Source organism: Mytilus edulis, chromosome 2 (assembly GCF_963676685.1).
Source record: "Mytilus edulis chromosome 2, xbMytEdul2.2, whole genome shotgun sequence".
Classification (NCBI taxonomy): domain Eukaryota; kingdom Metazoa; phylum Mollusca; class Bivalvia; order Mytilida; family Mytilidae; genus Mytilus; species Mytilus edulis.
This window is the reverse complement of record NC_092345.1, coordinates 49406804-49695161: the sequence shown is the minus strand read 5'-3', so window position 1 is coordinate 49695161 and position 288358 is coordinate 49406804. Positions and strand designations below refer to the sequence as shown.

The window sequence follows — 288358 nt, the reverse complement described above, 5'->3', positions numbered from 1 at the left end:
TCCTTGATAAACAATCAACACAGTAACATGGATATTAAGCACGGCGAGTATGTTTATAATAAGTTGGACGATACGTTTCCATAGAATTTTATTTATTTATGTTATTTTCTTATTTGCTTTTAAGGGAAACTTGAATTATTTTACACTGATCATTATTTTGTGGCCTTTATAACTTGCTATGGGGTGTGAGGAAATGCTCCACGTTGAAGGACGTACAGTAACTTATAATTGCTTACTTCAACTACATTTGGTCTTGGATGGAAAATTCTCTAATAAGCACAGAAAAGAATGAAAGTATTATCTTTAGGACCGAAAAAAGTGTCTGATTACTAGTTAATGTCGCATTAGACAGGTTCCACTGTAAATGCATTCCATACTGACAAACCTTTTGGTGGTGGTAGAAATTTAACGTATTGATTCTAAAATTATAAGGCGCTTTCCATTGCTTTACATTTTCCATCTGTGTAAATTTCATTCGAATCAGGTAGGAGACACTCAAACACTTTCTCAACATTTTTCATTTTTATTAACAGTGACTTCAACACATACATCAATATGCATCTTTACCTTTTCTGTGCTCTCGTCTGATAAAGTTTGATACTAATTGTACAAGTGAAACTCGCCGTAACCTATTTGTTTCGGACACTCATACGCGTGGAGTGAAGGGCAGACGGACAGACAAAACGATAACTAATTACTCAAGACATTTTTCAGGGAGCACAAAACAAGAAAAATCTTATCTTTTGAGGATTTGCAACAAAAATGCTTAGCATAGGTAGAAATTAAAAATTCTAGAATAGATTTTGCCTTTTTAATAGGATTTTCTCCATGCATTCTAGCTTCTTGCCGTGATTTAAGTCTGTTCGAAGAAGGAAACTATCAAATGATTCAAATAACTGTGAACAGATTAAATGTTTTGTGAAATACTACAATCATTTTAACAGCTGCACATAATTTATATGTATATTTTTTCTTCAAACAAATACGTGCAAATTACGATAAGTTAATTTCAACATGTTACAGAGACATAAAGTGGTTTAATATTAGAAATTATTATTTAGATAATATATCAATATAGATTAATAGACTTACTTTCTGTGCTTGTGATTTGTCTTGTAGTATTTGAGTTGGTAGTCAAAACATTTGTATTCGTGTTGGAATAGATATCATGTGTAATGTCATTAAATTCTATCGAAGACAAATTAATTGTCCTTGTTTGTGGAAATTTCGATGTGTCAGATTGTTCACTTGAAGACGAAATATTCTCACGACAGGTTCTTCTTACATGTGAATTGGTTTTCTTTTTCATTTTGAGGGCGCTGTTTTCTTTCCTTTTCAGCTTAGAGAGCCTTATTAGTGTTTTTCTGTACAAAACAACGATAGTTGACAAAAAACAAAAGACCGGAATTGACGTCATTCCTGCATACACAGGATAAAGATGGCGAAACAGATGTATCCCATCACATATAACAATATTGTTGTCCCCAGTACATGCAAAGAGAATTGTCAAATAGATAGCGATACCTAAAGCAGTAGCGGAAACGATCTGTATCTTGTTTTTCTGCATCCATTGAACGTTTTTCATTGGGACATGATGTACGATGATATATCTTTCCAGACTGATCCAGAAGGTTACGCAGATGTTGAAAATAATTCCCCATGTCAATGTCCATGTGCTGATGGAACAGACATAAGGTGTTCCACTGATTAAGTATTGCATAGTAGAAAGGGAGGCCGAACATCCGATAAGACAGTTTCCAAGACATAGTGACATTACGAAGAATCCATGAGCACTTTTATGTCCAGATGTGAGGTAAAACACAAGGAAAATTGCGTTGCTGAGTATTATAAGTACGGAAAATGTAAAAAAAGCTAATTGCAATGTATGGAGTTTGATTTTCCTCAGCAGGGGCTTCAGTATAATATGTTGTAAACGGTTCCTGTGTTATGTCAGTCAAGTTCATCTGCAAATTTATCAATGAAACGAATTCAACATCTACTTTTACAATATACAGTTACCTTAACTTATCTTAGAAAATTGTGTAGCAAAGACAGTAATTAGTAAAATGATTGTGCATAGGAAATTTTAATGGAATAAACAAACCAGTTATGTTCCAAAAACGTTTGCAGAGTCAAATTAATAAAAAGAACATAACCACCAAAGAGAATTAAAAAAAACCCCTACCAAACCCGTCTAAGGTGCCTGTGAATGTGAAACCAGAAAACATTAATTTGAGCACAATTGAAAAATTATTTGAACTGTAAATTTAATATATGATGCATCATTCAAATAAATCCAATTAAAACTTGATACTGGGCAAATGGTATCAATGTGGACTGATTTGTAAAACTTGCTACTGCGCAAATGGTACCAATGGGGACTGATATTCAAGTAGTGATACTAACCTGAACATAGTGGGAAGTGTTTCACGCTTCAAAATTCCAAATCATATGGTGCCGAGCGAGCGTGTCAGATGAAAGGTATACTAGAAACAAGAATACAGTTCAAAGAAAGACCTTATTTTTTTAAACTTAGAAAATATACCTACTGATTTGGAATCTTTAATGTACAGTAATATCATGTATAATATGGACATAAACTCGTTAATTTTGACCAAAGGGCAGAATTCTATTAAAGAGACCAATCGCTTTTCATAGTGTATAGACATTACGGCTAATTATATAATCATTTTAAGTGTAATTACTTTTTGTTGACTTAAAATGAAATTGTTCAAGTTATCCAAAGACATGGATCATCCATTTTTTTTATATATAACATCCTATTAGTTGACAACAACAATTTAATTGTTTTGAAAATAAAAACTTACCTTTAGAGTGAATACTTATTCCAAGATTAAAACAGCCTACTTGATCTTTCATAATAAATTTACGGTCAATTCAACTTTTAGAAAACGATGAGCCATGCCGCTCAAATTCTTGTTCATTTCATGTCTCCATATTAATATTGTATGTGATGTTATTTACATGTATTTTATCTGATTCAGATATTTTTTAAGTGCATGTAAAGGAGGACACTTCTAAGTAGCAATCCTATTGTCAATGTTTTTGGACAATAAAATGTGTTTAAATTAGAAACAAGAGCGCTATTTGTGTATGTTATGTCATTTAACCCTGTGAAAATTATCCATATCTTAAGATTTGACATATTTCTATTTGACCCAATATAGATATAAATACATTATATTGAACACAATACAGAAATGCTAAAATAGAAAAGAAATTTATGTAAAATTAAAATTTGAAAAGGGAAACAAGAGACTGCATGCTTCCTTTTTTTTTTTTTTAAGTATACTTGAAATCTTAACTATTCCTTCTATATTGCTTGATATTTTTTCAATTGCATGCCTCGCTCACTAGAGTAAGGACCAATACGACTTCCATTCTGTGAGTCTGTATTTGCGTGCGGTGTCAGATTAAAATTGATTTAAGGTAAGTTAAAGCTATATATATTGAAACTTAGTAACACGTGTTCATTATCAATTGAACTTTGTAGACAAATGAAAAATTTGGTTGTGATCCAGATTTCGAAGTTTACTGAAAATCGAAATGTTCCATTTGAGCGGAGCATGGTGAATCGTGTTTCAGGTGCGTCATAATGGTGTCATCAAACTTGCCGATAGCTGTGGTTATTTTTTTCTTGAATTTAACTCCATCATCATTTATTGCAACATCGACCATACTTTTAATCTTTGGACAACACTTTTAAAGAAGACCCATACGCAATAACCAAACATACAATTTGGGTCATCTAACTGTAAATTTACGTGTGACATTTAAATGTATGTCAGACGTGTATGTCATTGCTGATGAATAACAGATTGGCAGATAAGCTTATGCTTTATTATATACTATATAGTTTTATTATTTTATTATATAAGTATTTGAATATGGAAAAAAAACTTACCTTGATATTTGTATATCATTTACTTTGATGTGGTATTCTTGTGTATGAATGTTCAAGCCATCTGCTAGTCGCTTGCTTGATAAAGTAATAAAACATGAGACTCTGATATTTCATTGGTTATTGAATGTTTCAATTAGTGAGATTCGACGAGAGATGTAAAGGATAAATTAGAGACAGTGTAGAATACCGATATTCAAATTCTCATGAATCTAATAAAATCATCGACGGAATTTATTGCGTTACTTTTGTTGTCATTCTTGAAATAAATGGTATAATTGTTTATTTCGCATATTTGTTGAACGCCATTTCAGCTAAGTTTCATGAAGATAATCAAAAACAGAAACAGATTTTTTGGACCATTTGAGTAATTGAACTATGCACGTATGAGTATATTTCCGTATGGTTATTGACGGGACGGACCATATGAGTATATTTACCATATATGTATTTTTCGAATTATTTCCAACTTTCTTAGTAGGAACACATAGTTAATACTCCGAACCCAAAACGGCAAAATTTACTTACTGAATTCCTTTGATCGTTGACATATTGTCTGAATCTTGGTGTTTCAAGAACAAGAGCAAGAACACTTTTTTTCAACTAAAACAATTCGAAATATTTATGATATTTTAACTCATTAAAGACATACGCCAACATAAATTTAAAAAATAAGAACAAAGTTTTGAATTACTTTAGTCCTACGTTAAACCATTGACAGTTCATTCAGATATTTGTATATGCGTATGATCAAAATACTGACATGGTCCGGATCATTTATAACAGTACACATCTAAATTTAGAAAAAAGGAATACTTATGATTAAAAAATCTTAAAAAGTCATTATAACTAACTTTGGAAAAAAGCTGCAGATAAATTTTAGCGCAGATGTTTTGGATGTTCGGTTTTATCTGTGATTTTCATGTGTGGATCTATGGTCCCCTGTGAAAGGGTGGGATTGGGGTGTAATTGTCCAAAATTGTAAATATATCGCCGAGCGTTATATGTTTTCGACAGTTTTATGTAACAACAAAATTGAGGGATCCACCGGTAACTAATGTCTCGGTACGTTAAGTAAATTCAGATGGGACCTGATTATTTAAGGAAAAATGTCTGATACACAATAATATAAATTGAAGATCACTTTCATATTGTTGATTTTCATGAACCTTGAACAAGAAATAAACAAATGAAAATGAAAAACATATTTATTCATAAATAAATTGCAACCTGATAACGATGGACTTTCTTAAATTTCAGCACTACTTTATTTAAGAAAACAAAACGCGGAACAGTCAAGCATAGTTGTGTATAAGTAAGAATCCAATTTTCGCCATATTTTAACGATGAAAAAATATGCTTATCTATAACTCAATAAGACCATACTACATTTTACAGCAATAAGCACCCTTCAACCTCCAATGGATCTAACTGAAAGGCGTTAAAACATAAAATTACTTTATATATTGGTTACTAAATCTCAACAATACATCGTCAAAAGGAAACAGCAATTTTATAATTAATTAACTCAAGCTATAAAATAAGAATCATATAAGTTCCATTATGCTATGGAAATCAACATTGTATATTTATGTAAACGATAATACTTGTAACTAAATAAACAAAACGTTCGGGTAGTAGTAGTTACAATGAAAAGGATTAGATAAATCAGATTAAATGTTATCTGATTTTTATGCGTCACGGATTGTATTTGTCAGATGTAACCACGGATATGTTTTATGCATGGCGGTAAAAATTCCGAGTGATTCTTTTTTCGTGCATTACTCACAACCAAGAATTGAATACCACGGTGTCTCGCCCATTACTCACCACCAAATATTGAATACCACGGTTTCCCGGTCTGAACTCACCATCACACATTGAAAACCACAATTTATCATTCATTACGCGCCACAAAGCATTGAGTACCACGGATTATCGTGTAATACTTACACCCAAACATTGGATACCACGATTTCTTGTTTATTACTCATCACGTGCACCAAACATTGAATACCACGGTTTCTCGTTCATTACTCATCACCAAACATTGAATACCTTGGTGTTTTGTTCATTACTCACCACCAAACATTAAATACCACGGTGTCTCGCCCATTACTCACCACCAAAAATTGAATACCACGGTTCCCAGGTCTGAACTCACCACCAAACATTGAATACCACGTTTCTCGTTCATTACTCACCACCAAATCATGTAATAGCACGTTTGGTCAGTCACAACTCAACACTAAACATTGGATACCACGATTTCTCGTGCATTACTCATCACCAAACATTGAATACCACGGTTTCTCGTTCATTACTCATCACCAAACATTGAATACCTTGGATGTATGGTCCCCTGTGAAAGGTTGGGATTGAGGTGTAATTGTCCAAAATTGTAAATATATCGCCGAGCGTTACATGTTTTCGACAGTTTTATGTAACAACAAAATTGAGGGCTCCACTGGTAACTAATGTCTCGTTACGTTAAGTAAATTCAGATGGGACCTGATTATTTAAGGAAAAATGTCTGATACACAATAATATAAATTGAAGATCACTTTCATATTGTTGATTTTCATGAACCTTGAACAAGAAATAAACAAATGAAAATGAAAAAAATATTTATTCATAAATAAATTTTAACCTGATAACGATGGACTTTCTTAAATTTCAGCACTACTTTATTTAAGAAAACAAAACGCGGAACAGTCAAGCATAGTTATGTATAAGTATGAATCCAATTTTCGCCATATTTTAACGATGAAAAAATATGCTTATCTATAACTCAATAAGACCATACTACATTTTACAGCAATAAGCACCCTTCAACCTCCAATGGATCTAACAGAAAGGCGATAAAACATAAAATTACTTTATTTATATATGTGTTACTAAATCTCAACAATACATCGTCAAAAGGAAACAGCAATTTTATAATTAATTAACTCAAGCTATAAAATAAGAATTATATAAGTTCCATTATGCTATGGAAATCAACATTGTATATTTATGTAAACGATAATACTTGTAACTAAATAAACCAAACGTTCGGGTAGTAGTAGTTACAATGAAAAGGATTAGATAAATCAGATTAAATGTTATCTGATTTTTATGCGTCACGGATTGTATTTGTCAGATGTAACCACGGATATGTTTTATGCATGGCGGTAAAAATTCCGAGTGATTCTTTTTTCGTGCATTACTCACAACCAAGAATTGAATACCACGGTGTCTCGCCCATTACTCACCACCAAATATTGAATACCACGGTTTCCCGGTCTGAACTCACCATCACACATTGAAAACCACAATTTATCATTCATTACGCGCCACAAAGCATTGAGTACCACGGATTCTCGTGTAATACTTACCACCAAACATTGGATACCACGATTTCTTGTTTATTACTCATCACGTGCACCAAACATTGAATACCACGGTTTCTCGTTCATTGCTCATCCCCAAACATTGAATACCTTGGTGTTTTGTGCATTACTCACCACCAAACATTAAATACCACGGTGTCTCGCCCATTACTCACCACCAAAAATTGAATACCACGGTTCCCAGGTCTGAACTCACCACCAAACATTGAATACCACGTTTCTCGTTCATTACTCACCACCAAACATGTAATAGCACGTTTGGTCAGTCTTAACTCAACACCAAACATTGGATACCACGATTTCTCGTGCATTACTCATCACCAAACATTGAATACTACGGTTTCTCGTTCATTACTCATCACCAAACATTTAATACCTTGGATGTATGGTCCCCTGTGAAAGGGTGGGATTGAGGTGTAATTGTCCAAAATTGTAAATATATCGCCGAGCGTTATATGTTTTCGACAGTTTTATGTAACAACAAAATTGAGGGATCCACCGGTAACTAATGTCTCGTTACGTTAAGTAAATTCAGATGGGACCTGATTATTTAAGGAAAAATGTCTGATACACAATAATATAAATTGAAGATCACTCTCATATTGTTGATTTTCATGAACCTTGAACAAGAAATAAACAAATGAAAATGAAAAACATATTTATTCATAAATAAATTGCAACCTGAAAACGATGGACTTTCTTAAATTTCAGCACTACTTTATTTAAGAAAACAAAACGCGGAACAGTCAAGCATAGTTGTGTATAAGTAAGAATCCAATTTTCGCCATATTTTAACGATGAAAAAATATGCTTATCTATAACTCAATAAGACCATACTACATTTTACAGCAATAAGCACCCTTCAACCTCCAATGGATCTAACAGAAAGGCGATAAAACATAAAATTACTTTATTTATATATGTGTTACTAAATCTCAACAATACATCGTCAAAAGGAAACAGCAATTTTATAATTAATTACCTCAAGCTATAAAATAAGAATTATATAAGTTCCATTATGCTATGGAAATCAACATTGTATATTTATGTAAACGATAATACTTGTAACTAAATAAACCAAACGTTCGGGTAGTAGTTACATTGAAAAGGATTAGATAACTCAGATTAAATGTTATCTGATTTTTATGCGTCACGGATTGTATTTGTCAGATGTAACCACGGATATGTTTTATGCATGGCGGTAAAAATTTCGCGTGATTCTTTTTTCGTGCATTACTCACAACCAAGAATTGAATACCACGGTGTTTCGCCCATCACTCACCACCAAATATTGAATACCACGGTTTCCCGGTCTGAACTCACCATCACACATTAAAAACCACAATTTATCATTCATTACGCGCCACAAAGCATTGAGTACCACGGATTCTCGTGTAATACTTAACTCCAAACATTGGATACCACGATTTCTTGTTTATTACTCATCACGTGCACCAAACATTGAATACCACGGTTTCTCGTTCATTACTCATCACCAAACATTGAATACCTTGGTGTTTTGTTCATTACTCACCACCAAACATTAAATACCATGGTGTCTCGCCCATTACTCACCACCAAAAATTGAATACCACGGTTCCCAGGTCTGAACTCACCACCAAACATTGAATACCACCTTCCAGAAATGTAGACCATAGAGTTTTCGTGTAACTCAGTGCTCATTTTTTTGTTTTTTGTTTTATTATGTTTTGATGGATATTCATGTCTTTCTTGCATTCCGTTTTGCAAAATCTTTCTTATCTTTTGTCGACCTATGTTTCTATAGCTCCTTGATAAATGGAATTTTATTACTGTCGTGCTTGATTGTTGTTCATATTACACGTGACACACATCTTGTATTTGTTCATTTGATTCGGAATTTTCCAGCTATTTGTTAATGTTATGTCATTTAACCATTTGAAAATTATTAATATCTGAAGATTGGACATAATTTTATTTACTCAATATAGATATAAATATATTATATTGAACACAACACAGAAATACTAAAATAGAATTGAAATTTATGTAAAATTAGAATCTAAAAAGGGAAACAAGGGAGACGGTACGCTTTTTTCAGTATACTGGAAGTCTTAATCATTTATCCTATATTGCTTGATCTTTTTCGTCTGCATGCCTCGCTCACGAGTGTAAGGGTTTATATGATTTCTGCTTTGTGAGTTCGTCTTTGCCTCCGGTATCGGGTTAAAAGTTTAGTTTAAGATATGTTAAAGCTATTGAAACTAAGTAACACGTGTTCATTATAAAGTGAACTTTTGGATTTTACTGAAAATCGAAATGTTACATTTTGAGGGGAGCATTGTGACTGCCATAATGGTGTCATCAAAATTATAGCAACTGGTCCTTACAGAATCTTTTAAGTTTTGGTTTTTTTTTTCCTTTGATTTAACTCCATGAAAATGTCTTGCAACATCGACCATACCTTTAATCCTCGGACAAACCTTTGAAAGAAGACACATGAGAGAGATACGAGAGATGTTAAGGATAAATTAGAGACAGTAAAGATTACTCTTCCGGAGCACCTGAGATCACCCCAAGTTTTTGGTAGGGTTCGTGTTGCTTAAACTTTGGTTTTCTATGTTATGTTTTGTTTTCTATTGTTTGTTTGTCTTTTCTTTATTAAGTCATGGCGTTGTGAGTTTATTTTCGATTTATGAGTTTGAATGTTCCTCTGGTATCTTTCACCCGTCTTTTACCGATATTCAAATTCTCATAAATCTAATAAAATCATCGACAGAATTTATTGCATTATTTTTGTTGTTATTCTTCCATAAATGATATAATTGTTTATTTGGTATATTTGTTTAACGCCATTTCAGCTACGTTTTAGATTAGTCAAAAACAGTCACAAACCAGTAAAAGTCTGAAATGGCCTATATCTGTACTTGACTGTACTGATGTTTACTCGACCAGTCTGAATTGGTCTGAAATTTACTTGTTATTACTTGACTTTAGTCTGGCCTATACTTAACAGTCTGAACTTGTACTGGACCTTTACTCGACCAGTACTTAACCATTTTATAAGAGTCTGAACCATACTCTATATAGTCTTAATCATTCTCGACCAAGTCTGAACCATGCTCGACCTAGTCTGAATCATTTATAGGTTAGACAATACTTGGTCATGTTTTATGAAGATTTAAGCCCAAGGCGAAGCCGAGGGCTTAAATCTTCATAAAACATGACCAAGTATTGTCTGACCAATTTAGAACATATTCACACTTTCGAGTGACCTTACTATCCTTTCCCATTGTTATATTCAAACCTAAATAAGAGTTCACTTTTCATAATGAACTAAAATATAAAACATAGGTAATGATCATTTCAGTGGATGAAAAGAAACAGCACTGACATAGTTTGTGAAGGATAAATTGTTTTTCTTCTGCTTCAGGTAAAATTTAATACTTAAATATCTTTAGACTTTTTGTTTTGTTTTAAACAGCAACACGATGTTATATAAATTCCCTTTTTAAAATTTGATTTTTTTTTATAAATATAAAATTTTCTGTATGAATATTTGAATTCAGACCATTCAACATTAAATGCTTACTTTTTATTGATAAATTTAAATGTATTGTGTTTTTTCGAAAACAATCCTTTGCTTTATATATCAGCAGTCTGGCATTGTGGTTTTTTGAAAGAAAAAGTAAATAATTCCCTCAAATGTAAGGTATATAAATTAAATAAATATCATTTTATTTATCCTGACCATTTTTTTTTGTGTATTCTATATATGTGTACCATTTGCAAATGCATGAAATTTTCCAAAATTAAAAATGTTTTTAATATTTGCTCTTTCATCTTTAATCAGTAGGCTATTTTCCCAAAGAAAATGCCTTGGGGGATTGTACACTTCGTTAGTGCAGCTATTAAGAGTTCACTTTCATAATTAACTGACAATGAAAAGTCATTCATGTAATGCATTTCATAGTGCATGGAAAACCATGAACTATGAAAATTAGAGGGCAAAAAACTGACTTTTCATTGGACGAGAATGGCTTAGTATGTTCTAAACTATAATAATAATAATAAATTCTTTATTTAAAGAGGGTAAACTCAGTTAGTTACAATAAACTAATCTTCCTTGAGGCCCTCACATACAAATTACAATACAATCAAAACATATATTTAAACATAGTTAATTTACACTCATGTAGTTCAATGTATTGTTATTAACATAAGATATAATGTTGTTTAAGATGTATAAATGTAGTCAAAAAATCAAATGAAAATAATTAAAAAATAAAAAATAAACAAATACATTGTAAACAAGGTATTAAATAAAACTGGAAATCAACATCAAGTTTAGAAAACCTCCATTTCTTCTTACCTCTTAATTTCATGGTGTTAGTTCAATTATTTTTTAATTTGATGTAATTACCTTTTTTTCTGTTTAGTTGATTTTTTCATATTCAACCTATTAATTATGATTTAAAGACATATTGTGCATTATAACTTACCTTACGAAATAAATTGCAAACAATTGACAGTATGACTAAATCTTTTCATGACATGTAAACATGAAAACTAAGGAACTAAGCTTAGTCCATGCATGCATGGACGAAGGTAACTAACGTTACTTAGTCCATGCTTGCATGGACTAACACAACAGACTTAGTCCATGCATGCATGGACGAAGGCAACTAACGTTAACTTAGTCCATGCTTGCATGGACTAACACAACAGACTTAGTCCATGCATGCATGGACTAACACAACAGACTTAGTACATGCATGCATGGACGAAGGCAATTAACGCTAACTTAGTCCATGCTTGCATGGACTAACACAACAGACTTAGTCCATGCATGGATGGACGAAGGCAATTAACGCTAACTTAGTCCATGCTTGCATGGACTAACACAACAGACTTAGTCCATGCATGCATGGACGAAGGCAACTAAAAAGTTAAAAAGTTTATAAATGCAAATATTACAAAAAAATCGAATTTTTCAAAAAAAAAAAAAAAATTAAATATTTAAAAAAAAATCTTTGAAATTTAATAATAAATGGAAAAAAATGAAAAAATTAACAAAATTAACAAAAAAAGTTTAAATTCCATTTTTTTTTTCAAAATCTAAAAAAAAATAAGAAAAAAAATGGTTAATTATCACTGTGTATCATCACCACCAGATATAGGTACCCTTGGATATAGGTATAAATGCCACATGAGAATATTCACGTCTGCCAAAAGATTGGAATGTGTTCACATTTCATTTCAATGGTAAAAACTCTTCACTGAACAGATCAGTTGGAGGTGAAAATTTGTTTAACATAACCTGGACAGTAGCTGCAATTAGTTCCTTAAAGTTCCTAATCCTTTAGTAGTGGTAAGTGTTATTTCAGTTTATTAGTATTATGTCTGTAATCAACATGTTTTGTTGCACTATGATTTTTGCCTTTGTCTCAATAGCAGCTAACTTTTTGTATATATTGTACATGTACATGCAACTCGTCTAAACATCAACATCAACAATGTTAGATCTGTAAATTTGCTTTCGCAAATTTTTTGTTCTTCCCTCGCCAGGATTCGAACCCATACTACTTAGATATCGTGACAAAAAATCTGTAAAATTTTTAAACACCAGAGAAGAGCAGATGATTTAAAAGAAAAACACTTTTGTGTAATCCAGCATTATATAAGATGTTTTTTGTGTCTAATGTTATGGTGCAGTTTGAGCACTCAAAAATATGTTATTATGTCCACTGGTCATGTTTGGTTGCTGCCTGCCATATTAAATGGATTTCCTTTTTTTTACTATTTGCTTAAATTGTCTATTAGCTTTCTCTTTTGAAATTAAAATTAAACAGCTGCGCCATGAGCGCATGATATGCAAGACGTCTCGTGGGGAAGTTTTATGCAATAATCAAAAATAGTTTCTGAGAAAGTTTTAAGCAATTACCATTTATTGCTTTTGAGACACTGCGGGACATGTGAAACCCCCCACCCTGTTTTTTTTTTTTACAAATATCAATAAAATAAAATTTTGGATCAAACCAAAAAATATACAGATCTTTAGATTAATATAACAAAGAAGTGTGTACAGTTTCAAGCAATAATCATAAATGGTTTTTGAGATACGGCACGACATGTAAAAAAAAACCTCCTCTTTTTTACAAAATACTCAATAACTCAGAAAATAAAATTTTGAGTCATCACCAAAAAGTGTACAGATCTTTAGATTAATATAACAAAGAAGTGTGTAAAGTTTTAAGCAATAATCATAAATCGTTTTTGAGATACGGCACGACATGTAAAAACCCCCTCCCCTTTTTTTACAAAATACTCAATAACTCAAAAATGAAATTTTGAATCATTACCAAAAAGTATACAGATCTTTAGATTAATATAACAAAGAAGTGTGTAAAGTTTTAAGCAATAATCATAAATCGTTTTTGAGATACAGCGAGACATGTAAAAAACCCTCCCCCTTTTTTATAAAATACTAATTAACTCAAAAATGAAATTTTGAATCGTCACCAAAAAGTATACAGATATTAAGATTAATATAACTAAGAAGTGTGTAAAGTTTTAAGCAATTATCAAGAATCGTTTTTGAGATACGGTGCAACATGTGAAAAAAAAACGCACCCCTGTTTTAGTTACAAAGTGCACAGGCGCTTGGGTATATGATACAATTTTTTTTTTTTTTTTTTGTTGTTGATTAAAATATTCAATTTTCTATATTTATAATGCATATCTATCACTTCTGTGCATGTCTCACCTAGTTTCGAGTGATTTAAACGACTTAGTGAAAATACCAAATTTTACTATCCATACTAAAAAACTTAGTATGGATAGTAAAATTTGGGTTTTTCACTAAGTCGTTTAAATCACTCGAAACTAGGTGAGACATGCACAGAAGTGATAGATATGCATTATAAATATAGAAAATTGAATATTTTAATCAAAAAAAAAAAAAAAAAAAAAAAATTGTATCATATACCCAAGCGCCTGTGATAAAATATATTCAAAATAGAAGAAATTCTGAAAAAAATGTTAGATAAGATTGGAAAATTTCCTTTTTTTTTTCCAATAAAAATGAAGGACATTTCCTTTATAACCTAATTAAAACATGAATATTGAGTTTCCTTTGCTTATAACATTTTCCTTTTATTATAAATAAAAGACATGGACATTTTTACCTAAGAATTCACTACTAATGACTTAGACATAATTTCCTAGGAAAATTAGTTTAAGGACATAAATTTTATTTAAAAAATTGACACACAACTCTTTAACAATATTAAAACATACATGTATTACATTATTAAATTAATCCTGTACGAACTGTGACGCCTGTATATGACATGGAAACCACTGTTGACAGGCATAAAAATCATACTTTATCCTGGCTGCATTGCAGTGTTTACAAAATGCATGTCCAGGCGTCAACCGGGCGTAAATTAGGCGCAACTAAGGCGTCAAATTAGGCGTAATATTTAAATGAGTATGCCTGGTTCACAAAAAAATAGGCATAATATGCAAATGAGTACACCTGGTCAATAAATAAACCAGGCGTAATATCCATACATAATACGTAACACTTATTTTAGTTCAGTGTATTAACCTAGCTGTGTCCTTTTGTGTATTTGATACAAACTTCTGTACAGTAACAGTGCTGCTTTTATTTCTTATTGTTTTAACAAAAAACTTATATTAACCCTTGAAGAAGCTAATATAAAAATAAATACATTTTATTGTATTGCAATATAATATTTTCCACAGAAAGTAACCAAAAGTTAGCGTGCAATAAATTCCATTATTGCAATAGTGCAATAAATCTTCAAAATTCATGACGTCATCAACGACAAATCCTCAGTTTATACCAATTTTTACTTTCAAATATTATATTGCTATACAATAAAAGGGTTATTGCATGAATATTGGGGAATATTGTCCCACGTAGAACGCAAGCTCGTGCAATATAAAATATTCTACTCGGGACAATATTCCCCAATATTTATGCAATAACCCTATATTATGCAGACAATGGCTCAAATAAGTTTAAGTTTAAGTATTTATTAAGAATTATGACAATTATTTTTTCTTGAAATAAAAGTAGCGTTGTCAGTTTGTTTTAGATTTACGAGTTTGACTGTCCCTTTGGTGTCTTTCGTCCCTCTTTTAACTAACATGACTAAGTTGTTTTTGAATATTTGTCTTTGGAACTAAAATATAAATGATAATACTGCAATTTAACTTAAAGTAAAAGATTTTAATGTAATTATCCAAGGATAAAGGTTTTGGGATTTCAAAAATTCTGATATTTATAACATAATATTTAATAACTTAGTTACAGGGGCGGACACAGCCATTTAAAAAAAGGGGGGGGTTCTAACCGAGGACAAAAGGGGGGGGGGGTTCCAATTACATTATCCCCATTCAAATGCATTGATTGTCCAAAAAAAAGGGGGGGTTCCAACTCCCTGAACACCCCCCCCCCCCCTCTTCTGGATCCGCGCCTGAGTTATACTCACATTATTATTATCTACCATGTATTACTACTTTCCTTTTATTTCACAAGTTTCATTAATTTATTTGATTCGGGTCAGTATTTCCAATTTCAGATTCTTCCAAAAAGCACGAAACAAGCAAATTGTCCCTGAATATATATGCCATGTGTCCAACTCTTGCAAACTAAAACCAAAGAGCCAAATTTAAAAAAAATATCCCATGATCCTTTAAAGAAAGCATTATGGGTATTTCTATTTACACCATACCAACAGTTTTACGCCCGTAAGAAAATTTACGCCTTGCTTATTTTAATTTACGCCCGTAAGAAAACTTACGCCTTGCTTATTTCAATTTACGCCAGGTTTACTGCTTTTTTCTACGCCCGTAAGGACCACAAATTTAAGTTTCCTGCTCCCTTACGCTTGGATCTAGACATGTAACTACCACTTTCGCCTTATTTCTTAAGTTTAATTGGAAATTTGCCAATAGTTTTAGCATAAGTATATATAAATTTTTGAAGTTTGAAACCACAAAAAGGAAGGTTTGGATTGATTTGGGGTTGATTTTTGGTCCCTTTGGTGTAGGAAAAAGGGGTATAAAAGGGGCCCAAATAATCATTTTTCAGACTATAATTTGTAGAACAGTGTATAGAATTGCCTGATTAGTTTCCACACCACAAAAAGGATGGTTAGGGTTGTAATATTGGAGTTATGACTCAATCTGTTTATGAATTAGGGAAAAACAAGGGTTTCCTGGTTAATGGACAATTACTTTAGCTTTGTTTCTTTAGTTTATGTTGGTACTCTGTCCTTTTTTTTTGCTAGTTCTAGTATGAATTTTTATGCCCCGGCATAGTAGAAGGGCATTATGTTTTCTGGGCTGTGCGTCCTTCCGTCTGTTCATTCGTCTGTTCGTTCGTCTGTCCGTCCATTCTTGCCACTTCAAACTTAGTATACATGTTCCTTATGATATGATCTTTCTTATTTTAAAACCAAATTAGACTTTTGACCCCATTTTCACGGTCCACTGAACATAGAAATTGAAAGTTCGAGTTTCAGGTTAAAGTTTTTTGGTCAAGGTAGTTTTGATGAAGTTAAAGTCCAATCAACTTGAAACTTAATTAGTACACATGTTTCCTATTGGTTCAATCTAAATTAAAAACCGATCTCTCATCGCTCCCGTTTTCTGATATGTGGGAGATCTAAAGAAACCCGCTTTGAGATCACATGTGAGTGACCTTGTAGGCGTGTTTTTTTCGACCAATGAAATTGAGTCTTCCACGATCTTGAAAGTTTATCGTAAGGTAAAGGGATGTAACTCATTTTATATACGAAAATAAGCTGATTGTGTTGTTTCATATTAATTAAAATTTATTTACCTAATTTATAATTTCAGCATTTCCAGAATATAGAACATGTAGTGTCTGATAAAAAAAAAACCATCAAAAGATTGCTACGATAAAACTGTTGAGTAACTATTTCTAATACAGAATGCATCAAGATGGTGGTATGCTACATATATAATATTGATACTATGACAGATGAGAAAAGAAACTGAAGACATAACATAACCAAGTGCTGAACAGCAAAGGTATGATTATAACTGTTACTGATGTTTGAAGAAGTGTGTCATTATAGCATCTACATATATTTCAATCATACATGGTCCAGTACTTCAGACTTGTTTTAATTTAAAAGAGTTAAATGGCTACTTAACTTAATATTTTTACAAAATGAATACTAAACTACAAATCAATAGTTTCCCTCTTAAACATACAGCATGGAGCTGCATTTTTGCATTCTAAACAGTGTCATGTATTTCTACATCCGGTGTTACAGCTTATTAACTTCCTGTAAAAAAAAATGAGGGGCGAAAGCTACCAGAGCCTGTGCCAGTGAGTCGGAACAGTCAAACTCATAAATTGAAAATAAACTGACAACGGCATGGCTAAAAATGAAAAAGACAAACAGACAATTAATAGTACACATTAGAAACAACATTAAAAACTAAAAATTGAGCAACACAAACCCCACCAAAAACTGGGGGTGATCTCAGGTTCTCCAGAAGGGCACGCAGATCCTGCGCCACATGTGGCACCCTTCGTGTTGCACATGTTATTACAAACCTGGTAAATAGGGTAAATAAATAGTCTATTTTGGTAGGCCACATTCATGAAAAGGGAAGAGGATTGTTACTTAGGTACGAAGTAAGAAACAATCCGATATCATCTGTGAAATGGTTTATCCATAACGGTCAACCAACTTGTGATGATTGGGTAAACTATCATATTCAGGGGTGAATCCAGACATTTCTAAAGGGGGGTTCCAACTATATGTCTCCATTCAAGTGCATTGATCATCCCAAAAAAAGGGGGGTTCCAACCACCGGAACCCTCCCCTTGGATCCACCACTGATATTTGAGAAATAGCCACAGTACATTTTGTTGATATCAAATTAAAGTTGAGAAGCTACGGTAATCTATATATGTTTATCTACTTTTCATTGTCTACGTATATATACTGTCACCTTGATTTGTAAATAAATAAAAATCATGTTGGAAGAAAAAATCATGTACATGTATATATTTTTTAGGAACTAATTGTGGTATAATTCATAGGCAGATCCAGGGGGGGCCCTGAGGGGCCCGTGCCCCCCCTTTCGTTGGAAAAATTTGGTTGCTTATATAGGGAATCACTGAAGCATAACTTGATTGGGCCCCCCCTTAGGTCAGTCAGAGGGCCCCCCTTATGAAAAGTTTTGGATCCGCCACTGTATATTCTTCAGATGGAAACATGCAACAGAAAGTTCAATCATGACCATAAAGCAGGCAAGACATTTCAGTATGTACAATTTTGTAAAAATATGTAAAACTATGTCAAAGCATATTTTTTGTTTTGTTTTTTCAGATTAAGATATAAGGAGTAGATATTTTCCTGAAGATCTAATTAATGTCTCGAAGATAATGTGAAGGGAACAGAAGCTGCTATCATGATGATTCTTTAAAGAAAAGATACAGAAACACAAGCTCCTGTAGACACTTATGAAAAAGAAGATGTTTTTGCAATGAATATGTGTGAATGTGATAAATTATGACAAATCAACATGGTCAATTAACAACAATATGTTCTACAAATTTCCTAGATTTATAAGTTTCATAACATTTAGTTGAGGCAAACTAAAGTTAGATAAGGGAAAGAAAAAAATCACATTTTTTTCTATTTGTAAAGGGGCATAACTCTAGAATGGTAAAAGTGACGCCACCAAAATTTGATCTTGATTGGTGTTTTGTGGTAATTCGCATTGAGCATCAATTTCATAACATTTGGTTGAGGCAAATTTAAGGTAGAGAACGGAAACCATTCTGGGATGTACAGATGTATGTTACGTACAGATGGACAAGGGTAAAACTTGATGCCCACTCTGCCAGGGCAGGGGCTTAAAAGCTATAATAAGAAGGATTGACAAATCAAAAAACTAGGTTGTGCTGAGGTAGCACATGAAATCTGTTTAAATTATTGAGACATGATTTTGTACTTTTTATCACTTCTTTTTTAGCTCACCTGACCTGAATGGTCAAGTGAGCTTTTCTCATCACTTGGCGTCCGGCGTCTGCCGTCCGTAAACTTTTACAAAAATCTTCTCTGAAACTACTTAACCAAACTTGACCACAATCATCCTTGGGGTATTTAGTTTAAAAAATGTGTCCGATGACCTGGCCATCCAACCAAGATGGCCCCCATGGCTAAAAATAGAACACAGGGTAAAATGTATATTTCGGCTTATATCTTTTAAATAAAAGCATTTAGAGCAAATCTGATTGGGGTAAAACTATTGATCAGGTCAAAATCTATCTGCCCTGAAATTTTCAGACAAATCGGACAACCTGTTGTTGGGTTGATGCTCCTAAATTGGTAATTTTAAATAAATTTTGCTGCTTTTGGTTATTATTTTGAATACTATTATAGATATGATTAACTGTAAACAGCAATAATGTTCAGCAAAGTCAGACCTATAAATAAGTCAACATTACCAAAATTGTCAGTCAACCCCTTAAGGAGTTATTGCCCTTTATAGTCAATTTTTAACAACTTTTCGTCATTTTTTGTTACTTGTACAAAAATCTTCTCTGAAACTACTGAGCCAAATTTAACTAAACTTGGCTACAATCATCATTGTGGTATATAGTTTGAAAAATGTGTCCGATGACCCTGCCTACCAAACAAAATGGCCGACATGGCCAAAAATTAGAACATAGTGGTAAAATGCAGTTTTTGCTTTATATTTTTAAAACTAAGACATTGAGGGCAAATATTTTAAGATTTAAATGTCCATCAGAATAAGATCTATCCCCTCACACAGTCTTTACGATGAACTATAAATCTACAGGCCCAGAGCTCAATTTTCAATTTTTTTTAGTTAGATTATGTTGGCCTGTAGATATGATTTTTACAGGCCCGAGAGCAATTTTACTATCCTGGGCTGCCACTCAGCGTGAAGACTGCTCACAAATTTTCAGATGAATCGGACAACCTGTTGTTGGGTTGCTGCGCTAAAATTGGTAATTTTAAGGAAATTTTGCAGTTTTTGGTTATTATAGATAGAGATAAACTGTAAACAGGAATAATGTTCAGCAAAGTAAGATCTACAAATAAGTCAACATGACCAAAATTGTCAGAGGACCCCTTAAGGAGTTATTGCCTTTTATAGTCAATATTGAACATCTTTTCGTCATTTTTGTAACTTTTACAAAAATCTTCTTTTCTAAAACTATGGGCCAAATTTAACCAAACTTGGCCACAATCATTACTAGGGTATCTATTTAAAAAAGTGACTAATGAACCCGCCTACCAACCAATATGGCCGACATGAGTAAAAACAGTAATAGGTGAGCGACACAGGCTCTTGAGAGCCTCTAGTTTTGTTTGTTAAAAAGATGTCAAAATAGAAGTGAAGTAATGTGAATTATTTCTTTTTTTGAACTGACTACATCATGCTGGTCTGATGATGAGCTTGTAGGTTGAAGCCTTTATTGTTTTTTTGCTGCAGTTTGTAATAACTGTTGATCAAATTTTTAAGGCAACTTACATTGTATTTCTAGCTAATCCATAAATATGTATAAAGGACTTTATCAATTAAATTTTATGAAATTTTCCTTTGATTTTGCTGATTGATTATTTTCTTTCTCTGCAGAGTCGAGTGATATGAAAAGTTGTTAAGAAAATATGTGTTGCATGCCTATTGCTTTGAAAGGTGTTTTTGATTTGTGATATACATTGTAGTTGTTTTTCCTTTTAGACAGCAGCCATCCTTTGTTTAAAATGTATCATGTTTATAGAAAAAGGTTCAAAGGAAATGATATCTGAAATAAATGTTGTTATTAAATACTCAGTTTTAGTTATTTTTATTTTGATATTCAAATATTTAGTGTAAGATAAAAACTAGTTATACATCTAAAAAATTGGTAACCCTCCTTGCATTAGAAGTTGCATAATTTAGCATTTATAGATGAAATATAATATCATATGACAGAACATCAAAAGAAATGACGAAAAATTACACAGTCTGACAAGGAAAGAATTTAAAGAACATGATTCATCTACATTCATCTATCTTATGATGTCTCTTGATAAATATTAAAACATATTGACTATAAAATAATTACCAGCTCACCAATTATATCTGTTGTTCACAAAATTTGTTATTTGGAAATATCTGTTGAATGTTTTGAAATTAAAATGTGTTAACTAAAATTATTGAACAAGTACAGGTCACCTGAAGTCTTCAACAATGAGCAAAATCCTTAACTTAAAGATCGTTATACATGGGCTTATTAAGTCCCAAGATAATGGCATCTACATCCTTTGCTTTCAAATTTTTGTTTGTATGTTTCTGATGAAGGTTAATTAAAATAAGCCCAGCACACTTAATTTGTGAACTGTTTTTTTTTTAATTTCAAAAGAGAAAGCTAATAGACAAATTTAAGCAAATAACAAAAAAAAAAAGGAAATCCATTTAATATGGCAGACAGCAACCAAGCACAACCAGTGGACATAATGAACATGTTTATGAGTGCTCAAACTGCACCTTAACATTAGACACAAAAAACATCTTATATAATGCTGGATTACACAAAAGTGTTTTTCTTTTAAATCATCTGCTCTTCTCTGGTGTTTAAAATGTACATGTACATGTACAATATATACAAAAAAAGCTGCTATTGACAAAGGCAAAAATCATAGTGCAACAAAACATGTTGATTATAGACATAATAACAATAAACCTAAAAAACACTTACCATTACTAAATGATTAGGAACTTCCAGGAACTAATTGCAGCTACTGTCCAGGTTATGTTAAACAAATTTTCACCTCCAACTAATCTGTTCAGTGAAGAGTTTTTACCATTGAAATGAAATGTGAACACATTCCAATCTTTTGGCAGACGTGAATATTCTCATGTGGCATTTATGCATATATCTGGTGGTGATGATACACAGTGATAATTAACCCTTTTCTTCTTTTTATTAAATTTTGAAGAAAAAAATGGAATTTAAACTTTGTTTGTTAATTTTGTAAATTTTTCTTTTTTTTCCATCTATTTTTTTAAGTATAAATTTCAAAGAATTTTTTTTTTAAATATTTAATTTTTTTTTTTTATTTTTGAAAAATTCGAATTTTTTGTAATATTTTGCATTTATAAATTTTTTAACTTTAAAAAAGTGAACTTTAGTTGCCTTCGTCCATGCATGCATGGACTAAGTCTGTTGTGTTAGTCCATGCTTGCATGGACTAAGTTAGCGTTAATTGCCTTCGTCCATGCATGCATGGACTAAGTCTGTTGTGTTAGTCCATGCAAGCATGGACTAAGTAACGTTAGTTACCTTCGTCCATGCATGCATGGACTAAGCTTAGTTCCTTAGTTTTCATGTTTACATATCATGAAAAGATTTAGTCATAGTGTCAATTGTTTGCAATTTATTTCTTAAGGTAAGTTATAATGCACATTATGTCTTTAAATCATAATTAATAGGTTGAATATGAAAAAATCAACTAAACAGGAAAAAAAGGTAATTACATCAAATTAAAAAATAATTGAACTAACACCATGAAATTAAGAGGTAAGAAGAAATGGAGGTTTTCTAAACTTGATGTTGATTTCCAGTTTTATTTAATACCTTGTTTGTAGCAAACATTTCTTATCAGGGTTGTGTAAGGTACTTCTTGATACTTTGCTTAAAAGTAAAAGTGTTTTGAGCTTTACGCATTGTGTGTGATAGTCCATTTCACAATACTGATCCAGAATAAGCAAAGGATTTCTTAAATAGTTCAGCTTTTGGCTTAGGAACTATCTGATTACCTTGAGTAACACCTCTTAAGGAGTAAGGATTATTATCTGATTTCAGTTTAAACTGTTGAACTAGGTACATACTCGACCTAGTCTGAACCCTACTGGACCAATTCTTAACCAACCTAAACCTGTTTTTGTATATATCTATTGTATTTCTTCAATTTAGGAACTGTTATGCATACATATATATATATACAATGTATATCTCATTTAAAATTAAAAAAAAACAAGATGATCAAAGGAAGTAATTTCAGGTTGGATTAAAAAAATATCATGTTATAAATTAAGTTTTCGTTAAATGAATTTTCATATACATGATATCATGTTCACATTGCTTTATATACATCAATTTTACAAATACTAGAACTTTCAACCATTATTCAAATATCTTAATGTTATTCAAAGTTTTTTAATCAAAATATATATAAAATAGTATATAAAGCAACTTAATAAATGTAAACATTGACACCTTTCTTTAGTAAAACCAAGAATTTAATATAATGATAATGATAAAACATTCATAGCAATCTGTAATTACCTTTCAAAAAAGGAAATGCAGTCCAAAGTTCCAGTAGAAATTTACTTTAATTAAATTTAAATACATTTTGTCAAAATTAAAGACTTGGCATACAAAAAGCACTTAAATAAGGGTTAACTACCTTAGGACAGGTGTTTTATATAGGTAAAAAGAAAACCCTATTTTTCTTAAACTCGTGTATTACTTATCTAGGGAATTCAAAAGGCCTTGCGATTTAAGTTTTACAGGATGTTATAATTTTCGATGGATGTTATTTCATATTTACTCTCTGACCAGGTGTGATCTTTTTAAACAGTGTGCCCCAAGCAGGATATAAAGTACCTTATCAGAAGATTTTTTTTTTTTTATCCCTTTTTAAAATATACACATGTTGTATATCCCAAATTTAAATAAGAACAGATTTATTTCTGATATAAGGTTAAACATTGTCAGTGATATTGTTGGCTGTTGTTACCTCATTAAAAAGATAGTTATAGAACTATAGTATGTATCCATGAAACCTATGTAGTTTTTATTTAGGAATTTAGGAAAATCAAGTTTTATTTTAAAAACCACACGCCAAACAAAAGGAACCTTAATAAGGTTTTATTACCCTCGGTATAGGTGTGGATTTCTGGTAAAAAAAGAAGTTTTTTTCTTTATTTAACAAGACTCAGACTTTAAAATTATCTCGATTTGATAAATCTGAGAATCATGTAAGGATGTAAAAATCTGTTTTTATATATCTTATTTTTTTTGGCTGTTGTCATATCAGATTAACAAAAAGTTATTTTAACAATCAAAACTATAAAAAAAAATAGAGGTCATTTGGTCGAGTATGGTTCAAACTGGTCGAGTATTGTTCAGAACTTTGGTCAAGTATGGGTCAAACTGAAAAAATAGGTCAAGAGTTGGTCAAGTATTTGTCGAGTACAGGTAGAGAACGGGTAAAGACTTTTTCAGACTGGTCGAGTAATAGTTCAGACTATTTTCAATAGCAAAGATAAGAGTCAAGTACAAATCAGTACAGTCGAGTATGGTTAAGACTGGGTCGAGTAATATTAAGTAAAATTCAGACCAATTCAGACTGGTCGAGTAAAAATCAGTACAGTCGAGTACAGATATAGGCCATTTCAGACTTTTACTGGTTTGTAGTGTTTTACGCAGCCATATTATTCGGACCATATGAGCATTTAAATCATACGTGTATGAGTATATTTTTGTTTCCTTATTAACGGACCGGACCAAATGAGTATATTGACCATATAGGTATTTTTCGAATAATTACCAACTTTTAGCAGGAACACACAGTTTATTATCCGATTATAAAACGGCACAATTTACTAACTGAATTTCTTTTATTGTTGACATATTGTGCCATATCGAAGTCCATTAATTAAATTAAAAAACAAATTTTTTATCTGGATAATGTGTAAGTTCAACTTCAAGTTGATCGATATCAATAGGCTTAGACACTATCCAATTTTTAGCCTGCGCTTGTTCTTGTGACGGCCTACTGTTAGGTGTGGCACCACTAGATGATCTAGTATTGACATGGGCGAATAAACATTTTGTCCCTTTGAAACATTTTCCTGATAAGAAATTGTTACACACTTTCCGACCACGAAAGAAAAAAACAGGGCGTCCTCGTATATCTGTATTGGAATCATCACGACCGTTACTCCCAACTTGTAATTTCTGAAAATGAGTTTGATTATAAGTTGGTTTGGATTGATTATTCGATTGACCAAAGCTTGGTAACGTTTGACAAACAGCTTTGAGATGCCCAAGACTACCGCATGTTTCACATTCCTTAATAATTTGTCCACTGGTGATGGATGAATAGAGTTTTTCGTCTCCGTGGACCAATCTACAACTTTACCGTGGGTCAGTTTGATAGCAGCTTCCTTATTTGCGAAAGCCTTGTGATACTCATAGAAAACGGGACCTTTATATCTTGCAGAGATATCAATGACATCTTGAATATACATATCGAATTCGATGCATCGGTCTTGCTTTTCACAAATAATATTTTTTGTAAATATTGAAAGCTTCTAGAAATTTTTGAATAGACAAGTTTCTTTGAAGGCGAGGATCGCGATGTTTGATTAACAGAAGGGACCCGTCAGATTTTTCAACAGTTTTATAATCTTGTACGTTTTTTTGATTGTTAAGTAGAGTAGCCAGATTAATGTACTTGCCTTCTAAAATCTGCTTCCGAACGTTCGATGCAACTGCTTGAACATGCGGAAACATGTCTGAGGAAACCTTGGCAGTGTGATAAGATGCTGTATCATGATATACTCCATTATTTATATCACTAACGACTGCAGGTTGACTAATGATATTTGATTCTCGAACTAAAAGCGACTGAATTAAAGATCCTTGATTTTGAACAGTTTGCTCCATGTTGTTTACACTGGTGGTAAGTTGAGTGAATGCTTGAATTTCGGGCATAACTGCATTATCCTGTCATGAATTCTCATTTAATAGTTCCAATAACTGCTCTTTGGTGAAAGTTGATGGAGCCCTGATGCCTTGCTTCGTTAGTTTTTCTTTACCTTCGTCAAATTTCAATTCAATATTACTGGAGTTCTGTACAACTGGTGTGTCACATTTCTTACTTTTCTTACTGGAAACACTCTTTTTACAAACTGGCGGCATTTTTAGGAAGTTGTGAAAAGTTGTGAAATAACCAAACAATATTGATTTGCACTGCTATACTGCTACTAACTAATTAATGCAACTGACTGAATAAACCTGACAAAGATTAAAAAATTAACAGTGCACCAAGTTCATGAGAGGGTTAAGAAAACATTGCCGTCTCTACCACAGACATCATAAATCTAGTAATAAAATGTGTATCGTCCAACTACATAAATAATGATTTTGACAGAAGCTGAGTCGGACATAACATGAAACATTAATATAAACATAAATTAAAAATTTCTTCTTGTTGACATATTGTCTCAATCTTGGTGTATCAACAACAAGAGCAAGAACTATTCCTAAAACAATTCGAAATATTAAGGATATATAAGTTCATTAAAGACATACGCAAACGCAAACATACATTAAAAAAAAGAGTTTTGAATTACCTTAGTCCTAATAAAAACAATTGACAGTTTTTGTTTTTAGATATTTTTATACGCGTATGATCCAAATACTCATATGGTCCGGAACATTTATAACAGTACACATACAGATTTAGAAAAAAAAAAATAAGTAGGTTTTAAAAAATCTTAAAGTTAAAGTAAAACTGAAATGCATGTACCAAGTCAGGAATATAACAGTGATTTTCCATTCGTTCCGTTGTTTGATATAGTCTAACGTTTGATTTGTCAGGTTTTATGAACTTTTCTCTCTTTCAATTTATCTTGAATTTCGTTTTTGTTAATAATGCTTTTTTTTAACGCCGAAACATGTCCACTTATAACACAAACATTTGTTAAAACTTTTAGAAATTTATTTAGGTATTCATTCATCAAAACCTGGGATGAGTGATTATCACAAAAGTTTTTTTAATAAAACAGTCAAATTTTCACTTTCTTATTTCTATAATTATTGCGAAAACTAGTTTACTAACATCGAGACTTGTTACACGTCAGATAAATATAGCTCGTAATCGTCTGCTTGCTTAGAAACATGTACCCCAATTAATCAATTAAACGATTACGGGTTATATATATCTGACCTGTGAACAAGTCCCATTATATGACAGTTGTTTTCATTCCCACCGTTGGTTGATATAGTCGAGCTTCTGACAGGTCGCATTGATATTCCTCCTTTTTGAAGTTACTTTAGAGTATATTTTTGCTTGTTAATGGATTTTTAACCATGGAAAAATTATTACATTCATTTACTTTCCAATTGTTGCAAATAGATTTATTCACATCTGTTTTCTCGAAATAAGTATACTATCATATCGATTGGGAACTATCTCATTGTCTCTTTTTACTCATGCATATTTATAAAGAGTTTTTTTTAAAGGCTAATGCTTTGTAAAATATTTTTGTAGTTGCCTTTTGTTTATCTACACAGGAGCTCAAAATAAATATCGGTTAGTATAAAAAGCTGAAGTATGTTTCAACTCAGTCATATATTTATCTCAGCTCTGAAATCAGGACAAATATTTATTCTTTTGTAGAAAAATCTACAAATTTGCTCATCTTTCACATACAAGCTCAAATTTAACCAGTTTAATTTAAAAATAACTATTTACTTTGTCCAAAAACAAAATTCACGAGAATTTGAAGATTGAGAATTTGCAATTTCAACTTTCCAATTTCTCAGCAGTAACATACCCCTCCGCTCCGTCGATTACATATTTCAGTTAATACATTACGATCGTGCATGTTCACCCTATGCGGACTTCGTTAACAAGGGTGTGATCCTTACACAAAACTGCTCCATCAAAGTTATGAGAAAGAACAACTGAAATCAACACTACATACGGTCCCCATGATGAATTGGTTGACCGATACGACGCGTCGGTGTTTCACCTCGCAAGCGACATGTTTTCGCTGTCTTAGATCTTTAGTTACCAGTATAGTCGTCTGTTTTGTAATTTAGCCGATTCTGACATTTCGACCGAGTGTGGATTCGTATGTCGGATGATGCATCCTGTGTTGCTAGAATAATGTTATTATGCTCATTTTGGATGACTGTGTGGAAATCAATTGACAAAATCAACGTGTAATCTCTAGTTAAAACGTAAAATAATGGATATCTGAAGTATTTTATTACCAATTATTAGCAAATGACCTGCAATTCATTATAAATTGTCCGATTAAGACAATTCCATGTGTTTGAAAATTGGTCATTGAACATAATATAGGATTAAAATGAACACACCCATTTACTAACTACCTTATTCATGAATATAATAATAACTAAAATAAAAATATAATCATTGTATTTCACACACTATTGCCGAACACCAGTCCTGTCGATTGAACACGTTTTTTCATGATGGACTAACATATAATCGTCTTCATTATCAACGAAAACAAGATTTCCACATCAGCACATTTTCTTTATCCGTATTTGTATTTAAAAATCTTAATGTAAATTTGCATCTGTAACACGATGATGACTGCTGTACCCATATGTCAGACACAGCAATGAATGTGTTTTTAATTTGATAGATGCTTTTGTGTTCTGTTAAATTGTTCCTTTTAAAATTGTAACACGATGATGACTGGTGTACCCATATTTTGACTATTTTATTTATTATTTCTGTTTAGTTCACGCATCATTGTAAATATAACGGAATTTGATGACACTGTCGTACAAAGTGAGAGGTATAGCGCTATAAAACCAGGTTTAATCCACCATTTTCTACATTTGAAAATGCCTGTACCAAGTCACGAATATGACAGTTGTTGTCCTTTCGTTTTTAATGTGTTTTGTCATTTGATTTTGCCATGATTAGGGACTTTTCGATTTGATTTTCCTCTGAGTTCAGTATTTTTGTGATTTTACTTTCACTATATACAATAAAACGTTTACTAGCTTGTTTAGTTTAAACACTTGTATTAAAGATATTTAAAATTCTGATCTATTTGTGTTAATATTCCCGAAGACAGGAAAAGGGAAAGAGCAAATTTTCTGTTTTTGTCAAATGAGCACTATCTCATGGCGCTAACGTCAAGGAATGCTCAAACTAATAAAAGTCGTAAACAGCTCTTTCGGGAAGCATTCGGAATATTCTAGTCCAGTGTGGTACCCATATTTAAAAAATCATACAGAGTCCAAAAAGAAATGTCAAAAGAAGAGCTAGTAAAGCAAATACCGAGATATCACAATTACATATATGTAGAAAGATAACGTAAACCCGAATTACTAACATTGTTATACTAAAGAACACCAACAAATACGAATGAGCTTATTATTTCAGCATTCAGTTTTCAAGAATAGGAAAACATCTTCATTTGAATGATTGTCATTTATTTTTAACCCTTTTAGTTTCAGACCTTTTAATTTCTACCTAAAAGGGAATTGTTTTTCCTGTTTGCATTAATTTTAGTTGTTTTGCCTTCTACAAATGTCAATCAGTTAGAACGCTTCTTTGGCCACGGAAATAATTCAGAATATCAAATAATAATGCATTTACACCATAAATCCGATAGAGGTAGTACTTACTGGTTGAATATAGATTAGAAAATAGTGTTTTAACCAAACTTAATGAAGAGTTGAGAGAACCTCCATGAAGAATGGCTCAAAGCGATTAAAACTTGACGCGGTACATAGAACAGAATAATCTAAAAAAGGACAAACTAATAATGAAATGAACAACCAGAAGTGTGTTGATGGTTGGAAAAGGTGACAGATGCTTGTAAAGGGTGATGGGTATTAGGTTGAAGGTGCGGTAAGTGGCTTCAGATATATAAAAAACATTACTTCAGTTAGTAATACACTGTCATAGCCGTTAAATTGTTCAAAAACTAGAACAGTAACATTATATTTTCCAATATTTAATTAGGTGTAATTTGTGATGGTTTGATCACTTAGCAATTATTCCTCTTTAATAAAAAAAACTTTAAAATAACGTAAAGTTTAATGAGCAAACAATACACACTCTGTTCAGAAGCAAAGAAATTGGGTTAAATTAATTTGGTTTTAACGAGAATGCATTTCTTTGATTTACCAGACTAATTTCCTCGATCATAAAATATTTCCTCGGGATATAAAATATATCAAAACGTGTAATGACGTATATTTTATAAGATCCATACCAATCCATATGATGAATCTTAGTGTCTAAAATTTCAATAGAACTAAAGACGCCATGAATACAAAATGTACTAGATACATTCAAGGCTTGATGTCAGAAAATATTCATTTACACATAAAACTGTTGAAATCCGGAACAACCTACAATGCTTAGTTGTAACCATACCAACTATCAGAATCTTTGAAAGGAGATTGGACACACTCTGAGAAAACCAACCACGAAAATATGACCATAGCTGGGACAATTATGATGAACACGACTGTACAAGGCATAATTATAGTTGAAGAACCTTAGTGAGCAATATCAAAATAACCCACCCCATACACTTATTTGTAGAAATCATCACTGTAGTGGAATTTAATAGCTAACTATGCACCATGGACTTTTCTACTTCTTTATGGACATACAATGACATATGTTTGCTTACATCTATGTCATCTGGTCTGGTTTCTGCAAAACTTTCAGTCTATTATCATGTGCGACCTTGATTTTCTTCAACAATTTGACAGACCTACGGACGGACTGACTGAGTGGCGTACAAATTCTTAAACCCTCCTCCCAACCCCTTTTATCTTTATTTTTTTTTTATTTGAGGCAGTTTTTGGGGAAAAGTTTCTCTTTTGGTACATGGGACCTGGTGTCATAGAAAGAACAAATATAAAAAAAATGTCCTATGCCCACTAATATGTAGTTATGCGTTTCCCTCAGTTTTAGTTTGTTACCCCGATTTTGTTTTTTGTCCATGGATTTATGAGTTTGAACAGTGGTATACTACTGTTGCCTTTATATATGTAGGTGATTCTTTCAACAACAAAACAGAGCAGTGAAGCTATTTCACACTATGTTAAAATTCATAATATTACAGCACTGCATAATTGCTTATTTCAAAACAGATCAACAAATTATAAACGTTCGAAAAAAACCAAAATTAACCTTAACTTTGACAGTTTTTGACAAAATTGATGTTGAGTATTTATCCTAAAAAAATGAATGAAAAAAAAAATATGTTGGAGTTAAGATGTGTATGTTCCTTCGGATAGAATTTGATTTGTGTTGAGAAGTGATGTTCTTCAATGCAAATTTTAACAAAATCACTATAAACAATTGAAATTTTTTATCAAAATACCATCAATGGCAACATGCAAGAATTATATTATGGTTTTGGCTATACTCAAATATTTAAGAATATTCTTAACTTTGAGTAAGAAAATACCTGAGAATTTTTTTATGGCGATGTATTTTGCTGGGAATAGAATAATTGAGAAAATTCTCAGGCTGAGTAAAAAAAAAATTACTCAAATAGTTTTTTGACGCCGGGGCCATACTTGGCCACAATCATAAGATTATGTCTCTTTCACACCCTACCCTTTTATTACACTAGCAAAAAAAGTACTATTTTTGCTATTGGAGAAGGTGGAAGTAACTGTCATCAGTTAATAATATTCATTTTTAGCTCAATTGGCCTGTTTCTGACCAATATCTTAAAAACTAAGACAGATAGCAACTTTAAATAGCAGAAAATGATCAGCAAGACAAGATTTACAGGAAAATCAAGTGCTGGAAATTGTTAATTTACTCCTTATAGGGGTTGTTAAAAACAATTTTACCATTTAAAAAAACAATCTCCTTGTTGATCTTGATGAAACCTGGTGGCAATAAAAAATTATGGCTGTGACTATATTGTTAAAGGTTTTATGATACACATTTTTGCCGAGTGAGAGCCTCTAGTTGGAGATTTCCATAATATTTTTTTGCCTTAACATTTATTTGAGTTATTTGTAAGTTTTTATTGCTTGTCTAAACATCTGAATTACATTCAAAACCTTAAACATGTTAGCTAATTTTCTAGCAACAAGTCAGTTCAGTTGGAATTTTTTTCATAAGTTTTAACAGATATTTGATTTTTGTATTGGTCAGGAGAAAACACTTGCTTCAAGTCAAGTGGAGTTTCTTTAGAAAACATCTTTTGACGTTACTTATTAATAATTGTTGTACCGAATTCATAATTATGAATTATTGAACGCATTCAGAGTTAGTCCCCCTTACAAAAATCCATGCCACTTTGGCCCTCGGTGCCATTTATGATAGAGTTACCGGGCAAAATATATTGACTTTTATGACGATAAAAACATCGCCAGACGGGCGTTTTGTTCTTATCAGTGACGCTTGAGGAAGTAAGGAAGTTATTAAACCAATAATTCCAAGTGGTGAAGTTGAAATCATTCCTTCGTAAGTTTCATGGACGCCATCACGAGTTGGTTGACTGTTAAGAAATATCCATTTCATAGATGATAACGGATATGTTCCTAATGTAACTACGTATCGTAACTACAATCCCGTCCCCTTTTCCCGAATGTGACCTACAGAATTAGACTTATTACCGGGTTTGTTCTAACATGATCAATACGAAGGGTGCCACATGTGGAGCAGGATCTGCGTACCCTTCCGGAGCACCTGAGATCACCCTAGTTTTTGGTGGGGTTCGTGTTTCTCAGTCTTTAGTTTTCTTTGTTGTGTTTTGTGTAGTATTGTTTGTCTTTTGGTCTTTTTCTTGTTTAGCAATGGAGTTGTCAGTTTATTTTCGACTTATGAATTTGAATGTCCCTCTGGTATCTTTCTCCTCTCTTGAATCTAGAAAGATCAAATGCCAGATAATGTATGAAGTCGGAGAGCATTAAAGACCCAAAATTCCGAAAGTTTTTACAAATAACTGCTAAGGTAAAATATTCCGGTGGCATCATAGTCATTTTTTTTTAAACAAAATCTCAAATTCCAATCTTATCAAAATGTAGTAAAAATTGTGTGAAGCAACTTCAACAAAAGGATAGTGATCAAATTCTAGAACAGAACTATCATAAGATATAAATAGTAATGTTTATTCTTTGTTAAATAGTGTATGTGCTTAATTAAAGCAGATATTCTTAGCTTTAGCACTAAATTATTATTTACCAGAGACAGCTTTCATAATTGAAAATTTAAAGCTCAATTTGTACAGCAAAAGTAACCATATTTTTATAAAAGTTGTAAATAATGGCTCTCTGTATTTTCGAAGTATAACGCTGATTCAGATAATTATTTGGTTTCAGATCCTTAGTTTAAACAGAGAACTATGGTTCAAAGAAAAATTCAAGCATTGTTGTAGAAAACCAAGATTTGCTGCCTTATTACCTATCACATATCAAAAACCAGATTATGAATTCACAGCATCAATGAAGAGAAATATAAGATCCTCATTATTTAGTCTGTGGGAGTATGTGCTGAAGTTCATTTGGTAATAGGAGAAACTTAGCAACAACTTTTCAAAACTTTAAAATTCATCCAAAATTCAGAGTTTTTAAACCAATTAATGCCAAAATCATTTTAGGATTAGATTTTCTCCAAGAGTATCAATAACGTAAAATAACGATCACAATTCAAGATTGCAAAACTTACAACGCCTTATAGAATATCTCGTTAATATTCATTCATTGTCAGTTGCAACTAGTACAGAGATCATCGCATAAATAGGAATTGCAGAAACTGTGTCAGAAACAACTAGTCCACCTTATAGTAAAATAATACACGCAAATGCGTATGGAAAGATTTAAACAGGTAATAACACTCTTATTGGAATCAAAAGCAGATTTATCACACTTCTTTAATTCGCTGGTGCAAAGGAAATATAAATGTCAACAAGGACTTGTAATAATACAGACTGTTGCCGCAAATGCCGAAAACTAAGATTATCAAAACTGTTTCTATTCACTCAACCAATATTCAGATTAAAAAGAAATGACATTGTTAGTTTGTTTTCGAGTTTGAATATCCCTTTGATATCTTTTTACTCACTTTTACACATGTTATATGTGTTTTCTACTCTAGCTTGCTCGAAAGCTGGGCATACTTCAACACTCGATTTAACGTCAAGTTTTGGCAAGTCCCACTTGACTCAGCACCCAAACACGAGAGTACATTCATAATACCACATAAGCGTATGAATCCAATCGCCTAACCTTCGGAATGATGAATTTTCCAATGGCATTTCAATGCCTCATGGCAAAAGTGCTTAACGTAACGGTATCGAAATTGCACTGAGTGCCCATTACGTCGTTTACGAGATGTTGGAACTCTTCTGTCGTAAGACTAGAAACGGTATGTCGATCACGTGACAACGTCAAAATTTAGGGCACTTTTAGTTCAACAGCGGTAAATTTTCAAAACAATGGGTAGAGCCAAGAAAGCCGACGGAAAACGAAATTTATGTTGTGTTGTTCCCGGTTGCAAATCAGATACTAGAAAGAACACCGACAAACACGAGTTTATGAAAAATGTAGAGTTTTATCCATTCCCAACAAAGATAAAAAATGCTCACTTTGAGGAGAAAGTGGTTTAAAATGATTGATAGACCAGCTGATTATGACCCCTTGCTTGGCACCGTGTTTGTAGTAGACATTTTGTGGGTGGTATAATGACTGCACAAAACAATATTCCAGAATTATTCCATAAAAATAACTTCAAACAACCATTAACAGAAAGACCAGATAGCTCTATTAAAAAGAGACAAATCCTTGCAGCTATTAAACCAAGCCAAAGAAAAAGAGAATTTAAATTCCAAAACAAAGGTATGATGTGTTGCAAGTTTAATCAATATCTTTATATGTACACAAATTCAACAAAAGAAGAAAAGGAGTGACTTAAAAAACATATTTTAAAGACAAAAAAGCATGCAAAAAGTTAGGCATATTAATATTATACATTTTGTACTTTTAAAAATTGTAGTGAAGCCTAATACTGTGTAAAAGTCTCTGATTTAACTTGCTTATTTTGTTATTTAGCAAAAATAGTAGCGGAAATCTAACAAGATTTTCCAGAGACTAAACAATTTGTAGTTTTATGATTTGATACTATGCACATCTTTCAACATAGGTAAAACTATTTCGATATGCATAAAACGTTCACAGTATTCATCAACAGATGAAGTGTTTTCTGAAAAAGCAAAATGTACTGAAACGTCGCTATGCGACGTCATCAAAACGTCATCTTTTTTAAAATGAGCAAATACAATATGTTACAAGTATCAATTTAAAAAAAATGAAGAGTAAGCATGGATCCAATTGTTCAAAATTTTTGAAGAAATTAAACAGAAGCTCTTTTATTAGACACTTGACAATGTGAATTTAAGCATGGATGCAATTTGGGTACTCCTCATTTCAGAATCATTGATGGTTTGGAGTCAGTTCAGACCAATTTTTCTATGATTCCATATGGATTAAAAATTAAATTGGTGTACCTATATAATAAAGAAGCATAAGGCTACAAAATAAACACAGAATAGACATTTTTGTCTTTATCATAAAAAAAGGTATGTGAAAAACAGTCAGAATAGGTGCAATTTGGGTACCGTCATGTTAATGAAAACCTTCTATCATTTATGGGTAGACTTTACATAGATAAATTCAGCCGTATTTGACGTGAAACTGTACTTATGTGTCCCGTCATACTTTGAACCACACCATTATTTTATTTATTATTTTTGCTGTAAGTCTGTTTTTTGTTATATCTACTTTACGTGAGTCTGCATTTATGTATGCCGTCATACGACAAAATTATTTTTATGTCTACCTGTGCGAATTTCAAACGCGCAATTTCACACCAGTAATGAAAACCTTCTTTCATTTATGGGTAGACTTTACATAGATAAATTCAGCCGTATAAGAAAAGCAAAATGAGAATGTTAAATTTGATGTATGCCTTTTTGTGCTACTTTGTTACATTTGTTGTTTAGGCAGTGATATTAAGATGATAACACAATATTGACTGTTGTACCCCTATTTTTGACATTTTTACTCTTTGAGTATGTTTGTTTTGTTCATGCATCGTTGACAATGTAATGGAATTTGATGCGACTGTCATACAAGTGAGAGGTTTAGCTAGCTATAAAACCAGGTTCAATCCACCATTTTCTACATTAGAAAATGCCTGTACCAAGTCGGGAATATGACAGTTGTTATCCATTCGTTTGATGTGTTTGGACTTTTAATTTTGCCTTTTGCCTTTTGATTTTTGATTTTCCTTTTTGAATTTTCCTCGGAGTTCAGTATTTTTGTGTTTTTACTTTTTAAAGACCTAAACTTTGAGATTGCGTTAATGTATATTGATGAGATTTTGATTCTTTTCTTAAAAAATTTAAGAACATTTAATAACTTTAAAATTTTCGAAATACTAAGGAATTTTTTACCCAAGGAATAGATTACCTTAGCTGTATTTGACAAAACTTTTTCGAATTTTGGGTCCTCAGTGCTCTTCACCTTTGTACTCGAACGTCACTGATGAGTCTTTTAAAGACGAAACGCGCGTCTGGCTTACAAAATTTCAATCCTGGTATATATGATGAGTTTATTTACATCGTCTAAATAAGTGTTTTAAAATCTTCTTTCTTCAAAACTGAAACTGAATACTGAAAATGTAAATTTGGAACAAAAAAACTGCGAAATATTCGGGACATATCTTTTCAAAAGATGGAATTTGTGTTAACACAGAAAATGTTGACATGGTGAAAAAATTTTCAAAACCAGTTAGTGTTTAAACAAGTGAAAAGTATCCTAGAAATAGCTATTTTCTATAGAAAATTTATTTAGGATTATTCGAAAATTGTATCACCACTAACATCATTGTTATTTAAAGAAAAACCATGGACTTCAATGAACTCAAGATTGTCAAAAACAATTGAAATTCCAAAAACTAAATTAGTTACAGCTCCAATCCTATCATTTCCGAAAATAGACAAACCTTTATTCTACAAAAGACGCGTCAGAATATTCAATGGGTTACATATTAAGTCAAATTCAAGACGAAAGAGAACATGCAATCACTTATGGTGCAAGAACATTAAAAGACTCAGAGCTACAGTTGTACATTGCGGACAAAGAGCCATTAGCTCTAATTGAGGGAATTCGGAATTTCATTTATTATCTAGAAAATCAGAAATTACTGTTATTACAGAAAATGTTTCAGTGAAATATCATTAAAATATTAAAGATTTCGATGGACGTTAAGGCAGATGAGTCTTCTTCTTCAAGCACACAACTTCAATATTCAGCATAGTTTAGGAGATAAAAATCCAGCAGATTCTCGTCGGCGGGAGACACATCCAGAATCGGAACCTTCAAGTGAGTTATTAGAACGTTTATATTTTTAAATAGGTTAAGATCAAAAGGAATATGAACAAGCAACATTATTTAATAAGAGCGAAAATCTGGACTATCTCATATCAAGTTACCACAGCATTCAAGGAATAACCAAGCTAGTGCTGCAAGATCTAGCAAAAGAACAGAGGTGTCATGACTTCATGGACGCAATCAAATACAAACAGTTTGAAAAAAAGTAACAGAAGACACAGCAAAAGCTTGAACAATCGTCATAGAATCCTATAACTATGAAGTTAAATGTAGCATTTTGACGCAATTCTATTCAAAACGTCGCAAAATGGTTTCCAATGAGGAAAGGTTAGTAAAACAAATTGATGAACCAAGTCTTGCGAGATGACCTACTAAAGTCCTGACTGTATTGCTTATGGCGGACATCAAGGATTCGAAAGGACATATGCAGATCTATGTATAATGATGTCAAATCTTTTGTCAAAACAAGTGAAACTTGCCAACAATCAAACCGTGCGTGCTTTGTAATTCAGGACCTTCTTTGTAGCAACCGTAGCAAACTCACGATGATTGCTGAAATGGCACATTGACATACGTAATGGTTATCAAACAACAAAGTATGAATTTAATCAAGTTTTGATAGTGATGGACAGTAAATTTATGATGTCTCTGGTCTGGTCAATGAGTCAGAGTTGTCATACTTAAATAAACGATAAATTTTTGAAATTATATAACATGTTTTCACGTGCAGAGAAAATTCACTTATGACCAAAACATGATTGGATCACATCTTTCTTATTGGTCAATGATCTTGCGGGGTCAACACGAGTTCACGTGTAAGTGCGTTGTGGTCACTTCCTTTTATCATCAGCATTTAGATGGTTAACTTGTTATTCTTGCAAGTAATAGCTTTTTCTAAAAAAGCTGGCCATCTCTTAGCTGATGAAAGGGGAAAATGTTCTCGCTTTGTAGATTAATTCATTCATAATAGCCTTGCATATAATAAATCAACAAATTTTACCAAACACGTTATTAAGCAGTATATATACCGTTTAATGTTGGGTGTAAGGTCCTTTTCGTATGAGTCCTTCAAAGCTTAACTTACTGGATTGACATAATCTCTTGTGAAAGACCGTTCTTTTAAAATGCCAACAGTATTTTCGTATTTGAAATTTATAATTTTCTTTTATTTCTCTTTCTCTCATATAGCATCTAATTTAGTATAAATGGTCAATAAACCTTAAAACAACTACTAGAAGTTTGTTCTTGATCCTGCTCATTATTATAAGTAATATTCGTTTTTTAGCTATTAAAAAGATATATTTTTTACATGTATTTACAACTTTTCTATATATCATACTGGACTTGGGAGGATTAAAAATTTAAAATATCGTAATGACATGTCCATTGTTGAAGACCGAAAACCGTAGGTTGAATTTTAGAAGTAAATTGTTTTGTTTGTTGTTTAATTGGGTTGCTGTCTAAATTAATTACGTATACTTCGTACCTCTTTTAAAATCATTCATAGAAATTAAGCACTGCTGAAATATGATAGTATACATGTATAATTGCTTTCATCGCCTGAGAGTAGTTTCTTTTATTCTTCTTATATTCCCCTTTGGAGTTTTTGGGTCTTCTGTTCTTCATCGTCTGCTATTTTATAGGGAGAGCTAGACAACGTTCAACCCATCCCAAAAAGATCGGGGAGTGCATTTATAATACTTATCATTTGTATTGAGAGGTGTAATAGGTTTTTATTTAAGCTTCATGATATTTGATGAAGTTGGGAAATTTAGGTGATATAAGACAAGATTGAAGATTGAATCTGAAACTGATCAGACGTTGATATTTTTTTACAGATGCAATTAAAAGTATGGTTGCCTTATATGCAATGATATTTCTTCTACACTCACAAAGTTACTCGTAAAGTTTGATAATATCATTATATACATTTCTTTTTCAAAGCTATTTAATCTGATGCATTTGTAAATATGCTTATACATATAAAATATCACAGATTTCTAAACAATACAAATTTAAATACAATTATAAAAATGAAATGCACAATTCAAGTCAATAAAAAATAAATATACAAGTTATTATTAGTATTTTAGTAAAATGTTCCATAAAAGTATCATTATCACATAAACACGGAACAATATTGCCAATTTTTTTAATTGTACTATATTATGACAGTAGACAAATACAACTTTTAAGAAACTATTTGATCTAGGATTTGTTTTAGAAAAAAAACATGCATTGAATTCATGTGTTATTATAAAATGAAAGTAAATGTCTGGTAATCTATAAAATTGTTACATGCTTTAAAAACTTTTTGAGGTAAAACATTCTTTATACTCTATATATAATTGCTGTCAGAGAGTTTAATGAAAAAAATCTTCCAATTGCATGTTAATCAGCTCTGTGCCATCGATGCACAAATCTGATATAAACTACTTGTAATTCAAACTCCACCTTATCAGAAACGTTGTTGTATCACGACTTTGTATTATTGAACTCAAACTAACCTTTTAAATATTTTGCTTATGTTTGTTGGTTTAAAAATAATTTAAATAAATCAATGTCATTAATAGCATGTAATTCAGGTGTAAATATAGACCAGTAAAGATCACTTTCTCTTTATTTTATCCTAATCAATGTTAACTTAACTCATGGATAAACTATGGTGACAACATTATTATTCCTGGGTGATTATTCTCTTCAACAAGAGTGAACTATTCTGAATGCTATGTAATGAGCACCATGAGGGATAGAGGGAACACATAATAGACAGAATACAAATATATACCTACAAACATGTTCAATGAATTATATGTATTGCAGAAACCTTTCAATGAATATTTTGAATTCATATCATGATAATGGAGAATTTTTCACATTCATATTTCAAAACTTTTATACACTAGTCAAACATACTCTCCATTTACATTGCTATCATTGTTGAATTAGAAACCCTCAAACTCTTTTTTAATGATATCTTTACCTTTTTAAAAGCTAAGAATGTCTTATATCAACAGTCCTTTTTGTTTACACTCTTAATCAGATGAAGCTGTGTTTTTAATGTCGACACATTAAGATTTTTTTAATTAAAGGAAAGATTTATTGTTACTGTTATCTGAGAATGTTTTTAATGTCCACAACAAAAGTGTCCTTTTTTTCAGATCTTGAAAGATGCCTTCCAAACTTAAAATTGTTTTTGATTTTCCTCTAAAGTGTATCAGTAAATATATTATTTTTGAATAAAACTTCATGATAATATCAATAAGGTGAAATTGATTAAAATGATTAAAAAATTTGAAAGAAATTAGGGTGCTCTTTACTGTCAAAAATTATCTGTTTAAGAAAAGAAAAGTGTGTCTTAAATTATAGCCCCTATAAAATTGAATATCTCCTGAAAATATATGACATTAATGCTGGAATAACAAAAATAAGACCTTTGCATGTAAAATTCTAAATTATCCAACCCTTATTTTTCAAAATCCATAAAATTTGTCTCTTCTTGCATTCAGTAATATTTCTGGAATCTAGACTGATCACCTTGCACTGGCAAGAGATGTATTAACTGCCCAAGATTGTTGTAGCAGTATTGAATCTGGTTCCTCACGCTGAACATTATTATTTACTGGTTAGTTTTGAGTTCTTTTGGATTTATGTCCTGCAGCACTTCTACTAAAAAAAATCATAGATTACAATTCAAATTTGCTTGAGAATGTTTGACTAGTGTATAAAAGTTTTGCAATATGAATGTGAAAAATTCTCCACTAGGTATATATTTGTATTCTGTCTATTATGTGTTCCCTCTATCTCTCATTGTTCATGGTGCTCATTACATAGCATTCAGAATAGTTCACTCTTGTTGAAGAGAATAATCACACAGGAATAATAATGTTGTCACCATAGTTTATCCATGAGTTAAGTTAACATTGATTAGGATAAAATAAAGAAAAAGTGATCTTTATTGGTCTATATTTACACCTGAACTACATGCTATTAATGACATTGATTTATTTAAATTATTTTTAAACCAACAAACATAAGCAAAATATTTGAAAGGTTAGTTTGAGTTCAATAATACAAAGTCGTGATACAACAACGTTTCTGATAAGGTGGAGTTTGAATTACAAGTAGTTTATATCAGATTTGTGAATCGATGGCACAGAGCTGATTAACATGCAATTGGAAGATTTTTTTCATTAAGCTCTCTGACAGCAATTATATATAGAGTATAAAGAATGTTTTACCTCAAAAAGTTTTTAAAGCATGTAACAATTTTATAGATTACCAGACATTTCTTTCATTTTGTAATAACACATGAATTCAATGTATGTTTTTTTTCTAAAACAAATCCTAGATCAAATAGTTTCTTAAAAGTTGTATTTGTCTACTGTCATAATATAGTACAATTAAAAAAATTGGCAATATTGTTCCGTGTTTATGTGATAATGATACTTTTATGGAACATTTTACTAAAATACTAATAATAACTTGTATTTTTCTTTGTTATTGACTTGAATAGTGCATTTCATTTTTATAATTGTATTTAAATTTGTATTGTTTAGAAATCTGTGATATTTTATATGTATAAGCATATTTACAAATGCATCAGATTAAATAGCTTTGAGGAAGAAATGTATATAATAATATTATCAAACTTTACGAGTAACTTTGTGAGTGTAGAAGAAATATCATTGCATATAAGGCAACCATACTTTTAATTGCATCTGTAAAAAATTATCAACGTCTGATCAGTTTCAGATTCAATCTTCAATCTTGTCTTATATCATCTAAATTTCCCAACTTCATCAAATATCATGAAGCTTAAATAAAGACCTATTATACCTCTCAATACAAATGATAAGTATTATAAATGCACTCTCCGATCTTTTTGGGCTGGGTTGAACGTTGTCTAGCTCTCCCTATAAAATAGCAGTCGATGAAGAACAGAAGACCCAAAAAATCCCAAGGGGAATTAAAGAAGAATAAAAGAAACTATTCTCAGGCGATGAAAGCAATTATACATGTATACTATCATATTTCAGCAGTGCTTAATTTCTATGAATGATTTTAAAAGAGATACGAAGTATACGTAATTAATTTAGACAACAACCCAATTAAACAACAAACAAAACAATGTACTTCTAAAATTCAACCTACGGTCTTCAACATTGGACATGTCATTACAAAATTTTAATTTTTAATCCTCCCAATTCCAGTATGATATGTAGAATAGCTGTGAAAACATGTAAAAAATATATCTTAATAGCAAAAAAATAATATTACTTATAATAATTAGCAGGATCAAGAACAAACATCTAGTAGTTGTTTTAATGTTTATTGACCATTTATACTAAATTAGATGCTATATGAGAGAAAGAGAAATAAAAGAAAATTATAAATTTCAAATACGAAAATACTGTTGCCATTTTAAAAGAACGGCCTCTCACAAGAGATTATGTTAATCCAGTATGTTAAGCTTTGAAGGACTCGTATGATAAGGACCTTATTTGACACCCAACATTAAACGGTATACTGCTTAATTACGTGTTTGGTAAAATTTGTTGATTTATATGCAATGCTATTCTGAATGAATTAATCTACAAAGCGAGAACACTTTCCACTTTCATCAGCTTAGAGACGGCTAACTTTTTTAGAAAAAGCTATTACTTGTTAGAATAACAAGTTAACTATCCAAGGCTGATTATAAAAGGAAGTGACCGCAACTCACTTACACATGAACTCGTGTTGACCCCACAAGATCATTGACCAATAAGACATATGTGATCAAATCATGCTCTGGTCATAAGTGAATTTTCTCTGCACGTGAAAACATGTTATATAATTTCAAAAATTTATCGTTTATTTAAGTATGACAAGTCTGACTCATTGACCAGAACAGAGACATCATACATTTACTGTCTATTACTATCAAAACTTGACTGAATTTAAACTTTGTTGTTGGATAACCACTAAGTATGTCAATGTGCCATTTCAGCAATCATCGTGAGTTTGCTGCGGTTGCTACAAAGAATGTCTTGAATTAAAAAGCACGGTTTGATTGTTGGCAAGTTTCACTTGTTTTGACATAAGTGTTGACATCATTATACATAGATCTGCATATGTCTTTTCGAATTCTTGATGTTCGCCATAAGTAATACAGTCATGATAGGACTTTAGTAGGTCATCTCGCAAGACTTGGTTCAGCAATTTGTTTTCCTAACCGTTCATCATTGGAAACCATTTTGTGACGTTTTGAATAGAATTTCGTCAAAATGCTACATTTAACTTTATAGTTATAGGATTCTATGACAATTGTTCAAGTTTTTGCTGTGTCTTCTGTTACTTTTTTTCAAACTGTTTGTATTTGATTGCGTCCATGAAGTCATGACACCTCTGTTCTTTTGCTAGATCTTGCAGCACTAGCTTGGTTATTCTTTGAATGCTGTGGTAACTTGATATGAAATTGTCCAGATTTTCGCTCTTATTAAATAATGTTGCTTGTTCATATTCCTTTTGATCTTTACCTTTTTAATATAAACGTTCTAATAAATCAATTGAAGGTTCCGATGGTTTTGAAGAAGAAGACTCATCTGCCTTAACGTCCATCGAAATCTTTGATATTTTAAGGATATTTCACTGAAACATTTTCTGTAATATCAGTAATTTCTGTTTTCCAGATACTAAATGAAATTATGAATTCTATCAATTAGAGCTCTGAGTCTCTTAATTGCACCATACGTGATTACATGTTCTCTTTCGTCTTGAATTTGACTTAATATGTAACCCATTGAATATTCTGACGTTTCTTTGGTAGAATAAAAGGTTAGTCTTATTTCGGAAATAAAAGGATTGGAGCTGTAACTAATTTACTGTTTTGAATTTCAATTGTTTTTGACAATCTTGAGTCCATTGAAGTCCATGGTTTATCTTTAACAATGATGTTAGTGGTGATACAATTTTCGAATAATCCTAAACAAATTTTCTATAGGAAATAGCTATTTCTAGACTACTTTTCACTTGTTTAGCTTTAACTGGTTTTGCAAAGTTTTTCACCATGTCAACATTTTCTGTATTAACACGAATTCTGTCCTTTGAAATGATATGTCCCGAATATTTCGCATTTTTTGTTCCAAATTTACATTTTCAGTATTCAGTTTCAGCAGAAAGAAGATTTTTAAACACTTATTTAGATGATGTAAATAAACTGTCAGCCAGACGCGCGTTTCGTTTTTAAAAGATTCATCAGTGACGTTCGAGTACAAAGTTGAAGAGCACTGAGGACCCAAAATTCGTAAAAAGTTTGTCAAATACAGCTAAGGTAATCTATTCCTGGGGAAAAAAGTCCTTAGTATTTCGAAAATGTTAAAGTTATTTAATGTTCTTCAGAAAAGAATCAAAAAGTCATAAACATACATTAACGCAATCTTAAAATTTAAGTCTTTAAGCAATTTTGCCATGAGGCATTGAAATGCCATTGGAAAATTCATCATTCCGAAGGGTAGGCGATTGAATTCACACGCTAATGTGGTATTATGAATGTACTCTCGTGTTTGGTTGCTGGGTTAAGTAGTACCTGTCAAAACTCGACGTTAAATCGAATGAAGAAGTATGTCAGGTTTCGAGCGAGCTAGAGTTGAAACACATCTAACAGGTGTAAAAGTGAGTAAAAAAAAGATTTCAAATTGATATTCAAAATCGAAAACAAACTAACAATGTCATTTATTATTATTTTGTTAATCTGAATATTGGTTGAGTGAATAGAAACAGTTTTGACAATCTTAGTTTTCTGTGGAAGCACTATTTCTGCATTTGCGGCAACAGTCTTTATTATTACAAGTCCTTGTTGACATTGACATTTCCTTTGAACCAGCGAAGTAAATAAGTGTGATAAATCTGCTTTTGATTCCAATAAGAGTGTTGTTACCTGTTTAAATTTTTCCATACGCAATTGCGTGTACTATTTCACTATAAAGTGGACTAGTTGTTTCTGACACAGTTTCTGCAATTCCTATTTATGAGATGATCTCTGTACTAGTTGACCTAAAAATGATTTTGACATTAATTGGTTCAAAAACTCTGAATTTCGGATGAATTTTAAAGTTTTGAAAAGTTGCTCATATTACCAAATGAACTTCAGCACATACTCCGACAGACTAAATAATGAGGATCTTATAAAATTTCTCTTCATTGATGCTGTGAATTCATAATCTGGTTTTTGATATGTGATAGGTAATAAGGCAGCAAATCTTGGATTTCTACAACAATGCTTGAATTTTTCTTTGAGCCATAGTTCTCTGCTTAAACTAAGGATCTGAAACCAAATAATTATCTGAATCAGCGTTATACTTCGAAAATACAGAGAGCCATTAATTACAACTTTTATAAAAATATGGTTACTTTTGCTGTACAAATTGAGCTTTATATTTTTAATTATGAAAGCTATCTCTGGTAAATAATAATTTAGTGCTAAAGCTAAGAATATCTGCTTTAATTAAGCACATACACTTTTTAACAAAGAATAAACATTACTATTTATATCTTATGATAATTCTGTTCTAGAATGTGATCACTATCCTTTTGTTGAAGTTGCTTCACACCATTTTTACTACATTTTGATAAGATTGAAATTTAAGATTTTGTTTTAAAAAAATGACTATGATGCCACAGGAATAGATTACATTAGCAGTTATTTATAAAAACTTTCGGAATTTTGGGTCTTTAATGCTCTCCGACTTCATACATTATCTGGCATTTGATCTTTCTAGATTCAAGAGAGGAGAAAGATGCCAGAGGGACATTCAAATTCATAAGTCGAAAATAAACTGACAACGCCATTGCTAAACAAGAAAAAAAAAGACCAAAACACAAACAATAATACACAAAACACAACAAAGAAAACTAAAGACTGAGAAACACGAACCCCACCAAAAACTAGGTTGATCTAAGGTGCTCCGGAAGGGTAAGCAAATCCTGCTCCACGTGGCACCCGTCGTATTGCTCATGTTAGAACAAACCCGATAATAAGTCTAATTCTGTAGGTCACATTCGGGAAAAGGGGACGGGATTGTAGTCACGTTACGTAGTGACATTAGGAACATATCCGTTATCATCTGTGAAATGGATATTTCTTAACAGTCAACCAACTCGTGATGGCGTCCATGAAACTTACGAAGGAATGATTTCAACTTCACTATTTGGAATTCTTGATTTAATAGCTTCCTTCCTTCCTTCCACAAGCGTCACTAATAAGAACGAAACGCGGGACTGGCGATGTTTTTATCGTCATAAAAGTCAATATATTTTGCCCGGTAACTCTATCATAAATGGCACCGAGGGGCAAAGTGGCATGGATTTTTGTAAGGGGGACTAACTCTGAATGCGTTCAATAATTCATAATTATGAATTCGGTACAACAATTATTAATAAGTAACGTCATAAGATGTTTTTTTTAAAGAAACTCAACTTGACTTGAAGCAATTGTTTTCTCCTGACCAATACCAAAATCAAATATCTGTTAAAAAAATTGAAATAAAATTCCAACTGAACTGACTTGTTGCTAGAAAATTGGCTAACATGTTTAAGGTTTTGGATGTAATTGAGATGTATAGACAAGCAATACAAACTTACAAATTACTCAAATAAATGTTAAGGCAAAACATTTTTATGGAAATCTCCAACTATAGGCTCTAACTCGGCAAAAATATGTATCATAAAACCTTTAACATTATAGTCACAGCCATCATTTTTGATTGCCACCAGGTTTCATCAAGATCAACAAGGAGATTGTTGTTTAAAATGGTAAAATTGTTTTTAACAACCCCTATAAGGACTAAATTAACAAATTTCCATCACTTGATTTTCCTGTAAATCTTATCTTGCTAATCATTTTCTGCTATTTAAAGTTGCGATCTATCTGTTATAGTTTTTAAGATATTGGGCAAAAACAGGCCAATTGAGCTAAAAATGAATATTATTAACTGATGACAGTTATTTTTCCACCTTCTCCAATAGCAAAAATAGGACTTTTTTGTTAGTGTAATAAAAAGGGTGGGGTGTGAAAGAGACATAATCTTATGATTGTGGCCAAGTATGGCCCTGGCGCCATAAAACTATTTGAGTAACTTTTTTTACTCAGCCTGAGAATTTTCTCAATTATTCTATTCTCAGCAAAATACATCGCCATAAAAAAATTCTCATGTATTTTCTTACTCAAAGTTAAAAATATTCTTTAATATTTGAGTATAGCCAAAACCATACTTAAGTATATAAAAATAATTCTTGCATGTTGCTATTGATGATATTTTGATAGAAAATTACGATTGTTTAAAGTGATTTTGTTAAAATTTGCATTGAAGAACTTCACTTGTCAACACAAATCAAATTCTATCCGAAGGAACATACACATCTTAACTCCAACATATTTTTTTTCATTTATTTTTTTAGGATAAATACTCAACATCAATTTTGTCAAAGACTTTCGAAATTAAGGTTAATTTTGGCTTTTTTTGAAATAAGCAATTATGCAGTGCTGGTATTATTATGAATTTTAACATAGTGTGAAATAGATTCAATGCTCCTTTTTGTTGTTGAAAGGATCACCTACATATTAGTCGGCCTAGGACATTTTTTATATTTGTTCTTTCTATGTCACCAGGTCCCATGTACCAAAAGAGAAACTTTCCCCCAAAAACTTCCTCAAATAAAAAAAAAAAAAAAGATAAAAGGGGAGAGGAGGAGGGTTTCAGAATCTGAACGCCACTCAGTCAGTCCGTCTGTAGGTCTGTCATATTGTTGAAGAAAATCAAGGTCGCACATGATAATAGACTGATCGTTTTGCAGAAACCAGACCAGATGACATAGATGTAAGCAAACATATGTCATTGTATGTCCATAAACAAGTAGAAAAGTCCATGCTGCATAGTAGGCTATTAAAGTCCACTACAGTGATGCTTTCTACAAATAAGTGTATGGGGAGTGTTATTTCGATATTGCTCACTAAGGTTCTTTAATTATAATTATGCCTTGTCCAGTCGTGTTCATCGGAATTGTCCAAGCTATGGTCATATTTTCGTGGTTGGTTTTCTCCGAGTTTGTCCAATCTCCTTTCAAAGATTCTGATAGTTGGTATGGTTACAACTAAGCATTGTAGGATGTTCCGGATTTCAACAGTTTTATGTGTAAATGAATATTTTCTGACATCAAGCCTTACATGTATCTAGTACATTTTGTTTGCTCATTAAACTTTAAGTTATTCTAAAGTGTTCTTGATTAAAGAGGGATAATTGCTAAGGAATCTACCCATCACAAATTCCACCGAATTAAATATTGGAAAATATAATGTATAAAATTGAGAATGGAAATGGGGAATGTGCCAAAGAGACAACAACCCGACCATAGAAAAAAACAACAGCAGAAGGTCACCAACAGGTCTTCAATGTAGCGAGAAATTCCAGCACCCGGAGTCGTCCTTCAACTGGCCCCTAAACAAATATATACTAGTTCAGTGATAATGAACGCCATACTAATTTCCAAATTGTACACAAGAAACTAAAATTAAAATAATACAAGACTAACAAAGGCCAGAGGCTCCTGACTTGGGACAGGCGCAAAAATGCGGCGGGGTTAAACATGTTTGTGAGATCTCAACCCTCCCCCTATACCTCTAGCCAATGTAGAAAAGTAAACGCATAACAATACGCACATTAAAATTCAGTTCAAGAGAAGTCCGAGTCTGATGTCAGAAGATGTAACCAAAGAAAATAAACAAAATGACAATAATACATAAATAACAACAGACTACTAGCAGTTAACTGACATGCCAGCTCCAAACTTCAATTAAACTGACTGAAAGATTATGATTTCATCATATGAACATCAGGCACAATCCTTCCCGTTAGGGGTTTAGTATCATACCATCATAACATATATGAGAAGAACATAACCCGTGTCATGCCAACAACTGTTTTTAGAATAAATTTGTTTAGTTCCGATGCAAAGACCTTATCAGTGACTCAATATTAACGCCAAAATATGCAATCTTTAATGACTTGACAACAGTATCGTAATTATATCACTTCTTAATAAGTCTATTCAAAGGTTTTGTAAGTTTCTGAGGTGAATCTTTAATGACCTCAATCTCCGGCGCAGAGATCACATATCCGTTCCGTTCAATACTACGTAACACTACACTCATATTAAGTGTAGTATTGCGGAGCACGTAAGGAACGGATATGATCTCTGCGCCGGAGATTGTAATGACCTGACAACAGTATCGTAACTATGTAACTGTTCTTATTTTTGAACAATGTAACGGCTATGACAGTGTATTACTAACTGAAGTAATTTGTTTTATATCTGAAGCCACTTACCGCCACCTTTTCTTACCTTCCACCACTTAATACCCATCACCCTTTACCAGCACCTGTCACCTTTTCCAACCAACAACACACTTCTGATTGTTCATTTCATTATTAGTTAGTCCTTTTTTTTTTTTTTAGATTATTCTGTTCTATGTACCGCGTCAGGTTTTAATCGATTTGAGCCATTCTTCATGGAGGTTCTCTGAACTCCCTATTAGGTTTGTTTAAAACACTATTTTCTAATCTATATTCAACCAGTTAGAACTTCCTCTATCGGATTTATGGTGTAAATGCATTATTATTCGATATTCTGAATTATTTCCGTGGCCAAAGAAGCGTTCTAACTGACTGAAAGGAGTAGGTCCAGTAAGACCCCTTTTTGGCCCCAAAATATAACAGTTTTAAAATGTAAACTTTTAGTTATTTATTGGTCAGAACAATGCTTCTGCTGCATAAATATGGGCGCTTTTTTTTACCAAACAATGCACATATTTGGGAACTAGCACCATTAAGTCATGCCAAATTACTGAAGTCTTCCCAATTCTAGCATTTTAGTTAAATTTTAGACGGTTTTCGTGTAAAACGAAAGTGGCCGCATTCGTGTTCATCCTTAATATTTAAATGCAAGTTGTATTTTATGATGATACATAACATATATAAAGGTTGAGGATGAACAAGGATGCGGCCACCTTCATCTTTGACAAAAACCATTTGAAAAGAGACATTTTTTTTTGCATATTTGGTAGATTTTTCATATTTGAACTTGAATCGGATCGTTTTTAATGACGAAATCAGTTAAAAATTTTCACATAAACTAATTGATTCAAATGAAATAGACTCTAAAGTGTTTGAAGAATGATCAAAATCTTTTGTCAGTGAACCTGAAATTTGAGGCCAAAATCGGTCCTTACCGGACCTTCTCCTTTGTACAAGGCAAAATAACTAAAATTAATGCAAACAGGAAAAAGTAACAGTTCCCTTTTAGATAGAAATTAAACGGTCTGAAACTAAAAGGGTTAAAAATAAATGACAATCATTCAAATGGAGATGTTTTCCTATTCTCGAAAACTGAATGCTGAAATAAAAAGCTCATTCGTATCTGCTGGTGGTTCTTTCGTAAAACAATGTTAGTAATTTTGGTTTACGTTATCGTTCTTCATATATGTAATTGTGATAGCTCGGTATTTGCTTTACTAGCTCTTGACATTTTCTTTTGGACTCTGTATGATTTTTTAAATATAGGTACCACACTGGACTAGAATATTCCGAATGCTTCCCGAAAGAGTTGTGTACGAGTTTCATTAGTTTGAGCATTCGTTGATGTTAGCGCCATGAGATAGTGCTCATTTGACAAAAACAGAAAATTTGCTCTTTTCCTTTTGCTGTCTTAAGAAATATTAACACAAATAGATTAGAATTTTAAATATCTTTTATACAAGTGTTTAAATTAAGCAAGCTAATAAACGTTTAATGGTATATATGGAAAGTAAAATCACAAAAATACTGAACTCAGAGGAAAATAAAATCGGAAAGTCCCTAATCATGGCAAAATCAAATGACAAAACACATCAAAAACGAATGGACAACAACTGTCATATTCCTGACTTGGTACAGGCATTTTCAAATGTAGAAAATGGTGGATTAAACCTGGTTTAATAGCGCTAAACCTCTCACTTTGTATGACAGTGTCATCAAATTCCGTTATATTTACAATGATGCGTGAACAGACATAATAAATAAAATAGTCATCATCGTGTTACAATTTCAAAAGGAACAATTTAACAGAACGTAAAAGCATCTATCAAATTTAATACACATTCATTGCTGTGTCTGACATATGGGTACAGCAGTCATCATCGTGTTACAGATGCAAATTATCATAACTTAAGGTTTTTAATATACAAATACAGATAAAGAAAATGTGCTGATGTGGAAATCTTGTTTTCGTTTATAATAAAGACGATTATATTTTAGTCCATCATGAAAAAACGTGTTCAATCGACAGGACTGGTGTTCGGCAATAGTGTGTGAAATATAATGATTATATTTCTAGTTTAGTTATTATTATATTCATGAATAAGGTAGTTAGTAAATGGGTGTGTTCATTTTATTCCTATATTATGTTCAATGACCCATTTTTTAAACAAATGGAATTGTCTTAATCGAACAATTTGTAATGAATTGCAGGTCATTTGCTAATAATTGGTAATAAAACACTTCAGATATCCATTATTTTACGTTTTAACTAGAGATTACTTGTTGATTTTGTCAATTGGTTTCCACACAGTTATCCCAAATGAGCATTATAACATTGTTCTAGCAACACAGGACGATTGGATCATAGAGACGTTTCACACTACTAATGATTGGTCTGAAATATGTATAAATAATTAATAAACAACAAATATTAACAAAAAAATATTGTAAAACAGAAAATTTTAAAGGGTTATCAAACAAATTGACCGGCACAGTATCGACATTGACAAATAAGAACAGACAAACCAGTGTATTTATCATCACACTGAAAACAAAGGATCAAACAACACCAAGCCCATTAAAAACTTGGGTCAGTAAAAGGGTGTGAAACTTGTCGTTGATCTAAAGCAAGTATACATCCGAGTAACGCTTTTTCTAATCTCTTATTAGGAGATGGTTTTGTAGCTAAAACGGAAATACAAGCTACATATGTGGACTCTGCTGGAAGGTTCCAACAGACAATTGAAAAATTTAAACGTAATCTAAGTTCAAAATGCAAGTGACTTTTCGTGAAAATTAAGGCGACAGTAGTAACCAATGTATCAATCTCGTAAATCAAGAGACAAATTAAGGTAAAACAAAATTAGGGATCTGCATGCATCATCCGACATACGAATCCACACTCGATAGAAATGTCGGAATCGGCTAAATTAAAAAACAGACGACTATACTGGTAACTAAAGATCTAACAGCGAAAACATGTCGCTTGTGAGATGAAACACCGACGCATCGTATCGGTCAACCAATTCATTATGGGGACTGTATGTAGTGTCGATTTCAGTTGTTCTTCCTCATAACTTTGATGGAGCAGTTTTTGTGTAAGGATCACACCCTTGTTAACGAAGTCTGCATAGGGTGAGTATACACAAGCGCAATGTATTAACTGAGATATGTAATCGACGGAGCGGAGGGGTATATAAAGGCAACAGTAGTATACCGCTGTTCAAAACTCATAAATCCATGGACAAAAAACAAACTAAAACCGAGGGAAACGCATTAAATATAAGAGGAGAACAACGACATAACATCGAAACGTAACACACACAGAAACGGACCAAGCATCAGACAAAACACCACGAGAATAACAAATATAACATGAAAACCAAATACATGAATTTGGGATAGACAAGTACCGTGCCACGTCTTATCTCAATTTCTCAAAAATAAGAGAAAACACAAACGACTCAACGTCAAAATGCAACACACACAGAAACGAACAATAATATAACAATGGCCATCTTCCTGACTTGGTACAGGACACTTTTAAAGGGGAATAAAACTGGTGGATTGAACCTGGTTTTGTGGCATGCCAAACCTCGCACTTTAATGGCAAAGTTAAATATAACATTGAAATGACAACATAATATTACAGGACTACAATACAAATTAATAGAACATATTAGACAAAGAAAAACATGATTAATAGATAACAAAAAGCATCAGGTTTAAAATTCAATACGCCAAAAACGCGCCTTGTCCACACAAGACTTACAATATAAAAGATCGAAAGTGAAAAAAGTACAAAGTTGTACAAAACTGAAGATCAAAAGTTGAAAAGGTTTCGCCAAATACGGCATTGTTTTTATGCCCGGGATAAGAACATTCTTATTATATAGAACAATTCATGCTATTGCAAACAGTAAATTTTATCAAATGAATATGAAAGAGATATACACAAAGAAACTGAAGTATTAACTTATTACAGAAAACTAAACCCGAATACATAACGCCCAGATATAAAAGATCGAAAGTGAAAAAGGTACAAAGTTGTACAGCATTGAAGATAAAAAGTTGAAAAGGTTTTGCCAAATACGGCATTGTTTTTATGCCCGGGATAAGAACATCCTTATTATATAGAACAATGCATGCTATTGCAAACAGGTATGTTACTGCTGAGAAATTGGAAAGTTGAAATTGCAAATTCTCAATCTTCAAATCCTCGTGAATTTTTTTCGGGACAAAGTTAATAGTTATTTTTAAATTAAACTGGTTAAATTTGAGCTTGTATGTGAAAGCTGAGCAAATTTGTTGATTTTTCTACAAAAGAATAAAGATTTTTTTCTGATTTCAGAGCTTAGATAAATATAATACTGAGTTGAAACATACAGCTTTTATACTAACCGATATTTAGAATGAAATTCAAAACAGTGTGGTTGTGGCTATTGATTGACACATTAAATTCATCCATTGGATGGGACAATTTAGGTGAACATTTGTATGTAACGATCACTGCTCACTATGTACTTTTAAAGACACTTAAACTATTGTTCACCAAAGGTTCTCAACACCTTAATAAAGTAATTCGAAAAATTAATCAGAAATAACACGATGTTTTGATTTATACCAATTATATAAATCATAACATAAAGGTTATTCCTGATTAATTTTTGGAATTATTTTATAATTAAAGGCGTTAAGAAACCTTTAGTGACCCCACAGTTTAAATGTCTATCGTAGGTCGTCGTGAACAGTGGTCGTTACAGACAAACGTTCGCGTAAATTGTCCCAGTCAATGGATGAATTTAATGTGTCAATCAATGGCCACAGCCACACTGTTTCGAATTTCATTCTATTTGAGCTCCTGTGTAGATAAACAAAAGGCAACTACAAAAATATTTTGTAAAGCATTAGCCTTTAAAAAACTCTTTCTAAATATGCATGAGTAAAAAGAGACAATGAGATAGTTCCCAATTGTATACTTAGTTCGAAAAAACAGATGTAAATAAATCTTTTTGCAACAATTGGAAAGTAAATGAATGAATTTTAATAGAATCTGGGTCAAGGACTTATTTCAGTCCTCTGTAATATTTTTTCCATGGTTAAAAATCCATTAACAGGTAAAAACTATTAACAAAACTACTATACTCTAAAGTAACTTCAAAAGGGGGGAATATCAATGCAACCTGTCAAAAGCTCGACTATATGAAACAACGACTGGAATGAAAACAACTGTCATATCTTGGGACGATTACGAGCTAGATGTATCTGACGTGTAACAAGTATCGATGTTAGTAAACTAGTTTTCGCAATAATTATAACAATAAGAAAGTAAAAATTTGACTGTTTAACATACACTATAACAATATATCATTTTACCAGACCACGGTTTGTTTATTAAAAAAAAGAAAATTTTGTTATGGCGTTGTCATTTTTTCGTCGACCATGACTTTTGAATCCCCCTTGGTGTCTTCTGCTTCTTTTTCACAAGTTCCAGACTCTCTAAAAACCATTCCAGATTTCAGACTTTTGTGATAATCACTCATCCATGGTTTTGATGAATGAAAACCTTAATAAATTTCTAAAAGTTTTAACAAATGTTTGTGTTATATAAGTTGACATGTTTCGGTGTACAAAAAGCATTATTAACAAAAACGAAATTCCAGGTAAATTAAAAGAGAGAAAAAGTCATAAAACCTGAAAAATTAAACGTTAGACTATATCAAACAACGGAACGAATGGAAAATCACTGTTATATTCCTGACTTGGTACATGCATTTTAGTTTTACTTTTTAAGATTTTTTAAAACCTAATTAATTTTTTTTCTAAATCTAGATGTGTACTGTTATAAATGTTCCGGACCATATGAGTATTTGGATCATACGCGTATAAATATATCTAAAAAAAACCTGTCAATTGTTTTAAATAGGACTAAGGTAAATCAAGACTCTTTTTTTAATGTATGTTTGCGTATGTCTTTAATGAACTTAAATATCCTTAATATTTCGAATTGTTTTAGGAATAGTTCTTGCTCTTGTGGTTGATACATCAAGATTCAGACAATATGTCAACAATTAGAAATTTTTAATTGATGTTTATATTAATGTTTCATGTTCTGTCCGTCTCGGCTTCTGTCAAAATTATTATTTATTTAGTTGAACGATACACATTTTATTACTAGATTTATGATGTCTGTGGTAGAGACGGCAATGTTTTCTTAACCGTCTCATGAACTTGGTGCACTGTTAATTTTTTAATCTTTGTCAGGTTTATTTAGTCAGTTGCATTAATTAGTTAGTAGCAGTATAGCAGTGCAAATCAATATTATTTGGTTATTTCACAACTTTTCACAACTTCCTAAAAATGCCGCCAGTTTGTAAAACGAGTGTTTCCAGTCAGAAAAGTAAAAAATGTGACACACCAGTTGTACAGAACTCCAGTAATATGGGATTGAAATTTGATGAAGTTAAAGAAAAACTAAGGAATCAAGGCATCAGGGCTCCATCAATTTTCACCAAAGAGCATTTATTGGAACTATTAAATGAGAATTCATGACAGAATAATACAGTTATGCCCGAAATTCCAGCATTTACTCAACTTACCACCAATGTAAACAACATGGAGCAAACTGTTCAAAATCAGGAAACTTCAGTCGGTTTTAGTTCGAGAATCAAATATCATTAGTCAACCTGCAATTGTTAGTGATATAAATAATGGAGTACATCATCATACAGGATCTTATCACACTGCCATGGTTTCCTCAGACATGTTTCCGCATGTTCAAGCAGTGGCACCGAACGTTCGGAAGCAGATTTTAAAAGGCAAGTACATTAATATGGCTACTCTACTTAACAATCAAGAAAACGTACAAGATTATAAATCCGTTGATGAATCTGACGGGTCCGTTCTATTAATCAAACATCGCGATCCTCGCCTTCAAAGAAACTTGTCTATTCTAGAATTTATAGAAGATTTCAATATTTTCAAAAATATCATTTGTGAAAAGCAAGACCGAAACATCGAATTCGATATGTATATTCAAGATGTCATTGATATCTCTGCAAGATATAAAGGTCCTGTTTTCTATGAGTATCACAAGGCTTTCGCAAATAAGGTAGCTGCTATCAATCTGGCCCACGGTTAAGTTGTAGATTGGTCCTTCAGAAACGAAAAACTCTATTCATCCATCACACGTGGACAAATTATTAAGGAATGTGAAACTTGCGGTAGTCTTGGGCATCCCACAGCTATTTGACAAACGTTTCCAAGCGTTGGTCAATCGAATAATCGATCCAAACATAATCAAACTCATTTTCAGAAATTAAAAATTGGGAGAAACGGTTGTGATGGTTCCAATACAGATATACGAACGAGGACGCCCTGTTCTTTTCTTTCGTGGTCGGGGAGAGTGTAACAATTTCTTATCAGGAAAATGTTCCAAAGGGACAAAATGTTTATTCAATACTATATCATATAGTGGTGCTTCTCCGAACAGTAGGCCGTCACAAGAACAAGCGCAGGCTAAGAATTGACTAGTGTCTAAGCCTATTGATATTGATCAACTTGAAGTTGAACTTACACATTATCGAGATAAAAAATTTGTTTTTAATTTGATAAATGGACTTCGATATGGCACAATATGTCATCAATAAAGGAATTCAGTTAGTAAATTTTGCCGTTTTATGTTCGGATAATGATCTGTGTGTTCCTGCTAAAAGTTAGTAATTATTCGAAAAATATCTATATGATCAAGATACTCATACGATCCTTTCCGTTAATAAGGAAACGAAAATATACTCATACATGAATGGTTCAAATGCTCATATGGTCCGAAAAAATAAATATTGCTGCGTAAAACACTACAAACCAGTAAAAGTCTAAAATGGCCTATATCTGTACTCGACTGTACTGATTTTTACTCGACCAGTCTGAATTGGTCTGAATTTTACTTAATATTACTCGACCTAGTCTTAACCATACTCGACTGTACTGATTTGTACTTGACCCTTTAATTTGCTATTGAAAACAGTCTGAACTATTACTCGAACAGTCTGAAACAATCTTTACCCGTTCTCGACCTGTATTCGACAAATACTTGACCAATAAAATTTAGAAAGGAAATAGGGAATATGTCAAAGCGACAACAACCCGACCATAGAGCAGACAACAGCCGAAGGCCACCAATATAAAAAAGAAGATGTGGTATGATTGCCAATGAGACAACTATCCACAAGAGATCAAAATTACACAGCTCTCGACCTATTTTTTTTTCAGTCTGAACCATACTCGACCAAATAACCTCTACTTTTTAGAATTTTGATTGTTAAAATAACTTTTTGTTAATCTGATATGACAACAGCAAAAAAAATTAAGATATATAAAAACAGATTTTTACATCCTTCCATGATTCTTAGATTTATCAAATCGAGATAATTTTAAAGTCGGAGTCTTGTTAAATAAAAAAAACTTTTTTACCAGAAAACCACACCTCTACTGAGGGTAATAAAACCTTATTAAAGTTCCTTTTGTTTGGCGTGTGGTTTTTAAAAAAAAAACTATATTTCCCTAAATTCCGAAATAAAAACTACATGGTTACATACTATAGTTATATAACTATCTTTTTAATGAGGTAACAGCAGCCAAACAAATCACTGACAATGTTTAACCTTATATCAGAAATAAATCTATTCGTATTTAAATTTGGGATACATATATTTTAAAAAGGGATAAAAAATATATATATATATTTTTAAATCTTCTGATAAGGGGTACAATATAAAGAAATACATTCTGCTTGGGGTACACTGTTTAAAAATATAACACCTGGTCAGAGAGTAATAAATATTAAATAACATCCATCGAAAACTACAACATCCAAAACAACACTTAAAACACTTAAGACATTAGTAACCGGAGGAGCCCTCTAATTTTAGAAGAACATATTAATTTTGTTGTTACATAAAACTGTCAAAAACATATAACGCTCGGCGATATATTTACAATTTTGGACAATTACATCCCAATCCAACCCTTTCACAGTGGACCATAGATCCACACATAAAAATCACAGATAAAACCGAACATCCAAAACATCTGCGCTAAAATTTAGCTGCAGCTTTTTTCTAAAGTGAGATATAAGGACTCTTTAAGATTTTTAAAACATAATTATTCCTTTTTTCTAAATCTAGTTGTGTACTGTTATAAATGTTCCGGACCATGTGAGTATTTTGATCATACACGTATACAAATATCTAAATGAACTGTCAATTGTTTAACGTAGGACTAAAGTAATTCAAAACTTTTTTCTTTTTTCTTTAATTTATGATGGCGTATGTTTTTAGTGAGTTAAAATATCCTTAAATGTTTCGAATTGTTGAAATTAAAAAAATGTGTTCTTACTCTTGTTCTTGATACACCAAGATTCAGACAATATGTCAACGATTAAAGGAATTCAGTAAGTAAATTTTGCCGTTTTGGGTTCGGAGTATTAACTATGTTTTCCTACTAAGAAAGTTGGAAATAATTCGAAAAATACATATATGGTCAATATACTCATATGGTCCGTCTCGTCAATAACCAAACGAAAATATACTCATACGTGCATAGTTCAATTACTCAAATGGTCCAAAAAAAAAATAACTGCGAAAAATCTGTTTCTGTTTTTAATTATCTTCATGAAACTTAGCTGAATTGGCGTTCAACAAATATGTGAAATAAACAATTATACCATTTATTTCAAGAATGACAACAGAAATAACGCAATAAATTCCGTCGATGACTTTTATTAGATTTCTGTTAATTTGAATATCGGTAGACAACACTGTGTCTGATTTATCCTTTACATCTCTTGTAGAATCTCACTAACTGACACATTCAATAACCAATAAAATATCAGAGTCTCATTTGTTATTACTTTATTAAGCAAGCGACTCGCAGATGGCTTGATCATTCATACACAAGAATGCCTCATCAAAGTTAATGACATACAAATATCAAGGTAAGTTTTTTTTCCATATCCAAATACTTATAAAATAAAATAAAAAAATATTTAGTATATAATATGGAAATACGCTTATTTGTCAATCTGTTATTCATCAGCAATAACGTACACGTCTGACATACATTTAAATGTCACACGTAGATTTACAGTTAGCTGACCCAAATTGTATGTTTGGCTATTGCGTATGGGTCTTCTTTGAGAGTGTTGTCTGAAGATTAAAGGTATGATCGGTGTTGCAATAATTGATTATGGAGTTAAAGTCAAGAAAAAAATCACATCTATCGACAAGTTTGATGACACCATTATGACGCACCTGAAACACGTGTCACCATGCTCCGCTTAAATGTAACATTTCGAATTTCAGTAAACTCCGAAATCTGGATCACAACGAAATTTTTCATTTGTCTACAAAGTTTACTTTATAATGAACACGTGTTATTAAGTTTCAATAGCTATAACCTACCTTAAATTAAAATTTTAATCCGATACTGGACGCAAATACAGACTCACAGATTGGAAATCGTATTGGTCCTTACTCTTGTGAGCGAGGCATGCAGATGAAAAAATATCAAGCAATATAGAATAAATGATTAAGATTTCCAGTATACCTTTTTGTAAAAAAAGAAGCATACAGTCTCTTGTTTTCCTTTTCAAATTCTAATTTTACATTAATTTCTTTTCTATTTTAGCATTTTTTGTATTGTGTTCAATAAATATATTTATATCTATAATGGGTAAAATAAAAAATATATCAAAACTTAAGATATGGATAATTTTCACAGTGTTAAATGACATAACATACACAAAAAAGCGCTCTTGTTTCTAATTTAAACACATTTTATTGTCCAAAAACATTGACAATAGGATTGCTACTTAGAAGTGTCCTCCTTTACATACACTTAAAAAATTACTGATTCAGATAAAATACATGTTAATAACATCACATACAATATTAGTATGGAGACATGAAATGAACAAGAATTTAAGCGGTATGGCTCATCGTTTTCTAAAAGTCGAGTTGACCGTAAATTTATTATGAAAGATCAAGTAGGCTGTTTTAATCTGGGAATAAGTTTTCACTCTAAAGGTAAGTTTTTATTTTCAAAGCAATTGAATTGTTGTTGTCAACTAATAGGATATTATATATAAAAACAAATGGATAACCCATGTCTTTGGATAAGTTGTACAATTTCATTTTAAGTCAACAAAAAGTAATTAGGTCTTTCCACTTTTCCGTGGATTTCTTCTGATTATTAGGTCTTTCCACTTTTCCTTGGAAAGACATATTGGATTTCTTCTGATTATTATTTTTTTTCTTCCGCCTAATTGTTTTCCTTCGCTGTTTTTTTTTCTTCGCAAGATGTCGTTTAGATTTTTTGAATATGATATCAAACAGTTTATACGCTTTTAAAACCAACTCTGCTTAACCGAATACTTTTCCAAATAAGAGTTTCCTCCCCAAACACTGTTTTTCTTGTTATCCCTAAGGCTTCGCAACCGTGTAAGAAACCGACAAATTTATTTTTCCAAATTGCTCGTTATATCCTCAGGATGTTCTGTTTTATTTTGACCGAAGTCGTATGTAGATTCCATATGAGAGTTATCCCCCTTTTATGTTTGATATAAGAATATGCATTTCTAACTGGTAAACCATAAGTGATAGAAACCTAGGGTATTTTGATATGAGAACCTTGGTCCAAAAAATGAAAATAAGGTCAAGGTCAAAAGTCAAGGTAATATTATAAATTTTGATTTTGGCTTATTTTCACTTATTTTCAAAAGCTGTATAACTTATCGACAAATTATTTTTACTAAATTGTTAGTTGCGACATGTCGTAATACGTAAATTTTAGTCGAAAGAGTATGTAGACATTTGAAGCCAGTTTTTCCCCCTTAAGGTAATACAACTCATTAACCATTTATAGTAGAGGCCTAGAGTCTTTGATTTGAGGTCCTTGGTTAATGACCTCGAAATTGAGCTCAAGGTCATAGGTAAATGTAACGTTCTAGACTTTGACCTTTGCTTTGACCTCATATGTATACATGATCAAAACATGGGACTTTTTAAATTAGGTTGTAAGCAATGTGATCTAGAAAAAGACAAATTCCATATTATACATGTTATTACCGTACATTAAAGATTCCAAATCAGTAGGTATAGTTTCTAAGTTAAAAAAAAATAAGGTATTTCTTTGAGCTGTATTCTTGTACTAGAATACCTTTCATCTGATACGCTCGCTCGGCACCATATGATTCGGAATTTTGAAGTGTAAAACACTTCCCATTATGTTCAGGTTAGTACAGCCCGTAACAGGGAAAACATCGAATTGATGTTTCTTTACCGTCAAAATTAGCTACGTTATCGACAAACTTAATTGGGTAGTGACCGAACTATTGATACTTTCACGTTAAAAAGATTGACAATGCTGACAAACTTTCATGTGTCGATAATCAAGTATAATACCGATAATATTGAAAATAATTCTAATAATATGAAACAAAATATATCCATGCACCATTTCGATTGGGCGAAAAATATTCATTTCTTCAAAGTCAGAACAGAAAAAAAAAAGATTTATGGATTTACCCAAAGCTAAAAAAAATACACTGCTAAACAATTAAAAAGGTATTTGATAGGAATGAAGTCCTTTATTTTTTCGGACTACAATGTGTACCGTATGTGTGATGGATTTAAATTCAATCAATAACTTTGAAATGTTTTCTCATATATGCATGCATAGTAACTTACAGTAAACAGACTAGTGTAACATTGACGCACTCGTCGAACTGTTAAAAAGATTTGTGTTTATGACCAAAAATTTATATACAACTTCATTTATAAATTAATCTGAATTTCATGGCGCGTCGTCACAATAATGAAAGTTATAAAAAGAAAATCTACAACCAGCAGATCTATACTTCTATAAAGAAAGTATTCTTGTACAAAAGGGTATTTATTATAAAATGGTCCTAACTATAGAATAGATAGTTTACCACAGAAAATTTTAAAGGAAGTTTTTACAATTTTAAACAGAAGAGATTTGAAAATAAAATTAACTTTAAATAAACACTGAAATAATTTTAATACCTCGAAGGTGTAAAGAATAAACCAACAATCTCAATCTTTAAAAGTGTCTTCATTGCACTAACCGACGAATTCATGTTTACAGTTGAAACAGTGGATGTGACTCCAATAAATTCATTATCATTGTAGCCATGAATATTTATCGCTTATATTAAATTGATAAAGATTTTATCGGGGTCGCACCAACTGTTTCTACCGGTAAGATCAGTTACATGTAACATGATCTCGTCGATTCGCACGACGAAGCCATTGTTTATGACAGAACACACATTTTAGATTATGTATTTTTGTGTCCGTCAGTTCGAAAGTATTTGATCATTTTAACTCCTTTGTATTTCATAATATGTGCCATAAACAAAGACATATGTTCGATTGGATAATGATTTCCTCGTAACAAATGATAGAAATTTCGGAGATCCCGTATTTGATCCTTTACCGTTAAAATGAAAATGCTAATGACAGAGGTTGATTATAAAAAAATGTTTTACTGTGTTAAAAAAACTTCGACTTAAACAATGAAAACTTACACGTTGGACATGAAATATTTTGTCGATGAAGAAAATTAAATTATGTCACTTCTGAAATAAGTTTGTCGATAACGTAACTTATTCTGACGGTAAAGAAACGCGATTTCGATCACTACTCTGTTACGGGCTGTATCACTACTTGAGTATCAGTCCCTTTTGGTACCATTTGCGCAGTAGCAAGTTTTAAAAATCAGTCCACATTGATACCATTTGTCCAGTACCAAGTTTAAATTTGATTTATTTGAATGATGCATAATATATTAAATTTACAGTTCAACTAATTTTTTAATTGTGCTCAAATTAATGTTTTCTGGTTTCACATTCACGGGCACCTTAGACGGGTTTGGTAGGTTTTTTTTTAATTCTCTATTTATGCTCTATTTATTAATTTGACTCTGCAAACGTTTTTGGAACATACCTGGTTTGTTTATACCATGCACATTTCCTATGCACAATCATTTTACTAATTATTTTCTTGCTAAACAATTCTTAACGATAAGTTAAGGTAAGCTGTATATTGTAAACATAGATGTTGAGTTCGTTTCATTGATACATTTGCAGATGAACTTGACTGACATAACACAGGAACCGTTTACAACATATTATACTGAAGCCCCTGCTGATGAAAATCAAACTCCATACATTGCAATTATCTTTGCTACATTTTCCGTACTTATAATACTCAGCAACGCAATTTTCCTTGTGTTTTACCTCACATCTGGACATAAAAGTGCTCATGGATTCTTCGTAATGTCACTATGTCTTGGAAACTGTCTTATCGGATGTTCAGCCTCCCTCTCTACTATGCAATACTTAATCAGTGGAACACCTTATGTCTGTTCCATCAGCACATGGACATTGACATGGGGAATTATTTTCAACATCTGCGTAACCTTCTTGATCTGTCTGGAAAGATATATCATCGTACATCATGTCCCAATGAAAAACGTTCAATGGATGCAGAAAAACAAGATACAGATCGTTTCCGCTACTTCTTTAGGTATCGCTATCTATTTGACGATTCTCTTTGCATGTACTGGGGACAACAACATTGTTATATGTGATGGGATACACCTGTTTCGCCATCTTTATCCTGTATATGCAGGAATGACGTCAATTCCGGTCTTTTGTTTTTTGTTAACTATCGTTGTTTTGTACAGAAAAACACTAGTAAGGCTCTCTAAGCTGAAAAGGAAAGAAAACAGCGCCCTTAAAATGAAAATGAAAACCAATTCACATGTAAGAAGAACCTCTCGTGAGAATATTTCGCATTCAAGTGAACAATCGGACACATCGAAATTTCCACAAACAAGGACAATTAATTTGTCTTCGATAGAATTTAATGACATTACACATGATATCTATTTCAACACGAATACAAATGTTTTGACTACCAACTCAAAAACTACAAGACAAATCACAGAAAGTAAGTCTATTAATCTATATTGATATATTATCTACATAATTTCTAATATTAAACCACTTTTTGTATCTGTAACATGTTGAAATTAACTTATCGTAATTTGCACGTATTTGTTTGAAGAAAAATCATACATATAAATTATGTGCAGCTGTTAAAATTATTGTAGTATTTCACAAAACATTTAATCTGTTCACAGTTATTTGAATCATTTGATAGTTTCCTTCTTCGAACAGACTTATTTCACGGCAAGAAGCTAGAATGCATGGAGAAAATCCAATTAAAAAAAGCACAATCTATTCTAAGATTTTAAATTTCTATCAATGCTAAGTATTTTTGATGCAAATCCTCATAAGATAAGATTGTTCTTGTTTTGTGCTCCCTAGAAAATGTCTTGAGCAATTAGTTATCGCTTTGTAGGTCTGTCTGCCCTTCACTCCACGCGTATGAGTGTCTGAAACAAATAGGTTATGGTGAGTTTCACTTGTACAATTAGTAACAAACTTTATCAGACGAGAGCACAGAAAAGGTAAAGATGCATATTGATGTATGTGTTGATAGGTCAAAGTCACTGTCACTGGGATTTTGTCTGATGCTTTGTCCGTTTCTGTGTGTGTTACATTTTAGTGTTGTGTCGTTGTTCTCCTCTTATATTTAATGCGTTTCCCTCGGTTTTAGTTTGTTACCCCGATTTTGTTTTTGTCCATGGATTTATGAGTATTGAACAGCGGTATACTACTGTTGCCTTTATCTAATAAAAATGAAAAATGTTGAGAAAGTGTTTCCGTGTCTCCTACCTGATTCAAATGAAATTTACACAAATGTAAAATGTAAAGCAATGAAAAGCGCCTCGTAATTTTAGAATCAATACGTTAAAGTCCTACCATCACCAAAAGGTTTATCAGTATGGAATGCATTTACAGTGGAACCTGTCTAATGCGACATTAACTAGTAATCTGACACTTTTTTCGGTCCTAAAGATAATACTTTTATTCCTTTCTCTTATTAGAAAATTGTCAATCCAAGACCAATTGTAGTTGAAGTAAGCAATTATAAGTTACTGTACGTCCTTCAACGTGGAGCATTTCCTCACACTCCATAGCAAGTTATAAAAGGCCACAAAATAATGACCAGTGTGAAACAATTCAAGTTTCCCTTAAAAGCAAATAAGAAAATAACATAAATAAATAAAATTCTATGGAAACATATCGTCCAACTTATTATAAACATACTCGCCATGCTTAATATCCATGTTACTGTGTTGATTGTTTATCAAGGATACGATTGATTACCTCCGGCAACAAAACCCGAAATTTAAATCACAGCGACATTTTGAATACAATAACCAAATGAAATTTTGTGCGTTAAATGTTATAAGTTATATGCTATGGGCTCATAATTAATATGATAAACGTAATCGCACAAATAATTTAGTTGCATGCACTGGTTCTTTAATGCCCTGTACCAAGTCATGAATATGACAGTTGTTTTTCATTCGGATCCGTTGGTTGATATAACGTTTGAATTTTTCTGATTTTTATGGACCTTTCCCTTTATGAATTTAACGCTCATAATTAATAAAATAAACGTAATATGCACAGAGCATTTAGTTGCATGCATACTGATGATGTTATGATGATCTTGAATTTCCTTCGAAAAAAGTCACAAAATGTTTTGTTTTGGAAAGAATATTTTATACATTGTAGTTGTTTGAGTGTTATTTTCAGAAATATCGCATCACACTCATTGCATAATCTTCATTGAGCATTTATTAAGCGTTCGCTTTGATTTTTTTAAATGATTGGATAGTCATTCTTCAACAACAGATTATTTCTAGCCTGAGCATTTTTTGTTTTTTAAAAAATACACATTATAATTTACTCTAACAATGTTACACTTTTATTGCAGAAACAAAAGCAGAAAAATCACATGAAAGTATCAACTGGCAAACAAAGGCACACAAAAATGTTCGAGTTATTATTTGTCAAGTGTCACTATACAGCTTATCTTTGATTGCCGGTCAAATTGCAGCTAACTTTGGTGGGTTCCAAATAAGGTCATTTTTCATGGCTATCATACTGCTCTGTGTTTTTATTAGTCCATTTGTGTACGTGACACAAGTACAAGAAGTAAAAGTGGCGATACAGAAAGCATTCCGCTGTAACGATAATACTGTGGACTTCAGTACAGAATTCCAAGACTAGAAATAAACGGTCAGAACGTAATAATAGAAAAACTAAGGATATGGGTATCCATCCATGACACAAAATCATGCCTTTTTTGTAACATAATTTGAGTTAAGCATTATGAAGTGATTAGAACACAAGACATTCAACTTTGCTTCTGACATCTACTACTTGCATAATAACCTTATTTTCTCTCACTTATATGGCTTAACATGATGCCGAATGGGGTTTTAAAACGTTTGTCCAAGAGGACAAAGCGGTCTTTAAATGAGATGATAGATGAAAATATTATATTGAACTGTTATTAGATTTAATCACAACATAATAATGTTATCTTTAAACATAAGTAAATATGTACAAATTAGTAAAATAAATTTTACAGTCATTTGCAGTTTATATTTATCATAATCAAACTCATAATTCGATGACAAACTTTCAAGACACATTACTTTAAGTCAATAGTGACCATGCGCAAGCTGCATCAAAGTCGTATTCAAAATACACTACTTTACCTTTTTTCTAATTGCGAACTAAACTTTACGACAAAAAGGTAATGTTAATTTTTCTAGTGTGAATGTTCCAATCATGTGCAGCAACATTTCATCAGTCCCGTATTAAGTATAATCCTCCAGTGATACGAAATTCCAGGACTTGCTTTTCTTGTTTTGAATTTCATGAAAGAAAAATCAAAGTTACAAGTCTTATAATTTTGGTACTCCAGACGCGCATTTCGTCTATATCAGACTAATCTGTGGCGCTCGAATGAAATTGTTGCAAAGCCAAAGCAAATACTATGAAGTTAAAGAACATTAATACAAGTAACCAATTATTCCGAAAGGTTATGCCATAACGGCTAAGGTAATCGAAACTTGGGGTTAGAAACGACTTAGCGTTTCAAATATTTAAACCTGTCGCAAACAGTAAATTTGCAAAAAAATATAAACATATTCATGACATCTCATGACATAAAATTAATGACTACTGGGCTGATGATACCATAGCGATCGAAACGTACTCAGGCAATAGCATCGAACAAGTGGTTGTAAAACATCATCTAAGAATCCAGGCTAATAATTTTGTTTTCGTCTACAAAAGAATCACCAGTGGCGCCCGAACCCGAACAGTTGCAAATGCAAACGAAATATTATGAAGTTGCAGACCATTGATAACCGAATTTTACTGCATACAAGGAAGCCCCTGCATTCTTGTTCCAATAGGTCAAGTTGAAGTTGTCCCTTCTTTAGTTTAATTTACGCTTCCATGATTTGGTTGAATATCACAGAAGACCAAGGATGGGTTCCACGATCCTGTCCAATTTCCCTCTATTGTGACCTTTCCAAATTCGACTTGTCACAGTACATTTTCACTTGCAACGTGTAACAAGACGGGCGTCACTTATCTAGATAGCATTTCTTAAGCTTCATCTATATTTACTATAGTGTCTAACCTCCCGCACATACAGAATTCGTTAAAATACATGTTCCTAGTAAATGGGAGATAATCGCCTGAATTTCAATCACGTCAAATAAATTACACGTTACAGTCATGTAATGACTGCTCCATAGACTTGCATGCAAAACAGCTGGCCTTTAAAGTTGTTTATGATAGAATGTTAATTCATGCACATAACATGTATTAGTAATATGAAATTGAGATTTAATGCCAAAAAAGTGCCTCATACTTCGAATCAGAAAAAGTAATGAAACCCAGAAGTCATAACTGACTTTTTCTTCGTTCTGTTTTTTTTTTTACTACTACGCACTACTTCCAGTAACCATTATATCCTTCCAAAAGATGAAACGCAGTACCAGAATCCATAACAAACGAAATGATTTAATTTTGAAATTATCAATTTCCTCACCCGAGTAGCAATATACCAACTTCACCTGCATATGGGCTATACATTTCCCAACTCATTCGGTATTCAAGAGCTTGCAGATGCTACTCAGCCTTTGTAAAACGTCACCAGTGTCTGAGCAGAATGTTGATAAACAAGGGTTATGTCAAAGAACGTCTCGTTCTTTTTCTAAAAGATTTCATCGGAAGATACCAAGAACTTGTTGATAAATATTCCGTTTCCACTTCACAAATAATACACAATGGTCTTGAAGTAAAGGTTCTAGGTTCTGACGTTGTTTATCATCTTAATTACGTGTTTTTTTCTGTTATTTGTCTTTGTAAATTATTACTTTTACTGTTAAGTCTATTTTTTTGAAATATCCATTTGACGTTGCTCAGTACTTGTACATCCCGTCATTGGGTTATCGTGGTATGTTTTTTCTGTATTCTTGTCTTTCGTTTTTATTAATGTGCTTTGTCTATATGCTTTTTTGTTTTTCTTTATTGACATATTTGTTTGTTTTTATAGTGATTAAGATTAAAACACAGTGTTGACTACTGTACCCATATTTTTGACATTTTTACCTTTTATGTCTGTTTGTTTCGCTGACACATTGTTGTTAATATAAAGGAATTTTATGCGACTGTCATACAAGTGAGTGGTTTAGCAAGCTATAAAACCAGGTTCAAGCCACCATTTCATACACAGGGAAATGTCTGTACCAAGTCAGAAATATAACAGTTGTTATCTATTCGTTTAATGTGTTAGAGCTTTTGATTTTGCCATTTGATTAGGGACTTTCCGTTTTGAATTTTCCTCGAAGTTTGGTATTTTTTTTTATTTTATTTTTTGGTACAGGCTTTTTCTTATGTAGAAAACGTTCGATTAAAAATGGTTTTTTGGTTTTTAGCTAGCTTAACCTCTCACGTTGGATTGAAACTCTTTGTTAGAGAAGGTAAAGAAGGTCAAATATGACTATTTGAATTCTTTACATCTATTTCTATGGGTTTTAACAGTTTAATGAAGGTGCATAATTTAGGTAAGTTAGGTTTACCGATTTGCAATTAAAGACTGTATTTGGAACATACTTTTTTTAGATTTCAAGGAAATTGTTCTGTAGGGAAAAGCGTTTTTATATTATATGTGGTCTAGTGCGCCGGTTACAGTGCAGGCGATTTGGTGTCACGATATCTCAATAGCATGGGTTCGAATCCCGGTGAGGGAAAAACAAAAAATTTGCGAAAGCAAATTTACAGATCTAACATTGTTGGGTTGATGTTTAGACAAGTTGTATATACAGAATGTACACAGCCATGTATGACCATCACTGCTGGTGATCCGATGGATAAATCAGTTGTAGAGTTGTCACTGGTTCAGACGTACTAATAAATATAACTATTTCTGTGACTGTATCTTACATTAATTTGTAGAATCCTTTACTATAGACAATTTAGCTGATCTGTAAAAATAACATCTTCATGTCTTATATATCATGTAGTATAGTACGACGCTAGATTAAAACTGACGTGGAAAGGTAACACCCGACCACCAAAAGCTTTATTTTATGAAGCCCATGTGGTCGTGTGGTCTAGCGCGCCGGTTACAGTGCAGGCGATTTGGTGTCACGATATCTCAGTAGCATGGGTTCGAATCCCGGCGAGGGCAGAACAAACAATTTGCAAAAGCAAATTTACAGATCTAACATTGTTGGGTTGATGTTTAGACGAGTTGTATATATATATATATATAGAGGGAAGAACCAAAAATTTGCGAAAGCATATTTACAGATCTAACATTGTTGGGTTGATATTTAGACGAGTTGTATATATATATATAGAGGGAAGAACCAAGTACGTCTGAGTCAGTGACAACTCTACAACAGATGTATCCATCGGATCGCCATCAATGATGGTGATACATGGCTGTGTACATAATGTATATACAACTCGTCTAAACATCAACCCAACAATGTTAGATCTGTAAATTTGCTTTCGCAAATTTTTGGTTCTTTCCCTGCCGGGATTCGAATCCATACTACTGTGATATCGTGGCACCAAATCGCCTGCACTGCAGCCGTCCAGCTAGACCACACGACCACCTGGGCTCTTAAAAAATAGAGCTTTCGCTGGCCGTGTGTTACCTTTCTACGTCAGTTTTAATCTAGCGGCGTACTGCAGTACATGATATATAAGGCATGAAGATGTTATTCATGTTACAGATCAGCTAAATTATCTATAGTAAAGGATTCTACAAATTAATGTAAGATACAGTCACAGAAAATAATTATATTTATAAGTACGTCTGAGTCAGTGACAACCCTACAACAGATGTATCCATCGGATCGCCATCAATGATGGTGATACATGGCTGTGTACATAATGTATATACAACTCGTCTAAACATCAACCCAAAAATGTTAGATCTGTAAATTTGCTTTCGCAAATTTTTGGTTCTTCCCTCGCCGGGATTCGAACCCATGCTACTGTGATATCGTGGCACCAAATCGCCTGCACTGCAGCCGTCACGCTAGACCACAAGACCACCTGTGCTCTTAAAAAATAGAGCTTTCGCTGGCCGTGTGTTACCTTTCTACGTCAGTTTTAATCTAGCGGCGTACTGCAGTACATGATATATAAGGCATGAAGATGTTTTATTTATTATTATTTTAGTTATTATGTATAATCCCTAACATTTGTATGCCCCACCTACGATAGTAGAGAGGCATTATGTTTTCTGGTCTGTGCCTCCGTCCGTCCGCTTCAGGTTAAAGTTTTTGGTCAAGGTAGTTTTTGAAGAAGTTGAAGTCCAATCAACTTGAAACTTAGTACACTTGTTCCCCATGATATGATCTTTCTAATTTAAATGCCAAATTATAGTTTTGACCCCAATTTCATGGTCCACTGAACATAGAAAATGATAGTGCGAAGTTCAGGTTAAAGTTTTTGGTAAAGGTAGTTTTTGATGAAGTTAAAGTTACATCAACTTGAAACTTAGTATACACGTTCCCTATGATATGATCTTTCTAATTTTAATTCCAAATTAAAATTTTGACCCCAACTTCACGGTCCACTGAACATAGAAAATGATAGTACGAGTGGGGCATTCGTGTACTATGGACACATTCTTGTTTCTAGTGATTCTACATAATCCCTGAAAATTTTAGTGATTATATATAATCCCTAAACTAGCCAGTGATTCTACATAATTCAGGGATTCTACATAATCACTGATTATAGAAAATTCACTGTAACATATATATATATAAACGAGTCTAAATTGAAATAAAATACATAAAATTTGAAAAAAATGACTATATTCTAAATGATTATTTTTTTTTATTCTTGAGGCATACATTTACAATTAGATTTATGTTCAGTGAAAAAGTCATCCATTTTTTCATGAGAAACATCTTTCTTGATCTATAACAACCATCTTCAAAGGTGCAATATACAAACTTATTGATGGTCAGATAAAGAATTAACTGTATAGTAGAAAACTATTGATTATAAAGGTTAAGAGAATACTTCATTCTAGGTTTAACAGTATCCGTCTTGCTGATTTGACAGACATTTTATTTAGGGCATGTCCTTTGTTGAAGGAAAAAGCCATCATATAAGAAATTAAAATAACGTCGTATATCTTTTGTAAGCACAGATAAATGTTCTATTAAGTATGATCAATATAGTATAATGGCATTTTTGTTTTTGGTACTGACTTTATCGCTAGCCAGTAGGGCGATCTGAAATTCGAGCTGATGAAGTCGGTATAAAAAATAAAATGCCGTTATTCTTTTTATCGGCAATTCTTATCTTAACTGTAGGTTATTTTGGTTGAAAACATGCAGTAAAATGAAATAATAGTAAAAACTACTTTACGCGTACAAAATGTTTGGATAGTTGTTCGGTTGAATTCATGAAGTCACGTGCATTTCATTGAGAAAATGATGCGGATGACTTGACCACGTGACGTTGCTGCACTGATGCATGACGTCATAACATTACATTTTCGAGTATCAAGTCATGTCTTTGATATTAAAAATATAAGGCATTAAGATCAAAGGGGGATTGTTGAAATTGCCAATGATGATTTTCCATTGTAGTTTTCTCAAAATTCTCTGCTGACGTCCACTATATTACTTCCACAATGGAATGCTTTCCTCATTGCAACTTTGACCTCGTGTACACGTAAAACGTATAGGAATGGACTTACTAAAACACATATCAGTAATAGTCCCAGAAGACAATATCTTATCCAATCTATGTTTAGAATAGCTAATATCTGACCAATAATCAAAGACAGGCTGTAGATAGAGACTAAAACAATCAGTGTTCGAACATTCTTTTGTGCCTTTCTATGCCAATTATTGTCATCATATTTTTCAGATTCTGTAAAAGAAAACAAAAATTTTAGTATAGTAATTTGCAGATCACATTTTTACCTGCTACAATCTGAAAGAGCTCCTCTTTTCTTTTTCTTTTTAAGCTCCCATAAGGATGTACTTAGGTCAGGTTTTGGAATTTGTGTCAAATGTTCGGACTCCTTGGTGTTTTTCCATACAATACAATGTAAAATATTTTACCCCATAACACCCATTTATTTTTTAATATAAGACTTAATAGCTCATGAAAGGTCATTTACCAAAATTTTAGAAGATTCTTAATTTTCTTTCGTTTGTTTTGAGACCTAATAATACCAATGCAAATATAAGGTAAAAGTCCGAGTCAGCCTTTTCCCGCCATATTTTAAATCTCAAATATCTCGAAAAGGAGGTCCATGACCTATCAATATTTTTAGCTTATTTTTATCCTTAATTGATGCTCTACCAGCTTATAGTATCAATTTTAACTTCTTAATTTATTAATTTTCACCTAACCTCACCTAAGTACATCCATAAAAAAGATATACTCTTTTCAACTACTTACATTTCTGCTTCTTATGTAATAAACAAAACTTTTATGTGTGTGTTACTTGGATTATAAACACATTTATAATGAATTCTACGATCTCATTAGTTTAGATCAATAGTGCATAACAAGATTTTGCAAGGTACAAATCCGTCCTTTAAATGATCAGATTGACTTTTAAGTTGAAATAAGACAGATTGGTTATATTTTGATAGAATTAACGAACTGATTGCGTAAAGGTCACACTGGGAATATAATTATACTAAAAACTTATATTTTATGTCAAGACATAGAAGCTTTTTACATTGCGTAGGTGTGTGTACAATAAATTTCAGATGATTTCGCTATTTTGATTTTGTAACAATGAGCAGTCCATATTAAAATCATTAAGAAGATCAATAGAAGTGGGCGAAAATAAAAGATTCTTTATTATTTTCTGGTAATTACAACCAAATTATATTCAATCATTTTTTTGTGGCAGAATTAGGGCAATCGTCATGTTTTTATTTGCACAGTGAAGAAATGGTCAACAATTTCTAATTTTTTTTATTCCTCATTAAACATGTTAACTGAAAAACATTCGATATAGTAAGCAAACCTTGGTTTGAATCGACAGCCCCTTGAGCATTTCGAACTTCCTTTTCAACATCTTTCTTCTTTTTCTGAATGATTGATATATCTGTGAGATGCAAATGTAACTTCTGTACATCTAAAAAAAAATATGCTGAATTCAAGATTTACATTCAAAAAACATAAATAAAAACAACCAATAAAAGAGATTTGCTTTTAAAGAAATATGCAATACGTTTTAATGAAAAATCAACGGAAATAAACGACACTAAAAAAGGGAATTAAAAATTATTAAAAAATGAAGCTGTATAAACTTTTGATCTTATATTCAATTACTTGCTTGCTAGTAACGTTGTTTGCTTGCTTGTTTTAGTTTGGTTAGTTGGTTGTTATTTCGGGTGGGTGTCTTTAATTTTTTGTTAGTTCAAACACCATTTTCTTTTCTTTTTTTGTAAATATCAGATATTTTCAGTGAGTGAAAAAGAAGTGTTCAGAAGATGTCACCAACATTCAGGGAGTGAATAACAAAACTGTCAGGTAATACTATGTAATTATCGCAAATAGATGGAACAAGGACCGACAATATACAAAAATGGCGATACATTTACCTTCTGTGCTTAGGTTTCTTTGTATTTGGCAATTGTAGATGATCTCATTGTTTTTGTCACATGTCAAGATCTCACTGTCTTCCAGATCACGAATGTCCATCGAACCAAATTGACTGCTTGTACTTGGTACACAAGATTTGGGACGGTGGTTATGCACAGTTCTTTTCTCAAACAGTACATTACTATTTACATTTTTTACGTTTATGATGTTATCTTTAGGTGCCAGTATTGCTATTCTTCGTAGTGTCTTTGAGTACAATCCAACAGTTATTATTAAAAAACAAAGAACAGGAATTGAAGTCATTCCTGCAAACACAGGGTACAGCTGACGAAATAAGTGAACACCATCACATATGACTGCATTATTGTCCTGAGTTAGGAAAAAGATTATCGCCAAATAGATAGCAATTCCTAAAGCGGTACCACTAACTATGTTATGTCTGTATGTTTGCATCCAATTGACAGTTTTCATTGGTATCTGTTTAACAATGATATATTTTTCAAGACAAATCAAGAAGGTCATGAAGTTATTATAGATGATGCCCCATGTCATTGTCCAGGTACTGATAGCACATACGTAGGGTGCACCTTCGATAAAGAAATTAAGTACAGACAGAAAGGTTGAACAGCCCATCAGACTATTTCCGAGACATAACGACATAATGAAGAATCCATGGACATTTTTGGGTCCAGATCCATAGTAAAACACCATGGAAACTAGGTTGCTGAGTATTGCAAGAACTGAACATGTGAGAAAGAAAATTGCGCCATAAGGAGCCCCGTTCTCAGTTGCTGTAAAACTCGTGTTAAGATCTGTTCTATTTGAATAAATAGCTGAGGTTGATTCATTCATCTAAAACAGATTGAATCATTGATGAGATATAAGTAGGTATATGATTGAGGCGACTATATTTTGCAAAAAAGGGAAAGTAAAACAACATACATGTATTCCAAAAGGACTGTTTGCTTGCTTATCTTTTAAAAGTGCATGTACTATGTTCCGATATAGGCGCATGATTAAGTGATATATAATATAATTAATTTGAAATTTTCAATGATCAGTGAGATATATATGATAATTTAGATGAATGACGAAATTGTTTCAACTTAAAATGCTAAGATATACCATAAATGGAAGATTAGTTTTTACATGTCTGTTTGATCCGATACCACAGAAAGCCTTTGGAAAACCTTTCAGATATTGAAGGTGCAGCGTGATCTTCAAATTCGGACTTTAATTTGCCTATTGAACTTTTTGGATTCGAGCGTCACCAAAAAGTCTTTTCTATGCAAAATACACTTACAAAATTTTAATACTGGTATCTATGATGAGTTAATTCTTAAATGTTGTTCGTTACTGCCTTTTATAGTATGTTTCATGAGAATAATGTAAGGCCTAAATGAGAAAAGAGATAAATGACGAAAATGTATCGATGTTTACTACCGACAGATATTATGTATCCAAGTCATGATGGGGTTTTACATTTTGTGAAACCCAGTTTTGTTTGTTGTACCCTCTGTTTTAAATTCAAGCGGATAGTTGAAGAAAAATATTCACAATGAAAACTTAATAAAACGTTAAATAACAAAAACACCAAATTGAAAACGGAAAGTTCGTTATCAAATGGTAAAATCAAAACCTAAAACACATCAACAGAAGGGAAAACAACTGTCATTGTAAGTGTTTTGTATACTTTTGTTTCTTCATGTTGCCATGGCGATGTCTTCGACTTATGAGTTTGAATTTCCCTTTGGTATCTTTTGCCTCTCTTTTACAGGTATTAAATGATTTTTTTAAATGCCGATAGTGTTGGTTTTTTTTGTCAATTTGTAAAATCTTACTCAAAATCTCAATTCTTGTGATATGATTAATCTTTTTATATTAATGATGAATCATTTTGGTCTGGAGTTCTTAGTTTCGTCAAGTATCGCTCCTTTTAGAGTTTACCTAACTTTACGGTAAAAACCTTTTTTTCTATATCGATTGATGAGATTTTTAAATCGGGTAAATTACTGTATGTAGCTTGAAGTTGTGCTCTGGTTTAAAAAAAATTCTTGTATCATGGAAGGGGTAACCATAATTACATATTACATGGTCTTTTACCAGGTTTAAGAACGAACACAATCTGTCGGAATTTCTAATAGAGAACAAGAGACATATCCATCATTTTAATAATTTAGTATATTGCTGTAATTCTTCAACTACATCCCGATCTCAGTATGATAAAAAGCTGTTTGCTGAAATTCTTATCTATTTGTTGTGTACAGAGATGAAATTGAATGAAGATGACAATTTATAAACATGGTGTGTCCTGCACATTTCTGGACTTACTTCAATTCGAAATACTAAAATTCAAGGTACTCTAACCAAAAATAACATTTTGCTAGATGTCATTTAAAGTCACATTTTTTTTAATCATGAAAAGAAGGGATTCCGGAAAATGTAAATATTCACAAAACCTTGATGGCTCAATTTGCTAACGTCTTTATAAATACATCAGACTCGAAATTTGTCACGTTTTGGTCTAAAATTGACTTACTTTAAGAGTTTCTATACCAGACCTATGCAGGAACTTCTTAGGAAGAAAGATAAGAAGTTTAACTCTACTTTTTGCTATAAAAATGATGTTCTTTCACTAAATAATTCAAAATTTGGTGACTATGTGGTACGCATCTATCCAATCGAGCTAGAGATAAAGGATACTACAGATACAGTTAAGTCGGCCTCATATCTTGACTTACATCTAGAAATTAACAATGAGGGTCGGTTGAAAACAAAACTTTAAGACAAAAGAGATGATTTCAGCTTTCCAACTGTGAACTTTCCATTTCTAAGTAGCAACATTTCAGCAGCACCTGCATACGGGGTATATATCTCCCAATTGATACTATATTCCCGTGCTTGCATTTCCTATCATGATTTTTTTGATAGAGGGTTGCTGCTCACAAGGAAGCTATTAAATCAAGTGTTCCAAATGGTGAAGTTGAAATCATCCCTTCGTAAATTTTACGGACGCCATCACGAGTTGGTTGACCGTTATGGAATAACCGTTTCACAAATGATATCGGATATGTTCTTTACGTCGTAACTACAATCCCCTTCCCTTTCATGAATGTGACCTACCGAATTAGACTATTTACCGGATTTGTTATCACATAAGCAACACGACGGGTGCCGCATGTGGAGCAGGATCTGCTTACCCTTCCGGAGCACCTGAGATCACCCCTAGTTTTTTGGTGGGGTTCGTGTTGTTTATTCTTTAGTTTTCTATGTTGTGTCGTGTGTGCTGTTGTTTGTTTGTCTTTTTCATTTTTAGCCATGGCGTTGTCAGTTTGTTTTAGATTTATGAGTTTGACTGTCCCTTTGGTATCTTTCGTCCCTCTCTTAAATAATCAACATATGCCGCTTCAATCTTTTTTTTACTTTGATTAGATAAACACAAAATACAGTTAATGTCTCAATGTCCTTTCACTGACTGTTGTGGTCTATATTATCTCTAATAATAATATTAAAAAGTTCCAATATTTTCACACCAGATATGCATTTCGACAATACATGTCTCTTCAATGATACTCGAGGCCAAAATATTTGCAAATACAAAGGTGGTTTAAATAAACGAAGAGTTTTTTTAGGATCCACTGATCTGAATACAAATAGGAGAGTTGAGAACTAGACTGCATAATTTTAGTTTCCGAAATTTAATTAATCAGAGGCATTCAAAGCGCTGTTCCTTTGTTTTTTGTTTGTTTTTTGGTTGTTTCTTTTCCTGCGCATGTCCTTTCTTGGTCATGGTCGGATACTCTTACAAGATTTTTTTTTCTTTTTATGTCTATACTGGTTATAAAAGTCATCATGTTTTTATGTATTGATACATTATTGTTTTCAAATGTTTTGGTTTGAGCGTTCTTGATGAATATTCTGAAAGGTGATATAGACGCTCGAAATTTATCAACCTTTAAAAAAAAATATGTTCGATTTGCTTCCCATTTTATCAACTATCGCAAATCGCAAATGGATAAATTATTCATTAAATATTGAAACCAACTGTGTATTTTGGTATTTATCCATGGCATGTTCCGTAAAAAACATAACTTAACAGATCAATATTTAGGTGAAAACCAACAGCAATGAAAGATTGAGATTAAGATTTGAAATGACTGACTTATTGATTGCTAGCTCAAATGAAAAAGGGTCAGGTTTTAATTTAAATTATTTCGTTTATTATGGTATGATTAAAACATTTTTTCTTTTGATATTGTATACTTATTTTACGAAATATTAGATTAGGCATTAATATTGCATGTAGATTTTTTTCCGTGTGGATATAAAAAATAACTTTACAGTGCAGTATTTGCCGATACTTTGACAATTCATATTAAGCAAACAAAACATTTTGTAAATATTGTAAAATGTCTGTAAAAATGTATATGAGAAATCAATGCCGATTTTGAATCTGGTAAGATAATAATCGTCTATTTCAACTTTGAAGTAACCCAGTTTTTATAAATCTTTGTATACCAACAGAAAACGATTGTGTAGAACATTCAATGGTTAGTTGTAAATGAAGTATGAATAGGGCTTTTAATTACATATTATTTTTTTTGAAAATTTGACGTTCAAAATATAAATACCCGTAAAAAATTAATTTAGATAAAAACATCCCTCGATATATTTATTTCATGCTGAAAACTGTGTAATAACTTAATAATTAAATTATATTGGTCCGTTTAAGATGCCTTAAATAAATATTCGTACATGAGTACTGTTAATCTGTGAATGATTTAGACTCTTTAATTCTAAAGGAATGAGCCATGAGCTACCATTTGTAAGTTAATAAACACTCAGGGATAATTTAACATGCTACACATGCTACACAGAGGAACAAATGATCAGTATGATGGAGTTTCTTATTGACAACATATTTGTTGAATTTGGAGGTAGACTTTTTCAACAAACTGTCGGCATTCCTGTGAAAACTAACTGTGTTATTCTCTTTGGCGACCTCTTCCATTTTTTTTAATGAGTCGGATTTCCTTCAGACACTTCTTAAAAACAAGATTACCAAAGCACCCAGATAATTCAGATATTTGGATGATGTTCTTTCCATTAACAATACAACCTTTTCTGATTGGGTTCCATTAATATATCCCCCAGAACTAGAAATTAAAGAATGTACAGACAAGGCTTCCTTTTCCTCTTTTTTCGACTAATACCCCAAATTTAACATAAGCGGACATCAGAGTACCAGAACCTATGACAAACGAGAAGATTCTTATTTTGAAATTATCAATTTCCCCAATCTTAATAGCAATGTACCAACTGCAGCTGCATATGGGATATAAATATCCCAGCTCATTCAATATTCAAGAGCTTGGCGATGCTACCCAGACTTTATAAAACGTCAACAGTGTCTAAGCAGAAAGTTCTTGAACCAGGGATATGTATAAAGACGTCCTTGTTCTAAAAATAAAAATCACCGAGAGATATCAAGACCTTGTTGATAAATATTCCGTATCAACTTCTCAAATGTTGCATGATGGTCTTGATGTAGAGATCCTAGGTACTGACGTTGTTTATCATCTCAATTAGATGTCGTAGTGTTCTTTTATTTGTCTTTGTAAATGATTAACCTTAACTGTTTAGTCAATAGTTGGTAATATCCTTTTTAATTGATTGATTGTTGGTTGCTTAACGTCCACTGAAATATCCTTTTTGGCATGGCTTGGTAAATAGTCATTCCACCAATGTAGTGTTGTGCTGTAGTCACTTTTTGTATTCTTGTCTTTCATCTTTGCTTATGCCAATTTAAAAAAAAATTGTTGAAATTTTTTGTTGGTTTTATAGCGATTAAGGTTATCACACCATGCTGACTACTTTACCCGCTTTTATGACACTTTAACCTATATGTCTGCTTGTTTTGTTCACACATTGTTTTCAAAATAAAACAAGCGAGATAAATAAGCATAAGCAAGGAAATTAAAGGAAATGAAATAAGTAATAACACCGAATGCAATATATGAAATAATTACGACTTTTACATTAAAAAAATGATAATTACAGTTACAGTTCAAGTACATTTATACATTGATAATTTAATTTTGGATGTTACACGTCTTCTGATTGGCTGACGTTATTTTGTTATGAGCCCATAGACATAATTAAGTCTTGTGACCGTGACGTCATCAACGTTTTTTCATGGTTTTCTACGGTTTAATATGGAATTTAGAATTAAATTATAAGAAATGACTGTAATATTTTTTCTGTCTATTCGAAATAACATAAAAAATGTGGTGCACACTGTTAAATAACCCGCCAAGCGCGTTATTCAGTGTGCACCAAATGTTTTATGTTATTTCTTCATAGACAGAAAAAATATTACAGTCATTCCTTAAATAATTCATCATTAATATATAATTAGTGACTTTAACCAAGAAGTTCCAACACAGTTTATACTATTTCGCACTTTTTTGAGGAAATATGCTTTCTAAAATTTTAATGTTCTTTGTTACAATTTTAATGACAGTTGTTTTCCATTCGTTTGATATGATCGTTTTTTATTTTGCCAATTGATAAGGGGCTATTGGATTAAATTTCCCTCGTGTGTTTTTGTTTTTTTTAAGTTTTGATAATGGCATTGGAAATCTCCTTAAATAAAAGGGTGTCCTCATCTCTTTTTATTTTCAGAGGTCATGTAATGTTTATACAACTTCCATTAAACTGTTAATACACATCTCAGATTTTGTTTTTTTTTGTGTTAACTTAATTTTTCAGTTTTTTTTTTAATATTTTTATATTCCTTTCCAGGGTTTCTTCTGTATCAATTTTCAGATACGGCATATACTTAAACACGATTTCCAAACAATATCTTACCATGTGTCTAGGCATCAGACAATGTTTAGTCCATTGTAGGCGTCTATATATATTCATGCATAAAGACTAATATTTTGAAATTCACGTCAAATTTTTACCGGAAGTGTCAACTTTGTATTCAAACATTTACAACATGATAGAATTAGTGGTTGTGGGGATAACTTAAAGCCAAAAGTTTAATGACCAGCACAAAAATGAATCATTTCCTTTTCATTTTAAAAAAAGTTGAATATTTGAATAATAAATTGATATTTCTATGTCCGCCATTTTGAATATTACCGGAAGTAAGGGTTTTTAAGACATATGTCTTATACATTGTATCCATCAGAAGCACCAAAGAAAGTTTCCTGCACAATGTAATGATAGTAGCAATACATTAAAACAATTTACTGTAATTTCATGTGCTTAAATACATTTCCAAAAAACTAGTTCTTACCTTGTGTTTCAGTAACTATTTTCCTTCTTGATATAAGACCATTTCAATTTAAAGTGCAAGATCTCGAATCAACAAAATATACACTATCAAGCATAATAATTGTAATGTAATTAGTGTCTGATATACAGCACAAACTGACAACTTTTTGTTTAGTACAACATCACCTACATGTTGTCCATAATTATTTTTTATGACATCTACCAGAACCAATTAAAATTATTAACTACAGTACGATGTTGACTTAATGCTATATCTTTGTTATAGTTATAACTCGTGAATTACATGTTATGAGTCAGTCTAATCCAGTTTGTAAAATGATATGTTTTATGTTCTATTCTCATCGGATTTTGTCTAATGCTTAGTTCGTTTCTGTGTGTGTTACATTTTAATATTGTGTCGTTGTTCTCTTATATCTAATGTGTTTCCCTCAGTTTTAGCTTGTTACCCGCATTTGTTTTTTTTTCTATCGATTCATGAATTTCGAACAGCAGTATACTACCGTTGCCTTTATCTAACAAGGCAATATTGAAAGTTACAAGAAACTTTCTTTTTGGACTTCATTGAAACAATATAAAAAGTTATTATCTTCAAAGTCGTGCAAAAAAAAAGTAATTCCTTTCCGTAAACGGTCGTAAAATGTTACAGATAATCAACTTTGTCTCTTATTATACTCCTTTTTACATAGTGAAACAACGCCCTGATAGGGCACAAGGAAGTAATATGAGTCATGCACATGTGCGGGAACTAACACTAGGTGCAATGACGTTTGTATGGACAAAAATTGAATTTCAAAATATCAACAGTATAAAATTAATTAAAATTTGCAGAAACAACCATTATATCGTATTTATAAAGAGCCATATATCTTTGCAAAATGTTCTTTAATGGAACGACTTCGGTATTTTTAAATGAAACATATATTTGACAAAAGAAAATTAGACGCTGGCAACGCTCTTTGATATCATTATAACTTGATGTTAAATGTGATGAATATATATTTTGTTTTAAAAACAGACGAAATAATGTGTTCTTTCTGTGTGTTTAACGTCATATGAAACGATTTCCCTCTAATTCTAATTGAAATCATTGAACCAATGCATGCATATATACTAAACTAATCCTGCATGCTCGTTTTTTTTTAAAATATATATATAATATATATAACTCGTCTAAACATCAACCCAACAATGTTAGATCTGTAAATTTGCTTTCGCAAATTTTTGGTTCTTCCCTCGCCGGGATTCGAACCCATGCTACTATGATATCGTGACACCAAATCGCCTGCACTGCAGCCGTCCCGCTAGACCACACGACCACCTGGGCGCTCAAAAAAAGAGCTTTCGCTGGCCGTGTGTTACCTTTCCTCGTCAGTTTTAATCTAGCGGTGTACAACAGTACATGATATATAAGGCATGAAGATGTTATTGTTACAGATTAGCTAAATTATCTATAGTAAAGGATCCTACAAATTAATGTAATATACAGTCACAGAAAATAATTATATTTATAAGTACGTCTGAGTCAGTGACAACTCTACAACAGATGTATCCATCGGATCGCCATCAATGATGGTGATACATGGCTGTGTACATAATGTATATACAACTCGTCTAAACATCAACCCAACAATGTTAGATCTGTAAATTTGCTTTCGCAAATTTTTGGTTCTTCCCTCGCCGGGATTCGAACCCATGCTACTGTGATATCGTGACACCAAATCGCCTGCACGGCAGCCTTCCCGCTAGACCACACGACCACCTGGGCTCTCAAAAAAAGAGCTTTCACTGGCCGTGTGTTACCTTTCCTCGTCAGTTTTAATCTAGCGGCGTACTACAGTACATGATATATAAGGCAAGAAGATGTTATTGTTACAGATCAGCTAAATTATCTATAGTAAAGGATCCTACAAATTAATATAATATACAGTCACAGAAAATAATTATATTTATAAGTTCGTCTGAGTCAGTGACAACTCTACAACAGATGCATCCATCGGATAATATATATATATATATTCATAATGAAACTATAAGTATTACCAACAAATAATAATTCATTCATTGATTGTTCATGCTAATTAAGTTTAGAGTCTGTTGCTGGAGTTTACCGGAACCTGACATTGATAAAGCAATCAACAAACATTACGTGAAGCACGTTATGAATAAGGGAATTGATAGGGCCTAGAAATTTTGATATTTGTTAATAAAACCTTTGATCAACACCTATTAATTGCTTTTTTATCACTTAACATCCAGTTTAATGTTTGTTTTCATTTATTCATCACATGTTTCATAGTCACACTTAGCCATTCAATAATGTTAAAGATTTCCTTCTTTTTTTTTTAGTTAAAAGATTCATATGACTGTACCTAATGTGCTGAAAAGAAATCGTCTATTTTAATTCTGTTGTTTTAACTATTAATACCACTGTTCCCTGTTTGGAAAAACCATTGTTGATTTAATCACGCCATTTGAATGGTTAAATTGACAAAACCGTAAATGTTTGCAGATAATAACTCTTATTTATAACTGAAGTCTAGAAACGTCAATTTAAAAAAAAAAACAATTTTTCCCCAGAGTAATTTAAGATCGTCTTGATGACATGAAATTCAGTAAACTGTAAGATGTTAACTACCTGTCCGACCTGTTACATGTAACATCAATTAATTATCCTAGTTATTTGATAACTGCATACTTTTCATTTGTGGGCAAATGTGTGTTGTGTTATCTATTTAGTCCTGGTATGTATGATGAGTTTATTTTAACTTATCTTTGGATTTTTTATATTTATAATATGTCAAATAATAAAAGACGCACTTATTATTGTAACTTACACTAATGAGACTTTATAAGATCTAAATTAACATTATACTAAGCAAGAAAGGATACGCCCAATAGATTTACACGATATTATGTCTCGTTAATCTTTCGTCATCAATTAGTTCAACTGCAAATTCAGTATTAACGAGCTTGACTTGTTAAATCGATACTACGCACATAACACATTTTTAGAAAAAAAACGATCTAAAATAGATATATAGGAAGATGTGGTGTAAGTGCAAATGAGACAACTCTCCATCCAAATAACAATTTAAAAAGTATACCATTATAGGTCAATGTACGGCCTTCAACACGGATCCTTGGCTCACACCGAACAACAAGCTATAAAGGGTCCCAAAATTACTAGTGTAAAACCATTCAAACGAGAAAACCAACCGTCTAATCTATATAAAAAACGGGAAACGAGAAACACGTATAAATTACATAAACAAACGACAACTACTGTGCGTCAGATTCCGGACAGGTGCAAACATTTGCAGCGGTATTAAAAGTTTTAATGGTACCAAACCTTCTCCCTTTTTCTGAAACAATAGCATAACATCACAACGTAGAAAAACAGAATATAAAATATCAATTGACAGGCTAAACTCAATCAAAAAACGTAATTTAAGAGCCTGTTTCTGTGTTAAATCATTGCATATTCCGAAATTTAGCATCTAATTATAATTAAAAACCACTATTTACCCTAAATTTAATGCATGGAGAAAACAAAATATTATCCAACATTAACACACGATGCAACATACCTTTTCATCTTGCTTTGTATAGACAGAAATATATTTTGTATTTATCGAGTATTGGTTACCTTTGCAAAAGATTGAAATGGGTTATTGAATTACCATTATTACAATAACACCGAACTCGAATTCTACTCAAATCAGTAGATTTGAAAAACGTTTATCTTTTTAAAACAATTGTGATATTAATATTGGCCAAAAAATTCAACATCTTGCTACTATAAAATTACAACGTAAGAATGCTAGTACAAAATGTTTGCTTCATTGCAAGCAATGCTATATTTTGGAGATTTATTCCTTGAAATGCGTTTTTAATTTACCTTTTACGGAGAGCTGTTTTTTAATTAGAGTGCAATATCTAAATATGATTTTACCACACATATATATATATATATATATATACATGGCTTTTCTTGGTGATTGGTTTTTTTTTCACTTCGCAAAATATTTTCCACAATTTTGCAATAAGTAAAGTAAACAAAAAATATGTAACAACAAATCCCAGATAACGAGTTTTGTTTTTATTTCTATGTTCACTTCACGACTGTAATATTAGTTTTGTAACCTGTAGCAACCATTGCTAATATATATTTATTACTTTTATTATAACAAAATGTGTGACTGATATTTTGGTTTATAAAAAAAAGATATTTTATGTGCGAAATATTTCCTGCTATTTTTCTAATATGTGTCAATATGTTATTGATTCTCACTCATTTTGCGAGAAGAAAAAGAATTTAAAATCTTCAGATTAAGTATTAGGTGTAGGGAGCAGTATGCAGTAATACGTGAGAAGATTATACCGTTCAAAAACGATAATGAAAATTAAGCACTATCCAGCAACTAATTTGAAAAGCAAACTGAAGAGGAAATGTGTGTTAAATAAGTTAATAATAATGATATTCCCACAAATTACTTAATAGCCTATCTACTTTATTTCAAAATTATTAATATTTCCTCCACATCTTTCTGATGTGAGTATATTTTAGCTAGCACGTGCCAAATGATCAAGTGAGCTTATCTCATCACTTGGCGTTCATCGTCCGTCATCTGTCATCGTCGTCCATTAACGTTTATATAAATCTTCTACTCTGAAACTACTGGGTTAATTGAACCCAAACTTGGCCTCAATCAATGGTTATCTAGTTTTACAATGCCAACTGTTGTAACCGACATGGCTAACAATATGACATTGGGGGTAAAATGCAAGTTTTGTCTAAAATCGATATAAAAAGCTATAGAGAAAATGACTCAATTTTTTTTGTAGAATGATGAGAACTACCAACTGTACATCAAGACTAGCAAACATTGTTTTTAGAAGTTATTGTCCTTAAATGAGTAGGGTTCCCAGTTATTTTATACTTTTGTGATAACTTTTAATACATACAGAGCATCATTAAAAATATCAAAAATATTCAGCAGGACAAGATCTTAAACTGGGGGTCAAGGCTGATATCGGAGTTATTGCCCTTAAATACCTTACCCATTTATGTGTTTTACCTATTATCTTGAAGAAAGGCATTTTTAGCCCATCTCTTCTATTTATGAACACTTTGGTGGACAAAGAAAACCTGTTAATCGCAAAATTAGATCTACAAATTCGTAAGTATAGCTGAAATATGAGGTCGACTACTAATACAGTTTATGGCTTTGCATAACGATTCTAAAATATTTTGTTTTTGAATGGACTGAATTCGCAAGAGATGATCATTAAAAAGAAAATGTTGTCATGAATTGTATTTAAAACTTCTTCATGGCCTATTATAAAAAAATCTTGTTTTACGTGGAAAAATTCAACGATATACTACACACAAACTAAACAGGAGCACCAGGGACATAGGAACTCCGGTGCTCTGGCACTGTTATCAGTTCCTACTAATATCTCCTCAAAAAAGATATTGAATACTCAAGACGAGCTTTTTTTTCTCCATAAGACATGTTAGTTTCGCTCAAATCAACATATTTATAAGTGCTAGTTTCACTCTGGATGAATACAAAATTATGTACATGCAACACTGAATTTGAAATGAGAGATATGCATGTACATGTACAGTTTAGATGGGGTCAGCAATTTGAATTCAATTGTATATATAGATGGTTGGTCGTGTATCAGGATGTGGTGGTGTATGTGTATATTTGTATGTGTTTTGTTTTTCAATTATATGAATGCATGTACCTGTGTTGGTAAAAATGCTCTGTTGTTATTATGTTTTTTGTTTCTTTTTTTCGCTACTTTATTTTCTTTTATTTAGCATGGGGATTATTAAATTAGCATGTTGACAATTATTATTATATGCTATTCTTTCGTATGCCTTAATTCTCTCTTAAAAACAAACAATACACAAATTTAAAATTAAAACGTGCAAAACTTTTTTGATATATCTTTTAGTTTTCTTTTTAGTTTTACTTTAGCACAAAAATTATTTGCTCATTTTATTTATACTATTATGCTCTCGGCTTATAGATATTTATATTTATTATTATTTAAGCTATTCTTGTTTAACCACTTGTTATTATGTCGACTATAACTATTGGTGGTGTAAACTGCAGGGGTTTATCAGAAACAGTTAAAAGAATTGATATATTTACAAAATATAAGGCGTTATATGATATAATTATATTAGTAGACACCCATAGCACATCTGAAAAAGAAAAAAATGGCTGCATGAATGGGGATATGTGGGGAAATTTAGTTCTTTTTCTAGTAAAAGTAAAGGGGAAGCTGTTTGAATACTATTGAATTTAAAATCCATGGGGAAACTATAGACGTGTCTGGTAATTCTATTATATTAGATATCAACATTCAGAACTACCGTATAACTTTGGCAGCAATATATGGACCGACTAATGATGAACCAGCCTTTTTTGACAACATAAAAAACAAAATATCCCACTTTGGCAACTCGTCAATTGTAGTGGTGGGTGATTGGAATGTTGTTCAAGATTATAAGATGAACACATTATATTATAGAAATGAAAATAACCCCAAGTTAAAAGCTAAGATACATGAGGTCATGCATGACCTTCATTTATTAGATATATGGCGCCTGCAACACCCTTTTGAAAAGAGGAACTCATGGCGGGGTTCAAATCGCAAACAAAGTCGTTTGGACTACTTCATGATTACCTCTGATATAGAAGCATTTGTAATTTCATCAGATATAAGAATTAGTTATAATAGATCGGATCATTCTCCGGTTCTTATTAATTTAAAATTTTCAAGGGGGATTAGAGGGAGGGGTACATGGAAATCCAATAACAGTCTTTTGAAGGAAAATGAGTTTATTGAAAAAGTTAAAGGGGATATCAAAACTGTCATTGAAGAAAATGTGTCTGATCCATTAATATAAGCTATCAGCTTTTATGGGATATGATTAAGATGAAAGTTCGTAAATCTGCAATCTCATTTTCGTCATTTCAGAAGAAGAAACAAAATAATAAAGAAAAAGAATTATTATACAAGATATCATTATTAGATAAGAAAAAAAACCTCATAGAGAATAACTTGCCATCAGTACACCAAGAAAGGGAAGGGTTGGAACTAGAATTAAAAGTAATAAGAGAAAAAAATGTTAAAGGGATAATTACAAGACCAAAGGCAAGATGGCAAGTAGAGGGGGGAAAGGGAAGTAATTATTTTTGTAATTTGGAAAAAAAAACATAACACATAAAAAATTATTCCCAAACTTATTCTGGAGAACGAATCTGAGATAACAGATCCATGTATTATTAGAAATGAACAAAACAATTTTTTTAAATTTGTTATACTAGTTCTAACCCATTGTTACTTGAAATTCACAGGAGCACATTTCTTCAGCATGACAATCCTTTAATTACAAAACCTATCTTGGAAGAGGTGGGTTCCTTTGAAGGACCTTTATCAGTACAGGAATGTCTGTCTTCTCTTAAACATATGAAGAACTCCAAATCACCTGGTATAGATGGATTCACTGTTGAGTTTTATAAAAAAAAAAAAATGGAAAGATATTATATTACCAGTAGTAAGATGTTTAAATGAGGTTTTAGAATATGGAAAGTTCTCTATCACTCAAAGACATGGACTCATTACCTGTATACCAAAGGAGGGTAAGTCAAAATTTTATGCATATTTGTTGATGGCCATTTCAGCTAAATTTCATGAAGATAATCAAAAACAGAAACAGATTTTTCGCAGCTATATTTATTTTTTGGACCATTTGAGTAATTGAACTATGCACGTATGAGTATATTATCGTTTGGTTATTGACGGGACGGACCATATGAGTATATTTACCATATATGTATTTTTCGAATTATTTCCAACTTTCTAAGTAGGAACACATAGTTAATATTCCGAACCCAAAACAGCAAAATTTACTAACTGAATTCCTTTATCGTTGACATATTGTTTGAATCTTGGTGTATCAAGAACAGGAGCAAAAACACTTTTTTAAAACTAAAACAATTCGAAATATTTAGGATATTTCAACTCACTAAAGACATACGCCAACATAAATTAAAAAAAAAGAAAAAAGTTTTGAATTACTTTAGTCCTACGTTAAACAATTGACAGTTCATTTAGATATTTGTATACGCGTATGATCAAAATACTCACATGGTCCGGAACATTTATAACAGTACACACAGGGGCGTAGCTACCTAAGGCTCGACTAGGCACGTGCCTATACATAAATTTGCCAATTATACCCCCTTTGGAAAAAAAAAATAAAAAAATTAAATTGTCTTTGTGTGTTAGGTTCTTAGATAAGAAAAACGATATCATCAGTATACGAGAAGAATTTATCGGTTTTAAATATGCCAAAAGTGTAAAAGGTGTTGCCATTTCTAATACGATCGTTGAGTTTCTTGAACATGTAAACCTTGATATAAGGAATCTCCGTGCCCAGTGTTATGAAGGCGCCGCGAAAATGTCCGGCAAGTATAATGGTGTGCAGGCAAAAATACTAGAGCAATCATCAGAAGCTTCCTACATCCACTGCAAGGCACACCAACTAAATTTTGCACTCGTTCATAGTAGTAAGGAACTTTGTGTTAGAAACATGATGTAGACTGTACAGGAAATTGCATTCAAATTTGATAATTCGGCTAAAAGCTTGACTGCTTTCACTGAAGAACTGTCAGAAAATTAAAACGTTCAAGAACATGCAACTAGAACGTCGAACAAAGTTGAGAACACTGTGTGAAACTCGTTGGTCAAGCCGGGCAGATCATCGCTGTATACATTTCGAACATCATTTGAAGTTGTTGGCTCTGCCCTCAATTCACTTAAAGACGACAACGATGACAAAACAGCACAGAGTATGAATGCGATACTTCGATTTGAATTTATCATAAGTCTTGTATTAAGCTCAACAGTCGCCTTGACAAATGACTTACAGAAAACCGATATTGATTTGATTGAATCTTTGACAGAGGCTAAAATTGTAATTCATCGGCAACTAGTGAAAGATCCTTCAGCGCGATGAGACGCGTCAAATCCTACCTAAGATCGACAATGGGAGACGAGCGACTTTCAAATCTATCTCTTCTTCATATACACCGACACCTCAATGTTGATGTTGATGCGAGTATAACTGATTTTATCGGCAGAAAAAACCGTCGATTTGACTTTGAGTAAATGTATCATTGCCTTTGTGTATGAAACTGGATCTGAAAGTTATCAGTCATAAAAGTTCAGAAATATTAGATTTGTTTAACCAATTTTTGCCCAAATTTGAGTTAAAAGATTCGTTCAAAAAAGTTGAAAATCTTTTCCTTTGACCCTCTGTGGGCCTTAATCTACAACTAGTCTGATCTACACTGGGCATATTGTAATATTTTTTTTCCTTCAGATTTTTGATTGTACACTACTACGTTAATTCAGGTGTTAATGTAAAATTATTCATAATTCTTCGAACTTTTCTTCATGAATATTATCATGATAAAAACCAATTAATATTATATTTTTGTACACAAAATTATGCAACTAAAATGCTGAAAACCGTTTTCCCTGCCCTGGACCTGCTAGGGGCCTTAAGCTGCCCCCAGACCCCCTGCCGATTTGTGCCTACAGTTGAGTTGATACTTAGCTACGCCCCTGACACATCTAGATTTAGAAAAAGGGAATAATTATGTTTAAAAAATCTTAAAAAGTCATTATATCTAACTTTAGGAAAAAGCTGCAGCAAAATTTTAGCGCAGATGTTGTGGATGTTCGGTTTTATCTGTGATTTTTATGTGTGGATATATGGTCCACTGTGAAAGGGTGGGATTGGGGTGTAATTGTCCAAAATTGTAAATATATCACCGAGCGTTATATGTTTTTGACAGTTTTATGTAACAACAAAATTGATATTTTCTTCTAAAGGAAATTAGAGGGCTCCACCGGTAACTAATGTCTCGTTACGTTAAGTAAATTCAGATGGGACCTGATTATTTAAGGAAAACTGTCTGATACACAATAATATAAATTGAAGATCACTTTCATATTGTTGATTTTCATGAACCTTGACAAGACATGCAAGAAATAAACAAATGAAAATGAAAAAATATTTATCTACAAATAAATTTTAACCTGATAACGATGGACTTTCTCAAATTTCAGCACTACTTTATTTAAGAAAACAAAATGCGGAACAGTCAAGCATAGTTGTGTATAAGTAAGAACCCAATGTTTGCCATATTTTTACCGATGAAAAAATATGCTTATCTATAACTCAATAAGACCATACTAGATTTTCCAGCAATAAGCACCCTTCAACCTCCAATGGATCTAACTGAAATGCGATTAAACATAAAACTCCTTTATTTTTATGTAAGTTACTAAATCTCAACAATACATCGTCAAAAGAAAACAGCAATTTTATTCTTAATTAACTCAAGCTATAAAATAAGAATTATACAAGTTCCATTATGCTATGGAAATCAACATTGTATATTTATGTAAACGATAATACTTGTAACTAAATAAACAAAACCTTCGGGTAGTAGTAGTTACAATGAAAAGGATTAGATAAATCAGATCAAATTATTTAATTTAGTATAAATGGTATATAAACCTTAAATCAACTACTAGAAGTTTGTTTTTGATCCTGCTCATTATTATAAGTAATATTCATTTTTTTGCTATTAAGATATATTTTTTTACATGTATTCACATCTATTCTATATATTATACTGGACTTGGGAGGATTAAAAATTTAAAATATTGTAAAGACATGTCCATTGTTGAAGACCATAGGTTGAATTTAAGAAGTAAATTGTTTTGTTTGTTGTTTAATTGGGTTGCTGTCTAAATTAATTACGTATACTTTGTATCGCTTTTAAAATCATTCATAGAAATTAAGCCCTGCTGAAATATGATAGTATACATGTATAATTGCTTTCATTGCCTGAGAGTAGTTTCTTTTATTCTTCTTATATTCCCCTTTGGATTATTTTGGGTCTTCTGTTCTTCGTCGTCTGCTATTTTATAGGGAGAGCTAGACAACGTTCAACCCAGCCCAAATCCTGTCCTAAAGATCGGGGAGTGCATTTATCATCATTTGTATTGAGAGGTAGAATAGGTCTTTATTTAAGCTTCATGATATTTAATGAAGTTGGGTGATATAAGTCAAGGTTGAAGATTGAATCTGAAACTGGTCAGATGTTGATAATTTTTTACAGATGCAATTAAAATCATGGTTGTTAATGATTTACATATTTGTCATACAACTTATTCTCCTATCACGAAATAACATAACCATGAAAGCTATGTGTAGGCATACTTATTGTAAAAAAAAATATTTGATCTCTAGGATACTATATTCTTTTACTAGATACATATATATTTCTTTCGTTTGGATTTCAGCCTTTACCATGAAAAGGTCGCACTCCCCCTTTTCCGAGATAAAGATCCCAGTTTAAATTAATATTTAATCGAAAATAACTGATTTGGATCTCCCTTAAGTTTTTTTTTCATTTTTGTTGTCTCTGGATTATCTTACTAAGTACGTATCAGTGAGCGACCACAGGGACTCGGTTTATTCGTTAGCAGATTAACAATGTGTTTTTCAAATCTTTTTCGTATTTCCTTTATATTTTTATAGGATTTTTCAGTATACGGATATGGATATAGATCCAGAAACATATATAGAAATATACTGTTCCCATGCAGGTCATTGATCATAGTAAACTGCACATTGCTAGAAAACACAGAAATATTTATGCCAACGTTAATAACGTTAATAATGTAATACAAATAGACAGGAAATACGGAAAAAGATTTGAAAAACATTGATAAACAAAAGTTTAATATGCTAACAGAGTCCCTGTGTGAGCGACTGGATAGAATGTTAAATAATCACATATGCGTTTACAAGATACCAGGCCTGAGTTTCGGTTATTTATTGGTAGGTGTTACCTGTGTGCTGTGTACCGATATGCATGACTGGTAACCAGGTAAAATCTAAATGCTAAAATAGAGAGTTCAAGTCCGACACTCTACGGGATTGAAGGACATTTACTAGGTTTGAATTGTCCCAAACAATGAACGAACTTTAATTATTAACATCTCAGTAATATCTTCCAATCAGGTAGTTAGAAGCATTCAGCCCGCTGACTATCCATCGTTCAACTCTTAATAACGTCTCCGAAAAGACGTTATTATTAGCGTCTCCTCGGAGACGTTATTCAAACAATTAGTGAATAATTCCCCAAGGGCATACCTTAATTTTATCTTAATAAGCAGATATGTATTTATGTTTATTTGTGGGGCAGATTTGTCTCCCCACCTTTGCTATTCTTTGTCATATATTCATTACAATTGATATGATTTTAGTTGATGTAATTTAGTATTAATTATGTGTTATAGTTTCATATTAATTATGAACTTTTATGTCAAATGTTTTATTTGCAAAATGTTTTTTTTTGCATTTTATGATTTTGAATAAATGACCTTTTTTTCGTCAATTTAGTTTTTATGATTATATATCAAGCAAAACAGGTTAAGACTCTGGCCTGTGTATACATTATAAAAAAGATGTGATATGATTGCCTATGAGACAACTCTTCACAAGAGACCGAATGACACAGATATTAACAACTATAGGTCACCCAACGGCCTTCAACAATGAGCAAAGCTCATACCGCATAGTCAGCTATAAAAGGCCCCGAAATCACAAATGTAAAACAATTCAAACGAGAAAACTAACAACCCAATTAATGTTCAAAAGAATGAACGAAAACAAATTTTGTAACCCAGCAACAAACGACAACCACTGAATTACAGGCTCCCAACCTCCCCTAACCTGGGACAGTGGTGTAACAGTACAACATAAGAACGAACTATAAAAATCAGTTGAAAAAGGCTAACAAATAGAAATACATCTACCGAAACACGGAGTGGACATGGTTGGATACTTGTACATCCCAACAACAAAAAGACACTTTGAGATCTGAGAGTACTCGCAGTTATTAGTATGTTTATGGTATCTAGCTGTTTGTCATAGAGATGATTTAGCTGGCATAATTATGTTGACATAACGAGCAACACTTGCCACTTAATCAAGTCCAATCAATTGACTGTTCTCACTTTTCTTATTGTATGGTATAGAGATGACATTTTACTGATATATACTGCATTAGTCCCAAGGGATCATATATCACACGATAATAAGATATGTTTGGTCAGAATTTTTAATATTTGAAAACAACTAGAACTATAGCTACAAAGCAAGCTCGGCATAACAACAAACAAAATTATGACAAAAGGACTTAAGATCCAAAATTACGATCAGCACAACGTGTTTGGCTATACTGCACTAAAGTTCCTGTGTAAAGGCACCTAAATTATACCGCCAGACATGGTCAACATCACACGTATATACTAAAGAACTGTGCAACAAATAAATAAGTGAAATATTTGGAAAATGCACAAACTAAAACAGTATCATGACCCTGAAGACCGATAAAGAGTTATACCAAACTTTAAAATGACATATATAAACATGATCCTGCTGATTTAGACAACCAGACAGACCATCCCGTTCCTCAGCAAAACAAATTGAAAATTGAAAAAAATCGTATAGATAGGAACAGTCAACAGGTAGATCAACCAGAGTATCATGATAATACAATGTCTCAGATACTCAACCAACATTAGATAAGGTAAATATTCAACCAGTAAAAGACACAAAGCCATCGTGTAAGGATTATGAAAAAGGACCTACGACAGATGACATATTTTATACTTGTTGGCTTTTTTATGTAAAAATTATTATTACTCGGATTAATTTGAAATTTACGTGTCACATTGAATTCAGTATTAGTTATAAAGAATTCGCAAAATAAAAGACAAAGAGTACAATTAAAAGTCAAGCTGTCAGTCAGTTCAGACTCGCAATATTTATCAACAAAGTGAAAGTTGGAGAACTTATAGAATACCGTCTATATCTAGTCTTTGCTATTCAATCAACTACCAGTTATCACAAATTGGCTACCAATCAACTGAATTCATTGAACGGATCAACCAGTCAACAAAGGACAGACTAACAGCTCATCGAATCAAAACCTTTAAGCTAAGATCCGGTTTTAACTCAAGTGACTCGTACATTTGGACAATTTTTTATATTTTAAACGTAACCTTACTACGCATTTCGATAAGAGATTCAGATATTCTTTACATTGAAATTTGATAATTCTACACATTTATATCTTTTGGGGACAATTCCATCTGGTGATTCTACGAAGTATTTGGACAATTCTTTATGACATACATTAACTTTGAAGAGTCCTTTGTTTTATTTCTTTGGACATATCTTTGGACTAATTTGTTATTTATTAAATTGTTAAACGTTTTAGAAAAGAGTCAATAGATTTCAAAGGACATGTAAACTCATTAGCCGAAAATAAAAACTGATAATGCCATGGGAAAAATGAAAACCGATTAAAAGACGGACAACAGTAAACAAAACAGAAAACCAAACACTGAGCAACATGAACCCCACGAAAAAAAATCCGAGGGTGATCTCAGGTGCTCATTCGTGAGTATTTACTTTGCCACGTGTCGATCTTAAGTCTATAAAAAGACAGACCCCTGTCCCATAAGTCAAGCATGCAGATTATCTTCCCCTAACAAAAACGCTAGACACACTGGCCCTTCGTGACACTTTTATTAAATCATTTCAATGATTTGCTCTGGTTCAATGTTAAATAAAAACAATATCTGTGTTAAGCAACTCGATAGTTCACTTTCAAGAGCTGTTTTATCATTTGATTGGTATTTTATCAATATTGCACAGTGACTTAATTTAGGACTAATACATGTACATGTCTATTGGTCCCAACTTCAACTACAACTACCTTTGTTCTAAGTAATCTTTCTATATGATAAGATCATTACAATAAACGTAATAACCATCAAACTGTTTAGATTGAATTTTATTTTATTGTGCAGCTACAATCAGTGAGGTGTCTACAACAAAGTTTATGTGTGCATCAGATTAAACGGAACCATGAACAAGAAAATATGACTATTTTGTTAACAATTCATGTTTTTTTCCAGAAATAATCATACGTTTTTTTTCTCATTTTTAAATGAATGACTGAATTACAGACTTATTGTTGCCTCAATTAATCCATGCACAGTTTACATGTATCTAAAACAAGACATACTGTGTTTTACAAAACTAAACGGGGCAACACCATGATCAATAACCAACCAATAACATAACAATGCACAGAAAAAGTAATGTGAACCCAACCAAAAACCTGAGCTGAAGACAGGTGCCTCTGAAGGGTAACAGTCAATGTACTGTAAATTCAGAAATGATTGCAAGGTTTTAATTAATGTGAATAATGCGACTGAGAGTATCGCAATAATAAGAACTCGCATTCTTATATCTGATACATATAACTGGATGCATATCTTCCTGACATTGCAATAATTAATCTGGCACTTTTGTCCATTTTTCAAAGATTGCAATAATAAATGCACGCAATAATTTCTGAATTTACAGTACTCATTGCAAGTAACAATGGTGAACGATTACATTGGGTAATCTCAAAATTAAAGAGAATAGGACAGGATTTTAGTGGAACATATTCTTGAATATCTGGGACACATATATGTTGTAACAGTCAACCAAATCATAAGGGTGTCTTAAAATTTTGAAAAGTGATGTTTTGAACTTGACTATTTGGAATTTTTCATGCAAGAGTTCCTTGTAATTCTATCAAGATAGGGAACACAAACCATTGAATTCAAAACAAACACGAACAGTCTCACACACATGCTGTTGGTTTAGTCATGAGCTTAACACACATGACCATACTATTATACCTGTTTCAAGTCATCAGCCTGAAACTATTGCTTAAAGTTTTCTTATATTTTGTAGTTCACTCAATTCTATTGACATTAATTATTCTATTAGTGACAGATTTATTTATTTCACAGTTTGAAATGTTATTGTTTGTTGTCATCTCTCATGTATATGTTTATTTGCAGAGGTTTTACTCATAGATTGATGACTGTCTCATAGGCAATGCTATTTCTTCAATCTACACACACAAAGTTTTTTGTAAAGTTTGATAATATTATTGTATGCATTTCTTTCACAAAGCTATTTAATCTGATGCATTTGTAAATATGTTTATACATATAAAATAGCACAAATTTCTAAAAAATGAAATAACTATAAAATTGATGATAAAATCTAATACAAATTTAAATATAATTATGAAAATAAAATGCACTATTTAAGTCAATAACAAAGAAATATACAAGATATAATTAACATTTAAGTAAAATGTTCTGTAAATGTATCATTATCATATCAACACTGAACAAAACATTTCATCACAAAATATGAAAAAAACATGTGTAATTACAATTAATAAAAAAAAAAAAAACTATTCATAAATATTGCCAAATTTTTCAATTGTACTATATTATGACAGTAGACAAAATACAACTTTTAAGAAACTATTGGATAAAGGATTTTTTTAAGAAGGAAAAAAAACGTACATTGCATTTTCGATTTATCCATAATATGTATAAAAAACCTTGACTGCTTGAAAATCATGGACAATCAATGACAGAATTAGCATTTAATTCAGATGTTAAAATAGACCAGTAAAGATCTCTTTCTTTTTATTTCTCCTTACCTTTGTTAATATAAAAAAGAAGATGTGGTATGATTGCCAATGAGACAACTCTCCACAAGAGATCAAAATGACACAGAAATTAACAACTATAGGTCACGGTACGGCCTTCAACAATGAGCAAAGCCCACACCATATAGTCAGCTATAACATGCCCCAAAATGAAGTTAACTCATAGATAAACTATGACAACATTGTAATTCCTTGATGATTATTCTCTTAAATTATTACTATGTAATGAGCACCATGAGGGATAGAAGAAGGAACACATAAAGGACAAAAAGACAAGTAAATACCTACAATCACTTTCAATAAATTCTATTTATTGCAGAAACATTTTTATGAATATTTTGAATTCATATATATTAAAAGAGAATTTTTCACACTAATATTGCAAACTTTTTAACATACTTAAGTCAAACATACTCTCTATTTTCATTGCTATAATTGTTGAATTGTTGAATTAGAAACCCCTCAACTCCTTTTTATATATTATTAATGTCAACAAATTAGGATTTTTTTCTAATTTAAGGAAATATTTTTAGATTTTTCAACTTAGTTCCGTCTTCTCCATTTGTTAATTGCAAAAACATAGAAACACATCATTATAAAACTATAAATAGAATATCTGTTTGTAGAAAATCTGGAATCATAATAATTAACTGGTATCATTAACTGTTGGACAGACTCAATGAGATTTCTCTAATGAAAATAGAAATGTGTACAGAAGTAAGACATTTGAATCAGTAAATTGTGCATCTCTGATTAGAACTTCATAATAATATCAATAAGTTGAATTTCTAAAACGATTCAAGAATTTGTAAGACATTAGGGTGCTCTTTATTGTAAAAAATAGTGGAATTGACCAATTTTTTATTTTTCATTAATAGCTTGTATTAGTGCATAATCAGCATCCTAGCCTGGCAATTGAATAATGAATTCGGTACAACAATTATTCATATGTAATGTTATAAGATATTTTCTATATTTCCTGAATATCAATAATCTTGTAAAGGTTTTTAAGAATACTAAAGAAAAACGACAAAAGTGTGCTAAGGCACTAGAGTCCAGCACCATTTCTGTATATGCATAACTAACAATAAGGTCCGAGAACACAATTAATTCGTAGTGCATTTCTTTTAAAACATAAATGAAAATAAAAAAAATCCCACCTGCGCTTTCTCAAAGAAACTTTTACAGTGTGTTGTACTACTTTTGGGACAAATTATATCAAATTTATAGAAAACTTCATCGCCTCTAACTCAAAATATGGACAATTTTATGTTTAGGGCGTCTTGAAATCTTTTGACAGCTTCCGAAGTGCTCATTTTCAACCTTTTTCAGCTGGACCAAATCACTACTTTCCTTTAAAATTCTGGACCCAAATTTTTTTACAGTGTAATTTCATCCCCCTCCTTGCAATTTGAGGCATTGAACATGGAGAAATAAATTTGGAAGGGGTATAAAAATTAATGGCAAGTAACCAACCCTCAACACTAGGGACTATATTTGTGGACAACGAAAATCAAGGGACGACAATGGTGATCTCGGACCTAATAGGGTAGAAAGAGTTGACAAATCTTAAAAAAACTTGGTATGAACAAAGTTTAATGTATTATAACACTGCTTACAAAGTTTCATGTCAATAGGATGTATATTGTAGACATTAAATTAAGTTCTATACTCATCTTTGCGTGTAAAATTTTGACGTTAAAATTGAAAAATTTCAACTATCAACATTTGGGGCTTTGAAAATTAAAATATTGCAAAAAAATACTTTTTAAATGCCTTAATATATAACTTATCATGTACTAAAAGCAATAGAGTACTCATTTGATTTATCAGACTTGGCATAATTATTCAAAAGTCAAATTTATATGAGCCTGCCCCTAAAAATTTAGGTTTTTCAATGAAGGGGAGCCTTACATGAAGATGTAATATTTTCCAGCAATTTTAAATTTGTGAAGCTTTTTGGTTATAAATAATCCTTACATATGTATTTAAAGTACTTTAAATGGAAAGAAAAGTTACAAATAACATATCATATTAGTTTAAAAGGGTCTTAGGCCAAGTAAGACTGGAAAAAATTTAGGGTCAATTTAGGCCTTGCCACATATTTACATTAAAAAGTGCATGTTGAGGCTATAAGAAATAAAAATTTGTGTCTTTTTTATCATTTCTATACTCATGTGACATGATACAACAAATCTGAACACAAAAAGACTCTTGCAATTAACTTTTCTTACAAGCAGTATGGGCTGAAACAAAGATTTTTGCCTTTTTAGGGAAAAACTTGCATGCAATTTATTCTCAACAGGCTTATATTTAAACCACTTGCTATCCTACAGAAGAAAAGAAATATATTATGTGAAATGGAACAGGTACAATAGACATTGTAAAGTGCATTTGATACAAATTTAGTGAGGTCTCTAATATGGACATCAAATTTTATATACCAAGTTCCCCACTATTGACTGCATCCGAACAAGGCGTTAGACAAGGGTCATTTATACAACACATTTTGCACATTTTATCTGAGATAAATTTCTTTTCTGTAGATTCAGAGTTCATAAATAAGTAAAAGAAGCAGATAAAGGCATAGAAACACAAATATTGACACATTAAAACCTGTCAGATAGAAAGTCAGGATGCCATTTATGCATCAATATTGAAAAAGTTATAAAATGCCTATTTTGACAATAAAATGCCAAAATTGGTCGTTTTTGCAGAAATTCTATAAAATAAAAGTTTAAATCCTTTAGTTTCATGCTATTTGACAAGTTGACACCATCAAATCATTAAGGGAAGTTGCCAGAGTACAAATTCTATATTTACAGATTTCACCTCTTAGGTCCGAGAACACAATTAATTCGTAGTGCATTTCTTTTAGAACATAAATGAAAATAAAAAAAATCCCACCTGCGCTTTCTCAAAGAAACTTTTACAGTGTGTTGTACTACTTTTGGGACAAATTATATCAAATTTATAGAAAACTTCATCGCCTCTAACTCAAAATATGGACAATTTTATGTTTAGGGCGTCTTGAAATCTTTTGACAGCTTCCGAAGTGCTCATTTTCAACCTTTTTCAGCTGGACCAAATCACTACTTTCCTTTAAAATTCTGGACCCAAATTTTTTTACAGTGTAATTTCATCCCCCTCCTTGCAATTTGAGGCATTGAACATGGAGAAATAAATTTGGAAGGGGTATAAAAATTAATGGCAAGTAACCAACCCTCAACACTAGGGACTATATTTGTGGACAACGAAAATCAAGGGACGACAATGGTGATCTCGGACCATAATAGTTATTAGGTATATGAAGAATATTTTTCGAAAGTAAAATTTTCCCTATTTGATAAAAAGCCACAAAAGAATACAAATTATTTTTGTTTTTGATTTGTAATAGATCTGTTCCAAACTAGAATAATATAATAAACTAGACTTAACTAAATATAGGAAAATTTCTGTTAAAGAAAAGAAAAGTGTGCCTTAAATCATAGCCCTTATAAAATAAAATATCTCCCTAAATCATGTGACATTAATGCTGGTATAACAAAAGTAAGACCTTTCCATGTAAAATAATAAATTATTTCACCATTATTTTTCAAAATCCACAAAATTTGTCTTTTCTTGCATTCATTAATATTTCTGGAATGAAGACTGTTCACCTTGCACTGGCAAGAGATGTATTAACTGCCCAAGATTGTTGTAACAGTAGCGAATCTGGTTCCCCACGCTGGACAGTAGAATTTACAAGTTTGTTTTGAGTTCTTTTGGATTTATGGCCTGCAGCACTTCTACTAAAAATAAATTAAAAAAAATTATAGATTACAATTTAAATTTAATTCATTCTAGTATCTACCTCTTTCTCAATCTGTTGTTTACTTAAATGTAATAAGTGTTTAGAATGTCATTTCCCTTTAACTTCTAAATATTGATTGTCTTTTTTTGGTATCTTCTATCACTTCTTTTTATGTAAAATTACAAAACTTTAGTCAAGACCACATGTGGAGCAGGATCTGCTTATTCTTCCAGAGCACCTGAGATCAGCCCCAGTTTTTCATGTTGCTCAGTCTTTAGTTTTCTGTGTTGTGTTTGTGTACTATTGTTTGCGTTTTAGTTTTATTAATCTTTTTCTTAATTAACCATGGCATTGTAAGTTTGTTTTCAACTTCTGAGTTTAAATGTCCCCTTGGTATCTTTCATCTCTCTTTCTTTTTTGTTGGGTTTCTGTCACCCTAATGTTTACTGCAGATCTTCTTTTATTCAACTTTATATTGAAACAAAATGTTTTAGGATATTTTTTTTATTATTCCTTTCCTCTGCTTAAGGTGGTACCCAACACCTTGACTTAAATTAATTTGGCTCGTTTAATTTTCCTAAAATTTTGACAAAATGTTTACTTTGACCCTTTGAAACAAATACAAAAATTCCAAAAAACTTGAACCAATCACTTTTTTTCCGGGAAAAGAATTGGTTTGATATATAGCAGTTGGACAAACACTCATTTTGATCATGGAGAAGCTTAATATTTCCTTAACAATACAACGTGATTCAAACATTTAACTGATTTTAAACAGTTATCTCCCTGTAGTGTTAGGTACCACCTTAAGTTGACTTATAGTTTAAATACCTTGTTTCTTTTGCAGATTTTATAGGAAATTGATCCAATTGATCAGCCAAGGTAGGAGTACCTGGAGGTTTCATATCCAAAGTTGTATGACTTCTGGCCAGGGCTTCTACACGCTTGAACTGTACACCTTAAAAGAAAATATAAATAATTTATGAAAAATAAGATTTCCACACACTGCTGTTGAATAAATAAAATAAAGCACTTTTTTTCTGAATTTATTCTTTTAATTTTTACAAAGAAAAACCGTATTTGTTTTAGGTTAACAACCAGTTTGGTTTCTTGTTTCAATTGTTTTACATCTAGTCATGCAGGTACCTTTAATAGCTTACTATACATTACAGGTTTTTCTCTTTATTAAAGGTTGTATCTTGAACTATATTTGCTTAGGGAGCTACCATTTGATTTTTATGGGGGGGCTAGGATGAAAAATTTTGTCCTGCATTTTTTTTTAAGCTGTAATCTCTGTCCTGCCTTTTTATTTTTCACTCTGTTCTGTCCTGCATTTTTTTTTTTTTTAGTTTATCCTGACTTTTTTTTACCCAAATTGTCGTCCTGGCTTTTTTTTTTTGTAAGTGTCTCATCCTGCCTTTTTTTTACTCAAAACTCCTGCCCTGCTTTTTTTTTCAAATTTCATCCTAGCCCTCCCATAAAAATCAAATGGTAGCTCCCTTACATCCATGTACTTGGGTCACTAGTGGATAGTTAATTCATTGGCAATAATACCACATCTACTTAATTCTAAATTAGCAGTGTCAGAAGATCATTTTTGTAAATATGGTAGACTTTATGAAAAACACTGAGTAATGGAAATGATTCACATGGCCAAAATAAGCAAAAAAAGTTAGTAGCAACAAATATCATACATGTGCTTGCCAATTTTCTTGATTGCGGCTATTATTTTTTTTAAAAATTTACAAGCAGGTGTTGTAGAAGTTACAAATTGATGACACCAAATTTTATCAGGCGAAACTTCACTTGACTTAAAGCAAGTTGTCTCCCTTGACCTGATGATACCAAAATCAAACATCTGTTAACACTTTTGAAATGAAATTCCAACTGAACTGAACTGAACTGCTAGAAAATTGGCTAACATGTTTAAGGTTTAGGATGTAATTGATTATTATTAACAAGCAATTAAAACTCACTGCAAAGGAATAAAATAGGGCAAACAAATATTATGGAAATCTCCAAATAGAGGCTCCCACTGGGCAAACATATTCAATGTAAAACCTTTAGCAATACAGTCACAGCCGTCATTGATGAGTGACACCAGGTTTCATACAAGATTACAAGGATTTTTTTTTGAAATGGTAAAGTTGTATTTATGACAACAACACCTATAAGGAGTAAATTAACAATTTCGGTCATTTGATTTTCCTGTAAATCTTGTCTTGCTGATAATTTTTGCTTTTTGATGGTGCTTTCTAGCTGTTATAGTTTAAAATATGAAACCAAAACAGGCCAATTGTGCAAAAAATGATTATCATCAATTGGTTACAGTTATTTCTTAACTTTCTCTAAAAGAAAAAAAAAGAAGAAAAACCAACACTTTTTTGCTTGTGTCAAAAAGGGGGTAGTGTGTGTAGGAGACAGAACTTAAAATTGTGGTCAAGTTTGGTCCAGAATGACCTGATGGTTTTAGTTGTGAAAATTAAAAAAAATATATTACTGGTTGTGACTCAAAGTAGAAAATGAATCTCATTTTCAGACGCAACTTATGTGTGTGTGGTGACTTGTTTATTGTCGTGAATATAGTCCAAGAGACTTTAGAACGTTATGTTATGTAATTGTTTCCCATACTTTCGTGCACACTATTGTTAATGTAACGTAAGGTTATTGTTACGTATCTATTCATCTTACGATCGTAAAGCATCTCAACTATAGCAAGACGTTATTTTCTTCCACAAGTATTACAAAGTTTATAACCCTCAAGATATTTATGCTTGTTTTGATTTCATGTGTTTTCATAAAGAAATTTAAGTTCATTGGAGAACAGAAAATTGTATTTAAAATAATTGGAAAGCTTTTTACACTTTAAAAGTGGTTGAATATTCATGTCCTAAAAAAAGTTTATGTTAATAATACATCTAATTTACAATTTAAAAATTATTGATGCACAGAACTTTCCTTGTATGAAAAAAAACCCAGACACTTCTCAGTAAATTCAAACAGCATACCAAAAGTAGAAACTTTCATGTTGTTGCCCTTGTTTTAACCTTTAAAGGCTTGACTGTAACACTGTTATTACTAGTAATTATATTTTTCATCTTGTTATTTGATATGTGATACTTAATAATCATGCATAGACAAAATTAATCTTTGATTATAACTAATCTATCAAAAGGTTAGCAATTATAAGTCCATAAACGTATGTTCTGATGTGAAGTTCAAGGAAACTGTCAGTAATTAGAAAAAGGAAGCAAGTTGAAGCTGTGAATGATATCATAAACAAAAGGGGTAATCAAAATAGGTAAGTCAAAGTTCTAAAACAAACAAATGACTTAAGGTAGCAATACACAGTTAGAAGTTTAGTTTCGCATTATGGCCCCTGTGAATTTTTTTAAATATGAAAGTTTTTGTACAATAAAATTGATTTTTAGATACTTGAAGAATAATATAGCCTTCTTAGTGGGTTTATATGAACATTTAGATTGTTTTTAACATGTTTTATAGGCCATTTATATGATTGACAGTCCGTATTTTCCTATCCGTACCGTCCATAGGTTCATAAATTATTGTAGTGTTTATCAACAAAGATTTTGCGATCGATCTTTTCAATTCAATTTTATGGAAAAACGAGCAGAAATGCATATGATTTTTTTTTGACCACTTGAAAGATATAAACCTATGGATTCAGGAAAGGTATCACTGTAATTGATTGAAATTTTCCTTTAGACCAAATTTTGGAGACTTTTGTGACATGTTCACTCCCCCTTTTTTGCTATATTTTGTATCTAAGAAATACAGATTGTTGCCATGGTTACACCCAAAAGGGATTATATTTCACCCTTATGACCATTAGAAATCAAATCTATGGAAGATTCTCTTTCTATAAGTATATACATGCATAACACACATATAAAGCCTTCTTTGTTAGACAGGAGGGGAAAGAGGGTGTTTAAAAATTATGAGTGTCAATTTTAAGTTTTTTTCCTAACTGTGTATTGCTACCTAAATCTAGGTCTCATCTGGACCAAGTCAGGAATATGACAATTGTTATCCATTCATTTGATGTGTTAGCTAGAGCTTTTGATTTTGTCATATGATTACAGACTTTCTATTTTGAATTTTCCTCGGTGTTTGTTATTTTTGTTATTTTAATTTTTATACAGGTTTTGAAAATAATGGTTTGTTAAAACCAGTTATAATGTGTCTGGATGCTTACAAAAAAGTCTTTAAGCGAAAAGGCTCGAGTGAAAAATTGATTTAATATTTACATCCTTCTTAAACCCACTTATGTCGTAAAACCTCTTTTAAAGCCCAATATACATTAAAACTAGAGGATCTAAAGAGCCTGTGTCGCTCACCTGTATTAACTGATGCTTTGGAAATCATGTAATATAAGGTTAAAATCATAATTTATAGTATAAGATATCATTAAATACTATAATGGTATCTAAGATAATAGCAAAAAACTGCAAAATTTCCATAAAATTACTAACTCAGGGGCAGCAACACAACAACTGGTTGTCGGATTTGTCTGAAATTTCAGGGCAGATACATCTAAATCCGATAAACATTTTTGACACCAGCCAGATTTGCTCTAAATGCTTCAGTTTCAGAGATATAAACCAAAAACTGCATTTTACCCTATGTACTTTTTTTAGCCATGTCTGCCTTCTTGGTTTGCGGACAGGGTCATCAGACACATTTTTTAAACTAGATACTCTTTCAATGTATGATGATTGTGAACAAGTTTGGTTACATTTGGTCTTAGTAGTTTCAGAGGAGAAGATTTTACAAAAAAGATTACAAAAATTTAAGAAAAATTGGTAAAATTGATTAAAAGATTTGCTCTAAATGCTTTGGTTTCAGAGTTATAAGCCAAAATCTATATTTTACCCCTATGTTCTTTTTTAGTCATGGAGGCCATCTTGGTTGGCTGGCTGGGTCAGCAGACTTATTTTTTAAACTACATACCCTAATGATGATTGTGGACAAGTTTGGTTAAATTTGCCTTAGTAGTTTCAGAGGAGAACATTTTTGTACAAAAATTGTTAAAAATTGACTGTAAAGGGCAATAACTCCATAAGGGGTCAATTGATCATTTTGATCATGTTGACTTATTTGTAGATCATACTTTGCTGAACATTTTTGCAGTTCACAGTTTACCTATATATCTATAATAATATTTAAGATAATTACCAAAAATGGCAAAATTTGATAAACATATTTACCCCATGTCAGATTTGCTCTGAAATGCTATGGTTTCAGAGATATAAGCCAAAATCTACATTTTACCCCTATGTTCTATTTTTAGCCATGGTGGCCATCTTGGTTGGTTGGCCAGGTCAACTGACATATTTCTTAAACTAGATACACCAATGATTTTGGTATAATTTGGCCCAGTAGTTTCAGAGGAGAAGATTTTTGTAAAAGTAAACGACGACGACAACGACGCTGGACAACGGGCACAAAGTGATGAGAAAAGCTCACTTGGCTTGGGCCAGATGAGCTAAAAATGGACACGGGGTTCACTTGATCCACCCTTCCCAGCTAAGAAGTCATGATTTACTATACAAATTTTTCTTTAACTATCCTTTTACTAATTTAGAAATGATTAAGAAACTTAAAGGTTTCAAAATCCTAGTGGCAAAATTGACCGTAGATTATATATAGCTCTTCAACAATTTATAGTGTTGTTTTATTGTTATTATCAACTTGAGTAAATATCGGATGATACAGTTTTTAAATTAACCAATTGTATATATGCTATTTACATGTCTTTTGAATAAAAATGCAGGAAAATCTGAAAAAAAAATCATTTAAACATAACAAAAAATTGGGACACAGACTCCTCTAGAACCCAACCTCACCCAGCCACTAGTAATTCAGCCACATCAGCATTAATAAATTTTATGGCTCGTTGAGATTGTTCCTATATATCAAACTAACTTAAGCAGAAAGCTTAACAATTGTTGATGTAGTTGTCGTTGCCACCAGTTTACTGAAGCTGGAAAGCAACTTTCAGTCTTTCTTTCTGCGACTTTCAACATTTGAAAAATCATTGATACATCTCACTTCTGAACAAAAGTCTCTGCTATTTTCTTATGATAAATATGTATAACTAGCCTAAAATCTAATTAATGAAAAAGAAAGGAATGGGCAATGCTCATATGAATACACTCCGTACTACGCTTTTAGCTTACTCATAATACAAAGCAAAATAAAATAAGATAAAAACACAAACATTAAAACAAAGACAGACTGCTACTGTCATAATAATTAATTCTTTCCTTTTATTTTCTTATACTTTGGTATAGAAATGAGTGTAGGCTGTGAAATAAACATTTTGCTTTCAAATGACAAGGTATGATATACAAATAATCAGACGCGTAGATGATTATTGTAGAAAAATCTTGGAATATCTTATCATGTCTTCATTCAAAGTATTAATAAATAAACAAAGAATGTGTCCATAGTTCACAGATGCTAAATATAGAAAAGTACAAAACATCTATAAAATATAAACCCTAAATTACATACCAACATGTACAGTTGTATGTGTATTTTTTGTATGTTTTAGTTTACCAGCAGTATACAAGAAAAAAACCATCAAATTGGTGCTAGGTGAAGTCTTAAACCTTGCAGTCAGACATGAGCATAGCATTTGTTCTGTGTTTTAGGCCTCATCATAATTTTGAGATGAAGAATAGAATAAAAGAGCTGTTTGCTTTTGGTTTTGTCATGTGTGTGTTAATTTGAGTACTTTATCCTTTCTTCCCAATTAGATGGGAGATGGTCAACCTTTTTTGCCATCCATATAATAGCTGCATAAGTTCAAGTTCAAATTTGGATAGTATAGATTTCTAATTATAAACCTGGTGGACACACAACCATGCCTCATGCAATTATAAGTAAATAAGCAAGCAAAACTGCAGCAGTCAATATATAGTCCAGTAGAAATAAGATCTGTGTGACCAAAATGCATCCATTTTTAAATACCATTAAAAATGGGTTAAGGCTGTGTTGAAGATATATATAGAAGCATTGGGTGGATTGGGTAATATACTCACGATTCTTCTGGTCAATTGGGTATCCTGAATTTCATTTCAAATTGAGTAGAGTTATATAACTGGTTCAGTAAAATTGGATTTAAACTTAACGCGTATAAGTGTTTTTACTTTTGCATTAGATGTAGCATTACATTTTTTAACAAAACACACATTTGGGTATGGGACTGCATGCTTGAGTTGGAAGTTCAACAATTTAACTTGTTTATGGAAAAAGAAGCCACTCTGAGTACAAAAAAATGTGAAAATAAAATCTGGCAAAAATGACACACTATAAATTTACAGTACAATACACACAACTTTATAAAAGTGGTATCAATGAATCTGTGATTGTCACAAATAGATTGTGAACTTATTTCTGTTTTTGTCTATTATAGGATGCAAAATGTTGATATTACACTTTATGTAAGTAAGATGTACAATATTAGCATTATTGAGATTTGGTAATAATTTTCTGTGCAGATAAATGAGGTGTAAGGTTTTGACTTTTATTTAATGACATTCCTTCTTTTCCATTGCAAGCATATAAAAAGCTAAAGTAAATACTTTCTAAAGGGAAGGGAAACTTTGCTGTGGTCAAATTACAAATTCACACAGTTGTCTGATTTCTGAAAGATTTGATTTAAAACAGTATTTGAACATGTCCACAAGGGAGAGATCCGTTTGCGGCAAAAATGTGTCCCTTTGCGCCACAACTTTTTTTCTCCAATGCTACATTTGCACCACCTGTTTTAAAATTACATGGTATCATTTGCGCCAATAATAAAACATATGATTGCGCCAATTAGAAGAAAAATGACTTCTCTCCTCCTTGGAACACACACTTTTTACACAGCAAATGTTTCCTTTTCTTCAACATACTTTCTTGTTACTGCTGCTGCATGGGTACTTCCCTATTTAATGTATGTAGTAGCTTGTTACTTCACTTTATTGTCCAAAAACACAAACATTGGAGGATGAAATGCATAAAATAGTTCATAATAATTCCTATGTAATGCTTTTGCTCCATTACTGGTACGTCTTGTGGTAGATAGTTTCAGCCCATATGCATGGTGAGAACAAAGCACTGTGTTATCAACATATGTGGCTAAAACATAATTAGCAAAAGCTTATATTTTCACCTCTTTTGGCATATCTTGTATTTAATATTCTGCAACGCAATACTTTTATTCTCTCTCTGTACATTGATTGTCTAATGCATTTTAAGTCATTTCTCTCCAGATGCTCATCTTCTTGGTGAAATATCTCTGAGCATATGATACTTTTTAAGGCAAAAATAAGAATAAATATGATAGATATGTGTACAGGTAAATTGGCACTAATGAGTTCCGAAAATATTGGCCCAATTAATACATTTGGAAAAAACAAATTGGCGCAAATGATACCCCTGAAATACAGTAATTGGCGCAAAAGGACTGCTGTCCTTCACAAGATGATGACCCTAACGAATACAGGTCAGTTGGAAGTTTAGCTTTACATTGGTCATATTTAATAATTCAATTTTGGAGGTTACACGTCTATCATCTCATAGACATAATTTTGTCATGTGACCCTGATGTCCTCAACGTTTTTTCATGATTTGCTCTGGCTTAAAAAGGAATTTAGAATTAAATTAGAAGGCATGACTGTAATATTTTTTCTTTGCATTCGAAATAACATAAAAAATGTTGTGCACACTTTCAAATAACCTCAGGTGCTGTTGGTTATTCAGTGTGCATAGCATTTTTGATGTTATTTCTTCATAGACAGAAAAATATTACAGTCATTCCTTAAATAAACATGAAACATTGAACTACCTCCTCTATGATCAGCTATTATTGTATTCATCCTCTGTAACTGGTTCATTCCGAGGTTTGCTGGTTGAGTTCGTAACTGCATGGGTATAAATTTACTGTTCCATTCAGCCTGTGGGGTCTTGTTATCTGGTAGGTCTAAACCAAAGGTAGCATTAGGGACTAATGGAATGGAGGAACTTGTTGTACTCTTTGATCCTAACCTTTCCATGGATTTCTTATTAAGAGGTCTGGAAAGATGGAAAAACAGCATGATATAACATCTCATTAAGAAACAAACAAAATAGCTGGTAGTCTTTTTATGTTATACAATACACTGTTGTTTTACTCGATTTTATTTTGCTCTTGGGTTACTATTTCTACCATTTTATTGAGATATACTGAGCCTCCTTTACTTATGTAGATATAATTTCTATATTTTTTTTAGAATAGGGTCATAATTGTCACGTATCAATATATTAAAATATCATATTATTCTAAGCATCTTAAGTTTTTGACTTGAATATGATAAAAGGTGATTTGTCTTATATATCAGCATTGAAACAGAAGATAATTAAAATATACTAGGAACAAATAAAAACAAATTATGTAAAAACAGAAAATTCAAGGTCAGCCTGTTCAATCAAAATAATATGGATATAATTGAGGCCCCTCATGGGGGGGGGGGGGGGGGGTCCTAGTAATCACATAATCACCATTTTTTTGCCAATATAATCACATAATCATTAAATATTTGCTTATCTTTAGTAATCAAATAATCATAAACTAAAAATACAGTCCTAGGTAATCAAATAATCATGAAATATTTGGCTTAATAATCAAATAATCATTAAAAAACGGCCAAGTAATCACATAATCAAAAACCCCATGAGGGCCCTCTTAAATGAAATGATGCTAAAGCTATAAATATGAATACAGTATAAGTATAAAGATACAAACAAGTCCAGTTGACTAGATGTTAAATTGTTAGTGTAAAAAAAGGCAAATCTAACCAATCATTACTATTAAATGTAAAATCTTAGTTCTTCAAACCATAATATTGTCCCTAGATTTAAGTTTCATATGATTTAATGAATAACAAATACTGTAGATTCGTGGGTATCAATTTCCATTAATGGAGGAAAACTTCCATTTTCTTGGATTTGATTATTTTTCATATAAAGTCTATAGAAAATTTGCAATTCGTTGAACATTTGATTTTGTGTGTCACCTGTACCAACGAAACCCATGAAAATTTGTGTCCATAAAATAATAATGAATCAAAAGTAACCTATATCCCTTTCCAGAAAGTCTTTCCTGAAACTAAAATTCAACTTAAATTCACTATTTAAATTTCGTTTAGTTGGCAGTAGAACTGTTTAAAACAGATTTGCTACAATTGAAGAGCATTATGATATGTAGCTATACTCAACTGTTACTTTTTATGCCTTGTAAAATTTGGCTTTAACTTAATTGTTGTCTACTTAAGGTCTTTTTACTTCCTTTAATCTTGATTATGAAACTGAAAATGTTTGTATAACATATAAATATTATTGATTTACAACAGCTTCTTTCCATTGATGCTAGAAGTATTTTTAATGCTTAGAAATTTCTTATATATGATTATGAATTTTAGGAGTCAAATTCAAGCTCTTATTTTTTTTCAAATATAGGTTAATGTTGATCATGAGGTATTAAGAAATTCCAAAATAGTACTGCAAAAGGTTCGAACAGCCAATTTGTCACTGCATGAGGCACTCAATCAAGTTATCGTTGAATAGATCTTATCTTGACTGTTACTACCAATAATGTATGGGTACATGTACCAAAATTTAAGAGAAGGTAAAATATAATGCAAGAGGGACATTTCTGGCACTTACTTTGCAATTTCACATTAAAAAAGTAGAATAAAATTACATTTTACTAATAAATTCAGAAGCTGAACAAAAACTCCTGCATAATTGACTCATAAAGGACATGAATTGAGTTTGACTCTATATAATGACCATGTGTATATACAAATGCTTATTTCATCAACTTTTTAATGATGTGCTATTTAATTCAATTGTACTACCATGTGAAAATGGCAATTTCAGTAAAATTATGACAATATCATTAATGATGAATATGGAGTCAATAACATTGATAAATCAAGTTTACAGAACAAGATTGTTTTGGGGTATTTGCTTTTCTGTCCCTGTCCAAAACTCTTGCAATTCCAAACTAGAGGCTCTAAAGAGCCTGTGTCGCTCACCTTGCTCTTTGTGACTATTAAACAAAGGAAGCAGATGGATTCATGACAAAATTGTATTTTGGTGATGGTGATGTGTTTGTACATCTTACTTTACTGAACATCCTTGCTGCTTACAATTATCTCTATCTATAATGAACTTGGCCCAGTAGTTTCAGTGGAAAATGTTGGTAAAAATTTACAAATTTTATAAAAATTGTTGAAAATTGACTATAAAGGACAATAACTCCTTAGGGGGTCAATTGACCATTTCTGTCATGTTGACTTATTTGTAAATCTTACTTTGCTGAACATTATTGCTGTTTACAGTATATCTCTATCTATAATAATATTCAAGATAATAACCAAAATCTGCAAAATTTCCTTAAAATTACTAATTTGGGGGCAGCAACCCAACTACAGGTTGTCTGATTTGTCTGAAAATTTCAGGGCAGATAGATCTTGACCTGATAAACACTTTTACCGCATGTCAGATTTGCACTAAATGCTTTGGTTTTTGAGTTATAAGCCAAAAACTGCATTTTACCCCTATGTTCTATTTTTAGCCATGACGGCCATCTTGGTTGGTATCCAAGTTTGGATTAATTTGGCCTAGTAGTTTCAGAGGAGAAGATTTTTGCAAAAGATTACTAAGATTTACGAAAAAATGGTTAAAAAATAACTATAAAGGTCAATAACTCCTAAAGGGGTCAACTGACCATTTTGGTCATGTTGACTTATTTGTAAATCTTACTTTGCTGAACATTATTGCTGTTTACAGTTTATCTCTATCTATAATAATATTCAAGATAATAGCCAAAAACAGCAAAAATTCCCTAAAATTACAAGTTCAGGGGCAGCAACCCAATAACGGGTTGTCGGATTCATCTGAAAATTTGAGGGCAGATAGATCTTGACCTGATAAACAATTTTACCCCATGTCAGATTTGCTCTAAATGCTTTGGTTTTTGAGTTACAAGCCAAAAACTGCATTTTACCCCTATGTTCTATTTTTAGCCATGGCGGCCATCTTGGTTGGTTGGGCGGGTCACCGGACACAATTTTTTAACTAGATACCCTAATAATGATTATGGCAATGTTTGGTTAAATTTGGCCCAGCAGTTTCAGAGGAGAAGATTTTTGTAAAAGTTAACGACGCTGGACGACGACGGACGCCGGACCCAAAAACCCCAAAAAAAACACAACAGCAGAAGGTCACCAACAGGTCTTCAATGTAGCGAGAAATTCCCGCACCCGGAGGCGTCCTTCAGCTGGCCCCTAAACAAATATATACTAGTTCAGTGATAATGAACGCCATACTAATTTCCAAATTGTACACAAGAAACTAAATTTAAAATAATACAAGACTAACAAAGGCCAGAGGCTCCCGACTTGGGACAGGCACAAAAATGCGGCGGGGTTAAACATGTTTGTGAGATCTCAACCCTCCCCGTATACCTCTAGCCAATGTAGAAAAGTAAACGCATAACAATACGCACATTAAAATGACTTGTAGTATCAAAGTCTCATTTGTTAAATAAATACATTGTTATTTTTTCATGCCAAATTACATATTGTTATAAATGAAGTCAGTATATACATTTTAACATGCAATTATGAAAAGACTAAAAAAACTCACCAAATTTAAAGTTTAAAAAAATAAAATCTCCACACTAAACAAAACAGAAAGGAATCAATGTTAATATTGTCAGAAAGTGCTAAATTCCAACAACTCTGTGTCAAAGACTGGTCACATTAAATGTCTTTAGTTTCTCCCTGGAACAGTGCCTTGCAGTGTTCTGCTTTTTTATATTTTATTTCTGGAACAAAGTTAGAATTGCAAAAATATAAGAATGAAAAATATATTCTTGTTCCAATATTGTTTTTAAGTTCACATTTTTTCCATAAAACAATAAATTGTTGAGTTTTCTTAGCTTTTAGATAAAGCTTTCATTATCATGACTATTAAAAAACAAAGTTGTTGAAAAATTATAAATTCAATACTAAATTATTGATTCATGATTATCAAAACCAACAAAGTTTCTAAATAAATTTTTTTTTTGCCAAACCTATGCAATATTTTGGTAGTACTGTTAAAATAATGTGAGAATAATCTGAAAATAAGTTTAAGATTGGCTTTTGGTTCATTTTTTTTCAAAATCATACAATAAATATAGAAAATTTGGATAATTAGTTTCAAAAGTTCCGCAATTTTTATATAAATTATACCCTTGTTTTAATGGGTGTACCAGAATAATGGAATGCCAAGATTACCAAATATGATTGTTAGCTAATATGTCCTGATCTAACATGTGTCTAAAGTTTTAAGATGGTATAAAACTCATCCAAAATAAAATAAAATTGAAAGATAATTGTAAAAATTCATTATTCATGTATTCATATATAATCATTCTGAAGACTTGTTTTCCTTGTTAGCATCAGAAGGAAAAACAAACAACATATGAAGTATATTCATTTAAGGCTCTTAGACATTCACAATTACACTGAATTCTATTTTTTCATGAAAATTTAGATTACAAATCCAGAGAGAAACTAAAGACTTCTGACTGGCCTTTTCAAATTGTAAAATTAAACCTCTTATTTCTCTGGGTTATGCTTGGAAGTCTTGTAACGGAGGATTCTCTAGAGCTTCTGTCATAGTCACTAGACTTATTGGATTTGGCTGGGCTTACTCTGTATATATTAACAACAATCAAATTAATGACACAAGCAAACTCATTTTTCACGTATTTTTCAGTGTGTATATATATAAGTATACTGTAAGAGTCAAATCTATGTTTGGTCTCAAATCTGTGTCCTTACCTCAGATATGTGTCCATTGTCATCATGACATTCAAATAAATGGCCCTTTGTTTATTCAAATCCTTGTCTAACATAGACTTTTGGTAATGTTATGTGACTTGGGGTAGGCACATAAACAATGCAGTGGGGTTAAAATGCTCAACCCTAAACTTACCTGGGACTGTTGTGTAACAAAACAACATAAGAAAACACTTCTATTACATGTTGAAAAAAAATGTCCGATTGCGAGGGGCTCTTGAGCTCCTGTGTACATATAGTTTGACAGACATTTTCAAATTCATATTTTTTATCTTTCAGTTAGCCTGGTTAGTAGGTAGCCTTATAATCAAGAAGTATTATTTTCATTTAAGTTTTTAAATCTAAGATATTGTTGAATATTGAAAATTGTAAGAGTATTAACATTTTATTTTATCAATTTTAAAACATTAGTCATATATATATATATATACCTATCATGTTCAAATTTAGGTTGACAGTCTATAATATGGAGGTTTTACTATGTGTTTTTGATAGAAGAAACCAATCTTTAGTTTTCTTATAAATCAAATGGAAGTGTTTTACATATCATTTGGTGCCTTTTATAATTGTCTTTGCAGCATGGGTTTGACTACAACTTCATGGTGTTTAACGATCAAGACTAACCTAAGTGCATTAATTTGGCATTTTAGACTTTTGCAGCATGGGTTTTACTACAACTTCATGGTGTTTAACGATCAAGACTAACCTAATAGACCACTTTCGAGTTCATCCGTCACCGGAAAAAATCTGTCAATAATACGTGCCTTTATGACGTCATTTACCAGATAGAGGGGGTCGCCTGTATCCCTGCACTATTTACGTTCATCAAGTATCTTAGTGATCGTCATTGTGCAGGATAAACTAGAAATAATGGTTGTTCTGGAGGTACTTAAAGGGATAATTCACGATTTTTCACTTTTCATCTTATTATGTTCATAATACCATAAAAAACATATTCACCAAGTTTTATTTTGATATGAAATTTAATAAAGAATAAAATTGGGAATTATTAATTTTATTTTTTGAAACTTTCCGACTTATGTGACGTAGTTTAAGTCTTTGATGCATGCCGGGAGTGAAAATATCTCATTTAAGTCTTGTTCGTTAACCATCTAATAACGCGATTTAAAGCGCATCGACGACTTTTGGTGTAGCTATTAACCAACGAAAAATAAGTGATAGCCATGCAACTTTTAAAATAAGATCGTGTGGATTTTTTAAAACGAATTTTAATAAAAAAAAAAAGCAAATCATACAATAGAACATTTTTATGATTTTTTTTCTAAAAATACTTTAAACAAACATACGAAACTGACATGATCGATAGTGTATTAAAAATACATGTTTGTATTCTGACCTTTTTGCTTCATTCCAGCAATCATTTTCACTTGCTTGTACGGTGGAAACAATAAAATGTGTATTGTTTTGTGACACCTAAAGAATGTGGAATGCGTAGTTTAACTCAAGGTAATTAAAAGATTAGCATTATGTAATTCTAATCTTTTGATCCTCATTCAGTGAATTCTAGGCGTCACGGTTCACTGGCATTTCAGGTGTGAACAACATTTCGTATCAATTGTAAACGGGAGTCAGACAAAGTTTCAGACACATGAATGTAAAAAAAATTAATTAAAATTAATTAACGGGAATAATAAGATCGCACAATAACTGGATAGCTGTATATTTTTATATTTTGCATAAGATCACTTTTAATGAATTATGACTTTTGATTACTTTAGTAATGATAAAATACTGAATTATTTTAATTGAAGAATTTATAAATAAAAATAGCCTTCTAAACACGAGTTTATGAACTAAAAATTGTACTATTTCAAATTAGGAACGGCAGCCTTAAATATTTCAAACAGATCATTAACAATTGCAATTATATAATTTAGTCCATCCAAAGTGATCTTTAATTACCTATTTAGGAATTAAACTGCTCATCAAAATATTTTAAATCTCACAACACATGAATACTTCAGATATTTGAAAAAAAGATGTTTTAAAAGATTGACAGGAAATTAAAGGATCTAATTGGAATGGAATCAACAAATTACGAACAGATATGCTTTTCAAGTGTGAAAAACATCAACAAAATTTATACATAATCGGGAATGTCCTTCTTAAAATACTCTTTGTCTCACACCGTAACTATATAATACTTTAGCTATTTGACCAACGATGTATTAAAAAAAATGAACGAATTAAATGTCATCTTTCCCTATTTTTTAATGTAATTATAAGTCTGTTTCAACTGGCAAGAATACCACTAAAACGGACAAGCAGTTTATTCTTTAAATTGCTGTCATTGAATATCAAGAGAGAAAAAAAATCCCGAAATTGATTTGAAACTTTGATACTCTATAGTTTTCCTGGAAAATATTCACATCCCTCGGTATTAGTGTTTCCAGTTGCGTATATATTACATGCATGTCGGAACAATTGTGATGATGGCGAATTTCTTCCTTTTTTCGAGAACAATCTAATTGATATATAAATGTCCATAACTTCGATGAGCCAAATAAAGTTATATATCGACCTGTATTTAAATCTCTTCTTCTTCTTTTGGTATACTATAGTCTAGATCGTCATTTGATGATTACATACTGTTGGCATACGTGGACTTGTCATTTTACAAAACTTTTACCCCAATTTACGCAAAATGTATGTTTCTTTCTTATGTTCTATGTATACATGTATATGTTTTAATTTGCTCTAAAGGTCCGTAACTTATAATCCAGGCGTATATAAGAATGGTCGACAAGTGCGTACATTTTTTTAAATCAATATTTCTGGCCTTCACCATTGACAACGGGTATATATTACATTTTACCAAATTTACCCTTGGAAAAAATACGTATATAGATTTTTATTTCATCAAATCTGTTTGTTTTTTTTTTGGTATTATTTATATTTTTATAAATAATTTTCTTTTTACCAGAAATGTTATTCATAAACAAGCGTATGAGTTTAGTAATATTACTTTCGGACACGCAAGATAGAGATGTATATTATACACCTAATAGTTCAAAATGGAAAGTTATAAGTTATCGGCCGTGTACACTTATCAATACACTAAGAAGTGAAACGATGCATGAATTTGCAAACTCGACAGGAAATCGCTTGAATACCTGGACGTGTCACCTCACACCCCTACAATATCTTTGGGAGTAATACCTTTAGCCATGCGGGTGATCAGTGGAGCGAAGATCCTAATTTATTTGAATAAAGTTTATTACATAAAAGAATTATGAACTAATTAGATTTCCGAAAACAATTCAAGTTTCACGGAAGACTTATTTATGATTTGAAATTTTGACTTTTTCACTATTAAATTCCTATATTATCAGTCTAAAGATAACAGATCATGATTATTTAAAAAGAAAAGAAGAAAATTTTCCGTATCAAGTAAGTTAACTAGTTAACTAGTCGGATAAAACAACCGTACAATTGACGAGATATCGACACTCAATTACGACTACATCGGGTTACTGTAGTTTTGGTCCTTAGACATATCGTGACTGCAAATCGGAGAAGGTGACAAAATGGCTGACAGCAGAGAATTGATACTCTAAATTTAAAATCGATGGTGATCTCTTATCTAGCAGAATAAAACTTTAATATCTATGAATTTGAGCATTTTTATACAGAATAAACATAATATCAATTTTTGATTTTTTTGCGAAGTTTCCCTTTAATGGCAATTCCCTAATGACAGCAATGCTGATTGTCAATTTTGAGAATTCAATTTGCCGAATAATTCGTACAATATAGAATTATAGTTTTCCAACCACTCGCTCAACATTGGAATGGAAGTGACGACGCCCCTAAACGCACAAATGATGTTCACTAAAACCAGAGTTTTTGACAGAAATGCATCGAACTCGAAAGTTGTCTATTGCATTAATTTGGCATTTTAGACTACCCATAAAAAAAAATGACAAGGTATAATCAAATTAAAGTGTGAATTATTGCATGTAGACTATTTCAGGTTATTTTGGCTCTATAGTCTCTATAATTAAAGAAGATATAGTAATGCAGTCAACATTTCCCTTATATGCAATAAAACTAGTATTGCAGATGTAATAAATTAATTGGTATTGTAAATAAATACAACATAACACACATTGTGTCATTATTTTTTATTGGTAAAATTGTTATTGGAACTAAAATCCACATGGATATCCTTGACTAGTTTATTTCACTGAGCTTCAACTTTTAAATTAATCAATGAATGATTGGTTTCTCAAGGAGAAATTTAAAGTTTCCATTGAGAGCAATAGCTATTTATTCAATAGGATAACATAATTTGCAAAAATTTAAATGGCTAAGTAACTTCAACAGATTCTGGGGAAAAGAGTAATTTCCCTAATCTGAATGTCATATGGAACGTAAAACAACAACAATGCTACTGAATCAGGGTATAATTGCCAATGCAGAATCTCTGTAAATATTGCAGATTTCATTGGTAATATACCAAAAAATACCCCATTTCACAGTGAATCTTGCAGCATCATTGCTAAATCACCTGGTGCGAGCTAGATTGAATATATTGTTAAACAAAATTTATATATTTTATCACTAAACAAAAAGTCATATATTTTACCACTACACAAAAAGGAATATATCTAACCACTATACAAAGTGTTGAAACACTAGTGAGTGCACTGTATGGACATAAATTCTTAGGATATCAAAAAATAGAGTACAAACTTGAAATACAATAAAACTGAGATAAATATTTTGGAGATGTTGTACAGCAGAAAAAGTACATCCGGAGATGTTGTACAGCAGAAAAAGTACATCTGGAGATGTTGTACAGCAGAAAAAGTACATCCGGAGATGTTGTACAGCAGAAAAAGTACATCCGGAGATGTTGTACAGCAGAAAAAGTACATCCGGAGATGTTGTACAGCAGAAAAAGTATGGTACACCCAACAACTAACAGTACACACCACCCAAGCTATCTATAATGTGCTACCATATTTAAAAAAAAATGGAGACATAAAAAACCAAAGTGTATGATCAATGTATGGTGACCCACGTCATTTCCATCCTTGCCCTATGGTAAAGGTGGATTATATCTGACATGTTTTTCCTTTAGGCCCATCAAGAACTTGCTAGTTTTCTATTGACTTTAAAAGAGCTTTGTACTTTTTGTTAAATTCATATATTTTCTAGCATTGTAATTGATGTTGACAGTACTGTAAAAAATAGCTACATCAATTTTTTTTAATAAGGATAATTAGATGGATTAAAAGAACAAAGTAAGCTAAGGCATAACTATAATGATCAAAACCAATGATGAAAACGGAGTGATTCAAAGTGATGGGAAAAGCTCACTTGGCCCTTCCGGCCAGGTGAGCTAAAAATGAAAGAAAAATTCCATTATTGTTTAGAATTTGTTTTTAAAAAGGTTAAGTCCTCTAAAAAAAAAAATCAATAAATTTTTTTTTTACTTTTTCACTGATTAATCATTTGTTAATATGAATATTTAATCCATTTGATGAAAAAGAATTATAAGCTATATTTAATTACAAGCATTGTTTTGTTAATAAAAGTTAAAAAAAAATAATCTACACTATAAGAGTCCTATGTCTCCAATAAATACATATATAGAATATATACTATTCTACTGAAGCTAGCAAAAAACGTGTTGCACTTTTTTACCTGTGGGAATTTACATAAGTATTTTGCCGCTGGATAAATGCTTCCTGCATATCCAGGAAGTAAGAACTGTCACTAGGGTGTCCTGATGGGGACAAAAAATTCTTTGGGATCCGAGTAGGAATATCTAAGAAGCTGAAAACCCAAAAGTAATAAAATCATACACAAACTAACCACATACATAAATTAGCTCTTGGTTAAATGCTAATGAAAGCAGACTGGCAGAATATAATTTCCAAATATAAATAATTAAAAAGGTTAACAGAAAGTGTATTATTGCATTAAATGATGCTAAATGATCATGTTACAACCAAAACCATTCATGTAGAAACAAATTTTCTGCTAAGAAACACATTCTGATCTTTAGTTCATTAGAGCTATTTTTTCAGAATTATCAATATGTTGTGTTGAATAAAAAAAGCTAATATGTAACTCATGAATTCGCCGTTTCAGAATCTAATGCATTCTGGGTAATAATTTCAAAAGTGTACACCAAAACGTTCTGATTGGTTCAAAACGTCCAAAACAATGGAAGTTCAACCAATGACGTGACGTTATTTTCATTTTGGGGTACGAACAAAAAAATTACCCATAGTCCTTTAGATTATGAAATGGCCAATTTTTAAGTTGTTCCATGATCTAGAAAAATTGTTTAAATAGGTCTTCTAGAACAAAAATCAAACTTGACTGATCAGTTGCATGAAAATTGGTTAACATAACATGTCTATGGTTTTGGTGGTAAACCAAAAAAATGAAAACAATTCAAAGAATGATTTGAAAAAAATAACTGGTTGACACAATTTTTCAGGTATAAAATGTAGGCTTTAAAAACATGTATAAGGTGTGAAAAGTATATGTGTGAACAAAATACACTGTAATAAATAGCTTTAAAATATCAAAATAATAATATACTGGTAAGTTAAGGGTTTACAACTATGTTTTTACAGGCTTATTTTAAAAAGAACTGTAATTTGAAACTGGCTTTCATCTGTCTAGCAGGTTACAGATTAGGACACTGATCCATAATGATAAAATAGATGAGTGAGATTAGGGTAAATCTTGCACTTTTTATACTTACTTCTTTTATTTTAGTGATTATACTGAATTTAGTGTAAAATTTAAATACCATTTAATTTTTAAAGATTTTATCTATTTTGAAAATTAATTTTCAATGGATTTCTTAAAACTTTATTTTTTTTCACTTATAGTCTTCAAAGAAAAACCTAGAATTGTAGGTTCAACTTCGTAAAAACAAAAATAATTATACAAATTTGTCAACAGAACAAAAGTATTTCCACATGGAGGTAACTAAATTTTCAAACCACCGAATTTCCATAGTATCTTCACACCAAGATATATGCCAGGATGTCATTGAATTTCTTTTACTTTATTAATACAACAATTCAAAATAATGACAAATAAAATTACATGAGGATGCTTGTTATGATATTTCTTGCTGAGCCTCTAGCAAAAACAGTGACATCACAAATGCATAACACAGACATAAAAACATGGAAGCTTGAATGCAATGCCTGTATGAGTTAGAATATCTTTAATATAGTTTAACTGTAGATTTGTTTCTTCAAATCTTATTTAATAAAAACAAATCTAATATTTACCGTCTTGTCAGCCATTCTGGATCATGGTGGTCAAATTCTCTAGCATATTCTTTTGAGGTTCTTGGACTAGGAAGAGATCGTGAACCAAGAGGATTGTTTGAAACTGATTCTTTAAGATATTGTTGACTAGGAGGTTTAGGTTTAGGTAATGGTTTCATTTCTTGTGAGTTTCTCATTTTATCTTGTGTCCTTGTAGACGAACTATGCACTCTGTCTGTTGAGGTCCTTACATTATCTAAAGTACTATGATGTCTTTCCATTGAATTTCGTAATCTTTCATTTGAACTTTGAACTTTTTCTGGATGCTTATCACATGTTCTAACATCACCGTTATTGTGGTGTTTATGCTTTGTAGGAGGCAGATCATTAAGAATTGGTTTATAAGAATCTTTTGTACTTCCTACATTAGCATTAGGTGGAATTTGATGAACACTAAATTTTTCAACAGATACTGCCGTAGGTATCAAATCTGGGTTAATTTTTGTACTATTACCTAGCATAGCTTCAATTTTCTGACCTCTAGTCCTATATCTACCACTATTTACAAACGTCCTTGACCTTTCAACTTTAATTGAATTACTATTACTTTGTTCAACAAATGATAAACCACGTTTGATACTTTCATGAACAACTTCTGAAGTTTTATCTGGGTCATCCTGCATTGAGACACGACTTAATGGTACTGTAAATTTCATCATTGAACTCTTGTCCGTTTTCGGACCATTTTGTTTCTGTTGATAATGCTTTTGATCCCTAAATGCCGGTGAATACATTCCGTTAAGCTTTCGAGAATTTGGTCTTGAGTCACTTTTCTTAGGAGTAATAACTCTTATTTGGTCCCTCAGTGGCTGTAAATTAAAAGCAAAAGGTTGAAACAACAAAGAGACATTTGGCTTACTAATACAATATAACTGCAACAGTTATGAGTACGTGTATATCAATTGTGTACATACAGCTAATTTTACATCATTTTACCAGCTAATTTTTTTGTTGCTTTCCCCTCAAACAATGAGTCTTTTGATCCACTGTACAAAGCAGGATTCATTTCAATTTTGCACACATTTATCAAGATATCATCCTGAAAATGATGGAAAGTTTTAAGACTGATAAATAGCATAAAGTGGTTGCTAAAATTAATGATTATAAAAAGACCTTTTCTGTCAGGAGTCAAGAACTGGAATATTTAATAAAATATTAAACAAATTTGACAACAAACTCATTCTATATGGGGAAGTAACAGTTCATTCATACACCCACTTGGACTGCCTCCAGTCCCCTAAAAGCCAAATTGAAATATGCTTATGCATATTTTAGGGGCCAGCTGAAGGACACCTACGGGTGCGGGAATTCTCACTACATTGAAGACCCATTGGTTTCCTTCGGCTGTTGTTTGCTCTATGGTCGGGTGGTTGTCGCTTTGACATATTCACCATTTCCTTTCTCAATTTTATCTAATTGATTTATCTGATCTTAAAGACCTTTGGAAGGTATAAAGTGATCTGAGCGCATATACCTAATGAATATCAAGAGACAATACTCTTTTCTTATTCTAAAGTGTAATTGTGTTTCAAAAACTTGACTTTTACTTTTTGATTAATGTAATAGTTGAGGAAGAAAACTATATTTATATGCTATGATTAAACTTGAATAATAGTGGGTAGACAAACTGTATAAATTGGAGAAAATTAACTGTTACGTAAACACAATCATAATATATCTGTAAGAAAGGGAAGTAGCTGCACATAGATAGAGGAAAATATCTTATTACACACAATTAAATTCCATATATAAAAAAGAGAACTATCTAAACACCATTTACGTTTTATCTTCTTCATTACTTCAACACTTATAACTGCTTTCAGATTTTATGGAAAATCAGCCTTTTTGTTCAAGCTTAATAATAACAGCAATAACCAAAAATGTTTCCCGTGATCAATTTGTAAATACAATTAACAAAATGATTGAATTTTGAAAATATGTCCCTTCTAATTTTATAAATGGCTGTTTCAGAAAAAAATAAATAAGTGGTGCATTTGATGTGACTTGTATATAAATTACTTTGGATCATTTGATCGTAGGCATATTTCAGCACCAAAAAATATTGTATATGGGTTTCAAGTACCTTAAAATCAACCAAAAACTTTTTACCAGATCAGCCCATAGTTAATAATATGTCTGTAGGCAAACCACACATAGGTAACAGCTATGGGTAAATTATATTTAAGCAGAATTTAAAATATTTCATTGTTTTATAATGGTAATTTGATAAGTTCAAATTGATACAAACAACAGTTGCTATTAATTGATGACATAAGGCTCTCTTGTTGAAAGAGTCAGTTTTATAAGCTAGAGACATATATTTTCCAAGCAGAAATGCAACAAGCTCTGATTATGACCAGACCCTCTACATATAAAACATAATTAGTTTCATAGCGACAGGAAGCCATTATCACAAACTTAAGAACTTCTCCTTTACATACTAACAGAAAGCACCAGCATCATATCTAATGGACAACAGGTCAAAACTTCCTTTTAAAATCCCTACAACTTAATGTCATTGAAAAGACAGAACTTGCTTCAGGATGCTCCAGGCTTATTCAGGATCTTTTAAAAATCCCTGCAACTTAATGTCATTGAAAAAACCAGAACTTGCAATCATACCACATCTTCTTTTTTTATATTAAGCTAATATTTTCATCACAACTGTTTATAACTCCTATTTATTGACTTTGAGCGTAAATTTTTTTCCTAAAACACACCTAAATTTGAATAGATAAAATTTTATAAAACACAGTTCTCTTTTAAGTTTTAACATTTTTTTATTACAATTTTCTAAACTTTAAGAGGGTAACAGGTATTACATAGGTGATCTCACCAAATACTATAAGTTTTAACATGGTTATAAACTTATTTGTTCCTTTTGAAAGTTATTAAATTTGTCACTCTAATACTTCTTTCTACTTGGTACACACTTTAAAATGGGTAAGAGTGTAAAATCAGGCACTCTGGAAGGGTAAAGAATTCCTCTTCTACAAACAGAAACATTCAAATTATAGTAAGAATTTGAAGTAAAACTGTCAGCAGAGTTTGACCTGTTGTCCATTGCATGTGAAACTACCATATTATTGATACAACCTACCAATACTTCATGGTCATCTGCAAATGTTACCCTAAGAGGTCGCTGGTACTAAATATATAATAATTAGCAAATTACCACTTATAAAAACTTTAAATTAATAAACACTATGTTTTCAGCTTTATAGAATCAAATCTTTCATTCTTTAAACAAAAGAAAACAGTTTTCCCCCAATAAAGTCAAAATGATTTACATGTAATTGGATAAGCTTAGATTTATTACAAATTCATGATACCCATTCATCAAGCTAGTCCAAACTTATTACCTTTAATGTTAAATGAATAACTCTAAGCAAAAATCTCATAACATTTAACCTACCGTAGTATTTGAATTACAGTAACACCGTTTTATCCCTTCGATTTAAATCAGAAACAAGAATGTGTCCATAGTACACAGATGCCCCACTTGCACTATCATTTTCTATGTTCAGTGGACCTTGAAATTGGGGTCCAAATTCTTTTTGGCATTCAAATTAGAAAGACCATAACATAGGGAACATGTGTATTAAGTTTCAAGTTGATCGGACTTCAACTTCATCAAAAACTACCTTAACAAAAAACTCGAACCTGAAGTGGGACAGACGGAAGGACACACAGAACAATAAACATTATGCTCCAAAGTGGGGCATAAAAATCTCATAACTTTTAACCTTATATTTAATAATAGTAACACCTTATTATCACTTAGATTTAGAAATATAATGAAATTGTATAGACAAATGTTTCTTGCTAAAAACTGATCAATATTGAAAAATTGTAATTGATCTTACGTTTTCATGTTGCTCACTTGACTGTTTTTCTTGCAATGCTGAGGATGTTTCACTTTTGGCTGAAAATAAATAAATATAACTTGTAAAGAGAGGAAAAAGGAGTGAAATTTATCAATTAAATCATTATCATGCAAGGGGTCTTACTACCATTTAGTGCAATGCCATTACCTTTCCTGCAAAGCAAATTTTGTACATTTTGCTACATACTTTCATATCTTTTGAAAATCATAACCATTTTGAAGCACACGCTATGATCATCATGTTATATATAAAAAGCAGGTGAATCTTTCATAACTTAATAGTACAACATATTATAATTATCTTTATCTTATAATTAAATACAATAATTATAAGATAAAGATTATTATAATACATGTATGTTGTACTATTAAGTTATGAAAGATTCACCTGCTTTTTATATATCACATGTCATGATCATAGCGTGTGCTTCAAAATGGTTATATATGATTTTCAAATGATATGAAAGTATGTTGCAACTGTAACACATGGTAAAGGATATGGTCAATAGTATAAAATGAAAACCTATTGTATGTATGCCAATTAAAGCTGTTTCTTTATCATACTACACATTATAATCATGAATCAACAATATCTTTCATAACAAAATCTCTTGGAAAATAAAAAAAATAAAAAATGTTATGTCAATAAAATTACAAGGTCGTTGATGAAATAAAAAGTTTCTAAAGTAAATCATAGTGAAGGTGGATACTTAACAATATTTGCATACTAATAGACTTAAAAGCTAACAACCTCACTATTTTTTGTAAGTGACTTGGGTGAGTTTAATGAATTACCCTACTACAGTACATTGTTCATATCGGTCATTGTCTATGACCACTAATAACAGCCATCTCGGAAGTAGCAATACGCTTAGTGAGTGAAAAGATGAATTGATCATGACTAGCAGATTTTAATGAACTACCTAGAGACCACCTGATCTATTCACACTCCTTACTAATGATGTTTATTCATACTGGAGAATTGACTTCAAGTCTTGTAGTGCTAACTTTGAAGTCAGATCATTTTCTTTTCTTAATTGTAATAGGTATTTTTTAACCAAAACAATCAATATCTTTAACATATGATTCAATTCATATAGGAATAGTTGAATATACACAAAATGTATTCAAAATATTGGTAATGAAAGAAGTGCAAGTACAAAAAAGGAATTTGTATCAAAGCTGCCAAATATGTTGTAATTAGCAGGAAACAAGTAAACTAGTGTAGTCCTAATTTTGCTATTACACAGTACCTAAAGATTCATTAAAAAAGAACTCCTGCAAAGCTGTTTAAATTATAAGAGTTTAAATTGTACAGAAATGAATTTTGAAAAATATGCTCTAAAAAATTAACTAAGAAAATTGGATGCAGTGTTGAAATACCTGTACCTGGTAATATGTTTATATAAGTACAGGTTGTATAGCACTAATAAAATAACAATGAGGGTTTCAAAATCATGATAAATAATACCACTCACAAAATCACTATAAACCCCATGTTTCCAATTCAAGGATTTCATTTTACCAAGGATTTGTATACTATACAAATCCTTGATTTTACTAAAAAAAAAAAAGAAGATGTAACTGCCTAGAAGCTTAAATATTCTGTTCAGATTTTATTCTTCTTTATTTAAAGTTGTTGCTGAAGAATATTTTTTGAGTCATGAATAAGTTGACCATAAAATGGAAATAAATTCTTTAACATGGCATTTATGTTACCAATTGTAAAACACAATTTCTCTATTTCTTTATTTTATGCGACTTAACCATGCAGCAACATGTCAGCCACCCCAAGTATAAAAATATACACTTACTACTTGACTGAAGGCTATCTTGGTAGTTTTATTATTCCAGTGTAATTTTACATATTAGAGTACTTATTTTGTCTCTTTGGTCTTATACTATCATCAGAATTATTGAATTCTTATATTTCTGCTAAACAGCTATCACAGTAACTTTTCTAGTCATTAAGGGAAAGTTTATTTTTTATCTTCAATTACATTATCATTTATGTGTTCAGTTATTAGTTCTATTGGTACTGGTAAAAAAATATTTATGTTCTCCTCTATGTTTTACTGTTTTTAATGGTTGGGCTGCTGTCTCGTTGACATAACCCTCACATCTTCTTTCTTGAATCATATAGTAAAACGCATTTAAAATACATTTATTCACAACTAAAATGTGTTTATAACACAACCATAATATGCAATGAATTGAATGAGAAAAAAAACAATGCAAACTTTCAAAAACAATCAAGCTTATATCAAAATCAAACTGTTAAACAAAACAGTGATCAATGTTCTTCTAAATAAACAAAATACATTTTCTCTCTGGTGATATTGTACATTATCTATAAACTAAAGGACAGTTAATGTACTGATTCTGGTCCACTACAATAGAAAATTTTCACTATTCTGTGCCATGGTTCACTCCAAATACTTAGCTGATATTTTTATTTTCTATACACCAATGTTGGTAACACTGATCGCTCTAAAATGCAAATTAGCATAAAAAGTAATAACTTTTTTCTGATATTTCTCAATTTCTGTGCATTTGATCAATGGCAGTTGGAAAAAAGTTATAAATTTAGCTTTACAGTTAAAAAATATAGCATGACAATAAAAAAATATAGCTTGAAAGAATAAAAAAAACACCTTTATTTTTTAAGGTGATGAAATTATAATTGAACAAAACATGTGAAGAAATAGTAAATAGAAATCAAGATTTGGTACTAGGGTACACAATGTACTTTCTTATACAGAAATTATAAAACATCAGTGTTATTGTTAACTCTCCTGTGTCTGGTATATTGATTAAAAGCCATTACAAAAGGGGAGCTAGTTCCCTTAGAAATGAAAAACAACAATTATTTATGAAAGAAAAAAGAATAAATGAATTTGACTACTGCTGATTCACTATAATTAGTTGAATACCAATTTTCGTGGATTTTTAGAGTATAGGTGAACCACGAAATGATTTGTTCAATGAATGACAACTTTCCTTTAGGCAGAATAGGCTCGTATGCAAACTTCAGCAAAACCACAAAAATAAATATCCACAAACATATAAGTTTGCCTTAATCCACGAAAATTGGTACCCATGAAAATAAGTGAATCCACAGTATTCCAATCTATAGAAGGAAAACAGCCTATAACACACTGACTGACAAATGTGACAACCAGAATTCTGATGAAAAAAGAATAGAGCTCACTTCAAGAGGAATAGACATCAAGCTACAGTTTTTACTATCTAACATAGTTAATAATTCTAACCTGATGTTGGACGGTTACCGATGGATGCATCGCCAGGTGTTCTACTTCTTTCTTTGTATGACGGATGCTGTAAATGAAAATTGGCTAATAATAGTTATTACAGATGACGAAAAAGAACAAGATAAATAAATTTATTAATAGAAATTCGATGGCCCAATAAAATTCATAATGACTGGAGAAGCCAACTTTTACTGAGGCTACTTTTGTAGCCAACTTTTACTGGGACTACTTTTCCAACCAACTTTTACTGGGACTACTTTTACAGCCAACTTATAATGGGACTATTTTTCCAACCAACTTTTACTGGAACTACTTTTACAGTCAACTTTTAATGGGACTACTTTTACAGTCAACTTTTACTGGGACTACTTTTCCAACCAACTTTTAATGGGACTACTTTTCCAACCAACTTTCGGTGGGACTACTTTTACAGCCAACTTTTAATGGGACTACTTTTGCTTCATTTCTATGTTCTTCAGTACAAATACATGTTTGTTTACAACATAAATATTTTCTTTCTGACAACATTTACATTGGGAAATAAAAGATGGAATATCTTAGAACCAAATTATTTGAGTGGTAAAGTTTGAATTAAATCAGGATTTTAATGGTATTGTAAGGAATATAGTTTTACCCTATGAAAAACATAGTTATCACTGTAGCCAATTGAATGTGAATATTCATCTATAGCGTGAAGATGGCATAGAGCTAAAATTCAAATTGCTCAGGTGAAACAGTTTGATTAAGGTGATTTTCACTCAGATTTACTTGAATGTTATCTCAACAAATTTTAGTTTCAACACCTTACACCTTTTTAAAGATGTCTTGTGAAATAGACCACTTTTGAGTTCATCCGTCACTGGAAAAAACTCTTCAATTATGCGCGCCTTTATGACGTCATTTACCAGATAGAGGGGATCGCCTGTATCCCTGCACTATTTACGTTCATCAAGCGTCTTAGTGATTGTCATTGTGTAGGATAAACTAGAAATAATGGTTGTTCTGTAGGTACTTAATGACAATTCCCCAATAACAGCATTGCTGATTGTCAATTTTGAGAATTCAATTTGCCGTATAATTTGTACAATATAGAATTATAGTTTTCAAACCACTCGCTCAACATTGAAAGGAAGTGACGACGCCTCTAAACGCACAAATGACGTTCAATAAAACCAGAGTTTTTGACGGAAATGCATCGAACTCGAAAGTTGTCTATTGGGAAAACAGATTTTATGATATATTATAATTTTATTTATTTCATGCTTTAAACAACACTAAAGGAATGACATGTATAAATGAGTACAAACTTTAGCACTTGAAACTCTTTTCTTATCAAGAAGACTCGTTTTTTTCTTTCCCAATATTGGTTGTGGTTTGTCAGCACTTAAACTGTCCTTTCTTTCAGATGGAGGCTGATATAGTGGTGGTCTATCAGAATCATCTGGAAGAAAAACAATGAGCAGTTTCTGTAAAAATATAATATAAAACAGGTGATACAAATTACCAAGAATATTTGACATCAAATATTAGACTTATAATACACAACCAACTCCAGCAAAGAAGAAGCCACACAAAGAAGTTACAATCATGAAACTTGTCTCGTTTTAATTTCTTATAGCTGGAAACGACGGTTAAACCCAACATTGGACAACATAATTTACAAGGCGATCATAAGAATTTGTCTACATGAGCTCAGAAAATCTGTGTGCAGAAATCAGAGAGTTACAAAAACTTCTTTCTGCCATTGAGAGTTTGGGCAAGACTTAGTTTTCACAGCAGCCATCAAGACAAGCAGAGCCTGAATTCAGAAAGAAAAAAGAGATTAACCACAGAATGTCATTGGCAGATCTGGTGCTCAAAGAAATATTGAAAGTACTTACATGTGAACCTCCAGTCAGGAGATTTAAATCTAAATATTTTAAGAGGCAGTCCTGCAAAATGTCAATCTTCACTTAGATGGTTAGGGGAAAATCTAATTTATTTCTATAGACAAGTATGAAATCTCCTTTAAAGAAATTGCAACTGTGGGTGATAATAAACATTTTTTTCAGTATATGTTTTCAACATTTTTCATATGATTGCAAATCAAATTTATTCCATGGTCCATCATTTAATTTTCTAATGTCTTGGAAAATATCACCCTAGGTACTTGGATTCAAGACACATTAATATGACCATCCTCATGGGTTAGTTCTTAATTCAGATTTACCTCTTTGCAAGTTACAGAAGCAAAACATCATAACTTAAGTAAATTAACCTCAAAGAAAAGCAACTCTAGGTATTATGGAGAAGACATAAAAAAAGTGTTGTTTTTCTTCATAAACAGGAAAGAATAACTTAGTTGACTAACCATGTGTTGAAACAACATCTCCTCATATGATTATTGCTATAGTTGGTGTGTCTACTATTCTGAAGTATAAAAATTGTTAAATATTGCCCTTTACAATCAAAATTCAATTTGCCTAGTTTTTTGCCTTTACAATTCTGCAAATTTATAAAGTGTTACATCTTTGAACTTACATTCATCCTTAGCTGTCCTTTTCTTTGTTGGTTTACTTTCAAATTTCCCTTCATTTGTTAGACAAGTTACCTGATTATAAAATAATAGAATATTTTGAACTAGACAATAGCACATACTTTATAATGTGAGTTATAATTTCTTTTATTGTATAGCAATATAATATTTCCCACAGAACGTAACCAAAAGTTAGCGTGCAATAAATTCTAATATTGCACTAGTGCAATAAATCTTCAAAATCCATGACGTCATCAACGTTTAAATCTTAGATTAAACCAATTTTTACTTTCAAATATTATATTGCTATACAATAAAAGGGTTATTGCATGAATATTGAGGAATATTGTCCCTCGTAGAACATATATTGCACTCGCAAGCTCGGGACAATATTCCCCAATATTCGTGCAATAACCCTATAGTATTAGCAAAAACAAGGGTCATATTATGTTAATTAGTTCCCTTACAGCAGTAGATAGTAGTACATGAAGGATCCCTTTAAAATGTTTTTTATAGCATCGATAAGAAAATCTATGCATGGTGAACAACATATGTACAGTATTATGCAACATTATGTTTCATTATAGCAGCCATCTTTAACTTTAAATTGGTGCATGAAAGAACAACTACCGCAACTTAATTTAAACAATAAACGTTTTCCATGAGGATGTTTTTTTATAAGGATTGTTTACTGTTCCTTGTTAAACAATCGCACTGTTATCCGTAACTTTTGATTTATAATTACCTCAAAATATGCACAGTGTTATTCAAGTTAAATCAAAAGACAAAAACAATTGTCCAAGCAGCCTTTTTCATGAATAATAATACTGTCCTTGAATAGTTGCCACAGTCAATTGGTGATTTAACGGTCGCAAAAGCAGTTTTACTGTCTCTGCTTCATAACTTTTAGCCAATGAAAAAAACTGTTACATAAAAATTGCATTAGTATTTGATATTTACCACAACATTATATTCTGTATCAGGTGTAAGTCTTCTGGCAGTGAAGGCATGGTCTGTCCCAGAATACAACACTTTATTATTCATGGATAAGTCGTACCGATTAATTTTCCCCAATGGTTGTTCAGGTGGTTCCCAGGTTATGTGAAGTTCATTTCTTCCTATCACCTGAACATGAGGTTTTGAAGGAGCATGAGCACCTGTAATCAATTAAATATAGATTCCTACACTGCAACAAGTGTATTACGATATTTCTCCACTCGAGACAGTTAAATTTTATTATTTAAAGCGCGAGGCTTGCCGAGCTCTTTAAATAACTAAAATTTAACTGTCGAGAGTGGAGAAATATCGTAATACACGAGTTATAGTGTAGGAATCTGTTTCTCTAATGATTTTTATCCTTCTTTTTCAAAGATTTTCAGAAATTTGTGTTCTTTATATGCGACGTCATCAGGCATGGTCGCCTTTTTTCATGACGTCACAATAGAAAAATTCAGAGAAAAACAAAACATTTAGACGTTATAATCAAATTTCGAACAATTATTTGCCGAGAACAGATTTTTCACTAGTGAGGAGAAATATTTTTCTCACATCGGTCAGGAAATGTGAAAATAGCACAAAAATTAGAGAAAATAAAATCTCACATATCCCTGCTATCAAAACTTTTTTTATGTCCCACTTATATTTCTAATTTTAATGCAAGGTCCACTGAACATAGAAAATGATAGTGCAAGTGGGGCATCGGTGTACTATGGACACATTCTTGTTTTAAATATTATTAGACAGATTAATATAAGCACTTGCTTCTTGTATCTGAATCATAATTGTGGATGTGTTTATAATTATACTTGTATTATTCATAATAAAATATTGTTTACACCAAATGTTATCTACATTCATTGCAAATAACTCCTAACATTTGCAGGTAAAAAAAAAACCCAAAACAGCAAACAATCATTTAATCTAATTATCATGTTTCACACCATAGGAACCTCTTTTGACAGTTGGTTGTTGTTTTTATCTAAATTACAATGGTTGTGGCAGATCTCTTATATTATCTGTTGAATTAATTTTATGAGATATCTTGACTTACAGCAATTTTTATTTTGACATTAAGTATGGGCACTTGCCTGTCATTATTAACATTAGATGACTTTTTATGTTCATATCGTTGTTAAATATTCGCCACATTTGAATATAAATAAAAGAATACCGAAGGTATATGTAAATGAGACAGTGTATAAACAGGGGTTAAAAAATCCACTAGCCCGACGCCCGGGGCTGCAGCGTTTCGGCTTCGGGCAACCAACACTTGTAACCCAATATGCCCGACGGACTAGTAACAAACAAATCTTGACGTTTTGAAAATAGAAAGGGGAAAATCCCTTCATCACTTTTCTATTTTAGCCAATCGTATTCGACAACGTCATCCGGGATTCCCTGAATTTGAACTGATTTTGTACAAGTTTTAAAATAGAACAAATCACTCTGGGTGGATCCGGTACTTTCAATATCGATGTGTCAGTACAGTGGGTACTGTACATTGCTTATGCAACCTGTTTCAACCTCCTTCTGTATAATTTATTGCAATATAAATGTGAATCCCTTTTCACAGCAGAAACCTGTGCACATGTTATGGACGCTATTTTGATTTTGTTTACATACTGCGAAGAAGCCTCCAGAACCATGACATAAACATTAACAGTCTTCAGAAAACTTAAACTTGACGAGATAAAATTTCATCAATCATGATAATCTTCATTGATATTTCAATGAATTCGGTTTTTAACGAAATAAAAATTTATAAAAAATACGATTTCAGTTTAGAGACTGTGCTCAGGTTGTGATCTATTTATAGCCCACAATTAGTCTACCTGTGATAAATGTTTTAATATGGATATTACTGTACTACATTTATAAAACAATTATAAAAGACCAAAACTATGGATGGTGATATTTATTCACATAAATATTTGAGGTCATTTAATTTATTTTAATAAAAAGAATTTTATAACTGAAAACTAATGATATGAGCATTACATAATTTACCAGCTGATAATTCTTTTACACAAACGTGATGATGTATCTGATAAAAAAAAACTCCAATCCTTTTATATACCCTTACATAGCAGTGGTCAAGACTTGTATTATCTTGTGATGTGGTCAACTCATTACATTTGTGTATTACAGAATATTCAGTGAATATTCAATTATCAATTAATTGAATATATCTGTTAACGGGATATGTTTTGCTAACATAAGTTTTGTGTATCCAATTTGCACTGAAAAATCTACTGTACAATGGATAAAAATTGTTCAGGTTATAGAATTCATTGTTATTGCAGTAAACTCTGAATTTGTAAGGCATACTAGGGCTAGCAGGTCAGTTTTGTTGGGCTAGTAGTTCTTCCAACAGGGCTAGTAAAATCCTACTACCAATAAGCCCTGGGCTAGTGAGCTATAACAAAATTCATTAACCCCTGATAAACAACAAAAGACATCTGGCAGGCAGTGTTCTTGTTTTTTTAAGGTTGTAAAGTCTGTGAGGAGATGTTTTGCTTAAGAATAATATTAAAGACTCTGTTCCTTTGCTTTTGCATTTTTCATGTGTGCATATTGATTTTTGTGTTCTTATACTATAGAATCTAGAATCATCAATAAAAAAAATTGTAAGAAATAATAAAGCAATGGTTAAAAAATAAATATAAACTAAAGAAATAAATCTGCATTAATTATAAATCTTACAAATGATAATGTCTTGAATCATAACAAGATTGTCTGAACATCAATAAAAAAAAATATTTCTATTTTCTTGCAGGGATTTTTATATTTATATTCCAATGTTAAGGAAGTCATCACATGACTGACTGTTATTGAATGAATAATCATGAACCTAATCATGATGTAGTCGAACCTAATCATGATGTAGTCAAACCTATACAACATATTTCTCCCTAGACTTACCTAAATCTGATGTAGACCCAGTAATGTGGGCTTTCTCTCCCTTTCCCTTGGAAGTTGAAGCACTTATCTAAAACAGAATGTATAATGTCATTTACAAGTAATAATGTTGATACATTAAGAATTTCATCTTTCATTTATTATCTATTTCATATTGGCTCAAACAAGCACATTTAACAGTATAATATAGTAAGCAGAGATGGGTCCGATTACATTCAATGTAATTGATTAAATTACAATTACTTTGTCATTTGTACGATTAAATTAAATTAATGATTACATCATTTCTGAAAGTATCTGATTAAATTAATGATTACATTGACAAAGTAATCATGATTACATCTGATTACAATAAATTTAAAAACAAAACATTTTGAATGATGTAAATGAATAAACGTTCAATATAACTATAGCATTTTTGAGAAAGTATTTCATTTGGTTCAATTATAAAATGAAAACTTTAAATTAAACTTCATTTTATATTTAAATAAACACCAAATTTCACTACATATATATACATTACACTTTATCACCAATGATCTCTGAATTATTTTGAATTAAATTTAATAACGATATTTCATAATCAAGAGTTTTTTGTTTTTCTTCTGACCTCTTTCATAATTTATATGTATTCCAAGTTGCAGTTTATGGAAGTTTAAATGTGGATGAAATAAAGTTACCAGTTAAAACTATGTTAAATTCTAATAGAAATGTTTAATCAAATTGTAAACAATATGTAAGTACTAAAAATCATTGCATTTTACATGTCCAGTCCAAATACAAAAAAAAATTAAACAACATATTTGTCCAACTTTTAATTAATGTGCTAAATTTTCATGTCTGATTTATCTTTTATCATATATATTTCCCTACAGCTATACTCAATTGGTAATTGCAATAAAAACAAACATTAATTAGTCTCCTACCTGTCAATTCAAAGTTGACAAAAATCACAAAAATTTACAAAAGATTATAATTCAGGGTTAAAGAAAAGTATTACTTGAATATATAACAGTTATTATCAAAAATTAATATGAAGATCATTATAAAACAATGAATATACATGCATGTACAATATCTTTTACCAAAAAGATATATAATTGTATTATATTTTTCTGCTTAGGCTAATGATGACTTTTCAATACTGTAACTTTATTTTTTACTGAAGTAGACATGCTTGAAGTAACCAAACCATTTTAGTATGTTTAAAATTTATTATATATGAATAACAAAGAGGTTTATTTAATGACCAAAAACACAATTTTAGATTTTTTTCATTGTAATCAGAATGTAATCAAAAAGTAATCATGATTACAGGGTATTTTGAAAAGTAATTGATTAAATTAAATTACATGTAATCAGATTTTTGACTGATTAATGATTACACTGATTACTTGAAAAATAGTAATCAATTACAGCTGATTAACAATTACAATTACAATTACCCCAAGTCTGATTTTTTTTGTAAGAAGTAAACATTAGACAACTTTTAGCCTGCAATAGGGAGTAAATGTCTGATCAATTTTAGTTTTGCAGGCAAAGCAGGCAAAGCAGAAAAAGTTTTCTATTCTGGCCAATTAATCGTTTTTCAGAATATTGTTTAGCATTTTCTATAAACTTGGATTAACCGTATATACATTTTGAGTAGTAATTTTAGCTTGTGATTTATTAGTTAAAATTTGTTTTAGCTACTACTTTGATTGCTAATTTGAATGTTTTAGCTAGATTTTTTTATAAGCTCACCGATATTTCATATGATGTACTAGGTTGTAAACCAGAAATAATACATTGCAGTTCTGTTGTATGTTCATGCACCTTTTCTCCTGAAAAAAACCCATAATATAATTCTGTTAATGACATATATTTAAAAGTAACAGAGCATTATCTAAACAAATAAATAATCAGACAATTTTTGGGGGTATAATTTTTCACAAATTGAACCCTAGGTAGAACAGCTTTTTTAAAAGTTATATTTACCCATTCTTACATTCCAACTTTTACCTGTAGGTGTTTTTAAAATAATTTTCTTGCAACTATATGGAATTACCTAGAGCAAATCAAGCCATTGATATATATTAAAATTAATACCCTAAATGAAGGAGTTATGTAACTTTACTTTAGTCATACTGGAGTTCAATCTGAGCAATTTTGATTTCAAGACTTAATATTTGTAAAATAATTGTAAAATTCCTAAAGAAGTTACCAATTGCCAGATATTTTAAGATAAAGCCATGTTGATTAAGGTATAATTAATGTTTAAAATCTGAATTATCTATTGATATTAAAATTTTTAACTTAAATTTAGTCAGTAATACATTTTGATGATGGATAGTCACTGGAAATTAAGCAACTATTAATTAATCAATAAAGCATGGTCGAAAGCTTTTTCAGTGAAAAAAACAACAGAGAAAGACTGCAACTGCAAAATGTTTGACCAATGAGATCTTACCTAACATGACTAAAATATACTTACCTAAATATACATGGTAACCTTTAATTGTACCATTTATCTGATCTGGAGGATCCCATCCAACTTTTAACTGTGATATTGTGTATCCTACAATCCTTATATTCTGTGGTGCTGTAGGTACTGTAAATAAAAGTTGCAAATTAAATTAATTTTTTGTGCTAATTTTACATTTCCTGAGCGATTTCTCACCACTATTAATATATCTGTTCTCAGCAAATAATTGGTTGAAATTTAATAATTTCTTGATTTCTTCTGAATTTCCTATTATGACGTCATGAAAAAAAACCCAACCATGCCTCAAATGACGTCACATATGAAGAACACAAATTTCTGTATATGTTTGAAAAGGAAGGATAAAAATCAAAAGAGAAACAGACTCTACCGCTATAACTCATGTATTACAATATTCTCCACTCTCAACAGTTACATTTTAATTATTCTAAAAGCTCGGCAAGCCTTGCCCTTTAAATTTAAGGTGGCTAGGGAGTATTAACTAAAATTGAACTTATCAAAACGAAGTTTTTATCGTGCTTTTTTTAAAAATGTATTAAAAAGTTTGGGTCACCGTACTTTTTTTCATGCTATAGGTTGCGCAAAATTGTCAGATTTTGTATAGATTATGCATGGAAAATCAAATTTTGTGGGATAAAAAGAAAACGTTCTATCAGAATTTTAAGATAAAATGTGAGAAGACTGCTCTTATAACATGCTTTCAGATAAGAAAAAGAAAAATGGGGTCACCGAACTTGTTTCTCGCTACATATCAATTTATTTAAATTCATAACACTTTCTATAATAACAAGAGTGCACACACTGAAATGTCTCGCCTTCTTTACTAATCATTGATATTATGTTGATACTCCTAAATATAAAGCTTTATTACGACTGTCACATAAACTTAACATGAATTATGAAAATGAGGTCAAGGTCAGTTGAACCATATGCCAGGCAGACATATACAGCTAACAATGCTTCCATACAACAAAGATGACAAATATAGTTGAGCCTATTGCTTATAGTTTAAGAAAACAGACCAAAACACAAAAACTTAACACTGAGCAATGAACCGTGAAAACCAGGTCAAGGTCAAATAAAACCTGCACGACTGACATATATAGATCATAAAATATTTCCATACACCAAATATAGTTGACCTATGACATATAGTATTAGATAAAAAGACCAAAACTCAAAAACTTAACTTTGACCACTGAACCATGAAAATGAGGTCAAGGTCAGATGACATCTGCCCGCTAGACATATACACCTTACAATCATTCCATACAACAAATATAGTAAACCTATTGCATAAAGTATGAGAAAAACAGACCAAAACACAAAAATTTAACTATAACCACTGAACCATGAAAATGAGGTCAAGGTCAGATGACACCTGCCAGTTGGACATGTACACCTAACAGTCCTTCCATACACCGAATATACTAGACCTATTGCTTATAGTATCTGAGATATGGACTTGACCACCAAAACTTAACCTTGTTCACTGATCCATGAAATGAGGTCGAGGTCAAGTGAAAACTGTCTGACGGGCATGAGGACCTTGCAAGGTACGCACATACAAAATATAGTTATCCTATTACTTACAGTAAGAGAGAATTTAACATTACAAAAAATCTGAACTTTTTTTTCAAGTGGTCACTGAACCATGAAAATGAGGTCAAGGACAATGGACAAGTGACTGACGGAAACTTCGTAACATGAGGCATTTATATACAAAATATGAAGCATCCAGGTCTTCCACCTTCTAAAATATATAGCTTTTAAGAAGTGAGCTAACACCGCCGCCGCCGCCGTAGCTGCCGCCGCCGGATCACTATCCCTATGTCGAGCTTTCTGCAACAAAAGTTGCAGGCTCGGCAAAAATTACTTTATCTGAGTTATCTCCCCTTATTAAGCAAAGTTAAAAAAAATCTAATCAATGAGGGTGGTTTTTAACAACCTTGACTACCCTTGAAGGTCTTGTATGGTTGGCAAACAAAATAATTTTCATAATATAAATATATTTTAATCCAAACATTTAAAAAAACCTTAATACATCTAACTTTTGGGAGTTTAGTATGACGTCCATTTTCATATTTTTATTTTGTGGTCAGTTGAAGCAGTCCGCTGGGAGCGTGATTTTCTTGCTGCATTGAAGACCCATTGATAGCCTTCGGCTGTTTTCTGCTCTTTGGTTATGTTGTTGTCTCATTGAAATATTCCCCATTTCTAATCTTATTTTTACATTCCATGTATACCTAAAACTTACCAGCTTCTTCAGTTACTATAGGAACAGGGTCACTGAATGGACTCTCGTCTCCTTCTGTGTATGCCCGTAATTTATATGAGTATTGTGCGCATGGATGTAAACCTGTTACATCACAATGTGTTTCTTTACCCGTATAGACACATTTTGTACCTAAAATAAATATGTAAGAATTTTAATGTGTTTTTTAAAATATTATAATATTGTAAATTAGAAAATGTTATTTTTTTTTTAAAACTGCAAAAGAAATTTCACACATTACCGATTTATCTTGATTTACAACCCAAAAATTACAGAATAATTTAAAAAAAAGAATAATAAATAAGCTTAAAAGTGTGAATTTTCAATATCGTAAAACTTCAATTCAAACTTGTATCATTTACACGTACCATCAAATATCTGGTACCTTACAGGAAATCCACTCTTTGTAGAGATTGGATCCCATGAACACTTCACCACATTTGAACCAACCACTGAAAATAAAGAAAAAAAAGTATAAGTTAAATTCAACATGCATTTGAAATAAGCACATCAAGGAAAGATAAACATGTTTCAATATGTAAATCAAAAAGAAAGAAAAAATATTGCACTGCAAAAAAATACACATGCACAATGATATTTTTAAATTGTGAGTTTGTACAGTTCAAACAATCTTTAATCAATGCATATATAGAGGTATTTTGATTTTTTCATACACTTTTATATCTATGAAATGAAGTCTTACATTCCTGTTATGTGAGCTAAATTGTGTAGTATCACTGACTAATTAATGTATTTTACAATGTAAGAAAACAACATATCTTTAAAGAAATTAGATTTGACATTCTTCATTCTTCAAAATTATAAAATTGTTTGGCCCTAAGCAAATCTTTTTCCTCTTTTCTACTTTACTAATAAAAATTCCTCAAATTTAAAAAAAGAATAAATATTTTTTTTCTTCAAATTGACCTCCTGTAACAACTGAGGATTCTAAAGCTTCTGAAAAACATATATTTAGGGTCAAGTTACAGTAATTGGGCTATGTCACAGATTTCAGTAAAATTTTGCATGCAACTTGCATTGCTTGATGAACTATACAACTGAAAATCGAAATATAATGCTTTTATATCATTATCATTTAAAACATAACTGACTGAAATCTTTCAAAATGGGTGAACATTTGTGTAGAAAGCACATAAAATCGGCGAAAAAAAATTCTAAATTTTTTCTTAAAATCATCAAATCTATAATTTTTACTCCATTTACTGTTCTTTGACCTTAATATGGAGACAATAAATTATGTTGTTGTATATATACCTTCCACATTAGGAGGTGAAGGTTTTTCTAATTTCTTTAATATTTCTAATGTAATACAAGCCTCTTCTTTAAGATCTGCATTAATATCTTCTTTTAATGACACAACCTAAAACAAATAAAGCATAAACTATGTTGAGTAAAGATACAAGCGATGCACAAATATACTTAATATTAAAATTCAACAAACTGAGGAATATATATATCAGTTTCAATTAACCTCTACAGAGAATGTTGTATTTTAGCTACAGCAATATGTAACAGCATAACGCTTTTCAGGATAATTAAATATGGTAAAAACAAATGAGTTTGATGATACTTTTAATAGGAGTGTACATACCTATTCAAGGGAGATAGTAATTCACTATCATACAGAAGTTTGAGAAAGTCTGATTTTATTATACACACACCAGTGAAAACAGAACAAAAATGCTCACACATTACAACTCATCATTGTCAAGCTCCTGACCAAATATAAAGTAATTTATTCTGTTCAGTAGTACTTGAGAAATGTGTGAAGAAATATATGTTGAACAAATGGACAAGGTAAAAGCTCCACTATTAAGAAGGGAGTATAATATAACTTGATAACGCTTTTTCAACCTCCACTGCATGTTAAAAATATAAAAATGTCAAAACACTTGAACCACACACTTTATCGGAATAATTTCATTGGACATATAGCAGTTTGAAAAACACTCATTTTGATCATTGAGAAGCTGAATCTTTCTTTAACAATAGAACATGATAAAAACGTTCAGTTGATTTTTACAGAGTTATCTCCCTGTAGTGTTATGTACCACCTTAAAACAGCCATTATCATGAAATTTTTGTATTTAAAAATAGAAGTTGGTGAATGTCTGAGATCGTTAAGGAAGGAACATTTATAAGTTGATTTATGTCCGTTACCTTTAATGAAGGAATAACTTTAGAATGTTCTCTAAGCCTCAGACAGCCTCGAGGTTGACTAGCAAGTGTTCTTAGTGTCCTGTAAAATAAGTACATTTAATTTTAAGTCTACTACTATTACAAAATTGAAATTCATGGTAACAAACTTAAGAGCTAAAATACGTTGTCTCATTGGCAATCATACCACATCTTCTTTTTTATATTAGATTGCAGGAACAAAACTTATCATATACTTGTAAAATCAGTAAAAAAAGTTTTGTAAGAAAAAGCCGAATGCACATAAAGCATGTGAAATGATACTTATAAGTGTTTTGAAATTAATAAACATTTTACCACCAAATGATATTACCAATAGTATTTTGAAGACATATCCTTTTTATGTTAAAAATTTCATAAACATTTTACCACCAAATGTTATTACTTACATGGCTGCAAACCAGCCTGTTTCACTGTCGTCTGCATTTAACAGATTGGTTAGAGTATTTATAACATCATCAGAATGGAGATTGTTAAGGATTCTTGTATGGCCCTCAGGATTTGTGGCAAGACAGCTCAATGCAAAACATGCATTTTTACTAGCACCAGTGTCTTCACAACATAACATCTTTGCTAAGGCAGATATCTGTGAAAGGAAATAGAAACGTTCAAACAAAAACACATTGAAATTGATGATCTATAGTAGATAGCTGTCTTGTTGACTATCATACCACATCTTCTTATTTCTATATAAACATATCAAAATTTTGTATTTATCTCATTAAAAAAAAGTGGCATAACTCCATATTGGTAAATAACTCACTGCCAAAATTAAAATACTGTCTGTGTGTTGTGGTTCTTTGCATTGTATATGATTTCTGGAAATTTGGATGAGGAAAACTTAAGTTAAGAGTCAGAAATTAAAATAGGTTGGACGGAAAGATGGATGGAAGACTTATTATTAAGAAACAATTTTTTTTTTTAAGATATTTTATACCTGATATAAAACAAACTTGAGTTGCGAAATCTTACTAAGACTGACCTCTATTTTGATCCTACTGACCTAATGACATTTGCAAAACAATCACTTTAGGTTTGTTAAATCAAATTTTGGATCTATTTTGTAGCTAAAATCTAAGGGCAGGTGGGCACAGTTTTAAAATGATAGGCCTGATAGTGTGCTTTCTTGTTTGAAATCTGTTAAATTGTTCTTGTTTTTGAACAAAAGATTAAAAGCTTTTAATAAATTTATATATTTAAACTTTGTAAAACAAAATTAATTATTGATTTGCATTGAAAAGTATTTATTTTCTTTCAGAAAACAAAAATGCATATAGGGCAGGTTTATAAAGAAAGACCAGTGAACACAGAGAATGGAAGACAGTACGGAAAGGGCAAGAGTAGCAATATCCCTCAATTATTGGCAAGGATTAGGGTGAGGCTTTCCTTATCACATATTAGTTATTGGTAATTATAACAAACCATTCTCTCTGACTCCACCAGTTGCAGTAGTCTTTTTCTTCCTTCCTCCATATCACAAAGCCTTCCAATAGCAAATGCTGCATTCATACCTCTCCCTGTATATTATCAAGCATATAGTTTAACATATCTATAGTGTTTTATATACAATGAAAATATTGTTATAGCATTTGAACTGAAAATTTTCTAGAGCTACGCTTCACTTTAATAAAATGCTACAATATCATAAGTTCAGGCCTAAATATTTGTTTTGATACCCTAAATTTTGTTTTATGTTTTTGACATCATAATAGTACTGGTCTTCTAAACATATGCATACCCGGTGACTGTTATCTTAGAAATCACTAATGCACATTAAAATGTTCGGAGATACTGGTTGAGGATTATTCCATAAAAACAGATGTAGGAGGGAAGGAAGTGACTCAACTCTCAAACTGTAAATATATGAGGATCTTTTCTTGCTGAAACTTGAAAGCATAGTAATCTAACACAAGGTAACAAGTTTTTGGTCATTCTGAAAGGAGGATGTGATACATGCCAAACAGACATGGATGCTAGTTGCAAGTGGTTTGTCTGACTTATAAGTGATAGTTCTGTAGACTTTGAAATTAATCATTATTACATATTCTTCATTTAACAGAGACAGAAAATATTTTACCTGCTTCATCAACACCAAGTGACTGTACTATCTTTGACAAAATTTGTTGTGAATTTTCATGTTTAAGAACACTTAGGCAACCATTTTCAGATATACTTAATCTGGAAAGTAAAAGGGAATAAAATTACAAAATTATTGAGTATCGCAAAAATATATATTAAATATTTAGATGCACATGTACATGTCACATGACAAGAGTGTATGTACCTTCATTGGGTAAACTAAAGACCAAAAGTTTGAAAAGCCAAAAAAAGTCATGTTACTTAGCATTGCACCCACATGCACAGCAATACATGTCACTATCCTATCAAGAAATCAACTTATTTTTTTCTGTAGTTATTGCTTATTTCTTGACATTGCGAAGTTATATTGTAACTCTTAAAACCACGGATAAACTTAATAAAATGTTTGCATTATTAGATTTATAAATGATATAATATCATAAATTCATTAGAACTTCAAATACTTCAAACTGATAATTGAAACCTTATACAATTGTAAATTCAATTTTATTGCACTTTCCTCAAATAAAATACAAACAAACCGAAACTTTGCTAAGTATTATGTAAATATACTTGAGAAAGTCTTAGCAACCCTAACCATTCAAGTCACTGTTTGCAAAGTGCACTTCATATAATGTTGTAAACAGACTTTCTGAATTACTGTGACCCTAATCAATACCCTGCAAACCATTTAATGGTTTACCCTACAGATCATAAGAGGAGAAAAAAATAATTTCAATAGTGATCAAAGTCAGACATATATTTCTTGACTATCATAATGTCAATATATTGCTTTTTTACCTAGATAAGTAAAGAGCATGCAATACATTTGGTACAGTTGAGAGCAAATTTTTGCAAGGGGTTTATTCTTTTATTCAGTTAAAATCACGAAAAAAATAACCCTACATATAAATTTGTTCTTAAAGATTTTCCAGCACCATAATCATGCAGTCTTCACGATGAACAAGAAAAACTACAGGCCCTGAGCTCAATTTTTGAAAATTTTTAGTTAGATTCTGTTGGCCTGAAGATATGATTTTTACAGGCCTGAAAGCAATTTTACTAGCCTGGGATGTCTGGGCTGCCACTTAGCGTGAAGACTGAAGTCCATAAACAAGATAAACTAAAAAAATACCATGCTAGAAATCACAAAAATTTAAATCCTGCGATTATAAAATAATTTCACAGCATAAGTATCAGAATATTTTGCAGAAACAACAGTTTTTATGGCTGTATACATTGGACCTACGTGACGGTATCAACATGAAAGAATCTAATTATATTTTCTATTTAGCCTAAGATAGGGTAAATCATTTTGTTTGCCTTTCTTACCTAGCTAAAACCAGAGCAGCATTGCTGGCTGTCCACATGTTGTCAGCATGTAAGAGAAACGTGACCTTATTTAGCAAATCATTTAGGCACGGCTCACTTAATATCCATTCTCGCCCTTCATGACTCTCAGCCTAAAATAAACAAGGTTTTAAAAACATGAATACCAATTCTTTTTTAAAGATTAATGCAAATGAAGACTAAATTAATCGAAACCTAATACATGTGAATACAAAAATGAAGCATTTTTTTCTCATTTATACTTTAAGACTCTTGTACCTACTTAATGAATCGATCAACTATCAAGTTATTCCTTTTTGATGTTATAAATTGCATTCAAAATTTAACAAATCACAATATCATGAATATATAAAGCTATTAAATTTATTGACAACTATTCTAGATTCAAAGCAATTTTCATCTTGACATATTGTGTGGTTGCTTGCCTATTGTTGATGACCAAAGTTGACCTCTATGACCTCTAGATGTCGTTGGCTCTTGTATGTACTTAGTAGTAGGGTGAGGTATAATTAATGTATATCCCATACCTCTTTTAATCAAGATACCCCTTTAGAAATTATATGTACCAGTAGATGTAGTAATGTGGATTCATTTATTTTCTCTGGTATCAATTTTCGTGGATTGAGGAAAACTTCCATTTTCATGGATATTTGATTTCATGGATTCAGTGGCGTATCCAGCCATTTTAAAAAGGGGGGTTCAAACCCCTGACCCCCCCCTGGATCCGCCACTGTGGATTTGTCAATCTCAACATACGAATAAAATTGAGAAAGGAAATGGGGAATGTGTCAAAGCGACAACAACCCGACCATAGAGCAGACAACAGCTGAAGGCCACCAATGGGTCTTCAATGTAGCAAGAATGTCAGCACCCATAGGTGTCCTTCAGCTGGCCCCTAAACATACAAAACCTATAGAAAATTTGTAATTCGGTGAAATTTGAATTCATGGTTAACCTGTTCCCACAAAACCCACTTAAATTGGTATCCAACGAATAATAATGAATCCACATTATATAAATGATTTTACCACCATTATAATGGCATCTGTTAATACTATTCACTTGATCACTCTATTTCTTACTCTATAGCTGAGATTATAATAACCAAGAAATTAATATAGAATTGCACCATGTTTTGTATTTCCATAGTAGTAGAAATTTTCAAATGAAAAAGTAGTGTCATGACAAAGTGTCCGAATTTACTAATATTACTTACCAAAGTGCCCATAGTTCCAGCAGCATTCATCACACTCTCAGAATCATCAAAGCCCAACATATTTGTCAGGTCAGGTAATATTCTTTTACTCTCGGCATGAGAACTTTTAGATAGACCCAGAATTCTGTAGCATCCCAGCTCAGATTCAGCCAAAGTTCCAATAATGTAGGCTGCATTTCCTGCAACTCTGTTGATAAAAAAAAGTTAATTGTAATGTGCAATATGAGTAACTGTGAAGTTTCATCAATCAAATCCGGTAATTCTGGACTGGGTAAAGAATCAGATTGTCAAAAATGAAAGGGAGATAATTATAACTAAACTTTACCTTTTTTCAAAATTTTTTAAACTTCAACATTGTATGAACATTGATGACAGAAGTTGAATTTACGGAAATTAGTTTAGTGACATTTTAAATATTGACTGAAGATTAATTTAAAAGTGAAATCCTAATGCAATAGTGACATTAGTAATATTAGGCAGCTTAGGCTACTTATGATTTAATAATGTCTGCTGGCAATTCCACATTTGACAAATAGAGACATCAGCAAGAGATAGCAGTTATTTGTTGGAAGCATGCATGCATTTACAGCATCAATTCAGAATGAACTCTCAAACATCCGAAGTACTAGTATAAAATTATTAAAAAAAAGTAAATAAGAGACATTTAGTATGTACCCCTAAGTATATGAACTCTCTGCATTTGTTAGGTAGGATTTTTGAACAAACTCAATTTATTAGATTAAAGCGAGATGCTCTTTTCGAGCCAGAATTGCTAACCTGGTAAAAATATGCTGTTTAAATATATATTTTTACCTTTAGTGCAAAGTTTTCTTATTTGAAGTTTTTATTTAGTGGCCCTCATGTAGATCTTTGATGTTTTCGTTGCTGATGACTTCTGACAGGAAATTAAGAAGAAGCACAAACATCATGCTAAATTACTTAAGGACCAATCAGCCTATTAGGTTGTTTGAAATTGGTCCATAAATTTTTAAAAGTTAAAGAGGACATGTCAGGAAGAAGATGGATGCCAACACTTGGCTTTTTAAGTTAAAATCAATGTACAGTGAAACCTGATTAAACTGAACCCTGAATAAACCAGAAACCTGTTTAATCCAAACTTGTTCTGAAGACCAATCATATCACATTTTATGCATTGTGAACCTGATAAAACCGAATACCTGCCAAAACCGAGCAAAATCTCAAGTCCCAAGAGGATTCGGTTTAGTCAGGTTTTACTGTATCAAAAATCTTGTTTCTGAAATCATCTACTTTTTGTACAGATTAAAATGCCTTAAACTTTAATTATCTCCCCTGTCTCTAAGGAAAACACCAATTTAAGACATTGATTTCAAAAGGATATCGAAAAACAATCTTCACCTCATGCTACACGTTCCTGTTATTAAAGCAACATTAAAATACAATTCTGAAAAACAGGTTAATTGCCTTTTAAATGTTTTATAATGTTAAGTCACGAATGAATATATACATAAAAAAGTGGAAAAAAATGCAAGGTCTTTTCAGTATTAGACATTTTATTTTCCTGAACAAGTTATCTGACAGAAAAACATTTTGAACTTTGCCTTTATTATAAATGAATTTAAAACTCACTCTACAGTTAAATGGTTCCCTGTATAAAATTTTACTTATTTCTTAAGGACTTTTCATCAAACTTGTTTTCTATGCTACCTATGCCATGTAGACTTTGAAAGTTAAAAAATATCAGACTTTTAAAAAAAATCAGGACCCATTGTATAAATAATACCTACACTTTTAATTTAGAGAAAAATTAAATGTAAATTATGCTAATTTTGTGGGAGGCTGTGTATATATATACTTTCTGAAGATCATGGATAACCAAATTTGACAACTTTTAAATTAAATTATGTAGGGACTTGAACTCACAATCTCTGATATTGCAATTATCTTTACCATTTACAACTGCAAATAGGAAAGCACAAATTCATGAAGTGAGACTATTAATAAAACAAAATCCTCTCTATTTCAGATCATTTCATACAGAAAGCAATTTAAGTGGATTATTGATAAAAAGCTTTATGAGAACATTATACTTACCGAGACCTTATTGTAAGAAAAAAAATAATTGTAATGGTTATTGTCAAACTTTGAATTGAGAGGTTTTTAAATCTTTATGCACAGAACTTTTCATTATTCTAATATATGAAACTTGAGTATATTTGAAAGTTAAAAATAATGTTCAATTATTTGCATCAAAGGTTATGACAAATTTCATTAAGATTTCTCAAATTTCTGTTCACATGAGATTAAAGTCTACAAAAGGTTTATGTACTGTTGGTAAAAACACCTGCTTATAAGAACTGAAATGAACAATGTTTATGAAACTGAGAAGATCAAATAATCTGAGTGTGGCTTAGGATTCTTCTAGTGTGGGCACTTTAAAATACTGTATACGTCCTCTTTTAAAGCTACATGTATTAATCAAGCAATTGCTAACTGCATGTAATATAACTGGAGAAAAATTATAAGTTGAACCTGATTTGTGGATACGATAAACCAAGAAATAAGATGCTAAGTACCTGCAATGAACAATTTACCTATTTTTTAATGTATTTGAAGTAAAACACAAAAATCTATAGGTAAAAAAAGTTTGAACATTACAAAACACATTTCTATCTTAAATCTCAAATGTGTGTTACCATGGTTAAAGTACAAATAACAGTAGATCTATTACATGTAAGTAAAATTAACAAATTATGCCTTTTTTGAATGCTAACAACTGGCATCTTCAAAATAGAGCATTTGCAGTTAGAAATATCTGTGATATTATTCCTAGGTTTCCGTTTTCACTTTTCATAATGTTTTGGTTGCATAATGGTAAATTGGGCAAGCTACATTGTAGTGGGTTACTACTTATATATGGATACGGCTGTTCTGGCAATTATCATCAACCTTTAGAGATGATTATTTTCGTATGACTTTGATTAAAATTATATTACATGTATGTTTTCAATAAGATATAAATCAATCCCCCACACATTAAAAGGCTACCTTCATTATTTAACAGCGGTCATATTAGGCTTAGTTGAATCAGTATATATATATATAGAGGGTTAAAACTAGAACTTTTCATATGTAAAGTATAAATAAAAATAGCCTGAAAACAATCCTTGTGTTATTGAATACTTATTATTTACATATCTGTTCTTGACCAGGGTTGGTGACACTTCCGTTTTAACTTTTATTAAAGTTCATAAAATCTCTTTACTGAATATTAAACTATCCATAATACATAATTTAATCCTCATAAGTATTTTTCTTAATCATTACAAACATTAATATATACTGATAATCCTTTCCTTTGTTTGTAAAATTACCAGACGAGAATAAACATACAAACAATTAAACAATCCAGACATCTCCTTACTTTTTGTATAAATAGCCAATAACTGTTAAGTGTCTTTAAATATCAGCTGTATTTGTACGAGGCTAAGAAACACTGGTGTAATGCAAGCCTCAGCAAGATATAACTCCTATTTCGAGCCAAGTACAAATACAGCTGATTTCTAAAGACACTAAACATGCTAAACAGTTATTGTCTTTATCCTGCAATTGTATTTCTACATATTTTTCCCATCCCAATTATTGAATTTGTTTTTGAAAGTGATCGATGTGACTTAAACACAGACTGCAATGCAAATGAGGACCCAAAATTGAACTGTGATGTAAACAGTACTGTTCGCTCACAACATATAGCATATATTGTGTATAGGCCAATGAGACCGCGAGACAATGACACAATAATTACTGAGAGACATTCAGAGGTCAAATTTAATGGTATTTGACTATAGACAAACTTCTGATTTAGATTGGTTTTGTATTTAAGGGGAGAAGATCTTTAAAAATGTTTGTGGCGAATGACTGACAACAAAAGATGAAAAGTGATGAAAATGCTCACATGGTCTAGAAGGATCAGGTATAATTCTTAAAAGACATGTTGTGGACTTAAGGGGGCTCACGGATCTAAATCAACTTTTTTTTCTAATATAGGATTTTGCTATTTTTTTCTATGATTCAACTTTATCTTATAACTAATATAAATATAAAATAAAAATATGGGGTCACCGTTCATTTAAGCTCACAATCTGCCTCCGAAAGAAGCATACACTTTTGTTAATGTCCTTTTTTGTTGTTGAACTAATAGGAGAAATATTGGTAATATCAATATAAAAAAAGAACTAAATTACAGAAATCGCTTAAATTTTACATTTATTTAATTTATGTATAGCTTGTTCGAAAAACAATAATAAAAAATATAGGTCACCGATGAGTCAAAAAAGATATTTCAATTCAAACGTCAAAAAATTGACATTTTTGCACCAAAGGGAGATAATTTGGAGCTTTTTATAAACATTTTTAAAGTAATCTGTGGCCAACCCAAATCGATTTGTCTGTGTGATTTTTGTACCATTTTATAAAGTAATAACTAATAGTGTAATAAATAAAATTTGTAATGAAAAAACAAATGTTTAAAGTTTTGCTGAATTTTTTGTACCCGCGAGCCTCCTTAACTAGTTATGGTTTTAACTGACAGTGTGTAGTGATGTTTACTGGTAACACATCTTCTATCAAATACTGTAAAAGTCATGATAAAAGTACAATAAAAAATAAAACCTGGGAGCGAGTTGTAATTCAATTCAACCACTTCCTAAGCTTCCAGAGCAACTCTGAATTTGACCCCACATTTGACTAGTTGGATCATAATTCTCAATTGTAGGTTTTCCGTGAAGAGCATAATCAAGTTGTTTTTGACTTCAACATTGAGTTCCTAAATTAATTTAATTATTATCAATTAAAATACTTTAATTAAAGTCATAAGAAACCTCAAATCAAAAAAATTAATGCATATGTTTTTTTATAACTCAATGGATAGTTTTCATTATTAAACTTTTTTACATATACTTTTTTCTGAAGAAAATTCTTTAATTTGTTCATATTTAGAAGAAGTTTACTTTATTTTAATTGCTTGCTAGAAATTAAAATAAAGTATTTTTCAGGAAGCAATTCCCAAACATATTTTCCGTATGCAAAGTGACCTCAGTGTGACCCATCTCGTAAAAATCTGGTGTTCGCAATATGCATGCATGTCCTTGAAATAAACTTTTATCTGATTGTACATGTTAAACACGTGCTCAATATCCATGCTTTTTTGTTGTTGTTGACAAAGAGCTGACAATCGTTAAACTTCGGCTTCAAAACACGAACTTTAATTACCTGCCATATTTTCACAATAACACTGACCGATTGAAAAAAATTTGAAGATTATACTAAATTGTTGCGAAAGAAATGATAAAATCATGCACAGAAGACTAAGTTTATGATGTTTGTATGCATTGGTTGAAGAATTGGAATAACATTATTTTCACCAGTCACTCGTTTATTATGACTTTAATGAAAAAGAAAAACTCCTGGAATTTTTTATTTTTTAAAAATTTAATTCAAATAATCTCCCTTTCATTAATCATTCAATCTTAAGTTACCATAACAGTTACTTTGAAGTGTGATTTATCCTGAATTATGTAATAATCCCCCATTAACTACTTAACACACATCATGACATGCTTCAAGACTTAACTTATATATCTCTCCCTATGACACTTTTTACTTAGGAGATAACTGTATTGTATTTTAACCTCTAAAGGCCTCAATTTTTGTGATTACATGGTAGCTAACAAATTAATTTTAGCAGAACTAATAAACAGGTATTAATGCTAGCATCAAATAACCAACTGATGCCACCAAGTAAAATACAATATTGTTATCTTTATTATTCTAATGAAACTGACTGAAAAACGACAAATCATACATTTAAAATCTGTCATACATCTTCTGCGCTTGTGTGTACCTTTTCATAGCATCAATTGTGAATTGATGCCATTAAAGTTAGTGATATTATCCAATTAAAATGAATGTTACAACGATATTGCATTTTAATTACAATTGTATGCAACAATAGAAAGTTAAGTTTTTGGCCATCATGCTAATACATTTGCAACAAAAGACAAACACTGAACATCAGGTTCTTGACATAGGACGGGTGCAAACAAATGCAGCTGGTTTATTTGTTTATTTTAGTAACACAAGTTGTTTCAATTGATAAGAATAGTTATTTCACTTGTTCAATAAGATAGGAAATGATAATAATTGATAATAATTATTCAGTTGTATAAAAAGCAGAGGTAGTTTCTGAATTATTTAGTTAGCAATACAAATGTAGCTTTCTTTTTCTGTTCCTATGTTGGTGGGTTGCTGTCAGATTGACATATTGGATGTTTCAAACATATCTTGTATCCATATCTAATCTCTGACTGATAATTTGAAAAAGACATCTGATTTGGGTGTAAATTCTAACTGCCTGCCACTCAACTCTTTTGTCTATAGATTTTTCATAAAATTATAAGGTATTTAAATCAATTGATCAAAATTGGACTAAACATAAAACCTACAGGAGTTTTTGGAATAAACATATAGATTTCAAGGTCAATTCTCTTTACATTTACCATTATAGAAATTTTTGTGTTTAAAACATATAAAAACTTGAGTTAAAAATAATTTGCAAAAATAAAACGATTTATAAAAACACAAAAATGAGTTAATATACTGTTATGGGGACTTAAAGCAATCTTCAAAAATTCTTCATAAACCAAAATATGGGCTTTTCCTCTAAAGAGCTTTTGTTTTGCCCTAAAGATCACATGTAAAGACAAAAGTTATCATATTGAAATAAATTGTGTCTTCAGACAACAATAATGGCACTGGTGCCAGCACAAACACTATAGGCTATTAAAGTACGTACCACAAAAATCTGTGGATACTACATTGAATAAAGTCATACACATCAATACAATATTTTTAAACATTTCAACATTAGGATAATTTTTCAAACTGAAATCAGGATGTCTTATATTGATTGATTGTTGGTTGCTTTACGCCGCATTAGCACAAAAAGGCTATATCGAGTCAAGGAGGTCTTATATGCAAAGCAATCTACTTAAATTTATGTATTCTCTTTTGACAAAGAACTGAACATATATTCAAAGTCCATTTCTATGACATTGAATTAAACATGCATAAAATTTGCTGGGCCAACCAAATTAGGTTTAACTTATGATCACTAGCATTGTTCCTTTGACATCAGTTTTCACACAAAATGATCAGCCTTAAAGCCTAAGCCGATGTTGGTTTTAAAATGAAAAACAAATTAAGGCCAAATTTGATTCCAATAATAACACAAATTGAATATATATCTACTTAAATCTATAAAGTGGTCTGTCTAAATGCTTATAATCACCCATTTAAATTTCTAAACATCTTTTAACATTTACATATATATTCAAATCTGCATTTCCAAATATTTAAAAAGCATATTGATAATACGCTATTAGAAAAGCATTCTTAGGCAGTTCAATAGACAATTTGGTTTGATACATGCAACAGTCATTAACTTTTATCATGAACTTTTCAAAGGATTTGTAACATACAGAAAATCCTTTACATTTGTACAATAAGTTTTTGGTAGCACAACTCTAAATTAATTATGGTGTAGTTATAAATGAAATAAATTTTACACATTATTCACATATACATGTATATTGTATTCGTTGTTAAATGCAAATTGCAGCAATTTATAACACCTAATGCTATGTAATTGTTAATTCAGAAAATTGCCTGATGCAATCATGTAATGCTGCACATGTTTTTTTCTTCGCAGAAACATATACATGTTTGGTAATTAGATATAGGAAGATGTGGTGTGAGTGCCAATGAGACAACTCTCCATCCAAATAGCAATTTAAAAAAAGTAAACCATTATACATGTAGGTCAATGTACAGCCTTCAACACGGAGCCTTGGCTCACACCGAACAACAAGCTATAAAGGGCCCCAAAATTGTCTACAAATAAAATTAATGTAAGAATTGATTACGGTCAGTAGATATTTTTTATTTTTAAACCTAGTTTTTTAAGTTTAACTTCTTAAAATTTAGGGTCAAGGTCAGAGAAACACTTCCAGAAAAGCATGGTACCCTTAAAAAATATTTCTATGCATTTTAATGTGTAAATAATTATTTGATCATTTATGTATTGCTTTCAATTATATTATCTAAGAAACAGATTAAAAAAATGAATGTTGATTGTTGACTAGTGAACCTAAAATATGAAGTCAAGTAAATGTTAGATGTACCCTAGGCCTGCCAGATAGACCTGTACACTTTACAAAAATTTAATACACAAAATAAAGTTAATTCACAGCTTATAAATAGTGAAATGAAACTTAGGTCAAGGTCAGATGACCCCTACAAAAACATGAAGAAGGTGTGAGGAGATATACTTACATGTATATGTAACTTACAATAATTCCATACAACAAATATAGTGAACCTACTAGTACTGCTTATGACATTATCTGAAAAAAGGACTGATCAATGAGATGATGTAATAGACAGGCCGGGTGAACCCTGTCTGATGTACATGTATATCTTGCAAAGATTCTACATACCAAAAAATAGTTGTCCTAGTACTATAATACATCTTAAAAAGGGGAAAATCAGTGGACAAAAAGTATAGTTTTTTAGCAGTCAACAAACGATAAAAATGAGGTCAAGGATACTGAAATTGCCAGATGGAAACTCCTGAACATTAGGAATGATTTTTTAAACTGTTCTGTATTTAAGGTACATGTTCAGGTACTCTATCTAGTACCTACTGAAATATAAAGCTTAAAATGCAAAGAGCAAACTCTGTAGCAGGATCAGTATTCATATGTCTTACAATCTGCTTGAAGATGAGAAAAACATTGGACATCCTGAGAAGGATTGTAGAAATATTTGTTACATTTCAAAAGAAAGCAAAGTAACTGACAACAATTTTTAATACTTGCCCAAATTATACAGAAAGAGCCCAAATATATTAAATGTACTCAGAACCTTGTCAGTTAAAGTATTTGGTAAAAAATTATTCTCTTTATCAAATATGTTTATCTTATCGGGGTCTTTTATAGCTGACTATGCGGTATGGGCTTTGCTCATTGTTGAAGGCCGTACGGTGACCTAAAGTTGTTAATGTCTGTGTCATTTTGGTCTTTTGTGGATAGTTGTTTCATTGGCAATCATACCACATCTTCTTATTTATATAAAACAAGATTACAAAAAATGTAACCTCAATTTGGACCAACACCTACGCTATGCCTAATCCCCATGATCCCTCACTAATTTAAACAAAAGAAAAGGAGTATTATTGATGTATATATGCATGTGTATATTGCATTTCTTTTTTTTTAAACTTAAAGAAATGAGAAACATGTCCAAACATTATGAATATGTTTATTCAATGTATGTTTAAAAGAATCAATTTCAACTGAAAAATATCACAGTTCACTATTAATGATATTTTTGCACCATATTAAGCATTTAAAATAAATCAAACTTCACGCAGCTATAGTATTATTTCTCATTAGCATCATATATTGAATTTCGATATCAAATAAGAAATGCATTTTAAAATCCTTAAATGTAATGAAATAACAACACTCTAGATAAAAGGGTTTGATTTCATACAGATAGCTATAGATTATATCTAAAAATAGGACTTTGTTTATAAAAATAAGGATTAAAGCCGATTTTCTATTGCAGACCGTATACTTAACTGATCAATAATTTAAAGAAATCTGTCAACAGAGTTAAAATGAATAGCATTACTTCAAACTTTGGTAGTTTTATTGTTCTCACAAGCTAATTGATTTCACTTGTAAGACCGAACAAAGACGCACAGTAAACCGTGTCAGATTTGAAGATAATATTGTATGTTTATAGCATGACTTTTCCAATATACAATCATATAAAAACAGTATGGGCTGATTATATCAGTGTTCTAAATAAAGGATTGAATTTGATAGACTTTTTTGTGTGCTGATATGCTAAAGTTCTATAAACAATCTTAATGTTAGTTCAATAAGATTTGAAAGATTATTTTGCACTTTTAACAATGCATATTAAATCACATCATAAAGCATTACTATAACATGTATACGGTTACATTGAAATATTCTGATATCTTAAATGACAGTAAAAATGCACTTTCCTCGTACTTCTATGACTAAGCATATTTTTAAAATTGTAAGAGGTATAAAATGATTTTGTTTCTGACTTTTTGACAAACAAAATACAAATTTATTATATAAGATAAAAAAAAACTGTTTTTTTCATATTCCTCAACTCCTGCATTGTCATGACAATCAATTCCAGATTATAAATCATAAAACATGTAATAGAAGCTATAGTCAAAAAGTCACAAATTCATGAACCGCACTCATGTAAAGGACAAAAATACATAGGAAAATATATTGGGTAGTATCTGGGACTGTCTATATATGATAATATTATATATGAACATATCTATAAATCAAATAAATACAATAGAATGAAATATGTGTATGATACTTTGCAACTAATGACAATGAAACCTGAACGTGAACCAACAAAATCCCTCAGTAAGTCACTGACACTTCTGCATGTATATATATATATATACCCCTTGTAGAAAAAACAGGGTAACATGTGTTCATGTTCATCAAAATAAAATGAAATAGTTGTTGGCAGTTTTTGAAATGAAATTAGTGAAATGAGTACATGGTGGCATTACAAGGATATGGTTGACTTTCTCAGTTTCTGATATTGTTTATTACATGTATCTCACCCCTTATATTATTGATTTTGTATGTACAAAATGTGTCATAGATCAAATTTATTTGTTCAGTGTATATATTCACTTGTTTGTTTTTAAATTTCTTTTGATTGAGTAATAAGCCATTTCAATTGGTATTTTTTAATATGTCTTTCTATGTTGTGATGTTACAATGAACACTATTGTTCCAGTTAACGGTAAAAGGTTGGTACTTTTTAAAACATTTAAACCTGCTGCATTTGTTTGCACCTATTCTAAGAAAGGATCCTGATGTTCAGTGGTTGTCGTTTGTTGATGTCATGGATGTGTCTGTCTACTAACATGTATGATCATATTAAAATGTTTCTTGCTTCTCGTTTTTTTATATAAATTAGACCATCAGTTTTCCCATTTGAATGGTATAATACAAGTCATTTTTGGGGCCCTTAATAGCTTGCTGTTTGGTGTGAGCTAAGACTCTAAGTTGAAGACCATACCCTGACCTATAATGGTTTACTTTAACAAATTATGACTTGGATGGAGAGTTGTTTCATTGGCACTCATACCTCTATATAAAATATATTAATAATGTTTCTAACATAAAAACGTTTTCAATCTTATTTTAAAGTTTGAGACTAAACAAATAGTTTCACCCTTCACAGAAACTTTCCTGCTTAGAAGATTTGTAATCAGACTGCCTTAAGAAATGAGAACCAGTATAAAAACTTCAGGTGTCCGTCACCCAGTTCAAATTGATGTAGTTGGCAAATGCAAATGCCATTATTATGTGCCATAACAATATTAATGTCAATATTCAATAACATTTCAACAAATACAATTATCTCATTTATACCCATCGATATTTAATTATGATAAGTTTTTATTATCAAACGTTACATTACAAATGATAAAATTCATGTTAAACATACTATTCCAAACTAAAACTAAACAAACCTTTTAGTTAAAAGCAAAGTGAGTCAAGTCACAATACAAATATGACATCAGTGCAAACAAATATACAATGTATCTACATGTATCTAATAAATATTGAATCTCTATTAAAACAAAAATCAATTTTGACATACAACATACATTTATGTCACAAATACATTTTTTGTACTGATGAAAGAAGAGCAAACAATAAGGGAGCTACCATTTGATTTTTATGGGGGGCTAGGATGAAATTTGAAAAAAATAAGCAGGACAGGAGTTCTGAGTAAAAAAAAAAGGCAGGATGAGACACTTTGCAAAAAATAAAGGCAGGATGACAATTTATGAAAAAAAGTCAGGACAAACTAATAAAAAAAAAGCAGGACCGAATAGAGTGAAAAATAAAAAGGCAGGACAGAGATTACAACTAAAAAAAAATGCTGGACAAAATTTTTCATCCTAGCCCCCCCCATAAAAATCAAAATTTGAAAAATGTATTTTACTTCTATTCAAATGATATACCCTCATCTGCTCAAACTGTTTATAATAGGCTAATTAGGAGAGGCTTAATTGTTAACTTTGAATTACACGACCTCCAGCAGTAGAATCCTTTCTAAAACAACGCCATCAGACTGTACACCTACATTTGGCAAATGCATGTTTGTATTTGAATTGTGTTAGGTCATTTAGGTGGAAATACATCATCTAAGTGATGAGTAAAGAAATCCATTACATAAAAGAGATGAATGAGAATTAACAGACACCAAAAAGAATGTTATGCAGATGCATGTGTGCATCAATGTGATCGCTTTGGTCATGTGGTGTTGGTGGGATGGTTTGGGCAAAAATTTGAATCACTAGGTGCACTGACTTGAGTTTATTAACTGAAATCTAAACTGGAGTTCATTATTATTACAAAATTCTCACTCCAATAGTCCATTTGCCAATTACCGATTTGATTCTGTTATTTCACACTTTTGTCAATCGTAGACTGGTTCCATACCGGACATAATTGGCTTTTGCCAATGCAAAGTATGATGAATTGAAAGTATCGGCGGTTTAATTAATTTTTCATAAAAAATAATTTCTGATGTTAAAAGTATAATTTAGATTAACAACAAATTAATGTAATTAAAAGATTTGAAAACCTTAAAGATAACTCACTTTACACACAGGTAAATTTGCTCGTTCTGCTAGCTCTCCATTATAAATGAAAATTAATGTCCCTCATAGGGGAGACAACTGAAAGAGGGATCTCTAATTACAGGGTCAATTACGGGAATTGGCAAATAGCTAATTGCGCAACCATTTATTGCAAGGCATGGAAATCGGCATACATGGACATCTGAACAGAAAAATGCTAGGTGCCATGAAGTGGTAGGTGTATGTACACAATATTTTGGGAAAAATAACATTGACATTCATCCATTCCTACTGACACTGAGCTTTATCATGTTTATCACCAGATCTCCATGTACCACCCATTGCACATTTGTCAAATGAACTTGACAAACATATTCCCAGATATCATCAGCCACCAGAGTCAATAAACTAGCTACAAGCCGCATTTCTGGAAGAGCGGAATGCCAATTCACATGCATTTATTCCATGTTTATTTGGATCAATGTATTATAGATTGCATGCAGTTATCAATGTAAGAGGTGGTCATATGCATTATTAACCCTTCAAATGTTTGTTTCCACAACAAATTATAACATCTTCAAACAGTTTGTGCAATTAGGAAAATTAATTGTTATCTGCTTTGTTTGTTAAGTTTTTATGTTTTTATATACTTATGTATATATATGCAGTGCTCTAGCTAGAAATCAAAAGGGGCAGGGTGCCAGTGGAGGGCAGGGCACTTTTTCTGATAAGAAAAGGCACTGCTCATTTTTTTGTCTACGTTTCTGTGTGTATCACGAGTTAACGAATCACCTTTTTTTTTTACTGTATATGTTTTTTTTTTTTAAATAAAGATGCTTTTCAACTATAGTCTTTATTTCATTGTTTGTGTAGTTATGAATGATATATAGTACATCTTCATCAACATATTATGTTTTTACAGTTTAACTTCACTCTACCCATTATCAAAGAATATGTGGTTTTTTTTTGTTTTTTTTTTATCTATATATGAATTACAGCTTTTAATACATCATATGAACTGAAACTGAGAGCATTACTAATTTAACAATGTTTAGAACATGGATTGCTAAAAGTATAATTATCAAGTAGAAATTGCAATATATATTTTTTAATATGTTCAAAGACAGTTAATATCTTTAAGGTAACATTATTATGTTATTATATATTCAATTGGTAATTTATTCCTTTTTTTGATACTAGATAATATTTTTAGAGCACAAATTTGTAATAAGCTAAAACAGGGGAAGTAACTCCAAAATCAATTTCCTCCACGTTTGAGTTAATTAAAAACTGTGCTTGTCGCTAACAAGTTGAGAAGGAAGGCATTTCTTTAAAGGCATAGTTTTATTTGGATGACTTAAATTCAATTTTGAAGTCATGAAAGTCTTCATTTATATACGCTCTTCCATTGTGACTTGGAGATCAAAATGCCGACCCAAGCTAAACACACTCGTTGACACATTCATCAAAAGTATGACAAAAAGATAAATTGTCCTAATTAAATAACCTAGTTATTAACACCTTTGAAGTCTTTATCATTGTAATTGATTGTAATGACATGATTAACCTGGGGGCAATCACACAGGTGTCATATATGTAATTAACTTGGAGATCAGAAATCGATGAAACAAAATTTTACCAAAACGGCACAAGATAATTTTGGAAAAAGACGTCAGGGCAGAAGGGCGCGGATGAAGGCACCCAGGGCGCGACTGAGGGCACCCAGGGCGCGGCGCCCTTCTATTTTGGGCTAGCGAGACCACTGATATGTTATTATGTTTTTTAAAATACTAAACTAAAATAGCAATATCAAAAATAAAATAAATATTTAGGATAAAATCTTGGTATGGTTTTTGTTTGTTTGTGGCTACAATGTAGCTAGTATACTATTTATTCTGGACTGAAAGTAAACTAAACACTTTGTTTATAATAGACGTGCAAATGTTTTCAGACATATTCTAACACACATTTTTGGCACGATGTGAATTAAGTCCCCAATTATGGCAGTAAAGTCACTAATTTTTTTTAATAAATATAAATTTAATCTACATGTTCTAATGCACTCAAAATTGTTCGAACATTTTTACCTTAAATTCCTCATGCAGTGCATCTGTGCAGAAATCTTAATCTGTATTGTTTTGGCACGGAACTTGAGCAAAATGATATGGGGACTAACTTTATCATGTTTATATCAGTTAGCAAATCATAAAAAATACATTTTATATTAGCTTTCTTTCGGAAACAGGAAAGTATGAAAATAAAAAAAATATCAACATATTTACCTTGGACTCTCACTGCCAAGTAGTTTTGCAAGACCCCACAAAAAATCCTCTGCACCAGAATGGCTTAGAAATGTTGTTATCGTAGCCTCTTTTTCTGCATGGAGATCATCAACAAAAAATTCCAAAGCTTGATGAGATCTTTTATCTGCATGTATTAATGCTGGGAAATAATCCTCTTTTGACCAGTTGCAAGAATTCTTCATTTTACAAATATTTACTCCTCGACAGGTCAATTTTATCAGTGACCTTTGATACTATATTTACATTTTAAATGTTTCATTTCAGAGTACGTTATGACTTATTCTTTAAGTTTGGTAACATCACTAATAAAGGGCAATAAAAGTTTCCACATGACTTACTCCCCTCCATGTTGTTTACGGGTAACTACCGAATGCCTCTCGCGGGGAACTACGAGATTGTTAAAGTCGCTTATATCATATTTTTGTTGAAAAAAATCACTACTTTAAAGGCCTTTATTACCTTACTTTTAGAAATTAATCGAATTTATTCAGAATACTTCATATATATATTTGTGAGATTTACTGGAATGACAAATTCATGACTCATATTATCCAATTATTTTTGGTCAATGATATAAGCTGTTGTTATTTTTTTAACTTTCTCACTTTTTTACTTTTTTACTAATTTGATAGTGGTACTAAGTACATGTAAGTGTTTGTATCATACTACTTGACCTGTTAACATTAATGAATTGTGATGATGTATCTGTAAGGTTAACTGGATTTGTTACTGTCAAGTTTTGATAAAGATACAGCCATCTATTTGCTACATTTTGCACTTTTTTGTTTAGAGCTTCTTTTTAAAAGATAAATTGTTCCTAGTTTGAAAAGATATCATGTCTATCTGACCCAAAACCGATGCAATCCTCCCAAAGACACTCCATCCCCAGTCGATCCCTCCAAGGTCGATCCGGCCCTAAGTTGATCCATCCCTAAAAATCTTATGATTCTAGTATTTCTACATGTACATTAACTTTGGAGTGTTGCTGACAACACAGGCAGTGGTGGATCCAGGTTCCTGGGGTTGGAACCACCCCTTTTTTTTTTGACGATCAATGCATTTGAATGGGAGCATATAGTTGGAACCCCCCCTTTATTCTGGGTTGGGAACACCCCCTTTTTTAAAATGGCTGGATCCGCTCCTGACAGGGGCGTGTATCATAGATGTTTCTGGGCTGAAATATATGCCAGTCGACTGGTAGGTGTTATAAATCAATGTTAATAGTGGACTTATCACGCAATCAAGTCGACTGGGATAATAAATTATTTCTGCCAAAAAAATATCTATTATACGCGCCCCTGTGGTGACACATTTCAATATGGATTAAGCGAATTTGTAAAAAATATTGATGCTTGATGAACAGTGAGGTATGCCTCATCTGAGACTACTGTAATATATGTGTTATAATAGTCTCAGACCTAATATTGAGGTGGGGGTGGAGTGTCAGAGGGGTCCTGATCCCACAATCCCTGTCTTAAAAACATGAAATCCTGAGGTCCTGAATTACAAAAAATTAAATCCTTACATCCCAAAATTTGAAAAAAGAATTCCAGGATCCCAAAAGGATCAATCCCGAAATCATGAGCTTAAAAACACCAGATCCTGACGTCCTGAAAAAGGCCATGCCCCCCCTCCTCACCCCCTGGTATGTTTATTCAACAATTGTCTGTTGATTGTCAACTAAAGTAACGCCAGTTGTAATCATTTAATTCAATCAAAATCATGATTGGTAAAATTTACATAACCAACAAGGTCAGCAGGGTTTAACAACATCAGTCATGTCAGTTGTTTGAACTTATAGTCTTATACGTTTTGTTAAAAGATACTTTTTCACTTTTTTGGTTTGGTAATCTAGAAGACTGGACTGGGTTGCACAAACGTCTATTAAGTTAATAGACTATTAACTTCTAATAGACTATTAAATATATCTAATTGACAATTAGTTAATAGAGTGATTTAATAGCGTTGCACGAATCACTTTTAAGGATACTATTAACTAATAGACAATTAAGTGACTATTAACATTTTAATAGTCAATTAAGTTCCATTTAATTCTGTGAGTTTCATCATTTTTTCACGACGTCTTCACGATTTTCTCGATTTTCATCATTTTCACGACGTCATCATGATTTTCATGATTTTCATCAATTTTTCATGACGTCAACACGATTTCAGCGATTTTCATCAATTTGTCATGACGTCAACACGATTTCAGCGATTTCATCATTTTTCAACTGGGTTGTGTTCAACATCGAAGTAGCTAAATAATGCTACGTAGTGCTACGTAGATTTATGACTACTGAACGTGTAGCTTGCCTAGCTGCTATCAATATCTACGTAGGTGCTAGGCTAGCGACACGTTCAATAGTCATACATCTACGTAGTCGCTAATATATTGAACGCAACCCTGGGTCTACTTTCAATTGACACCAAAACATGTCCAATTCCAAAATACAAGAAATTGCATATGTTGTATTGAAAAAGATAGAAAAATCTAGAAAAACGAGGGGAATAGGGGAATAAAAAAGCATTAGTCTTAAATTCCATTATGTTACTAATATTTGTGTTTCAAAAATCTTATCTGTAGTAATCATTTAAAAAATGTTTTCTTGGCATGCCGTACTTAATAGAAATGCGGACGTGAAAGAAAGCACTCTTTATCAAAACGTCAAGGGAGATTACATTTACACATTATTCGTTTATACATCGTATTTCAGGGAAAATGTGTATTAATTTTCAATGTTGACACCAATATCGATCTGCTGGATGTAGAATTTTACGACGAAAAACTACGGCTGTAATTTAAAACTGCCATATTTGTTATTGCATAGCAAAGACTAGTAAAATCATTGACAATATTATAATATTGACCTAGTCCAAATAATTTTGACGTCTGGCAAGGCTATCTTATTTTTTTTCTGGGACGCCTTCCATTGACCCAATCAATGAATATTGTTATCGTACGATTCAGTCCGGTGAACATTAGTTTAGTTTGTTTATATACAACAATGTTTATACACTACTTAATTCAAGAGTGAATTATTCAAAGTTAATACATTGAACTCTAAAGACAGTGTTAAACCAAATAGAACTTTGTAAAATTTACTGCGGTCTATGCATATGAGGAATCTGTAAGAACAAGTTTGAAAATGCCTGTACCAAGTCAGGAATATGACAGTTTTTGTCCATTCGTTTTTGATGCGTTTTGTTATTTGATTTTGCCATGTGATTATGGACTTTCCCAATTGATCTTCCTCTAAGTTCAGTATTTTTGTGATTTTACTTTTTACAACAGCAAAAAATGCTGGTAAATCGAAATAATAAAAACTGGAACCTTCCTGTGGCAGTGCCAACTATTTTATGAAGGGGTGTCTGGATTGCGGAGGAGGTGGTCGTTAATTCCTATCTGTATTCTTTATACTTTTTGCCAATTATTCTCTAATCTTTATATTTAAACACCTCATTTTTCTCTATTCTTTGTTATTGGTCTATTTTTCTGTATTCTTTAAATTTCCCCCCATTATTCTCTATTCTGTAAACCCACATCCACACCCTCGTGAAGCTCTACTCATGAAGTATATTTTCTATAACTGCAGTTATTAACCTTAAAAAAGTTTGTCGGCCTATATGGGGTGTCGGAACAGTGGGGTGTCGGCATAATGATGTTTCGGAATATCTGGGCAACCCCAAATAAGTCCAATAATTTCTGTTATTATGAACCCTATCCCATGTGAATATCAGATATTTATTTTAAGTTTATATCCAAGATACCAAAGTGTCGGATAGTTTTGTTTCATCTTCATTACAGTTTTCAGTTGCAAAAAAAAATTGTTAAATATGTATTGGATATAAATATTATGGACAATATACACCATGCCATCTTAAATAAAAAAAAAAGAAGATCAAAACTATCACGTAGTTTCTCTTATCTTCTTCGAATAACAATGTATGTTATTGTACGTTATTGTGCACTGTTCTGTTATTCATTTTTCCAATCTGTAGTAATCATTAAAATGTTAACTCGGCATGCCATACTTAACAGAAATGCGGACGTGAAAGAAAGCACTCTTTATCAAAGCGTCAACGGAGATTGCACATTCTTCACCCCTGTTCTAAAAGGTTTTCAAATGTCCAATGCCCTCGTCCATGCATGCCTTCTAAAAATTGTTAATTTTGGAGAATGGATTTTATACTAAGAAATATATTTCAGTTTGAACAAAGCATACTTCCAAGGATGAGGGCAAAAGTTTTTTTCTTCAGTTTAATGACACTTGGCCGTATTGAAAATAAAACCATTGTTTCCCTTAAATAGATTCATAATAAAAATGGTTAATCATAGAATTACAATTATATCTTCATCTATGCTTCAAAAATTTTTTATCTTTTCTTTCTATTATTATCTAAATAATAACAAAAACAATTCTTTTTGTGACGAAATCATACAATGTGGGATATCACGTCAAATCATCGAGTTGAGAAGCCTGTCACGGTATTCTTCGGCTGATTTTGAGGTACAAGTAATCCAAGCACTTGCATGGCATCCATTTTAAATGTACAATTAAGGACTTAATAGCGCTCCTTCGTTCAATTAAATTTGATAGTGAGTTAATAGACTATTAACGTTAATTAAATTTTGTGCAACGCAAGTAATAGACTATTAAATTTAAGTGTACTTTTAATAGACTATTAACTTTAATAGACGTTTGTGCAACCCAGTCCTGATTTAATTTGATTAAAGTTAATTACTCCACTTTATTTTTACAGAAAACTTCACAAAAGCTGATCCAATGTTCAAATACACATGAAGAAGATTATGCTGATGTGTTCTGATTGTAACGAAAATGTTCTGGAATGGGAAATTATAAATCAAGACCAACAGTGTCATGTGCTGGTAATTTTTTATTTTAAAACTGAATTTGAGCTTTAAGGCTTAGGGCTATTCCATAAAAACATACATGGGACACAGGGAAGACACTTCCAAAACTCCACTATCATAACTATGGGTGGGTTTCATCTATATATTTTTAAAGTGCCTTCCCTGGGTACCATGTATGTTTTGATGGAACAGACCTTAAATAAAATCTGTATTGTACCAGTTATTTTGAATTGAACAATGTCCAGTAAGTCTTGCATTGTGTAGCACAAATGTACCATAGTAATCAAAAACAGTCACTTCTGTAAAGTTATTTATGATATTGCTCATGGAAATTATAAAAAAAACATGAGCATGTACATGTATAAGCAGATTTTGACTTCATATTGTTTCCCTTCTTAACTGAAACAGAAGTTTATACTAAAGCGTGTATTGTCTACATTTATATCAAAACTCTGTTTTCAGTTGTGCAAATTATTTTTTGTAGATGAATTAAAAAAGAAAATCAGTGAGAGTTATTCTATTTTCCGTTCTCGAGTAATAGAAGATTTACGACCAAGAGATTCAGATTGGTCAGAACTTCAGCAACTATGTGCGTAAGTAAAGCTACTTCATTATATATATCATTTTATTCTGGTATCAATAATTTAGTTGAACAAAGGTATACAAAAATACATATTGAACAGAAGTATAGAACAAACTATTTAACTTCAGAAAGTTCTACAAAAGTTTGATCTTGTCATAATTCCAACACAACATATATATATGCTGCTGAAAACCAAATATTACATCTACCACGTGCACAATAAAAGGGAAAAACAAGAGATATCCAGGTCAAGATATAAAAGTTTTGTACAGCAGTCAGAGACCTACGTGTGCAGGTTAGAATCTATTGATTAGAGTTACTTCCCCTTAAAAACATATGTTTGCAGCAGAGTCAGAAATACCCTGTTTTTAGAAAGAATTGAAACTACAGCCTGCACTTTCAAGGAAAACACATTTTGAATAATAAAATTTAAGATTTGACCTTTCAAGGTAATCAAAAACAGTCTATTCACTCTATTGTTAGTCTGAAAAGTCAATGAAAACCAGAATCTGACTTAAATTAATTTGTAATTAGAACCTTATAATAAGTTTGGTTCTTACCAACACGAGTGATATCCAAAACCGTACAGTTCAATTTTAGGGTTAATTCTTTTTTATTTTATTTCATAAAGGTTAATGTTATCAATGTTATCAAGATATATAGTCGCCGTCACATAAAATTGGCACCATGTTTTTTGTCAAAAAATAATTAAATATCAGCTGCGTTTACTCGAGATGATGTTTTTCATTTAGCGGAAGTAAAATTCTGTCCAAATATCCACTACTGTCCTACCTTTTATTGTGTTTGAACTGTATAATCCTGACCTTCACATTTTCAAGATTATTTACATTGTATAACCGCCATCTTGGTTTCTATGGGGGTCCCTTATTCCATAACATTCGTTACTCTCCGGTAATATCATTGTCATTGATGATACAATTTCCCGCGCTTTATACGTAAAGATGACGAAAAGCTCCGAGAGACACAAGAAAATGGAGAGCAAGTGGAACTCCACGGCAACACTTCCGGTAATAACAATGGCGGATTCCACCATACAAAATAATCTTGGATTATGTGAAGGTCAGATTATACAGTGCAAACACAATAAAAGGTAGGACAGTAGTTGATTTTTGGAATGATATTTGATTCCGCTAATTGAAAAACATGATCTTTAGTAAACACAGTCGATATTTAAGAAAAATTTGACAAAAATATGGTGCCAATTTTACGTGACGGCGACTATAGAAATGTTTAAGAAAAAAAAAAAATCTTGTTTCTTTTTTAAGTTAACTTTAATTTAAATACATGTATATAACATTTTTGTTTTACAGAAAATGTGATGTAAGTAAAGTGAAAGAAATTTTAACAGATGAAAATGTCCTGGAAAATACTGACGGAAACTTTACTTTGTTACACATAGCATGTCTGTCTGGAAGTAAGTTTTAGTTGACAGTTGTCTCAACTAATGTTATATTTTTACTGTAATTTTTGTGTGGCCTGTGACAAATTCCAAGAAGAATAACTTAGGAATGCTGTTTAAGTTGTTCTGGCTGTGACAGGGTATGTTGAGTATGTTTGACTTTGTAGAAATTTCTGGTTATTAGGAACCAGAAAGGTAAATCAATGAAAATTGGTTTGCATTTGTATTACTATTGGCTGATATGATTTCCGTGAAGATTAATTGATGCCCCCCTTTCTAATTGAAAATCAGTGATATTTGGTATCCAGCTAAATAGCATTTAGACATCTCATTCTCCATTTCTTTGGAGTTTTTTTCCTTGCCTTATTCATGGTCCATTGACTTTGAAAGCGTGTGAGTAGTCTATTCAGTATATAGTTAAAAAGTTTTTCTGAACCTCTTTTCTCATGGTTTACTGTCATTGGTAACATTTATGTATAATTTATTTGATATTTACCGTTAACTTTGCATCATTTAAAAAAAACACTTGAGTTTAATAATGACACATAAAAGCTTCATGTATTATATTTCATTTTATTTCAGCAAGTAGATCATTAGTAGAGTTATTGATAAAGAAAGGTGTGCCACCATGTGCTCTAACTAAAAATCAGTTTGCAGCTATTCATTTGGCAACTTACAAGGTACATAACTCTTTATTTCTTGTTAATTTTAAAGAAAACTGACTTCTATGTTATTAAGAGGCTGTCCAAGTAAATATCAGACAAATCCTATGATAATGACGACACAACATAATTTTTTTCCCACTGATTTTTTGGTTCCAATGCAATGTTTATATCATACAAAGGATATATATGTCAAAGATATTTTTGAATCAACAGTGGATGGCTCAGAAAATGATATTAAAGTTCACTAACAACGCAACAAAAATTTTTACAAAATGAAGAGTTATCTCCCCTTTTCAATGAATTTTTAGTGCTTTCTATGTATTTTTTTTCTCTTTATTTGATGTAGTTAATATAAAAAAACTAACTTTGAGAAAGAATGAATTTGTGATATGAAATAGATGAAAAAATTTTGAAAACAAAACATGTCATGTGCCATCCACTGCCTGGTTTTTCCATGGACACCCTCTTAACACTATACATACAGCTTTTCAAAACTCATTTGATTAAACATTTGAAATCATCCGTATTTAGAGACCTACAACACTGTTTAAAATGACCTCAAAACAAACCAGAGATAACCATGATAATCAGTAGCGTGTGTTTACCAATAAAAACTAAAGATACAATGTAAAACTGAGCTATAATTATAAACTTGAAGGACCAATCCAAACTTTACCTTAATATATCTTGGAAAATATCTAGACCAAACTTAACAAAATGTTCTAGATATAGAGACATGTCTTAATTTGTGTTTTAGTAAATTGTATTCAATATATAGGAGGTAGGAATATCAAAATTTTGAGTAGTTGAATATGTAAAGTTATCGTAATGACAAGAATAGTTGTATATAATCCTGAAAGAGGAAGGAAGAACAGCATTATGAGTATGACAAATCGACCATAATTTTTTTTTGCCTCAAACTGTATTGTTGTGATAATGTAAATTGTGTTTACCTAACAACATGAAGCAGAGCTAGGTAAATAGATATTTTGGAAAGTTAAATCAAGTTTTAAGAATGCCAAGCTTATAATACAATGCAATTATCTTCATTTTAATGCAGCATATTAAAATAAATCCCATTTAATAAATATTTTGGCTTAAAATGACATAAATGAAAAAGTGAAACTGTTGCATAGTCTGAAACATCTAAACAATGTGACCTCATATGTATACTCACAATGTCAAACATAGTCATTAGAGGTATTTATACCTTTTGTATGCTTCACAATGGTTTCAGAAGATTTTTAGGCTCAAAATGTGACTTTCTTATTTATTTTGTGAGAAAATACATACCAAAAAAAAAAATCGGAATTCAAAATGGTGGCTTTCTCAGTTACTAACTAGGAGAAAGTGGATTCTAACCCTTTATAATATTTGACAATGTCCAATGAAAATTATCGTGACAAATGAATTGTATTACAATTAAATATATTTGATCTAATTACAGGGTGATATTGAATGTGTGCAATATTTATTAGAACATGACAATGTTGATGTTAACCTACCAGGAAACAGTGGTATTACTCCTCTCCACATTGCTGCTATGTGTGGCCACTCGGAGGTAAGGACACTCAGAGATTAAGAAATGTATGCTTAAAACTTATTGAATTGGATGGAAAATATTTTGAGATAAAGATACTAAACAGTATATATATATACCATTTTGTTGTTGTTGATATTTAAGTAATAATTTAATTTTGGATGTAACGCGTCTTCTGATTGGCTGACGTTATTTTGTTATGAGCCCATAGACATAATTTAGTCATGTGACCGTGACGTCATCAACGTTTTTTCATGGTTTTCTACGGTTTAAAATGGAATTTAGAATTAAATTATCAGAAATGACTGTAATATTTTTTCTGTCTACGCGCGTTATTCAGTGTGCACCAAATTTTTTATGTTATTTCTTCATAGACAGAAAAAATATTACAGTCATTCCTTAAATGTGCTGACTGTTTTTGTAATAAAACTAGTATTTGAAAACTGCGCCATGAAAATATGTCTGCTTTTTTAAAGTGTAAAGATAAGTTTTTCAAACATAATAGATATAAATATTATGACTACTTTCAAAAAATATTTATGTAGATTATATGCAGGAAACAAACTGTAAGCAATTTGAATTTAACTGCAATCATTGAAAATTTCATTGTAATTCCCTAAAAACACGAATGAAAAATAAGAATTGGTTGGGTACCCCCAAAAAATACAAACATGCTTTCTTTGGGAAAAAAGTAAAAAATTTAGTACTTTATAATATACTGTATACAATTCTTAACTGTTTTTGTGTGTTTTTAAATTGATTTTGTTTGAACCTAGAGTGAAAATAACATATTTGGTTTGAAGGTGTTATGTTGAAGTTGAACCTTTGACACCTCTGTGCCATCTGCTAGTCTTATAATGTTTTCTAAATGTCTTATTAGAATTATTGAATGTTACTGAGATACAGATGTTCATAACTATTTCAGATCACCAGTCTTTTGCTGGAAAATGGTGGTTTGATAAACAAAGGAGATGCTGTGAAGTTTTCACCGCTTCACCTGGCTAGTAATTTTGGTCAGGACAAGGTATTTATATGCGTATGACAAAAAAACAGTAATAAGCAAATCAAATTAATATAATACAATAATTTTGAGTAGCATCTGAGATTATTTCTTTGCAGTATGAACTTTTTGATTAACTTATATAAATTGTTGTTCAGTATATTTATTAGTTATGTAGTGTCAGGTTGCACTGAAGCCATTTTAGATATCATTTGCAGTTCTTATCTCACATCATAGGTTTGATTCTCAGCAAGGACAAACTAAAGATCAGAAAATTGTTATTAGCTGCTTTTTCTTGAAGCATACTGCATTTAAAAATAAAAGCAAAAAATAATCAGCTTAGAGAGAGAATAATAGGTTTTGGTAGAATGAATAACATTTTTCCTATGGACTTTAACATATTATGCTTCCATTACAGTGTATCAGTCTGGTACAAAGCGTTTAATATTCAATTCACATTAACTTGCTCTCATCCTGCTTTGCATGTAGTATTTGCCACTTTATATAAAACACCAATTCATCATTATCATCTTTTATCTTCCAATATAACTAATGTAAATATATTTTCTTTTGAAGGTTGTAGAACTCCTGATTTCTTGTGGTGCTGATATCAACATATCTGGTGGGGTTGGGGACAGACCTCTACATTTAGCATGTTCCAAAGGGCATTTGAATATTACCAAGCTGTTAATCAATGGTACCTCTAAGCAAATAGCAGATGGTAGGTCTTTTTTTTATTTTGTTATATAAACTTTATGTACTTAGAATGTAAAGTTTGATGGTAGGCTTTCATATGAATTGTATCCAGTAAGTTGATAATGATGCACATTATTGTCATGAATGACAGTGAAATTCTTAAGTACAAAAAATTATTAGCATACTTTGTTGATTAACCAATAAATAAAAATAGAAAAAGAACCAATTTTGAAAATAAAACATTATATAAATTAGACTGTTGGTTTTCCCATTTGAATGGTTTTACACTTGTAATATTTTGGGCTCCTTTACAGCTTGCTGTTTGGTGTGAGCTAAGGCTCCGTGTTGAAAACCGTACCTTGACCTATAATGGTTTACTTTAATGAATTGTGACATGGATGGAGAGTTGTCTCATTGGGCCTTCATACTTCATACCACATCTTCCTATATATAAGATTTGAAGATTTGGTTGTATGGAAAACAACTTATTGTGATATTTTTATATTATCAAAGACTAGATATTTGAAAAAACCAACACCAACATGATGGATTAAAATAAAATGAAATAAAATATTCTTATCCCTTTACTTTTTCTGTAGTGAATGTGACAGATGATGAGGAGCATAGACCCATACATTTCTGTTGTAAATCAGGACATCTGATGGTGCTTCATTATCTTCTAGAACACCAAGCTGAAGCACATGGTGAAAATATCTATGGTGATACTCCACTTCATTTGTAAGTCTAAAGGAGTAGGCCCGTTAAGGGCCGATTTTGGCCTCAATTTTCAAGTTCATCTAACAAAAGATTTTATGCACTTTCTAAACACTTAAGTGTCTATTTCAATTGATTCAATTAGTTAATGTAAAAGATTTTAACTGATTCAGTCATTAAAAACGCTCGGATTGAAGCTTAAATATGAAAAATCTATCAAATATGCCAAAAAACGTCACTTTTTAGATGGTTTTCGTCAAAAATGAAAGTGGCCGCATCCGTGTTCATCATCAACCTTTATATATGTTATGTATTATCATCAAATACAACTTACATTCCAATATTATGAATGAACACGAATGCGGCCTCTTTAATTTAAGACGGAAACTGTCTAAAATTTAACTAAAATGCTATAATTGTGAAGATTTCAGTAATTTAGCATGACTTTATGATGCTAGTACACGATATATGTGCATTGTATTGTCAAAAACAGCACATATTTATGTAGCAGAAGCATTCTACTTTCCAAAAAATAGCTAAAAGATTACATTTTCACAATTTTGCAAAACTGCTTTATTTTGGGGTCAAAAAGGGGTCTTACTGAACCTACTCCTTTGATACACAGCTTTATTTATGAGAAAACTGTATTGTATTTTAAGCTCCAACAGCATCAATTGGGGGTTAAATGGTAGCAAATTAAGTTTACTGGCAAAGCGTTAGCAGTGCCAGTAAACATATATTTGTAACCATTAAAAAATCACTAATTGATGTCGTCAGAGTTTGAAATACAGTATTGTTATCTCCATTCTAATGAAACTGACTGAAAACAACGTTGAAACATGTATTTAAAATCTGTCATATATTGAAAATCTCTGTTAAATTTATTCACACTTTTCTGGATTATAAGATTACGAATGCAAATGAGGAATTTGTCAAGAGACAACCTTACCAAAGAGCAGAAAACAGTTAAAGGCTAACAATTGGTCTTCAACACAGCGAAAAAATCCTGACCTGATGCTGCTTCAGCTGGCCCCTTAACAAAAATCTGTATGGGATTTTCTTGCTGCGTTGAAGACCAATTGCTGGCTTTAGGCTTTTATCTGCTCTTTGCTCAGGTTGTTGTCTCTTTGACATATTCCCTATTTTCATTCTCAATTTTAGTTCAATGAAAATGATTTGGACCTTGACATTTGGTATTGCTTTTGCAAACCTCTTAATGCATTTTTGTTTTTTGGGTGGTTAGGTTACTGTCTCAAATCTCAATTACTTATACCCCACATCTCTTTCAATTCATATTTGTACAGATGGCGGTAAATAAAGATAACTAATGATATAGTATAGTTCTATATTCTGAATATTTTCACACTTATTCCTGCATTGTATTTTTCAGAGCCTGCTACAATGCCAAAGTAGAAGTTGTAAAACAGCTTGTATCTCTCACTGGTCCTGATAGTCTGGTAAAGGAGAACTTGTTTGGTGAAACACCTCTGCATAGTGCATGTACCAATGGCAGAAGTCTGGAATTAATCAAATTCCTGTTAGAACAACCAGTGGTCAATATAAACTGTCAGGGTAAAGATGGTCACACAGGTAACTCATTGTTTCACTAATTATATAAAAAGTTTTAGTTATTACTAATTAACAAGATAATAGTATTAGAAACCAGTATTTGTTGTAAATAAGTATATATGATAAAAACAAAAGCACTGCTGCAATGTAGAAGGTTAACTAACAAGTTGACAATTATTATAATTTTATGCACCGTTTTTTATTTTTTAGATTTGTTTCTCCCTTTATTGACTTTAAAGAACAGAGAGTTTTTCTATCAGTGAAATACCTCTTTAGTGGTCTCTTAGTAGCGTATTCACCTCAAGTGTGGTAGGTCGTGTTTTCCAACCCCACTTGGTCAAACAAAAAAACACATTAAGGAGTTAGAGCAAAGACTAGTCGGCTCATAATCAGAATAATGTGTCAATGAAAGGTTTCTTCATGAGGACTGTTACCTTGTAAACTAGCACTTGGGACAGTATCCCTAATGCGCCTTGAAATGAGGAACTCAAAAGTCATGTGTAAACAAAAAGTCTCTGTGTAGTGATATTTGACACATTTCTATGATAAACAAATGACTGAGCTGAACCATTTGTGTTAATTGAGAAAGTTGGGGAACACAGAATAAATGTGTAAAAACTATGGAGCTATTAAATGTGTTCAAAGTATTAAATATTTTAAAAATTTTATTGTGTTAAAAATGGTTTTTTTTACCACGAGGAGCCGCATAACAAAAGGATACTCGTGGTTTGCTAATTTACGGAAAAAGTAATCCCACTTGTTACCCTGAAAATTTAACCACATATGTGAAAATGTCTCAGCTTCGAAACGAGCCATCATACATATCCAAGTTAACATATGGACTGAGCAACAGAAGAAAACGTTACCATAACGGCCTATGGAGAAACTTATACGCTTCTTGACCCACTTGACTTTTTGGTCTAGTACAGAGCAGGGTTTATATTCATATTACATTAAAATGTTCTCACCCTTAATATGCATATCCATTTGCCACTAGACATCATCATCTCTCACTGAAGAAAATTATTTTTCCATTTCCAGCATTACATAGTGCATGCTATCATGGTCATATTAGAGTAGTACAATTCTTACTAGAATGGAGAGCAGACATGAACTTGGTGGCTCAAATTGTTGATCAGAAAGATGGAAATGAAAAGATCGAAGAACAAACTGCTTTGATGTGGGCGTACGAACAAGGTATGGACTTTAACTTGTAAAGATCTACAGATATAGACTTTAACAACATAACTTTTGTCAACTTCAAAGCTTTTGATATTACTCTAAAATATAAAAGAAATCATTATGTGTACATTTAACAGGAAAAGAAAGAATGTGATGTATTAATTTATAACATCAGATCCTACAAATACATGTCTTACACTCAAGGATCCGGAAATTATTTTTTCACCTGATTTCGGTCATTTTGAGATAACTGAAAAGTGGGTGCCCTTTTTCAAACAAGGATTGTTGAAATCACATTACTGTGTATATGCTCATACTGACATACAGTCATGCTCATAGCATGAACAAACGTGTTTAACTGTTGCATCGCATTTACTTCATGAATTTCCCTACCATTTTCCTAAAAATCGATCTTGAGCAATTAAAGGAAGGCAACAGTTTAAAAATGAAATGATTTTAATGATTCAAAATGATAATTTTCTCAAACTTTGCTTACGCTTCTTTCGATTTTGAAGACAAAATTATAATCGGATGTTTTGCGACAATAGTAAAACGAACAATTCCGGACACATTTCTGGGATTAGTTTTGTTTATCAAATTCACAGGAAATTGTAGGCCTTTTAATTTTTTACCTTTAATATTGTTTGCATATTAATTATAATAGTTGGACTTGTTTAATTTAGCATGAAATAATTTTGAATTTACGATTTAGTGTCCAATCTGCGGAAGAGAATTTCAAGCATGTGTTTGTAGTGAAATTATTTTTTTTTTCTACTTAAATTAAATCAAATTTTAATTTAATTTTAAATCAGAATTGACAATTGTCTAAGCTGAAAAGTAATTAAATAATGCAGACAGTTATTACTGACTTTTAATTCCTTTATAATATTAGTTCTGAGCTTGTGATCAATAGACAGGTGTGAATTAAAAACACAGGTAAAGAGATTAGAGATCATTAGCCAATGGCTCCCCGAGGCATTAATAAAGTTATTAGGAGGGCCCTCAGGATTATAACACTGTATACTGGAGTGGCAGTTTTATTACAGGAAAGCAAGTTCAAAATGGCGATTTACAAACTCGATCTCAAGGAAATGACCGAAATTATTTCTGTTCAAAAATAAAATTTGTCATAAATCCCAATTACTCGTTTAGGACAAAGACTTTCAGTTTAGGACAAGTCTAGCAAATATGACCGTTTCCGGAATTGCTTGCTGACACTCAATTATGACATATTACATATTTAAGCTTCTTTTTTTAAAAGACATATTTAAAAAAAATATGCACATGACTTGATTCAATTGTTTTGAATATTTCAGGTCATGATTCCATTGTTACACTACTTAAACATCACAAACTACCACAAGAAGAGTCTGCATGTGGAGACTATTCCCAGCCTGGGGGTGAAGGGTCATATGTATCTGTCCCATCACCACTAGGGAAACTGAAGAGCATGACCAGAGGTAAGTTCTGCTGATTTTGTGAGACTTGATAGATATTTCTCTCACACGGAACAGTAAATGTACGAAATTAACCAGTTTTCTTGCAATTTGTCATTTCATTGTGAATTTTATCTGGAGTAACATTAATAATACCATGATATTTTTTGGAACCAGATGCCCATTTTGAGAATCATATATAGTTATCAAAGGTACCAGTTTTAGAAGTCAATACGCCAGATGCGCGCTTCATCCACATAAAGACTCATCAGTGAAGCTCTGATCAAAATAGTTAAAAAGCCAAACAAGTACAAAGTTAAAGAGCATTGATGACCCAAAATTCCAAATTAAATGCCAAATACGGCTAAGGTTTTCTATGCCTGGGATAAGAAAATTCTAAATATTTGGAATAATTCATACTTTTGCAAACAGTTTATTAAAAAAAAAATGACCATATAATTGATAATCATGTCAACATGTTAAGTGCTGTGTACTGGGCTGGTTATATCCTCGGGACAAAAGGTCAAAGGTCTCTTTAGTGATGCTTGATGACATAATGTTTGAAAGTCCAAAACTCCTGTGGTAGCTAATACTAGCTATAGACAGTTGTTTTTTGTATGTAATTCAAGTAATTTTCGTATATTCTATATCTTCTCTTTTGTTCTAGAGAAAATTGATGTACTTCAGTTACGAGCCGAATTGCCAAGACATTTCCAATTACAGTTGACAGATCTGACTTTTCAGGAACCAATTGGAAGTGGGTCATTTGGCAAAGTTTACAAAGGGTTTTATGATGGAAAAATTTGTGCAATTAAAAGGTATTATTAATGAGTTTGTAAAATCATTTACAACAAGAAGATGTATGTATATGCTTACTTTTAATGAGGTAGTGGTCTGATTCTATAATTAATACAACAAAAGTTCAGTTAAAGAAAAATTTAAACCATATTGACATACAAGTCCTTTAGTACAAAATGCAACTGAAAGCAATTCTTCTGTTAAAAGTTGTGTAGGCTGTTTTAAGTTCTTATGAAAAGATTTTTTAAATTTAAATGTCATTCTTAAATTTCAAACATTAGTCTATTTTTGTAAAAAAGTGTCACTAAATATTAGAAATCGAACAAATCTTAGGCTAGAACCATTTAGATTGGCAACTTGTTTTATATATGAAATTCAAGCAGTTAGGATCATTGTGTTTGTTATCTATTTTCAGATACAGGGGTAATTCCTTTGGTGCCAAATCTGATGTAGATATGTTTTGTAGAGAAGTAGCCATTCTGTCCAAGCTCAATAGTCCTTATGTTATTAATTTTGTAGGTGCTACCTTAGATGACCCAAGTGTAAGTACAAAATAAAAACATCCATTTTAAAAATCAGATTACATTTTTTTAAAGTTTTACCCTTGTCTGTTTGTATGTATGTCCATACATCCTCCCTAAAATTTGTTTCCGTTCTCTAAATTTATTTTGCCTCAACCAAATAGTAAGAAACTTGTCCATTATATTTATTCCCCCAAAACACAGATCAACTTTTGAATTTTTGTGGCATCACTTGTACCGTTCTAGAGTTATGCCCCTTTACAAATGGAAAAATTGCTGAATTATTCATTTTCATTCTCTAACTTTACTTTGCCTCAGTCAAATGGTATGAAACTTATCCAGAATGTTAATTACCAAGAAACACTGATGAAGTTGAATTTTGGTGGCGTCACTTTTACAGTTCAAGAGTTATGCCCTTTATAAATTGAAAAAAATGCTGAATTATTTGTTTTCATTCTCTTACTTTAGTTTGCATCAACCAAATAATATGAAGCTTATCCAGAATGTTTATTACCACAAAAAATGTGATAAATGCTGACCGCCAGCGGAAACACTGGCATTATTTAACAATTATAGGATTATTTTTTTGTTCGATCATCACAGTTTGGGCTTTAAATTAGACAGTGTAATCACTGTGCTCATTTTTCATACTTAATGGCTTTGTGCACAGCATTTATAGAAAAAGTTTGCTACGAGTAAATTTTATGCTTTCATGAATAAAGCATTAGCCAAGACCAAAAAATTTCCTGATATAAGGTTTTGTCATGTCAGATAGTATATTGGATATCATTTTGCAAAACAACACCTGTTTTCATTTAGAAAAGAATAGATACATTGTTAAAAAAATATTTCTAGTATAGAATGGCTTTTGTACTGTTTTCTATGATTTAACCTATGAGAATTGTTCCTGAAAATCTGATTTATAACAATAGCTTGATATATTAATTAAATGCATGTTTATGTTTTCAGCAATTTGCCATTGTCACCCAGTATGTCAGTGGTGGATCAATATTTAGTATTATTCATGAACATAAAAGGTAAGTATAACAGTATTAGACAAATTCTAATACATCTGATTAAAAAATGTTTGCAACAAGTGATGCCAATACCATCCAGATTAATTTACTGTTATTTGTTTACAGTCAAATTAAGGAATGACAGTAAATATACTGTATTTAATGAGTTGGCACTGTCATTTGAGGATTTGACGATTGCAAAAGTTAAACTTATCAATCTTTATAAAAAAAAAATTTTTTTAAATATTTGCGGAAATATACTTTTATAACCTGCTTTCTGTAGGTTTCAGTGATAGTAAATCCAATGTATATTTAATACTCAATTCAGCATTTATGATGACGCACTATTTTTGTATCCAGGATATTTTCAATAACTTTGCAGCAAATATTTTCACATTCCAGGTTGATTGATGTACAGTCCAAATTGACAATTGCAAGTGATGTTGCCAAGGGTATGATGTACTTACATAATCTACCACAACCAATTATCCACCGAGATCTCAACAGTCATAATATACTACTGGACGAGGATGGTCATGCCTTGGTGGCTGATTTTGGAGGTCAGTATTTTTAACATAAAGATGACAATCTGTTTCAATGAATAAAAGGAGGATTTCGGATATACCGTGGATTCATGAAATATTGTAGGTACCAATTTTTTTGTGAATAAAAAAAAGCTTGCATGTTCAAGGATGTTTGATTTGTGGTCATGCTGAGGTCTGCATACCAGCCAATAGAAAATTTGTCCTTAAGTGAGCTTTTAATTTCACAATTTACCTGTACCCAAGAAATTCATGAAAATTGGTATCCAACAAATAATAGTGAATCCTCAGTATGTCAAAAGTAGATTTCAACTAAATACTAAAAGAAAGTTAGACTTTGAGATCTGTCGTCTGCAAACAAAAGTAGATGGCAACTAAATACTAAAAGAAAGTTAGACTTTGAGATTTGTCGTCTGCAAACAAAAGTAGATGGCAACTAAATACTAAAAGAAAGTTAGACTTTGAGATCTATCGTCTGCAAACAAAAGTAGATGGCAACTAAATACTAAAAGAAAGTTAGACTTTGAGATTTGTCGTCTGCAAACAAAAGTAGATGGCAACTAAATACTAAAAGAAAGTTAGACTTTGAGATCTATCGTCTGCAAACAAAAGTAGATGGCAACTAAATACTAAAAGAAAGATAGACTTTTAGATCTGTTATCTACAAACATTCAATATTCTAAATATATAAACTCTTAGATATGATCAAAGACCACAACTGAAAAGGTTTAAGACTTAAGACTGGTACTTTAGGGGATTGGCGGAAACAACTTCATCGAAAACTTAATTTGTCTAAAGTTATCTTGTCTTTAGGAGTTTAGCAGGGGGTAACATTTCTTGATAATTGTTTCAGTCATCAAAAAGCCTCTAGTTATCTTTATCAGTCAAATAACAGAATGTGGAAAGAAGAATGTACTGCCTTTACCATTTTGTAATTTGATTTGAATTTTTTGTTTTTAGAAAAATTTTGATTCACCATTGTTCTTATTAATTGTTATGTATATGCCTGTTAGTGATAGATATTTAAATTATTGTCATTGCTTATCAAATATTCCATCTGTTCGCATTTTGTATAATGACATAGATTGTAATATCTTTTACATGTATTAAATGACTTGTTTTTTGGTGTTATGTATTTTCAGAATCCAGATTTCTACGGTCAACTGAAGATAATATGACAAAACAGCCAGGGGTAAGAGATGGATTATCTTATACATTTATTCTAAACTGCATAACTGGAATTCGCCGTTTCAGAATCTAATGCATCCTGGGTAATATTTTCAAAAGGGTACACCACAACGTACTGATTGGTTAAAAATGTCATAAACAATGGAAATTTAACCAATGACGTGGCGTTATTTTCATTTTGGGGTACGACCCATGATTCTTTAGATTCTGAAACGGCTTATTATAAAAAAATATTTGCATATGACTGCCTTTTTTTATAGTTATGAATTTTTTTTTTTATCAAAAAATGGACTTTGATGCTGAAATGAAAATGAACAATGATTAGAATACACAAATGAATTCCTAAATGGGGTATTAGGACAGATTACTAATTATTCTAATATGACGTCCTTCTTTCGCTTTGTGAATAAACCCATGCTCTAAATCCATTAAAATTTGTTTGCACATGCGTATACTGACTACTGCAGAATAATAAATTTTATCAAATTAGCATGCATTTAATATATTTCATTAACTTAAAACACTTCCAAACTCTTAAATGCACATGTTGTTACGAATTCATTTATTATGACTGTAGTGCGTTGCAGTTTGAAATTGGCATATTTCACCTAGATACGACAACTGTTCATGGTGGCTGTTCAAAACTCCTCCCTCTGAAAAATCACATTGCCAGTCGTTTGCTTGTTTACAAACAAACAAGGGAGGTTCATGGAAGAGCCTACACAAACGCTCTACACTTAATACACATCAGACATAGAAACTACCTTAATTGTCCTAATTAATCAGAATCGAAATAATTGATGCAATCTATACTTTATTGTAGTTTTAACATGGGTAGGCATTATATTTGTGTTATTTTAGACCTTACTATCGCTCAGGCAAAAATAATCACGAATATAATGCCTACCCATGTTAAAACTACATGTACAATAAAGTATAGCTTGCATCAATTATTTCTTAAATATTCTTTCTGTTTTTAAATAACAGTGGTAATATTTTGTCTTGTTTTCAGTTATCAAAGGTCATATAAATATCCGATTAAAGAGATACGTTTAGATGATTTATATATAATGAATTGGTATTTCAGACTTGATTTTATATTTTGTATGCATTTAAAACTCCTTAAACTTCATCTAAATATTGAAAAACCATTTACTTGAACCAATTTGATGAATGTTCTGTTTTTATGATGTGTTGCTGGTTGTGACAAAGTGACACATCTAGCATTCATGTAGATGGTTGAAGGTCAGTTTTTATATGACCTCTAAAATACAAAAAAAATTGGTTGTATATATTGGTATCACGTCGTTGATGCGTCGTCGTCAGCGTCGTCCGAAGACTGATTGTTTCCAGATAATAACTTTTGAATAAGTAAAAAGAAATCAATAAAATTTAAACACAATGTTTATAACCACAAAAGGAAGCTTGGGATTGATTTGGGGATTATGGTCTCAAAGGTTTAGGAATTAGGAGCCCAAAGGGGCCAAAAACAGCATTTATCTAGTTTCAGGACAAAAAATTGTGTATTAAAAAATGTAGTATTTCAATTGTTCTGAAATTGTACCACAATGTTTTATACCATTAGTAGAAGGTTGGGATTTATTTAAAGGGGTTATTGGGAAAACAGTCTAGGAATTAAGGGCCAAAAAGGGGCAAAAAACATGCATTTTTCTAGTTTTAAGACAATGACTTGGGTGTAACTGTATGGATCTCTCTGACATTGTACCACAAGTTTCTATATAACACAGGGAAGGCTGGGATTCAGTTTGGGGTTAATTTTCCCAAATATGAAGGAATAAGGGTCCAAAAAAGGGCTGAAAAGAAGCATTCTTCTAGTTTACAGACAATAACTTGTGTTTAAGTGTATGGATCTTTATAATTTTTTACAAGAAGGTTCAATACCACTTAAGGAAGGTTGGGATTGATTTTGAGGGTTATGGTCCCAATAGTTTAGGAATTAGGGGCCAAAAAGGGGGCCCAAAGTAATCATTTTTGTAGTTTTCAAACAATAACATGTTTAAATGTATGAATCTCTCTGAAATTAAACCACAAGTTTCCATGCCATGAAGGGATGGTTAGTATTGACTTTGAGGAGGTTTTGGCTTAAAATGCTTTGTAATTAGGGGCAAAAAACGGGAAAAAACTAGGTATTTCTGGTGATTAGACAATTATGACAATTTAAAAGCAGTGTAAGGGAGGTAATTCTAAAAATTTAACATACAATGTTGGGTATGTTCGGATTTACCTCCCTTTCACTACTTGTATATTATGTATAAAGAAATATCAGGTTTTTGACATATTGCAAAAAAAAGGGGGCAGGGGAAGTAGTTGTTTTCATTTTTTTTCTTTCAAAATTTTCAAATTCCAAATCTTTAATTGCACAATATTGCACAATAGATTTGTAAGATCTTGACTTTTGTTTTGTGTCAGAATCTCATATTATGTCAAATATTTTATCGCAATCCAAATTCAGAGCTGTATCAAGCTTGAATGTTGTGTACATACTTGCCCCAACTATTCAGGATATGAATTCTGCAGTCGTATGAAACTGCACCCTGCAGAGCACCTGGTTGATTTTGCTTTTGTTGTTTGCTTTCTACCAGATGTGGAGAATTATGAATATGTCTCAAAAATAATGGATATACACTTTGATTGGCCAAAAATCATGTGTCCCTTCTAACCAAATCTAGAAGTAAAATTTTTTATTATTTTTTCCAGAATTTAAGATGGATGGCTCCAGAAATCTTTACTCAGTGCAATAAATACAGTATTAAAGCTGATATATTCAGTTACTCACTATGTCTTTGGGAACTTCTATCTGGAGAACTCCCGTTTTCTCATCTCAAGCCAGGTAAGTATTGCAAAACTAATATAAATAAAATAAGCACTTGTGAGTAAAATGAACAGAAAAATGTTAAAGTTTAAGGAAGAAGTGACCTATGACATTTACTGTGTAACAACACTCTTTAAATAAAGAATTATCATTATAATCATTATCACTGAAAGAGGTTGGGATGTTGACAACATAGGATTTCACACACAAAGTCATACTAGTGATTAATTTGGATTATGTGTATACTTTGGATCTTAATGTTTGCATTTAACAAATTGTTTTATTTAAATTTGATTTTCAGAAGATTTATTGATTGAAAATTAATAGATTCTAATGAAAAACCACTGTAAATCTGTCATTTTTATCAATTTTAACCAAAATACATAGGTGTTTTATGGAAAATATTGTACTTCCAGTTATTGAGATCTTTTTATAAAACTAAATGTTCTCCTTTACCTCATTAAAATGCCTTAAAACTTATTGTCTTACTGTGAATTCTGTTTTTGTTTTAGCTGCAGCAGCTGCAGAAATGGCTTACCACAATACTCGACCACCAATAGCAGTTACATTTCCTAAACCTATTGTAGCTTTTCTACAGAGAGGATGGCATGCAAATCCAGAGGTAAAAACTTTAAAAAAAGGAAAATATGGAAATAATATCATGAAGTTTTTTATTTACTGTAAATTCAGAAATTATTACATGCATTTATTATTGTGATTCTATTTAAAGTCTTGCGATATTGAGAAAATTCTTGTTTAAAAATATACATGTACAAAATTTCAAAATGCAAGTTTAAATTATTGCGATTATAACAGTGTAACATTTTTTTGCAATAATAAATAAAGTTGCAATAATTTCTAATTTACAGAATACACTAGAAATGACAATCATTTACTACCAAATACAAACTTCAATAAATATTTCTTTAACAATTACTCTGAAAAGCAGATATATATCCTTATAAGGCCAAAAATAAAATATTGTTTGTTTCCCCTCACACGACCGACCCGGTAAAATCACCGCGACCCGAAAAATTTTATTGGCCATTCTTGTCCACTATTTTTTTTTGTTATGTTGGTTATTGGTATTATCTTTCCGATGCTGTAGTCAACGAGCGTTGGTTTTTGGTGATACCTTTATGATGCTGTAGTCAAGGAGCGTTTCAAATCAAGGCATTTTTGCAAAGAAGCGTCTACATGATTCGGAATCAAGGAAACAAAGCCACACGATTTTTGTGCAAGGGTGATCTTTTTTGAAAATAAAAAAAATCTGAAGCATCTTTCAACCCGCTGATTGCATCTTAATTTGTTTTGTATCTAACCTTTGTTCCTGAATCGTGCTTTAAAATCTATCTACTTACTTTGTCTTTGAACAAGTTGGGCACAAGTCAGGAAATGTGGGATACATGTATTCCCTGCTTTCAGGGAACGTCCCTGTTTTCTGGTTTAAAAAAAACCCAGTTTAAATGGGATTTCCTTTTTAGCTCACCTGGCCTAAAAGGCCATGTGAGCTTTTCTCATCACTTGGCGTCCGTCGTCGTCGTCGTCGTTAACAATTTTTCAAACATCTTCTCCTCTGAAACTACTGAATGGATTTGAATGAAACTTAGCATGATTGTTCCTTAGATTATCCTGCACAAAGTGTGTGCTTCGATTTTTGATCCGTCAAAAAACATGGCCGCCGTTACTTAAAATAGAACATAGGGGTCAAATGCAGTTTTTGGCTTATATCTCAAAAACAAAAGCATTTAGAGCAAATCTGACATGGGGTAAAAATGTTCATTAGGTCAAAATCTATCAGCCCTGAAATTTTCAGATGAATCAAACAAACCATTGTTGGGTTGCTGCCACTTAATTGGTAATTTTAAGGAAATTTTGCAGTTTTTGGTCATTATCTTGAATATTATTATAGATAAAGATAAACTGTAAACAGCAAAAATGATCAGCAAAGTAAGATCTACAAATAAGTTAATATGACCAAAATTGTCAATTGACCCCTTAAGGGGTTATTGTCCTTTAATGACAATTTTTCACAATTTGTTCATCACATTTGCTAACTTTAAAAAATCTTCTCCTCTGAAACTACTGAATGGATTTGGATGAAACTTAGCATGATTGTTTCTTAGATTATCCTGCACAAAGTGTGTGCTTCGATTTTTGATCCGTCAAAAAACATGGCCGCTGTTACTTAAAATAGGACATAGGGGTCAAATGCAGTTTTTGGCTTATATCTCAAAAACGAAAGCATTTAGAGCAAATCTGACATGGGGTAAAAATGATCATTAGGTCAAAATCTATCAGCCCTGAAATTTTCAGATGAATCAAACAAACCATTGTTGGGTTGCTGCCACTTAATTGGTAATTTTAAGGAAATTTTGCAGTTTTTGGTCATTATCTTGAATATTATTATAGATAAAGATAAACTGTAAACAGCAAAAATGATCAGCAAAGTAAGATCTACAAATAAGTTAAGATGACCAAAATTGTCAATTGACCCCTTAAGGGGTTATTGTCCTTTAATGACAATTTTTCACAATTTGTTCATCACATTTGCTAACTTTAAAAAATCTTCTCCTCTGAAACTACTGAATGGATTTGGATGAAACTTAGCATGATTGTTTCTTAGATTATCCTGCACAAAGTGTGTGCTTCGATTTTTGATCCGTCAAAAAACATGGCCGCTGTTACTTAAAATAGGACATAGGGGTCAAATGCAGTTTTTGGTTTATATCTCAAAAACGAAAGCATTTAGAGCAAATCTGACATGGGGTAAAAATGTTCATTAGGTCAAGATCTATCAGCCCTGAAATTTTCAGATGAATCAAACAAACCATTGTTGGGTTGCTGCCACTTAATTGGTAATTTTAAGGAAATTTTGCAGTTTTTGGTCATTATCTTGAATATTATTATAGATAAAGATAAACTGTAAACAGCAAAAATGATCAGCAAAGTAAGATCTACAAATAAGTTAATATGACCAAAATTGTCAATTGACCCCTTAAGGGGTTATTGTCCTTTAATGACAATTTTTCACAATTTGTTCATCACATTTGCTAACTTTAAAAAATCTTCTGCTCTAAAACTACTTTACCAAATTCAACCAAACTTCAACTGAATGATCAGTAGGGTGTATAAAATAAAGTTTGTGCTTTATTTTTTATTTCGTCAAAAAACATGGCCGTCATAGCAAAAAATAGAACACAGGGTAAAATGCAGTTTTTGGCTTATATCTCAAAAACTCCAGCATTTAGAGCAAATAAGACGAAGTTAAAGTATTTATTAGGTCAAGGTCTACCTGTCCTGAAATTTTCAGCCGAATTGGGTAACTGGTTTTTCAGGTATAATGCCCCTGAATTGATGATTTTTAAGAAATTTTGCAGTTTTTGGTTATTATCTTGAATATTATTATAGATACAGATGAACTGTTAATAGCAAAAATGTTAAGCGAAGTAAGATCTACAAATAAGTCAATTTGACCAAAATTGTCAATTGACCCCTTAAGGAGTTATTGCCCTTTAAAGACTTTTTTCACAATTTGTTCATCATGTTGACTTACTTTAAAAAATCTTCTCCTTTGAAACTGCTGTATCAATTTCAGCCAAACTTAGGCTAAATGAGTTTCAAAATATCTAGTATAAATTTTATATTTCATTTCCTTGTATGTCAGAAACATAGCTCCTATGGCTAAAATAGAACATAGGAGAAAATGATTTTTTTTTTGCTTTTGAAGAAAATAGGACGATTCAAAGAACATTTAAATAAATTGAAAAGCCGAAATAATCATTGATGAGAGATTTAACCAAAAAAATTAAGGTGAGCGATTCAGGCTCTTGAGAGCCTCTTGTTCAATTTATGGCATGAACATTACAAAAGGGCACGTTTTAACGTTATACCTGCATCCGTAGAATTCGTAAATACTTATTAAAAGTATTTTAGGAAATACAAAACATGAATATAAAGTGAAGCCGTGTTTTTTCTAGAACTCGAAAATACATACAAATCTTTGTTTAGGAATCAATTGACCAAGCTGCATGATCCAGGTGTAACTGAACATAACTAAATTAATATGTTCACTTCTATTGAAAATTTTTATTCATTGAATTTTAATTTCCCAGTGATTAACATACATGTATCTTTTTGTCATCTCATAATTGATGATCAAGGTATGAATTGGTGAACAAAGGAATTGTTTTGTTGTGAGTTATGCATCAAATTTGACTTGAAATAAACTTGATTTTTTAACTAAAAAACACTTGCTATCATTAAGCATTGTTATCAAAAGTAGAATATGCGCTTTTGTAGATTTCATTACATTAAATGAATAGGAAAAAGGGAGGTCCCTGTATACTGTTTTGTTTTAACACAAGAAAACTGGGGTGTACACTGAATTAGAATACAAGGAATACCCCACTTTTCTTGACTTGAGCCTTAGCTGTTGAATTTTATACAAATTCAATATAGAAAACCATATCAAGGAATAAAATAAAATAATTTGCCTACCTACCTACCCATACCCTAAAAACCTCAGTCGGGTGAGGGGAAACAAAGATATTTTTAATGTTGGCCTAACTAATTATTATTTCTCATAATTTGCTCTATGAAACGGATATATTTGTCTCTAATTTGTTATTTTCTCATAATTTGATCTCATTGTGTAAGGCCGTGTTCACAACAAATGCTGTGAACAGTAAACATGTTTTCAATTAGTTTAATGTAATGTACACTGGTTTCACATTAAATTTGTTCACATCTATACACCTTGTTTAATTACCTGTGCATAAGATTTGTTCACACTTATAAACTATGTGTCATTTAAATGGTCACACCTTACCGGATAGCACAAACGGAGGCCTAACGGATGAAAATAAAAGGTGTCCGTTGACAAAATTGTTATCCGTTGGGAGTCCGTTGATGTACTGACCGAATAAAACGGACGTTTAACGGATGCATAACGGACATACACCTGATATGCAACATACGAGAAACGGACACGTACCGGACAGAACGGATGTTAAAAGTACACCGAACGGACGAGTACTGCATAAAACAGACACCTAATGGAAGCGTACCGGATGAACAAGATATACGGAAAAATCAAAGGCAACAATAATAATACATGTAAATCGAATAAATATTCAAAATCTTTCTGTGTAACTGGTTTTGGTTTGTTCTTCAAAAATTCCGCCAAAGGGCAGTGTCTGGCCTGAATAAGAACTGCTTGATTGTGAAGGCGTGCCTATACTCTAAGATCGATTAATAATAATAAGAATTCACGAACCTTAAGAAATCTGACATACCAATAATTGGCATTTCTAAATTTTCAATTGGCATTATCCGTTTCAGATCCGTTCATCATCTGTTTTATCCATTATACGTCCGGTAGAAGTCCATTTCTCATCCGTTCAACATCCGTTTTATCCGTTAAACGTCCGGTAGAAGTCCGTTGGTGAATTTATCTTCCAGACTTCCAACGGATGTATAACGGATACGTAATGGATACAAAACGGAAACGAAACGGACAAGTACTGTACAAAACGGACGCCTAACGGACGTTCAACTGACATTTTATCATGCTAAAAAATTTCCACCGGACAGAACGGAGGTCGACAGATAAAACATACGCTTAACGGACATGGACGGACATCTAACGGATAAGAACGGAGGTCTAACGGACATGAACGGATTGAAAAAAGGTTATCCGTTAGGCGTCTGTTCGAACTATCCGGTAAGGTGTGACCAAGGTTTAAGATTTGTTCACACTTGTAAACTATATGTCATTTAAATGTTCATTACGTAGAACCGAATGCAAAGTTTTCGTACAATTTTTCTAGCAGTAAGGGAACGACCATTTGACTTCTAAAAGGGGGGATGGAAATATTCCGATCCCCAATTGGATAAATAAAAAAATCTGGTCATACAGATGATAAAAAAAATATTCCGAATCAAGAGTTGCCCCATACATTATAGTGTTAAATATTGAAAAAAAAATATTTGATCACCAGCATCGGAAAAAAAAACAGATTACGTTCGCGCGAAAAAAAATCTGACATAGATAAAAAAAAATACCCTCCCCCTTTTTGAAGTTAAGTGGTTGCTCCTTCAGGAAAGCCAATTTGAAGATTTGCAGTAGTTTAAAGATGTCTCGATTACGCATTAGAAAACGTAGGCTGCAGCAGGGTGCTTACAGGCGAAAAAAAAAGGATTGAGATATTAGGAATCACTACATTTATTATCTTTTCTGTTTGTTTCAAATAGAATTTCTTCTCCAAGGAGTAATTGGCAAAGGGAGAGAGTAATGTTTTTGATTTTAAGTGTAGTTTAACGAATTTGAGATACTAGACAAACATATCATTTACCGCACACTAGTAATGCATTTATTAGTGAATCGTTGTTTGAGTAAAGACCAGTGGGGAATATTTCTGTGTACATCAAGTCGATTTGGGAAGACCTTTTTGAATGAATTAGGCAACAACTATTTTGGGGGGCTATGGAATTTTTCAGGACAAATTTTGGTGACAAGTCGAAAACAATTTTTTTCTTTAAATTTAAGGAGTACATACAGTGGCAGCTGAGGGTAAAACAAAGATATTTTTTTTAAGGGTTAAAAAATGTTTTTTCTCCTCCAAGAACTGGGGGGAAAAAAATCCATAACCACCCCCCCTCCCCAAAAATCAAATGGTTGTTGCCTTATGGGTTCGGCAATGATGCTGCTTTTAGTCTTGATCAGGGGTTAATAAAGTACGTTAAAACTTTTTTTAAACAAATAAACATATAAATTTTAGACAACAATTTCTGTAAAGAACTTTATTTATAATTGTTAAAAATATCAATTTTATTCAAAAATAGTTTCCTCCTTAAATTTATACACAGTAAAACTAATTTCCTAAATGCCTAGTTTTGTGACACTTAACCTACACAAGGCCTTCATTGACTATCGACTGTGTGTAGACAAAACATGATTTAAACTGCATGTAAACATTGAGTTTTATCAATGGGAACACAATTGTGTTTAGTTTACCTGTAAGTTACACTAACACAACACCAAATTTAGGTCAATGTGAACAGGGCCTAAGATGATTATCGTTATTTATACTTGTATGTTTTATAGATTTGAATTAAAAAATTGTAATTTTATTTAGGATCGTCCAGAATTTCGTGAAATTTTGCCATTTATTGAAGAATGTCGAGAATCTCAAGCAGCTGGAACTATCAATAATACATCCTCTACTGCCAGTCTGGTGGCACATTTTACTTCAGCACTACCTCAACTTAAAGATGACGACTCTGAAGAGGAAGGTCGAGCTACACCTCCTCCCTCTGGGACAGTGACAGCACTCAGAACAAAATGGGAGCTGGAAGCTAATAGGAACAGGTAGTTACTGTGAATTAAATGACAGTTTGGAATTGAAGGAAATACTGTCTGAATTATTAAATCCCCTTACATGTTGAAAATTGCAAAATACATACTGGGGCTTAATTGTTTTTGTTTGTACCTTTTTTCCAGGGACGGCGTTTTCTAACTTCTTAAAAGCTTTATATTTTAGAAGGTGGAAGACCTGGATGCTTCATACTTTGTATATAGATGCCTCATGTTACGAAGTTTCCGTCAGTCATATGTCCAATGTCCTTGACCTCATTTTCATGGTTCAGTGACTACTTGAAAAAAAGTTAAGATTTTTTTGAAGTGTTAAATTCTCTCTTATTATAAGTAATAGGATAATTATATTTGGTATGTGCGTACCTTGCAAGGTCCTCATGCCCGTCAGACAGTTTTCACTGGACATTGACATCATTTCATGGATAAGTGAACAAAGTCAAGTTTTGGTGGTCAAGTCCATATCTCAGATACAATATGCAATAGGTCTACTATATTTGGTTTATGGAATGATTGTAAGGTGTACATGTCTAGCTGGCAGGTGTCATCTGACCTTGACCTCATTTAATGGTTCAGTGGTCAAAGTTAAGTTTTTGAGTTTTGGTCTCTTTTTCTAATACTATATGCAATAAGTCAACTATATTTGGTATATGGAAGTATTTCATGATCCATATGTCAGTCGCATAGGTTGTATTTGACCTTGACCTGATTTTCACGGTTCATTGCTCAGTGTTAAGTTTTTGTGTTTTGGTCTGTTTTCTTAAACTATAAGCAATAGATCAACTATATTTGTTGTATGGAAAAATTGTTAGCTGTACATGTCTGCCTGGCATGGTTCATCTGACCTTGACCTAATTTTCATGATTCATTGGTCAATGTTTAATTTTCTTGGTTAATGTTAAGTTTATGTGACAGTTGTAATAAAGCTTTATATGAAGACTATCAACATAATATCAATGATTATAAAAGGAGGCGAGACATTTCAGCATATGCACTCTGTGTGTTTGGATTTTACAAGAATATAGACATATCAGTGAATTTTAAGATTGGGTTTAACCCTTTACCCGTGAAATCCACAAAAAGGTGCAACATACAAAAAATAATGAATCTACAGTATACCAAAAGAGTGTATATTTTAAGCATCTTTAATGTCCTGAATTTTGTTGGCACAATAAACAGTAAACTGTGAATATGTAGTGATGGTAAACTGAAAAACAAATGACACACAGTATACCAGCCTTTTCTAACAGTGATTATTACGATGGATTTGTTGTAACAATAACTGTTGATAAAATTTTAATTTAGCTGACAAGTTTAAAAACACTATTGACTTAGTAAAGGTACTAAAAGTATGAACATGTACATGTATAAGACAAATCAAATGTACCGGTAAATGTTTTATCTGGTTTATAAGGAATTAAATAAGTATAATGTACCTCTTTACTTGTAGCACTGTACCATTAGAAGAGATCAGAAGAAGGCTTCAGTTTCCCCAGATAGACAAAAATGGTGAGTGTCAGCATCTCTACTTATGTGGCTTGTATGATTAAACAAATATTTATGGAACATAATTCAAGTATTTAAGACTTAACCTTCCCCCTCCCCCAAATAAAAAAAACAAAAAAAAAACCCCAAATATTTAGTTGTACATTTTAAGTAATTCAAAGGGGTGAGATAAAATCAGTCAAAAGAAGTTCGTACAGTCCTTCTTGTTTCATTAGTTTAATCGACTTTTATCACTTATATTTTGTATGCAGTTTCATTCTCAGACACCAATTGAATTTGAATTGTTCAACTTAGAATTTGGATGCATCTAGGGGAATCTGTTCAAATTCCTTTTTAAGAAAGTCTACAAACATGATTTAACATTTCAGTGTAATGTTTTAAGTGTTAAAATCAGTTTTAAAAAAACTTCAGTCAACTTTTGGACACTTTGAATACTGCTATACTTAACAGTGATTAAGTTACTTTTTTTATAACTTCATCGCTTTTATTCATGCAATTGAATAATTTGAATACTAAAATTAGGTATTATGGTTTTTTTTTTGTACTTCCAGGTTATGTTTCAGATCCACTTAGTACTCTTCGACTACCAGTAACTTTACCAATGTCAGACTCTTGCAGTGATATAAGTAGTGCCTCTACTACATCCAGTATAACATAACATCACACGAAGCATTTAAGAAATGGAGTACAGCCTGATTATTACATATAGTTAATAAGATTCAGTACAAAATATCAAGCATGAAGTCTTTTGTACAGAAATAATGACTTCAGATTCATCAACGTTATTTACAAGGATTATTTAAGGAGGTAGACCTAGGTTAAGGGAAATAATTCTTAAAATCATCAGTACGTTTGTGTCAACCATTTTCATAAATATATTCTAAGCTTCCAGGTTACATAGATTATTTCCAATCTGTTTCAGGTAAATGCTTAAAAAACATTGATGAAACTTGACTTTAACAAACACATTACTGATTTAAAGAGTTATCTCCCTGAACCAAGGCCTACCACCTTAATGGTTGTTGCATGTTGAGTATTGATCCCACTTTTCAATGATATATTTTTTGGCTAAAGTATGTTATATTAGTTTATTACATTGGTTGCAATGAATTACATTGATTTCCCAGTTAAATAAAAACTGATAATTTCGCATGTGAAATAAACTTGGTTATTTCACTCTCTGACGTCATACAACAATAGGCGTTGGCAAGACTTCGATAATGGCGGATCAAAACAAATTGTGAATGCGTAGAAAAAAGATATAGTTCCTTACATGTTTTACATTAATTTCTTTATAAAAAGCCATTTGCCAATTTTATAAAAAGAATAACTAATTAAAGAATTCAAATATCGAAAAATATTCAACTCGTGACCGAACAACACTGATAACAAACTCATGCGCTACGAGCATTCGTGAATTAATGTGTTGTTCGGTCACTCATTGAATATTTTTCTCTATTTGAATTCTTCAATTAGTAAGTCTATAAGTATTGATTGAATCTCCAGTGAAATTATTGTATGGGCATTATCAGACTATTCAAATTATACCTCAGGTTGATAAAATCTTTTTTTGTCATATAAGAAATCCCACGTTAGAATTGTGTACGGGCATTATTAGATGTATTTAATAGTATTGTGTTTAGTCATAAGTACATGCAAAATACCGGTACATTAATTTCTTATTAAGATTTTACATATTTTTTAAATAATTTTATTGAGGTAACTTCTGTATAGACATCCAGATTTGTTAATTTATTTTCAGACAATTTGATAAACATTGTTTATGTAATATAAATAAGAGCCCAAACTAGTTTGGCTTTGAATCATTACCAGATGCTATTAATCATGTTTTTCTGCATTACCTACCTTTAATTTGTCATATACGTATATTTGTTTTATGAAAATTGTTGAATGTGAAACAAAGTTAATATGTTTACATAACAGTGTCAGAATCTGAAAATGTCCTCAACACAATCTTTACCAACAGAATTATGTATATAGATGTATTTACTACTTTTTTAAGTGACAAGTTTTTAAGTTTCATTTTAAGTAGGTTTTATCAGATGCATTTTTTGAATGTGTTACCAAATATTCAAATAAACACTCATAGACAACATGCATAAAAAAACATTCAGTCCTAAAACTGACAAACATTTCCAACTGGGAGATCATTTAGTCATCCTCACTGTCAGAATACTGGGATAACATTTTAAAATGCAAAACAGTGGCAACAAGCTTACATTTTATAAAACAAGGGAGATACTTTTATAACTGAAAAGCATATTATTGACTAAAAAAGTGCAGTAGAATACATGCCAAAAGACAATGTGATAAGGTCATTATTCTGTCTAATTTTTGCAGAAATGAAAGTTCTTGATCTAAGGTTAAAGATTGCCATTTATGTCCACTTTTCTGTTGAGTTATACATATCTAAAACAATTAGGTTATGTTTTATGACTCCATGATAAATCAAAGTGATGCATTCTTTTTTAAGAATTTTGGAACATGCATGGTAGAAGTTGCTCATTGATTTACTGTAATGCTTTTCTATACTAACAATACATCTCATAAACATATTTACATGGTTAATGTATGTACTTGATATTTTTCAATCACAAACATATGTCAAAACTATGCTTCTAATGTTTTTCCTTTTTTTTGGGAGAAGAAAAGTTAAAATTTGACGTCTTTTGATCTTTTGATCTTTTAGCCTTTAAACTTTTATTTTAAAGACCTGAAACTTTAACCTCCCACATACCTAAATAATTTATTTGCATACTAAAATCACATGTTAGTACTTTTTTTCCATCAAACTATGGCAATAGCAAACTCTTCCTTTTGAGTGAATATAATTTCTTACTTTATAACTACAATGAATTATTTCTGCCTTATTTAGATTAATTATGTAACAAAAACATTAAACAGTTGTCCAAGTGCCTCCCCTATAACTAGTAGAAATTTGGGGGGGGGGGGGGGAATGATGGTACTTTTACCTATGAATGATATTATAATTGTTACTTTTCATACTTATGAATGATATTATTAGTGTTACTTTTCATTATCAAATCTTACAAATATTGTAGTTTATTATTAAATCAATCAAAGAAAGTTATACTATATCTTTAAAAGTTATCATCAGCAATATAGTAGTGTTAGCAATTGACAAAGTGCCAAGTTATTTTTTAAGAAAAAAATATGGAAAGAATAAAGCTTATTTATGCAATATAATTGTCTTTTCTTGTTGTGTGTATAGTCATAGAAATGAGAAGATGTGGTATGAGTGCCCATGAGACAATGCAATTTTACATCCACTTGAGATAACAGTATAGCTTGGATGGGCGAGACATGTATTGCTGTTAGAAGCAAAGGGATATTGAGTCTATGTAAATGAGTGATATCTTCATTAAACATCAGGATTTTCTTTCTAGTTCCATAACTAAACATATGCCATTGATATGACATGCTGTGGTATTATTTTTGAGAGGGATTGGTGTTCTTCAACCAGCAAAATGATTGTCTTATAAATCTAGGTCACATTCAAGGGACGGGATTGAAGCATGTCCTTCCACATCTGAAAGAGATAATTCAATACGATCAACCAACTCATAATGGAGTCTGTAAACTGATTCGACTTAGCCACATGGAACACTTGGTTTAAAATCTTTCTTGTATAGAGCATCTCTGTATCAGGGAAATCATTATAGGAAATACCAACTTTGGAATATCGTGTCAACACGGAGATATACACTAAATTGAAAAGGAAGGTCAAAATATGAGGTAGACCTAAATGTATATGTTGCATCATGTATTGCAAATTGTATGGGATAAATGCAACATAGTCAGCAAACTTTGACTTATTTTGTAAGAGGACATAATCTATAGGACAGAACCAAATTTGTCAAAAGAAACTGAAAATCTGCGGAAAGTCAAAAACCTCTCATATAAGAAGAAGTCAGGTGAAAATAAACCTTTGAAAAATACGTATACACACATTCAAAGAAATTTTAAAACTTTCTCAGTTTAATTAGTATTAGAATCAAACAGCAACTATTGAAAATTGCAAGTATTAAAAATACATGTTTAATTTTTTTTTTTAAGAATCCAGTTAGTTAATAAAAAGAGGAATTTCCAGAATAGTTGCCCTCATCATTTATTATCTCATATTTGTTACTGGGCATTAACCTGGCTCGGTAATTTCACACACATGACCAAAACAATAAAGGAGAAGGTTCAGTAAGACTCCTTTTTGGCCCCAAAATATAGCAGTTTTACAAAATTTTTAAAATGTAAACTTTTAGTTATTTATTGGAAAGTAGAATGCATCTCCTTCATAAATATGGGCTGTTTTTTTACAATACAATGCACATATATTGGGTACTAGCATCATTAAGTCATGCTAATTTACTGAAATCTTCACAATTTTAGCATTTTAGTTAAAATTTAGATTGTTTCCGTCTTAAATGAAAGTGGCCGCATTTGTGTTCATTCTTAATATTAAAATATAAGTTGTATTTGTTGATAAAACATAACATATATGACGGTTGAGGATGAACACGGATGTGGCCCGCGACTTTCATTTTTGACAAAAACCATCTGAAAAGTGATATTTTTTGGTATATTTGATAGATTTTTCATATTTTAGCCTGAATCGGAGCGTTTTTAATGACTAAATCAGTTACAATCTTTCACATAAACTAATTGAATCAACTAAAATAGACACTTAAGTGTTTAAAATGTGTCCAAAATCTTTCTTCAGATGAACCTAAAATTTGAAGCCAAAATCGGCTCTTACTGGACCTACTCCTTTCGGTGTTTATTAGTTGAAGAAGATATGTACAAAAGAAGTCAAAATACGAAGACAAAAACAGTGGCAAAATCAACTATGACTTCGTCTGGTTGTTGTATACTCCCTTGTCGTCAAATATAGCTACTTAGTAACCTATTTGATTTCTTATGTTTAAGTAACAAAGTATCTTTTCGTTCAACTACTTTAATACAGATGGAAAATAATCACCCTACTGCTATAACTGTATACAAGATATGAGCTATTTTATTTTATATAATTTCAATGCAGAACCATTTTTTCAAGTGTATCCACAGTCATCTACCCATCATTACAAACAGACGGTCATCAGTATTGATAACACTGAAACTATCAGTTCTTTATAGATCAAAAGATGTGATGATTATGCAAATGACATTCAATTTACAATATCTTCACTAGGACCCGCGGAGCTGAATCCAAGGCATGCACACCTTCTTTTTATCAACAACTACAAATTCCCTCCTCAGCCTATCCGTACTTTTGAAGTTATTGCTTTTGTAAAGTTGTTGATGAACCTAAAATAGTCCTCTCGCTACCTTGATGCAGGCCTTTGTAAACTAGTGTTGCTTCTCTTTTTTGAGGAATACCAATGAGCAACAAAAGTACACATTAGTCACCTAATACTCTTTTTAATGTGTGAAAGTGAAAACAAAACAAAAAGATCAAAGTGCTGATACTCATCATTTATTTTGAATAACGTTTATTTACCCGAAAAATAACGTTTAAACGAGTAAACATGGTGATAAGAACTAGAAGCACAACTACGGTCCTTCCACAAGTACAAGTTAATGTCTGGAATACGCTTACAATGTCGCAGTTTACTGAAAGTAAAAACATACAATATTAATTTCATATCCTAAAGACAAGTGTGATATATTTGTAACACACTCACACAATCAAACAAAATTGTATTAAACTCTTTAATTACAGAAATCAATCAAAATTTTTGTCACAGAAAGAGTTATTTGTATGAAAAGTAACATTTATAGAAAAAAAAGAGTCCATAATTGTTTGTATTTGATTATTCATAATAGAACTTGGGGTGTTCCCTTATCATCTAGAGACATGTGTACGGGAAATATTATACATTTTATACAATTTATATTCATTTGTTCACCAAAATTGAAAATGACATTAATCAAGCATTTAGGTCAAAAGGTTTTTAGTTTTCGAAAATTTAGGTTTTTATGCTCTTAATGCGTCTTTGCATGTTATTTGTTCTTCCAACTGTAATGATTCGAACGCCACTAACCAGTCGTATGTAGACGAAACGAATTTCTGGCATACCAAATTATAAGACTGGTATCTTTGGTGAATGTTTGTGATATTTTTGAAGATAAAGCCCGGAACCTGTTTTTAAATATAAAACAACGATAAGGGAAAGAAGATAGTGTTCCTTGTTTCAGATTTATAAATAGAAATCTTTATGGCTCTTTAATTTTAGCTTCTTTTTTTTAATTTTAATTGATGTTTGCAATACCACTGTCACTAGGAAAGCAGACATCCGCATACCTCAAGTTCATGCAGGTTTGTTGGTCAATCTTTAGTTTTGTAGTGTTTCGTAGACAAATTTGTCTTATCCTTTTTTCTTTTTTCCATGGTGCACTACTCACCGAACTTAGTGGTGTGGTTGTTACTTTAATACCTTCTTCCCTTTTTAAATTAATAACTTGTTGATTGCTAACATCCAAAGACCTTTACATTAAAATAATATATTACCACAAATGTCAGCAAATTAAATAAAATATCCATTTGTCGGAAATTGGAAGGAGATACGTTTCGACTTGATTCTAAAAACTTTTACACATAGATGTCAACCAAATATATTGACGATAAAGATTTACTTACTTAGATCTGCATGGAATTTTGAATATGTTCTTTTGTATATACTCAATACCAAAGTTTGTACACCATATTTTCGATAATGAAGTGGATCTTTTAATAGAGTTCAACTGAGCTGGAAATAGATTTTAAAATCATATTCATAAATGGTTTAAAAAAAGTTCGTTTTACAAGTTTGTATACAGTTGTGAAAATGCTGCACAGTTTAAATCGATTGTAACAACAACAAAACAATACTTGATACTTGTGAAAAAAATATAATTTGCAAAATATTATCTTGTTCTGAAGAATTTTTATTGATTTGATTTTAAGTGTAAAGGCAATCGGAAAATAAAAAACACCTGTAAAATAGATAATATAAATATAAATATCATTTATCCTAATTTTCTGCTTTTGGTAAAATTTCTATGAGTCAAATTTACCTTGTGTGAAAGCAAAGCGACGGTCATGTGATTCGTACCAATATCTGTCGCCAACCTTTAAACGATGATACTGTATACCCAATATACAAGCAAAGGTTGGACCAACGCTTCCACTTCTTCCCTTCTCTAAAAGTGCACCGACAATCAAATCAACATCGTTTACTGACCTATATTAAAGTAAAGTATAATATCAAATCAACATTGTTTACTGACCTATATTAAAGTAAAGTATAATATCAAATCAACATCGTTTACTGACCTATATTAAAGTAAAGTAAAGTCAAATCAACATCGTTTACTGACCTATATTAAAGTAAGGTAAAGTATAATATCATTTCAAAATACTATAAAAAAAAAGATACCCCCAAAACAAAATAAAATAATATGTTGCTTTGACTGCACACCCGAATATAATAAATGTTAGCTGCTATGCATTCATATGACTGTAAAGGAAACAGTAGTATACCGCTGTTCGAAACTTACAAATCGATTGACAAAAAAACAAATCCGAGTTACAATATCGAATAAAACCTTAAGTGGAAACTGAAAATAAGGTGTCAGTTTCTGTATGCAAAGACATCATTAAAAGACAAAAATGATTTACAAACATAAGAACTATATATTGTTGATCATACAATATGGCGACATACATTCTAACCCAGGTATACCAAAATGCCCTTGCACACTACAATTTGCGCTATTAAAATGGAGAAAACTGTAATAAATAACCAGCCAGCATTAAGGTATGATGAGTGCAAACAGTGGACTTGCATTAACATGTTAAATAGGATCGACAGATTATTAAAGCAAAGAAAACATTGTTCTAGAAACATGTATATTTGAACCTGAACTGTAGATTCACCAACATGAGTTTATCTTTTTTCTAACTTGAGTTCGTTATCAAATTCTTACTCTGAGGATGACACGCAAGATACAAATGAGACAACAAAATGTATCACCGAAACAACAACGCATTTTGTAATTTGAAGATCTAACGTGATTTATTTTTCTAAGGGTAATGATTCTTGAACATACACAGCGAGTTACCTTAATCGTTAAGGTAATTGACAGTAATATCCGCGTACATAGTTGCATACATAAATAAAAAAATAACCTTTTGTTAAGGTAGCACAATACAAAGATTTTTTTTACTTCCAATCACTAACCTTTAAAATGCTGTAACTTCCTTATGAATGCATAGAAAATCAAAAAAGATGTATATATAGATAGATAAAAGATTAATCTTTTAAATGGTTGCAATATTTTTATCATGCAATCATTATGTAATCAATTATTATGTAATTAGTAGCAAAATCTGGGTCAGTTCACTTGAATGAATTTAGCTCTATCATCTCTTTAACTATACAGAAAATTTGAACGAACTCTTAATCAACACATTATGGGCTTCAAAAGGGTGTCTCAAATTGTCCTTTTGGTGTTCCATTCTCTCATAAATCTCTAATAAGTGTAAACATCCTAACCACATAAAAGAAGATAATATTTGATTAGGTTTAAAATTTGTTTTATACACTCTATCTGAAATCTGAGACACCCTTTTGTAGATAATGGCGATAGGAACAACATATAATAAAATCAACCCTCTAGGGATACCTATGCAGAAGCTAATTTCATTTGAAAGTGGAAATTTGGTGAAAAATATTTTAGACACAGTTAACATTATAATTGGTTACATAATTGTTGCATTAATTTGAAAGAGTAATCTGTTAGCTATCCAAAACTACCACTGTTATAAATTTTCGAGCATTATTAAGAAAGTTGCAGCATTTTAAAACTTTGGAGTTGGAGTTATAAAATCTTTGTATTGTGGTACCTTAAATTAGAATCCTGGTTATATATCAAATTTGCACATCATGAAAATGTCAAATATGAATATTTTCATTAAACTGATATTAGCTAGAGTTTTGAAGAAAGAAATAATCATACTTATATACACTTGAAAGTCTAGATCCAAAATAACCGAACTCATGAAAATATCTAAATTTTCTGAGCCCACAATAGTTCCTCCACTCATTGTATGCAGGAAGTCCTTCTTCACGTCCTCGCTGTATATTTCTTGCAAATAGATCTGAACCTGGTGGATTTCTGTTCGAGAATAGTTTATTACGAACTGCGTCTACAAAGAAACTAATAAAAAAAAATGAGTGATTAAGAATATACGAATTCAAGTTAAAATTCAAATGTTGATTTTATAACAAGAATTTGTTTATTCTGTACTATGTTGTGTTTTTTTCTGGTAGAGCTTAAGTAGATATATAGTTATCGGGGAATTTGATTCATTCATCAAAATTCGGAGCATCACAACTCTAACTGAGAACGAACATTCAGGAAACGCTCTTAAAGAAGGTATTTACTAATGATAACGGTCCGTATAAAAGTATTGAAAACTAAAATGCATACCTTAGTTTAAGTGAGCGTATAACCTGACACGAACAAAATCGTTCCTTAATCTTAACCTACTCAATAAAGCTGGCATGGGGAAAATTAAATTAAATCATCTTTAGTTGAGTAATATCGTTGTTTACTCAAAAAATAATTCATTTCATTGCTAAATTTCAGTGACACCTTATTTACTTCCAATTCACGTATTCTTATGAGGCATTCGTGTGTATTAAGAAACAAATGCATTTTCTTTAGTATTATTCAATATTAGTATTTGAAAGTCCCGAATGATTCTTTGAATAATAAGTATATACTACCACTGTACTTACGTATCAACTTTTTGTGATTGTTTTGTAGCAATCCATCTAGTAAGATCTTTGATATGTGATCCATAGTGTTTTTGCCATAGATAAGGATTGAAATAAGTGTCCTCAAGTTTGTGAGTAATCACCGTAGAAAAATCATTCTTTAATTCGGACGCATCTGGCATTATTTGAGAATGACCATAACGAGCAGCCGCCCCACTAAAGCTGCTAAAAATCGACGCATCGACTCGATCATTGTATACATTATTATAACCCCATGTCCTAGAGTACAAGTGAAATTTTCTCATGGTATGTTTGTCTAAAACAGCTGGTAAGAAATGGTTGTAGACGATGTGTTGCAGTTGAGCTATGATGATTCTGCGAGTTTCCTCGAAAACTTTTTCGTTGCTCCAGCATGAGTTTAGCTTTTTGAGTCGTGTAGATAATCGGTTATGCTCCCTGACATATAGCAAATGGTTAAGACTAAGATATGGTACCACAACACTTCTGCTGTCACCTAGAAGATATAAAAAGTAATAAATTCTGCAATCCACCTATTTTATAAATTAAGTTCGACTTAAAATTGATTAAATAGTATTGTTATCATTTTGAAAATTTGGAATTTCTAATAAAGATTTCTTAAATTGATAAAATTTTAGACTTTTAATGCTTGCAAACGCGTGATATTGTTATTTGGGCTTCATTGTGTCGATACATGTTTAACGATCAAATGGCAGATATTAATGTATAAATAATTGATATTTTAAAAGTAAATTAGTATATTGATAAACTCTGTATGTAGACCGAAATGTTTTATCAAGGATTCGCTTCTCGTGATGAAAATGTTTGGTTTCAATAGGAGCTTTGTTTCCCACCAACTACTCAATATGTTTCATCTATTCAACATTAAAGGCAGATTGTTTGTAGATAGTCTTTAAAAATTAATTTTTTAAGTTCATTAAAAATATCAGGATTATTGAACGACTCTGGTATGAAATACATTTACGCAAATCGGGTCTATTTCATTGTAATAAACATGATGAAGAAACAGGTAACTGTCGATAAATAAAGAAAAAAAAAACTTACCGGCAAACGGACAGCGGACATTAGGTGTGTCTTTAAGACAACCTCCTCCAGCGATTGATGGCAAAATGTTTCCACGATCTACCTTCATTAAGACTGTTGAAAGGAAAGAGAAGGAGTTTTAAAATTTGTATTCTACATATCTATCTGTAAGATCCTCATTCATCGAATATAAAAAAATAAACATTGTGAACAGCACAGAAAAATATATACAGCATAACATTTGTTATCGTAAAGATACCTACATCATTTATGAAACGGAAATGTTCTAGCTGTTTTCTTTGAAAGATGATGATATAGATAGTATGTATACTAAAGAAAGACGCCTCATACATCTATCGGTACGTTAGTGTTTTTTCATCAAATGTTTGATAACTATTTTATGTAGAAATTCGGAGCAACGAACTCTACCAAAAAATGATACGTTAAATCAGATGCTCCTGAAAGGGTAAGCAGTACCTGCTCCACATAAGACGCCCGTCGTGTAGTTTAAGTAAGTAGAAATCCGGTAATTAGTCGCTTAGCCTATGGGAATGTCGCAATAGAGAAATTTTCCCAACGGATAAATAGAAGGTAAGTAAAATACACTGCGTACAGTTAAAAAAAAAACTTTTTGGTATAATCGTTTGCTTTTAAACATTTAAAAAAAATGATATTAATGGCTGGCCATAGTGATTATCACCTCATCACCTTTTATTGATATATACGTAAATTACTTACAACTGTTTGGTACCCTTACTGCTACTGCTACACCCTTCCTACTGCCGTACAAAAAAGAAGCATCAATGTATGACGTTATTAAGTTCACTTGTTCCCTGTAAGCTGCAAAATGATTTTTCAATATATTTAGAATAACGATAATATATAATAATCTTTTATTCGTAAGCAATACAGCTTATAGAATATAAATATTACAAATATTCAATTACAAATATTCAATTACATCAGTGAAATATATTTACATTTCAACAATTAGACAAAAAAAACGATATAAGTAAGTATACCCATATAACAGTACAGCAGAGTATGATAAAACATAACACATATTAAGCATTTATAATGATTAAATTAAATACGTGCCTTCTCGGCCAGAAATAAAAACTTCCCTAAATTGTTAAGTTCCTTTACATTATGAACAGATACCAGTTGTATGAGTTAAAAATTAGAAGGTTTTCTCCAATAATAAGGTTTGATAAATTTCTTTCGAAGTTCATTATACTTTTCACGTACTAAAATAAAATGATATTCATCTTCAATTACTTGTTTATCACACATATTACAAAGTCTATGATGTCTCTCGATATTATAAAATCGACCAGTTTCTATATTCAAACAGTGAGCAGATATACGATATTTACAAATAAATGGTTTATAAATATAATTTACAGCATGATCTAAATAAAATTGTAACATGTTGGGGTCAAATACATATCTATACAACATACATTTTAGTAAAAGTAAAATGATCTTGTTAATTTTGTTTTCATTATCTTTGTTAAAGTGTTAAAATCATTATAATTTTCATGTAGATATCCTAATTATGATTGAGGCCAATTTTATTTTAATTTGACCCTGTAGATAGATTAAAAGAAGAAGATTTTTGAAAAGATTTACAAAAATTAACAATTAATTGCAGAAAATAAGTTTAAAGAAAAAAGTCCCAAAATATCAAGTGCCAATTGACCATGTTCACTTATTTGTAGATCTTTCTTTGTCTGCTATTTTTGCTAAAAAAGTAAATCTTTTCTTCCGCTCCAAAATTTATTTCACACAAGGCCTGTATAATGGTGAAAATGCCTTTAAATGTTTTTACGAAACACTCTTTAATATAAATTTGGGCAGGGGTTCCCATAACCCCGACTATATTCAATTTTTAGCCCTTGAGACCATTTCGGTAGATGGAAACAGTCATCGGATACATTTTGCTACTAGATACCCCAAGGACAATATCATACATACGTGGTGAGTGATGGTTCTTTGGAGCGGCTTGTGATCTCACAAAGTTTTTACAGCTTGGTGGAAGACTTGAATCCCCCGCAGGAATGTTAAAAGGAAAACAAACATCAATACTGAAACAAAATTATTATTGTATGTAGTGTGAAAATATGTTATGAACAATGCGACATTATTAAACATAAATGATACATCAACACAGCAATCGTCACAACTCGGCCGATTCCGTACCTGATAGAAGGAGAGGAGCGGAGTCACCCGAGGAATGCCGATTGATCAACACAGTAATCGTCACAACTCGGCCGATTCCATACCTCATAGAAGGAGAGAAGCGGAGTCACCCGAGGAATGCCGATACATCAACACAGCAATCGTCACAACTCGGCCGATTCCGTACCTCATAGAAGGAGAAAAGCGGAGTCACCCGAGGAATGCCGATTGATCAACACAGTAAAATAACAAAACATTGGTTCGATTTTGCTTTTCTTTTAGATATTTTTTTCTGAAATCGATTATATAAAATATTCACAATTGTTAGCAAGCAGGCATATATAATTTACATTTTACATTTCATAATAGAAGATAATATATTATAAAGGTAACATCTTACTTGCCAAAATGTGGATCCTTGTTATTGCAGCAGTCAGAAGCTATAAAAAGATCATCCTAGAGTTTACATAGTTATCCCAGTGATATCGATAATTCCCCCCATATTCATATTCCTATATTGTTCAGGTTCATTTCATAAATCAAACAAAAATGATGATATATTTGTAAATATGAACTGCATTGAGCTGGCTATCCATAGTGGAAAATGGTATTTATAATACATGTCCGCATTCTTACAAAAAATATATGTCAAAACTCAAGATTAAGCAATTTTAAAGAGTAAAACTAAATGATTTTTTTCCTAAACATACAAGAAACTGCTTTTCATTCATATTGTGATTCCACGGAAGTAAGAAAACAATGCAATGAAATTGTTATTCATACTCCATATGAAAAAAATTCTTAAACTAGCAAATATGGAATTATTTTTCATATGAAAATCTATAATTAGTTATAGTTATGTAAGCGATTAATCTCGTAGTAATTATTTTCAAATGTATGAAGTTTAAAATAGCATTTTGTGTGTGAGGATTTTAACTGTACATGTATTTTTTTTTTTTATGATAAAAAGTTTAATTTTGAATAATGTACAAGAAAACAAAACCAACAAAATAATGAATCTAAGTGTCATGCAGATACAAAAAAAAATCAATAAAAAATTACCAGCTGCTGGAGCCGTTTCAATGTAATCATGCGCTATTAATTGACCGAAACACATGACCTCTCCAGTTCTCCATCGATCATACTGATTCCTTGGTCCTAAAGCCGAATCTGATACCAAATTGCTGACAGTTCTGGGGTTTGGTAGTTTGTTCGGGTAACCTCTAGGAAGACTTATTCCTGTCAAAAGTACAAAATGGTATCACATATATATTGAATTGAATTGACAACAAAACCGGGTATGAACACATAGTAAACAGGAAGGGAAAAGATAGTTTACCGATTTTCAAATGTTATGAATCTATTAAGAAGACAAATTAAAAATAACACTGGACAAACTGAGAGAACAGCATGAGCGAGACCTGGTGCTTCGACAGGGAAATCCTATCTTGCTATGCATTTACCACCCGCAATGTGATTCCACACGCAGTTACACTCAGGAATGGAACACAATCCATTAAAAAAACAGATTACCTGAAAATTCTGCTATTTAAACATGACGCTAGTACATTGAGGCATTGCAATTTTGTATCAGAAAGGATTTGGGGGGGGGGGGGGGGGGGTGTAACATAAACATTTAACAATTTTGTAAGGTTTATTAATTTATTGAAATGCATGTATTACCATTTCAAAATATGACATTTAAAAGAACTATGTGTTGTGCTAGTGATCCGTTTCAAGACTTTGTAGTAAACAAATATGATTAACAATCCACGTGGTTCTTGTATTTACAATATACCATAACCATTCTGATGCTCCATTTGCCAATTTCGAAAATGAATTTCCAGACGGAAAAGACTTGAAATGATACACATACAACTATTGTCATACATTGTAAAATAAGTGTAACAAAACAAGCAAACATACATAATGTATGCACATTTATAAAGAAAAACATGTTAAACAAGAAAAAATAAATCTTATACTTTTCCTTTTTTAAAACCCGGGATTTATAGTCAAAACCGGGAATTTATTTTAACTTTGAATAATTATTAAAAAATGTACTGGATTTTCTATCCTCAAATATATGTTCAACATGTTCATATTCTAGTAGTTATATTTCAATGTTCGTTGTTATATTTTAACTGGTAATTAAGCTCTTACCGTCTTCGTATCCCACCATTGGATGTCCACGATGGTCAGTCAATCTTCTCAGAGTGATATCACATTTCCCCCAAGTGGGATTTTTCAAGTTATTACATGACCCATCAATTGTCCTATATCTGGCATTTTGCGGACAAGCTAAATATAGAATATTAACATTTATTTATAGAAAAGTTTTTGTTTGTTAGTTTGACGCTACTTTCAGCACGTTTATAAAGTCGGCCGCTTTAATTTTGTTTTGAATGAAGCCGGAGTACCCATAGAAAACAACCGACCTTACAAAAATACATAACACTGAGTTTCCGATACAATGAAATAAGACATACAGGTTAAGACATTAGTGCTTTCATTCAATTATAGAACTGAACTCGACCAATTGGCTAATAATCGCATTATCTTATTCACTTCTTAAAATAAATTATTGAAATAAACTGCACTACTTTTGCTTTTCGTCTACAATTATTAGACACTAGATTAGACATTATCAGTAATTTCTACATTTTCCTTTTCATCCTACGGCGTTATATTTTTCAGACCATTAACGGGAACTTATACACTAGAAAACCCATTAAACAACGTCACGTGTTGATTTATCCATGGCATGGATGTGACTTCGTTCATACAACAAACCACAATCTTCACTGTCTTCCGAAATAACGTGATATTTTATGTTCACTTTTCTTTATGCTACAATATGCCAAATATTTTCTTTTACTATGTAATAGAAATTTCACAAATAAAAACCTGAAAAACTTATCTCTTATACATGTTATACATATGTTGAAAAAAATGGTTCTATGGTCATCCCTAACTATTTTGATATGTGCGTCACTGATGAGTCTTATGTGTGACAAAACACGCGTCTGGCGTATTAAATAATAAGCCTGGTACCGTTGATAACTATGTACAAGGTTTGAACAAGGTTACATGTTACAATAAGTTATACACGTACTCTACTATACATGTTAACAACAGAAACCCAGACATTAATCAATTATGCGAATGTACCTGACCTTGAAACGATTGACACGAGTGTGATCTATGACTCATGCATGATTAATGATGTACGCATGAGCTATGATGCATGCACGATCTTTGATGCACGCAAGATCTATGATGCACGCAAGATCAATGACTCATCCATCTTTAATGATGCAGACATGATCTATTATCTCTACATTTTGAGAACACTTGATTTCATTCCATTTTGAGTAAATGTGTTTTTCTAAGTACCTGCACGTCGGTGCACCTTGACTTTTGAAACTATGTATCAGCTCGTCTATAGTATATATACAATTTTGCCATTATGTCTTTCTAGCCAACTTTGACAATTATAAACCTGATATCTTATATAAGTTTCATCGGTGTTGACATGAATATCAATTATGTGGTAATTTAAAAAAATTTCTGTTTACAAAACTTTGAATTTTGAAATTATATGTACCACTGTTATATAATATGTATGAGTTATATAACATTACCTTTATTTCATTTTAAAGTACGGTTTTTAAATTCAAGAAAATAACAGTTACGTAAGAAACTATTGATTAATTGTAATGTAGCTTGTATTCACATTGTTTTTATCTTGACATAGATTGATTAATTGCTTAAATAATTAAAAAACAAAACATCTGTTGTTGTATAATAGAATTATTCTTTTGTTTTTGGATTCTTTGAATATTTCAATTTTTTTTTTCATAAATTTATTATTTTCATACTTCAATATGGTACAACACAAATCAGTGAATTAATAAACTAGCTATATGTAGTTAAGAGGGTGTCCATGGAAAAACAGGCAGTGGATGGCACATGACATATTTTGTTTTTAAAACTTTTTCATCTATTTCATATCACAAATTCATTTTTTCTCAAAATTAAATTTTGTTTTTTTTATTAACTGCAACAAATAAAGAGAAAAACAAGAATGTGTCCAAAGTACACGGATGCCCCATTCGCACTATTATTTTCTATGTTCAATGGACCATGAAATTGGATAAAAAATATAATTAGGCATTAAAATTAGAAAGATAATATCATAGAAAACATGTGTACTAAGTTTCAAGTTTATTGGACTTCAACTTCATCAAAAACTACCTTGACCAAAAACTTTAACCTGAAGCGGGACAGACAGACGGACGAACAGACAGACAGACAGACAGACAGACAGACAGACAGACAGACAGACAGACAGACAGACAGACAGACAGACAGACAGACAGACAGACAGACAGACAGACAGACAGACAGACAGACAGACAGACAGACGGACGAACGGACGCACAGACCAGAAAACATAATGCCCCTCTACTATCGTAGGTGGGGCATAAAAATACATAGAAAGCACTAAAAATTCATTGAAAAGGGGAGATAACTCTTCATTTTGTACACAATTTTGTTGTGTTGCTAGTGAACTTTAAAATCATTTTCTGAGCCATCCACTGTTGATTCAAAAATATCTTTGACATATATGTCCTTTGTATGATATAAACATTGCATTGGAACCAAAAAATCAGTGGAAAAAATTATGTTGTGCCACCCATATCATAGGATTTGCCTGATATTTACTTGGATAGCCTCTTAATTTTACAAAAACTTAGTGGACTTGAAAAAGAGAAGCAAAAGATACCAAAGGAATATTCAAACTGAAAGTAGAAAATAACAACTGACAACATTATGTCCAACAAATAAAAAGACAAGCAGAAAAACAACGGTACACTTTCCAGTTTAACAAGAATTATTTCCAATTTACCGAAAATAATTTCAATTTTCATGCAGTAGATAATACATTTATAGCATTAGTATTGTCTTGTTAAATACTTTCATTAAAGATAAAATGCTTTCAAAATGTATATAAGATATCATAACAAAATCACCGAACTACATAGTAAATTTAAAATATAAGAAATTCATGAAAACTGGCAAAACCAAATGGTCGATCATATCATAAAACGGAACGACCGGAAAAACAACTGTCTATTCTTTTCTTTGAACAGGCATTTTTTAAGGAAAAATGGCGGTTAAAAATAATTTTTATATGGTTCTTTTTTTAGAATAGTGTGAGCAGCCAAAACAAACAACAAAGAGAAACGGAAGATAAACAAAAGGATATTGAAAGTCGATGAAAAACATATGACGTCTTGCCCAAAAAAACGATAAAAACACAAACAATAAAATATACAAAACACAAGACAGCAAGAAACCCCAATATCCCGATTATTATTTACAGAAATAATACAATACGAGACTACACAACTTTTAAGATATATTAAAGGAAAATACAGATGGAACACAACGTTAGCACTTATAATCCATAACTCAAGGTCATCCTGTATTATTTGATAAGTTAGCACTGGAATTAACAATGTCTTATTACTTTTCTGTTTTAACTTTTTGAGGGAAAAAAATACCGGACATTACTTCACAAAATCCTGGCTCACTAACTTTTTGCCCAAACATCGATCAGTATATGCGGTTTTAAGTTTTAAATTTCTATTTGCTGTTGCATATTGAAACAAATGTTTTAAGAAAATTGATATATCGACGAATTCTATTCATCAATTCAATTGAATTAAAACAATTAATTCTTTGGAAACAAATTATTACATTCGTAACTCGCATTCTCATTAAGTTATCTTAGGTGAATACAAAAGACATATTCTAGTACATTTGTTCCTTTTCTCCGAGTAGAATGTTGAATCGCCATTCCATTCGAAATTGGAAAACATTTAAATGCTCATTATCTTCGTATTCTATTTGGTCTTTTACACGTTTGTATTCAAACGTCACTGGTAAGTCATTTGTAGATGAAACCGCATTTGTCGAACAAAATATTAAGTCAGACATCTTTGATTAGTTTATTTATGTTTGTCAAAGAATTATGTTATTATCCTTTTTTTTCTAAATAAACTGATCAGCCAAAAAAAATTATAGAAAAAGACAAATTTCATTACCTATTGGCGATTGTGCAGTTGCTATGAAAATCTGAAATGAAAAATAAAATAATAACTAGCAGAAATTTTGCAATGATAATTGTTAAGAACTGTTTCCCTTTGCAAGTGTATATTTAATGTGTCACCTCAAAACGTTTTACTATTTTTATGTGAAATTCCATACGTGTTCATCACACAAGCCATGCAAATTCTAGTATAAACATTTGGAACTGAAATTACGAGTATCGTAAGTGAAATCTTAAGTCATTTTCACAAAGGCGGTCGTAAGATTATTTTTTATCTTTAAAGTATTCCTAAGTTTTTATCTTAAGTAAAAACTTACGACTACTCGTAAGATAATCAATTGCATAGCAACCTTGTTTCACTTTAGTTTCACATGCGCAATGACGCCTTCCGACTATCACTTATAGTCACCCCTTTGCTAATATTCTCAAATTACAATGTTGTCATAACCTACGAAAAAGAAAAAAAAATATACACTTGAAAAAATCCATATACTTTCAAAAAAAGAATTGTATTGATTTATCATTAATGTTGATAAAACAACTATACATACTAAAACATTAAATTGAAAATGGAAATTGGGAATGTGTGAAAGAGACAACAATTCGACCATAGAACAGACAACAGCAGAAGTTCACCAATAGGTCTTCAATGCAGCGAGAAATTAAGTAAATTAAGATTTTTAAGACATCAATGCTCATAATTTAGTATATCATAAGTTAAGCTTAAAAGATTGTGGCTTTACAAAACATTTAATTGGTTAAACGAGAAGACCAACCGCGAGACGGATTCATATATGTAAAACTGAAATAAAAAAAATTGATAAAAAACTACCCAACAGAACCACGACATTACAATCTCATGACTAGGAAAATTTATTGAAATGCATGCAGTATAATGAAAGCCATCATTGCTTAAAAACAAGCACCTGAGATCACCCGGGTTTTTTTTTGGGGGGGGGGGGGGAAGGGGGTGTTGCTTATGATTAGTTTTTTAAGTTTAAGTGGAGAGCTGTGTGTCTTGTTTTGTTTTCGAACTTTGAGCTTAATTGACCCCTTGGTATCTTTCGCCTTTTTTAAATCTGTTCCTATGATGAAACAGTATATATATATATATATAGTTCGTTCTATAATAATATTTATTGAAAAAAAAATTTAGTCAGTGGAGGCTTTGTTAAATTTTCGATGACAATATTCCCAGATTTATTAGTTTAGGTTTTCTATGTTTTTTTTAAAATGTTGTCGATTATTATTGTGACTTTCACTCGTCATCAACATGTCTGACCCTTTTTTTTGACAAGTTATTCTGCAGCCCTTAGCAAGGAGATTGGACGTACATATAATGTACCTTGTACTAGTTGTATATGATAATTAATGTCAGATATGCAGAATACAAAGTGTTTTCATGAAACCCATCATGTCTTTTAATTGTAAACAAAAATTTAAGCAGCAATGTACTACAATGTACAAACAATGTCTGTTTATTTAACGCATCAATGTAAAAATATCGGAAATTGATGAGACTGTCATTAAAGTGAGAGGGTTAGCGCTATAGAACCAGGTTTAATCTACCATTTTCTACATTTGAAAATGCCTGTACCAAGTCAGAAATATGACAGTTTTTGTCCATTCGTTTTTGATGCGTTTTGTTATTTGATTTTGCCATGTGATTATGGACTTTCCCAATTGATCTTCCTCTAAGTTCAGTATTTTTGTGATTTTACTTTCTACCTTTTAAAACATGACCGAAACAGTTACATTGAAATTATAAATTATATGTTCGGCTTTGAAAGCAACTGCTACATTTCTAAGTCGGATAAGCATGCACTGTTGTTGTTCTAATTAGTAAAGCCCGAACATGAAATCATTTATATGCAGATGTGCAGTTGAAATGGATTGAAGAAAGGTAAGTCGAAAAACAGGTCAACGGACAATTCCCCTTTATCAGAGTACCCCCATATCTCATCCCAAATGTGGCCATTTCTGAAACTGTGTGTACAATAATCAGACTGACAAATCTTAGGCTTTGGAAAAAATGTTTATTGATCTTTAACGTTCTAAAAAATCTGTACAACCTTGAGTCTTGCTTTTGTATAAGTGTTCGGAATTGGCGTAACATAATTTGCAATTTTCACTCCATAGCGGACGTGATAGAGAGCACCAAATTTGCACATTTAACTACAAAACATGATCTCTTCTTAAAGCTCTTCTGCTTATAATATTGAAAATAACTATAGCAGCCATTTTAATTTCTTAGATTTCTTTTAAGATTTCTCTTAAGTTTAAAATATATACTTAAGAGTGGGTAATAGCATTCTTGGAGTTACGATAGTTTTTACTCTTAAGAGCTACTTAAGATTTTTTTTTATGAAAAGCCTAACAATCTTAAGATTACTCTTTATAGTAAAATTTATCTTAAGATTTTTTGTGAAAAGGGCTACTGGTTGATAAATTAATAAGACATTGTCAGTCTTTCAGTCAGTCTCGATACTATCCAAAAATGATAAGTTCATGACTGTCCTAACAATAGACCACTTTCGAGTTCATCCGTGACCGGAAAAAACTCGTGAATTATACGCGCTTTTATGACGTCATTTACCAGATAGAGGGGATCGCCTGTATCCCTGCACTATTAAAGTTCATCAAGCGTCTTAGTGATCGCTATTGTGCAGTATTAACTAGAAATAATGTTTGTTTTGTAAGTACTTAATCACAAGTCTGAGCAGTAGTGCATATAATGTCGTCGATATTTCTAAAAACAAATTATAAGACTGTACATGACTCAAAATCGTATGTGTATATCTGTTGAACAACTAGTTTCTATATTAATAAAATGGAAACAAAAAACAGCTAAACGTGAAAAATATGAATGGTGAAACCCAATATGTTTATCAAGGTCTAAAATTGTTTGCAAAACGGGATAGTTAAACGATGTAAATATGTAAATTCATGCAATTGTTTCACGGTTACTGGTAAGGGTAACATTGTGATACTCACCAATGAAGAAACGATTATGGTAATAAACACAGTCTTCGCCATTTTACCTATAATATCAAAAAATAAATTTAAAGTTTATCTTAATTTTACATAGCAAATCACATTCATCTTGTTCTAAAGGACATCATTAATTCCAAAATTCGCCCTTGTATTCACTGACGAAGATCTACTTTTTTTTCGATATTTTTTTTCTTGTACAGTCATGTATAAAATAAATTCAGGAAAAAATTATGACGACACTATAGGGGGTAATTCCACCAATATTTACAACTAACATTTTCAATAGGTTTTAACGTTCAGAAGTCAAGGGTAAATTTCAGTTTATTGTTGTAGATAAACTCATCATAAATACCAGGATTAAATTTGGTATCTAATCCAGACGCACTCCTCAGTGACGCCCGAATCCAAAACAGAATAAAAAGGCCAAATAAAGTTCGAAGTTGAAGAGCATTGAGGACCAAAATTTCTAAACATTTTGCCAAATCCAGTTGAGGTAATATATTCCTGAGGTAGAAAAGCTTTAGTATTTCAAAAAAACAAAAGTTGTGTAAACAGTAAATTTCTAAATATGACCATACAAATAAGAATTCATGTCAGCACAGTAGTGCTGACTACTGCAGGTGAGGTTTGAATTGTTCACAATTGGAAACAATTTATTTCGATGAGGTCAATTTTCAAACTTAAACATAACAAAACATAAAATCAATCTTTTGAAACTTGACATACGGTATGAACAAAATTGACCGACTGCTGACCTCTAATTGATTGTTTTAGTTCTAAATGTTGTAAATAAGCAAAAGTTTTTCAAACTTTATGTTAATTCCTACAATTTTTTTAAAAATAAAAATTCATAAAATTAGTTTTTATAAAGAGTAACATTATTGAAACTAGAGCACCTAACACTAATTGATTAACCATACGACAATGTTAAAACGAGTAAACACAGAATTATCTGACGAGCCTAGTTATTTTGATGTCATTTGTAAGCTATGAGATGCAATTTTTCTTTCAATTAAACTATTATCAAGGACTTCATTCGTTTCTTCGAAATTCCATTCAATGACTGGACTAGTGTTTCTACTTCATGCTTGATTGTATTATGTAAAATGTGAACGGGTACAGGTTTTGTTCATTATTGAAGGCAGTAGAACGACCTTTAGTTGCTAACATCTTCGTCTTTTAGGTGGTTGTCTCATTTGAAATCATACCGCATCTCCTTACTTTATGAAAAATTATAAAGTGTACCGATACAATTAACCATTCATTTGATCAACTTAATTCCCAAAATACTTTTTTAAATAAAGTTTTGTTGTATTTTGTTTTTTTTGTGGTTTCGTTAAAATATTGAAATGAATATTAAAAGTATTGTAGAGAAGTAAATATGATAGAATACGAGTTTAATATCCAGGAAAAAATACAGTTATTTCAATTTTTACAAATTCCTGTACCTTACCTATACCATCCGATCTGTTTACTGTTTCTATCTATTCTGGATATGTTGAAATAATTTATAAAACATGACAACTCCCACAAGAACAAGTTTAAATACACTTGTTAAACTTACTAGTTGTGCACAGATGGTTAAAACATTTTACTACAGTAAAATATATCATTATATTTTATTAAAGAAAAAACCCCAACTTTATGTATTTAATGAATTGGAAAAGCTATTTTGGACTCATCTCCGTTGAGAAAACTCAAAGCAAATACATTTGGAATCCATCGACCAACAAGTATCAACATACGTGACGAGAATAACTCAGATATTAAATAAATGTTGACCTGATGTACATACCAAAATAATTTTTCTGAATGTTTTTTTGCAAATTTTTGATCGGTACCTTTTGTTTTTCTGAAGGTTCAAATAGATGGGTGAGTTATTTCAACCCTTCCATATCGATATAGAAAGATTTACTGGAGCTCGTCAGTATTTGCTTGTGTTATTTCATTGTAATGATATTGTGTGTTCACTTTACAGATAATGCGTGTTGCAATTTACAGATATTGCGTGTTATCTTACCTCCTATACATTTCCAGGAATATGATTGGTTAAAAGCGTCCGCGTGCAAACCGTGTATATTTGATATTAGGTTAGTAGGGAGGCGGGGCTTATCTCATACACGGTTAGTAGTGGAGTTACGTCCCTTTATATTCCATATTAGGTAAAAAGGAGGCGGGGCTTATTTCATACACGGTTAGTAATGGTGTTATGTCCCTTTATGAAAACAAAACGGTACTGAGAAAAAATCTTAAAAGTTCCAACAGATGAAGAAATTGATGATTAAGATTGAAATAAATTCATAAAACACATTTAAACCTTACAAGTCGTTATTGTTAGCATCTGTTTTTGTAGGATCAATGGAAGTGTTTTCTTAATGCTAACAGTATTGAAGACTTGCTCATTTTGAGAATCACTAGTCTTAATTTCACACGTTCAGATAGTCGGTAAGATAAATTCGTAACATAGTGTGCTAGTGACGTAATACGGTATATATGGGGTCAGTAAATTCCATATGGGGATTCGAGCTTCGCTCTCACCCCATATGGAATTTACTGACCCCATATATACCGTATTAGGTCACTAGCACACTATGTAACTAATATTACACTTTACAGATATTGCGTTTTGCACTTAACAGATATCCTAAGTTAAAAAGTTAGGTTCTGAGTACTCAAAAGACATTTTACAGGGCATCACTGACTAGTCGTCGGGACAGTTTAACCTAGTGTAAAATGGCTCGACGACTAGTCAGTGGTGCCCTGTAGTAAATGAATGCATTCTGTCTGTCTGTTCGTCAGACTTATATGTCGTGCTATAAGTCTAATTTCATTGAACTTTAATATTATGCAGAATTTCGGAAAGAGAGACAAAGGATACCAAAGAGACATTCTAACCAGATCGTGAAAATGTAAGCGCCAGAAGAGCTTGAAGATAATCCAAAACCGACTTTTTGTAAGATTTGGCAATTGGTTTTTGCATGATATATTTTCAAAATCTTTAAAAAGGATAAAGTTAACCAAAACTACAATTTTGTACAAAACGATAAAGCGCAGTAGTGTCATTTTGTTTCGAATTAAATCATTTTGGTTACTGACAAAAATTGCCTAAAAAATCAAAAGAGGTAGGTCAATTTCTCCGTGATAAAAATTTCCATCTGGTTCATTTTTAAAACGTCGTTCCATCTTTGCTTAGATTCATATTACCACAGTCCACTTAAGGTTTCTAACAATAAAATGTCTCAAATATTAATTCTTAAATATCACCAAATTATGAACTTCCAACGATAGCTCAAAATCTCAATAGTAGCACGTTTTGAAAATTCATCCCAAGATGTACAAGATGGACATCATCGTTAACCGTAACTCAAATTAAAACCATCTATTGGATAAACATTATTCATGTTTATTATCGTTGTCTCTCTATCAAAATATGACAAAACCATGTTAAATTTATAATTTCGTATCAATATGTTTTCAACAGCATCATATTTTGCTGATAAGCATTTTTAGTTAAACATTATGGAATATGTAAAATAGCAAAAGTACCGAACTCTGAGGAATTTCAAAACGAAAAGCACTTATATAAAAATGGCAAATATAAAACTTTAACACAATAGTTTACTGTATGCTACATTGATATAGGTAATTTTGTTACCCTATGAACATATCAAAATCATAAATCCTTATTTTAATTATTTTGTTTTACAAAATTCTTACCTGCAGCAAACATGTAAGCATCAAAGACACACAGTATTATAAATCTCTGGTAAATGATCTGTTTCTTGATGGTTGTTGTATATTACTGTTTGACAATCGTTTTGTAAATGCTATTGCAGACTACTGTTTTATACCACATACATATCTTTTTAGAGTGTAACAGATGTTCTTTGTCATAAGGGATGCATTCGATCTCCCTCATTATATTGTATTAACATTAAGAATTTGATATCTAGTAAATATATAACTAGATAACAACTTGCGACGAAAAAATTTAATGAAACATTATTGTGAACTTTACACCTATTCGCTGTTAATTAAAGTTTATAAAAATTGATAAAAATCTGCATTTAAACACAGCTTGCATATCACCAGCCCAGTAGCCAGTACTTCGGTATTGGCATGAAAATACGGATTTATTGTGTTATTAAAATTTGCTGTTACAAAATATTAGAAATTATTATAAATTAAGGAATGTATCTCCCTCATGCAAAGCTCTGATTCCTTTCACGGATTTGGCTATACTTTTTGGAACTTTTGGATTATAGCTCTTCATCTTTTATATAAGCTTTGGATTGCAAATATTTTGGCCACGAGCATCACTGAAGAGACATGTATTGTCGAAATGCGCAACTGGTGCAAGAAAATTGGTACCGTTAATTTTATTATTTATATATTGCAGTAGATGTATAATGCGCAGTCAAATAATGGGCAAGAGAAATTATTTTTTTTTACCTCTGAATATTTTTTTAATAGCATATTATAATATTGAAATAACCTTGGTGTAAAATAAATTTTTTTTGAAATTGGCTCTTTCTCATGAACCATGCGGTAATTGTTTGGTTCTGTCGAAATATTTAACAAGAAAAGAAGGAGTGTTCAATGACAAAAGTTCATATAAGTTAAGCAATTGACCCATTGTTTAACATGTCATTTAGATATTTCTTGTAGTTTCCATGTAAGTCAACATATTGCATTTCGTACAAAGTTAATGATAAATCAATAATAACCATGTAAAACAATTTTACTATACTAATTCTTACTTGTAAATCATATTCACTAAATTTCAATAATCATGTAAAAATGTTTACAAAAGAGGGACGAAAGATACCAAAGGGACAGTCAAACTCATAAATCTAAAACAAACTGACAACGCCATGGCTAAAAATGAAAAAGACAAACAGAAAAACAATAGTACACATGACACAACATAGAAAACTAAAGAATAAACAACACGAACCCTACCAAAAACTGAATAAATGTTTTTTTTAGAAACTCCTAATGTATAGTGCATCTTTTCAACGTTCATCGTGTCAATTAATCAATCATATGCGTAAAGTCGGACGATATGAGTATATACGTAGATGGTCAGGACCATACGCGTATGGTCCAAATACTCTTTTGGTCCAGAACAAAAACAAATGATAAACGTGATCTTGTTATACAACTAAGATAAATCAAGGGATATCTCCTTTGCATGGTGGTTTAAAACGTCTTGTAAAATATTCCGCGAAACTAAGTGGTATCTGGAGGATTCATTCCAACTCCGATTAGAACACCCAAAAATTCGTCCCAAAAAACGTTATGAAATCGATCCAAATTAAATGTTTAAGGAGACATGAATGCAGTGTTCGCCCATACAAACTCTTTTCAAATACATTTAGCACATTTACTTTGTATGCTGTATATGACTACATGACTACTCGGGCCAGAAACAAGCATGACAATGACAACTTTGACCAATTTAAAGACAAGTTCGACCACTTTAAAAGACAACTCGGACCCCTATTAAAATACACTCGAACCACTTTAAAATAAAACTTTGATCAACTAAACAAAGAATATCATATTATAGCATATGGACCAGTGTAAATACAATTCGGACCACTTATTACAACTATTTTATATCTGTTTCTTTTTTCTTTAATCTTGTGTACGATTTCCCCCCTTCATTCAGCACGTTGTGTACTTATTCCATTTTCTGTAACTCCCCTATCAGACTCTCATAAGATGTCCGAATTGTCTAAAAAGTCCATTTATTGTATCACTATAGTCAGTCAACACTGAGTATAAGAGCTCGACAGTTTCGCTCATCTTCAAATCTGAATTGATAAGAATAACCAGTTTCTCCCGCGAAGATCGATTGTCCTCCCTGGGTATTCCGGCTTCCTTCACCAATAAAAAAATGACCTCCACATAATGGCCAATTGAAAAGAAACTGGCGTTAAACACCAAGTAAGAAGATACAATCAAATTCGATTTGTTCTGTTGAAATGATAATGTACGTTTTGAATTCGTTTCGATATTGATTTATCTATCTAAATGTATTAAATAAATGCAAAATTGTTGCACCTTGGACGTACATGACTATAAAAATCATCAAATTGCCTCCCCCGTCATTATCTTTTAATCTTAAAGACTGCTAGATAATTTTTATTTCTTAAGGCAATACTTAGCATTATTTTATTATAATTGCTTATTGAATTTCAATACTATGCGGATATTAGTCTTTAATGTGTTTATCAAAGAAGAACAATATTTTATTATGTATTATAGTAATGATTGATATTGCACAATGCACAACAGATTACTTTTTAACATCAAATATTCACAAATTTTGATTACAGGTTTGTGATTATAATACCATTAACATCGAATAAAACCAAAACGAGCAAGCATTCGTTCACAATTATGAAATCTAAAATTTCTTGTAGTTTTTAATAAAGAAAAGATGTCATTTTGAATCGGATTGTAAATCTTTTAGTGGTAAGGTTTAAAAAGATATATATGTATATCGAAATATTTAAGATCAGCATAACTGATCATAACTGGTTCTAAATAAAGGCAACAGTAGTATACCGCTGTTCGAAATTCATAAATCGATTAAGAAAAAAAAACAAATCCGGGTTACAAACTAAAACTGAGGGAAACACACCAAATATAAGAGGAGAACTACGACTTAACAGAAACAGAACATTAAAATGTAACACACACAGAAACGAACTATAATATAACAATGGCCATTTTTTGGACTTGGTATAGGACATTTTAAGAAAAAAATGGAGAGTTGAACCTGGTTTTGTGGCATGCCAAACCTCCCGCTTTTATGGCAATGTTAAATATAACATTAAAATGACATCATTACATGACAGGACTACACTACAAATAAATGGGAAAACATATGGGACATAGAAACACACGAATAATAGTTAACAAAGGGTACCAGGTTTAAAATTTAATACGTCAAACGTGCGTTTCGTCCACACAAACAATTATTTGCTACCTATTAAAATCTAAAAAAAAAAAGGTAAAATGGTAATAAGCTATCAGCGGTGGTCTAAAGTGGTTACAGTGATTCCTTTAGAGAGCGACATAGCTGGTTGTTGCATAGACTTTTTACAAGTCCTTATCCTAATGCTGTATAAGTGAGTGCTCTAATTCAAAGTCATGGATCTGCGTTAATTTAATATTTTATGGAAAGGTTTATTTCCATTTTACATTTTTAATACATTTTTAATTCTGCTTTGGCAGAGTTTGCTACTTTTGAAAATATTAAATATAATTAAGCAGTAGGTATTCAGAAATAATATAGGGATCTATATTGTAATTAATTATGCAAGTCATTTATGCTATTGTTATAATGACTTGTTATTGAAGGATTATTAACTTGATAGACTATTTTTTTGCCGACTCAATGTAATTACCGGGCAATGCAGATCCAGTATCTGTCTCATGACAAGCTTATCCGACTTATAGAATAATGGCATTTTTTTCCATCATACTTTTATTTTAGCTCCATTTGTCTGAACTGTTTGTATTTTTAGTTAGTAGTAAAATTGAGAAAGGAAATGGGGAATGCGTTAAACTACTTTTCCGCGTACAAACCGTTTTTTTTAGTTGTTCGGTTTTATGAACGAAGTCGCGTGCATTTCATTGATAAATTGACGCGGATGAACCTCACGTTGCAATACTAATACATGGCGTCATAGCCTAATATTTTATCAAGTTCTGTAAATGATTTTCAAAATATTAGGTAGTAAGTACTACTGAATTTTATACTTTTATTCGTTCAGTAACGAAACTAATTTTTTTTTGTATTCAGTAGGTTTTTTTTCTCACTCCTTTACTTCTTTAAGTGCTGTACAGGTGGTGATTTTTGTAATACTGTTACAATACTGATTTTTTTCAGTACTGTAACAGTGGTGATTTTGGCAGTACTGTAATAGTTCTAATTTTTGTTATCAGTACTGTAACAGGACAGTTTTTCCCCATTAATGGGCATTATATTTTTATTGTCTGTACGTACGTTCGTCTGTTCGCTCTTCGATTTGTTCTTTCGTCCTGTCGTTCGTTCGTCCGTCGTTCCATCCATTCGTCCGTCTGTTAATTTTTCCGTCCGTTCGTTTGTCCGTTTGTCCCGTTTTTGGTCAAGGTAGTTTTTGAAGAAGTTGAAGTTCAATCAACTTGAAACTTAGTAATCATGTTCCCTATGAGATGATCGTTCTTATTTTTATGCAACATTAAAAAGTTTTTACCCTAATTTCACGGTCCATTGAACATAAAAAAATGATAGTGCGATTTGGGCATCCGTGTTCTATGTTATTCGCTGTGTTTCTTGGACAGATGAACGTCCCTACTGAATCAATACTTACTTGTCAGTGCTTACCTTACCAGTATCAATAATTCAAGACTTTACCTCTTGAAGTTTCCTCGGAGTTCAGTTTTTGTGAATTTACTTTTATTTCAGTTGATGTAAATGATGCAGTTTGTGTTTTTCAGACAGTTTTCATGATATTCAATCAATGTTTCCATTATAATAAACATTTATATTTAAACTACGCTTTGGCTAATTTTATTTCTATTTTCATAGATTTGGTGTGGTTTGTTTTTATTTATTTTCATGCATTCATGATACATGCACTATTATACTTCACTTAACGAGCGATCTTTAAGGTGCGTTAACATTAAGAAATCATAAATGCTTGTATATAAATAAACTCATCATAGATAACAGGATAACATTTTGTATTTACGCCAGACGAGCGTTTTGTCTACAAAAGACTCACCACTGACCCCCGAATCCAAAAAAGTTAAAAAGGCCAAGCAAAGTACGAAGTTGAAGACAATGAGGACCAAAATCCCTAAAAGTTTTACCAAATACAGCTAAGGTAATCTATTCCTGAGATAGATAAGCCTTAGTATTTCAAAAAGTCACAAGTTTTGTAAACAGTTAATTCATAAATATGGCCATATCAATAAAGAACAGCAGTCAGTAGTAAGTATTCAATCACTACTGAAATAAATCCTTCTGGAAACACTACAGAAATAATACTTAATCATCAGTACTGAAATGTTAATGATAAACAAAACAGTACAATTACAGTACTGAAAAATTCAGTAAACTTAGTACTGTTACAGTACTAAAAAACTCAGAAATACCTAGTACTCTCACACTTCTAAAAAAATAAAACTGTCAAATAACTGAAAATAAAAAGAAATAGCTACCGTACAACGTGTATAGTTCAGCAGTACTGAATTCACCAAAAGTACACCATTACAAGGTTTTGCCGCGGCTGTTCATTGATGTTTTACAAGAGTGTAGACAAGTACAGTAAAAGTGTAAGTACATACTTGGTAGTGTATCTATGATTGATACCATTGTGACTGTTGTTTTAATCAGTTCCACTGTATTTTATATATATAAACAGATGTACATATATCAATATGACATTGGTATGAATATTAAATAAAATTATATTACAAAACTAAATGCCTAAGTATCGTGATTTCAAATTATAAAACCTACTACCATTTTATAATCCTAAAAAAATAACAACCTTTGTGGCCAAAACGACTACACCTTCAACCTAGTTTAAGTTGGCAAAAAGCTACATTTCAACATTTTTTTTCTATTTTTAAGATCTTTCACGAAAAGGTAAACAAAAAAGTCATTGATGATCATTGATTTATGACATGCCGAATATCTTTCAGCTATTATCACAGTTTCCGATTAACTTAATTCAGTCGTGAATTAGCGGCTTATATAAATATAGAGCAAATATTTATATTTATCGCGTAACGTAAGCATGGCATATATATATATATATATCCTAATTATTAGAAAATAAGTTGCGTAACGAAAAAATGGAAAACTTAACGTTTCCATTTTGTGCCTGTTAATTTTGTAAAACAAATCGTCCGTGATAATGGAATAGGGAGCACATAGATACCATCAATGCTTACATTCACATATGAAAAATCAAATAACTGATGTTTTGTTTATTTTCTAGATATATTTATAACTATTTGACAATAATTCATGCTTGCTATTAATATTTTTAGAAATGGATGCTTGTAGGATATTCCAATTGCTCACTTTTTTAAAGCTCACTTTTGTGAACGTCGCATGGCGACATTTTCGTTCATTCAACCTTTTCCGGATAATTTTTTATCTGTTGATATATACTGTATATTCAAATGTTTAATACCGGAACATCAGGGTGAATCTTATCATAAAACCTATAAAACTATAGTTTGTTGCAGTATCAATTCTCATAGCGGCAGAACTATCCCACGGAATAGAGCGCTTTAAGAAGTTCCATTGGTCTTGAACGTTTAGCAAGCACTAACTAATCTGTCAATCAGTTAATTTAGTCAAATTACAAAATTTATGCCATAAAAATGAGGAGCCAAAAATTTCTACAATTAAACTTTTTTTCTTAACCTGATTTTTGGGTTTATTAGACTGTAGCAAAATAATGGGTGAAGAAAATATCATATGGAGGTGCATTTTTTGTTTTTGTTTGCTACGGCTCTTTGAAAATGACCAATTTTGATGATTTTCCCATTTTTCGTCGATTTTTAGCTATTTTTGGGCTATAATCGTGAAAAAAATCACAGCTCCACAATTAAACTTTTGTTCATACTTTCTTTAAAGATGAAGTGAACCAATCTGAATAAATTTTATTTAAAAAAACTATAGATAGGTGTTAATATAAGAAAGTTTTATCATATTTTGACGCTTTTTTGTGTAAAATTTACCATGCTGTCAAATTTGTGTTTTTGTGATTTTTCTCAGTTTTAAGAACACAATGCATCAATATTATAACTTTTTTGTTATAAATGATTGAAAAAATACATATCTGAGAAATTTGAAAAGACCAAAATGATATGGGATGTACATGATTATTGTAAAATCATATTTTGTATCCCTCACCCATTTTCTCGAAATTTTGGCTAAACATACTGACTTGATTGGTCGTAAAATTTGAAACTGGATTACTCAAAAACCATTCATTGTAAATACACAATTTTTTCACAGAGCTATGTTTGATTATAATATTTTTAAAATTCATTGATATTTTCCACTTGTATAACATGTTTTGGAAATAATTCAAGAACGAGATTTCAACGAGACTGAACGAGACTGAAAAGTCAGAAGAATACATCCTTAAGGGCCCGAAGGACGTAAATAATTTACATTACAAAAACATTATAACTAGAGTTTTAAACAAAAGCCATTCAATAAAAAGTGATCATTTATAGCTTACTGAAGAAACTATTTCAGCAGCTTAAGCTTCAATGATATATTTACCCAATGCAAGTTTGTGTGTTTACATTTTGAGGAAAGAAACATATATAAATAACTATACATATACATATTATAGTCAGCATGTTTACAGTCCTTTTCCAATCAACTTCATGTAATATGGTGATGTTGTATCTTATATGCAGTTTACACAAGAGGTGATACATTGTACCTAAAACAACCTGGCTTACATGCTGAATTTATATATATTTGGAAATGTCTTTATCCTACCTGTATCAAAGGAAAAACAAAATAGCTGCATTGATATCATTTAGTAAATGCAGACAAACTTTGTACTCTTAATGAAGATGTTTGTACATAAAATAGCTTAATCAATATTTATACACTGAAAAGCCATTTGGTTAAAAACTCGTTTTTCGTTTAATGTCTTGTATATTGTCGTAATTATTGCTTCTTGCTATGCGTTTGTATAGGTATAAAGCCAGCAAATACGAATAAAGTCACAAAACTTGTAACTAAACTAGGGATAAATAAATACGGCTGTCAATTCTGTTTTTTAGTTTTTTATTCTCTCTTGGTAGCGTGAATAAATAATCAATAGTAAAAATGATACGTTTATTAAACATCTAGAACTGTCGATATATTTCAATACATGTACAATATTCGAGCAACAACATATAATTAACATACGGGGCGGAACTACTAAAATAATATTATTTCTCTTGTATTTTCGTACGGGCCGAATGGGATTATCTTCAATATTACAATGACAATATGAATGCAAGGCATACAGCTATCTTCTGCGCTGCTTCTTACCTCTAAACTACGACCATTACTTATAATATAAACTTCGAGACATACAGCTAAATGCGCTGCTTCTTACCTCTAGGAACCCCCGGGCTGAGCCTTGCTGCAAGCCAAATGTGAAAACAGCAAAAGACTGACGAACGTGACGTTGCACTGGTATTTATTTGAAATTCCCGGAAGTAAATATTCTAAGTATTAAGAAAAACATAAGGTCAAGCGCTGACATAAAATATAGGAGGATTAACAGGGGATGATGTATATAATCATTTCCCCATTGATTAAAGCGACATTGAAACATTAAACGACAACCTGATACAATTTGATTTTAATTAATAACTGTAACAAAAACCTATTAGTTATCTTCGTTCAAAAACTTTATTAAATTTTATTATGAATCATTAATTATATCTTATTTCGAAGTAACACTTGTTACATGTGAAAAAATATCGTAAAATAGTGATTTGATGTAACTAAGCTTTTCATTATTTGTTACACAAATCATTTTTTGGGAGAAATTGTATACAAAACTGGTCATATTATTTAACAAGGTTACTTGTTTTAGCCTAAGAATTTGACTAATCTAAATATCTTATCTTTTTAAGTAGACTGCATTTCTGCATTCTTCGGCAATTTTTCTCAAATAATTTTTTCCTCCATTGGTCTACTTTTTTTTACATTCTGGAACCTTTTTATACGCTATTTTTTGGCATTTTAGTACCCTATGTTTTTTCATTTTTAGCTAACCTTTAGCTTTTTTTGCGTCCGGCGTCCGGAATCGTCCGTCGTCGTTTTCCGTCGGGGTTAACTTTTACAGAAATCTTCTCCTCTGAAACTACTGGGCCAAATTAAATCAAACTTGGCCATAATCATCATTGGGGTATCTCTTTTAAAAAAAAGTGTCCGTCGACCCAGCCAACCAACCAAGATAGCCGCCATGGCTAAAAATAGAACATAGTAGTAAAATGTAGATTCTGGCTTCTATCTCTAAAACCAAAGCATTTAGAGCAAATCTGACATGGGGGTAAAATTGTTTATCAGGTCAAGATCTATATGCTCTGAAATTTTCAGATGAATCGGAGAGCCCATTGTTGGGTTGCTGCCCCTAAATTGGTAATTTTAAGGAAAATTTTGCCATTTTTGGTTATTATCTTGAATATTTTTATAGATAGAGGTAAACTGCGAACAGCAATAATATTCAGTAAATAAGATCTACAAATAAGGCAACATGATCAAAATGGTCATTTGACCCCTGAAGTGAGTTATTGCCCTCATGCAAAGCTCTGATTCCTTTCACGAATTTGGCTATACTTTTTGGACCTTTTGGATTATAGCTCTTCATCTTTTATATAAGCTTTGGATTTCAAATATTTTGGCCACGAGCATCACTGAAGAGACATGTATTGTCGAAATGCGCATCTGGTGCAACAAACTTGGTACCGTTGATTTTATTACTACCACTGGGTCGATGCCTCTGCTGGTGGACTATTAGTCCCCGAGGGTATCACCAGCCCAGTAGCCAGTACTTCGGTACTGGCATGAAAATACGGATTTTTTGTGTTATTAAAATTTGCTGTTACAAAATATTAGAAATTATTATAAATTAAGGAATGTATCTCCCTCATGCAAAGCTCTGATTCCTTTCACGAATTTGGCTATACTTTTTGGACCTTTTGGATTATAGCTCTTCATCTTTTATATAAGCTTTGGATTTCAAATATTTTGGCCACGAGCCTCACTGAAGAGACATGTATTGTCGAAATGCGCATCTGGTGCAACAAACTTGGTACCGTTGATTTTATTACTACCACTGGGTCGATGCCTCTGCTGGTGGACTATTAGTCCCCGAGGGTATCACCAGCCCAGTAGCCAGTACTTCGGTACTGGCATGAAAATACGGATTTTTTGTGTTATTAAAATTTGCTGTTACAAAATATTAGAAATTATTATAAATTAAGGAATGTATCTCCCTCATGCAAAGCTCTGATTCCTTTCACGAATTTGGCTATACTTTTTGGACCTTTTGGATTATAGCTCTTCATCTTTTATATAAGCTTTGGATTTCAAATATTTTGGCCACGAGCATCACTGAAGAGACATGTATTGTCGAAATGCGCATCTGGTGCAACAAACTTGGTACCGTTGATTTTATTACTACCACTGGGTCGATGCCTCTGCTGGTGGACTATTAGTCCCCGAGGGTATCACCAGCCCAGTAGCCAGTACTTCGGTACTGGCATGAAAATACGGATTTTTTGTGTTATTAAAATTTGCTGTTACAAAATATTAGAAATTATTATAAATTAAGGAATGTATCTCCCTCATGCAAAGCTCTGATTCCTTTCACGAATTTGGCTATACTTTTTGGACCTTTTGGATTATAGCTCTTCATCTTTTATATAAGCTTTGGATTTCAAATATTTTGGCCACGAGCATCACTGAAGAGACATGTATTGTCGAAATGCGCATCTGGTGCAACAAACTTGGTACCGTTGATTTTATTATTGCCCTTTCTAGTCAATTTTTAACAATTTTTATTAATTTGGTAAATTTTTGTAAATTTTTACAAAATATTTTCCTCTGTAACAAAAGGGCCAAGTTAATTATAGATAGAGAAAATTGTAAGTAGCAAGAATGTTCAGTAAATTAAGATCTACAAACGCATCACCATCACCAAAACACAATTTTGTCATGAATCCATCTGTGTAATTTGTTTAATATTCACAAAGACCAAGGTGACTGACACAGGCTCTTAAGAGCCTCTAGTTTATATTTTAGCAGCAAATATTTTCTCTCTCTATTATTCTCTAGTATGTAAATCCCACCGACCACCATTATAATAACAACACAATACATACACATGTTTCATCCGATGGTAACGCCCCAACACGATCTTTGATGAAATTGAGGTTTGTAGATCGCAACAATAAGTCTCGCATTTTATCAGATTCAAATTATTGTTGCACAGCACGTAAATCTTTGTTTAAAAGGTGAAAGAAAGGTCAATGATTATTTCGAAACAGGAATTTGACAGAGTTAAAATCTGGAGAAGTATTATAATATCTTCAATAACCAGCCTATAATTGTAAGATACTGTTTTAAGAGACCGGGTAGATCCCTTGGTATCTCTCTTAATTTTATTTCTTGGTTATAATTTAGCCTTCTCAATGTCACTTTTGAACAACGGTCTGCTACTTTCGACTTTATTGATCAACGTATTGAAAATTATCATTACATATTTAAACGATCCATTCTAATGAATTTATTGCAGTTTCGATATAAATTGAAAACAACAAGTGAATTAAAAGCAAGATAATGTGTTTTTTTAATCATTCATTCTCCTCCTTTGAGTTATTATCATCGATCAGCAGTCAATTGGACCATTACCACTACCACTGGGATGTGTGGTCCATGCACACGTTTTGTCCTCCCATAAATACAGGTCTAAATCAGGAAGGTCTCTACAGTAAGACAATGAACTGAAACAAAATATAATGAAAAATATATAATTGTCATAATAGTTATGATTGATCGGTATGAATAGTATCATCAGCAGCAGTAACTCTATTATTTATCAAACATTACGCTTCATTCAGAGCTATATGTGAAAAATGAGTTATTAAGAAAGAACTGTCATATGTATATATGATAAATTCATGTTTATGTTTATATGTTTTGTTGAGAATTTTAATATGCAGTATGACTGAAACCGATGATTAAAAAAACTGAAAATATTGAACAATGAACATTTAAAAAAAAATCCAACACGGTCATACTATACATTAATTTTAGCTTCACAGTTCCAAGTTTCTCTATGCACCAGCATCGTCAATAAGTTCTCCGCTGTGGGAATTGAAAAATGGTAACAGAAAATTTCATACACGTGACCCTTGTTTTACATATATCGCACATAGATTTGAATGTTAACATCGCATTCATATAAATTTGCAAACGAAACCAGTTCTGTGCATTATTGTTTTATGAACATACTTACTTCTTTGAACATGGAATCTTGAAAATATCGTCTTGTATATCATTCAATCCAAAGTTTGTGCAGTATATTTTGGACAATGATGAAGCGGATTTTATAGAATTCAGCTGATCTAAAAATTAAAAACATTCAAAAATGAAAGAAGTTATCCGCTGGCCTTTTTTTAAGATTTGTATGTATAAATATATATCTATATCATTTATGTTATACAAGTGTTTACATAACAAATTGCTCAAATGAGTTACTTATACATTTGTGACATTTTTAGAAATAACAAAAATCAAGATTGAAGAACTGAAAACTACCCTTTTAAGTGTTACATGTAAGTAGAAATTCCTTGATCGTAAAAATACACTTCATCTCTTTTTCAATCAAATACTGAAATATGAAATATACCTTTTGTGAATGCAAAATCCAGATCAGATGATTCATACCAGTACCGGTCTCCAACTTTGAAACGTTCAAACTGAATGCCAATAATACATGAAAAAGTAGGTCCAACACTACCGTTCTCGCCTTCTTCTAAAAGACCACCAATAAACAAATCAACATCATCTACTGATCTAAAAACCATAAAATTGATTTAGATTTATTTTATGGTTGTCGTGCTCGAGTTTTTTTGCACTGCTGTGTTCTTTATTGAAATTAAATGACATAAATTTAGTAGTTACCAGCGACAATTTTATTTAAATCAACAAATACATGTACAATATTTAAAGATTTATTTATTTTTCTGTTAAGCAATATTGAACCCTATAAAATCAGAAATAACTTTAGTAGATCCGAATGGAATGAAAATCTAGCTGTACTATTGCTACCGTCATGGCAGGCAATAGTTGGAACAGAAATACATTTCAGTAATGTGCAAATGCTGATAAGATAGATGTTTATAATTTGGCGCAAAAAGGTTTCATAGAAAATATGGCAGATTCAACAGACTGACGTGGTTTTTAAAATCACTCATGTAATTTGGTTATTCAGTATTATATGGGAACATCCAGTTCTTCATCTTTGGTTGAAATTGAATATACCCACCTACGATTGTGATTTGGTATTTGTAGAAAGTGTGATGATGGCGTCCACGTCAAAATTATTACATAATTATTTTATCAGTAAGTAACAATTGATATTTCGACACTTTGGTAATTATATTTCAGGTCATCAATTATTGGAGAAAAAAGACTTTCATTTGACTTTAAATCATTAATATTGAGATCCTCAAACAAGTGTGTGTAGTGTGTGGTGTACCATCTGTATAACATATGATAGAGGTCACAATAGCTTTAAGTTTAATGATATTTGGAGTAAAATTCCATAGTTTCACTTTTAACTTAATATCAAAATCAACATTAAAAACCACTTATTAATAATAAAGTTGAGCTTACTCATAAACTGCTGCAAGATTTGAGCCAAATTTTTCAAAGTCGTCAAAACTTCTGAATTTTCTCAGTCCACAGAATTTCCTCCATTCATTGTAAGCAGGAACACCTTGATCACGTCCTCGTTGAATATTTAAAGAGTACAGATCTGAACCTGGTGGTGACGTGATGAAGAATAGTTTGTCACGTATTCCTTCAACTAGGAAACTGAAAGAACATAGATTTCATGTATTTGTTAAACCTTTAAAACAGGTGAAAAAAAGAGAAAAAAAACATTAAGTAAAATCGGCTATAAAAGGTCCCGACATGAAAAATAGAAAACAATACAATTAATAAAGCCAAAGGCCTGATTTATAACAAAACAATTTTCCTAAAACAAACATGGCAGACGTGAACCTAGTTGTTTTTTAAGTTGACCTTCAACGCAAGTTTAATAGTTTGAACCACATATACAAACATCTGTTAAGAATAAGAATAAATATTCACAAATGTTAAAAGGTCATAACCAGTCAAATTCATGTTCATCGATTGACTCAAATTCCCTATTTGACTTATAACATACTGAAAAGGAATATCGACAAAAGTATAAAAAAAAAACACAATTTACAAAATGCATGGTCTCGATATTTGTATCAACAGTGTGTGTGTTCTTTGTCTGGACGTATATATTTTATGTGTAAATATTTTGTGAGGGAATTTGATGTTTGCTCTGCCTCGGTAGCAAACTTTTTATAAATAAATAACGATGACGTAGTTGGCGAAAAAGGCCATGTTTCAAACATTATTAATGATAGCTTAGTTGAATAAGGTATTTTAGGAATACAATCAATGGTAATATGGCTTTCGAATACAGTTCTTGTTTGATATGCCATATGGGTACCGAAGATGGCAAACAAGGTCTTTGTTTGAAGTATTTCAGAAGTTGTTTCCATTGGTGATTATGGTTGCAAACATTTTTCCAACCGTATACTACACTTACAATGTCACATATATGACATATATGAACATACTTACTTGTCAATTTTTAGTGCTGGTTTCGTTGCCAACCATCTTGTAAGACTTGTAACATGTTTTCCATAACTGCGTTGCCATAAATGAGGACTTTGTAAATTGTCTTCTAATTTATGTTCGAATACAGTTCTATAGTCACTTTGTAATTCTGATTGTTCAGCCATTATTTGCGAATGTCCATAACGCCATGGAGCTATTCCAAAACTGTTGAGAATAGATGCATCAACACTATCATCATACACATTATCAAAACCATTTGTTTTAGAGTATAACTTATATCGTCTCATTGTATCATGGTCAACAACAAGTGGTAGAAAATGGTTATATGTAATATGCTGAACTTGCGCTATGATAATACGACGAGTTTCTTGGAAAACCGTTTCATTACTCCAACATGGATTTAGCTCGTGAAGTTTCGTAGATAATCGGTTATGCTCCCTCACAAAAAGCAAATGGTTTAAACCCAGATTTGGTGCTTCATTATTTCGTCTATCGCCTGAAAAAGTTTTGTTGACTTAGAACTTCAAATATATAACGTTTTGGGGAAATAATTAGAAATAATCCATAAATAGTAATTTAAGAATGACAAAAAATATTGGACAGAACAAAAGTCCACACAAACCAATCGTTTACGGCAAATATTAAAAGACATGAATACTATCATTAACCTCGAAAACAAACTACGTACGAATGGTATCTAGCAGCCATATTAACTTTCTCCGTTTTAACTGTAATGCGATAAATAAATATATAAAATGATTGGATCACCACACGAACTATTTTTGAATGGAAAGAGGTACGATTCGCTTTCAATTAATTTTACGCTTGAAATAGAAAATAAAAACACAATGATATACGATAGATAACTCTTGATATTCATCTTATTGAGAGAAAAAACATAAGTATCAAAGACCAAATCAGTCACTAGGCTCCAAAAGGTAAATAATTAAGAAATTTCTCACAAACATTCATACTTAATTATGTTTGTTGAAGGATGTTTTCTCGTCTGAATTGTTTCAAATTTGGATTAATAGGGTTAAAGGTTAATAAATTGTATCATGCATGCGGCTGGAATATTTTTACAGAATATCCATGCGACAAGTATTGACGTTAAATGAGATGAAGTTACTAAAAGATCTGAAGCAAGTTAACCAAAAATAAGGACAATAAGCTTAGCTATACAAATAAAGCTGACAGATTCTTTTATTATGATGAATTGTCTGAATTGCATTACATGACAGTATTCAGCTTTACTGTTACCTGCAAGTGGACATCTATCCCGTTTTGATATCTTTAAACACTTTCCTCCATTCTGTGTTGGTAAAAGATTTCCAGGGTCTGTCTTCATTAAAACTGGAAAGTAAGCACAGATAAACTGAACAAGGTTAAGAATGTTAATCCAAAAATGATAATCTACATGTTAAATTAACATATTTAACCGAATCACCTGAGATCCTCCCCCCTCTTCCCTGGATTTCGGTGGATTTCGTGTTGATCAAACTTTAGATTTTTTGTGTTGTGATTTGTATATTGTAAAAAGTAAAACCACAAAAATACGTGTAAAGTGTCTTTGTCTGTTTTTTGCCATGGCGTTGTCAGTTTTTTTTTCTACTTATGAATTTTTATGTCTATTTGGTATCTTTCGTCTCTCTTTTACGTAATTTTTTTACCATACAATTGGGACAAGGTGAGTGGTCATAAAATAATAGAAAAAAAAGGATATGGACATGATTAGTAAAAAAAACCCACAGAAAATACAAAGGCACAACTGTAACTGCTGTTTTCTTTGTCTTAAATCTTAGACAGACCTTCAAAACTATTACAAAATGTTGTGTACCAAGGTATAATTCAACTGAATTACATATGTTGAATAATTAATTGTGCAACACAATGATCGATTCATCATGTCGATGTAATCTTAATTTTTCTGAATGAATTGTTTTGCTCTCAAAACATGATTCAATCATTATTCTTATAAACCTTTATTCTAAATGTTTAAACGTAACATTTAATTTTTTCCGAACTTTTATCGTGTACTATTACTACCAAAGTCTTAATGATTTTTCATGCGTTCTGATTATAGTCTGCATGCGTCGTGATTATAGTCTGCATGCGTTCTGATTACAGTCTGCACAATTTAACCAACCAACGTTATAAACTTCAATGTAACTTATTTTACCTGTTTTGACAATTCTAACCCTATTCATAAGAAAAAATAACAAATATGCCCAAGGCTATTTACCAACGAATCATAATAGAACCAGCATGTAATGCCTCGAAATTCCAAAATTGTTCTTGAATTGTATAACTTCGTTTTGTTAAGACAAAAGGGATTTCTTCGCAAGTAAATCTATCGTTTTATATTCGACAGAATACTAGAAACTAGAAATATATTGCGAAAGTAAACAACTAAAGACATGAAACAACTTTTATCATCCTAGCATCTTTGGTATTACAAAGTTTGTCTACATGGTGGTGATTAGTTTCGAAAAAAAGAGCTAGAGTTGAAATATAGTAAGTTCAGGTTCAAGAAATGAATTTTGCATGCAAGACGAGACAAGGAATGACCAAATGAATAAGCAGTTATCGTTGCAAAAGGATGCACATTTAGACTTTGAAATACTCGTTTACACTTTTGCTCACGTGATAATGAGAATAATAAAGGATGACATTTAGGTAAATGGAATGCATATTTTGGACGTATACAAGGTAGCGTGATATGAACATAACCTCTACTCTTTTTTTAAACTGACACAGCCGCAACTTTAACCTGGGAACATTATCATGTTTGTTTTTCTGTGTTTTCTTAATATCTTAATAACCTTAATATCAATAAAAAAAAATAGTCGTATTTTGAATGTTCATTTTTGTGACACACTCCTAAAATATTTCGGAATTCGCCTCTGAATAGTACTGTAAAACGGTTTAATTGTCTGAAAACATTACTGAATGCCTCAATTTTGACCGTAATATGGTTTTCATATTCTGGCATTGAAACTTTATTTCCGTTGCAGTAAACTTGTCTTCTTGTTAATCAAATAATTTACTAATATTTTCTTCGGTATCTTTTGCATCTTGAAATTTCTTCACCCCCAGAATGGAAAAAAATATTGTTAGAAGTCGCTTATGATAGTTTAATTTGAAAAAAAGGCTATGATTTTTTTTTTTATGTCTGAACTTTTAGACGCAAAAATAAAACTGATGTATGTACAGGTAACGTAAAGCATGAGATGGCGTATTTGAGATTGGGTGTATATCCGTCATCTAGATGTTTCATTATAATTGCAAAGTCAGTATTGGTAAGTAAATTAATATCCGTATGTTTATTTCTCAGGTAATTATGGAAGAATTATACCACAAAAAACATAGTTTTCATACAAAAACCACAAAACGAATCATTGAAAATTGAAAGATTAAGAAAAGTTGACATAAAATAAAAAAAATAAAAAAAATATATAAGTATATCTACACATTAATTACTTACAGCTGTCAGGTACTCTAAGCTCTAAAGTCAAATTCCGTTGGCTTCCATACAAAAATGAGGCATCAATGTAGGAGGAGAGTAGATTTGTCTGCTCCCAAAAAGCTGCAAATTGAAATACCTTTGATAAAATATTGATTGTTTTGATGCTCTTTATGAACATTTAGAAAGTTAACGAGCAAACAAAAACTCTTATAGATGATATACTTGGTCTGCACACTAATTTTGATTTCACATTTTATTGTGAAATATTAAAACAAAATATGCTTAAGTTGTCAAATCTTAGGGATAAGACTAATTTGTATAAACAAAATTAAGAATTCTACCCTGTTTTTCAAGAACAAATGTATGTAGATTTTATCATTCATTTATTTTGTTGTGTGGTAAATTATAATCCTTGAACAAACAAATTTAGCAATGTTATGTTAAAGACAGAAGAATAAACTAGTGGAAAAAGAAAGACTTACTCGTTTTACGTGTTTGATTTCATTCTCGGATTTATTGATAGATACAAAAATAAAATCCTGTTATTTTTTTGTTGTTTCAATTTTGCTGGAATTTTTCACGCTGAATGGATGCCGTTTCAGGATAGCCAATTATGATGAGCTGAACTCAACTATGATAATTTAAAAAATGCATGATATTCAAACGCTTAGTAACGTGCACTGTTGGTTTTTGAAACGCATTCATATTCCGCATAGTAGTGAATGTTTCTTCACTGACATGTCAAATAAAAATGTATTCTCAGTTAATAAAAATGATTTTTTGGATATATTTTTTCGCACCTTTATCAAAACCTCTCAGTATTTGAAATAAATGTCTGGACAGTATCACACTAAGTAGTAGTATTCTCGTCATGGTATAGTATTTATAAAGTAAAAAGTGTTTTGGTTTTGTGCGGTGTTAATCGGTTGACATGATTGAAAATTGTTTATCACAATTTGTGTGTTAAGTGTTTTAAAAAAGCATATGAAGACTGAAAAATAACTTACAAGGCAAATATGGATCTTCTGTTGCAGGTTTTGCTCTTATAAAGTTTTTACATCCTGGTGGAAATCGTGCATCCCCATAACAAATATCGAAAGGAAAACATACATCAGGGCTAGACAAAGGAAAACAAAGAACATGCTTAGCAAAGACATCAAATATTTCAGTGAGCTATTCCTTTTTATTAAAATCATTATTGATTATATTTCAATAATGATTATAATAATAAAAAAAAATGCTCAGAGAACAGTTGATGGTCTTAACAACTCGCATATTAATAACTTAGCTTTATTGAACTCATATTTCAAAGGAAACTAGCGCTATTGTACAATTTCAATAGGAAAGAGTGAATACCAGTCATAATGATAACTATAAGTCACTGCATTCATTTAAGTGCAATTATTCAGTAAATAAATAAAAAAATAAAGTTTTCGATAATTTTATCATTAACAAAAACATATGATTAACAATTCATCAACTTTAATATAGAATTAACACCACCCTAAACAAAGAAACCACGCACCACTGGTCATTAACATTCAAAAGTCCGTGAACGACAGATTATCTTGTCCGTTTTTTTTCTGTTAAAGACTGATGGATTATTTCACTAAAGAATGAATAATGTCATATGGTCTCTTGTTATCAGATAAGAGAAGTGTATTCCTTACTAATATGAAATGAAACATTGACATGCAACAGTGGTATACCGCTGTTCGAAATTCATAAATCCATTGAGAAAAAAAAAACAAATCCGGGTTACAAACTAAAACTGGCGGAAACACATCAAATATTAGAGGAGAACTAAAACACAACAGAAACGTCTTATAGCAATGCGAATTCACACTCAGCAAAACAGAAACAATCAGGAATAAGACACGTACCATAATTAAAAGATCAGACGACGTAATGACATACCACAATCTAACACGTGGTAAAAATGTCCTTAGTAAGTTTGGTCTATAAAAACAATACATTTCAAAATGAAACAGATAGGTAGTATCTATGTCATACTTGCCAAAGTTTGGATCTGATCTATCACAACAGTCAATTCCTGTGGAAATAATATTAATCACTTTATTTATATGATACATTTTTATAAATGTCTGCTGCAGGTGCGTATGAAATTAAAAAGATGTCCTATAGATATAGGAAGATGTGGTGTGAGTGCCAATGAGACAACCCTCCATCCAAATAACATTTAAAAAAAAAGTAAACCATTATAGGTCAATGTACGGCCTTCAACACGGAGCCTTGGCTCACACCGAACAACAAGCTATAAAGGGCCCCAAAATTACTAGTGTAAAACCATTTAAACGGGAAAACCAACAGTCTAATCTACATAAAAAACAAGAAACGGGAAACACGTATAAATTACATAAACAAACGACAACTACTGTACATCAAATTCCTGACTTAGGACAGTATATAATGTATATTTCATTTACTTTTTGGTACAGAGAACATTTTTCGATTGTCATTGTTTTTATATTCAAAGTAGAACTCTATTTTCATAATGTGCAAGACAGGACACTTTCTTTTTCAATATATTTTAACGAACTGTCATTTATATTCAGTATGCATATGAGCATCCATTTAAATGACAATTATCAGGTTGTATAGATAAAGGCAACAGTAGTATACCGCTGTTCAAAATTCATAAATCGATAGAGGAAAAAACAAATCTGGGTAAAAAACTAGAACTGAGGGAAACGTATCAAATATAAGAGAACTACGACACAACAGAGACGCAACAACGCAACGTAACACACAGAGAAACGAACTACATGTATAATGTAACAATGGCCATTTTCCTGACTACGTACAGGATATTTTATCAAAAAATGGTGGGTTGAACCTGGTTTTGTGGAATGCCAAACCTCCCGCTTTAATGTCAGTGTTTATTATAACATCAAAATTACAACATTTCACGACAGGGTTAAAATAAATAAACAGATCAATGGGAGAAAATATAGGACAGAAAAAACAAACGAATAATAGCTATAATATCGTTTTTCATGCAACAAATTTGTTTCTAATTAATTACAAAAGATCAATTACGCTGTATTTGGCAAAACGTTTAGGAATTTTGGTCCTCAAAGCTCTTCAACTTTGTACTTTATTTGGCCTTTTTAATTTTTTTTGAATTCGAGCGTCACTGATGAGTCTTTTGTAGACGAAACGCGCGTCTGGCGTATATACTAAATTTAGTCCTGTAATCTATGATGAGTTTATTTACTTGGATTTGATATTCTTTGCCATAATTTTTTGTATGATATATGCTTCTTTTTAATTCTTATAAATAAACAATTATAAAAAATTCTTAAGACAAATCAATTGAAAAATACCTGAAGGTATATCCGTTTCTATGAAATCGTGTGCCAGTAATTGCCCGAAAGCCATGTGTTGCCCTGTCCTGATTTTATCAAACTGATTATATGGTCCTAATGCAGGATCTGAAACTACATTACTGACAAGTCGGGGATCGGGAAGTCTATTCGGAAAACCTCTTGGCAAGCTTTTTCCTAAAAATTGGGACACAAGCTATACAATTTCCGTTTTAATATACATTCAAATTTAAAAAACGGAATGAAATCAACTAGTTTGCATGTCATCGGTACTTGTGATTTGGTTGAACGTTATAGGATATTTTGGTACATCTTATCACGGATATGTCCAACTTGTAATCTTCAGCTCGTTCTTTTTTCAACGATTGTGATATAACAACAATTTATTATGTATTATTTAGTATGTTCTGTTTTGTATACCGGTCTTTGTACTCCATTTCGAAATCATTTGAATTGAATTATCTTCTTTCTTGTAATCCTACACAGTTGTCGAAGCGATGATTGTGCTCAGGTATGCACGTAAAAAAACAAATCGATCAATGAAATACTCTCGTATATAAATCTCAATCCTTGTTATGATTTGGCTAAACATTTTGGTTTGAACCGTTGTTCAACCTTTGTATTAAACTTTGGATGTTCAAACATTTTGGTCTCGATCATCACTGAAAAGACATTATTTGTTGAAATGCACATCTGGTGCTTAACAATTGGTACCGTTTATGTCATAACAGCTAACACCTTTACAAAAAGAAGCCTTGCATTCTGCATTAAGATATAACTTTAAAAACCTTATAATGGCTGTTTGTCAATCAAAATTGTCGAATAAAAAGGATGTTTATCATTTTTCATAAATATTCGAATTCGAACTTATTAATATATATGTATATGCATTCTAAATATAATAAAAGTTAGACTCTAACCGTCCTCGTATGATACCATCGGTATTCCATTTACATCCTTAAGTCTTCTCTGTGCTGTTCCAGCCTGTCCCCAAGTTGGATGACGTAAATTGTTACAAGACCCATCAACTGATCTGTATCGCAGATTATTTGGGCAACGAGTTTCTATAAGTTCAAACAAACACCAGATAAATACAAATGAAACCAACATAAAAGAATAAATTATTATACATGTAATATGGATGAAAGGGAAGACGATACAAATATTAATTTATATCACATCACCCTCACTTCCAAAGAGAAACTTGGAAAACAAAAAATATATCTAAAAACTGGATAAGACAGAATAAAAATAAACATAAATTTATAAATGGAATTCCGTCCGTGCAGATCAGCCAATGCTTATTCGTTATTTTGTTTGCATGCTTTTACATTTGTTGATCGACACCATATTGGAACGAATCCGGAAACTCCAATTTACAACATTAAAACAAGAAATAAAAATAAAAAAGTGAAAGCAAATGAAAAATACTTGTTTGAAACATTACTGAAGGAAAATATGTATACCTTTGTGATGGTGGACCGAGCTGGCGGTATCGATAATAATCTACAACGTTTAAATATATCACTGAGCAATGCAAAAAGTAGCAAAACTGATACGTCAAAATAAAAGTTACAAGTAAAATAAATGAAAATTTGTCAAATAATTTGAATATTCTAGTTGTCAATTCAAAACTTTAATTTTGAAAACATTAATGAAATGAAACTTTTGATGTTTTTCCAAATGCTATTCTGTCACTCAATAGCTACAATTTCAATGAGTGTTTGTATCCCATGTATTCAAGTGAACTTCAGATTAAGGATACTACTGATACAATAAAATTGGCTTCAATTATGATATTATCTTTGATAATGACTGATCGATTGTAGCTTGCTTTTCTGTCGAGTTGAAATTTTTGAAAAAAATACTTTGCCTTTACTTTTTTTCAAGTGTCGTATCAGGCACGCTTTACCAAGTATCAAAATAGACATTAGATTTAACATCACTATTCTGTCAAAATGTTATATTCATCACGCGCATCAAACCGAATGTCCTTCTTTTTAAAAGGTCTTTACTGTTAGTCTGAAGCAGATCATGATGTCTAAAATTTAATATCTTTTGGTCCTGGACCAAAAACTACTGCTAGTTAAAACGACTAAAATCGAGACTTAATAAAAATTTACCACCATGAGCCTGTTGAGTGTCATTCCCTAATATGTGTTATGCGATTTACATCATTTTGTACTATTCATTGTATTTTCGAAATGGATTTATATGATATATGACCATTTCAAAATTACTGTTGACTCTAATCTTGCACTTCGTATTGTCAATACTCATGCTTCTAGTTTAATCCGATCTTATCATTACCACATGTGTGCAAATGTTTAACTTTTGTTTGATCAGTGCATTGTACTGCATTATGTATTCATTACATTAATCGTAGAAGAGTTTTAAAAACTCGTCTACAATGATATTTAAGATTCATTTACTCGGATTTTTGGTTTAAATATATATCTTTCGATAGAACGCGTACGTTTATAATAAATGCAATATAATGATAATTAAGACTGATATACCCGGTTTTTTGGTTTAAATCTATATTTTTCGATAGAACGTTTATAATAGATGCAATTTTTATATCTGCGCATATACATCTATCGATAACGTTTCATTCGGTTATATTTAGTTGGTTTTTTTTCATGAGTCAGTTATCTTGTTCTTGTTGTTGACATACATCTAGATGTTAAGCCATCTTTTCAAATTTTACAAGCAATAGGTTAAGATCATAATCAACTGTCTTTGTGTTTACATTTTAAATCTGATTTAAATCTGAATAATATATTTATATAGATTCTACCACTGCATCGAGTGTAATACGATATTTATCCACTCGAGACAGTTAAATTTTCAAATTTAAAACGCGAGACTTGCCCGAGCGTTTTAAATATTTAAAATGTAACTGTCGAGAGTGGATAAATATCGTATTATACGAGATTTGGTGGTGGAATCTGTTTTTCTAATGATTTTCTAACATTATGAAGGCAAACTTATTCCTTCTTTTCGAATGATCTGCAAAAATGATGTGTTCTTTCTATGTGACGTCATCAGGCATGGTCCCCTTTTTTCATGCCGTCACAATAGGAATTTCAGAGGAAAGCAAGAACATTCGACGTCAAAATCGGATTTTAACCAATGAAGTACTGAGATCAAACGAACCACACGTTGATCAAATTTTTTTTTATACAATGGGTGCAGAAAGGGATAAATTGACGTAGAATTAGAGATATATATTTATACACTATTTCTAAATCGAAGAACAAATAATAAAATTTTGTGCAGATTTGTGCGTTTTGTTTAAACTTCGGCTTTAACATTAAACAGTTACACAAACTTACCAAAACAGTAGCTAATAGTGTGATGTGATACATTTCAACTGAAAATAAATATAATCAACTACATTTTTTGGGGGGTTAAGCAATGAAATAAACATCAATATCCTGAACAGCAAATTCTTTGGAAAAATCATGTCTGGTATATGATTCTTTTTTCAGCACATGCTCAGAGTAGTAACCTTGATAGTCAGTGGCAATTTTTTCATGAATATTTATGACAAGTAAAGAGGTCAGTTATTTGGTAAATATACGTTTTAGAATCAATACTGGTTTGAGATTCTGTTTAGTTCTCATTCATAACACTTTTAGTATAAACCATACACATCTGTAAATACAAAACTTAAAATTATATTAAAAAAAATCGTTACAGCCACAATACCCATGATCAGATATTTTGTATCCAAATACTATATATTTTGTTTAAAAAATTCATGTTTGCTATTAGATGATGTATCATCTTCCAAAATCTTTCTTAAATGAACACGTAATAAAGAAATGCAAGTGATTATCTCTTTCTGTTTTACAAAATATACATTTATTATTCAATGAAATTTTCAATTCGATTATTTACTTGAGAAACAAATCTCATGCATACAAAAATGGGCAAGAAACAATTAACACTCTGGTAGCACTTGAACGTGTTTACTGGGGTTTATGTTGTTAAATCTATAGTATTATATTTATGTTGTTTAGGCTTTGGTGCAGTGGTTTTTCTTTGACTCAAGGTTTTGTAATAACTGTTTTTTGTATCTTCTTAACTTTATTTATGTACTCACTACAAAAAATACTCCAGAGAATTGTTACGAGAAAGTACAACTATAATCGTACTGCACAAACATTTTGAACATCATCGCAAAAAGGCTGGGCGATACGATGCGTCTATGCATAAACTCCCATATGTGTTTTATTGGGTCTTCGATTGTGAGTAGTTTTCACTTAATTTACTACTATCATTCAACATATATTTACAAGATTTGTACATCGGTAACCTACTGATGAACCTTATTTGTATAATTTTCTTTGGATACAAAACAACATATTTTTGGTGTTTTTATACCCTTCTTACATATAATTATTTATATCTTGCATGTATTAAATTTGCTTTCCTAATACAGTTTTGTATAAATTAAAACAATGCATATCGAACAGAACACGGATAGCAATTCACAGCAAATGGTATGGAGTAACCACATATTTTTGTTTTAAATATGTTTTTTGTGAATCATAGATTTAAACAAGTTATGATGGATTAACCTTCATCGAAATGTTTCGGCGCTGAAAGTTGCCAAGGTACAAAGTAGTTAGAAATACCAGGTGGGCTGTTCAGCCTAAACAGATTAAATAATGTCTTTTTCATTTAGGGTAAATCCTTTAGGGAATGTGTCAAACAGACAACAACCCGACCAAAGAGCAGAATTTAATCAAAGGCCATAAACGGTTTTGAATTTTCGAAAAACTAAGGATTTTCATTTCCAGGCATAAATTACCTTAGCAGTCTTTGGCACCATTTTTTGAAATATTTGGTCCTCAATGCTCTTCAACTTTGTTCTTGTTTGGCCTTATACTATTTTGATCTGAGTGTCACTGATGAGTCCTATGTAGAAGAAACGCGCTTCTGGCGTATAAAATTATAATCCTGGTATCTTTGATAATATATAGAGAAAATTCCAAACCCTGAGGCCAGATTCAGGTATCCCATACACAGTACTGTTTACTAGTTAAGCAATTTACGACTGATTTTTCCAAATCTGAGTTAATGTTGCGCTATTACATAAGTTCCCTAGGGTAAAAAGGGGGGTTCAGCGACCTAAGCATGTCTCCGTAAGATTCTATATGTGCCTGTCAAAATTCAGGAGTGAATACATCAGTGGTAACCGTCAGTTACTGTCTATCATATGGTTTCTGTTTATTGTGTTTGACTGAATTTCCACACTTTGTTTGGCCATTGAAAACTAACTATAATAATGCGATACTAGTTGCTCATTTTTAAAGGGCCTATATATGCTCAATTCCGCTTCGTTAAGACGCTGTTTGATAATGACTCGTACGCGATTATACACTACCGAGTTATATTTATATAGTGATTACTAAATAACCAACAAATTTCTTACACTAATGTTAGCCAGTTCCAAATGTTTTTATTACAAAAATTACGAAATGCATTATAAATGGTGGTGAGAAAACAATCACATAAAAGTTCGAAAGAGATAAATTGAAACAGTTATTGACAACCGTTCGGGCTTTTACAACGAGAAACCCCATTTCGATGGATATGGGTCATGTCTTATAAAGCAGCATGCACTTAATTTTCAATTACAAGAGATGAGTGATTTTCTAAACAAAACATAAAGGAACGGCATAGAGGAGAGGAGTAGATACAATGAAGTTAATTTCGGATAAAGTATTTATTGCATATTGACAGAGACTTGTTAATCAAAAGAGGGAAAACATTTTGAAATACACGATCATTAAAAGATTTTGTCAAAATAATTATTCTATCGACTTACCTTTGTGAATGCAATTTCTTGCAACCAATACACACGAAGAGACTGTTAAGATGCTGATTCTGTTGATTTATATATCACTACTTATTAACTTTTTAATTAAATTTTTATTAGAAATTCAAACATGTATAGTCCTTTGAAAATTTCCGCTGCATTTGTGATATATTTTTGATTTAACAAAAACGTTTATCAAATGCATGTTCAAATGCGAACACTGTCGAAAAAAACTTAAATTGAAATAAATGTCACATAACTTTTCATTTTGAAATCAGATAAATGCATCAAAACAAGCTGACGAGGCTGTAATATTTTCAGTCATAGGTGGCAATAAAACAATTTCAAACAATTTAAATTATTAATCAAATGCAAACCATATCGAATAAAACTTAAATTGAAATAAATGTCACAAAACTTTTCTTTTTGAAATCAGATAATTGCATCAAAATAAGCTGACGAGGCTGTAATATTTTCAGTCATAGGTGGCAATAAAACAATTTCAAACAATTTAAATTATTAATCAATTAAACAAAAACATTTAAATTTATATCATAACATTTTTGCACCAACATGGTTCAGATAATGCAATTTATTTCAACTTCAATTTAAGTCATAAACGATGCCGTTATTTTACCTGACCGATTTTTAGTACTTTTAATACTTGTAAATTTGCGTCGTTAAATGTCTTTTTTTCTTCTTAAAATGGTTTTGTTATTGCAAGGTTTTCTTCCAAAGGCGGCCTTGTTCTTGCCCTAATCCAAAATGTGTACTAAAAAATGGGGAATTGAAATAGGAAATATGTCAGAAAGACAACCACACGAACAAAGAGCAGACAACAGCCGGTGGCCACCAATAGGTCTTAAACGCAGCGATAAAATCCCATACCCAAAGATGGTCTTAAGCTGCCCCCTCCCCCCAAATGGTGTACTAGTTCAGTGCAAATGTACGTCACACTAAACTCCAAAACATATAAAACTATTTTTTCTTTTGAATATATACCAAACTAATCATTTTTCATCAAGACGAATTCAATTCCCCCCTATAGTTGTTAATTTCGGTGCCATTTGGTCTGTTGTTTAGGGTTGTCTCATTGGCAATCATACCACATTTTTATTTTTCATATAAAATTTCAAAAAGCATACCAAATTATTACGAAACACAAAGACATATTTATTTCCCCATAATTTTCAATATATTTTTCACTTTCCTCAAAACCAAGTAGTATAAAGACATATGCAAATGTTAAAGATGATTAGGTTAACGTAGCATGTTTTTCTTTCTTTCAAAACATCCTATAGGGGTACGCATCTGAAAGGAGTAAACAGCACCTATGTTTTGATTTCTTTTGCTATGTAGCTTATTTTGCATATTCAAAATAACTGCTTTGGCCAATATTCTTTAGAAAACATCTTTTTGGTAGGTAATTTCAATAATTTTGAAGTGACACTATCATTATAATAGAATTTGTCAGGAAAAGGGGACTGAAAAACAGTTGAAAATCTGGCTAGCAGGACGTCGGACGGCGATCGACCTCGAAATTTTCTGGTACTTAGTCCACGGTTTTAGATAATACCACAAAGTCTTGTCTTTGTTTGTTTCATGTTGGCATAAAAATTTAAAGCACTACTTTGTTAGAAAATTGTTTCATGAGCCATAACCTCATCAAAATCGTAGAAATGGTTAAAATTGACGGAATTCTAAACTAGCTTATTTTTTTCTATCCTCTTGGTTGTTACCCAATTCCCGCTGTTGCCTGTTAAGAACCCTTGCAACAACTCTTAGGGAACCGTTGGTGACCTGTTGCAAGGCTGAATTTCTGTCCCTATCCAATATACCCTCATTTTCGCCTTAATTCCTTAATTCTGAATATGCATGAAATATTTGCCACTGGTCTTTAAGCAACCAACAATCAATCGATGTTAGCTTGCTAATTCTTTTGATTAGTATATGACTGCTAAATTTTATAAATAACAAAGTGTACTAAGTTTTCATTAGAAAATCAAACATGCAACATAGTTTGACACCTGTTATTACCTTAACATTTTGAACCAGATTTGTATTTTATACATAATATATCAAAACATACTTTTATCAAATGCGAACTTTTTCGAACAAAGGATCCCGGAGTTATATTTAAATAAATTTCAAATAATTTTTCTTTTCAAATCAAATTCTTCTACAAATCTAGATTTGACGAGGCTGTAATACTTTTGATGAAATAGGATTAAAATAACTTCAAACTAGTTAAACGAGTTATACAAGAGTACACACGCTGAAATGTCTCGCCTTCTATACTAATCATTGATATTATGTGGATAGTCTTAAGTATAAAGCTAAGCTTTATTACAACTGTCACATACACTTAACATTAACCAAGATAACTAAACAAAGATCAATGAACCTTGAAAAAGAGGTCCAGGTCAGATGAACTATGCCAGGCAGACAGGTACAGCTAACAATGCTTCTATACAACATATAAAGTCGACACATTACTTATAGTTTAAGAAAAATAGACCAAAACACAAAAACTTAACACTGTGCAATGAACCGAGAAAATGAGGTCATGGTTAAATAAAACCTGCTCGACTGACATAAAGATCATAAAATATTTCCATACACCAAATATAGTTGATCTATGGCATATAGCATTAGATAAAAAGACCAAAACTCAAAAACTTAACTTTGACCACTGAACCATGAAAATGAGGTCAAGGTCACATGACATCTGCCCGCTAGACATGTACACTTAACAATCATTCCATACAACAAATATAGTAGACCTATTGCATATGGTATGAGAAAAACAGACCAAAACACAAATATTTAACTATAACCACTGAACCATAAAAATGAGGTCAAGGTCAGATGACACCTGCCAGTTGGACATGTACACCTTACAGTCCTTCCATACACCGCATATACTAGCCCTATTGCTTATAGTATCTGAGATATGGACTTGACCACCAAAACTTAACCTTGTTCACTGATCCATGAAATGAGGTCGAGGTCAAGTGAAAACTGTCTGACAGACACGAGGACCTTGCAAGGTACGCACATATCAAATATAGTTATCCTATTACTTATAATAAGAGAGAATTCAACATTACAAAATATTTGAACTTTTTTTTCAAGTGGTCACTGAACCATGAAAATGAGGTCAAGGACATTGAACATGTGACTGACGGAAACTTCGTAACATGAAGTATCTATATACAAAGTATGAAGCATCCAGGTCTTCCACCTTCTAAAATAAAAAGCTTTTAAGAAGTGAGCTAACGCCGCCGCCGCCGCCGGATCACTATCCCTATGTCGAGCTTTCTGCAACAAAAGTTGCAGGCTCGACAAAAACTCAAAAACTTAACTTTGACCACTGAACCATGAAAATGAGGTCAAGGTCACATGACATCTGCCCGCTAGATAGGTACACCTTACAATCATTCCATACAACAAATATAGTAGACCTATTGCATATAGTATGAGAAAAACAGACCAAAACACCAAAATTTAACTATAACCACTGAACCATGAAAATGAGGTCAAGGTCAGATGACACCTGCCAGTTGGACATGTACACCTTACAGTCCTTCCATACACCGAATATACTAGCCCTATTGCTTGTAGTATCTGAGATATGGACTTGACCATTAAAACTTAACCTTGTTCACTGATCCATGAAATGAGGTCGAGATCAAGTGAAAACTGTCTGACAGACATGAGGACCTTTCAAGGTACGCACATATCAAATATTGTTATCCTATTACTTATAACAAAAGAGAATTCAACATTACAAAAAATCTGAACTTTTTTTTCAAGTGGTCACTGAACCATGAAAATGAGGTCAAGGACATTGGACATGTGACTGACGTAAACTTCGTAACATGAGGCATCTATATACAAAGTATGAAGCATCCATGTCTTCCACCTTCTAAAATATAAAGCTTTAAAGAAGTTAGCTAACACCACCACCGCCGCCGTAGCCGCCGCCGCCGCCTCCACCGGATCACTATCCCTATGTCGAGCTTTCTGCAACAAAAGTTGCTGGCTCGACAAAAAACTATTCATAGAAATTTAAAAATATGATGCAACTGTGTTTTAACTGTTGCAGTTAACTACTTCCACCTTTGTTCCCAATACCTTTGAAGTCATATACTACGCAGTTATTTTACCTGATGAATCAATAGCTGAATATTAGTAAATCTCGTTCTTATACTCTTATGTTTGTTGGAAGATCTATGGTGGAGTATGTTCATGAAAGGCGAAAATTGCCACTTAGATGTTTTAGGTAATTTTGAATCAGGCCAAAAAACTACAAATTAAAACAAAGATATATTTCTGATATTACTATCAATACAAAATGAGTACTTTTGGTGTATTACATTAAAATTTATGAAGTTATGACCACTTAATAGTGCATCATTTGTGTTGTAACGATGGTTTTGGTATTAGTAATGCCAGTTTTTAGCATACTTTACTTTGACCAACATCCCTGATGAGAAAATGATTGTTTCTATGAATTAAATATAAACACTGGTTTTTGTTGCAGAACATTTTGGTTACGGAAATGTGGTCAATGCAATATTTATTTTTATTTGGGGTTTCTATAGAGTATTTTGTAAACTTAAGGCTACATGGTTACTAAACCTTGTACACAGGTAAAATAAGTGGAGAAATTCGATTGGTTAACTTCCAGTGATGGTTATTTTCTTATATGCAATGAAGTGTTATGTGAATATTTTTCTATAATACTGAACAGGATAAAACTGTACTCATGCCAAGCATTTCTTTATTTGAAACAAAGATAAATTCTGCACTTATTTTTTAAAAGTGCAAATTTAACAAAGACTTATAGGGGGAAATCAATGGTGGTACTACACCAAAATAGTCCAATCAACCGATATACATATATTTCGAATCCATTACAACCCCTGTGTATTCATACAGGAGACGAGTGATATATCCATCAACTATATCAGGCTTGTTGGTTCCTGCTATTCTAATTGTTGTAGATAGTGCCACTGGTAATGTTAATACTTTGAACTTTAAGGCTTTATCGCCAGTTGGATCTAACATTTGAATTGACATTTTCTTTAACTTACAATATATAGTTACACTATTATATTATACATACTGATCAAATTTTCAAATAAGTAATTAGGTAATCGACCTTGTTCTTTCATTAAAAACACAAAAAAACAGATAGATTTTAACGTACAATATCACTCATACTTTTTAAAATATTTTTTGAAAGAAGACAATGAATGTTAATTTTTTTTTAGAAATTTTAAATTATTCAGAAACTAAGGTTTCAACTCGCTCTGGAAAAGTTGACATTCGATGGATTAACAAATTACCTTTTTTCAAATGGCTCATCATTTTTTCGCTTTTTATACATCTTTGGCTTTCAAATATTCCGATGTGGGCGTTCTTAATGAATGCAATTCTAGAAATGTGCTTCGGACCAATGGAATCTAGAAAGGGTTGTTTATTTTTTTACAGCACTGGGTCGAATCGTTGCTGATTAACTCTAAGTCCCCGATTGTATTTACAGCTTATAAGTTAGTGCTACGGTACTGACATGATTAATAACAAAACCTTTTCTAAAATTGTCCGGGTTTTTTTAAAACTAAATTTTGAATGCCTCAGGCAAAGTTGACCTTAGATGACCAATTACATAAGGTACTTTTGGTCATATTATTCATTCACTGTTTCTGTTCTTATATGTCTTCTGTGTGCATATTCATTATAACTGTTTGGCCAATGTTCTTTAGAAAACATCATTTTGACAGACGAAATTAAGTAATTATAAAGTCGCACTATCATAACCTAAACATTTGTCAAGAAAAAGAGTGAAAAACAGTTCAATATCTGTATAACAGGACGTCGGAGGGCGATCGATTTCGAGATTTTCTGGTACTAAGTGCACGGTTTTGGATTATACCACAAAGTCTTTCTTTGTTTGTTTCATGTTGGCATACAAATTTTAAGCACTACTTTATCTATTAGAAAATTGTTTCATGAGCTGTAACCTCATCAAAATCGTGGAAATGGTTAATATTATAGGACTTCTAAACTAGTATTGTTTCTCTAGGCTTCGTTGGTACCAACTTTCCGGTGAAAACGATACACAGTGATTTATCAGAAAGAAAGAATACATTATAAAATGCACGATCATCTGCAAACAATTTCGAAAAAAATGTTGAAAACAAATTTTCTATCAACTTTGTGTTTTTAATTGTAATCGATACATACGAAGAGTATGTTATCTTTCTCCCCCATGATCCCATTAGGCGACTGGGGAATATAATTATGGTCACCATTGTTCTCTCTTTGACCAGCAGTAAAACCTTCGCCAAAGTGGGACGTCTGTTTGGTCGTGTGGGATGTACAAATTTGCAGCAACGTCCGGTCAGAATGGGAACTTAAATCTGATGCTTTGTTTAAAGAGATTGGTCCACTATTGTCTGATAAGAACCCTTGCAACAACTCTTAGGGATCCGTAGGTGACCTGTTGCAAGGTTAACTTTCTCTCTATATATATATATATATTCAATATACCCTCATATCCCGTGGCAATCTTAACTTCGCCTGAATCCCTTAATCCTGAATAGGTACGAAATATTTGCCACTGGTCGTTTTGATTTGTATATGGCTGCTAAACTTTATAAATAACAAAGTAATCTAAGTTTAAATTAGAAAATCAAACATTTAACATAGTTTAACACCTGCTATTACCTTGGCATTTTCAAATATATTTGTATTTTATACTTGATATATCAAAACGACTGTTTATCAAATGCGAACTATTTCGAAAAAAGGCGTTATATTTAAATGAATTTCAACGAGGTTGTAATATCTTTGATGAGATTGGATTAAAATAACTTCAAAAGGAGTAAGAAAACCTATATAGAAATTAAAAAATATAACATTATGGTACAAATGTTTCAACGGTTGCAGTTAACTACTACCACCTTTGCTCCGAATTCTTTTTAACTCATACGCAGTTATTTTACCTGATAAATCAATAGCTGAATATTAGTACATGTAATTCTTGTACTCTAGTGTTGTTAAATGGTTTTTGTTTACTTGAATTTGATGCGACTGTCATACAAGTGAGAGGTTTAGCTAGCTTTAAAACCAGGATAAATCCACCATTTTCTACATATGCAAATGCCCTTACCAAGTCCGGAATATGAAACTTGTTATCCTTTCGTTTGATGTGTTAGTGCTTTTGACTTTTGCCAATTGATTCTGGACTTTCTTTTTTGAATTTTCCTCGGAGTTCTGTGTTTTTGTGATTTTACTTTTTATTATTACACGTTTCTTCAAACCGCTGTAATTCAAGATCAAAAGGTTAAGTGCTTAAAATTTAATGAAGGTTTAATAATTTTTAATTTGCATATGTTATGATATAAATGTATGATAATGTGGAGCAGGATCTGTTTAACCTTCCGGAGAACCTGAAATCACCCCATGTTTTTGGTGAGGTTCGTGTTGCTTATTCTTTAGTTTTCTATGTTGTGTCATGTGTACTATTGTTTGTCTGTTTTTCTTTTTCATTTTTAGCACTGGCGTTGTCAGTTTATTTTCAATTGATGAGTTTGACTGTCTCTCTGGTATCTTTAGTCCCCCTTGGCCCGAGAACACAGTTATTTCGTAGTGCATTTCTTTAAGATAATAAATTCAAATTAAAAAAATCGCACCTGCTATTTCTCAAAAAGATTTTTACAGTGTATCAAGAAATAAATTGGGAAAGTGTATCAAATAAAACATGCAAGTTATACACTGTTTACACTAGGGACTATATTCGTAGACAACGAAAACCAAAGGACGATAACTGTGTCCTTAGACCCCTTGTATGAAAATTATCTAGAGTCGTATCACAGTACATATGATAAAGTGGCAAGTAGTAGTTTACATTGCAGATCAGCTGTTTTTCTGTCTGCAGGTAATACATCGACTTACCATTCATTCACATCAATATGAGTTTTATTATAGTCAAAATATTTGAAAACGTTTCAACAGGCGTTCTTCTTAGCATAACGTATGGTTATACAGGGCTATCAATATACCTTATATATTTTACGTCGAAAATGTTGGAAGATTGAAAATTGCCCCTACGATATTTTAAGTAATTATATCAGGTGAAAATACTACAAATTTAACAAAGATATCACTATCAATATGATATGAGTTCTTTTGGTACATCGCATTAAAATTTATGAAGTTATGCCCACTTAACTGTGCATCATTTGTGTTGGAACGTTGGTTTTGATATTTTGTTTATTTCATACGGAATGCCAATGTTCAGCATACTTTACTTCGACCACCATCCCTGATGTGAAAATGATTGTTTCTATGAATTAAATATAAACACTGGCGATTTTTGTTGCAGAACATTTTGAATCGTAAGTTACGGAAATGTGGTCAATGCAATATTAAAGAATACTTGATACTAGTATTACCATGACCTGTTGTTAAGACATTGACATATAAGTAAAAACTAGATTTTTAGAGTATGAAATGCTATTTTTTACAGATGAGAATAAGACGATGCTATAGTCATGAATTTTGTCACCATATGCACATAGGCCAACCACTATACATATGTTTCGATGCCATTATAACCCCTTTGCAGTCATACCGGAGTGAGTAATATAAACAACTACTATATAAAGGCAACAGTAGTATACCGCTGTTTGAGACTCATAAATCAATTGAGAAAAAACAAATCCGGATTACAAACTAAAACTGAGGGAAACGCAGCAAATATAAGAGGAAAACAACGACACAACAGAAACACAACGTTAAATTGTAACACACACAGAAATGAACTATAATATAACAATGGCCATTTTCCTGACTTGGTACAGGACATTTTAAGAAAAAAAATGGTGGGTTGAACCTGGTTTTGTTGCATGCTAAACCTCCTGCTTTTATGGCAATGTTAAATATAACATTTAAGTGACAAAATTACATGACAAGACTACAATAAAAATAAGTGGGAGAACATATTGGACATAGAAACACACGAATAATAGCTAACAAAAGGTACCAGGTTTAAAATTTAATACGTCAGACGTGCGTTTCGTCCACACTGGACTAATCAGTGACGGTCAGATGTAACAAGTTCGAAAGCCAAAATAAGTACAAAGTTAAAGAGCACTGAGAACCAAATTACACAAATGTTAGCATGAATGTATACATCTATTCGAAATATTTAAATACATAGAAAACGAAATGTGTCATGTGCATGTGTGTGCATGTGTGTGTGTGGGCAGGACCGGTTAAACTCTTTTACAACTGTCCTATCGATATTTATTGACTGAGCATACACTAACTTGGTTAATGTACATTGTTCTATCAACAAATTTTCGTTTAGCAATTAAATTCATTATCTTCTATTTCTAAATATAATAACACGCGAATAGCAAAAGCATTAAGGGATAATATCAATGATTTGTCTGGTTAACATTTTTGTCTTTCTTTTTTTTTTATTATTTAAGAATCCCACCAAGTTAGTGGATACTATTAAGGCTTTTAATGACCTCCTCTGTCGGGCACAGTACAGTTCCCTGTAAAATACATTCGAAATCCAGTTTTCTATTATTTTGACCTATTGTTAACACTTGGTTTCTGTTCGCTAACACCCTTTTATGACTTCACTTGTTCTTGATGTATTATAAAGTGGTTATATCTAATACCAAATTAATGTCTCTTTCATTTACCCGTACCACTCTTTAACACAGAAATGATCATTCTTGCCTTGAGTTGCTGTCTCATAAGCATCAACCCAAACCTCAATTTCTAAAAGACACATGTCTGTAGTTTGTAATAACTGTAATTGTGATGAGAAGTATACTTATATATACAGAGACGAAGTCCTAAACTATTATTTATTCAGGAATCTAAAAGCATATGCATTTATTTACAATATGGCAACTGGGGACTTATACAACTGCAATTAAAAACCAATAATGTATAATGTTCTATCTCCAAATGCAAAGGAAGATAACTCTAGCTAAATCTTGAAACTTGGAATTGAGATAATTTTTAGTAGATTGACTAATAGTTATCAAAGGTACCAGGATTATAATTTAGTACGCCAGACGCGCGTTTCGTCTACATAAGACTCATCAGTGACGCTCATATCAAAATATTTATAAAATATTTGTATCGAAATAGCCAAATATAGATGCTTGCAGCTGTAGCCCCATGTTGAAATAATGAGAAGGATAAAAATCAATCCACATCTTGCTGTCAGTACAAATTTTAATTGTTCAAAGTAGAGGTCATTTGAATTTGAGCTTGTCTAAGTACATCTGGAGAGGTATGAATATATTTGGTCTAACAATCTGAGGACCATCGTCCAAAAGTTTGAATAAGATTATCTTCCAGTCGTGCTTTGTGTGCAGTAGTTGCAGCACCATTTCTGAATGAATGGCCATTAAACTTTTCGCTGGATAATTCTAATTTGTCTAATGTACATTTTACATGAGAAATGAAAACATTTCTTGACAATGAATCACCTTTATTAGTAATAAAAAAGGACTCAGAATTGCTAAAAAATACTCATTCTGAGTCTATAGTATTTTTGAAGTACAACTACAAGACATATATCTGTAGAGTTTTTGAACAAAGGAATAGTAATACCATACCTAAAAGGATCAGTCTTAGATTTCTTAAGGTGCACAAAAATACAGTCATTTGATATTTGAACATCACTCAGACACAAATTTGATTCATGATCAATTTTTTTGGTATCATAAACAGAAAATTCACCACATCTTAAAAACTTGACAAAAGCTGTTACACATGCGGCTTCTATTAAAACATCTGAAAAACTATCAAAAATACTATTGCGTAGTAAAAAACACATTTTGTGTAAAATATCAAATGTTATGGGTAAACGAATTATCTTAGGCATAATGGCATGCTTCTTTTTCAAACCTACTAATACTGATTTTAATTTTGGCAATGGTTTATACCGCAGTCCCACTAGGCCACGATCGCACTACGATCTGTGAAAACAATGAAAATTTTGATGATCGTAGTACGATCGTGTAGATCGCAGTAAGGTTGTATCACGGTCGTGGTGAGGTCTTCAAGATCGTGAAGAGCGTGGCCAACTTTGAACATGTTCAAAACAATCGTGGTGCGGTCGTGGAGAAATCAGGTCGTAGTAGAAGCGTAGTGAGAGCGCACTAAGATCGTAGTAAGATCGCAAAGGTCGCTGTAAATCGTAGTTAGAGCGTAGCGAAAGCGTGTTTCTATTCGGAGAGATTGCGCTACGATCTCACAGTGACGTTATCACGACCTCACTACGACTATCACGTTCTCACCGCGACCAAACTACGCTTCCACTACGACTATACCACGATGTTTACGACCATAGTACGATTCTAGCACACCCTTGCCGTCCCAATCACGCTCTTCTTACGACCTGACTACGTTCACACTACGACCATCATTCTCATTGTCATTTTCACATAAAATATATAAAAAAGCTCCCTAGATTTTGTTTTTTTGAATGTAATTATTTATTTGTTCTAACGGCTCAACCATGCTTCTCGCTTTTATAGATTAGACCGTTGGTTTTCCGGTTTAAATGGTTTTACACTTCTAGTAATTTTTTGTGGCCTTTATAGCGTGCTGTCTTTGGTTTTCGAAAAACGTATCTTCATTCTATTAAAAGAATGATAGTGTTTTGTTGTTTGAAAAACGGTTCAATTTGTTTTCATTGATGTCCATTGCGTGTTTGCCTGTTCATGGGGCTGGTGTTAAGTCATATTGTTCGCCCTACTTACTCTGTTAATCATAGGAACCTGAAGTGTTGACATCAATTAACTTATTTGAAATTCATATATGAGTAAACATAATATGTATAATAATACAACTTGCTTAAATTATACAATGTTTCCAAAAATTGACCATTTCAATTTTTTTTTTAAATGAAATAATATAACAAAGTTTCTTTTCTAATTATACACCAGTCAAAATATATATGTTCCACTGAATTAAAACCCAAATAATGCCACTGTTAAACCTAAAGCTTAAGTCTTAACTGTATTAATGATGTATGGCAAAAAAAAAGTTGAAATACCCTATAGGAGAATTTAAGAGCTTAATTCAATTTCCTTTTCGTTCCCATTATACAATTGTAATTCATTTTATATTTTCAGCTCTGCTCAAAATGTTAGATTGATTCTTGATTAAGGTATCAGCACCTGACAATAACGTTTTCCAAATTCTATTACTATTTCAAGCTTTAGAAAATTTCAGCAACATCGTGGTGATATTAATCAGTAGTATCTTTTGTAAAATAATAATTTCAAGATGATGTATTATTGTACTGAACTAATAACTTCGCGTTGTGAATCGAAACAAAAAATTAGGATAACCGAAAGGGCATAAAACCATTCTGTTTATTCTGCAACCTCGTTCTGCTTATACTCTTACGCTCTTTACGTGTTCCAGACTTGGAGGATTTGTCATCTTTAAAACGTATTAGAACTTCAAAATATCGAAGCTACTGTTCCCTTTTCCCTTTCTTACACATATTCATTACTGTAAAGGACATTACGATAACGATGAGCTTTTCGGTCATACATCTTCTTGAACTCAATTACACCCCATTAAAAAATTGTATTGTATTTTGTGTTTAGCTCTTTACCATTTGTTAGATGGGTTCTTGATTTCAGTATCAGCTGATAGTCTTTCTGCTTTACCCCAATCTTCAGTTTTACTTAATTATGTTAAAAATGGTCGGGCGATTACATTATTTATTTGATTTTGTTGTTTTGAAGTGATACACTTAATCTTTTGCTAAAGCGGTTTAGTGATGTCGACCGAAAGATATCTTTTGCGTCAACTCACCAATTAGAATAAAATAATAAAGAGTGAATTAAATTTTCTTCAACCACGTGCACGTGTCCACATTTCAAACATTTCTCAGAATATTAATTCTTTGAAAAATAGATGCTTAATATTGTGAAAGATAATGCATTATTCTTGTGAGGAATGGCATGGTTAAACATCAGCAGGTTATGTACTTTGAATTTGCGTTCAGTCATATAAATCATTCATCAATACAGTTTGATATTGTTTGATTTAAGTTTGTTTGTGTATGGAATTTAGTCTTATGATTTTAAGAGGAGTAAGATTTTCTGTACTTTATTTCATTGTATGTTCTTTTATATGATTGCTGATGAGACAACTATGTATCAGAGTGCAGATGACATCGATATAAGCTCGGACAATCACGTGAATCTCGATCAGTCGAACAGGAGCATAAAATATGAGACATGGAAGAACATACAATGAAAATGCAGTTGAAACAACACACACAACACTGTGATACAGGTATAATAGAAATGGGAAACAGCACAGATGTATGTTAAACAGTACAAACTTTATAAACGCAGTCTCACAATAAAATTCGCCATAAATAAAAAATCTAGAGAATACTTTTATATTATCAACGCTATTATATCTTTAATTGCAAGATACAATATCAGGAGACCTGGTAGATCCATTGGTTCTAATGATAGCCTTCTGATTCGAATTTCTTAGTTATGATTTACCTAGTCTTAGATACTTATTAATATTTGAAGGGACATTGGCTGTCAAAATCATGATTACCGATTTTAACCGAATTGTCATGTTTGATTTATAACATACTTAAACATATATCCAAAATACAATAAGCCTGAAATAAACAGTTAACAATGCATAGACAAGATAATACATATTAGAATTTTGTGTACATTTCAGGATAGACACCATCCAATTTACTATCTAGATGACCTCCGAAACCCGCTGACGGTCACATAACATGATGTAATAAAAATAGATATCAATAGGTATCGACCTCGTGATATTGAATATTTCTATGTGAGTTTGATTTAATGTAATATTCTTTTTTAAATAAGTTAATTAGCGTTTTTACCTGTATAAGAATAATATTTTGTGGATCAGTCAATCAAATTATTTATCTTTGTTTCTTGTTCGTGTTGATATTTTTTGAACATGCACATAAGGTCTTTGCATCGGAACTAAACACATTTATTCTAAAAACAGTTGTTGGCATGACACGGGTTATGTTCTTTTCATATATGTTATGATGGTATGATACTAAACCCCTAACGGGAAGGATTGTGCCTGATGTTCATATGATGAAATCATAATCTTTCAGTCAGTTTAATTGAAGTCTGGAGCTGGCATGTCAGTTAACTGCTAGTAGTCTGTTGTTATTTATGTATTATTGTCATTTTGTTTATTTTCTTTGGTTACATCTTCTGACATCAGACTCGGATTTCTCTTGAACTGAATTTTAATGTGCGTTTTGTTATGCGTTTACTTTACTACATTGGTTAGAGGTATAGGGGGAGGGTTGAGATCTCACAAACATGTTTAACCCCGCCGCATTTATGCGCCTGTCCCAAGTCAGGAGCCTCTGGCCTTTGTTAGTCTTGTATTATTTTAATTTTAGTTTCTTGTGTACAATTTGGAAATTAGTATGGCGTTCATTATCACTGGACTAGTATATATTTGTTTATGGGCCAGCTGAGGGACGCCTCCGGGTGCGGGAATTTCTCGCTACATTGAAGACCTGTTGGTGACCCTCTGCTGTTGTTTTTTATTTGGTCGGGTTGTTGTCTCTTTGACACATTCCCCATTTCCATTCTCAATTTTACAATTAATGCGTAATTCATCTCTAGATTAGGGGATAATTGAAAATCACATGAATACGGATTCAATGAGGTCGAATTATTCACTCACAAATGAATAATTTCTCATCGATGTTTTTATGCTTATTTTGACAAAAATGAACCAGGCTTCCAAAAGCGAATTATCATTTCACTATTTCACTTTCTTTATGATTGAAAAAAAAGTCTCATTTTAATTTTTGTATACATCTCGTAGCTAGTACATCTTTAATCGCCATTTCTAATAAATTATTTGATTTTTCCACATCCATAATACCACAAGTGAATTAAAAACCAAGACATTACAATATGTTCTTTGAACAAAAACTGTACAATAATGGAATTTAATCTTCGAAAAAGTGAGTCAGTTGAGCTATTGTCACGTCAGGCGATCACTCAGACATTTATCAATTAGTTGTGTGGCCCATACACACACGTTTTGTCTTTCCATTCGTACAGGTTTATATCGGGAAGGTCTCTACAGTAAGAAACTGGACTGAAAGAAAACATAAGAAAACACCTTGAACTTGTAACTCATGATTTGATCTAGATAAATATTATCAGCAGCAGTAGCTGTTATAATTATGAGACATAACAACTTCATTCAAAGTATATGTGACAACCAAAACATGACTCATAAGTGAACAACTGTGATCTTTATGTGTGATAAATCTAGGATTCTGTTAGACTGTCGTTTTTCTGTGAGGTTTGGCTTGTACCGATGACTTAGAAATCTGAACATAACACAAACCACACGGAACAACGCACATGTTAAAAACAAAAGGGTCATACTTTATATCCATAACAATTGTACCAAATTCATCATCTGTTCTATCGCAAATAGATTGACGTACTATGAAGTTTGAAACAATGTAATTGATAAAATGACAATGTCCTAGTTTAAGGGCACTTTTTGTTATCTGTATATATATATTAACATCAACATCAAAGAGAAGTGTACTTTTTTCTCAGAGTTGTGAACTACTGATTCAAAAACTATTTGTTAAAACAACAGGCTTTGTAGCCGCAGGGGAAATTTCAGTATAATGGCATCATGCGGCTGTACATTTATGACTTTGTCAATGATTTTTTCTATTATTTCTTAGACTTCTGTTTTGCTTTCCTTCTCTTTTTTTATGAACTCGACAAATTTAAAATGTTTGCAGTATTCCGTAAAAAAAATCCAATCATATATTAAGAAATATCTTTTTTCGTTCAAATAAATTTGGAGATTTTTTGTATTTCTCATTAAATTTTGTATTCGTGTGGTACTTGTTCTATTTGTCTCGGACATACAGAGATTCTGTTATTTATATAAATAGAAACATATGAGATAGTGTTATTTCGACTATGATATTTGAAAATATATTGTTAATTGAGAAAATATTGGTTTTTTTTACTGTTTATGCAAATTGGCTACGCTATTGATGAACAAATCAAGCTACCTATGCATAACACGGTTATACAAAGTACTCTGTCAAATTTGTAAGACTAAACACTTTATGCCTATTTCTCAGCTACGCGTATAATATACGCCATGTTAATAATTTATCAAGATACTTACTTCTTTAAAGATGGAATCATGAATATATCGTATTGTATCTCATTCAATCCAAAATTCGTGCAGTATATTTTGGACAATAATGAAGTAGATTTTAAAGAGTTCAGCTGATCTAAAAGGAAGAAACGTTCAAAATTAAAAGAATTTACAGGTATATAATCAAATATGTAATTGTATATAATCTATGTTCATACTTATCTTATAAGTAACTCAATTTACAAGAGTTTACATATGTCTAAATATATTGCTCAAATGAGATATTTATTTATACATTTGTGACTGATTCATTTTAAGAAATAACATTAATAAAGCTGGAATGACAGTATCTTTTTTTAAAGTTTAGAATAAAAATGAGAATGGAAATGCTGAATGCGTCAAAGAGACAACAACCCGACCAAAGAGCAGAACTTAACCGAAGACCACGAACGGATCTTCAATACAGCGGCGAAATCACGTACCCGAAGACATGCTTCAGCAGGCCGCTAAACCAAAAAATGTTCCATAGGATATCTTTGAATGGTGAAAATTAAACTCATCTCCTTATTTTTTTTTATTTTTTTTTTTTTTAAATAAATACTGAAAAATAAAATATAATGCTACCTTTTGTGAATGCAAAATCTGGATCAGATGATTCATACCAGTATCGATCTCCAACTTTGAAACGTTGAAACTGAATGCCCATAATACATGAAAAAGTAGGTCCAACACTACCGTTTTCGCCTTCTTCTAATAGACCGCCAATAAATAAGTCAACATCATCTACTGATCTAAAGAGATCAACATTGGTATAAAGGTTTCTTATGTTATTCATGATCGTGTTTTTATTTTATGATAATTCACTGATGTGTAGGAAAGATTTCACACTCGTGGACTAAATATTTCATATTGATTTTTTTTTATTAAATAATATTGCACCCTTTTGAAAACCGCTCTTGGCCTCATAAGTCCGGAATGGTATGCAATCCCAACTTTGTAAGTTGCACCCGTTATGACACGCAAAACTTCGCAGATAAATCTATTTCGGTGATGTCATAATCAAGGAAAAAAGAGAATTTCGAATGGATTACCTCAAGTTTACTATTCCTTACCCTTTTGTTAAATAGCTTCAATTTAGTATCAATCCCCAAAAAATAAATATAGGAAATGATAGGTCTTGAATATTGTTTCAACTTCTAAATCAATATTGGGATCCTACAACGCGTTTTTTAGTTTTTGGTGAGGCATGGGTATAAAATGTGGTAAGAGTTCACGGTAGCTGTAAATTATATAAAATTTTCGTAAGCTTTCTTAATTTCACTTATAATATTACATAATGAATTTTATAAATAATGAAACCTTCATTTAAATCTTCAGATTAATTATAAAAAAAAACATACTTATATACTAATGCAAGATTCGAGCCAAATTTTCCAAAGTCGTCAAAACTTCTCAATTTTTGTAGTCCACAGAATTTCCTCCATTCATTGTATGCAGGAACACCTTGATCACGCCCTCGTTGTATATTTAACGCAAACAGATCTGAACCTGGTGGTGACGTGATGAAGAATAGTTTGTCACGCAATCCTTCAACCAGAAAACTGAAAAAAATATAATTGTTTTTTTTTCCATTCCGAAAACTATTTCTGAAACATTCCGAAAACTTTTTCTGATATATGAGACTGATTACAATACAAAAATTTATGAACATTTCTAGACTACACCTAAATAAGTCTGTGTTCCATTTGAGCTTGTCCAATTAAGCCTCGATTACATTGCCTTTGGTGACGTTTGTGCTTTTTACAAAATTTAAACGTGCCCGAAGATTGAATTATAGCTCATTACCTAAATTATTTGGTTTTTTTTTGTCATCAAAACTTTCGTGATCAAAGTCATTCAGTTTATTTTTTGGTGCGAACAAAATACCAATTGAAGCATCAAAAGAGAGCCCTGGAATTACGCGTATTTTGGAATAATCGATATTATTTTTTTATGCCCCACCTACGATAGTAGAGGGGCATACTGTTTTCTGGTATGTGCGTCCGTTCGTCCGTCCGTCCGTTCGTCCGTCCGTCCGTCCGTTCGTTTGTCCGTCCGTCCGTCCGTCCGTCTGTCCCGCTTCAGGTTAAAGTTTTGGGTCAAGGTAGTTTTTGATGAAGTTGAAGTTCAATCGACTTCAAACTTAGTATACATGTTCCCTATAATATGATCTTTTTAATTTTAATGCCAAATTAGATGGTTTACCCCAATTACACGGTCCACTGAACATAGAAAATGATAGTGCGAGTGGGGCATTCGTATACTGGGGACACATTGTGACACCGTCTTCTAGTTTCCAAAATGTAAGGCATAAGAAGACCAATCGTGGGTCTTCACCTGGGTAAATATCATTGATTGAAACTTCATATTATCCCTAAACACGAAGTAGCTGCACGGCAGATGAGAAAATTGCCTACACTTTTCAATTTAACACTATCAGATGAGGACCAACATATCAAATTATTCCTTTCTTAGAAGTTAAAAAACTTAAACGAAATATATCTAGCTTAGGTCTGTGGATGGGAAGACGAAATGACTAATAGAGTCGAAAGGTGTCTAGCCCTGATTTCTTGTTTGGCAACGCAGGTACACAGATAAGAAATTATTAAACTAAACGGACTCTGCAAATAAATAGTTTGAACCACATATACAACCATCTGTGTAAGAATACGCTTAAAACAAGACTGCGAGATTGATATAATTCTACAAAGAAATGATGTGTTGACTAAAAACATGTGTCCGGGTATCATTTAGCTACATTTGTCTGGTTGATAGGAATACTGTAAAGTTTGTCATAGATTATTCGATAAGTATACGGGTGAATGAGTTATATTCACGATTGATATCTGCCTTTACGCGCGTTTCTCTGTATTATACAGAAAAAAACTCTTCTTGTAACATCCTGTGAATTAACATTGCAGATACATACTTCATACACAGATTGGCGGTTCAGAATATTACATAAAGACCGAAGTATACAAACAGGGATACGGTTAAGATAATGAATGATGCTTTCCGATCAGGCAAACAAATATACTGTAAATATGGGTACTGATTAGATTTTCCACTGGTGAATTTTAACCTTGCAAACAGGGGCACTGTTTATATTAACACTGATGATATCCGAATGTGATACTAAAAGTTCTGAATATGATCTAAAATAGCTAAGGAGGCAAACAGGGGTACCAAAAGATTTGAGTTTGATAAAAAAAAAATAGCCGAGGAGGGAAACAGGGGTACAAAGAGTTCTGAGGATGATTGAAAATAGCTAAGCTGGCAAACAGGGGTACCGAAAGTTCTGAACATCATGGAAGATGATTTAGGAGGCAAAGAAGGGTACCGAAAGTTCTGAACATGATCGAAGATAACGAATAAGTCAAAAAAGATACTGTTTGAAATATCACTGAACAAACTAAAGGAGGCAAGTAAGGTGACTACTCTGAATACTAACTAACGATGCCAAAGTAGGCACACAAGGCCCTGTTTCGATTATTACATTTTACGTCATATTGTGTTTTGTAGACACATGAGTAGTTGTTTCACCTGCAATCATATCACCACTTTTCCTTTTTTTAACTACTTTTCATCGATCAAGAAAATTTCGTAGTAAGCGAAAATGCCATATTTGGAACGTTATTAGTGATACATAGGTAATTAAATAAGGGTAAATTTGGAAATCATGGCCCCTGTTTGAACGATTTCATATGTTGCTTTCAATGCTAATAATCTTTGCAAATATTTTTCAAACCATATACTTACTGAAAAAAGCAACCTTTAGAACAATGTTTGTTTCCATTAATTTACTTACTTATCAATTTTTAAAGCTGGTTCTGTTGCGAGCCATCTTGAAAGACTTGTAACATGTTTTCCATAGCCGTATTGCCATAAATAAGGGCTTAATAAATTATTTTCTATTTTATGTTCGAATATAGTTTTGTAGTCATCTTTTAATTCAGATTGTTCAGCCATTACTTGCGAATGTCCATAACGCCATGGAGCTATCCCAAAACTATTGAGACAGGAAGCGTCAACACTATCATCATAACAATTATCAAAACCATTTGGTTTAGAGTATAAGTTATATTGTCTCATTGTATCTTGATCAACAACAAGTGGTAGAAAATGATTATACGTAATATGTTGAACTTGCGCTATGATAATTCGACGAGTTTCTTGGAAAACCCTTTCATTACTCCAACATGGATTTAGCTCGTGAAGTTGTGTAGATAATCGGTTATGTTCCCTGACAAAAAGCAAATGGTTTAAACCCAGATTTGGTGATTCGTGATTTCGCTTGTCGCCTGAAATAGTTAAGTTCACTTAGAACGGGAAATGAAATTGTAGGTACATTTATTCTAAATAATACAAACAAAGGATTACAAAATAACGAAAATTATTGGACATTACACTCAAGTCCATCTACTTTCATCTACATATTATAAAAAAGACATACACACAACGAGAAAAACATGGTTCAAATATCTTGAATTAGACAGACATAAATTTCCTAGCGACAATATGTTAATATGTCAAAAAAGTAAAACAAACTCTGGCTATTTAACAAATATATATTTTTGGGAAAACAAAAAAAAAATCAGGAAAATAACTGTAGCTTCAGATATTTATTTTAGGGTTAACGTTGCAGTGACACAATTGCAAACCATAGGTGAACGCAGTTAAAGTGCCACAGCGGAATGCCGATCATCATAATTGTAACAAATGAAACGTCATTCTTCCTTTAACAGTCAGGATTCTACTTCGTCAAAATTATCTCCCTATTACGCCAGTTCATTTTCACAATCGTAGAAATGGAAGCCATTGTAGGGATGACTCGCTACCAATTTTGCTAATGGAAACCGATAAATTTATCCACATTGCACCATTACGATCCGTATATGTCAGTTGTATTTTAAAAGACAAATGTATCAACTAGCTAATGAGCATCAGTTAATGATCTTGTCTGCATTGATTCAACTAAAAACTATTGTCTGATCGGTTGTCAGGTGGAATTTTCTAAAATTCATAAACATTTAAAAAAATTCTAATTAAAAATTTCGTAGAAGTGCAGACTAGATTTTTTTAGTGTATAAAGACTAAAAACCCTAGTTTTCACACACAAATTTTTTTTTTTTTTTTTCAAATGTATGCATTTTCATCATCCAACTTGAAAGACTGTCGTCAAGTACTTTCACTAAAAAAAATAGCTATTCGAACACACCTTCTCTGTTTTTGTGACTCATTAGATAGGTATTTCACTTGACTCATATATTTTATCTTTTAGTACTGTTATTTTTTTGTGTTATAAAGTCAATCTGTAGCTTTGGTATATAAAAATAATAGAATCTGAAGCGAGACGATGTATGAAATAATCTTACTTTGAACGATATCAAGACAAAATATTCAACTCAAACACGCCCTAACATAAAAAGGTGCACTCGATTTTCTCCTTTCGATACAATTGTTACCCATTTTTTGGAATTTTTTTTATGAGACACTTAATGGATGGGCAGACACGAAAATTTTTCAAAAAAATCGGAGGTTATGCGTTTTCTCCATCGAACTTGAAAGATACACATGTCGTCGACTTAAAATCTAATTGTTCTGATTAACTATGGACTATATAAATTGAAAACTTATGCAAATGGTGTTTTTAGAATAAAACACCTCGTAATTGAGAAGAAAATTGTAATTTTGTTTGTTTCTATTAACTTTTAAAATTTTTGTCACTATAGCAAACAATACAGTACACATTTATCGCCTTCTCTAACAAAGAGCTTCGATTCTTTTGTTCTATTTCAACCGGGTTTCCGACTGTTAATATACATGACTTCTTTTAACAAGATACAAACATGCTCTAAGTAATTGAGGTTTGGATGCACATTGATTGTCAAGTACATGAATTACAACCTGGTGTACGAGAGGAAGCTCAGGACAATGTTTTTTTTTGTCTTCTTTTAAATTGTGCATGTTAATGAATTTCAACTTGATAAGTAAATGTTTACAGTAAATCTTAATTCAGTGATATGCACCTTCTGACGTCAGACACACAAATCAATGAATTTGTTGTAGATAGATTTTTTTGTGTTCCGTTTCACTGTTCCTTTTAAAATTGTTATACGATGATGACTGATGTACCCATATTTTGACTATTTTATTTATTGTGTTTGTTTAGTTAACTCATCAATGTAAATATAACGGAATTTGATGAGACTGTCATCATAGTGAGAGGGTTACCGCTATGAAACCAGGTTTAATCCACCATTTTCTACATTTGAAAATACCTGTACCAAGTCAGGAATATGACAGTTCTTGTCCATTCGTTTTTGATTTTGCCATGTGATTATGGACTTTTCGAATTAATTTTCTTCTAAGTTCAGTATTTTTGTGATTTTACTTTTTTTTTAACAGTATGATTCACATGAGCTAAATCTTATTTCATTTTACAATTTAAACATATGTAGCCGTACTCAAAGACAGTGACAAAACAACAATTATAGAGAAAGTTCCACAATCAGAAATTTGTCAGTCATCGGTAAACTAAAAAAAATTAAATATAACTCTTCTTCTTTTTCAGCCAATCAATATCTGAAAGGCTAAATCTATATCCGCATATAATCTTTAAAAACATATTGGTTTTTAATTAAGATTTTAAAAAGACTAATTTTACACCCTGAACATGTATGAAATAATTGCAACTGGACATAAAGCAAGCAACACTCAACCAATCAGTCATAATTGTTGATTTTAGGTAGTTTAGGGGTATACTGCCATCTTGAATTGTACAATCACAGTAAATAATCGGTCTAGTTCTTCATCTAATTCTGCAAATTGGTAGACGGATTTGTAATTTATAGGTTACACTGTGTATTTATACAAAGAAAACTTTGTTATTCTTTGCATTATCGAAAATGTTTCAACAAATACCAAAAGTTTGTGTTTTTAGAATTATTTTTTCAAATAAGCCCTACAAGGGGAAATCTCTTTTAGTACAAAATTTATACTGGACATAAAAGGAAATTTTCAAAAGTTTGGTGACCATTTTTTCTTTTTATTTTCTTAAAATCTATTATAAAACCCATCTTCTCATATTTTATTATACAATTTTGTCTCATAGATTTCTTTTCGTGCACAAAAATGTGTTTTATTCATGCACAATCTAAGCAATTTTTGGCAATCGTACCTTGAAAAATAGCGCGGTACCCATACTTTTTTTGAACAAGCATAATAAAATCTTTATTTTGGTAAAGTATAGGAAAATCATGTCATTTTTCATACCCCTGAACTACTTAAATCAGTGTATATATGAATATGAAACAATTGGTTTACAATTTATAAATTCATATGCATAAAAGGTTTGTAAATTTTATCATATTTGTGGAACATGATATACATGCGACACAATGCTGTAAAAAGGTAATCAGGTGTAACTTAATGACATCAAACAGGTGAAAAAGTTGAACAATGACGATGTGTTTAAGTTCATTTGATAATAAACTGAAGCAGTCAGTTTTATTTTATATCGATTTAACAAAACTCATCATTTTTATCAGAATTAAGATTTAATACGCTAGACAGACAAGCGTTTCGACTATAAGATGTTTGAATAACGTGTGCTGGTTGTTCATAAGTTTACTGTTACCTGCAAATGGACATCTATCATTATTTGTCAATTTTAAACAACTTCCCCCTTTACGTGTTGGTAAAAGGTTTCCTGGGTCTGTCTTCATCAAAACTATAAAGTAAGTACACATAAAGTGAACACATCGGAGAATTATGATAACCTACATGTTTAATAAATGAATATTTTACGTGACTCTTTTTTTCACATTACACAACAACAAAATGCATTGTCATGAAGTATTCCTACAAAAAATGAGTTTAACTGAATTATATATATTGGAAAATCTTAATGTATAACGAATGGTCTTATTGTCGGTATATGTCTGTTTCATTATTTTTTGTACATTAAAGACCGTCAACTCATAATTTATAAAACTCAATAATAAACATAACCATAATATATTCCTAAGCAGTCCAGAACTCATATTTAAGAAAAAAAAACATTTGTGCTTAAAGGAAGAACCAAGCAATCAATCATTCCATGTCGTTGATTATATCAGTATCAGAGACCCTCGAGGAGGGACATTTCCTATTAAAACAAGGTGATAAGATGTACCGCTGTAATAAGTCATCTTTTTAAGCTTGAAAATATGTGATTTAGTCGGGAAATTCACCAGAAATAAACGATAAGGTTAAAAATGTGTTTTAACTTTTAAACTACCAATTTTCTTGGATTGACGAAAACTTGTATTTTCGAGTCATATGGTTTTGAATTGCGATTTTCATTGTACACTATGTCTTCAAACACATTTTTATTTTACTTGGGAATCTTGTGCATGCTAACTGTTGTTTTGTGACATTTGAGCAGAATATTTTGATTTTGTAATTGTGGCAGAAAAATAATGTTATCTGATTGACATCTTCTTATTCCAACAGGTTTGTGTATTATTTTTGTTCCTGGAGAGATTTAGTCGCGTTTGTCAGTATCTTCGTAATTTCGATGTTAAATTTCAATTGAAAAGTCGGGACTGGTAAGGAAAGTTAAATCCGTATGTATATTTAACATGTGATATGTAGAAAAAGACTGATATTAAACAATTGAAAATTAAAAAGAGAAGAAAAGTTGAACAATGAAAATTCAATTGAGTATATCTACACATCAATGACCTACAGCTATTAGGTACTCTAAGTTCTAAAGTCAAATTATGCTGGTTCCCATATAAAAATGAAGCATCCACGTAGGAGGAGAGCAGATTTATCTGTTCCCAATAAGCTGAAAAATAAAGAGTTATGATGAATTATTGATTGTTCTTTTGTACTTTCATTTGCTTTTGAATTAGTTAAACAGCCAACACACAATGATGTGAATGTTTTAACAGATCTGCACATTAATATTGAAGTCAGATTCATGGTAAGATATTATATAAAATACTATCTTCAAAAGTTGTAATATCAAAAGGGAAAGACGTACTTGTAAACTACAATAATAAATATACCCCTATCCCTTCACAGTACAATACAAAATGAGTTCGAAGAAAAACTATATGTAGCAATGAACATACACGACTTTGAATGCGCACATGTTTTGTACGTATTTCAAACTAGATGTGCATTGGTATTCCCTCAAGTAGTTAGTGTTTATTTATTGACATACCGTTTAACTGGTACTGTTTCTATCACAACATTTCTGAATCTTAAAAAAATGCCTGGACAGTATCACACACAGCAGAAATGTTTACGTCAGAGTATTGTTTTGTAATGTTTTAAGCGTTTTCGTACTTATATGACTTATAAGATACGTTTGGTGTGAATTAGTCGACATGATAAAAATTTGTTTCGTGTTGTAAAAGGAAAGTAATAAATCGTTAACAGAATTAAACTTACAAGGCAAATATGGGTCTTCTTTTGCAGGTTTTGCTCTTATAAAGTTTTTACATCCTGGTGGAAATCGTTCATCACCATAAGAAACATCAAGAGGAAAACATACATCAGGGCTATATAAAAGTAAATAAAGAAATGCTGACCAAATATATTAAATATTTCAGTTCTTTTCCAACAATGATTTATTTTTAAAACAATTGTTCAAAGAACAATTGAAGATCTTTCCAACTTACATGTTGATTTCTAAGATTTAAATAATAAATATGTTAAAACTATTTTTTAATAACAAAAATGAAGCATTACTTTTAAAAAGAACTATGTCAGAAGATAATAGAAAATAATAGATAGTAGAAAAAAAACAGGACGTAGTGCCCTTGATTGCTTAAACTTTTATATTGACACATTTTATATTAAAGATGTCCGCTTTGTCAGATTTCTTTATTAATATACTTGGAGGGCACTCCTGTAGGTTTTTTAATCATTCCGAGGATGTTCAAATTAAAAACACCTTTAACATTCATAATTGTCCTTTAAAACCAATAATTATAAAAAAAAAAAAAAAGAAAAAAAAAAGATAATTAGAAGCTAGGTCATACTTGCCAAAGTTTGGATCTGATCTATTACAACAGTCAATCCCTATGAAAACAAAGCAAATATTTGTTCCTAACAATATTACACTGGTTTCTACATCCATATGATACATTTAAATGTCTATTAAAGAGGACTAAGATATCTTTAATCTGTTTATTTTAACTACTTTTTGGTTTCCACAATCTTTTTTCTACATTTCATTGTTGTCAAATTTATTGTAGCACTCTTTTTTAAGTAATGTGCAAGTCATTTTTCAATTTATGACACTTAACCCCTTATATCTGGGATTTTTTATCATATATTGTTGTCAATATAATAGAATTCAATTCAAATGGCATACATGTACATGATTGATTGATTGATTAGTGTTAGTGGTTAGTGTAAGGCCACATTAGCGCAAAAAGGCTATAACATGGCGAGACATACATGTACAGTGGGAAGTTTTACTAGCTTTAAAACCAGGTTTAATCCTATATTTTTCTACATAAGGAATAGATGTACCAAGTCAGGAATATAACATTTGTTTTCCATTTGTGTAATCGGTTTGAACTTTAATTCGGTGTTTTTGTTATTTTACTTTTTTCTTTCTTTACATTAAACGTTGTAGTATGTGTTACATTAAATAGATATATACACAGAAAACACTATCTTTTTCAATATTTTGTTTTTACGAAACTGTTATCTGTATTCAATATGCACATAGAATATCAGTTTCATATACAAGTATCTTCCAGTATCACATTGTTTATCAAGTAATAATTATAAATATCAATTTAAAAGATTCATTCAAATCAATACTTATTAAAGAGGATTAATTAGTGTAATTGAATATCATTTGCCTTGATTCAATTGTATGCTATTTGTTGGATTCTTATCAATAAACTTGTTATCAATATATGTCAAATTATTTGACTATACCTGATGGTATATCCGTTTCTATGAAATCATGCGCCAGTAATTGCCCGAATGCCATGTGTTGCCCTGTTCTGATTTTATCAAACTGATTAAATGGTCCTAGTGCAGGATCAGAAGCTACATTACTGACCAGTCGCGGATCGGGAAGTCTGTTCGGAAAACCTCTTGGTAAGCTTTTTCCTGTTGAGAAATAAAAACATTACCTTAACAATTTACGTTTTTATATACATCAAAATTCATTATACGGAAAAAATAAATTATGTTGCATGTTATCAGTGATCGGAGAATTAAGAAAACCCTTAATAGTTGACTGACAGTTATAGTTTATCTGTGTCAAAGATCATCAACTTTCAATCCGTCATCTTTTTTCTCGATGGTGACACAACCAAATGCACCTTCAATATCACGCTATTGTACCTGCCACTCGTAGCTCAGAAACTGCCTCCACTCCTGCTGCATCTGTTTCATCCAAAGTTTTTCGATCGTGCTTGTGTTGCTTTGTCATTTTTTTGTACTGTTTTATATCTTTCTTCCCTTTTTTACTTCTTGAAGTCATAAATAAATAAATAATTAATGAATAACACATAATAAAAGTCATAGTATTTACATGAGCAAAACGACGGGTTCCACTAGTGGAGCAGGATATGCTTTAACTGCCGGGGCAACTGATCTTTTTGTTTGTTTGATCATCTCTTAAACATTATAATATGAATATTCAAATATATTGATTTCGAGCATCACTAACGAGACATTACTTGTCGGAATATGCATCTGGTGCACTGACATTTGTATATCTTTTATTTTATAACACCAAATAAAATTTCAAACAAAAGCATTCAATTATTTCTTTAAAAAAACACAAGATTGTTGTTTGCCAATCAAAGTGGTTGAATAAAAAAGGAAGATATGTTTATTTTCCTTATTCGTTAATATAATATATTCTAACCTATCTGGTTTAAAAATATACATGTGTTTATATATTAAAAGCTAATTTCTTACCGTCCTCATATGATACCATCGGTCGTCCATTTATATCCTTCAGTCTTCTCTGTGCTGTTCCAGCCTGTCCCCAAGTTGGATGTATTAAGTTGTTACAAGACCCATCAACTGATCTATAGCGAGCATTCTTTGGGCAATCAATTACTATAATAATAATCAAATCCCTGATAAATAAACATAAAACCAAAAAAAAAAGAATTTATTAGTATGATATTTATTTGTACAGAAAACCAAAAACTACTTTGACTTGTAGGTTTCATTGTGTTTCAGATTTTGACATGTTGATAAGTTTAGATTCACATGACGGATTAAGCTTTCCGACCGAGGTATTTATCCTCCCCCTTTTGGATTTTATTCAATTCCCGTAGTCTTTATTAGTTACATAATTATAATCCCCTTATATTAATCGATTTTTGAGATCTTAAATTCATCCCCTAATTTTGGCACCCCTAAGATTACACTTGTTACACAGGTCAAACATTTCATTGATTCCAGTCACGTAGTGTGAAGTATTCCAATAGAAAAATAACAATTTAAAGCGTTCAAGAATAAATAGATAAATTTGAAAATAATGAAATGGAGAAAAATTAAATTATATCACCCCACCCAGCCATCTGAAAGAAAAAAATAAAAGTAACAAACAAATTCGATGGGATAGAACTAAGACAAACATACATTAATGAATTGAATTCCGTCAGTGAAGGTTATCAAATGCCAATAGGCTTTTGTGTTTGCATGCTTTATATGTGTTGGTCTACACCACATTGATAGAAAAATTCCAGTTTATAAGCGTTAACCAATAAAAAGGGATCAAAAATGAAAAAGGAGAAACAAAATTACCTTCATTTAACTTCACCTTGTTTATAAAATTACCGAATGGAAATGTGCTTACCTTTGTGATAGTAGCCTGATCTGGCGCTATCGATAATAATCTGCAACGTTGAAACATATCACTTAATATTGCTTTAAAAGTATTTAAACAGATACTTTTGAAAAAGTTTACAAATGAAATTACTTAAAAATGTGTTATATAATTTGAATATTCATTTTGAGTTTAAAAACTATTGAGGTTATACAAATAAGTTGAAACCTTTGATGTTTTCAACAATGATGACCTGCCACTGAATAACCCACATTTTAGTAAGTGCTTGCATCTCATATATTACAGTGAACATCAAATTAAGGATACTACCGAAAATATAAGGTTTGTCTCAAATCTTCATTTTTCTTCAATACTGACGGATTTATTCATTATTTGCTTGCTTTTTGTAATATGGCAATTTCTGAATGCACATTTAATAAAAGAACTTATTTTGAAAATAAAACAATAAACAGGTTCTACAAGGTACAGAGGACCACACTGATCGAGTAAGGGGAATTTTTTAATTTCACTGCAATACAATGGTACATATATGCTAGAAAAAATGCCATGGAGCACCTTCGCACTCAAAAGAGCATTGTTATCGGGTTTTTTTTTTTATCGTGTAGAAGGCGTATATATCTCTGTACAAAAAGCTTTGAATTCAACGTCACTGTTCTGTCTTAATGTTATATACATCCCCGCCATGAAAAATATAAGAAGATAATGGTGACCGTAACTCCAAACTAGAATTAATACCCCGATACGATGAATCAGTGTCTCAACTCTCTATTCATATGTTTCCGCGCTCTTAGCTTTTTTGCTACAACAGCAGTGGTTTTATCTGTAAATATACCGATTGTGTCTTATTCAAACTTATAACAGTTTACCTGGGAATTGATTCGCGTGTCGAGTAATTGATAGCTTACATGCATCTCAGGTGACACTTATCCTGTCTATCATCCGGTCTTGTTTCTTTTGGGGATTCATGCAATTTCTTTTTTCTTTCGTCATTCGTATATTTTATGGATTGATGAGATTCGAGCATTGGTAAACTTCTGTTGCCTTTAATTTTGCTGGTACCTTTATAATCCTGGAACCTTTGATAACTATTTGCAATTGGTATCGTCACAACCCATTCGTGCAGTTTATTTCGTTGTTAACAAGTACACATGTGTGCAAATGATCAACTTTGTTTCTATTTTTGTCTTGAATTGCAGTGTGTTATAGATTATCGTTGATCATCTCAACGAGATTGATTTTCTCGCCTTGGCCGGAACGGCGAAAGTAAGAATAACAATCGAATTGAGATGACCAATGATAATCTGTTTATCGCTATTTTACCTATGACGACGTTGTCAATTTCATGTCAATTTCATTAGTAACGACATGTGCCCGCTTAGTTTCTAGCAATAATTTGCATACCACTCGACTCCGCTGAGAAAGGAAATTATCAGTCAGCAAGATCAAAGGAAAATTTCGGAAAATAGCGATAATTTTCATTATTTCAGTTTTCATAGGGATAGATATATTCTTTAAAGTTATGTTCATCGGTATGTTAACATTTACATGTTTAACCCTGTTGCATTTTTGCGTCCGTCCCAAGTCAGAAATCTCTGGCCCTTGTTAGTCTTATATGTTGTATTTTTTTAAATTTCAGTTCATTAATGTGTTTCGGAGTTTAGTGTGAAGTCTATTTTCACTGAACTAATACACATTTGTCATCTAACCCGTCTCTTGGTGCGGGATTTTCTCGCTGTGTTGAAGACCCATAGGTATTTTGCTGTTTTCTGCTCTTGTGTCAGGTTGTTGTCTCTTTGACACATACCCCACATCTATTCTCCATTAGATTTGCTAAAACATCGGTGCTAACATCAAAACAAACTTACCAACACAGTAGCTACTATTATGATGTAATACATTCTCACTGAAAAATAGTCAAACACATCTATTTTTCGTAAACAGTTAAAGAATCACAAATATCCTGAATAGTAAATTCTTTGGAAAAACTTCTAGTATAAAAATAAGATCAGCACAAGATAAGATTTTCCATAAAAATCAGTGGCTAAGTTTTCATAAATATTCTTCATAAACATATAAGACAGCTATTTAACATGTATACGTTTTTACATCAAATAAAAATATTTCATGCCAGCCTAAGATTTGTTTACATTTAACCATGGGTTGGGCATTTATATTCAATTATTTTATCCCGAGCGGCAGTGAGAGCTTAAATACGAATATGAATTTCCAACCCGTCTACGACTATCATGAATTATTTCGATTCTTATATGACAAATTCGGTAATTGTGTAAACGTTGGAAGCCCTATACACACGATACGATTTTGGCTGTTCCGTTTTACCCCCATATGATAATATAAGTAACTATATATTATTCAATTATATGTAACAAAAACCTCTAATTTGTCACCTAAATGTGTTTTTAATGCAAATTATTGCATTTTGAGGTGTACAAGAATCTTTCAAAAGCCCGGTGATTAATTTTGATGTCAGAAGCATACATATGACTTCACATTGTTTGGTTGCCAGAGATGATAACATCATTTCGCAGAATTTTCGTTTAATGAAATTTTACACCGAAAAATAAATTGAAATGGGCTGATTTGTTTGTTTTGTTTTAGAAGAGAAATAAAGTGTCACAAACTAAAACCGAGGGAAACACATCAGTCATGAGAGGGGAAAAACGGAACTACAGGGTCCTGGTTTGCAACAGGTATAAACAGATCGAAGCAAAACAAAATACACCATAGCCTAACAACCTGCACTAAACACATTACAAGTTACTATAGATTGAACAACAAGACCCCCTGTTTAAAGGGGCACTAGAGATATATGAAAAACCTAATATATATATATTTTTGCTCAATCAGTAATGAAATACAAATAGTGAAATAATACTGCCTTTTTATTAGCCAATAAGGTTCAATTTTGTCAAAATAAGCAAAAAAACGTTGATTAAGAATTCTTCGCTTGCAAGTGAATAATTCGACCTCATTGAATCCGTATTCATTTGAACTTTAATTTAACCCCATAGCTTGAGATGGATAACACGTGAATTGTATGTGAAAAATTATTTTAAGGAAGAGAATGTCACATTGAAAGTGAAACAAATGTAAATCATTTGATTGACTGATTCGATCCACAAATAAACATTCTAATACAGGTAAAAACGATGATAAACATTTATTTTTTATCTGAAATCTGAAATTAAATAGACCTAGAATAATTCAACAGCACGTGTTTGCTTAATCTATTTGTATCTATATTTATGTTTACATCGCTTATATGGCCATCGGATGATTATAGAGATAAATAGTTAGATGGCGTATAGATTCAAATACACACGAAACGAAGCTACGTATTTCCATGCCTGTGCCTTGTTTATTGTTTTATTAAGACTTTTAATAGTTTGGATAAATGTTTTACATTTTTATAAATCAAATATGAGAATTTGATTAGAATCGGTGAACATGAATTTGACAGCTGGTGTCCCATTAAGTAAACTCAAATTGCTCCTTTAGTTTTAGAAGTTCCTGTTCCCATTTGTGACATAAGATGAGTTGCTCATTTCAAGCAAAACATTCAAATTATGATCGCAATTTGGGGAAATATTAACGATGACTACGAAAATGTTTACAAATTGTAAGTCATATGTGACACACACATTTAATGACGGTCGACCTTGTCATAATAGCATTCGTAAAATGTTCGAACGTCGCCAAAAAGACCAAAAGCTTCATGGTTAGCAGCAACCCTCTCTTAAATAAATCGCCATATAATACATAAGCTCTGTTATATATAATCAAGTTTAAAATATATACCCCATAGTGAGGTGCTGCATATTATATGAAAAAGTTCTCAGTGCTATTTACTATTATTTTTTTATAAAATGCGCTATCATCTGCAAATAGGTTTGAAAAACATAGATGTTAAAATATATATGCTATGAACTTGCCTTTGTGAATTCAATTTCTTGCAACCAGTAATCATTACGAGACTGTTATGTTGCTGATTCCTTTTAATTATATATGACTGCTGGACTCTGATTATTACTATTTAATTTCAGTTTTTATTAGATTATCAAACATGTAACCTGCATGTTATTGCATCGAAAATTTCCACTGCATTTGTGCTGAAAAAAAAAATATATAATAAAAGATTTTCATTAAATATACCATCAAATACAAATGATTTCGAAAAAACGAAATATTCGAAGAAATATCAAATAACTTTCTTTGTAAATTCAAATTCTTACATCTAAAACATGTTACGAGGCTGTTGTATTGTCGATTAAATTGAATTAAAATGACTGACAAAATTGTTAAATGATTATTTAATTTAACTATTTATGGAAAATCAAAAACTTTACATAGTGGTCCTCCCATGTTTCAACTGCTGCAGTTTACTTCCACTACATTTGTTACGAATTCAATGGTAGTCATACACTACGCAGTTATTTACCTGATTAAACATAAATAAAAAGCTTACACCAACAGAATATACGTACATCTAGTATTTGTACTTGCGTTTTCGTGTAGTTATGGTTTTTCTTCACTGGCTTTGTTATTGCATGTTTTTCTTCATATCCCTGATACTCATCCAGTTAAGTAAACTTACATTTTCTTGTACATTGAAATTATCTCGCATACAATTTATCTCGAGCCATATCACAGGTATAGTGACAAGTAAATAGTTTACTTTGTTTACTATTGTGTCTTTTTGTTTTGTTTACGCATCGCTGTCAATATAATGAAATTTGATGCGACTGCGGTACAAGTGAGAGGTTAAGTACTATAAAACCAGGTTCAATCCACCATTGTCTACATTTGAAAATGCCTGTACCAAGTCAGGAATATGACAGATGTTGTCCACTTGTTTGATGTGTTTTATCATTCGATTTTGCCTTTTGATGTGTTTTATCGTTAGATTTTGCCATTTGATTATTGACTTTTCGTATTTAATTTTCCTCGAAGTTCAGCATTTTTGTGATTTTGCTTTTTGCAGATCAGACTTTATTTGTCTTTATTTAATAATTGTACTAACCATGCAGATACATCAACATCAATTTTACTATATACTAGTACGTGTAAATTAGTGAACACATATCGACATGACTATCAATATAATTCATATATTCTTTGCCCAAAGTTTAGCCCAACAATGGTATATATATATAAAAAGGAGTAGGTTAACAATGGGCTTAACTCAGCCGTAGGATATTTCTGAATGTAATAATGAAGCCAAAATACTACAAATTTAAAAGTAATGATAGTTGAGATATTACTGTAACTCGCATTATATACTATGACGTAATGACTACCTGATTATGATTTGATCGAGTGTTTTTCGTACGCATGATAGTTAGTAGCATTCACTTACTTTCGCTCCCTCATCTATGATCAAGAAAATATTTGTTTATATGAATCCAATATAAATCGGCATCTTTTGTTGAAAAACATTTTAGATCTTAGATGGCGATAAAGTTTACCTAAAAATGCACAAACTCGTCGTATTTTGTCTACTTCTCCAAAATCATAGAGAGATTTGATTAACCAAAATATTTCTAATAGTTCTTGAAATGAACCCATTAAGAATTAAATTATTCCTTAATAAGTGATATTTTATAATAAAGTTGAAATTCAATGCCATATTTTGCCTAACGTCAACCCTGCCCTTTGTGTTAGCAAATCCATCAGTGGTACCCTGCTAATTTGGCAGATGCGTACGTCAATTCAGTTCCAAGCTTACACAATGAAACAACTCATGTCAATCGTTGCAACATGAATGGAAAACAAAATTGTATTTGATCAACGCAAAGGAGACACAAATAGTGTAAATCGTACATGGAAGTCAGCTTCAATGGTGAGTTAACATATCGTATGTGATGACTAAATTTGTTTCTTCAAATCTGCATGATTATTCCTAGATGAGATTGTGTGAAATTTGAACTTTATGTTTTAAAACATTGCTGTAAATTACGCGGTCTTTCTTTTATATAGTATAGTTAACAGGTTCTGATGTACGGCTTCAAGTGTGGTATATGATTGGTAGTAAAAAAGATGTCCGAGATACGGAAATGTTGTCGATGCATTAATAAAACTTACTTGAAGAACACTCCGTTTGCTTACAGACAATTTAATAACCAATAAATTAGCCAACCACTACACATATGTTGTCAATCCATTACAATCACTTTGCAATCAAACAGGTGAGAGTAATAGAATCATATTCAAAACAGTGTGGCTGTGGCCATTGATTGACGACCGAAATTATCCCATTGACTGGGGCAGATTATGTGAACGTTTGTCTGTAACGACCACTGCTCACTATGTACTTGTTAAAGACACTTAAACTGTGGGGTCACTAAAGGTTCTAAACACCTAAATGAAGTTATTCGAAAAATTAATCAGGAATAACACGATGTTATGATTTATATCAATAATATAAATTAAAACATAAAGGTTTTTCCTGATTAATTTTTCGAATTTTTTTATTATTGAAGGCGTTAAGAACCTTTGGTTACCCCACAGTTTAAATTCTATAATAAGTAAGTCGTGAGCAGTGGTCGTTACAGACAAACGTTCATCTAATCTGTCCCAGTCAAAGGGATAATTAAGGTCGTCAATCAATGGCCACAGCCATAGTGTTTTGAATATGATTCTAAACTCACAAACTTGCTTACAACTTTTATCCCACGTTGAAATGTCTTCACGGCATAGAACAATATTAATTATTTTGATTTTGTAGTTGAACATGTTGAAGTGACACACCAAACACATGTATTTTGAAGTAACATTGACGTCAATTTACTAACCAGAATAAAATACGCATACTGAACTGAATTTTCTTCAACATTTCAACATTTCTCCAAGTTACTATTCGTAAATGATAATGATACTTAATTTTGAGTAAGCTGATGTTATATTAAAGTATGGCATGGTTTTATACCAGCAGGTTAAGTACTTTGGAATTGTTTTCAGAAAATGCGACCATTCGTAAATACAGTATATTGTTGTTTTGTTGGGTTTTTGTATTTGGACTTTCTTCCTCCGTTTACATCTTTTACGGTACTTTATTTTATTGTATATAAAAATAAAGTGACAACAAAAATGTCGAAAATGGGGATTTTTATTCTTCTTGCTGGCTTGGTTGGTACGTATGCTATATTAGAATACTCGTTACTTGTTTTGTTAAGATTTCGCTGAGATAAAAATATTTTTAGATGTTTGTTTTCCGTTAGCATGTCATTTTGGTGTGCCATATATTTGACCTTAACAAATGAGCTGCGTCGGATAGAAATCGACCTTATTCAAGTGTACGTTAACATGTAGATATATAAGACTTTGAACGATTTTGGTACATTAAATTTACAAAATTAAAAGGTGAATGTTGGTCTGTTTTGCAGGGTTCTTCTTTCAAATCAATTTTGAAACAGTTACAGACTTCCCCTTGAGATTTTTTTTAACCCAAAAGAGGGTAACAGATGTATTGATATTTATTTGCATAAGGTCGATTTTTATCCGACGCAGCCCAAATAAAACAGTCTTGATCACGAAAAAAAGTGATGATTTCGTTCAAATACATTTTTTGGTAAAAATCATTTATTGAATATTCCTAGTCCTGTACATCTGAAGGTCTAAAAACATTGTGGTCTCTGGGGTTTCGGTTGAAGTCATTCATTGCAGACCACAGAATTGACAAAGTTTATTTTTCTCATTCGTTTTGGAAACCCCCTGTCGTTAATTACTGTAAACTTCAGAAATTAATGCGAGGTTTTTATTAATGCGAAAAATGCGACAGAGTTGTAAATGCAATAATTTAAACTCGCATTTTAAGATATAATATATGAATTAAACATGATTTTTCTTAAAATCGTAAAATATAAAATCGCATATAAGTCTAAAATGACAAAATCGCATAAATAAATGCACGCAATAATTTCTGAATTTACAGTATTTGCACTTAAATTATATAGCATTTTAGTTTTATAATACAATTTAAAATTGTGGACTTTAAATAATGGATCTAAATTTACATTGGAATGAAACGATATATGCCACGTACGCATGCGCATATGCCTTTCTTAATTATCAAAATAGTCTATATTGAAAATCAAACGGAATCAATCAATCAATATACATCGATACACATTAAAAATGAAAATCTTCAAAATATATCGCAAAAACGATTACATTGCATTTCTAGAAATAGAAATAGCAGTAAAAATGTAAAAAAAAAAAGACAGTAGCATATTTCCAATAAACATACATGTATTGACGACGTATCTTATTTTGGATTCACTTATGCTCAATATATCTTTTAAAACATGTATTGTAGTTAAATTGGGTTTTGTTTTTAGATCTTTCATCGAAAAATAAAGTGTACCTGTAAAAACGTACAAAAAATCAAAATCAGTACTGAAACAACACCTTATTGCTAATATATATATAAGGTCCACGAAATTTACACATAGCCTGAAAGGACTATTTGTTTTGAAAAATAAACATTATTTGTGACCAATTTGTGTTTTCTCATCAATTATCTCATCTTCATTTCAGCATTGAACTTCAGTCAATCGATTTATATACTTACAATTTTTTATTACCAAATGTATTATTGCAAGTTCGAATAATAGAATAATTACAAGATATTCATTTTTTATCTGTATGAACAACATGTATTCATTCATATATATATTTACTTTCGATATATTGAAATATGAATATACTGCAGAGATATACGATCTCCAAATCATATGTACTGTTTTATAAAAAAAAAATATTAATGCAAACTTACAAAATAAACTGTTTATCACCTCACTTAGTCTCTTCTTTATCGATTTGCAAGATTTTATTATCAGTCTGTAATATAATCGAATAAATTAAGAAAGTTAAATAAAGCCTTAAAGTAAATGCATCGATAGACTTTCGAAAGCTAAGTGTCTAAGCAAGATTTGACCCAGTCTTTTATCTAAATTTGATCTGTAGGAGAATAATGCGCTATAATCGTCTTTGTCATGCTGGTATTTGAAACATTTTTGGTATATGTTGAAAAACATGTATGATTCAACAATATTCTAAATCCAGATTCATAACGAGTTTTTGGCTGAAATATTTTAGAAATGTTTAATATTTGGTACTGGTTAAACAGGGGAGTCACAATTATAGTTTTGATATTAATTATTAGATAGTAGATATAAGATGTGGTATTAGTGCCATGAGGCAACTCTCCATCCAAGTTATAATTACCTCCATTATTACATTATTTTGTACATGCTTATTACCTTTATCAACAGTTTGTTTAGTGTTCTGTTTTATTATTAGGTTTATCACCGCTTTCGAAATTACTACACATTCTTAGATTAGTTACAAAAACATTCCTGTTTGAACTTCTAACGTACCAAGGGGGCGTTCTTTAAGTATAAAAAAATCGATTAAGAGAGTATTTAAAGAAAAATTGCGATATAAATCTAAAAAAAATGTTCCTGTTTGAACTTCTAACGTACCAAGGGGGCGTTTTTTAAGTATAATAATTTCGATTAAGAGAGGATTTAAAGAAAAATTGCGATACAAATCTTCCTCGAGCTGACTGTTGTGTCTATAGAGACAACGGCTAAGATGCGAAATCAAATTTAAATCATTGACTCGCAGTAACAGATTCTCTTTATCTGAGACTAGCTGTTTATTTTTCTGCAAGTCCCAGGATATAAGATTTGTCCAATTAGTTGCCTTAAAAGTAGACTGAAAATTTTTCAACAACCAAATTAAGAATTTGATGTACAAATTGATCCAATAAGAGTGTGAAATAGTAAACATGTTAGACAACAGGCGCCACTATAATCTTAGATAATGGAACTCATATTTCTTTATTTAAATAATGATAAAACAAATGTAATAATCTTTTGAGACACTCCTTTTCCATTATCTTGTTTCCATCCTCAGTATGATTGTTTTGCACATACACCAACCAATTGATCTTAATTTGTTATGTGTTCATCTGCACAAATAAAACCTTTTAAATGTATGTTACCATGATCAAAGTTTCATTTTCGGAAGATATTATTTAAGACCACATGTTCCATTGCTTAAGTTTAATCAATACACTTTGGAAATATATATTGCAAAACAATACTTATTAGGAATATAGGTACTAACAATTTCAGGATACCTTACAGTTAAAGCTGTAGCGGCTGTTA

General features: G+C 31.6%; 5 protein-coding genes and 1 long non-coding RNA gene across 19 annotated transcripts; 2 read left to right on the top strand and 4 right to left on the bottom strand.

The window, feature by feature from the left end:
• The first annotated feature begins 17186 nt into the window (after positions 1 to 17186).
• On the top strand, positions 17187 to 20237 carry LOC139512371 (uncharacterized). The gene is made up of 2 exons (XR_011662252.1): positions 17187 to 17382; positions 18699 to 20237. It is a non-coding gene; the product is annotated as an uncharacterized lncRNA (long non-coding RNA).
• Positions 20238 to 97283: 77046 nt separating this feature from the next.
• LOC139512370 (uncharacterized) lies at positions 97284 to 164760 on the bottom strand. 7 transcript variants are annotated; one of them, XM_071299954.1, is made up of 26 exons: positions 164323 to 164760; positions 149272 to 149458; positions 148038 to 148168; positions 146704 to 146804; positions 146049 to 146143; positions 145016 to 145212; positions 144591 to 144669; positions 143685 to 143790; positions 142778 to 142861; positions 142392 to 142541; positions 140126 to 140242; positions 139396 to 139475; positions 137656 to 137722; positions 134695 to 134891; positions 133740 to 133809; positions 132527 to 132660; positions 131220 to 131286; positions 127928 to 127986; positions 127162 to 127209; positions 124023 to 124870; positions 116488 to 116586; positions 111687 to 111913; positions 109894 to 109917; positions 103658 to 103784; positions 102322 to 102824; positions 97284 to 100114 (listed from the first exon to the last, which is right to left on the bottom strand). In XM_071299954.1, exons 1-25 carry the CDS (start codon positions 164523 to 164525, stop codon positions 102689 to 102691), a joined length of 3633 nt encoding a protein of 1210 aa, XP_071156055.1. In that variant the 5' UTR covers positions 164526 to 164760; the 3' UTR covers positions 97284 to 100114; positions 102322 to 102688. The 7 variants fall into 7 exon arrangements, with proteins under 7 accessions (XP_071156055.1, XP_071156056.1, XP_071156059.1 ...); XM_071299955.1 differs by lacking the exons at positions 116488 to 116586; positions 127162 to 127209 and adding an exon at positions 122407 to 122538 and having other exon boundaries at positions 164323 to 164737; XM_071299958.1 differs by lacking the exon at positions 127162 to 127209 and having other exon boundaries at positions 164323 to 164737.
• Positions 164761 to 164895: 135 nt separating this feature from the next.
• LOC139512368 (serine/threonine-protein kinase TNNI3K-like) lies at positions 164896 to 199031 on the top strand. Of its 3 annotated transcripts, none has more exons than XM_071299951.1 (22): positions 164896 to 164990; positions 169108 to 169234; positions 169704 to 169812; positions 171134 to 171237; positions 171805 to 171902; positions 173335 to 173448; positions 174353 to 174451; positions 175004 to 175148; positions 175723 to 175861; positions 177228 to 177427; positions 178448 to 178603; positions 179905 to 180048; positions 180692 to 180842; positions 181238 to 181364; positions 182313 to 182380; positions 182762 to 182919; positions 184044 to 184093; positions 186808 to 186940; positions 187435 to 187544; positions 194062 to 194294; positions 195748 to 195806; positions 196355 to 199031. In XM_071299951.1, exons 2-22 carry the CDS (start codon positions 169195 to 169197, stop codon positions 196459 to 196461), a joined length of 2544 nt encoding a protein of 847 aa, XP_071156052.1. In that variant the 5' UTR covers positions 164896 to 164990; positions 169108 to 169194; the 3' UTR covers positions 196462 to 199031. The 3 variants fall into 3 exon arrangements, with proteins under 3 accessions (XP_071156052.1, XP_071156053.1, XP_071156054.1); XM_071299952.1 differs by having other exon boundaries at positions 164936 to 164994; XM_071299953.1 differs by lacking the exon at positions 164896 to 164990 and adding an exon at positions 165029 to 165050.
• A 2265-nt stretch (positions 199032 to 201296) lies between these two features.
• Positions 201297 to 221823, bottom strand: LOC139512367 (salivary peroxidase/catechol oxidase-like). Of its 4 annotated transcripts, none has more exons than XM_071299947.1 (14): positions 221673 to 221823; positions 217956 to 218002; positions 214957 to 214987; positions 211007 to 211144; positions 209906 to 210082; positions 209244 to 209283; positions 208640 to 208749; positions 207401 to 207502; positions 206684 to 206776; positions 205622 to 206114; positions 204837 to 205037; positions 202893 to 203059; positions 202477 to 202585; positions 201297 to 201449 (listed from the first exon to the last, which is right to left on the bottom strand). In XM_071299947.1, exons 1-14 carry the CDS (start codon positions 221683 to 221685, stop codon positions 201329 to 201331), a joined length of 1842 nt encoding a protein of 613 aa, XP_071156048.1. In that variant the 5' UTR covers positions 221686 to 221823; the 3' UTR covers positions 201297 to 201328. The 4 variants fall into 4 exon arrangements, with proteins under 4 accessions (XP_071156048.1, XP_071156049.1, XP_071156050.1 ...); XM_071299948.1 differs by lacking the exon at positions 221673 to 221823 and adding an exon at positions 219409 to 219543; XM_071299949.1 differs by lacking the exon at positions 221673 to 221823 and adding an exon at positions 219404 to 219479.
• Positions 221824 to 233326: 11503 nt separating this feature from the next.
• Positions 233327 to 249119, bottom strand: LOC139512366 (salivary peroxidase/catechol oxidase-like). Its single transcript, XM_071299946.1, has 14 exons — positions 249062 to 249119; positions 246558 to 246595; positions 244686 to 244725; positions 244140 to 244283; positions 243220 to 243396; positions 241886 to 241925; positions 240880 to 240989; positions 239891 to 239992; positions 237667 to 237759; positions 236410 to 236902; positions 235402 to 235602; positions 234413 to 234579; positions 234020 to 234128; positions 233327 to 233504 (listed from the first exon to the last, which is right to left on the bottom strand). Exons 2-14 carry the CDS (start codon positions 246588 to 246590, stop codon positions 233390 to 233392), a joined length of 1824 nt encoding a protein of 607 aa, XP_071156047.1. The 5' UTR covers positions 246591 to 246595; positions 249062 to 249119; the 3' UTR covers positions 233327 to 233389.
• Positions 249120 to 263951: 14832 nt separating this feature from the next.
• LOC139512365 (salivary peroxidase/catechol oxidase-like) lies at positions 263952 to 284367 on the bottom strand. 3 transcript variants are annotated; one of them, XM_071299942.1, is made up of 15 exons: positions 284268 to 284367; positions 283516 to 283556; positions 280031 to 280068; positions 278175 to 278214; positions 277283 to 277426; positions 276287 to 276463; positions 275374 to 275413; positions 274781 to 274890; positions 274068 to 274169; positions 272976 to 273068; positions 269145 to 269637; positions 266698 to 266898; positions 265922 to 266088; positions 265325 to 265433; positions 263952 to 264256 (listed from the first exon to the last, which is right to left on the bottom strand). In XM_071299942.1, exons 2-15 carry the CDS (start codon positions 283532 to 283534, stop codon positions 264172 to 264174), a joined length of 1818 nt encoding a protein of 605 aa, XP_071156043.1. In that variant the 5' UTR covers positions 283535 to 283556; positions 284268 to 284367; the 3' UTR covers positions 263952 to 264171. The 3 variants fall into 3 exon arrangements, with proteins under 3 accessions (XP_071156043.1, XP_071156045.1, XP_071156046.1); XM_071299944.1 differs by lacking the exon at positions 284268 to 284367 and having other exon boundaries at positions 283516 to 283791; XM_071299945.1 differs by lacking the exons at positions 283516 to 283556; positions 284268 to 284367 and adding an exon at positions 282119 to 282288.
• Between the last annotated feature and the right edge of the window lie 3991 nt (positions 284368 to 288358).

Coding starts and splice junctions, on each gene's coding strand:
- LOC139512368 (XM_071299951.1), top strand. CDS start 169,195: ATGGGAAATTATAAATCAAGACCAACAGTGTCATGTGCTG. Junction 180,049..180,691: donor ACTGAAGAGCATGACCAGAG/GTAAGTTCTGCT, acceptor CTTTTGTTCTAG/AGAAAATTGATGTACTTCAG. Junction 181,365..182,312: donor CTACCTTAGATGACCCAAGT/GTAAGTACAAAA, acceptor TTATGTTTTCAG/CAATTTGCCATTGTCACCCA.
- LOC139512366 (XM_071299946.1), bottom strand. CDS start 246,590: ATGTATCACATCACACTATTAGCTACTGTTTTG. Junction 236,903..237,666: donor GGATAGATGTCCACTTGCAG/GTAACAGTAAAG, acceptor AAACTTTTTCAG/GCGATAGACGAAATAATGAA. Junction 234,129..234,412: donor GGATTTTGCATTCACAAAAG/GTATATTTCATA, acceptor TTTAATTTTTAG/ATCAGCTGAATTCTATAAAA.
- LOC139512365 (XM_071299942.1), bottom strand. Junction 266,089..266,697: donor AATCTTGCATTAGTATATAA/GTATGTTTTTTT, acceptor TGATCTCTTTAG/ATCAGTAGATGATGTTGACT. Junction 264,257..265,324: donor ATGATTCCATCTTTAAAGAA/GTAAGTATCTTG, acceptor GTTTTCTTTCAG/TCCAGTTTCTTACTGTAGAG.
- LOC139512370 (XM_071299954.1), bottom strand. CDS start 164,525: ATGAAGAATTCTTGCAACTGGTCAAAAGAGGATTATTTCCCAGCATTA. Junction 142,862..143,684: donor TTCACCTCCTAATGTGGAAG/GTATATATACAA, acceptor CTTTATTTTCAG/TGGTTGGTTCAAATGTGGTG. Junction 109,918..111,686: donor AATAGCTGATCATAGAGGAG/GTAGTTCAATGT, acceptor AATGAAATTCAG/GATACCCAATTGACCAGAAG.
- LOC139512367 (XM_071299947.1), bottom strand. Junction 211,145..214,956: donor AACTGCACAATCGCCAATAG/GTAATGAAATTT, acceptor TTCTATATTTAG/CTTGTCCGCAAAATGCCAGA. Junction 210,083..211,006: donor AATGGTGGGATACGAAGACG/GTAAGAGCTTAA, acceptor TACTTTTGACAG/GAATAAGTCTTCCTAGAGGT.